General features: G+C 36.1%; 1 pseudogene; it reads left to right on the forward strand.

The window, feature by feature from the left end:
- Positions 1-176,793: 176,793 nt before the first annotated feature.
- Positions 176,794-177,636, forward strand: LOC122466905 (annotated as a pseudogene).
- Positions 177,637-288,358: the final 110,722 nt, after the last annotated feature.

Genomic DNA, 288,358 nt, shown 5'->3' on the forward strand with positions numbered 1-288,358 from the left:
GATTCGATGGCTGATGTTTTTCTTTTTCTATATATTTTTTGGAGTATAAGAAGTAGGAAAAAATATTTAGAAGGTACAAAAATGTGTGAACAAAAGATATTTTAAAAATCACCTGGAATGTCACAGCTAAAAGAAAAACCACTATAAATATTTGGTATCTATTGTATTTCTTTTTACTCTTTTCTCCTTTTTCCTTTTTCTACATGTTCCTATATGCACAAGCGCACAAAATTATGTCATAAAATTTACTTTGTCTACTTTTAACTTTATACTGTGATGACTTTTGTATGTCATTTTCTTCAAACATATGTTCTACTATGTCTAAATAATATTCAACTTTTTGTAATGAACATTATCAGTTTCATATTTTTCACAAAGAAGAATATTTAAGCTATTTCTTTTCTTCATGAAAACAGTACAGTGAATTTTATAGTACATAAAATTCTGATATCTTCTCTGAATGTTCCCTTAGGATAATTTTCCAAAGTTGAATTGCCAAGTTAAAATGTACATATTTTAAAATGTTTAATTTATATCGCTAAATTTTCTTCTGAAATGTCATAATATTTCATATAAATGCTTAACAAAAATTGTAGAATATAAAAACACACGTTTTATCAAATCCTTCACAATAATGAGTACTATAATTCTTTATAAATGTTGCAATTTACTATGCAAAAACGCTATTACATAGTTTCATTTTTTCTTATTTTTTTGATTTTGGGGGCAGTTAAATTTTATGAATTTAATTTTTTTTCTCTGAGATTTGACTATTTAGATCATATAAGCATTTTTATTGGTCTCTTGCTCTCTAGTCTTTCTAAATAGATAGTGTTCTTTATATAGTCAAGTTATTTAAGCTGAGATTTTAATATATGTGAAATTATTTCCCTGACTGTCTCTCTAATTTTACTACGTACAATCATTATCGATACATAGGCTATTTTAATTTTTGTTATACACAATCTATTAATTTTTATGGTTTTCAAATTTACTTTAATGTTTGCATTTTAAAATCTATTGTGAAATATTTTATTACTGTTCAACTAGCATGTTTGACATTTTAGTTAGCTTCTGTATCCATCTGACATTTACTTTATTGTGTATCAACAGATAAGAGATTCACTGTTGTGTTTTGAATATTTCATCCCTTTCTCAAGATTTTGAAATTTAAACTGTCTGAGATTCTCTTGTATTTTCCTGTTCACCTAGTGTTCTGCTGATACCTCAGTTTTAAATTTTGTTCTTCGAGAATCTGTTTTTGAGGATAACAGTAGGATCGCAGCATCTCCAAGAAGTATATAAATAGAAATACTACATACAAGACTGTATATAGCCTATCGTATATGTACTACATACAATACTATATAACAAGATTAAAATCATCCAGGTTGAGTTTGTGAAAAGGTAACCTGTGGAATGGGAGAAAATATTTGCAAATCATATATCTGATAAGGGATTAATATCAGAAATACATAAAGAACTCATACAACTCGATGTCAAGAACAAAAACAAACCTAAAAAAGTCAATGTAATTTACAAACGGCAGAGGAACTGAATGGACGTATTTCTCAGAAGGCATCCTAATGGCTAACAGGTACGGGGAAAAGTGCTCAACATCACTAATTACCAGAGAAATGCAAATAAGAGCCACAATGAGATATCATCGCCCACCCGATACAATGTCTTTATCAAAAAGACAGAAAATAACAAATGGTGAGGATGAGAAAAGGGAATGCTTGTACACTCTGGGTGGGAATGTAAATTGGGGCACCTTCTAACAAAAACGGTATGAAGGTTTCTCAAAAAATTAAAAATAGAACTACCATATGTTTTAGAAATTCAACTTCTGGATATTTACCTGAAGGAAATGAAATCATTTTCTTGAGACGGTATCGGCACTCCCACCTTTACTGCCGCATTAACTGCAACGTCCAAGACATGGAAACAACCAGAGTCTGTCGGTGGATGAACGAAGAAGAGGCGGTGTTAATATATAATGGAATGTTGTTCAGTCATAAAAAAGAAGGAAATCCGACCATTTGTGACAACATGGATGGATCTCGAGGGCATTATGCCAAGTGAAATAAGTCAGAGAGATAAAAACAAATACTGTTTGGTTTCACGTATATGTGGAATCTAAAAAAAAAAAAAAAAGGTGAACTCATATATACAAAAACAGAGTGATGGTTGCCAGAGGCAGCGGCTGGGAGTGGGAGAAAGGAGTGAAGGTGGTAAAAGGTAAAAACTTCCAGTTACAAGATATTTAAGTCCTGGCAGTGTAAAGTACAGAATGGTGACTATGGTTAGTGATATTCTATTGCATATTTGAAAGTTGGTAAGAGTAGGTCTTAAAATGTTTTATTACAGGAGAAAAGAACTTGTAACTATGTGTGCTGATAGATGTTAACTAAACTTACTATGGTAATCATTTCTCAGTCTATACATATATCAAATCACTATGTTGTACACTTAAAGTGAATTCAATGTCATATATTAATTATATACCAATAAAATAAAATAAATAACAGATTCTTAAAAGTATAAGTTGAACATCTTGGTAGCCTTACACAAAGTGTACCACTCCCTGCCTCTCAATACTCTCTGTCTTCCCAGCTAAAATTTCCTCCTTCTCTATTCTTCCAACCGCAGGTCCTGTAAATGTTGGATTTCCCAGGAAAGCATTTCTGGTTTTTATCTCAATTTATTCTCTCTTACTAAGCAGTCCGTCATCCACTCTCACAGTTTCAAATGCCATCTATGTGAAAAACTCCCAATGTTGTATTTCTAACATAAATCTCTCCACTGAACTATAAAATCATGAATAGTGGCTTTAAAATATGTTCACAAATTATTTGCTAGCCCTCCACTCAAGAGGCAAAGCTTAACCTTCCTTCTCCATGAGTGTGGGCAGGATTTGGTAACTCATTTCTAGCAAATGGAATATGGCAGAAGTGATCGTGTGGGACTTCTGAGACTATGTAGAGGTATTGCAGCTTCCTCCTTGCATTCTCTAGCATCACTCATTCTAGGAGAAGCCAGCTGCCGTGTCATGAAGACACTTAAGCAGACCTGTGGAGACGTTTATTTGGGGAGGAATTATGGCCTTCTCCAAACAGCCAGCAAGGAAATGAGGCTTCTGCCAAAAGCCTGTGCATAAGCCATCTTGGAGTCAAATCTCCAGCCTCACTCAGGCGTTCAGCTCTGGCTGAAACCTTACCTGCAACCTCATGAAAGATCCTGGGCCATAAAGCTGTTCCCAATTTCCTTACCCAGGAAGCTGCACAAGAAGTTGTTTTATGCTGGTAAATGCTGGATTAATGTGTTGTACAGCAATAGATTGCTAATATAGATTTGCTGCTAAGTTTCACAGTAATTTGTTATGCAGCAAGAGATAAATAACATACATGTATTGAGCCACCTACCTGACATCTTCACCTGCACTGAAATATCTCTCAGACTCATTTCAAAATTAACACACCTAAAGCTGAACTCTGGGTCCTCACTCAAATCTATTCTGTCTCAAGTCTTTTTGCAACTTAGTACACAGCATCTTCATCTACTTGCTTTAGGTCCCTAAAAACAATCCTTGGCATATCCCCATTCTGATACCACAATCTATCACCAAATTCTATTGGTTACAATTCTTAAATGAACATTGAATCCATCTACAACTCTTCATGTCTCAATCATGACCCTGTCCAAGCTACTGTTACATCTTAATTGGAGTCCACTAACCCAAGGGCAATGAACTAACATTGTCTCATTTCTGTTTTTATTCCTCTCTAGTCTGTAAGTGATAGCCAGATTGACATGAACTTTGGAATAATTAAATTAATGTGGTTTACAAAGCTCTGAATCATCTGACTCCTATGTACACCAAGCCTTATGGTGTTCTCCCTGCCTCTCAAAATGCTCCAGTCACACTGGTCTTTCCTGCCCCAGGATATTTGCTCAGGCTGCCATGTCTGCCTACATTACTTACTCTTCATTCCATTCTCAACCTGCATAATTACTCTGGATATATTAGGTCCAATTTTAAACATTGTTTTGTGACAGCAGACTTCTGGACTTTCCCATCTTTTCAAGGCATCCTGTTTTTCCTAGCACCCTAGTACTTTTCTCAGTTTGAATACATATTGATTTGTATAAGTCCAAGAGGGCAAGCAATGTCTACCTTGATTGTCATAGTATACCTAGTTCCCAATACAGGTTGTCAAAATTATTGAATGAATTTATTTAATGAGTTCAATAAGAAAAAAAAATTTAAGTTTGTGATGACTTAGACCAGTATGGTTGCAGTGAAGTAATTAAGAAGTGGTAAGATACCTTATATATTCTAAAGGTAGAGATGAGAGGTTATCCTTATAGATTGTTTCAGGTATGAGAGAAAGAAAAGAATCATGGGTATATCAAATATCTTTGGTCTGAACAATTGGAAGAATGGTGTTGTAATTGACTGAGAGGTGGAAACCTGTAGGAGGGGTCTGTGTGTGTGTGTGTGTGTGTGTGTGTGTGTGCGTGTGTGTAGAACAGGAGTCCTTTTGAATACATAAAATTTGGCCTTTTAGACCCCCTTCATGAGGCTGTTGAATACAGAGTTGGTTATCACATTTGGGATTTAGAGAAAGCTGAAAGTATAAATTTAGGAGTTTGAAGACACAGATGTTTTCTAAAACCATGAGACCTTAGGACAACACCAAAGGAGTAAGTATAAAGAGTGAAAAAAGAAAAGGAACAAGGATCAGATTCCAGATAACCAAAGAGCATGAACAACATTTTCAGGGGACTTTTCTGTAAAGGAGAGGAGACAAATGTTGTAGAAGTTATATGGAAAAGCGAACATGAGAGAGAGATTTTTAAAAAGATGGATGTAATAACAGGGTATTTGAAAATGGAATGCCTTTCTTTACCCACATGCCATGGAAAATTGTCTTGACTGCATTTATTTATACATCTGAGTTTCTTAATTTTCACCTCATGAATATATTTTTTGAAAGAATGTATTGGCAGTGGAAACTTCACTTAGATTTTTTCTCTTTGTCCTCATAACTTCATCTGTGGATGGCTTTGTTAATATTCATATATTATTATGTGGCTACTGAGTGTTGTAAGGTAAAAAAGAAAAAAAGGGTTTTTACTTCTGTTTAGAAGATGTTTTTAACATTACATTGACAGCGTTATAGATTTATACACTTTATTTTTTTCCAGTTAATTACAGTGTCTCTTTGCAAACTATTTACTTAATACTGATGGTGTTACTGCTTTAATGGGGAGAAAAACATGTCATGGTAGCCATGGTAACGATTAAATTGTGAACAATGTATGCAACTCAATTTCAATGTTCAACCTGAATGTTATTGACATTTTTCTTTATATTTTACCTTTATTTATTTATTAATTTAATTTAATTTAATTTAATTTAATTTAATTTAATTTTTACATGTTTGTTTATTTTTGAGAGAGAGAGAGAGAGCGTGAGCAGGGGGTGGGGAACAGAGAGAGAGAGGGACAGATGATTCAAAGCAGCCTATATGCTGACAGCAGAGAGCCTGATGCAGGACTGAAACTCACAAGCCATGAGATCAGGAACTGAGCTAAAGTTGAACACTCAACTGACTGAGCCACCTAGGCACCCCTGTATTTTACCTTTTAAAAAATACTAAGTCAGAGGGATGCTCTGTCAGTTAAGTGACTCAGTCAGTTAAGCGACTGATTCTTGGTTTCAGCTCAGGTCATGATCTCACAGCTATGTGGGTTCGAGCCCACACTGCATTTTGCTGGCAGCTGGAAGCCTGTTTGGATTCTCCCTCTCTCCTCTCTCTCTGCCCCTACCCCACTCGTGCTGTCTCTGTCTTTCTCATAATAAATAAATAAACTTAAAAAATACTAAATTATAATGTTACTGTATATATAGAATTATAGTAAATGTAACATATGAAAAGTAGACTTATATAGGTGTATTTTGTTGGTGACTCAAATATCATTACTGGTGTTGTCGGTAATGAAATTCTCTAAAATGGTAACATTTATTTTATTTTGAATAAAGCAAGATACAGTTCCCACATGATTTATACTATAGTTGCACTTATGAAAAATTGATTGATATAAAAATAGTTTACATGTAATATTCAGTCCATTAAAACCATGCAAAAAACTTATTTTGTGTTACATGTAAAATCTATTTAGATTCTAGTCTCAGATAAATAAAAACACATTATTCAAACTATGCTAATTTCAGAAGGGACAGTTTTTTTTTCTCTGTGTAAAACTGATATTTGAGTTGTAGAATATCTAACACCACTGCCTACTACACTGAATTAAACTAATGAACACCAGTCATTGTGTCAACAACCTTTACAAATTTCCAAAATACCCCTTTAATATGAACCACTCCCCAACCACGGACTCGTTCTTTGTCATCTTCAATCAATTCTCTCAACATCATCTTGAGTCATCATGTAAAGGGGCAACTCCCATTAATTGACAACCTACCTAAAATATATTCATGTTATCCTATTCTTTTTTTCTTTTCAACGTTTATTTATTTTTGGGACAGAGAGAGACAGAGTATGAACAGGGGAGGGGCAGAGAGAGAGGGAGACACAGAATCGGAAATAGGCTCCAGGCTCTGAGCCATCAGCCCAGAGCCCGACGCGGGGCTCGAACTCACGAACCGCGAGATCGTGACCTGAGCTGAAGTCGGAGGCTTAACCGACTGCGCCAACCAGGCGCCCCTCATGTTATCCTATTCTTAAGAGAAAGATTTAACTCTTCTGAACTGGTCTGGATGCTGTAGCCTTTCATGCTTATTTCCCCTAGCTGTATTTGTCCTCTTTCCAAATTTTATATTTTACAAGCAAATTTCTACCACGGAGACTTTGCACATGCTTTTTCTTCTGCTTGGAATTCCCTCTGTTCCTCTTTTCTTGTAGCCAACCCCTACTTAGGTTTGCTTTTGATTTAATTATTATTTCCTCTGGAAAGGCTTTATACACTCAGTGATTTGGTAATCTCTATAATTTATATCCTGTCATAATTCCATGCTCCTTTTCTTTATAGCACTGTTCACTATGTTATGTCTTTATACGAGGCACTGATTTCTATTTCACGACAGGCTTGTAATGACCATTCGGGTCTTGCCATACTATCCAACACGTTGTCATTTCTTAATAAATACGTTCAGTAAGTTACAAAATTAGTGAAGACAGAACCTAACAGTTGAAAGAACTGGTTCATAAAAGAAACCAAAAAGTTTCTTTAGTAATAAGGAGATGGAAAAAGTCATTTCAGATGTAGAAAAGATTATATGTGGAGGCATATAAATCAAGACATTTTGTCACAAGCACAAATAATGCAATATAGCCGGACTGCTAACGAAGGGATTTAAGGATTGAAAACGTTTACAGGTTCATAATCAGAAACCAATGATGACTTTCAAACAGGGTAATGATAAGATTATATTAGAAGTCAGAAGGATTATTCTGCCTGTAATAAATGAATTGAAACATGGCATGTATAGATAGAGAAATGATTTACTTCTCAATTAACATAGTCTAAGAGAGTAAATTGGGGTCCGGGCTAAAGGAACTTCTACTGATCTGTGTTTGGGTGATGTAGCCCATAGGATGATTTTGTTTTCTTCAAGTTGAATTGTACTTTCAGTTCGTCTCCTTCTGTGTCTTATAAGAGACAGAAATGCTTACATTCTTTAGAAAAAGATCATATAAGTAGAACAATTTATTATTGAATTATAAACTCAATTTTAAGTTTCATATTTGTATGAAAGACTTCTAATAGGATCCTAACTGACACAAAAGAAAAGCAATCAAATTATCTTTAACTGAAGCATATAAACTGGAAATGAAGGCTACACCACAGGATCCTGTTCCATGCAGCATATAAAAAAGGTATTTAAGAGGAAATTAAATTGAAGTATATTCAGTATAATGTTAATTGATATAGAAAATGTCAATTCAAGTTGCTCATAATAGTTAGAGATGAGCAAATGATTCAAAGTAATTCGGGCTATGAAGATATTGATCACTCCATTTTTTTTCACTCCAATTCACTTTACACTGTGTCCTTGGGAATGCAGTAAAATAATAATAATAAAAAAGTAATTTAAAACATAGCTAATCAAGCCTTTATTTTAGATGTTCTGGATTTCTTCTGACCTTATTAGAAAGAAATATACTTATCATAACCTTTGAAAAGTTTACAGAGGTACCACTGTCAATTCTGCAAAAATAGATAATGGTTTTTACACACTAACCCACACTTAATATTTTTTGTGCTTTCCCTTGATGGAAATCATAACATGTAGTGCAAACAATAAATGAAAAGAAAGGCAAAAATTATGTAAATACTTATTGTATATTAAATCTAAATTATAGTCCTCAAGTTTCACCTGAATGCTAACATACTCGTTTGGCTGAATATTTCTTACGGAAGCCCAACATACTATTCAAGGTACTGACAAAAATAGATAAAACAACAGCTAGAGGAAATGAACACAGGGTTTTTTTTTTTAGTAAAGTTAAAGAGAAAAAACAATGATTAGTTTGCCTTACTCTTCAGTAAAGCTACAGCAACTGACCCATGAGAGCAGCATGTAGAATGCATGAGAAAAAAACCAAAAACTTTATTGTTGAAAGTTTGACACTCTTTGCTACTGCAGAGCAAACTAATACACCTAGTGAGAAATTGCATGAAGGTAGGAAGCGGAGATATGTTTCAAGCGGAAGAAAAAGAATATATGACACCCTGGAAATATGAGACCTTCAATATCTGAGGAACAAAAGGCAATTAGGATACATACAAAATAGTATAAGAGGTGTTTAGGATTATGGAGAATTAAAGAGCCAGATTTAAATATTAAAATGCCAGTTAGAGAATTTTCTAGAAAGAGGACATGCCTGATGCCAGACAGGCTATTATCAACTAGATGGGAGATAATGGACTTGAAGTGGAACAGGAGCAATCAAAATAGAGAAAAATGTACGGATTTAAGAGAGTTTAGCATTTAGAAATTACATTATTTGGTATTTGAGTTGAAATGAGTCGAAGAGAGAAAGACATGTCTGAAGCCCAGATTTCCATTAGGTAAAGGATACCATCTATGAAAAGGGGGGGGGGGTGCCTGGATAGCTCAGTCGGTTAAGCATCAGACTCTTGGTCAGCCTAGGTCATGATCTCACTTGTTGGGCTCTGCACTGACAGTGAGGAGCCTGCTTGGGACTGTCTGTCTGTCTGTCTGTCTCTCTCTCTCTCTCTCTCTCCCTTTTTCTCTGCCCCTCCCAACCCCCCCAATTAAAAAAAAAACTTAAAATTTTTTTTTAGATAATAAAAAATAAATTTAAAAAGGAGGGGTAAATACAAGACCAACATTGGGGATTGGAGAGTAAAGTTGGTAAGTTCAGTTTGGGATGGGCTAGTTGTGTACTATATGCACAGTGAAATGTTACGTTTTATGTGTGGTCAGAAACTCAAGAGGACTTTGTAGAGTAGAAACACCTAGTCAGAAGCTATCAGCCCATCAACATTAGCAGAAGTGGATGCAGTTTGCTAGAGAGAGTGGTGTATGGATGAAAAGAAGGTTAAGGACATGGTTCTTGTAGTGCCAGCAGTTAGTAAAAGGGCAGAGGGAAACATTCTGTGAAGAAAACAAAGAATCCCTGAACTTTCAGGGTAAAATGAGGAAATTATAGTATAGTGGTAGCTAAGTCAGTATTGAAGCAGACAGTATGTTCAGTACACACAGATGCTCCTGAAATATCAAGAGTAAAAGGAATCATAAGATGGTCATTGCTTTTTGTTATAAGTTTTATAAAAGTAGCATGGAGAAAATATGAGTGAATGGGTAGGAAATAAAGACTAGGGACCAGTGATTTTACCAAAATTTTCAATACATTTGACTTAGAAGCTGAATAATAGGATAAGACAAAAGTGATTTGGAGCCAAGGGATTGTAGTATTTTTCCACTGCTGTTCTGGAAATGACCTGATACTAAGGGAACGAGCAAGAAGAGACTAATTGACCAGTTAAAGATGCAAAAGGCAATGAGAGAACCTAAAGTTTACCAAGGAAACCAAGGGGATGCCATGCAAGGTGCAGAGAAAGGGGCTTGGATTGCATGAGTGGAACTGGAATAAGGAAAATAATTTCTCTAGGGGAATCAGAGGTGTGCAGAAAGGGTATGTAAAGTAAAGTGTCATTAAGGGAGAGTGAGGGGTATGACCAAGGTCTTAAAGTTTCCCTCAGCCTGACCAAGATTTAGACATATATATTTTTTGACCCTGACCTCCCTATTCTGAGATGATTTACTTTAGAAACCTTTACCTCATAAATACTCTCCATGTCCCTTTGAGATGTAAGTTTCTTCCCAGCTTCTTGAAAGTTTTACTAGAGGAATATCTTTTTCATGAACATGGGAGCCTTCACTTTGAAATGTAATCATCAAGGGAGATATCACCTCTGGATATCATCCAGAGTCTGAAAGAGAACAGGAGCCTTTCACTTCATGCCAGTGAGCAAACTCGGGTGGCCCAATCATATTGACTAATGTCCCCCCTAAGGTCCTCCAGTGTTTTTCCTCTAGCTCACCGCAGTTAAATGCACTCTCTCTCCTAAAGCAGCAAAGTGAGTATTGGATCTTTGAATTGTAGGAATTTCTGCCAGTGGACGGAACAATTGAGTAACATTGCTGGAAAGAAAGAAAGTTGGCCCCAGTGTAAAATCCTATGATTTTATCTTACATCCATTTGTTATTTCCAAGGTCCTTCATGTCTCCTTAAACATGTGTTGTTTAGCTGTGCTTTGTTTTGTTTTTGATAACTATAAAATATGTTTTATGACTCAAGCCCTTTGCCTCTAACAAGTCAACTTTGCTTTTTGAAGTTTCAGTTCCTGTCCTAATCCTTTAACAGAAAGGATCATTTTGTTCAAGTTTAGCAATATCACTTGGTACTCAGTACATTGCTATCTTTCAGTCATATTTCCTCTTTTATCTGTTTAGAGTAGGAAATATTCTTGCATTTTTTACCATTGCTGGGATTTACCTAAAAGTCTGCTTGATTTTTTTTCTTCTTTTATAATGTTGTGGCACTTTAAGTGGACATAGATGTGTATTTTTGGGTAAACTCAATTGTCCTGATGGTAGTGTTATTGTTATTACTGTTGTTTATGTTTTGTTTCTTTGTTGTCTGTGATGTAGTAGCCAATGGAGGTGGGGAGAAATTATTTCTGAAATCTGGTGAACTGGAAGAACTCAACTTGTCAACGGATGGTATTGTTATAATAGTTCAGTGAAAATCTGTCATATTTGCTCATATGGAATAATTGGAGGGTGTGAATGAGCAGTGTGTAGTTTGGTTATAAGCCGTGGGGCTGTTCTTAACAGTCTTAGTGAATTTTATAACCAAGATTGGCTTTGTTGCCGGGACAGTGACAGTTTCCTACGGGCAGGATTTGCAAGTCCAGATTTTCAAATGGAAGGCCCCACATAAGCCTAAGAAATAAACGCTATCCCATAATCAGCCCACACATGCAAATGTCACATGTGATTGAAAAGTTCAAGCACAGAAAAGTAGAACCTCTAAGCAAGGTGGAATTTTTAAACCTACAATCTTCTCAGAATAGCCAGTTTGGTCAAAATTTCTCCAGGAGCTGGGCCATTTATATAATTTTCAGGGCTCAGGGCAAAATACAATGGGCTCCTTGTTAATAATGTGGGGCAAAAAGCGGCATGAAAGGTATTGAAATGTGAAGTAAACTCTTTCTGCAATCTCTAAACTTACCATGTTGTTTTTTATTTGCCAAAAAATTCTGTTGAAAGTAAAAAAAATAAAATTTTGCTTATTATCATGACATTTGCTATTCATTATTATATGGTACATTGCCAGTTTTAATTGCAAATACAGTAAAACCCTGGGTGGCGAGTAACTTGTTCTGTGAGTATTCCTTAAGATGAGCAAACATTTCTAATAAATTTTAACTCTATAAACGAGCAATATTTTGCAATATGAGCAGTATGTGATGCTGAAGGTCACACAACTAAGCCAGTGGTTCCTCTCTCTCTCTCTGCAGGATTATGGGTGATCATTTCCAATGCTTGGATGCTTGGTCTCAGTCCGTGGTGTTTGGCAGAAATTAGTGACTTTTCACAACATTGGAAGGTGCCCACAATTGGCACTAGTGTATTTTTTGTCACTTTAGAGGACCTATGGACAGTCCTTTGCTTTTCCATACAAGAGTAAGCTTAGGAATGCTTTACTTCATTCTAGGTCAGGCTCCTTGCAGATCTAGACCCTTTCCTCTGCTGCCTTATGGCCAGTTACATTAAATACAGCTTATGACAAGTTTATTAATGCTGTACTGTAGTCAACATCTGTGTGAGTGTATACAGTGGCCCCCATGCAGAAAAGGGTTGAAAAGAAAGGTGGTAAGAAGAAGATGATTACAGTAGAAGTTAAGAAGAAAACCATTGAGAAGTACAGACGAGGTATGCAAGTGGCCAAAATTGCAAGATTTTATAAGACTGCATCAACCATCTGTACAATATTAAAGAAGAAAGAAGAAGTAAGGGGGCTAGATGCAGCAAAAGGAGTCATGAGAATATCAAAGTAATGGCCACATGTTCTGGAAGATGTAGAAAAGTTGCTTCTGGTTTGTATAAACAAGAAGCAACTAGCAGGTGATACTGTGCCTGAGAGCTTTATCTATGAGAAGGCAAAGGCCTTGTACATTGACCTCATAAGTAAACTGCCAGGAACATCAACAGAAAATAGAGAAGTCTTCAAGGCAAGCAGGGGATTATTTGATAACTTTAACAAGAGAAATGGCTTCCATAGTGCTATGAGGCACAGAGAGGCTACAAGTTGGGACGCTAAGGGAGCTGAGGCATTTGCTACCGTGTTCCAGAAACTCATGGTTTCTGAATCTTACCTGCTGGAGCAAGTTTTTAACTGCAATGCTTTTTTGGAAAAAGATGCCAAAGAGGATCTACATTACTGAAGAAGAGAATGCAGTGGCTGGTCATAAGCCCATGGAAGACCTTCTACCTTCTTGTTTTGTTTTAATGCAAGTGGGGATTTCAAAGTCAAGCCCCTGCTCATGTATCATTCTGAGAACCCATGAGCCTTCAAAAAATGCAAGGTGTAGAAGAGCCAGTTAAAGTTATATGGAGGTCCAACAGCAAGGCTTGGGTCACTTGTATCTTGTTCATTAGGTGGATCAGTGAGGTCTTGGGTCCTGGGGTGAAGAAACATCTTTTAGAAAAGAATCTGTCACTCAGAGTCTTGCTGGTTATGGATATTGTTCTTGTTCATCCTCCAGGATTTGAGGATGACTTACTGGAAGAATTTGAGTTCATTAAGGTCAAGTTCCTTCCTCCCAACACCACGCCAATCCTCCAGCCCATGGATCAGCCAGTCATTTCAAACTTTAAAAGGCTTTACACCAAAGCACTATTTCAGCAATGCTTTGAGGTAACTGAAGAGAGTTTGGGAAAAATCATTTCCACATCGTGAACTGCCTCAAGATCATTGATAAAGTCTGGGATGGGGTCACCAAGAGAACCCTCAATTCTGCCTGGAGAAAACTGTGGCCTGATTACATTCTTGGACATGACTTAGAGAGGCTTGTTCCTGAATAGGAGCCTCCAGTTGCTGATGAAATTTTGTACTTGGGGAAGACCATGGGACTGGAGGTAAATGGGATGACATTCAAAAGCTGGTGGAAGAACATGGCCAGGAGCTGACCACCCATGAACTGACGGATCTGCATCATGAGCAACACAAAGGTTATGGAGGAAATCTCGTCTGCAGAGAAGGAGGAGAAAAAGGCGGACATTAGGGAGATGGGTAAAATGTGGGAAACAGTGCAACATTTTGTAGAAAAGCACTACACAAATAAGGCTGTAGCAGTGCAATGAATCTATTTAATGACAGGGCAATGTCACATTTTTGCAAAATCCTCAAAAGGAGGCAAAAGCAAGTGTCATTGGATAGATTCCTTGTTACAGTTGCACAAAAAGAAAAAGATTCCACTGAACCTATAGATAGCAGTGATTCCATTAGTGGTTAGTGATAGTGAAAGTCATCCTACGCAGTAACCCTCCTCTCTCTTATCTCCCTCACACCAGCCATGAGAGTTTTCAAAGTTAAGTACAGGTTAATTTCTTTATTTTTCTTTGTATTTTCTTTATGATTTTATATTATATTACTGTATTATAATCATTTTATATGAATATTTCTTAGTTGTGGAATGAATCATCTGAGTTTTCATTGTTTCTTATGGGGAAATTTGCTTTGATATGCAAGTGCTTTGGATTACAAGCATGTTTCCAGAATGAACTATGCTCACAAACCAAGGTTTTACTGTGTATGCGCATTTAACTTGCATGTAGAATTGCTGAAGTTATGCAATTTTATTTTATAGTTACCAAACAGTGGAAATGCTACATGAAAACTAACTCAAGTGGGCACCTGGGTGGCTCAGTTGGTTAAGCCTCCAACTTCGGCTCAGGTTATAATCTCTCGGTTTTTGAGTTCGAGCCCTGTGTCAGGCTCTGTGCTGACAGCTCAGAGCCTGGAGCCTGCTTCAGATTCTGTGTCTCCTCTCTCCACCCCTCCCCGACTTGTGCTCTGTCTCTCTCTGTCTCTCAAAAATAAATCAATGTAAAAAAATGTTTTTAACTAACTCAGCTGTCTTTCACTTTTTGATATGCCCATATACCACCAACACTTTACCTTCAGCTTACTGATGAATGTGGAAAGACTTAAAGAAAAGGCTTGCCTTATCTTTTCTATTCCTTCTGCGTCATCAATGTCAGTGTAAGTTGTTCACTGATACAAGGAAATAAGATGAGTAAGAGAGTTTGTGATACAGTTTCTTGGTCATTCATGTGTCTGAGAACACAATCAATCCAATCCTTTTATCTCTTCACATTATTACTGGATGCTGGTGTGATGGTCTTTTACCAACTGCCCATGGTCCTTATTCTAGAAGGCTCTTTGGTGCCCTGCATCCTGGCCTGCATGTTCTTACTTAGCCTAGATCCTTCCTGTTCTCCAGGTCATTACTCCATTATCACCTACCCTGAGAGGCACCTACATAAAGGAACTTGCTGCACCTCTATTATCTTTATTCTTACTACATCTGTATAATTGTTCAACCCTCACCACAATCCAGTGGGAGAATTTCTCTGGTGATCATTTGCAGTTAATCCATTCTCACACTCATCCCTCAGCCTTACACCACCATCTGTCTTCTCTCTCTTTTTTTTTTAATATTTTTAAAGTTTATTTATTTATTTTGAGAGAGAGAGAGAGAGAGAGAGAGAGAGAGAGAGAGAGAGAGAGGAGAACTCAGGGGAAGGACAGAGAGAGAGAGGGAGAGAGAGCAAATCCCAAGCAGGATCCACACTGACATGGGGCCCAAACCCACAAACTGTGAGATCATGACCTGAGCTGAAATTAAGAATCAGACACTTCACCGTATGAGCCACCCAGGTGCCCCTATCTGCTTTCTTTCTCTGTCAATTTGCTTTTCTTAAACAGTTTATAGAATTGGAATCCAACATGGTGGAGTCTTTTGCATATGCTTTTCTTAGTATGATTTTGAGGCTCACCTATGTTGCCCCATCAATGTTTTTTTTTTCCTTTTTATTACTGAATAGTATCCCAATATTTGGATATATCACATTTATTCATCATTTGATGGCATTTTTTTCACTTTTTCGGTATAATTAATAATACTTCTCCAAATACTGTGCACATGCCTTGTGCGAACATGGTTTTATTTGCTCTTGAGTAAATTCTTAGTGGTAGAACTATTGTGTCAGGGGGTGATTTTACATTAAACTTTTTGAGAAATTGCCAAACTGTTTTCCAAAATGTACCATCTTACATTCTCACCAGCAATATATGATAGTCCCAAGTTCTCTACATCTTTGCCAAAGCATGTTACTGTCTCTCTCTCTAAGAGCCTTCTAGTGGGTATATAGTGGTATCTCCTAGGGGACTTAGTTCATATTTCCCCGATAAAAAGTGTTGTTGAACATCTTTTAGTGTGCTTTTTAGCTATTCATGTATCTTCTTTGGTTAAATGTCGTTTCAATTCTTTGCACATTTTCAAATTGGGATGTTTATTTTCATTTTATTATCATATTATAGAGTTCTTTAAACATTCTGTTAAAGTCCTTTTACCAGATATATGATGTGCAAAAGGTCTTTCCACTGTGGCTTGTCTTTTCATTTTTTTAATAGGGGCTTTTGAAACATAGTATTTTTTTATTTTTTTTTAATTTTTTTTTTCAACGTTTATTTATTTTTGGGACAGAGAGAGACAGAGCATGAACGGGGGAGGGGAAGAGAGACAGGCAGACACAGAATCGGAAACAGGCTCCAGGCTCTGAGCCATCAGCCCAGAGCCTGACGCGGGGCTCGAACTCACGGACCGCGAGATCGTGACCTGGCTGAAGTCGGACGCTTAACCGACTGCGCCACCCAGGCGCCCCAATATTTTTTTTATTTTGATAAAACTCAAATCAATCATGTTTTTTCTTTTATGGAACATACTTTTGATGTCATATTTAACTTTTTAGACTAATCCAAGGTCCCCCAAATTTTCTTTTGTATTTTCTTCAGGTTTTAGGGATGTGGTCCATTGTTTACGTATGGTGTGAGGTAAGCGTCTAAATCTATTCTCTTTAATATGCCCAAGCACAATTTGCTGAAAAGATTATATTCTGTATTAAATTGTTTTGGTACACTTATTGAAAATGAATGTTAGGGATTATTTCTGGACTGTCAATTTTATTATATTGATCTTTTTCCTTTTTTTTTATTTTATGTCTTTAATGTTTATTTTTGAGAGAAGAGAGACAGCACAAGTAGGGGAGGGGCAGAGAGAGAGGAAGATAGAGAATCCACAGCTCAGAATCCTGAGCTGTCAGCACAGAGTCCAAAGTGGGTCTCGAACTGGTGAACCGCGAGATCATGACCTGAGCCAAATTTGGACTCTCAATTGACTGAGCCACTCAGGTGCCCCTGATCTCATACATATCTTTATGCCAGTATCACATTGTGTCTTAATTCCTGTAGTTTTGTAGTGAGTTTGGAAATCAAAAAGTTTAAGTCCTCTAACTTTTTTTCTTATTTTACAAGCTTATTTTTGCTGTTCTAATATTTCAGATGTCTATATAAATATTAGCGTCAATTTGGCAATTTTAAAAAAGAATCTGCTGTCTATTTGAAGGGAAAACAATAAATTAATAAATTTGAGAATTACCATCTTGACAATACTGTGTCTTCCAATTCATGAGCACAAAACATTTCTCTACTTATTAGAGAGGTTTTTTTTTATTTTATTCAGCAATATTTTATAGTTCTGAGTATGACATGCAATTCTTTTGTTAAACTTATGCCTAAGCTTATTTTTTTTCTTTTTGAAGCTACTGTGAATGCAATTGCTTTCTTCGATTTCTTTTTTGGTTTCTTTGTTGCTAAGGTATAAAAAATATAATTGATATTGAGTTTGAGTCCTGAGACCTTACTAAACTTGTTTATTAGTTCAGATAGTTCTTTTCTGGATTCCTTGATGACTTTTTCTACATGTATTTTCATGTCATCTGTGAATATAGACAGTTTTGCTTCTTTATCTTCATCTATCTATTCATTTATTTACTTCTGCCTAATTGTACAGGGTAAAGTCTCCAAGGCAGTGTTGAATAGAAGTGAAGAAAGTAGACATCCATGCCTTGTTTTCAGTCTAAAGAGGAAAACATTTGGTTTTTCACCTTTGCATATATCATAAGCTGTGAGGTTTTTGTAAATGCCCTTTATCAGACTGAGGAGATTACCTTTTTTTCCTGGTTTGCTGAATATTTTTTAAATCATGAATGGATGTTGGTCTTTGTCAATGTATTTTTTTTCTCTGCATTTATTGAGATTACAACGTGGTTTGGTTTCTGAACCTTTTCAATTAGTATGGTTATTGTATTTATTGATTCTCTGATTGTTAAGCAACAGTATATTCCTTGGATAAATTCCACTTGCTGTTGGTGTATAATCATTTTTTATATGATGGTGGATTTCATTTGTAACTATTATATTAATATTTATGGTTCAATGTTAATGGGGAATACTGATCTTAAGCTGTATTTTCTTGTTTGTCTATGTCTGGATTTGTATCAAGGTAATAGTAGCCACATATAATGATATGGGAAATGTTTTTTCCTTTATTTTCTGAAAGAGTTTGTGAAGGAATGTTATTATCTCTTTTCTTAAAAATTTGAAATAATTCGTATGTGAAGCCCTCTGGGAATTTTCCCTGAACCTGGCCTCATTGCATTTTATGTCCCAACTCTTTGAGCTCTTCCAGATAAGTTTCATCAAACTTTAAGGACTTTCCTTGTCCAACTATATTTGCCTTTCAAGTCTCAGCTTAAAAGTCATGCTATTGCAAACACAGAATTTAGCACATTTTGCGGTATCACAGAATTGTTTTTCCTATTTTCTAATGCTGCTGTGAATGTGTGTGTATGTATACTATTTAATTTCATATATTTTTTGATAGTTTCAAGAAATTTGAAAAATTGTAGAGGGAAATGTTTTGGTCATATTACATTTCAACAGTTAGAAACTCTCATTTTATTCCTCCCCAAACCATAGCTTATTGTGATTTAATATTTTCTTAACTTATTTAGAATTCCTTCCTATGCGTATAAGTCACATTAGCCTTGTGGGAGCTCACTAGCTAGGTTTTCCAGCAGAACACCAGCAAACAACAGACATTGTGGGAAAATATGGGACATCTTAGTAAGAGGATGTTAGCGGGCGCTTATTGTAGGATTTGTGGTTGTGTGAGGTACATTGTGAGAGGGTTCAGTGAACCAGGTTACCTTTCAAGATTGAATGCTGATAGGAACTACTGGTAGTTCTGTTGAGTAATGTCTAAAAAATACAACACCAACTGGAGTCAAACATGCAAGAAAGATTATTGCAGGAGGGGTTCAGGCTTTTGTAGTTAAGGGCAGAGCCTGAACTCAATGCTACTGACACAAAAGGCAGAAGAATTTTTAAATGCTGGGTGGTCTAATAGAAAAGTACTAGTTGGCATTAGGCAGGTGATTGGTCAAGGTGATTAGGTTATCTATGTTTGTTAATCAATGCTTATTCAGGAAGTTAGGCTCCTGCCCTACCACTGACCAGGAAATAGGGGAGCTATCTTTCTTGATGATTATATTTGAACAAGATGGCCCCAGGCCCTTGAGAAAGACATTCTTGGGTTATAAAACTGGCAACAGACTGGGAGAAGATTTACATCTCAAAGGAGCAGAGGAAGGCTTTACAATTAAAAGTTTTCTAAAGTAAATCCTCTGAGAAAAGTGAGGTCAGGGCTGTATTGTCAGGAAGAAAACAACCAAAGTTAAGTCTTGTTGAGGAGAACATTAAGGCCCTCTTGGTTAGTACCTTGATAATTGTTTTCTAGGAGGATGGAACAACAGAGCAAGGCTAAAAGTGTAATTGAAAATGGAGTAGCAGTCACTTGTGGTGGCCTGGAAAGGGGGCCATTTCGTCTTTCTGGTTGCTTGGGCAATTGGTTATTTGTGCTCAGAAGTGATTACAGAGAGATTTTTGTTTCTTTCTTTCTTTCCATCAGTATCATAGAGTAATTTCATCTGGATTCTGTGAGTTTGTGAAATTATTTATGTTCAGCAGAACACCATAGTCTAACAGTTAATGCTATGTCAACTATGAGTTGACAGCTGTCAGGGTGGTTTATTGCTGTCTGTACCTTGATATTTTTGTGTTTATTCTTATTTTTGGAAGGAAGAGAGGCATGTTTTTACAGAAGGGTGAAAAGAATGGTTTTCATTTGTTTCTATATTTTGTATAGATTATCTGTCAGCTGAAGGTGTTTTTAATCTCTGCTATTAAAACCAAATAGGACTAAGGTTTGATGAATCTCCCCTTTAAAAATTATATGGTTTGGAGTGAACTGATTGACAGTTTTTCTTTTACTTTTTATTTCTATCCTTAATATTTTCTCATTCTCATGCTGATTTCCTTGAATTGCTTTTGTAATTTAACATTATCATCAACAGTGAACATTTTCCTGGAAAACAGAGTAGTACAATAATTGGAGAAAAAAAAAACGCTTGACACAGTTATAATTCTTTAATCTTTTCAAATGATGTGATGATATGTTTCCCTCTCCTTTTTATTTAATTATGCTAGTCACATATACTTTTTAATAAATAAACTTAACCCTCCATAGGAAATTTCTTAATATTTGTTATCATTCTATCATTTACGGAATTGAGGGACACAACTCAATGACCACATAGAGTCATTTTCTATAAAATATTAAGATAGTACTATCTTGTTAAGGAAAAAGTAGGTATATACTACATATATTTTGGTTAATTTGAATATATGATGTGTGTCAGATAATGGCTCTTGCAATCAACATATTTATACACTTAAGTCTAATAAACATTTCTGTCCTAACTAGGATTCCTGAAACTCTGATTATAAATCCTAAAGTTTATCATTTCCCTTAGCAGTAATAATGATATATGTATAAGTGAATATAAAATCAGTCCTCACCTCTCATTTCCTTAGGTATGTCCCCACCTTCTCGTGGCTTTAAAATCAATCTATCTAAATTTATATCTACAGTCAGTCAACTCTCCTTAATTCCAGACCATGCATACAATAGTTTCTCAATACCTCCCTTTGGACATCTGATAAACATCTCAAACTTAATATGCCTATTAGTGTAATAGATGCCTGATTTTCATTACCCCCAATCTTCAACTCCTCTAGATTTCTCTAAGTTAATAGCAAGTTCCACTCTTCCAGTCATTCAGGCAAAAACTTGGATAATCCTTGATACCATCTTTTAATCCCATTATCTTGCTAATTAGTCATCACATCCAAATGAGTCTATCTTCAAATTACATCCAGAATTTAACCAAAGTTCACTGCTACCACTGTGCTCACGGCACAATCAGCTCTTTTCCTTGACCAGGAAAGCCTCCCGGTGGTCCAGCTGGAGGTACTCTGACAATGCAGCAGCCAGGATAGGCTACCTCTTACTGGCCTCACATAATCTGGATCTGGAACATTACCTCTCTATCTCACTTTCCATTTTGCTTTCTCCCACTCATTCTGACCTGGCCCTTCTGTTTTTCTTGCTGCAATTATACACCTGGCTCAAGATCTTTGTCCATCCCACTCTTCCTGCCCAGATTTTTCCTCCAAATACCTTAAAGTCTTGCTCCTTCACCTCATTTAATTCTTTGCTAAATGTTACCTTCTCAGTGACATCTTCCCTGGGAACTTTAAAGTTCAATCCTTTCCCAGACCCTGGATTCTCCATCAATTTTCCTTGCTTTTATTTCTCTCCAAAATATTTATCACCTTCTAACATTCTGTAAAATCTAAGAATTTGTTTAGTCTTTCTCTTTCCACTAGAATTAAGTTGTATGAGGGGAGAAGCTTTGCCCTTTTTTTTTTTTGTATGGCTTAATCACTGCCCCAACAATAGAGCTGGGTGCATTCCTTGTGCATGTGGATACATAAAAGGGGTTGTGGGGTGCCTGGATGGCTCAGTCGGTTAATCGTCCAACTCTTGATTTAGGCTCAGGTCATGATCTTATGATTTGTAAGTTCAAGCCCCACTTGGGCTCTGTGCTGACAGCAAAGAACCTGCTTGGGATTCTCTCTCTCTCCCTCTTTCTCTATCCCTCACCTGCTCATGCTCATGCACATGCTCTCTCTAAGTAAATAAACATATAAATAATTAAAAAATAAAAGGGTTATATAGGATTCTTAATCATCTCTGTAGAATATTCTTTAGGTAGGTTCTATTAATTTGGATAAAAATAATCACTAGATATCATTCTATCCTTCTGGATAGAAAAAACTATGCACCAGTGAAAAACAATCCAAGACTCTCAGTGGTTTACAACTATAGTGGTTGATTTCTGGCTTATGATCACACATCCATAATGAGCCAGTGTGGTTCTATCCACATCACCTTCATCCAGGATGTCAAAATCCAGGATTTTGCCCTTGTTAGAAGGGCAAATAAAAGAAACCGTGGCTAGCCATGTGCTGACTCCTAAACCTTCTGTTTGAAAGTATCCCTTTTTTGTTTATATTTCAATGGCAAAATGAGTTCTACGCTCAATCCTGAGGTCCTCAGGCAAGGAAGTATAATTCTTTCAAAGAAAGAAGTAGAAATAATTATCAACTATGTTACTATAGTTTACATTATTATATTTAAATCATAATGAAAACGACCCATGTACATTATTTGTTTTAAACAATTTAGTTATTATATTTCTGATGCTTTCTAAATTTGGAGTTCTCATTTTTTCTTTCTTTTAAAGTTTTAGGGTATATGAAATATAGTCTTTATGCTTTCAACTTCTCTATTGTTTCAATAATTAAAATAATCTATAAGTATTTTTTATAAGCATGCTTTATCTTATCTTTTCCTTATGATAAATAAAGAGTATTCTTTGGGGGGCACAAATCTTAACTCACTATTACAATCTTTATTCCTTGCCTTATGAATGAAAAAAGGTATATAGTTGTTTTCATCCATTTGGGCTGCTATATAAAACAAAAACAAAACAAAGCATTGACTTGGTGGTTTATGAATAGCAGACACTTATTTCTTACTGTTCTGGAAGCTGGGAAGTCCAAGATCAGGGTGCTGGCACACACAATATCTGGTTTTTAGATTGCTGTCTTTTCACGTGTTCTCTCATGGCCGAAGTAGGGAGGGAGTTTTTTGTAAGAGCTCTAATCCCCTTCATGAGGGCTTCACCTCTTGACCTAATGAGGTCCCAAAGTCTCCACCTCCTAATACCATCATACTGGGGTTTAGGGTTTCAATATATGAGTTTCGGGAAATGGGGGAGATACAACACATAGCTTTCCACTCTGACAGCCCCCAAATTCATGTCTTCATATCCTTCTCTCGTGCATAAGGCACTCATCCCATCCCAACAGCACCAAAGTCTTAGCTTATTACAGAATCAACAAAAGTCTAAGTCCAAAGTGTCATTTAACTATCATTGAAATCATATATGGGTGAGACTGAAGGTATGTTTCATTCTGAGGCAAACTGCTTTCCTCCAGCTGTGATCCTGTGAAATCATACATGTTATATACTTCCAAAATACAATGATGGGACAGGTGTAGGATAGATACTCCCATTTGAAAAGATCAAAATAGAAAAGAATATCAGGTCCTAAGTAAGTCTAAAACTAATTGGCTCTACCCTCATGACGTAATCTTATCCCAAAGGCTTCATCTCCTAACATAATCACCTTAGGATTTAGGATTTCAACATACAAATTCTGGGAAGACAAAAATATTGAGTCCATAGCTATAATTATTAGAAAGAACGGTCCTATTCTAACAGTCTAGCTATGATTCACTTATTCCCAAGTAGATCATTGGTACAATGGCAATAAAAAGAATATGATAGATTTGAGATACAAGAAGGAAAACATATGGGGCATAAATATTGAATAGGTGTTTTAAAAAAATTTTTTTAACGTTTATTTATTTTTGAGACAGAGAGAGACAGAGCATGAACAGGGGAGGGTCAGAGAGAGGGAGACACAGAATCTAAAACAGGCTCTAGGCTCTGAGCTGTCAGCACAGAGCCCGACGTGGGGCTCGAACTCATGGACTGTGAAATCATGACCTGAGCCGAACTGGACCGCTTAACTGACTGAGCCGCCCAGGTGCCCCGTTGATTAGGTGTTTTAGAAACAGACAAGAAAGTTGAGTATTATGTCAAGATTCATGGCCTGGAATTTTTGCATTCAAAGTAACTTCAGTCAGAATTGAGGAAGCCCTTTTGGGATTCCAACACTGAGGGAATCTTGTTTCACAGCTGTCTGAACAATATTTCCTTTTCACTGTTCTCTTGAATTCGATAAAGCTCAAGTTTTCTGCCATCATGCATTTCTTGATGTGGGAAACAGAGCCACAAGGACAACCATTTAAATGCACAGGCTTTTGAATCTTCCAGTTCTGAGCCAAGTGGCTCAATCCCTTGGAGTAATCCTGGATAAATTACTTAGCTTCTCTCAGCTTCAGTTTTCCCTCTCTGTAATTAGAAAATCATTACAATCTATGTGGAAGCTTAATGAATTACTGCATGCAAAATGCCTCACACAGTCCCTACAATATAATAAGCCTTCCATAAATATTTTGTTTTTGTTATCCAACCTAAACATTTTAAAGCTTCTTGTTTTCCATTATTTGTTTCTGCTGAAATTTGAGATCCTGAAATTCATATCATCTGTTCATTATCAATAGAGAGGACAACCAATGTGAAAATTTACAGGGGACTGAATGCTGAAAGTATATACTGAGAAGAAAGGAAGAAACCTCTCAGCTGCATACTGAGACTAGGAGATATTATGGAATTTTAGAATACAGACTGAATTGAAATTATTCGGGAGGTTTAGTTTCTGTTTGATTAAACTATGTAAATTTGCTTGAAAAATACATCTGTCAAAGGCAGTGCAAAAATAAATAAATAAATAAATCCGTGAATCCATGACTTACTGCCCAGGAGGGAACAGAGTTTTGCTGACAAAATCATGTAAATGCCACAAACTCAGTTTGGAGTCTTAGGGTTGCTGAAAGAGTTCTCTTTTCTGTGAGTTGAGTAGTTTAATGGTCACATTTTTGACAAAAATGATACTATTAACTACCTGGGGGATATAAAAAAGATATGTGAATTTAGCCCTCATTGAAATATATGACATTTTGTTGGAAACAAATATGGATATGACACACAACTGGAAATGAATACGAGTTAAAAAGGAAAATTATATATTCATTATAACATTGAGAGTTATTGACTAGATGTAATACTTAGAGCTACAGAAATACTGAGGTCAGCTACTGAAAACTATTTATTTTTTAAAGCAAATGATCAAGGCACAAACTTAACAGAATGTTTTATCAGTGATGGGGATTCTCTGGAATCATGTTGCAAAGGAAGAATGGCATTAGAAATGTGCACTATTGCCAAGAAAGGAGAGAGCTTTAAAAAGGAAAGTCTGAAATGTGGAGACATGTCAAACAGGAAGTGAGCTTAAAACATTAAGATTTATCTGGCTTTACTATGAGATGGGCAATGATCTTTCAGGAGAACTAAATTTCAGTAGATAAGCAAATTTAAAAAATTGATTCCAAAGCCATTTAAACAGAAAGTAATCAGAAAATAAAGAGAGCAAATATAGATGTCTCTTGAAAATTTTAATGATTAATAGGAAACAGGGACCTTCGTTTTCTGCTGTTTCACAGACCATTATTCAGACATTCTACTGAAAATAACCAAAAGTAGATAAAAGTCATAAGTAAAAAGTATAAAGTGCTAGGGAAAGTCTAATTAAAAATCTATAATAATTATACACAAAAAATTACAAAGCTTAAATGCATGACATTTAAAGAGATTACAAATGGAGATGTATATACAGTATCCAGTAATAACAAAACATTTTGAAATGACAATTTTCGTCACATTGATAGAGTAAATGAAATTTATTTTTTTTTTATTAACGTTTATTTATTTTTGAGACAGAGAGAGACAGAGCATGAACGAGAGGGGCAGAGAGAGAGGGAGACACAGAATCTGAAACGGGCTCCAGGCTCTGAGCTGTCAGCACAGAGCCCAACGCGGGGCTTGAACTCACAGACTGTGAGATCATGACCTGAGCCGAAGTCGGACGCTAACCGAGTGAGCCACCCAGGCACCCCAAGTAAATGAAATTTAATTCCAATTATTATCACGATAGGTTATGAAATAAAGACGAATCATTATTTTATCACTAAGAATATTAACATCACAAGGAGTTATTATTATGTATCACTAAGTATATAATAGGTAAGGATGTGAAATAAAGGAAATCTAAACTATTGTGTTGACAATACAACATTTACTGAGCAGTTGGGTAAACAGTTTGCCATTAGCTATTAAAAATGCACATTCTTAAGGCAGCAGACAGACTCTGGTGTATGTATGCTGGAGAAACTCTTGAACGTGTGCCCCAGGAGAAATTTAGCAGGATGTTTGTAAAAGTGTGCTGGTTGGTAAGTACAAGAAAAGGAGAAAGGGAAGGGAAGGGAAGGGAAGGGAAGGGAAGGGAAGGGAAGGGAAGGGAAGGGAAGGGAAGGGAAGGGGAAGAAAGGAAAGGAAAGGAAAGGAAAGGAAAGGAAAGGAAAGGAAAGGAAAGGAAAGGAAAGGAGAAAAGAAAAAAGAAAAAAGAAAAGGAAAGGAAAAGGAAAAGAAGGAAAGGAAGCGAAAAGAAAAAAGGAAAGGGGAAAGGAAAGAGGAAAGGGAAGGGAAGTGAAGGTAACTGAAAAGAAAACAAAAACAAAAACATGTAAATCAATAATTGAGTCAGGATTGGCTTCACGGGCATGTGGTCTATGCAGTCTAATGGGGGCCCACACGTAAAATGTACCTTTGCTTGGCTTAATACTTTGCTGTCACTATCTTAAAATTCATAATTCTTTTTGAACTTGGGGCCTCACGTTTTCATTTTGAATTAGCTCTCACAAATTATAAAGCCAGTCCTACAGAACTGAAAAATAAATCATATATTTACACAGTGGACTATTACTACAATGAAAACAGGTGAACCACAGCATCATGCAGTAACTTGCTTATAGCCCACAAATTAATATATCCACTGTGACTCCATTTCAACAAATTGGAAAAGCAGGGAAAATTAAATTATTTTTGTTTAAGAATGTACAAATGGGTAAAGAAACTATATTTTAAAAAAGCAAGAGACTTTTATCAGATAAGTTAGTATATTGGTTGTATCTAAGCAATAGGGATATATGATCTACACAGGAGTCTTCTATAATCTTGGAACTATATTCTTTTTATCCAAGGTTATGGTTAAATAGGTTCCTACTGATTCTCTGTACATGATTTATACTTTCCCCTTTATGTATGATTTAGTCCTCCCCAAGAAAAATTTAAAATAAAAATAAAATGTAGGCCAACTAGAATTAAATGATATCTGTCTGTGACTTTGAACAGTAGCCCTAGAGCTCCACTGTGTTTGGGTGAAAGGGAAGTTGAGGGGAAGGAAATGCAAATGCCAGATGGAAGAAGCAAGTTTGAAGAGGCTCCTTGAAGTTTTATACAGATGTCCCAGTGATTCTCTACAGCTGAGTTCTTTTGTCTTTTAAATCATGGATTAGGAAATTAGTTATAATTGTAGTTTGAGGAGAAACAATATTAAAGGAACATGTTTATTATTAAATGAACAGTTTTTCAAAATGGAGAAAATTCAGCAAACTTTAGGCAAAGATCAAGAAGCTGTAACAAATTCAGTAGGAAGCACATTTGCAATATGCCTTGGGCTTGTGGTTGCTGACTTTATTTTTCCCTCTTGCAATGGGCTAGAGAGCTTTCCTCTGCTACTAATGATGCTGAAATTGCCAAAGTTCTCCAACTAACGAAATGTTTGGAAACATCCTAGGAGAATGAGCATGGCATAGAAGTAAAACATCAAGGGCTATTGCCAGCTCTGGGACCCAGAATTAGTTTCCCGACCAGACCTCCGAGTCTCCCAGGGTGGAGCTATTTGCCTGCAATCCACATCCTGACAGCTGGGCACAGAGACTCCCTGTGTGTCACTGTCTCGAGGTGGAAGTTAAACAGTTTACAGCTGCCTTCACTATTTCACACCACAAACGTATGTGGTGTTGTGCTGGCTAAGTAGGGCTGAAAACTTCAGGGTTATATAAATAAGCACTATGATGATGAAAACCACTGCTTATCATTCTAGCTACAGGGTCTTTATGATTAACAGCCTCAATCATCCTAACTTCCTACGAGTGCTGCGGGGTGGCACAAAGACCCCATTAGCAGTCCTCAAGCTGCATATTTTCCTAGATCACTTTTAGGCCACTGACCAAAGGGGTAAAGATGTTAGAGATGACCTGGTTTCAAAAGGAGCCCTTCTATAAGTTGAATTCACTAGTGGAATTTCATTAATGGGAGTTTCTTCTTCCAGGGAAAAGCAGGCGACTAATTAAAAACAACATATTGTAACTGCTCCTCCTAGAACACTCTAGTAGTAAATTGTGCTCCTCTGGTGTCGGATAAATCGTTGTTTTCCTCTAAAAGCTGTCACACAGTTTTCGAGATTACCCCTTGAAAGTTAGGTTTGCATTTATCTGACAGTGGCATTTATAATATGTGAACACCTTGAGCAAAACTTTCTGTCTACCAACTTGGTAATTTACCTTTTATAAACTTGGTTTCACATCAGATAGTCTAATGCATTTTGCCATTCATTATAGAATCATGTCTAGAGGCATATTCTTTTCTGGACTGTGTCAAGCATCTCAGCAATCTTGTTATAACCTGAACATACCACTCCAATACATTATAACATAAAATGATTTGGAGGGTGTCAAGACCACTTCTGCCTCTACATATCTTCTCTTCCCAACTTAGTCTCAAGCACTTATCTTCCAGAGTCTCACTGGAAGTTTCTATGGGACTGAAACAGAAGTAAGTACATTACCTGGAAGGTCACTCTATAAACAAACTTACTCTATGGAGTGCCTGGGTGGCTCAGTTGGATAGGTGCCCAACTTCAGCTCAGGTCATGTTCTCACGTTTGTGAGTTTGAGCCCCACATCGGGCTGCATGCTGACAGCTCAAAGCCTGCTTGGTATTCTCTCTCTCTCTCTCTCTCTCTCTCTCTCTCTCCCTCTGCCCCTCTCCCACTTGTGCTGTTTTTGTCTCTCAAAATAAATAAAACTTAAAAAAAGTAAAGAATGTCTCATTTTCATAACTTAGCAACTAACTTTGAAGTTTTTAAGCAAAATAATAATAATAATAATAATAATAATAATAGGATTTTTAGATGACATTTAGCTATCCTTATGAAATTACTTCAGATAAGTATAGTGATAGTACATTGACTTAATATACAGTAATATAATATTTTAGAAATTTCATGTGTAACAGATTGAGACATAAACATGTGTCACATCACTATAAATCATTCAAAAGCCTGTAACAACTTCTGATATTTCTTAAAGCTCTATTTCCCTGTAACTTAGAGTTTTAGGTTTAATTATAGATCTATGATAAAGACAGCTGTAGCAGTTTGCCATTTTGATCTGCCTAGGCTTTTTCTACTTTACTGATGATAGATTCCTCATTCCCGTAAGAAGTTGATTCCATCTATTTACAGGTGGTAAAGTCTACTCTTCTGCCTAAGGATTTGGTTATAAGAGTTCTGTCTAATCAGAATGCCCAATTCCCAGCATTGATGTAATTGATTCAGGACTGAGAATATTACTCACGTGGGGCCATCAAGGGTCCGTGTGAGGATTTTCAAGGCTATCCGGAAGGAGTTGTGTTAGATGTTGCTAACCTCCTAGAAAAGAAACCTTCAGTTAAAAAGATAATTTTTTAAAATTTTTTGGAAATTTTCTTATTGCACGTGCACACACACACACATTTCCATACTTTTTCACCACCCAAACAGAACTCAGTAACCATTGGGCAATAACTCAAGCCATTCTTCCTCCCCACAACCCTGGTAACCTTTGAATTAACCTATTTTTTATATATCTTGAAAGTGGAATCATATAACGTTTGTCCTTTTATGTCTTATTATACTGAGCATATGTTTTCAAAGTTCTTTATGTATCTGGACTTTACTCGTTTTTATTACAGAACAATAATGCATTGTATGTATATACAGCATTTTGTTTCTCCATTCAGCTGTTGGCGGACATTTGAGTTGTTTACGCTTTTAGTTGTGCCGTACTGTTTCCTAGTTTTTGAAGTTTCTTAAGCTTTTTAAACAACCAAACTTTTCCACATCTGCTGCACCATTTTAAATTCCCACTATCAATGTACAAAAGGGCATATATGTTTGTAATTGTTATATCTTCTCAGGTCATCCTCTTGTCAGTATGTAAAGATCTTTCTTTGCCCTTGTCATGGGTTTTGACTTAAAATTTTTTTTTTTAATTTTTTTTTTCAACATTTATTTATTTTTGGGACAGAGAGAGACAGAGCATGAACGGGGGAGGGGCAGAGAGAGAGGGAGACACAGAATCGGAAACAGGCTCCAGGCTGCGAGCCATCAGCCCAGAGCCTGACGTGGGGCTCGAACTCACGGGCCGCGAGATCGTGACCTGGCTGAAGTCGGACGCTTAACCGACTGCGCCACCCAGGCGCCCCTGACTTAAAATTTATTCTGTTTAATATTAATCTAGCCATTCCAGCTCTTCGTTGGTTACTATTTGCATAGAATATTTTTTCCATCCTTTCATCTTCAATCTCTTTGTGTCTTTCAGTGTAAACTGAGTCTCATATAGACTACATGTAGTTAGTTGTATTTTGGTTTTTGTACCATTGTGTGAATCTTTGTCTTTTGACTGGAGAGTTTAATTTGCGTTCAAGGTAATGACAAATAGGGAAGGACTTATTTCTGCTATTTGACTATTTGTCTTTTGTATGTGCCTCATATGTACTTTTTGTCCCTCATTTCCTTCATTACTGCCTCCTGTTGTGTTTAGTTGATTTTTTTTTATTGAACCATTTTGTTATCCTTCTCATATTTTTTCCTGCATAATTTTTAGATATTGTCTTTGTGGTTACCATGGAAATTTATTTAGCATCTTAAACTCATAACAGTCTGGTTCAAAATGATACCAACAACTTTAACAGCATACAAAATTCTGCCCCTATACAGCTTTAACCCCCCACCCTGCACCTTTATGTTGTCATTGTCACAAATTACATCTCTACCTATTATGTGTACAAGAGCTTAGATATACAATTATTCATTTGTCTCTTAAATTTTGTGGGAAATAAAGTGGAGTTACAAACCAAAACTACAGTTAATACTGGATTACATTTATGCCCATATATTTAGTAGAGATCTTTATTTCTTCATATGGCTTTGAGTAACTATTTAGTGTTCTTTCATTCCAAATTTAAAGTCTAGTTTTTTGAGAGAGAGAGAAAGAGGGGGAGAGAGAGAGAGCACACACACACATGCACACGGTATGAACAGGGAAGTGGCAGAGAGAGAAAGAGAGAGAGAATCCCAAGCATGTTCTGCTGTCGGCACAGAGTCTGACATGGGGCTCAATCTCAAGAACGTGAGATCATGACCTGAGCTGAGATCAGGACTCAGATGCTTAACCTACTGAAGTACCCAGGTGCCTCTAGTGTCCTTTCATTTCAGTCTGGAGAACTCCCTTTAGCATTTCTTGTAGGACAGTTTAGTGGTAACAAACTCCCTCATTTCTGTTTATCTGAGAATGTCCTAACTTCTCCCTCATTTTGATGGACAGTTTTGCCAGCTGCACAATTCTTTTGTTCACAGGACATTTAATATGCCATCCCACTGTCTTCTGGTCTCCATGGTGTGATAAGAAATCCATTGTTAACTTTCTGAGGATCGTTTGTATGATATACCAACACTATTTTTTTTTAAAGATGCTTTATGTAAGATTGAACATTTAGTGGCAGAATTAAAAAGCTGAAAAAAATTTGGAGCTAATATTTTTTTTTTTACTTTGTTGCTTTTACTCTTGGAAGACGTAAGTAACAGGGGTGTTAAGTAAGGTCTCAAATGTTTTCAGTTTGGAAAGACTATACCTTCACAATCAGTCCACACCCCTGTGTTCTGGGAAAGACTGGTAGCCCAGCTATATAAAAAGTTCTACCCAATGCTTTTTCAAAAAATACACTTTTGTCTTGATAAGTTTAATTATTTAAGTGGTAAGACCTTATTGCTAAGGTCTTCGTGTATTACTGAGGAAAATGCCAAAGAATTTTTTATTTTAGTTTTACAAATATTTGTACATGTTTGCCGCATATGTGGATGCTAAAACGTTGTTATTTCTAAGCAAAGTTTAATTTTGGCATTTGAAAAAATTAGAAACATTTATCAAAGATAGCCTTTATTATATAGAATATATAATAACTATATATATAATATATAGTTATATATAATAAATATATTCTATATATAACATATAGAATATATAACTATATAATCATATAGGGTTTTTTTTAATTTTTTTTTTCAACGTTTATTTATTTTTGGGACAGAGAGAGACAGAGCATGAATGGGGGAGGGGCAGAGAGAGAGGGAGACACAGAATCGGAAACAGGCTCCAGGCTCTGAGCCATCAGCCCAGAGCCTGACGTGGGGCTCGAACTCACGGACGGCGAGATCGTGACCTGGCTGAAGTCGGACGCTTAACCGACTGCGCCACCCAGGCGCCCCTATAATCATATAGTTTTATCAAACATATCAAACATATAGTTTTATCAAACATAGTTTTATCAAACATATCAAACATATATAATATATATGTATATATGTGTATATATAATATATAGTTATATGAATATATAACTATATATAATATATAGTTATATATAACTATATATAATATATAGTTATATATAACTATATATAATATATATAGAATATATAATAACTATATAATTACATAGCTTTTTCAAACATATCAAACATATATAGTTTTATCAAACATATCAAACATATATAATATATATGTATATTTAATATATATGTATATGAATATATAATAACTATATAATATATAGTTATATATAATAACTATATTCTATATATAATATATATAGAATATATAATAACTATATAATTATATAGTTTTATCAAACATTATGATTATATAATCATAACATAGGTATAACAGTATAGCAATTATATTTATCATTTTATTATACATAAAGCAGAGAGTGTTACTCTATTGTCAGTTAATCTCCACTCAATTGCATTAATATAGATCAAAGAAATTACATTATATGTTCCACATCTGCTCACATTTTCAGATCATTTATTGAATCCACAAATATTCATTCAATGTCTGTCTGGCCAGTCCTGAGGCCTGTTTGTACTCACACCCATTCTTCCTTTGTTATGCATCCCAGATTGGCTGTGTTTACTTGAAAACGCTCTGTGTTCCTGTGGGGGCTGACTCACTGGGGCAATGTTTCCCAGGTTCCTGGATAAGCTGTGTTCCATTTGGGTGGGTCAGTGTGTGACGCTTACAGAAGATGGGAAGGCGATGGAAAAGATGCTAAGGTATTCCTCCCTCAACTCTTTCTTTCCATTAGGATCTCTATGCCTCCTGCTCCTGCTGGACTGGACAGGCCATCAAGGGTTCAGCTTCTGTCAGGTCTTACTCCTAAACTCCAACACGTAGAAGGCATTGCTGAATTTGACAGTGGTATCTTTTGTTGAAGAGATGTAGGAGAAAGCCTGCTTGGGATCAATAATTGAGAGAATGAGATGAAAGGAACTGGAAACAAAGAGCATAGACAACTGTCAGGAGTAGTTTTGATGTAAATGGGGAGACAGAAGTTGGGTGGTAGCTGATGAGGGAGCATAAGGCAAGTTGACAGTCAACACCCCACCCCTGCCCCAGGTGGGATGTGTGCGATATTCCTCAGGCACTCCTGGCTGCCCAAACACATTTGCCCCCAAACAAATGGTTAACTGATAGAGATCATAGTCCTGCAGGACCTAAGTCTCTATCACCCCTCCAGAGTGATGTGGGAGACAAAAGCAGAAGGAAATGGCGATAGAAGTAAATTTCCTTATAACCTACAGCCCACTGACAACTACTTGAGGCTGGCAGTGTAAAATGTTTCTCCAGGAACTCCTTACTGTCTTAATGTTAATGCTTTGCTAGAGGGAAAAAACAACCTTAGCTTGACAATAGCTAGGCCTCCACTAACGGGAGTCTTCTTTAGCATATGAAAATCTCACTGCAAACTTCCACTGGACTTTATGACCCCCAACCCCATAGTATATAACCAGTCTCTCCCCATGGTCCCAGGACAGCTCTTCCTGCCCATGGGTCCTGTCCCCGTACTTTAATAAAATCACCTTTTCGCACCAAAGACATCTACAAGGATTTTTTTATTGGCCATTGGCTCCAGACCCCACGAACCCCACTGTCAACCCCCCAAAAAACCTCATCAGTAGCTACCATGAGATAGATATAAGACCAAGAGAAAAATATAGGAGAAAAAAATAGATTTTATTTTGATAGGGATGATCTGATATAGAGAGAAAAATTAAAATTTCCTAAAAAGAAGGGAGAATTGATAGAAAAAAAGTCCTTGATTATGTGAGTTTTAGGAGGGTTCTGCTGTAAAAAAGGGGCATGGACAATTTATCTGGACACTGGAATAGCAGGTGGGAATACAGAGTGTGTGGGTACTCACATGGGCAAGGTAGTTGACAAAACAGCAATTTTTTTGGACTTTTTTCACCACTCAGTGAGAAATAATAGTTAAATAAAAATATATAGAATAAATCTAGTATGCTACCATATTTTAAGATTAAAATGTTTTATGAAATCTCTAGATAGAGCTTGAAAGCAGATATGCAAAATTTGCTTCAGATAATTAAACAGATAAATAGAAAGATTTGTGTGTGTGTGTATACATTTGAGATCTACATGTCACAAGTGACCTGATATATTTATATCATCTAATTTCACAATATATCAATCTAGTCAGAATGTACAATTAAAAAATCAGAAAATAAAAACAGAGAATAAACTTAAAAATTAAGAATTTTGAAGAGCAGTAATTATTTTTAAAATCTATATTTTCTTTTTTAAAACAAATTGAAGAACTTACATGTCTAATTAATAAAAAATTAATTTGCCACCTCATTTGTGTCTCATCAGAAAAAAATATTACTAGTTCTAATATTACCTTAAAAATGCCAGATGGGGACAGCTAATGTTAATTACCTTCATACATTTTTAAATAACTCACAATTTTATTTTTTATTTTTTATTTTTTTTAAATTTTTTTTAACGTTTATTTATTTTTGAGACAGAGAGAGACAGAGATGAACGGGGGAGGGTCAGAGAGAGGGAGACACAGAATCTGAAACAGGCTCCGGGCTCTGAGCTGTCAGCACAGAGCCCGACGCGGGACTCGAACTCACGGACCGCGAGATCGTGACCTGGCTGAAGTCGGACGCTTAACTGACTGCGCCACCCAGGCGCCCCAATAACTCACAATTTTAAATATTGAAAGATTATTTTAGGATTTTGAGCAACCAACTTTGTTTGCTTTTTTCACTATGTCATACTAAATGCATTTCTTAAATTGCCAATTGCTATATAATATATATTTTTTTCTAAGTTTCTTATTTTGAGAGAGAGCAAGCAAGCACAAGTCGGGGAGGGCCAGGAAGGGAGGGAGAGAATCCCAACCATGCTCCATGCTGTCAGCGCAGAGCCCTAGTGGGGCATGAGCTCACCAACTGTGAGATCATGACCTCAGCCGAATCAAGTCAGACTCTCAACCGACTGAGCCACCCAGGTGCCCCTTGTCCTCTATCATTATCTTATGATGTTACAGAACCTGGCCTGGATCACCTGGCAGAAGAACCAAGTGGCACTTGGAGATCTTGGAAGACAGGAGGTTTATTTCCAACGGGGGCCTCAGAGGAGATCACTCTCCAGAGGTCTGAGCACCCAGCGCAAGCATGGGGGCCAATTTATAGTCTGTTACTTCTGCATTAGTAATTTGGCATGGGCTGCAAGCAAGTGGAGCAGGAAGAAGAACCTGGAAGGGGAGTTGTCGGGTGGGGACTGGAATTCCCCTATCAGTGCTGTCAGCCATCTTATAATGTAATTTTTCCCTATCAATGAAATAATCATTAGCTTCATGTAAGGATATCAATCTGGCCAATTTGGAAAATAGAATGATTTCACTTATTCTAAATTAAGTGATTTTTCAAGAAGAGTCTATGAAAGCTTCCAAAGAAGAAATGAGATATTATGACCATTAGCTATTGGACATTAAGACCAATGCTTAGCAGTAGTCCAAAGCAAAGCATACTCTAAGCTATAACTGAGGTATTATCTGAAATATTGATAAGTGGTTTACATTAAATATCCTTCAATATGTCAAAATGTTTATATGTATTTTTATGTGAACCTTTATTTATAAAACCTGTCACACAGTTACATGTGTATGTGCATGAGTACACATGTGCGTGTGCACACACACACACACACACACACACACACACATACACATACTACAGATCCCAGAGGTTTGAATGCTGCCCAGATGAGAACCCTGACTTGTATGATTGATTTGGAAAGTTTTTGCTTCATACATATTTGGAATTCTGGACAGAACAGTATAATTATTCCTGCTTGGAAATAATTCTCAGTATATTGAAAGAATGAATAAATAATTGAATTTAGAGCAAGATATAGCGACAATGTATGTAAAACTTTGGATGGGCATGTATCGATCAGAAGAAAACTTTGAGACTCTGGTAATAGTGGAAGTAAGTTTGAGGTTCATATATAGGGTCAATGTATTTTGAACAATAAGCATCCTGGGAACCTAGTAAGGGACGACACTATCATAGGAATATATTGTAAGTTGATTTATTCTAAATCCTATAATTTAAAGAAAGTACCCACTTTAGAATGCACCAGGATATCAGAAAAGATAAACCCAAGACTGAGTTTTGATAATGGATTTCTTCCTGGATTCACTCTCTTTTCTCTCGAACTTTTTCCACCCTGTTAGTTATTAAACTAACAAAGACTGGAACAACTTGTCCCTCCTTTTATCTTAGGAAATAAGTGTTTATCAATATGCAGTGTCTTTTCATACAATGATGAATATATGCTAGCACAAAATTTAAAAAACAGTGATGCAAGAAATTGTGTTTTAAGTTACTAAGCTTGTAATTAAATTTGAGGATCATCCTTTTGTGTCTATAAGCATGATATTTGGACGTTATATGTTATATGTTCTTGGTAATTACATAACAGGCTACGATGAGTAAAAGTAATGAATGACTTCTGAATTTTGTGTGAGTCATTAAAACAGAGATAGTCTACTATGAGTAACTTAGTCATCTAAAAACTTTATGGTTTGACATAAAAACCTAATTTGTTGTATCTTATTTTAGCAGGAAATCACAGTTGTTAGTATAATTCCATAATATATCCTGGAAATAGTTTCCTTGCTTATGATAATATATGAGCTTGACTGTCTACTTAATCAATTATAATTATACTTTATTATACATATATTTTTCTTTTCCCCAGGAAATTTCTCTTATCAAACCATGACAGATGTATGCTCCATGACTTACCAATTAAAACTTTATGTGAATATATTGTAAATATGATAGTTAATTTTTCCTCTTGTTTCATTGAGCTAGAAATAAGAATATTACCTAAATAGTGTACTTCTATGTTTTAATTTCTTAAACTAATTATCTACCAATTTGAAAGAAAATGTGTAGGGAGGAATAATACTGAGATTGTTCTTTTTTCATTTTACATTTATAATTATTCATGCATTTATATGCATAATCTTTGGAATTCTGACAACTAACGTATTAGTTTTTAAAATAAAGGCATTGCATTAATTTTTTTTCCTTCCTTTTTTGAGTATTATAACAACGTCTAGCACCTATATTTTGTTAAGTGTTAGTCACTTATGCTAGCACTTTACCTACATTTACAGATTTAATCCTCATAACTCTTTGAGCTGCTTGGTGTAGGTTGTGAGCAGATCAGCAGCCTTTGTAGCAAGCATATGAGGTCTACATGGCAAAGAAGTGAGGGCACTATCAGATAAGGACTGATGCCCTCGGTTCAACAAGCTCTGAGGAAATGAATCATGCCAATCATCTTATGAGTCAGCTTGAAATTGTCTTTTTCCAAGGCGAAGCCTTTAAGTGAGATCACAGCCCCGACCAACACGTATATTACAGATTTGTGACAGATTCTGAAGCAAAGGGCCCACCAAAGCTGCGCCCAGATTCTTGACCTACAGAAACTTGAGGATAAAAATATATATCTTATTTTAGGCCACATAGTTTTGGGGCCACGTTTTATATAGTAATAAATAATATATAAATCAACCCTGATATTATGTGGGAGGTGATTACACATGGGTATGAATAACGCACATGGGAAACACTGGGGTCATCTTGATGGTTGGCTGCCACAGTCTACCCTCTGTTCCTTCATTATTAATAATCATTCCTATATGCAAAATAAACTCACTCTGTCCCAAGGTCTCCAAAAACCTCTAAGGCCTCCATTAGAGCAGCAGCTCAAAATCCAGAACCTTGCCATCTAAATGAAGAACAGGTACAAATGAGGCTCCTTACGTCCTATTCCTCAAGTTCAGCTCCATGAATATTCTCTTTACTTAATAAACTATTGAGACAAATAATCTAACCCCTGCACATCCAACATGCAATGGAGAGACAGAAACAGGACAACTAATATAAAGATTTTTGTTTGTAAAAAGGGAAAATGAGGTATATGAAGGAGTCACTGGTCCACCACAATTTTGAAATTCAGTGGAGTACAAGTTGGAATGTCCTTGATTAGATCTTAAGCCCTGTGAATAATTAATTCTCCATGATTTGAGATTCTGCTTTCTTTTTGAGCTCTTGGTTCCATTCTGATTCAACCTTCTTTTTTCATAATAGAGAGCAGGCATTTGCAGCGGAAGAATATTCTTAGCAACTTCCTGCCAAAAGAATATGGGGAATTCAAATCTGGTTTTTATTTTGTACTGTTTCTCTCCATTACAACATCTAAGATGATGATGTTTCCACAAATGTAAAAATATCTATATATCTATATCTATATATCAGTATGCTGGTCTTCTATGAATCTTGCTACAATTTATCCATTAGACAGGGATTTTCAACTTCAGTACTATTGGTCTGTTCGTTTTGGTATTGATATTTGCTTGCTGTGTTTGTGGGGACAATATGTATATTACAAGGTTTTTGGGAGCATACTGGCCTCTCCCCACTAGGTACCAGTAAGGCTTCTCCAAGTTATGATAAACCAAACAGTTTCTTGACATTGTCAGAGATTATGGAGATGGAGGTGGGGAGTCTACGGCCATACCACCCTGAACGCGCCCGATCTCATCTGATCTCGGAAGCTAAGCAGGGTCGGGCCTGGTTAGTACTTGGATGGAGATGGAGGTGGGGGCAGAATTTCTCCTCCTTGAGAGTCATTTGCACTAGACAAAAATTCTTTAAGTTAATTTCTTTTTACCTTGAGCTTCTTCTGAGATGCTTTAGGGACAATAGCTTTATCCTGCTAATGAATTTTATTGCTCTTACTTGGGATCTGTGAGATAGACCCTTAATCTCTTTAGGGGAACTTTTATCTGAATAGTACTTTAGACCATTCTGAGATCTAACAGAACATATTAGAGCCACACCTTGGCATCATCAAGGAATCATATTTTCCTCATGTTGCCCAGGATGTGATCTTTGCTTGGAAGCCATTTCTTAGCTATAGCATCATTCACTGCCTGGAGAAACTGAGACTTTTTTTTTTAATTTTTTTAAATATTTATTTATTTTTGAGACAGAGTGAGACAGAGCATGAACGGGGGAGGGTCAGAGAGAGAGGGAGACAGAATCTGAAACAGGCTCCAGGCTCTGAGCAGTCAGCACAGAGCCCGACGCGGGGCTCGAACTCACGGACCGCGAGATCGTGACCTGAGTCGAAGTCGGACGCTTAACCAACTGAGCCACCTAGGCGCCCTGAAACTGAGACTTTTTAAAAAACTATCACGTCATGGCTCTTTTTTCCTTATTAGCCATTCCTTTAGTTTATCTGTCTTCTCTTATTTTGCTGCAAACAGCAAAAAGAAACCAGGTGTTAAACACTTTGGTTGGGAGTCTTAGCAATTATATCATCCAGTTCATTAGGTAACTTTTCTACTTAACACATAATTTCAGAAGACAACATTGCTAAACTTCATTCTGTTGCATAACAAAGCTCCTCTTTCTTCCACTTAACAATAATATTACCTCCCTTTACTTGGAACCCTCACCCACAGCCTTATCAAAGACCAGGAGTGTTCAAGTAACAGCTTCTTCAAGGCACTTCCGTCTTTAACTAAACACTGTCTGCAAGGCCCTCTTCCCAGTCCACAGCACTACTGTCATTTCGGTTTTTGTTACAACAGCATGCCATTTCCAGGTACCCACGTATTACTTATTTTTTGCTACATAAAAAATTACCCCAACTTAGCTGAGCGAAACAGCAAACATTTATCATCATTTTAAACTTTCTGTGTGTCAAGTGTTCTGGCAACAGCTCTGCGGGTTGGTTCAGTCTCAGCCTAGCACGTGGCTGCAGTCAAGGCATCAGTTGTTGCTTCAGCCATCAGCTGAAGGCTTGACTGAGTATGGAGGGTCCGCTTCCAACCTTACTTCCATGGCTGTTGGCAAGAGGCCTCAGTTCCTTGCCGCATGGGTCTCTGCATATGACTGCCCACATTATGTCTTCCAACAGAGCATTTGACCCAAGAGAGAGAATGGGTTCAAGACAGAAGCCACAGTGTTTTATAACCTACTTATCTAAGTAGCATATCATCACTTCTGCGGTATTCTATTTGTCTTGTAGAGCAGCACTGGGACAGTGCTTTGGGGCATCACACAGAGAAATGAATTCCAGGAGGCTGGGATCCCTGAGGGCACGGTGGAGGTTGGCTATCCATTACTAGAGGGGAATCATAGGATGGAAAAATATTGAACTCTGAGAGCCCAGAATGTAGTAGGCAATAAAAAATATATTGAATGAATGAATCTTTAATGAAAAAAACAGCCATTGGGAATTTTGTTTTAATTTTTCTTAATACTTCTAGGTAAAGCGCTGTTAAATGACATATCCTAATATTTTCCTCTGAATGACTTATTTTACTCTTACTACATCCCAGGATAGTAATAATAATACATTTGTGAAGCATGATTTCTTTTGTAGAGAACCTGTTATTTATTTTACAAAATTAATTATTATGGATATCTTGGCCTTTTCCAAAATTATTTCTGACATATATTTAAATAGAGTCCTAGATATGCAAACTCCTATTTCTTCTTCCTGTGAACTGAATTTGTTTTTTTATGGTCTGGATATTAATCATAAATTACCTGATCCATTTTCATTTGTATGTATTTTATCTCTTAAAATACATTAAATTTCTTAAAGACACGATGACTGTTATTCATCCATATATATCCAAAATAATTGAAATCAGGATCCAATCTGAGACATCTGTTTTTGCATGTCCGTTGCAGCATTATTTTAATAGCCAAGGTATGGAAGCAACCTACATGTCCATTGATAGATGAATAAAGAAAATGTGGTGGATACATACCATGGAATATTATCCAGCCTTAAAAAAAGGAAATCCTTTCATACATGACAGCCTGGATGAACTTAGAGGACATTTTGCTAAGTGAAACAAGCCAATTCCTGAAGGACAAATCCTGCGTGGTTATATGAGGTATCTAAAATGATAAACTCAGACACTCAGAGTAGAATGGTGGTTACCAGAGCTTGGGGAAGCTGCTGTTCAATGGATATATAGTTTCAGTTATATAAAATCAATAAGTCCTAGAGATCTGTTGCACAACATTGTGCCTGTAGTTAACAATGCTATATTGTGCATTCAAAAATATGTCAAGAGGTTAGATGTCATGTTAAGTGTTCTTGTCACACACATACACACACAAACACACACAGTGTGTATGGACGTGAAATAAATAGGCAAGTTCTTGGTTCCTAGAATCTAGAAATTCAAAATGTGTTTTTTTTTTCTTACAGTATGAAAATATTTTGCCTGAATTATTATGAAGCCAGCTTCAGAAAGAGTTCACATAAAGTGAAGATATTAAATATAATTTCACAAAGAACTCTAGGATTCCTATTCAAATATACTGGTATAAAATCAAAGCAAATATAGCTAAATAAATAACTGGGAAAGACAGCATAAAAAACTCCTTAACATCCTCCAAGAAATTAATAACACTTAAAAAAAGAGTTGCTCAACAAAAAATCTGGCCTCCAGTTCTGATGAAATGTCACCAAAAAAGAGTCCTTAAGAAAAATGTACTTTTATATAGCACAGTTAAGTGATTTTTTTGAATCAAATTTCCAGATTTCTACTAATTTACACATGTATGCATTTGTAGTAAAATTGCAACTTAACACTTCTTGTCTTTTTATCAATTGCTGCGTTGATCATAAAGTGTTGCCCATTTTTATCCAGAGATAGCTATACTAAACCCTGAGTAGGATCAAATAAAAACCAGACAACCTTGAAGGTGAAGGGAACAGAATTCTCTGTAACACAGGACCATGAAAATTGGATTCGACCTAATGGACCAAGAAAACACTTACTAAAAGTAAAATGGTATTGAGATGCTGTCTCAAAGGGATTAGATTATTCAGAAGACCCATTGTTTTGGGCTAACAACTCTACATTTTACCAGCTTCCCCTTCCTTATTTCTTGAATAAAATCTAGTTTTCTTGTGACCAGTTATTATGTGTATAAAATTTGATAAAAATATTTCAAATTAAAATAGGGTAATATAAAGTATTGAACCTATATTTATTTGTACAATATAAAGAAAATACATATAACATCACATACGTTATATAATTATATATAAATATGTACCAATTATTATAGAAAAGAATCTCACTTTTTATTGTTTACCAAGTGACATGAAATCTACTTCCCCATATATCTCAAAGCAGAGCATATCGGTGTCTTTTCCTATCAGTGCACTGAACCTTGAAGCCATAATTCAATAGAAAAGGGGATAAAAATCAATTGTGCAGGTATGTGCCAAGATAATATAACTACAGACAATGGAGAAATAAAGTGAATCTTTTCTATTATTTGTAAATAACTGTCAGTTTATTACACATTTAATCATTTTCCCCAATAAAATATTTTACAAAAAAAATTTTACTGATAAAACCTTTTTTTAAAGTATATTTTATATACTTTACACAACGGTTTCCCTATGGAGTATCGTTTAAACAATTCATAAGGTGTAAAAGAAATGGCTTATAGAAATGATGAAATGCATTTTTGTTCTGTAAGATCAAATCTGTTTGAATAGAATCATGTTAATTAATCCACTCTCTCTTCACATGGTAAACTCAAAACTGAAACTATTAAACCAGTCTACCACATAACTCATTGTACTATGTAAGATAATAATTAAATAATTGAAGGGCATTATTTGGTACCGATCACAGACAATTTACAGGGCAAAATACATATAACAATATTTTTACTTGTCTCTTAATAGCACTGTCAGTAACCCATAAATGGTGATTTAACAGCTTTGCAGAGGCTCATTCATGAAGAGCAGGAGTAATGTACTAATAAGAGCTTGCTCTTTTAAAAGAATGGATTAAATGGCAATGCCTGTGATTATATCATAATGATTAACTTAAGTGAATCTAATGAAGCATATAGTGAATTCTTAATATCCATTTCAGGAGGAAGTGGGTTACCCTAGTCTACTTTGATCTCACTATGTTCAAAGTTTATTCTGCTAAAAAAAATGTATGTGGTTTTAGAGATGAAAATAATCAGGCATCATATGGAACAAAACTGAAAAGTGTAAAATAAATGTTTGCTGGCATATTTATTCAGGTTTCCCTGGCAGACGTTTTCTTATTCTCCAGCGGTTCTTTCCCACATTTCATCTTATTGAATCATCTTTCCTGTCCAAAGGCACATTTATATACATGAAGTGAACGGACATGGACTATCTTAGCTCTTCATCTCTGCTATTGAAATGACTAGCACCAATCACTGCATGACTAATTTGGTCTTGGTAGTTGGTAACCACTGTGAAGATTTTTTTAATTAAATTTTTAATTTTAATTCCAGTATCGTTAACATACAGTGTTATATTAATTTCAGGTGTACAATATAGTGATTCAAAAATTCTATACATGTCCTCAGTGCTCATTATGATAAGTGTGCTCTTAATCCCCTTCACCTACTTCACCCATTCCCCCACTCACCTCCCCTCTGGTAACCATCAGTTTGTTCTCTACAGTTAAGAATCTGTTTCTTGTCATTTTTTCCTTTGCGTGTTTGTTTCCTAAATTGCACATGTGAATGAAATCATATGGTATTTGTCTTTCTTTGGCTGACTTGCTTTGCTTAGCCTCATTTCAAACAGTGACAGTATCGTAGTCATTAAATGTTCAATTCAGATTTTACTCTTAACTGACAAGGAACATGTGGGGGGCAGTGGCTAATGTCTATAACCAAGTGATTTGCTACTTAAAATAAGCATAGGCTACAGATGGGAATAAAAGTAAGGGTTTTTTTTTCCTATTTTGAGAAAACATATTATTTTGTGATTGTACAATAGACCCATTTATAAGAAGCAAAAACAATTATAAAACAATGCATGTACATGGTAAGAATTTAAAATAATACAAAAAAAGAACAAAACTTCCTTCATAACACACTAAAACCCTACCTTCTAGAGTTTACAGATACAATTCTTGTGTGTACTTACAGAAATACACACACACACACATATATGTGTGTGTGTGTATGTATATATATATATATATACATACACACACACACACACACACACATATATATATATGTTGAAAACACACATATTATGCATACTTGTATGCATACTTTGTCTTACTTAACAGTGTTTTGGAGATCATTCCTTAACAGTATGAATAGATCTAGCATGTTTCCATTATACTGTATAAAACAGTCTATATTACATGGCTATACCTTGAAATAGATCTTTCTTGATTCCATAGGATTCTGCTTACTCTCTGTTAACATCGGAATCCTCCTTGTCTTCCCTGTCCTCCCTATTCTCCTCATCCTCCCCCTGTTCCTGCCTATCCTCCATTAGGTCAGTTACAATCTCACAATTCCATTACCTCACGGTGACAATAAGTGAAAAGTAAGTTATTTGTATTTCTGTTTATTGTAAGGCTGATCAAAGCAAGTTATGTTGAAAGAAATTTATTCCACCCAAGGGAATGAAAAAGATATTTTACTTACAGTGTATTTTTGTGTATACATATGTGTACACACACACCAATAAAGGGAGAGAGATTGTAAGTACAACACAGTGGAGTGTTTTAAAGATGTTTTCCAGAGCAAGGCTGTTATGTTTTGGTAATCCTGGCTAATGAAGGGAGGCAGGCAGCTATAACCCTCAAGGTTATAAGACAGTGCTCACAGTTTCCACAGAGGAGCATCCATGTGGTATATGGTGCCTGGACGACGTGGACAATGGAAGGAAAACACAGGATATTGACCGAGATGTTGGTAGCTGACAGAATCTGCAATAGCCTTCAGTAGTCATCAGTGCCGGGAAGATGCCAGCTTTCCAGTGAAAGAAGTGTTGACCTGTGAAAGTGGTAATTTTAGGGACATTGAGTATCAAGTAAGGCAATGTTTTTAAAGCTACTACTCCAGGCACAAATTAAAAGTTGCATTAAAGCAGATTTTTGTCCTAATAAAAATCATTTGAATGGATCATTTTTGTTGTTCAGACTGAAGAGTAAGAAAAATCACTGAAAGGAAAAGAGAAAGAATGTTTTGTGCCTTAGACTTATAGAATTTGGGATACAAAGTGAACCACTTTGAAATCTTTGATTATTCCAGGGCCATGATGGTTTTGCATGCAGTCTTCTAGAACTTTTGTAGTTTAAGCTTTCAGTGTAGGTGATCATCCATTTTGAATTCACATATTTCTGCATAGTGTGTAATAATGATCAATGTAAGTCTTCTGCCTTGAAAGGTAAGTTATGACTTCCAGTGAAGGGAAAAATATAACTGGCCCACAGGTAAGTAGGAGGAAACATGTGTTCTAATTTGCCTGGAACAGTCATGGCTTATGTCTGTAATTTGTACCTATATGCCAACAATATCCACTTTTACTCTCTAATATAACGCCATTTGATATTAAGTGGTCACCACAACCCACAGACTACCTTTTGACAGAGAGACATAGAGCTGCTAAGTGACATTTAGATTAAATAGTAGGTTGGGTTTAACAAGTATCATCTGAAACACAAAGAAATTCCCTCCTTTTTATTTTCTGTTCTGTATATCTACTCCTCACCACCACCTATCAATTCTCATTTTTAATGTGGTTAAATGGTAATGTTAGAAATAGGGTTGTCATACCACTATCAATGTCAAAAAATTAAAAGTTTTAAAAGAAACAAAAGTAGAATGGGAATCTATTATTGTTAGCATTTTCTGTTTATTTTTTGTTTGTTAACAAAAATAGACTTTCATTTGTTTCATCCCTGCATATGACTGTTCTCAGTTAAAAAGAAATAATAGTTTAAGCAAATAGACTTTGTACCTAATGAATCAAGTAATATTGTGAATTGCAATGTTTGGTCCATCATGGGTAGAAAGCTGGAATCAAAATCTTATTGTAGGTACACTCACTCCTTGGTTAAGAGTGGACAAACTATAACCTATGTCTGTGTAACCTTGGACAAGATCCTGAATCAATTTAAATCTTTGTGCACTGGAGATATAAATAACCTATGGTTTATAAGTAGCTGTAATGATTGTTAGGAATATTAGTGAATGTAAAATATTTACCAGTATGTGATTTAACTGTTTATGTATGTTTGGTATAATTAATGATGGGATTTATTTCTGCCATTTTGATCTTTGTTTTGCATAATACATATGTCAATTTTTCGTTTCTCTATTCCCCCAAGTCTGCGTTCTTTTGGGTTAAATATTTTCTTATATGCTTCTATTTCTGCTGCTTATTTAACTCTTTTGGAGTTATTGTCTTAGTGGTTGCCTGGGGTATTAAAATTAATATCTTAATTTAAAACCACCTAGTTTAGATAAATACCACTTAATTTCAATAGTGTACAAAAAATTTGCTCTAATATACCTCCATTCCCTCCCTCCTCCTTTGTGTAGTTATCATACAAATTACATCTTTCTAGATTATAAGCCCATGAATGCTATTTTATAATTATTGCTTTATGCAGTTTTCTTTTAAAACAGACAAGACTTACAAGAATGCATTTATATTGTCTTTTATATTTACTTATGTAATTATTTTCATTGATGCTCTATATTTGTGTGGATTTGAATTACTATGTAATGTCCTTATAGTTTAGCTTCAAGGACTCCTTTTGGTGTCTGTTGTAGGGAAAGCTTACAGACAATAAATTCCCTCAGTTTAGTTTATCTGCAAATATCTTTGCCTTTATTTTTGAAAGACAGTTTTGCTTTACATAAGACCATTGTCTGACTTTTTTTCCTCCAGTAATTTGAATATGCCATCTATGTTGATTAACATTATGTGTCAATTTGGAAGATGTTTGAATGAGAATAACCTTTACATCAGTGAACTTTGAGGAAAACAGATTGCCCTTCATAATGTGTATGGGTTTTATCTAATCAGTTCCAAGTTTGAATAGAAGAAAAAGACCAGTCTCCTCAAGCACAAGAAAAATTCTCCAGCAGACTGCCTTCAAACTTCATCTGTACCATCAGCTCTCCTGAGTCTTGAGACTTCCAGCCCATACCACAGATTTTAGACTTCCTAGCCTCCATAACCATGTGAGTCATTTCTTATAATAAATCTGTTCATATATGTATATGAGATACACACATACACACATTCTATTCTGTTTCTCTGAATAATCCTAACTAATACAGATTTTGGTACTAAGAGTAATACTAGAGGAACAAAATCTTAACTAAGGATGAATTTTCTGAATTAGTTCTAGAGTTCCTGGAACTGGATGTCTAATCTGATTAAAGACACTGATATCTCTGTTCCTAGTTGTAGAGTATATCCAGGGTGTGATAGGCAATAGCGATACATAAAATATCACCATTGAATACTCTTAATGAAACATTTGTAAGAAGCAAGGATATGAGTGACCATGTATATGATACTTTCAAACATTTGTGTCAAACTGCCATTTTAGCTGAATTGGGTAGATGGTACTGATATCACCAGACAAAACGGAGAAAGAAAAGGATGAGCTCAGGGATTAAAGTTCCTCACTCAAGTGCTGTATAAATGACTTGAAAGCTTCTACATCTGTACCAGAAAATTCTCCTATAGCCACAGGGCTAAGATTGCTAAAACCAAGCCCCGAAGCTTACCTTGTAAGTGGTTGATCTACAATGCGCATTGAATTCTTAGCCTGACAGCATGTCTAGCATTTAAGTGAGGGCATTCATTCAGGAAGGAATGTGATCCTGTGTAGAATCAGCACATGTAGAAAGACCTTGAATGAAGCTGAGGGCATTAAGCCCCTGAATTCTGAAGAATCTTTGCCAATAGAAGCAGCCTTTTCATCCTTACATGAGGAGGCTAATCCTACCTTGCCTCAGGAATGGTTTGCTTGGCTTGTTAAACAAGGGCTGAAAGTTGGCCTAGACTGCATGAGCTAGAAATGCCAGATCTGCTGTGGTTCATGGTAGAAGTGATTCAAAGGCTTAAGGATATTAGAGTGTTAGAATGGATTTATCATTTAAGACCTACTCACCCAACTGACAGAAACAAGAAGATATACCTTTCACCATGAATGTAAAACAGTTTTGTAAGGGAAGCCCCAGATCCTTGAAGAGTCCTATGATTGCTTTTTTTCTGAAGGATAAACCTTACAGTGGGAACTGTGGTCACTGATCTGGGAACCTAAATGCAATGGGAGTAATTGGTTCCTGGGGTGACAGGGTCCAAGTGGTGGTATTCAATGCATGGTTACAGTAATGCATGGCAGAGTCAAAGCAGCAATCAGTGTAGTCAGACCCATGCAGATCTAGGGGATTGGTTACTTGACCATGATGTTGCTAGAAATGAAATAGATATAAAGCCTACTAAACTCTTACCTGATTTATATAAGCAGACAAGTTCTAGATTGAATGAATAAAACTCTAGTTTTTATTGTAAAAACAGCAGTGATGGAACCATCAGTCAATTCCTAGACTTGAACTAGTTTACAGATCCAGAGTCCCTTGAATGAAGGAATCCTGGGTTCCCTTGAGAAAGGACCTTGGGTGCACTGCCTAAAGTTTTCTGTTAATCCTTGTCCCAGCCTTTCCAAAAGGAATTTAAGACCAGGTTAACTGTGTATTGGGGGGAAAGGAAATAATCAAACCTTTTGAGGACTACTGGATACTGGGTCTGAACTGACACTAATTCCAGGAGACACAAACATCACTATTGTTCACTCAGAAGAGGGGCTTATAGAAGTTAGGTGATCAATGGAATGTTAGTTTAGATCCATCTCACAGTGGGCTCATGGGTCCCTGATATCCCTGGTTCTGAAATACATAATTAGAGTGGAGATATATCAGCATCTGGTATAATCCACAAATTGGCTGACTAACCTGTGGAATAAGAGTAATATGGCAGGAAAGGCCAAGTGGAATCCACTAAAACTGCCTCTGTCTAGAAAAACAATAAACCAAAACCAATGCTGTATTCATGGAGGGATTGCAAAGATTAGTGCCACCATTTGAAGGACATAAAGATGGTGATTCTCACCACATCTCTGTTCCACCTGCCTATTTTTTCCTGTGCAGAAAACAGATGGATCTTGGAGAATAACATTGGATTATTGTGAGATTAATCATGCGGTAACTTCAACTGCAGCTGCTGAACCAGATGTGGTTTCATAGCTTTAACATATTAATACTTCCCCTGATACCTGGTATGCAACTATTGATTTGGCAAGTGCTTTTTTTTTTCACCAGAAGCTTTTTTTTTTTACTGGAACCATTTAGGTTTCAGCTTACAAGGCCAGTAATATACCTTCACTGTCCTACCTCAGGAGTATATCAACTCTCCAGACTATGTTATAGTTTAGTTTGCAGAGATTGTGATTTTCTTTCTATTCCACAAGGTATCACACTGGTCTATTACACTGATGACATTATGCTCATTGAACCTAATGAAAAAGTAGTAGCAATTACTCTAGACTTACTGATAAGACATTTATGTGCCAGGAGGTTAGGAAATAAATCTGGCAAAAATTCAGGAGCCTTCTACCATAGTGAAATTTCTAGGGGTCCAGTGATACATACCATATTGGCATACTCTTTTAAGGTAGAAGATAAGATGTTGAAACTGGACGCTGCTACAATCAAAAAACAAACACAATACCTAATGGGTCCCTTTGGAGGTTAGAAGCAACATATTTTTCATCTGAATGTGTTATGCTGGCCATTTACCAAGTGTCTGAAATTGAGGCCCAGAAAAAGAAGAAGGGTCTGCAATAGATCCAGGCTGCCATGCTCTTCCCCTTGGGACATATGACTCATCAGATTCAGTGGTGCTTGAAGTATCAGTGGCAGGTAGGGATGCTCTTTGGAGTTTTTGGCAGTCCCCTATAGATGAAGCGCAATAGGCCTTTAGAATGTTGAAGAAAGGCTCTCCTCCATAGGTAACTACTCACTTGATGGGAGTAATATAAAGTTGGGTTTGCACATCAGAAATCCATCATCAAATGGAAGTGGTATTTATGAGATGGGTTCTGAGCAGGCCTTGAAGGCATAAGTAAGGTATAAGAAGAAGTGGCCTAAATGTACAAGTTCTCACATCTGCCATGCTACCTTCTCTCTCTAAGCCTGCACTTATGGCCTCATAGGAAGTATATATGAGGCCAAAAGAGGAAAGAAACACTTAGGCCTGGTTTACAAATGATTCTGCATAATATGCAGGCACCATTAGAAAGTGGACAGCTGTAACTCTATAACCCTTTTCTGGAATATCCCTGAAGGACGATGGGAATAAACCATCTTAGTGGACAGAAATTTGAGCAGTGCACTTGGTTGTTTAGTTTGCTTTGAAGAAAAAATGGCCAGATGTGCAATTATATACTCATGCATGGACTGTAGCCAATGGTTTGGCTGAACTGTTAGGGACTTAGAAGAAATAAACTGAGAACAATTGTGACAAAGAAGTCTGGGGAAGAGGAATGTGGATAGGCCTCTCTGAACAGGCAAAATCATGAAGATATTTATATCCCCTGTCAATGCCTACAAAAGGGTGACTGACCTCAGTAGAGGAAGGTTTTAATAATCAAGTGCATAGGTTGACTTCTATGAAAACAGCTCAGCTTCTTTCTGTAGGTACTCCTGTCTTACTCAGTGGGCTCATGAACAAAGTGGCTATGGTGACAGGGATATAAGTTATGCATGGGTTTATACTCACCAAGGTTGCCCTAGCTATGGCCAGTGCTGAGTGCTCTGTCTGCCAGAGGTAAAGACCAACACCAAGTCCCCAGTATGTTACCATTTCCCAGGGTAGTCATCCAGCTATCTGGTAGCAGGTTAGTTACACTGAACCACTTCTATCAGTGAAGTGGTAATGTTTTATTCTTACTGGAATAAACACTTACTCTAGGTTCAGAGTTGCCTTTTCTGCATGCAGTGTTTCTGCCCAAACTGTCATTCATGGGCTTATAGAAGGTCTTACCACTGTCATGGCATTTTACTCCATTGCTTCTGATCAAACGATCAACTTTACAGAAAATGAAGTGTAGAAATGCGCTCATGCTCATAACATTCACTGTTCTTACCATGTTACCCACTATCCTGAAGCAGCTAGCATGTTAGAATAGTGAAATTGCCTAGGACACTGAGGTGACTCAGTTGGCTAAGCATTAGACTCTTGGTTTTAGCTCAGGTCATGATCTCACTGCTCATGGTATTAAGCCCCATGTCAGCCTCACTGACAGCATGGATCATGCTTGGGATTCTCTCTCCCTCTCTCTTTGCCCCATCCATCCTCAAAAGAAATGAACAAACATTTGAAAAACAGAACTGTAGAATTGCCTTTTGAAGCCTCAGTTATAGCATTAGCTAGGTGGCAATACTTGGTAGACTGAGTCAAGGTTCTAGGAAGCACTGTATATAAAACAGCACTGTATATTTTAGTTTTTAATATACAGTGCTATTTTCCAGTAACCAGGGTGCATGGGTCCAGGAATCAAGAGGTGGAAATAGTAGTACCACTCACTATTATCCCTCGTGTTTAGTGAAACTTTTGCCTACTTTTCCCACAATTCTATGCTTTGTGGGCCTAGAGGTCTTGGATCCAAAGGGAAGAATTGAACTGGACATTCAAATGGCCACTCAGCTCTTTTGGATTTCCTCATGTCTTTGAATGAACAGGCAAAGAGGGAGTTACTCTGTTGGCTAGGATAATTTATCCTGATTACGAAGGAGAAATTGGACTGTTTTTCTACAGTGGAGGAAAAGTAAAGTATATGTGGAACACAGACATATTAGGGTGTCTTAGTATTACCATGCTCTGTGATTAAGGTCATTTCAGGTAGGACCATTAGTGGCCCAGACCCTTCAGGATTGAATATTTGGGTTACACTACCAGGTGAAGAACCATGACCAGCAAAGGTGCTTGATGAAGTCAAGGAGAATGCAGAATGGTTAGTTGGAATTGGTAGTTAAGAATACCAGCTGTGACTATGTGACCAATGACAGAATCAAGTTCTGTAATTGTCATGAATATTACTTTTTATTTTATTATTAATATGTTAAAGCATATATCTTTGTTTTCTTCCCTCTCTTATTCCCTTACCATATAACAAAGATGTATGCACTTTATATTGTAGTGTTTAAGTACTGTTAATTTTATATCATAGTATTTCAGTTATGGATGGAAAGGATAAGAGTGAACGTCATTCATGTATTTTGCATTCTCCTGAAGAGAGGGATGGTGCATTTTTTGTCATATGCAGGATACTTGTACCATGTAAAATAGAAGTATAACCTTGTTATTGTCTTTATTTGGAAATAAGTATGGTTTAAAGATACGCCAAATTGACAAGGTTAACCATTGCAATGGTTAATTTTATGTATAAATTTGGAGGGTGTTTTTATATAAGATTAACATTTAAGTCAGTGGACTTTGGGTAAAGAAGAATGCCCTCCATGATGTGGGTAAGCCTCTTCAAATCAACTGAAGGTATTAATAGGACAAAAAGAGTGGCCTCCTGCAGCACGAGAAAAATTCTCCAGCAGAATGCCTTCAGACTTAGTCCACATCATCATCTCTCCTAGGTGTCTGCCTGTTAGCCTTCAGTCTGGCACTGTACCATCAGCTCTCCTGGTCTCAAGTTTGTTGGCCCACACTGCAGATTTTAAATTTCTCAGCATCCATTGTCACGTGAGTCAATTCTTTATAATAAATAAATACACACATTTTGTTGATTCTATCTCTCTGGAGAACCATGACTAATGCACCAACTCATTTCCTTTATTGTTTCTGATGAGATGTTAGCTGTAAATCTTATTGGGGTTCACTTGTATGTGATAAGACCTTGTTCTTTTGCTGTTCTTCCAAAGGGAAGAATTGAACTGGAAGATTCAAGATTGTCTTTGATATTTCAAGATTGTCTTTGATATTTTTCCCAATGTTCTTACCATGTGTCTCTTTTTGGATTTCTCTGAGTTTATCCTACTTTTTGGATGTTTAGATTAATATTTTCTAATCAGTTTAGGAAGCGTTTGACCATTGTATCTTCAAATACTCTTTCTGAGACTTTCTTTTCTCTCAGGATGAGCCTTGTAAAATGCTTATGTTGCTATGCTTAATGATGTCTCAAAGATCCCTTAGGCTTGTTCATTTTTTTTTCCATTGTGTCTCTTTCTGTTTCTAGAACTAGATCATTTTCACTGGCTTGTCTTCATTTTCACTGATTCTTTCTTCTATCTGTTCAAATCTGTCATTGTGCTACTGTGGTGAATTAATTCATTTATTATGCTTTTTACCTCTGGAATGTCTGTTTAATATTTATGATTTCTTTCTTTTTATTGATATTCTCTAGTTTAATGCACCATCATTCTCATATGTTCCTTTAATATTTTATACATGGTTTAAAAAATTTTTAATGTATTTATAAGAGTTGATTTAAGCTACCTATTAAGTCTAATATCTGCTCTTTTGAACAGTCTTTTCATTACATCTTTTTGAAAAAGCTGAAATTATGTGGTTCTAAATATGTGTATATATTTATATGATTTGTATATATAGTAATATAATTACATTGAGATATATCTGGTAAATATAGTAGGCATTAATATATAATATACACAAAAGATACATATAAAATTTACTGTTTATTCAATTGGAAAGTTTCCTTTTAAAAGTTTGGAATATTCTTCCTGTATCTTTAAACTGATATTTGAAATTTGTAGCCTGAAGTCTGCTGTCACCAGAGAACTATTTATTTGTTCAGAGTTTCTCTAGGTAACACTTCACTGCTTTATTTTACAAATTTAGAGGTCAATTTGGTGTATTTTTAAAGTCTCATGGATTTTGAGTGTATCATAACCTGCATAACACATTTCATTCTGACAACCTACTGATGCTTGTGCTAAAGTCTCAGTAAGCATATTTTTCCAAGAAATTTTATTATTTCCAAGTGTCAGAACCCCAATTAAAACTAGCCTAAGGGGAGGAAAAAAGCTCATGTAACTGAAAAAGACAGAAGCATCAACTTCAGGCCCAGCTGGATCCAGGTGTCCAAACAATGGCCAAGGATCTGTTGTTTTTTCATCTCCATTAGCTTCACAATCTCAGACAATCCCTTGTCTCACCTTTAGTAGCCCCAGAATCCTCTAAACTTAGCTGCTCCAAGAAAATAAACTTCTTAATTGGCTTGACTTGGATCATGTGCCTATCCCTGAACAAATCACTGAGGCCAAGGACATGAAATGCTCTGATTGGCAGGCCAGGGTCATGGTCTTCCCCCTGGAGCAGAAGGGATCAGGCCCGCTAGAATTAAATGGACTCAGAATTGTGGTGGGGAGAAGGGTCTCTCCCACAAAAATTAAGGTGCCCTCACCTTAATATTTTAAGTTTTTAATGACAATTTTTATTACTGTCATTATGGACCATAATTTTATGTTTGTCTGCATGTCTCATAATTTTGATGTAAAATAAACATTTAAAAATAATATAATGTGACAGTTCTGGAAAACAGAGTCCCCTGTCAGCCTCCTTAAGGTCTGTTGTTGTTACTGTTTTTTTGTATTGTTTTGTCTTATTTTCTAGTGACCTTCCTGATCTAATTTTGCAAAATGTGTGCTCTTTCTTGTATGTAACCACTGAAGTATATGTTTGATTAGCTTAGTTACTGGCTAAAAATTATATTTAAAAAAAATGCCTTGAACCTATATGTCTCCTGGTCTTTGTTGAGGGGCTCTGTGTGTTTAGCCATGTACTTTCCTCATTCCAGAAGACAGTTTATAGCTTCACCTCAGCTTTCATTTGCTTCTTGCACAGAGCCTCAATGTCAGCCAGAAAGAAAGGTTAAGATTTTCTTGGTTCATTCCTGAGAATACACCTGGTTCTGGACATGCTTTTGGAATTATAGATTCCTAGGAACATGTTGGAGCCTTATAAAGCTCCTCGTGGACATCTCATTTCCCAACTTTTCTTTTCAGTTTTTTGGTCATTTGGGAAACTGGTAATGCAGTGTTAAACCATTTCTCCTGACTGTATTTATCAAGCAATCTGGTGATAAGGCTGTTCAAATAGAGGCAAGCTCTGAGTCAGGTAAAACAAGCCCTGAGAAACAAGCTTTATGGCAGGCAACCAGGGAACTTTAATAGGGATAATTCTCTGGGAACTTAGATTTAGTGAGAACTCCAGATCCTTTTGCCTCTTTCAGTGGCTTCCTGGCTTCAGGTTTTCACAGCTACTACATTTACTGGGCTATAAGTATTCAAGTCTTCAATGGAGCTGGGAAGAATGTATGAAATTAAGTCAAATTAAATGCTATGAATCTGTTACCTAGAGAGCTATTTTTCTTGAATAAGTATTCTCAAAACTTTGGGGATCCTTTAATTCAAGAATTCTGAAATTTTTTATTTTGATAAATTTTGTCGGTGTTGCTTTTATTGAGATGTGGATTTTCAGAGGTTTTTCCTCCCATTCTGGAAGTCTTTCCCTTCCCCTATCAATCTTCCTTTCCTTCCAATTTACTCCAGAAATGCAATCATTCATAAAGTCCTTCATTTCCTTTTATAAGTTCTAACTATTGACTTTCTTTTTATTCACATTACCACTGTTAGAAAGCCAATTGTCATGCACACTATAAATTATCTACACATTGTATGCAGCCTTGTTTCCTAAAATACTAAGTATTTCTTCACTATAAGCAACAATTATTTCCCCTTATTTAATGATAAAACATAAAAAAAATTATCCTGGAATTGAAGACTAAAATTTTCTGACCTTACTTATCTCTCAGTGCATGTACTACTGATTATCTCAAGACTGTGAAAATAAATTAGAATATGAATTTGACTTCTGATTTTAATTTTTGTAAAATAACATAATTAGTTTGGATTAGTAATGTTCTGTCAGCTGCAATATAATAAAGAATACATAGACTGAATTCACCAAATGGGTGAATATTTAAACATTGGGCAGAAATTTTGGGTTCTCTGGTCCTGTTATTAGAGTGTCAGTGTGTGTAGTAATACTGTTGTAAAGACCAATGATCAAACAAGATTAGATATGAAACACAACTCAAATGTCAGTTGGTGCTATTTGCTACATGTTACATATTCTAAAAAAGATTTATAAGCATATTTTTCTTGGAAACTCATTATCTTCCAAGTCAAATAAGACAGCCAAGGGCATTATAACAGTTTAATGGGAGAATCTCATACTGTGCCCTTAGGAAAGGGTAACTGGGATATAAGTGATGTAAAATCGCTTGCAACATATATGGTTTTTTTCTGTGTTCTCATATAGCAAAGTGGTAAGCTGCATTCACCCCTGAAAATGAAGAGTGAATGGGCAAACATTTATCAACGTTTATATAGCCATTTTCCAAGCAAGAATGATTATGTTTCTGTCTGCCAAATCTGAATATTTCAAGACTAATTTTACTTTAAAGCAGTTTATCAGGATTCTTCATGGTGTAAATGAAATATACCTTCAAAAATCTGATAGCTTTCACCCAATATCCAGTCTGGACTTTTCTCTCACAGTAATTGAATGCCTGCTATTTAGATGAGCATATGGCAATGTAGAATAAAGTCTAATTTACCTTTATTAATAATCTCTTCCTCTGAATGTAGGTTTATGACATGATATTTTGGTTATTATTTTATTTCTAAAGCATCCAAATGCTTGGGAAGAATTATGTGGTTTCTGAGAAATAGAGGATTCCCAGGAAATAGACAACATTTATATTACTAGAATTTCTATGGTAATTGTGTCTTCCTTAAGATCACCAGAGAAAGGAAATTAAAGTAACAACCTACGCAGCAACACTTGAGTAGTTTGAAAAAACCTTAGATGTAGTGTTAAAGACCCTTACAGCCCCTTTTCTCAAGCTGGCCATCTTTCCACATTTTTTTATTATCATTGTATAACACTACCATCTGTCAAATTGTCAATTATCCAATGTGTCACACTCCCTTTCAGCCCCTTATCCAATCCATTATGATTTCAATCTATGTTACCTCCTAAATAGTTATTATACTGATTCACTTTATTGTATCTTCACAGTAAGTCTAGTCTAAATTAATATTCTTAATTTCATGGACTACTCTAGGCCTCTGAATTGATGTCTCTGCAGGTACTAGCTTTACAATCCAATTGATTATCCTTAATGCAGCTAGTGTGGTATTTTCAGATTACACACTGATAATGCCATATCCAATTGAATTCCAGAGCCTTTTCATTCTTCGTAAGGTAAAACCTAACACTTGTAAGATAAGGGCTAATTGTTCTGAGTTCTTGCCTTCAAGTTTTATTTCATACTTTTATCTTTTTTATTTCATGTATTCAAACTAGTGGCATGTTGGAAATGGTTAACAGAAGCTTTCTGGGAGAAATGATACAATGTTTTATAATATTTAATGATTTCTGTGATGTGAATTCTCCCACTTTGGCTGGTATTCAGCTAATGTGACATCAATAAATTAAACATTGCAATAGAGAGCTTCAACAACACACTCAATGAAGCAAAATAAAGGATCAATGAACTAGAAGAAAGGACATTTGAAATTATCCAATTTGAGGGTAAAAGAAAAAGAATGAACACAAATGAAGAAAGTCTACAGAACTTATACTGTATAACTATATAATACTACATAACTACATAATGCATAGTACTAGAAGACCTAACCAGAGCAAACAATTAACAAAGATAAACAAAAGGCATGAATTTTTGAAGGGAAAAAGTAAAATTGTTTGTGTGTGCATATGACATGATATTATATAGAGAGAAGCCCAATGACTCCACCGAAAGGTGTTAGAGCAAATAAATGAATTAATTAAAGTTGCAGGATACAAAATCAACATACAAAAGTCAATTACAATTCTATACACTAACAACAAATTATTGAAAAAAGAAATGAAGAAAACAATCCTGTTTAGTAGCATCAAAAACAGTAAAATACTTAGGAATAAATTTAACTCAGGAGGTAAAAGATCTATACATGGAAAACTATAAGACACTGATGAGAGGAATTGAAGAAAACATGAATAAATGGAAAAATACCCTATGTTCGTGGAGAAGAATTAATATTGCTAAAATGTCCAAGATATCCAGTCATCTATAGATTCAATGCAATCTTTATCAAGTTTCCAGTGATACTTGTAACATGCACAAAACAATCCTCAAATTTGTATTGAACCACACAAGATCTCTATTGCTGAAGCAATCCTGAGAAAGAACAAAGTTGGAGGCATCAAACATCCTGATTTCAAACTATAGTACAAAGGTATAGCAATCAAAACAGTATGTTACTGGCACAAAAGTGACACATAGACCAAAGGAACAGAATCAAAAGGCCCAAAGTAAATCCATTCATGTACAGTCAACTAGCATTTGACAAGGGAGCCAAGGGTATTCACTGGCAAAAAGACAGTTTCTTTAATAAATGATGCTGGGGAAACTAGGAATTTACATGCACAATATTGAAACTGTACCCCTATCTTACACTGTTCACAAAAATGTACTCAAAATGAATTAAAGACTTAAATTTAAGACTTGAAACCATAAAACTGCTAGAAGAAAACATAGGGGAAAAGGTCATTCACATTAATGTTAGCAATGATTATATGCACAGGATACCAAAAGTATAAGAAACAAAAGCAAACTTAAACAAGTGGGGCTGAACAAACTGAAAAGCTTTTGCATAGCAAAGGAAATCATCAACAAAATGAAAAGACAACGTACAGAATGGGAAAAATATTTTGAAACATATCTGGTAGGGAGTTAAAATCCAAAATATATAAGGAACTCATAGAACTCAAGAGGAAAATACAAAGAATCCAAATTTTAAAAATGGACAAAGGACCTGAATAGACATTTTTCAAGGCAGATATCCAAATGATCAAGACGTACAAAGATATGGTCAACGTCACTATTCATTAGGGAAATGAAAATCAAATACACAATGAATTATTACTTCAATTCTGTAAGAATGCCATTATCAAAAAGACAAAAAATAACAAGCACTGGTGAGGATGTGGAGAAAAGGATATGGATGTGCCCTGTTTGTGGGATTGTAAATTGGTACAGCCACCGTGGAAAACAGTATGGAGCTTCCTCAGAAAATTAAAAATGGAAGTACTACAGGCGCGCCTGGGTGGCTCCATCGGTTAAGGGTCCAACTTCGGCTCAAGTCCTGAATTCATGGTTCATGACTTTGAGCCGTGTGTTGGGCTCTGGGCTGACAGCTTGGAGTCTGGAGCCTGCCTCAGATTCTGTGTCTCCCTCTCTCTCTGCCCTTTCCCCACTCATACTCTCTCTCTCTCTCTCTCTCTCTCTCTCTCTCTCTCTCTCTGAAAAATAAATAAACATAAAAAAATTTAGAAGTACTATGTCATCCAGTGATTCCAGTTCTGAGTATTTATCCAAAGGGAGTGAAATCATTATCTCAAAGAAATATATGCACACCCATGTTCACTGGAGCATTAACATAGAAACAACACACACATCTATCAAAGAATAAATAAAGAAAATGTGGTATGTGCACACACACACACACACACACAATGGTATTTTATTCAGCCATGAAAATAAAAGGAAATCCTGCCATTTGAATAACATGGATGAATCTTGTGGGCATTATACTAAGTGTAAGAAGTTACACAGAGAAAGACGTACAGTGTATGATCTCACTTAAATGCAAGATTAAAAAACAAAACAGAAACGCCTAAGAGAAACAGAGAGCAAATTGATGGTTACCAGGCGTGGGGAGCTTGTGGGGGAAATGAGTGGAAGTGGTCAAAGAGTATAAACTTCCATTTATAAGATGAGTAATTTCTGGAATGTTGTATAATGATGATAGTTAGCAATACTGTATTATATATTTGAAAGTTACTAAGAGATTGGATCTTAAGAGTTCTCATCACACACACACACCCACGTACACACACAAATTGTAACTGTGTGAGGTAATAGATGTATTAATTAATTTTACTGTGGTAGTCATTTTGCAACATACGGTTGGCCCCCACTTTACAGTGGTTCGACTTACGATTTTTTTTTGAATTTGTGATGTACATTCAGTAGAAACCACACTTTGAATTTTGAATTTCGATCTTTTCCTTGTCTGTGTAGTAGGATTCTCTCTCATGATGCTGGGCATGGCAGTGAGCTGCAGGTTCCAGTTAGCCACGTGATCATGTGGGTAAACCACTGAAACACAACCATTCTGTGTCTGTACAACCGTTCTCTGCTTCACTTTCAGTACAGTGTTCATAAATTACACGAGGTGTTCAAAACCTTACTGTTAAATAGGATTTGTGTTAGGCGATTTTGCCCAGCAGTAGGCTAATATAAGTGTTCTGGGCATGTTCAGGTAGGCTAGGCTAAGCTGTGGCGTTTGATGGGTTAGGTGTATTAGATGCATTTTAGAGTTATGATATTTTCAGTTTACAACAGGTTTACTGGGATATAATCCCATTTTAAGTTGGAGAAGTTCTGTATACGTATTTCACATCATTTCTTTGCATACTTTAAACTTACACGACATTATATGTCCATTATATTTCAGTAAAGCTGGAAACAAATTATGAAAGATGTAGAGTTAGGAAGAGATTCTCACTATTTCTGCTCCTTTACACGATTGGTGTCGAAAACTCAGGGTCTTTGTGCATGCTGTTTCCTAGGCTCAGACCTCTATTCATTCATCATCTTTTTAAAACAAGTTTATTTATTTATTTATTCTCAGGGAGAAAGAGAGAATGCAAGCAAAGGAAGGACAGAGAGGGAGAAAGAATCCTAAGCAGGCTCTGCACTGTTGGCATATATCGTGCTCACGACCCATGAGATCATGACCTGAGCTAATAAAGAGTCAGACGCTTAACCAACTGAGCCACCCAGGCTCCCTCCCTGGGAGGGAGCATCCAATGTGCAAAAAATTACCTTTCTTTGACACTTTGCCTAGCGTGGAAAAAAACAATTCAAGTTGCAATTATCATTAGTGACTGTCCAAATACTCCTAGGCCAGACAGGAATTTTAGAGTAAATAAGATTCTCCTCAATCACGTATGTGATAAATGCTATGAATTGGCATTCTTAATATCCATTCAATCCTTCTTTTAGTTACTGTGTTTAGATATCTAAAATTACATGTTTTAATCTCTACACTAGAGTTCTGTGTATAAATTTCTCTCCTCTCACAAAATACACGCTGTGAATTTGGGAATGCAAAGTTGAGTTTGAGGCCATCTGTGTTGATGTTATCGAGCAAAGGTATGAATATATGGGTGCTGAGAGGCGGTTTTACTGGCCAGAGCCCACATTTTTCGATCTACTTATGAGCTCATGGTTATGTAATATAGTCATAGCTGCACAAGTAGCTAGAGATTCCTGATCTTCAGATTACAGCTCATGTGATGTCTCCCTGGACAGTAGAGTCCTTCAGTGACCACAGACTTTAGCTCTGCAAGTGTTTAAATCTTCACTGTTAACTCTCTGATTTCCACATATAGAGGAACCTTTCTTCCCTTCCATGAACATTAAGTGACTCATACTCAGAGGGCCCCATTCCTGCTCCTGTACGTTTATTAATAATCTCTTGTTTACAGACAATAGTAATCAGCTGGATTCTGAATTGACTAAAAGTGGAACTGATGGTTTCAATATGAGCACCACCTCGTTATACCTCACGTTTATGCATGTTTTTCACTGTTGTGTGCTTTTTCCTTCTTGGTTTTTTGTTTTCTCCCTCATCGCAGAACTTCATTTTCTGCTTCCTACTCTGCATGTCTTAAAAAGAAGTGATGTGTCCTAAAGTGGCACATCTTGTGTTTGAATATTAATCAGACTGAGACTGGAGTTTTTAGTTCCCATTCCAAAGTCATAGTTAAGAAATTGCTTGGTTCCTAGTAGAGTCCAGACAAAAGTGGCCAGTGGGACAAGGTACATGGGAGAAAATAATTGCTAAACGTCCAACATAACCATGTATATCTAGGTAAAGACTTGTTTCTAGAAAACCAAAAGTATTATAAGCTTGGTAGCTTCTCCAGATATGGCTCGCTCACCATAACTGCCACAGAATAACTATAATTTACTTTAACATATTTTCTCAATTCTAAATTGCATGTTTAACAATAGCGTTACTTTTCAAATTTTATGACATTGGGATGTCTTAAAATAATGCCAAAAAACAGCTGACACAGTTTTCCAATGTGGCGGTAACATTTTATGTTCCCACCTGCAGTGTTTTTGAGTTTCAATTGATCCATATGCTCAGTAAGATAATAGCCTTTTTTTGTCTCTTTCTTTTTAGCTATTTGGTGGGTGTGTTGCCTTGTGTTATTAACTTGTAGTTTTCTGATAATGGTGAATGTGGAGCATCTTTGCATACACTTTTTGACCATTTGATTAACTTGAATTTAAATCTATGTCCAATTATTGCTTAAAATGTCTTCATAATATTAAACTGATGCAGCATTTGAAAGTAAAGTTATTGTTCTTCCATTTGCTTGTCTACAAATGCCCGATGAAGTAATTAAAGGCTATAGAAATCACCAATTTTTTCATAACTATAGAACGTAGCATTTAAAGCTAAGAGTGGTAGATCTCACTGATTGTGTGTTGTGGAGAACTATCACACTTCTGATTTTAAAAAAAAATTAACATTTATTCATTTTTGAGAGTGAGGGAGACAGAGCATGAGTGGGGAAGGGACAGAGAGAGAGGGAGACACTGAATCCAAAGCAGGCTTCGGGCTCCCAGCTGTCAGCACAGAGTCCGATGTGGGGATCGAACTCATGAACTGTGAGATCATGACTTGAGCCAAAGTCGGATGCTTAACTGACAAAGCCACCCAGGCGTCCCTATCACACTCCTGAAATTTGTCTTTCAGAAAATTTCCCCTATGAGTTTTATGGATTTATTTAAACTTATGATCACAAGACTTAAATTGTCAAATTATACTACCCGTCAGTCACACATGTTTTCCAGTAAAATGTCCCTACTCTTTGAGAAAATTATTTCATGCCTTTTTTTTAACTGATACCCTCATGTGCCCTTTCCTACTATTTACTCTTGGCTAATGAACACCCCTCAGAGTCTATGAAAAAAATCAGAATGATGTCATCACTGTCAACTGCAGAGTATGTGAGTGACCTAAAATCTATCAGACATTTACACCCTTATGTTCTATATTGCTGCATCTTTCTCCTGACTGACGAGGCAAATGACCTTGAAAACCTCAAATATTTATCCCTCAGCTTGTGATTAGGAGTATATCCCTGTGTTTCTGCTTAAAGACTGCTCTTCAGTTGTCTTCCTCTTTCCTGCACAGTTACTTGTTCCCTATTAGATTATTACATAAGGTACATGGGAATGTGCTAATATCATCCATCATTAGAAATCTTCTTAATTCTACAATAGTCTCCATTTATTTTTCTTTCTCACTTTCTCATATTAAAAACCACTTCTATCAGGCTTATACCCCCTAAAGCCCTTCCCCAAATGAATTTGCTCTTGTGAAGATCAACAGTGACTTCCATTTGCCATTTTTATGGATACCACTGTCTTCTCGTCTTACTCAACCGTTCACTGTATTCCACCCAGGGGACCTCCTTATTGATGCACTTTTCCTTTTTGACTTCCATAATACCTGTCACTTTTTTGTTTGTCTGCTTTGTGTTCAAATGTCCCTTTATATGTAAACAGTTCTTGTCCTCTAGGAGAAGGCTTTTATCAAAATATTTTTTGTACACAGTGCCAAAAGAGTTGAAAAATATATAAGCAGTCAAATATACATTTGGTATGATGTAGTCAAAAGCAAAAATTGCCACTTAATAAGCTGAATTTGATTGATTCTGTCACTCAATTAGCAGGTTAACTATTTGGGTTAAAAGAATGTATTTAGGTATGGACAGGAAAATATCGTCCCAAATAGATATTTGTCAAGGCCAAAACAACTTAACAAACCAATAGTATTAGTGACTAGCACGTAAATACATGTTGAAATTATTAACATATTAAGTGTTTAATATTTATGTTTTATAGTAGTCTTTACAAACAAGGCAAACATAAAAGTGATAATTTTTTTCATGTGATTAGAAAATCTTGATTTTTGCAAAATAGAAAAGCATTTTCTACAAAATAACTGTAGGAGAGAAGAAATTAAAGGGCTTTTTTTCAAATTAATAATCAACTTTTAGATAGCATCCAAAATATTGATTTTAAATCGCCTTATTTTCCCTACCATTTTCTTGTTTTTGCTGTTGTTTTTTGTTTGTTTGTTTGTTTGTTTTTTTCCTATCAGCTTGTGGGCTGTTTAGTATTGGGTGAAAGAATAAACATTTTCTGGGGTGCCTGGGTGGCGCAGTCGGTTAGGCGTCCGACTTCAGCCAGGTCACGATCTCGCGGTCCATGAGTTCGAGCCCCGCGTCGGGCTCTGGGCTGATGGCTCAGAGCCTGGAGCCTGTTTCCGGTTCTGTGTCTCCCTCTCTCTCTGCCTCTCCCCCGTTCATGCTCTGTCTCTCTCTGTCCCAAAAAAATAAATAAACGTTGAAAAAAAAATTAAAAAAAAAAAAGAATAAACATTTTCTATTGGGCCTACAGATGATATGAGTAGACAGTTCCCAAACTGAGTGGCACAGTACTCAAACTAGAACTTAAGACAAACATGGCCGTTAAATGGGGCAGCTTATGTGATGATACATAACACTAGTCCGTTCTGAAGGTGTTCAGATTTGTGTGACTTAGGAACTAATTTAATTTGAATAATTCAAAATATTTCCTAATGTCAATGAGTACAATATCACTGACTATCTTTTACCTATAGAAATGTCATATTTCAGTTAAGCTGTGTTTGTGTTTTGGCTGGGGTACGAGTAAGAAGCAAGGTCAATATTGAATAGTTCTTAGAAAACATGATGTCCTTACTTTACTGAATTCCAATATCTTATCACAAAAAGAGAGTATAAATGCAGCAATGATAAAATGGAATTTATCACCACAGGATTTTATGGTTTCCTTCCTTTCTCTTCACTTCCTTTTCCTTCCTTATTTCCTCCTCCCATCGCAATCTCCCAACAGCATCTTATTCTTGCTTCTCCTTTACATGTATTTCTTCTTTCCCAACTTCTTACCAGACCTCTTTTACAACAGTGTACCAAAAGGACTTCAACTGATAATTTACAGAGATCACCCATCAGACAAGTACAGTCAGTATGAACACTGAAAGCTTTGGTATACATTTTTATGTGCTTCCCTGCTCTGGACACTTTCTGTAACCACCTGTGAGCCTGTATAGCCCCATTTGGCTTTAAGCCTATGCTAAAGAAACTGAAGCAATTACAACCCTTGCTTTATTTTCTCTCCTCATTCACTCTTGAAAGTAGGACTGGCATTATTTTTTCTCACTTTCTAAATTTCCAGAGAAGAGTTCGCAACATTTGTTCTTTCTTTCCTGGGTCATCCTGATTGTCCATTAGCTTCTAAGTGTGACGCCTCCCCAGCCTTGTCTTACCACATCATTTGCATTAGAGAATTAAAAAAGACAACATCCAAGAGTAGCAAATTGGGAAGAAAGATATTTGTCCACCTTCAGATTTTTTCATAATGCCCTCACACTTTTCACTAAATTCTCTAAATTCATCCTAGAATATCTCCTTTCATTCTTAATATCAAATGTTCTGCAAATACATATTCTTTCCCGGAGTCCATGGTAAGAAGAGTATTAGCTGACATGTATATAGTGTTAGCAAGCATAGTTGTAAGGAAATTAAATGTATATTAATTCAATCCATCATTTACTTATTATAAGGGCAAGCTCAGAATAGAGTACCATACATGTAGAATTCTATACAGCTGGGCTTCTGTTTAACACTGCAAAATTCCAGAGGCTACAGAAATAAGGAAAGAAAGAAGGAAAGAAGGAAGGAAGGAAATTAGGAGGGAAGGGAGGAAGGAAGGGAGGGAGGGAGGGAGGAAGGAAGGAAAGAAGGAAGGAAGAAAAGAAAGAAAGAAAGAAAGAAAGAAAGAAAGAAAGAAAGAAAGAAAGAAAGAAAGAAAGAAAGAAAAGAAAAGAAAAGAAAGGAAGAAAGAAAAGACTCCTTTGCAAGTGATGAATGATAAATGATACTATTTGTTCATTTCCTGATATATTGAGATCAACCACAGTTAAACTTGTGCAAAATATGATTCTGCTGATACTCCAATTAACCTAAAAAAGATGATGAATGGCATAAAAACCTGTGTATATCCTAAATGACTGATTCAGAGTTCCTGCACTGTTTCATGAAGTCTCATTTTTAGTAGTAGTGTTATCAGTGCAACTGGTAAAGTCCCAAAGGAATTAAAATTTACCTACAAAATGTCTCCTTTAAAAAATAGTGTTTTCACCTCTTAAAAGCAAAATATTACTCGTTCTACAGTTTTCACCAATATATCCCTGAGATTCTCATTTTACTGTTGGAAATATAAAGTCCTCAATATAGTAAAACATGATTTTATTCATTTTCTTGATCCCTTTGATGGCATATAATAATATTTTATTGATTTCTTTAAAAATAAGTGTAAGAAAAATGTAGCCAAGTATTATGCAATGCAATAATCTTGGTTCCTCCAAACAAGAATTCTGGTTTAAAGATTTGGAATAAACATTCTATATGAGTACCAATAAAATTCATGGAAATATTACTTAAAGGTTAATGATTACCCCAAGGAAACCATTACATAATATTTGTGAAAGTTAGTTTACAAATATCAAGCTTGTAACTAATAACTAGATGAGATTTGTGACAGTATGTGCCCTTTAAAAAGTTAAAAAACAAAAACAAAAACCCTCCCCATTTCCTCCATGTGTGTATGAGTGTGTGTGGCATATAAACATCCAACATACCTATGAAGTAGTTCTTGGGGTGCCTGGGTGGCTCAGTCAGTTAAGTATCTGACTCTTGATTTCAGCTTAAGCCATGCTTTCATGGTTTGGTTCATGAGTTTGAGCCTTGTGCCAGGCTCTGCACTGACAGCTTGGAATTTCATGTCTCCCCCTCTCTCTGCCACTCCCCTGCTCACTCTCTCTCTCTCCCTCAAAAATAAATAAATGAACATTTAAAAAAAAGGAAATAGTTCTTTTCCAAAGGCTTTTAGTCACACTCTATTTGGGTAAATTTTAAATAAATTTAAAAATTATCCTATTGCAAAATCTGAGTATTTTTCGGAAGGAATTGTCATGGATTTACTACATAACCTATATTCACTGAGATATTTCCTATTGCTCAGGAATAAGCTATTAGGTAGAACCTCAGTTGTGAACCAAGACATCATTATTGTTTGGGAATATAGACTTCTCAGATTTTATAAAAATGACTTAACTGACTATTCTCCCAAATAACTGCTATATCTACCTACTTGAAGACCGTGGTGAAATAAAGATTTTTGGGAAAAGATTATCTGTGCTATGAAGGGTAAGCCTAGTGGACTTACCCAATCCCTTATGAGAAGTTCATCCTTCCACTCTTCCCAGAATCATGATTATTGAGTGCTTCTCAAAGATACTTAGCCACAAATAACATGAATACTTTCAAGAAAGAAGGCAGACTTTTCCATAACTTCCCATGCTGAGCTATAGCATTATTAATCATGATCTGAATAAAATTGAAAGGAGAGTCAAATATGTAGCCACTATATTGACCCCAGAGAAAGTTGTCTCCTTATAATCCAGGGAGATCCAATAATGCAGGTTACACTAGCTTGCAACAGATCATGCATGAGCATTGCGAACATGAAAAAAAAAAAGCCTCCCTCCACCTCCAGTTCAATTTTATCCTCTTTGAGGAGGAGGGAAGGCATGGACTAAGGGGTTGCCCAGGCTGTCACCAGTTGAGATGGTCTACTTTGAGAGCAGTCTTCGGGACAAAGACAATTGATAAAGGTTGAGAGAGGGGCAGCCGTCCATATCTGAGAGGTCCTCAGAATAGAAACTTTATATGGATGTTTCTTTTAGAATGGTATAAAATATCCTAGGAATGATGCTTAGCACAAAACTAGCATCCCATGAATATTAGTTGTTAGTTCTTTTACACTTTTCTTTGTACATTCTGCTGACAATATCATTCTGCCTTACTACAGATGTAACTTTATAAAAAGTTCATGTATATTCTGTGATAGTGAATTTTCCGAATAGACCCTCAGTCTGCCATTAAAATATCAGACTTTATTGAAAGATATATTTGGAGGACGTTTAATTATTAATATTGGATATAAGATAATACTAAAAATGTTTAAAAATAATTTAATGTTATAAACTATTAGATAAGCTAGTGCTACATGACTTCACTGTATGAACAATATTCTATCCATACTCTTTTTCAACTTATTAAATTTGCATATATGAAAAAGAAGTATTATTGATTTTACGATGATGGAAATTCTGATTTTAAAAAACTTCAGACAATGTTCTTTTATTAACGAAAGCTGAGGCAGTATATTAGTTAGCAAGGCTGCCATTAAAAAGGATACAATACTACTGTGGTTAAACAAGACAGAATTTTTTTCCTCCCTCACGTAAGAGCCCAGAGGCAAACACATGGTCTGGGGTGGGTTAGTAACCGTGACCCACATAGCGATTCAACCATCCAGGCTGGGAGAATATCCTCTCATCTTCTTTTTTTTTTTTTTTTTGAGCTTATTTATTTTTGAGAGAGAGTATGAGCAGAGGAGCAGCAGAGAGAGAGGAAGAGAGAGAATCCCAAGCAGGCTGTATGTTGTCAGCGCAGAGCCCAATGTGGGGCTCAATCTCACTAACTGTGAGATCATGACCTGAGCCCCAAAACAAGAGTCGGATGCTTAACTGACTGAGCCACCCAGGCACCCCCAGCTTCCAGCTTCTTTTTGACTTCTGTGTCAAAGCCTACGGTGGCTGCTTCAATTATTACCACTTCCTTAGTAGGAAAGAAAAAAAAAATAAGAAGGTAATCATTCTCCTCATACAAATATGAACATAAATTTGTACACATTATTTCTGCTCACATTCCATTGTTGAAAATTTAGTCATAGGGCTATAGCTAGTGGAAGGGCAGCTGGAAAAATGTAGATTATAGCTAGACTGTCAAGTGCCCAGCTAAAACTCAAAGGCAGGAGGTTTTTATTTCCAAATGGAAGAGGGGAGAAATGATTTCTAGTGGACAGCTTGCTGTCTCTTCCATATAGAATGCCCTTCAGATCCCATGATTTGGTTTGTCACATTAAAGTTGCCACATTAATCCGCATGTAAATGCTACAGTGTAGACTGACTGCTTATTTGTAGAACACCACAAATATTTTAACAATCTACTTAGGTTTCTGGATAAAAATATTTCTAGGGCATTTATCAGTAGCTTTCTCTTTTTCTTTCTTTTTTTTTTTTTAACATTTTTTCTTTTTGAGAGAGAGAGACAGAGCACAAGTGAGGGAGAAACAGAGAGAGAGGGAGACACAGAATCCGAAGCACGCTCCAGGCTCCAAGCTGTCAGCACAGAGCCTGACGAGGGGCTCCAACTCACAAACCGTGAGATCATGACCTGAGCCAAAGTCAGTCGCTTAACCAACTGAGCCACCCAGGCGCCCCATTATCAGTAGCTTTTAAGAGATATTTTGCATTGAACGCTTTTGCCCAGCTTACAGATGAAGAAATTTCACTTTGTCAGAAGTTATACCTACTCATATAGTGTATGATAGTCAGAGAACAAACAGGGTTCTTTCTGGCTTAAAAATCAACTTTTGGGGGCGCCTGGGTGGCGCAGTCGGTTAAGCGCCGGACTTCAGCCAGGTCACGATCTCGCGGTCCGTGAGTTCGAGCCCCGCGTCAGGCTCTGGGCTGATGGCTCGGAGCCTGGAGCCTGTTTCTGATTCTGTGTCTCCCTCTCTCTCTGCCCCTCCCCTGTTCATGCTCTGTCTCTCTCTGTCCCAAAAAATAAATAAATGTTGAAAAAAAATTAAAAAAAAAATCAACTTTTGGTTTATCAGGATTTAAGTCATCATAGTTTTCAAAAAGAGCAAGAATTCATTATGTAATCATAGTACCTCCTATACCCTTATCAGAGCAAACGTAACATGGAGTGAATATTAAAGACAAAAATTTCTGAGAAACACTTAAAATGAGGGAGTAGAATCATGAGTGTTTTTCAGCAGATTTTCCTTGTGGCATCCAGGAAAATCAGTAATTTATAGAAACATTTGTTTAAAGGAGTGTCTAACATTTAGACTGAAGCAAAGGAAGAAGCTTGTGTAAGAGATTCCTAAGGACTGCTATGTAATATTTCAAATATTTCTCAAGTACTGTGTCTGTAAATAGATCACTCAGTTAAAACACTCAAGCCCCTTACCTTTGGTGTTCAGACAGAAGGGACACGGCCTTTTAAATTTGACTGCCACTGGGGCACCTGGGTGGTGCAGTCGGTTAAGCGTCCGACTTCAGCCAGGTCACGATCTCGCGGTCCGGGAGTTCGAGCCCCGCGTCAGGCTCTGGGCTGATGGCTCAGGGCCTGGAGCCTGTTTCCGATTCTGTGTCTCCCTCTCTCTCTGCCCCTCCCCCATTCATGCTCTGTCTCTCTCTGTCCGAAAAATAAATAAACGTTGAAAAAAAAATTTTTTTTTAAATAAATTTGACTCCCACTTAGGGAGCAGGGAGGAGGACTCTGTTCATGTCCCGATACTGGTTTTCACTCCTTTTCATTGTAGTCATGCTGTGTCCTTCTTGTCCTTCCCATTCCTGCCTATATAGTACCTGGTCTGAGGCTTGTAACTGATCCCTGATTCCATATACTGTTTGACAGGCTATTAAAATTTGGATTCAAAAGCTTTACTACAAGAGTATGTGAGAAAATAGGTGGTTGTTTTTTAAGCCTGAAAGACTTTTTCGTTTTTATCTATTCTGTACAAAGTGTGTGTGTGTGTGTGTGTGTGTGTGTGTGTGTGTGTCTGTGTGTGTAGGAGAGGGACAAATTGTGGCTGGGTATAAAGATTAGGCAGTTTAGTCTTCAGAGTTCAGTTTCCGTAATCAAAATTCACATACATGATTTTGTCACATGACTGTTGTGAAGATGAAATGATATAATTCATATAAAGATCCTTGTAAGTGTCATATAGCTTTAGGATTTATTATGTTAATTTATAATGAATTATGAAATCAGTTAGGCATAAATCAGATAGATTAGTAGAAGGTGGTATACCATGTATGTTAATTAAATGATACTTGGAAATTTTAGCAAACTTAAAACTTTGAGTTAGGGTCTGAATTTATGACTTAAAAAAAATGTAGCCACTGTCTTTAATTGCATTTTTTGCCATATGCTGATGGGGACATATTTGCTCTTTTTAATTTGTGTCCCAAGCAATATTGTGTGTTATCTTTACAGACCAGATTTGGAAACTTTTTAAAAAAAAAACGGAATTGTTTCTGTTTATTTATGGCTGCTGAGTTAGAAGTGACATTCATAATGAGTTTTGTTTTATTTAAAATAAGTCTGTAATGTAGTCAGTTGCATGGCAGCAGAAGATATTTACACATATCTGTATTATGGTTATGGGAAATATTTCTTTTGAAGTCCAAGAATGCCACTTCTACTTTCGCAGAACATAGAAGCCAAGCGAACATGGAATATGGTTGTAGTTTAATCATCTGCTTGACTTTAATTCCCTCATGGATTTATATTTCATTATAGCATGCTTGAAATGCTGTGTTGATAAGGGAAATAATTCCTTTATTCATATCAGTGCCTATAAAGTCCTATTTCTGTGTTTGAAAGAAAGAATACTCATCAAACCATCAATTCATATGGATTTAAGTGGAAGCAGACCTGCATGAATTGAATGGCTTTTTTTTCATTCCCTATAGTAATTTATTTACTATGATAACTCTAGTTGCAGGCAAGAATCTGACACTGTTTAATGAGTCTTGTGTTGTCTTGGAGAACTGTGGAAACAACAAGACATTGCCTAAGACAGTTAGGAAAAGATGCTCAGAAGTAGATTCCAAATCTAAAAGGCCTCTTATGTGACAATTAGGTGAAAGAGAGCCTTAGCTTTCTACCACCTCTTAAAGTTTTTCTCAGGAGAGATGTGCATTGCCCTAAACTCATTTCTCAGAGAAAGGCTGACTGTGATGCTTGTGAGGTTTCTCTCCCACTCACATGGCCTATCAGGCCTATTGTCTGTACGTGTCACATTGATCCACTTCTCTCTGATAGCAAGTGCCTGTTGCAAAATTAAGTATCTTACAGCCCATTGATAAGAATGCAGTGTCACAAATAGCATCTTGGCCCTAATTAGAGGTTAAAGCTCAAAAACAAATTTAAATTCTCTATGCCTGTGGCCACGCTACATTATTTTTAATGAGAGAACTTTGTCAATATCAACAATTAGAAGAACATGCGTCCTTCAAGCACGCACAGTATTAAAATAACGAACCTAACAGCAGTGTTCTTTAAAAAGGACTTTGTTTTTTCTTTATGGATAGAATTTGCAGACTGGAAGCCTGATCAGTTTGTATCCTCTTTACTCTGTCTCAGAAGAAACACTCACTAACATGGAGTTACAGTATTGTTAGAGTGTAAATATGCATTTAATGTAGAAAACTACATTCGTAGGGAAAATGGCAAGAGACTGGCTCTAAGAAAAGTTTTAGCTAAGCAGTTCTTTATACATCTGAGACTGTGCTAGCGACTGTTCCCATGAGGGAAATTTTATTTCCCTCTGGCCAGTCTCCCAGAATCAGCTGCTTCATCCTGCAGCCGTATTCTTCATGTGGCCACATTCTTCATTCTGAAGCATTAGGCAGCTACCAGCACGATAGCCCATATGTGCAGCGACTTGGTGCATAGGAAAAATCTCTACCCAGCAATGTCAGCGGTACTTGACTGCTTCCTTCCCGGGATGTCATGTTTCAAATCTTGGTTTGCTGTTAATCTTCCCCTTTTTGGCCTTCCCTGGTCAGTGTAACATTCCCCTAGCATATATATATATATATATATATATATGCATTAACAAAATGTCATTGGACTTCTTGGATAACTCTGCATTTATCTATCAGAGTTCTAAACTTACCATTTCATAGAAACGTTCCCCTTCCATTTTCAGGGAGAGGTAGTGGGAAAGTGGTTGCTAGTTACCATTCGCTCCCTAAGTGTTCTAGTACCCCCGAATTTTTTTTAATGTTTATTCATTTTTGAGAGACAGAGTGCAAGCAGGGGAGGGGCAGAGAGAGAGAAGGAGACACAGAATCTGAAGCAGGCTTCAGGTTCTGAACTGTCAGCACAAAGCCCAGCATGGGGCTCAAACTCATGAACCCATGAGATCATGACCTGAGCCGAAGTCAGACGCTTAACCAACTGAGCCACCCAGGCGTCCCAACCCCTGAAATAGTTTTTTTAAGTTTATTTATTTATTTTGAGAGGAAGAGAGAGAATGCAGGCAGTGGGGAGGAGCAGAAAGAGAGGAGAGAGAAATCCTAAGCAAGTTCCAATGTTCAGCGTGGAGGCTGACACAGGGCTTGATTTCATAACCATCAGATAGTGAACTGAGCTGAAATCAAGAGTCGGACACTTAACCAACTGAGCCACCCAGGGACTCCCTGCCCCGAAATATTGTGGCTATAATGTGAATATATATTAGTTCTTTATTCAGCAGTAATTAAAAACCTACAATATTCTTGGTTCTGTTAAACTATGGAAGGTGGTTTTGACGAATGCAGTAAATCACTCACTGTCTTTTGAAAATTTAAATTTGAATAATTCAAATGAAAATAAAATACAAAAGAATAAACATATGCCAATATGGTTGAAAGAGATTATGCATTTTACTAATTTTATTTAAATTAAATATTTTCATGGTATGTTTAATGAATCAGCAATGACATACTCTTTAGAATAATAAATAATTGGCATGAATAATCTTGCTTAATGACAAAGACCTTATACTAACTTTGTGTTTGAGGTTTTCTGGTGGTGGTTGTTCTTGGAGTTTTTGTATTATGATTCTATTAATTATTCCTCACAATTTAAAACTTTATTTCAAATGTTATGGCCTTGAATGTTGAGTGCTTATGAGGAGATAATTCCTTAAATAACTGGACACTTGGAAATTTAATATAGTTGTGTGGCTTTCATTCTTGGCTAGTATGATGATATTTCCAGATATCAGCTAATTCTTCCAGATACCACCTAATTTGTTTGATGTTGCCTCCCTTTCTCTTTTTCACCTATGAACTACATTTGAATGTCCTTTTGTTTGCATTTAGAAAGTTATGAGCCAAAGACTATGTCTTGATTTCATTCCTAAATGTGTTTTCCATTTTCTCCCGACTATGAATTCTCAGTTTTAGGAAGATAGGATTCTGAAGGATTTGCTTTCTGATGTTCCTGGGTTCTTTGAGGCTGACATCTAAATATTTGCTCTGGGTTTTATAAAATATTTGATTAAGGATTAGTGTGTGCTTACTCATGATCCTGCATTCTTTAGTCAGTGTTACCTAAATGCAAATTCTGCCCATGTGATATATGCACACTGCTACTTCTAAACATATACACATACAAACCCTCACACTCTGCTAGCTTTGGAATTAAAAAGCTCATAAAATATTTATTAAAAGGTTTATAAACTACAATAAAATAGAATGACACCAGATTCTGTAGAATTGTCTACAAATATTATAAATGAATAATCATGTTTCAGTAAGCTATCAAATGAATTTAAAAAATGATCTAATTGAAAGAGATGTACCTGAAGCAAATAAAATTTGGGTGCCTAGAAAGTTGGGTACACATTAAATTCAATTTTAAATGCTATTCCCACCGCCCCGATACCAATTCTCTAAACTTATTATTTTTTCAGCACTTCTTATATTAAATTTGCTTAAAATAAGGTTCACATACAAAAGTAATGAGATAAAGTTAAATCAATTCTTTGTCAATATTTCTGTTTGTTTACCTTGGGCAAGTCAAATAATCTCATGGAGCCTTGATTTTTTTTTTTCCAGCTGGCAGAAAATATATTTGGCTTTGATACCAAGGTAGCTTTTAACTGAAATAAATAAATAATTAAATACCTCTATCACTTTAATTGTATGAAAATTAACTCTAAGGGCACCTGGCTGGCTCAGTCGGGAGAGTTGCAACTCTTAATACCGGGGTTGTGAGTTCAAGTCCCTCATTGGGTGTAGAGATTGCTTAAAAAACAAAAACATGAAATATTAACTCTAAATAATAAGTTCCTTTATATATTTTTTACATTAAAAAAGTTAATGTTTATTTATTTTTGAGAGAGAGACAGAGAGAGAGAGAGCATGAGCAGGAGAGGGGCAGAGAGAGAGGATTACAAAATCCAAGCAGGCTCTATGCTGTCAATATAAAGCCCAATGTGGGGTTCGAACCCACAAACCTGGAGATCATGACCTGGGCCAAAGTTTCGCTCTCAACCAACTTAGCCACTTAGGCAACCTCCTTTTTATGTTGAAAGAGTAATAAAAAAAAGATGGTACCATGCCTTCAACTCTGATATTAAAGAAAAGGGTAATCTACTTGAATCTCAGATTTTATCCTCATATTTAATTGAATAAATTCATTTAGAACTGTAACATTTATTTAAGAATGAAGGAATTCTAAATTAATGTAAGACAAACTATGTACAAATATTATTTCAAAAGGCATATATTTGATTTTAGCACCAATTATTGTTGTATTTTATGGCTCCAATATTAATTTCAGTAACGTGTTGAGAAGTTAAATTAGCTAATAACAAGTTATATTCACACATATATACCCCCTGTACACAGACACCAGGCATACAGTGTATTATGTATATAAATCAATATCAGATTAAAGTATTAAAATATATAAAATTAAAGTATATAAAGTATATGAATCAATATCAAAATCTTCCCCAATTATTGATTTGCATTTTAAAGAAGTTTGGAAATTGAAGCATCAATCAGAACTCTATTAGACCTGTAACTTATGGATTTTGGAATATAATTTTCATACCTAGGCATTGAATCAGGTGTCCATGGAAACTACTATACTTATACCTAAGATTCTCTATTCATTTAATCTGCATGATCAGAATAATTTAATCATGTTCCTTCCTGCATCTTGGTTTTCTCTGGAAACACTGCAAAACTGCATAATCATCTTCAGATTGTGAGGCAAACTTTTAACTGTTCCTGTTAAGGAGTTCATGTTATCTATGGTGTAAAAGTCATTCCCCAAAACAAAGGTCCTCACGTTTGTTTTTTTTTTTCTGAAGTTTGCATTTAATGTCGGATATTTTTGAATGCATGAATTTTTACTTCACTCTTAAAGTCTGTGCAAAAATATGTGGACTAATTTTTTTTCTGATTTATGAAAAAGCACTAGATATTCAGGATGTACACATTTATAATATACTATAACTCTAGTTGGGATTATTAGCAGGCATAAAGATTTACATCATTTTATTGTTTAAATAGTGAATGCTTATTACTACCCTTTGTTTAGAAAATAGATCAAATTGTGTAGAAAGTTTCATCATTTAATGGTAATATCCCATTAAGAAGCAACAGTGCTGGGGCACCTGGGTGGCTCAGTCAGTTGAGTGTCTGGCTCTTGATTTCTGTACAGGTCATGATCCCGAGATGGTGGGATCGAGCCCTGTGTTGGGCTCTGCACTGAGCATGGTGCCTGCTTAAGATTTTCTCTTTCTCCCTCTGCCCCCTCCCTCACTCACACATGCTTTCTCTCTCTCTCAAATTAAAAAAAATCGAAAAATAGCAACAACAGCAAACAACATAGGAGTGCACACACATTATATATAATTATAATTATTGTATCTTTATATATAATCATTATTTAACCTATACCAATTTCTCTTCTGCTAATTTGTATCTAGCATACCCAAGTTGTAAAGTTTGCATAGTGTTTAGTTTGAGAAACAAAATATATCTCAGTCTATGACCCTATAGCAATAAAAAGAAAAATCTAACTGAGAAAAGATGTATTTATTACATTCAGGTAAGAGGAGCAAGAGGAGAAATGCTAACCAAATAGAAAGAAGCAAGAGGAGAAATGCTAACTTTATTAAATGTAAACAGCAAAATACAATAAAGGTTTCCTGGACATGGCATATTATATATATTCTATGTGTGTTCATATACCTTTTTCAAATTTTGCTCAGGAGGCATAGTTCTATTTTATCACGGAAGGAATAGCTATCAAGTTCCACAATATAAATATAAAGGAAAAATCATACTCTCAAAATGGTTAGGTAAAATAAACATGACTTTCAGGATGCCTGGGTAGCTCACTTGGTTAAGTGTCTGACTGTTGATTTCTGCTCAGGTCATGATCTCACTCTATGTAAGATCAAGCCCCATGTTGGACTCCTCACTGACAGTGTGGGATTCTCTCTCCCTGTCTCTCTCTGTCCTTCTGCTCTCTCTCTCTTAAAATAAATAAATAAACTTAAAAAATATGTATATATGTATATATATACATATATATGTGTATATATATATACACATATATATATAACTCACATTATTGGAAACTTAAAAAAAGTGCAATAATGGTGAAGGAGTCTCATGATTTCTCTTAACTTCTTAACAGATGAAATACACAAATGTTAAAAAAAAAAGGTACTTTCCATTATTAATTTCATGTTGCAAATTACACTTACAATGTAAGTTTTACTTGTGCAAGGTAGATATATTTCATATTTTATTTTTAAGAATGCACAATACATACTCAAAAGACAATTATTTCTAAGTATTGATCATTGTTAAGGATAGCACCACTGTAAAATTGTATAATAGTACGTGCATGTTGGTAATTGAGGTGTTTTCACATTTTAAAATAAATAAAATTTGAGATTCAAGTTTTTTAATATTCATACCATGTCAAAAGTTACAACTGTGTCTTTTAAAATTTTATTTAAAATATGTTAATAATATTCTCAAATACCATACAAGGATAGTGGTTTTTTTTTCTTTACAGAAAACAGTGGATTCTCATAAGCCTAACATAAGTCAATCAACAGTTATCTGAAAATGCTGACTCAGAAGTGAAAGTTCTCATTCTCATCATACTCTATCAATTTCAGATCTTCTGCAACATTTTTTATAATGTCGCTGAAGGGCATATGGCCTTCTAGTTCTTTCAACACAATTCTTTAGGGAAATATTTCAGCCAGGAATCTTGAAAGTTTGTTGGAAGCAAAGTCTAAGTAAGTAGTCAAAAAATTAAAAATTCGTTCTTGTGAATATGGCTCATAAAATAAAAGTTCAGGTAGGTATGGATGCATAGCATTGATTTTCTACTGATACCATAACAAATTACCACACATTTCATGGCTTAAGACAATACTAATTTATCACCTTACAGTTCTAGGGGACAGAAATCTGAAAGAGAGATCACTGGATGAAAATCCTGATATTGTGGCAGGACTGTTATATTTTGGAGGCCCTAGGGAAGAATTCTTTTCTCTACTTACCCAACTCCTACTAGCCTCCCACATTCCTTAGCTCCTAGATCCCTACCTACATCTTCAAAGACGGCAGCAGTGTTGCATCTCTATTCCTTTCTTCCATAGCCACATCTCCCTCTCTCTTTCTTCTTCTGCCTTCCTACTTTGAAGACCCTTGTGATGACAGTGGAGCCAGGAAAAGGTTGAGAAAAACAAGGCCTCAGGGCTCCTGGGTGGCTCAGTCCATTAGGCAACCCACTCTTGATCTAGGCTCAGGTCATGATCTTATGGTTCATGGGTTCCAGCCCCGCCTCGGGCTCCTCACTGACAGTGCTGAGACTGCTTAGGATTCTGTCTCTCTCTCTGTCCTTCCCCTCTGCTCTTGTTTTCTCTCTCTCTTGCTCTCTCTCTCTCAAAATAAATAAATAAAATTTTTTAAAAAAGAAAAAAATAAAGAAAAACAAGGCCTCCTCCAAATATATACAGTATATATATAATAATCTGTAATCCAGCCTGAAAAAAAAAACTGTTTCTGATGGGAAATACTTCCTAGATGTGTACAATATTGAGAACGGCAGATCTGAAGCCAAACAACCTTGGCTTGAATCTTTGTTCTTCTACTTAATAGCTGTGTGTGACATAAGACAAGTTCTTATCCTTTTGTGGCACATTAAAAATGGCAGAAACATCTTTAACACTCATCAAAGGCATGCAATCTATTTTCCCTTCCCTTGAATCTGGGCTGGCCAATGACTGACTAATAAAGCATAAGTGACACTGTACTCATTCTAAGAATTGCCTGTAAGAGTTGTGGAATTTCTGCCTTGATTTGTTTTGCAAAGCAGTGAACAGGTGAGGTCTGACCTCCCTGAAGTTACCATGCAGTGAGAAGCACAGAAAGCCCTAAATCTCCATAATAAAACTGTTAGAAGAAAGGAATTTGGCAAAGTTACAAGACACAAAAATCAACATGCAAAAAGCAACTGTGTTTTTATGTACTGACAATAAGGTATCTGAAAAGGAAATTAAGAAAGCAGTAGGAATAAAAATATAATAACAATAAAAATGAATACCATGGTATCAATTATAAAATGCTTATAAATAAACCGCAAAGGGGAAAGTTTGTATGTTGAAAATCATAAAACACTGATAAAAGAAATTAAAGCAGACACAAATAAATGGAAAGACACCCCATGATCATAGATTAGAAGAATTAATATCGTTAAAATCTGCACATTACTGGGGGCGCCTGGGTGGCTCAGTCAGTTAAGCGTCCGACTTCGGCCCAGGTCATGATCCCACGGTTTGTGGGTTTGAGCCCCGTGTCAGGCTCTGTGCTGACAGCTCAGAGCCTGGAGACTGCTTCAGATTCTGTGTCTCCCTCTCTCTTTGTTCCTCCCCTGCTCATGGTCTGTTTCAAAAATAAATTAAAAACATAAAAATAAAACATTGAAAAAAAGTTTTAAATGTGCACACTACTGAAAAGGATCTACAGATTCAAGGCAACCCCTATCAAAATCCCAATGGCACTTACTATAGAAATAAAATAAACAATTCTAAAATCATAGGAAACCGCAAGATACCCCGAATATCAAATGCAATATTAAGAAAGAGGAACAAAACTGGAGGCATCACACTCCCTGGTTTCAAAACATATTATAAAGCTACAGTAATCAAAACATTATGGTTCTAGCATGAAAATAGACAAATAGACCAATGGAAAAAAATAGCGATCCCAGAAAGAAACCTACACATGATGATCAATTATCCGTCTAATAAATGGCCTGAGTGTTTCCAATAAATCGTATATCCATGTGCAAAAAAATGAACTCTTAATTTATATCTTGGATCCTTACATCATTATTCTCTTTGGTCAATATCTCCTTTTTAGTGATATCACTAGAGTCTTACCAGAAATATTCAATATTTTTTAAGTTGTGTAATTACCTTGAAAAAAAAAGAAGAAAGAAGAGAGTAATTTTTATGCATGAAGTTCACTGCTGTTGCTACCCAGTTTTTCTGCAAACTTTCGAAACCAACTGCTTAAATAGAGTCAGTAGTATTCACTGAAACTTTTCTCTTTCCACAAATACTCCTCAACTCATCTGCTATGATTTCCCATCATAGTGTTACAGAACACTCCTTTTTCCATGATCACCAAGGACTGTTTCTTCATCTCATGCCATGATTTATTTTTCATCTTCCCTAAACTCTCAGCGATGTGATGCAATGTTGATCTCCTGCTTCTTTCTGAAACATGATCTTTCTTTGATTTCTAGGACTCCAACTGTCTCCCCGATTTTCTCCAGGAGTTTGGGAATCTGTTATGTCTCATCGTTTATTCCGTCACTAAATATTGGGAGTCTGTCACCAGCAAGTCCAGGTTCTCATTAGTCCTTATACCATCCCCCTGATCTGTGTCCTCTTTTATGGACACAGTCCTGAATACTATACGTGTGTCAAGGACTTCAGATTCCTAGTTTCGACTTTCGACTCTTGTCTAACGTTCTGAACAGTGTGCCCACATGTCTCCACTTGAAATTGTTATCTAGACGTTCCTTATTCAAGAGAAAGTCAGATCTGTCCCAAACCAACTCATAATCTTTCTTTCTTGATTGCATCTCTCCTATGTTGTCTGTTCCATCAAATGGCATGCTCATATAACCAGTTATTTCACAAAAATATCTAGACATTACCACGAAGAATTTCTTGAGCTTCTGCCTTCAACCTATCTGAAGCCACGTCTTTTCATTTTCAAGTTCGTCTGAAAGTCGAGTTTTTTCTATTTTCACCATCACTACTTCATTCCAGTCTAACACCATCTCCTGCCTCTACAGGACTTCAATTCCTTCTTACTGTTGTTTCATCTCTTACCAGCTCCTTCCAATATAGTTGCAGGTTGCAAACAAAAGCAGGTTGTTAACTATTCCAGACTGACTTTGCCAAAAGTGATTCAGACTTGAGGACTTCCATTTTGTTTAGGGTAAACGCTGAAAGGCTTAACAAAAACTGTAGTGCCCTGTGATCAGTCTCCTGCTTATAAACCTCAAGCCTTGTTTGCAAGCCTATTTTCACCCCGTCATTCAGCCCCGTGGTCTTCTGCATTTCTTAAAGCAGCCATGCTTTCTCTCCTGCTGCGAGGTCTTGCGCGCGTTATTCCCTCTATCTAAAATTATGTTGCCCTCTTTTCATCTACACATTTCTTTCTCATCGTTCCAATGTCAGCTTAATGGCTCATTTCTTGGGGTCCCTGAGTGGCTCAGTTGGTTAAGTGTCTGACCCTTGATCTCAGCTCAGGTCTTGATCTCAGGGTCGTGAGATCCCACATTGGGCTCCATGCTAGGTGTGAAGCCTACTCAAAAAAAAAGTCTATTTCTTCACAGAAGCTTTTTTCTGAAACCCTAAACTAGGAACGATTTAATATTATGTATTTCCGCCACAGTGTATATATTTTCTTCATAGGGTTTTTTAAATAAATTACATATAATAACTTTATTAAATAACAGAATTTAGAATCCTGTTTTTTTGTGGTCAGCATTTTATTTTTATTTTTATTTTTTCCCTCCCCTCCCTCCCACCCCCCCATCAACCCTCAGTTTGTTCTCAGTTTTTACGAGTCTCTTATGCTTTGGCTCTCTCCCACTCTAACCTCTTTTTTTTTTCCTTCCCCTCCCCCATGGGTTTCTACTAAGTTTCTCAGGATCCACATAAGAGTGAAAACATATGGTATCTGTCTTTCTCTGTATGGCTTATTTCACTTAGCATTACACTCCCCAGTTCCATCCACGTTGCTACAAAGGGCCATATTTCATTCTTTCTCATTGCCATGTAGTACTCCATTGTGTATATAAACCACAATTTCTGTATCCATTCATCAGTTGATGGACATTTAGGCTCTTTCCACAATTTGGCTATTGTTGAGAGTGCTGCTATAAACATTGGGGTACAAGTGCCCCTATGCATCCGTATTCCTGTATCCCTTGGGTAAATTCCTAGCACTGCTATTGCTGGGTCACAGGGTAGGTCTATTTTTAATTTTTTGAGGAACCTCCACACTGTTTTCCAGAGTAGCTGCACCAGTTTGCATTCTGTGGTCAGCATTTTAAACCCAGTGCCCACTGCACTGCTTCACAGGTTCTATTTAGAAAATACATGATCTTGAATCATTTAACTTTCTAGTAAAATATTTATATCCAAGTTTCTGATTTATAGGGCTAACGTCATAATAGATAAGGTCAGTGGATTAGCATACTTTAAAAATTCCAATAATATGCAATATAGAAAATGGATGATAAAGGATGACTTCCACTGCATCCAGAACATTCCAGCTGAACATGATTGAAATCTATTATTTCACTTCTGAAATAATAAAATAAAATTTTTCCAAACACTAATCAGAAGAGAGGAACACAATAGGTACAAAATTACAGTGAACTAATGAAAGACCTGTGAAGTGTTAAAATAATTCTTTTGTGCCTTGTTATCCACTATCTCCCATGGATAGAATTAAATATTTTGTCGGGTTTCTCTTTCTGCATAACAAACTACCAAAACTTTACACGTTAAAATGGCACTTGTTTTTAATCTTAAAGTTTCATAGGTCTGAAGTCCAGGTGGACCTGACTGGTTTCTCCACTTAGGATCTCACAGAGTTGAAATCGATGTGTCAGCAAGGCTAGGCTCACATATGGAGGTTCTGGAGAAGAATCCATTTCCAAGAATTCACTTTATTCAGGTTTTTTCACTTCCCGGAAGTTGTGGGACTACTAATTGCATTTCTTTGCTGGCTTTCTCAAGGGGTTGCTTTTGGTACTTAGAGGCCATTCTTCTGCTCTTGTATGCAACTTCCTCCATCCTTTTTTTAAAATGGTATTTTGGGGGGCACCTGGGTGGCTCAGTCAGTTAAGCATCTGACTTCAGCTCAAGTCATGATCTCACAGCTTGTGAGTTCAAGCCCCATGTTGGGGTCTGTGCTGACAGCTCAGAGCCTGGAGCCTGCTTCAGATTCTGTAGCTCCCTTTCTCTCTCTCTGCCCCTCCCCTGCACTCTCTCTCTCTCTCTCTCTCTCTCTCTCTCTTAAATAGTAAAACATTAAAAAAGTGTTTTTAAATGATATTTTTGGTACATTTTGATGATGATGATGATTCCAGTATAGTTAACGTACAGTGTTATATGTATATATATGTATACATGTAATATATACAGTATATATAATGTATATTTTTGTATATATATAATGTATATATGTAATGTATATATAATGTATATATATACAAAATATATAAGTATATATAATATATATTAATATATTATATAATATTAATATATATTGTATATATAATAACATATATATAATGATTCACCAATTCTAGACATTATTTAGTGCTCATCACAATAAGTGTACCCTAATCCCCTTCACTATTTCATCCATCCCTTAATTCACCTCCCCCTTGGCAACCACCAGTTTGTTCTCCATATTTAAGTGTCTGGTTTTTTGTTTGTTTCTTTGTTTCTTTGTCCAGCCCTTCCATCTTCAAAGCCAGCAACAGCATATTGGATCCCTCCTTATTTGTGTGTCTCTGACTTCTGTTGCTGCAACATGGAGAAAACTCAGCTTGTAAAGGCCCATGTGGTTATATTAGGCCCATACAGATAATCTCTCAAACAAATACTTACTTGGTAACCTTAATTATATTGGCAAAATTTCTTCACCATAGTGTCTATATTAGTGTTTGAATAACCAGGGGCCAGGAATCTTAAGTGACCATTTTATAATTCTGACTACCACAGATATATATTCTTCCAGTTATGTATTTATTTTAAACCCAGTGGTTATACTTGAACAGAGAGAGAGGTGGCTTTAGTGGTTTTGAATTGATTAGAAGATGAAGGCAGATGTAAGGCATCCATAAGTATATAAACCTAAAGCAGTTTTGGTGACATTCTTTGTTCAATTCTCAGTGGAATTAGTAGTCTGGATGAAATAATTGCTTATATTTTGAAGTATTTAAAATACATTAATGTTGTAAATGCTATGAATCTTAGAAATATACTGATTATTCATTCATAAGCACTGATATCCAAAGCTATGCAGAGTAAAGTTTAAAGGATGAAACTGTTTGCTTCACGTAGTCCCTAAAAGTTATAACCTGGGGGAAAAGGGAACTATCTGGGAAATAATAATTTGGCAAAATTTTAGTACTTCTGATTTAGTACTGGAAAATATTTTTTTCTTCTTTTATTTAAGAATAATTGACATATAATATTCTTCTAATCTCAGATGTACATTATAGTATTTCAATATTTCTATCCACTATAAAATGATCCCCATGTCTAGTTACCATCTGTCACCATACAAAATTATCACAGCATTATCCACTATATTCCCTGTGCTGTACATTATATCCCCATAACCTAATTATTTTACATCTGAAAGTTTGTACTTTTTAATTGCCTTCATCTATTTTGCCCACTTCTAAAACCCTCCCCGTTCTGATAACCAACAGTTTGTTTCCTATGTTTAGGAGTCTGCTTCCATTTTGTTTGTTTGTTCATTTTGTTTTTTAGATTCCACATGTAAGTGAATTCATACAGTATTTGTCTGTCTTTGTTTGACTTATGTCACTTGGTGCGTAATACTCTCTACCCATGTTATCTCAATGACAAGATTTCATTCTTTTTTTTTTTTATATAGCTGAGTAGTATTCCATTGTTTATATATACGGCATCTTCTTTATCCATTCATCCTCTGATGGATAAATGGCAGCACCTGGGCTGCTTCCATATCTTGGCTATTGTAAACAATGGTGTAGTGAACACAGGGTGCATATCTCTTCAACTACTGATCAGTTTAACACATCTTAGTTGTCACGTTCATGGTATATTTCAATACAACTTGTAAACTTCGGGTTTCACTAAGAAGGTTGCATAAGAATTCATATAAATCATGAAGTAATAAATTATGGAAACTATTTCTTGTAGATTATATTCCAAAGCTGATGAAAATATCTAAGTTTTGCAAATGGCTTGTTTGGCCATGTTTTGTGTATGGTATTTCAGAAAGCAGTGGAATCACTATAATTTTAAGAAAGCTACTTAACATGGCCTTTCAAGAAAGGAGATACATTTACCCAGACTGACAGATCTAAAATGACCTTTAAAAATGACTTTTTTCGAACTAGAATTTATAGGGATGATAATGGCATGACATTTTATTGGCAACACAGTGTTGGAGGAAAAGAACGTAAGTATAAACTATGATGCACATTTAATTAGTAGATGGAGGTGAAGAAAAAGTAATGAATGCAGGCACACACAAATGCTTGACAGGATTTCTGTTGACTATTGTTAAATATTTGAACTTAGTAATGTTGTGGTTAGAGGAACAGAATCACAGGATGATAATAATGTATTTATCTGAGCTTGTCCTTATACATTTTTATATAACCATTTAAAGATATGTTACTTCCGTAAATATAAACAACAGAAAAGAAGAAAACATGGTTACGTGTCATAGAACTGATGGTGAAATGCATTTACTCTTATAGTTCCAGATTTTGATCAAGTGGGAACTTGGTAGAGAAACTGCTCTCAGGAATTTGACAACATGTGTTCAACTATGGATTCTGCTGCTTACAAACCATTTAACACTGAGAAACCCGTGAAACCTTTTTCTTCATTTGACAGTGCAAGAGTTTCTGTAGGAGTTAATAAAATATTTTTAATAGTGCCTTATAATGCTTAAAAGGCACTCAATAAATTTTTTTTTTTCAACGTTTATTTCTTTTTGGGACAGAGAGAGACAGAGCATGAACGGGGGAGGGGCAGAGAGAGAGGGAGACACAGAATCGGAAACAGGCTCCAGGCTCTGAGCCATCAGCCCAGAGTCTGACGCGGGGCTCAAACTCACGGACCGCGAGATCGTGACCTGGCTGAAGTCAGACGCTTAACCGACTGCGCCACCCAGGCGCCCCGAAAAGGCACTCAATAAATATGAAGAATATTATTACTAACAATTCAATTTAGGGGCAATAGAAAACTTAGTACAGTCTTTCAGAGACACATATTTTAATTTTTTTTTATTGAAAAGTTGGCCTAATAGTGGGTTGTATATGTCTGGTTAGAATATATAAATTTATGAAAAAAGTTAAGAAAAACAAAGCAAGGGGGCACCTGGGTGGCTCAGTCGGTTGAGCATCCAACTTTGGCTCATGTCATGATCTCACTGTCCTTGAGTTTGAGCTCTGCATCGGCCTGTTTCAGATTCTGTGTCTCCCTCTCTCTCTGCCCCTCCCCTACTCATGCTCTGTCTCTCTCTCTGTCAAAAATAAATAAACATTAAAAAAAATTTTAAAAAGAAAAATGAAAAACCTGTCACTCTCTCCACAAGAAGTAAAATTAAATTAAAAAAAAATCAAATCTTTGAAACTCGAGAGAGAACATACATTTCAAAGTATCCCAAATAGAACTCAAGACATAAGAGATTTCCAGCTGTTATTTTACTGGCAAAGCAAGAAGAGGAATCTGCCATAGATGAGAGAAAGGAAAATAAAACAATAGGTTAACATTCCACAAACATTTAGAAGTTTCATGTAGGCTATCATGATGGATTAGAATCGCTAAAGTCCAGTCACAGAAAGACTTCACAACTAATTGCCACCTCCTTTTTAGGGGTATTTTTCAAGTACCTGCGAGTAGTATGAAGAAAACAGAAAAAGCTGGGTGGTGCAGAAAGGAACAAAGTTAGGAGAAAAAACATAACTCCCCAGTGACTCTTCAATTCACCCCCCACCCGGACACGACTTGGGGTATAAAACAGAAAGATTGTTCAGTGTCTGCAAAACTGGGGTATAAAGCACAAAAAGCTCTCACCATTGCTTAAATCTCAAGGACTGCTATAGGGAAAGACGAAGCTAGTCTAAAAGATTTATACCAAACGGACACAGGAGGGTACACAAGAAGGAAAGAAGGTAACTAGGGGTCATTCTTAATTCTCAGAAGCCACTCTCATTCCTTGGCTAGTGGCTCCCTCCATCTTCAAGTCAGCAACTGAACAAAGAATCCTTCTCATACTGTAAATCTTAAACCTCGTGTTCTGCTACTTGCCAGAAAAAATCACTATATTTTTGAAAGGACTCACCTGATGAGATAAGCGCATAGGAGACAATCTTCCCATTTTAGAGTCCAAAGATTAGAGACCTTAATTATATCTGCAAAGTTTCTTTTGCAAAGTAAACAATCCCAGGTGTAACGGATGTGGAGATGATGGGAGCCACCTTAGAATTCTACCTTCCACAGCCAGGCACTTACTTCAGATATATGCTTTCATTAATCTTAAAAGTAGTTTGGTACAACTGATATAACTACAGTTTTAAAACTTCAAGGAAATGGATTGTAAGAAAGAAAAGGATGATCTTGGCAGAGGATTCTTTCCTCTACCCATGTCCCTAGCCCAAGGTCATCTAGAACAGACTCAACCTCACTGATATCTTCATTTTAACAGAGACTCCATTTGAGGTATATTCAACTTCTTCCCCATGGGACTGTGAGCTAATAAATGGAGTTGTTTTAAAACACTATATTTGTGTTCATTAGTTACATACATAGCAATAGAAAGATTAAAAAAAAGTACCCTGCTAACTAAAAAGTGTTACACAAATGAGTAAAGTATTGTAGTTTTTGAACTTTTAGTGGAGGAAGACAGAGTAAAATCTTGTGAGCATAATTCCTTCTGGAAACATGCTTGTAATCCAAAGCACGTGTATAATCAAAGTGAATTTCCTTCCCCTTAAGAAATAATGGAAACTCAGATGATTCGTTCCACAATCCCAAATATTCACATAAAAATGATTACAATACTGTCATATAATACATACAAAATATAAAGAAAAATACACCAATTAACCTGCACTTACCTTTGAAAACCTTCATGGCTGGTGTGGCAGAGACAAGAGAGAGGAGAACTATAGTGTAGGACAACTTTCACTATCACTAATTGAATCACTGCTTCTATTGGCTCAATGGAAACTTCTTTTTCTTGCACCTTGAACAAGCAACCTATCCGATGACACTTGCTTTGCCTTCTTTTGAGGATTTTGGGGAAAGGTGACATTGCATTGTGGTTAAGCAGATTCATCACTTGCACTGTTATACAGCCTTATTCGGGTGGTGTTTTCTACAAAATTTTGCAGTTTCCCACATTTTACACATCTCCCTAATCTCATCTGAAGTGAAGGATTCCTCTGACTTTTTCTCCACCTCCTCCACAGACGAGATACGATATAGGCTTCTTATAAAATACTGCACTTTTGGCCACTCGCACACCTCGTATGTGCTTCTCGATGATTTCCTTCTTAACTTCCACTGTAATCATCTTCTTATTGCCTTTCTTTTCACCCTTTTTCTGCATGGTGGCCATTGTATACACTTGCATGGATGTTGACTACAGTATAATATTAATAAACTCTTGTCATATGCTGTATTTAATGTAACTGGAAATAAGACAGCAAAGGAAAGGGTCTATATCCGCAGGCAGCGTGACCTAGAATGAAGCAGAACATTCCTAAGCTTACTCTTGTATGAAAAAGCAAAAGATGGTCGTACGTTCTTTGAAGTGACTAAAAATATCATAGTACCAGTTGTGGGCACCTTCCAGCATTCTGAAAAAAATCACTGGTTTCTACTAAACACTGCAGCCTGAGACTGAGTATCCAGAGCATGATAATCTCCCACAATCCTGCAGAGAGAGAGAGAGGGAGAGAGAGAGAGAAAGAGAGAGAGAGAGAGAGAAGAACCATAGGCTCAGTTGTGATCATGTGACATTTGGTGTCACATATTACTCAAATTGCAAGACATCACTTGATTATCAAATTAAAATTTATTGGAAATATTTACTCTTCTTGTGGAAGGCTCACAGAACAAGTTACTCGCAATCCAAGGTTTTGCTGTATTTTCTTTACACACAATGGAATTTTAAAAATTAAATCATTCAGGGTGCATGGGTAGCTTAGTTGGTTAAGTGTCCAACTCTTGATTTCAGCTCAGGTCATGATCTCATAGTTCGTGGGATCTAACCCCATGTCGGGTTCTGTGCTGTCAGCACAGAGTCTGTTTGGGATTCTCTTTCTCCCTCTCTTTCTCTCTGCTCCTCCCTCACTCATGCTCTCTCTCTCTCTCTTTCAAAATAAATATATTTTAAAAATAAAGGAAATTATTCATTTTTTATTATTTAAATTATATTACTTCGATACCAGGAGCTTTGTAGGGTTTTTTTTGTTTGTTTCTTTTTTGTTTTTACTGTGCTATAGTTCATAGAGTTAAAATTAGTCCCTTATATAACAGTCTTACAAGTTTTGACAAACACATACTGTCATGTCACCACCACCACCACAATGAAGATCTACAACAGTTCCATTACCTCAAAACGTTTTCTGGGGTTGTTTTATTCACCACTTTCCCCTAGTTCCAGACCCTGGAAATTATTGATCTGTTCCCTGTTCCTCTAGTTTTACTTTTCCAGAATGACAGATAAATGGAATCATGCATTATAAAGCCTATTGAGTCTAGCTTCTTTCAGTTAGCAATATGCATTTGAGATCAATCCATATTGTTCTGTGTATTACTGGTTCATTGGATTTATTGCTGAATCATATTCTATTGTCTGGATATACCAGGTTTTTTATCCATTCATCAGCTGAAGGACATTTGGGTTATTTCTGTTTTTAGTGATCATGAATAAAGGTGCTATAAACATTTTTGTATGGGTTTTTATGTGTAATTAAGTTTTCATTTCTCATGGCCAAATACATGCAAATGCGATTGCTGAGATGTATGGTAAGAGGATGTTTGTGAGAAACTGGCAAACTGGGTTACCAAATGGCTGTGTGATTTTGCAGTCTCAATAGGAATGTAGAAGTCTTGTTGCTGTGGATCTTCATCAGTACTTTGCCCATTCATTCAACACTTGCTTATTTTAAAACTGTTTTATTGCTGAGTATTGAGAGTCCCTTGTATATTAAAGGTCTAAGTCCATTGTAGATATCCTATTCTCAACTAGTCTCTGGCTTGTCTTTTCATTTTTTAACAGTGTATTTCATAGATCGTAACTTTCAAATTTTGATGAAATCATTTATCTTATTTTTTCTTTTATGGAAGTGTACTCTTGTCGTACCTAAGATATCTTTGCCTAAACCAAAGTCTAAAAACTCTCTCCTGTATTTTCTCCTATAAGGTTTACAGTTTTAGAATTTAGATTTAGATCTATGATCCATTTGAGTTACTTTTTGTACTTTTGTACATCATATGATGTATGAATCCAAGTTCAATATCCAATTGATCAAGCACTATGTGTTGAAGGGGCTGCTATTTCTCTATTGACTTGCCTTTGCATCTTTTGTAAATATCAGTTGATCATGTGTATCCAGGTCAATTCCTGGAAACTCTAGTATTCCATTAGTCCCTGTGTCTGTCTCTTGTGAACACTGCCCTATGAGGATTAGTGTACCTTTATGTTAATTCTTGAAGACAGGTAGTGAGTGTTCTTTAATTTTGCTCTTTTTGGAAACTGTTTCAGCTACTCTATTTATTTTACCTTCCCATGGAAATCTTGGACTCCACTTATGACGATCTACATAAAAAATACTGCCAGTTATGCTGATGGAATTTAGTTAGGTATATTTTAATTTGTTTCCTCATGGCTTTGTAGTTTTCAGCGTACATATTTTGCATTTATTATTAGATATATAACAATATATTTTGGTTTTGATGCTATTGCAAATGATACTTTTTACCTGTCACTTTCCAATCATTTATTTATGGTATATAGAAATAAAATTAACTTTTTTATATTGATCTTGTATCTTTCAACTATGTTAAATTGATTTATCAGTTCAGGGTTGTTGGGTGGTTTTTTTGTATGTTTATTTTTTTAAGTTTATTTATTTTGAGAGAGAGAGCAAGTGCATGCAGGGAAGGGGAAGAGAGAGAGGGAGAGAGAGACAGAGAGAGAGAATCCCAAGCACGCTCCTCACCATTAGCACAGAGATCCACGGGAGGCTTGAATTCACAAATCATGAGATCATGACCTGAACCAAAGTTGTACACCTAACTGAACCACCCAGGCACCCCTAGTTCAGGAGTTTTTAAGCATTCTTAAGATTCCTTTAGATTTTCTTCATAGATATTTATGTCATAGGAGGATAGAGACACTTTTTTCACTTTCAACCTCTTTGCCTAACCTTTCTTCTCTTTCTTTCTTTGTTTCTTTCTCTCTTTCTTTCCTACTTCTCCCCTTCCCCCTTCCCCTCTCCTTCTCCCTCTTTCTTCTTCCCTTCCTCCTTCGTTCTTTCTTTCTTTCTTTCTTTCTTTCTTTCTTTCTTTCCTTCCTTCCTTCCTTCCTTCCTTCCTTCCTTCCTTCCTTCTTTCTTCTCCTCCCCTTCCCCTCCCCCTGTCTTTGTCTCTTGTCTCTTCTTCCCTTCCTCCTTCTCTTTCTCTTGTTCCTCCTTCCTTCCTTCCTTCCTTCCTTCCTTCCTTCCTTCCTTCTCTTCCCTTCCCTTCCCTACCCTTCTCTTCCTTTCCTTTCCCTTCCCTTCCCTTCCCTTCCCTACCCTTCTCTTCCTTTCCTTTCCCTTCCCTTCCCTTCCCTTCCCTTCCCTTCCCTTCCCTTCCCTTTCCTTCCTCTTTCTTTTCCCTAATTATACCACCTGAGATTTTTAGTACAATGTTGAGTAGGAATGGTAGGAGTGGACACCATTGTTTGTTTCTGATTTTAGTGGTAAAACATTCCGTTTTTCACTATTACATATGATGTGAGCGGTAAGATTTTTGCAAATGCTTTTTTATAAGATTTCATATTTGATGTTATTCCTAGTTTGATGAGAGTGTTTATCATGTATTGTTGCTGAATTTTGTGAAATGCTTTTACTTCATTTATTGAAATGATCATATGGTTTTATTTTTTAGTCTCTGCTTACTGATTTCTTAGATTGATATTTTTAATGGGGAACCCTCTTGGCATTCCTGATACACCTTACTTTGTAGTGATGCAATACCCTTATACACTTTGCTGGATTTAATTTGGTAATGTTTTATAGAGAATGTTTGTGTTTCTGTTTATGAGACCTATTGATCTTTAGTTAACCATTCTTATAATGTCTTTGATATTTGTGTCACAGTAATTCTGACTTCATAAAATGAGTTTGGATATGTTCTCTTTTCTTTGCTTCCTGGAAGCAATTTTGTGAATTTGATATTATTTCTTTCTTAAATGCTTGGGAGAATTCCTAGTAAAATGATTTGGGCCTTTAGTTTCCTTCTTTGGAAGGATTTAGCTGCAAGCTTTATTTTATTAAGTGATTTAGAGATATTCAGTTTATCTTTTTTTTAGTTAACTTTGGAAATTTATTTCATGGAATTGGTCCATTTAATCTAAGTTTTCAAAATTATGGGCCTAATTTTTTTTCAAAATATTTTTTTTTATTTAATAAACTGAGTTTCATAAAGATCAAAAGGAGTTTCTTTCTTGATATTGGACATGTATTTTCTCTTGTATCTTAGAAACTTTACCTAGAGAATTACCAATTTTATTGATTTCTTTTTCAGAGAACCACCTTTAATTCTAATTGTCAGAGTTGATTTCTCTTTTTAATTTCATCAATTTCTGGTCTAGTCTTTATGCCTTTTTTTTTTTCCAAATGCTTTTTTTTAAGTTTATTTATTTTGAAAGAGAGAGAGAGAGAGAGAGAGAGAGAGAGAGAGAACAAGCAGGGGAGGGGAAGAGAGAGAAGTAGAGAGAGAGAATCCCAAGCAGACTCTTCACTGTCAGCATGGAGCCAGACACAGAGCTTGATCCCAGGAAATATGAGATCATGACCTGAGCTGACATTGAAGTGGATACTTAGCCAACTCAGCCACCCAGGCACACCTCCTCCCAAAATATTTTTTGGTACTGTGATGTTAACATTCTTCCATCAAATATTGGGATATACTTTTGAATCTTGGTGGACCTTTGCAACTAAAACCAATACAGTGATGCTGCTTAATTTCTAAGGCTAGATTATAAACGGATACATAACTTCCATAGCTTCCAAACAACTCTCTTTTATCTCAGGTAGCTTTCCCCTGTAACGTAATTACCATGCTGGGAGGAAGATCTGGTTATATAGAGAGATCACATGTGGGTGTTCTGCCTGACAGTCTTAGCCAGGTAACTGACTTCAGTTAACTCTCAACATCCTTTGACAACATGTGAATGAATGAGATTATTCCAGGTCCAGCCTTCATGTAACACACCTGAGCCATTGGCTTTGTCCAGCAAATAGAAACCATTTCCATATGACCTCTGTGAATGACAGCCTATGGAAATCGGAGACAAAGAAAGCTTATTTTTGTTTTAGTCACTAGCTTATTTGTTTCATAGAAATGAATACCTAAAAAATATGGAGTGAATAGTTTATGAAGTATATTTTTCTCCTTCTTTGTATTATACTTGATAAGATGTTTCTGGTTGATATATTTGGTGGTCAGCTACATTTGTAATTTTGAGATCAGAATTTTCTACAGCCTGAGCTCCAATCTTATGTATTTGTTGTGTGATGAATATGTCTACTTTTACATTTGATAACTTAAAAATCAATAATTCTAAAATTTAATTCATTATATTTACCATTTTTTTCAGTTCCAGAATTTCCCTAGTCCTGATAGCCAATTAAATGTTTTCTTAAACTAAATATGTATCAAGACTTTTCCTTCCTCTTTCATTACAGTGGCAATTACATGGTGTCAGCCCTTCATTATCTCTTGCATAGATTTTGTTATTGTTCTGCGTTGAATCTCTGGCTTTGGTTTAGGTTTATCTTCCTAATCCACTTTTTTTCTCTAACGTCAGAGGAGTCCTAAAGTACAAAGTTTTTCACACTACTCCTTTCTTTAAAGTTCTTTATAGGCTCAATATCTACAAAGAATATTTCAAAGGCCTTTGCATTAAATTGTTTTTTAGAGAATGTTTTTCTTCTGATGTTGATGTCTTCTCTCCACCTCCATAGTCTGAGTTCTAAATTTGTGGAATCCAAATGTAAACTAAGTCCTGATGGCAAATATTATTTTTTTCCCTCGAACTTATACTAAAGCATTTTGGCAAGTGGATCATTGGTGATTTCAGCATGCCCATTTTTTTTAAATTATATTTTTAAATGGCAAACTAAATAATGAATAATGTACTTGAGAAATTTAACATGCAAAAATTTTTATAATATAAAGTTACATTTTGAACTTATTTCAAGTTGATTGGGAATATCTAATTAACTAAACATTCTCATGAAGCTAAAGTGCACAATTAACAGACAAATTGTGTTAGCTTAGGCCGCTATACCAAAATATCATGGACTGGGTGGCTTAAACAATAAAATCTTAGTTTCTCACAGTTCTGGAGACTGGAAGTACAAGATTAAGGTTCCAGTCAATTCAGATTTGGGTGAGGGCTCTCTTCTTGGCTTGTAGATGGCCATATTCTTCCTATGTCCTCACATGACCTTTCTAGAGCCCTCTTATGTCTGTTCTTTTTTTTTTTTTAATTTTTTTTTTTCAACGTTTATTTATTTTTGGGACAGAGAGAGACAGAGCATGAATGGGGGAGGGGCAGAGAGAGAGGGAGACACAGAATCGGAAACAGGCTCCAGGCTCCGAGCCATCAGCCCAGAGCCCGACGCGGGGCTCGAACTCACGGACCGCAAGATCGTGACCTGGCTGAAGTCGGACGCTTAACCGACTGCGCCACCCAGGCGCCCCTCTTATGTCTGTTCTTATAGGAACACTAATTCTATCATACTAAGGTTTCATTCTTATGATCTCATTAAGCCTTAACTACTTCCTTAGTGGTCCTGTCCTCAAATATAGCTACACTGGGTGTTAGGGCTCCAGCATATGAATTTTGAAGTGGACACAAACATTCACTCCAAACAGGGGTCTTACTTTTTTTTTTTTTTTTAAGTGTGACTCAAAGGTTCTCTATCACAATCTCCTTTCTTTCTTTGTAACAAACTGATTCATGCTTCTAAAGACCTTGCTTTCCACTTTCACTTCTTCTTTTCGTTATGGCAAAATCTACTGGATCAACTGACAGTATGAATAGATTTTTTGGATCTCTGAAACAGGAGAGCAATTATGTTCTTGATGTAGAGGATTTTGTAATGTTTCAGGCTCCGTTCTATATACTACTGTATACTTTCTATATATTCCTCTACAATGTTACTTATGGTCCCCACCCTTACCTAGACATATGTTTATTACCTACTGAATAGGCTTATTTATTATGCCAAACTTCTGAAGTTATATACTAGTGATTAAAAAAAAAGTTCCTGCACTAGTAAATAGTTCTTTCCAGTAATTATACCTCTAACCATTTGTCTTAATATCTATCTGATGTCACATATGCTAATTAGGAAAATTGAATGTTACAATTATTTGTAAGTTAGTCTTAGACTTCAAGTAATATTAATAGAGTATGGCATTTTTAAAAATTAAACGGCCATCATGTCTAGACAAAATAATTTTTGAAAGTAGTATTTTAGGCCTGCTTTTTAAAAATGCACGTATATCTTGTTATATCTCTTTTATACTAAATTCAGTGAATCCCTGTTAAATCCTACAATGAGAATTGTTATTTGAGTTGATGAGGATTAGTTAAGATTTGTTTATTTTTTTATGTAAATTAGTTGACACCCTGGAAATTATGTAAGTCAATTGCTTCATAAATCATGTTACAGCCTTCTGAAGCAAGTAGTAACTGTGATCTCTTTCACTTTTGGATAGATTGGTGTCTGAAGGGAAAAAATACATTATCATTTCAAGTATCTACTTGATCTTATCTCTGAGGTCAATTTGTCTATTTTGTTCTCTCTGTAATTAAAACAATAGCGCTTCATGCACAATTTACTACCATACTACAGAACCATACTGAAACTAGTTGCAGTGTTTTGCTTAATTTTTTCTTCTTTGCCTGAATAATTTTTAATTATAATAAGAAAACTATTAAAGGGTCAAATAAAGTTTTATATGTACAAAGTATGTCTTTGAGCATATGATCCTTCCTAATATTACCACAGAAGTCTTACCAAATGTTTAGAATTCAGGTAGGTTGGAACCTGACTTGATATTTTTAATTGCTTGCCACCTAAAACACGATGACACTAAGTTGCTTTTTAATATTTGTTGTGGTAAATATAGGAGCTATTTTTAATGTGCCTTTGCAATGGATAGATTTTAACTAATTTACCCTGTAACTATAAGCTTATAGTATCAATTGAAGTTGGAAATTATATGGCTTTAGTGACTGTGTCCCAAACTGGTAACAAGTTGCAGATAATCCTTTTTCGCCAACTACTCCCTTAAAACAATCCTAAAAATTCAAAATACTTAAGATTTCTGAAGACTCCAGCTGAGTGAATAGTAAGAACAGATGGTCTCTTTAACAGTAGGGAAAAAAAGGTTATAATAAATAAAGATTTGAGGAAATTTGTTTTATAAATTATTAATGGTAAAGTTTTCATTCAAATGAATTGAGTATCAAATTTTCTGCTGTTGGATTTCAGTTGAGTTCGTTTTCTCTTGCTATCTTCTGTAAGTTTATTTACATTGTATAGTAGTTTCAGTCCTTTGTGCTGTCTGTTCACAACAAACCCTAAAATAATATGTAAATTATATTATGTGATATAACTGAACCTTTTAAAACCTTCAGGAAGAAAAGCAATTTTTTTTTTATTCTTGAAGTAACTTAGTCTTTCAGAAAGACCAAAAACAAATTTCTATTCACAATATGTTCATCATCTTCTACATTCTCTTTTGGTGCTTTTCTTTTATGGAGAGCTAGCCTAGCAAATCAATGGCCTCTTCTATGTGTGCATTAAAATTTTTTTGAGATGCCTCTTGCCTTGTCATTGTATAGCTACTATCATTAGTTACAAAAAATATAATTTACTTTGTTTTTTATTCTCTTTTCCTAACAACATTAACCTTTTTGTCCATCCTCTCAAAAGCAACCACTGCCATGTGATTGAATTAATGTATATTCTTTTGTAATTTTTATATACTATGAATTATATACCTTATACATTTTTTGAAAGGTTTTAGTACACAAAAAGCGATATTTCTGCTGCTGCTGTTGTTGTTGCCGCTGAACAAGCGGTTTTAATCTGCCTGTATTACTGTGTGCATCTAGTTCATTGCTTTAATCGTCTGCAAAGCGTTCCATGGCATATATAGATCACACTGCACTTATATCCCCTGTTTAGTGATGGACACTTAGCTCTTCTCCACTTTCCTATTACAAAAGCAATGCAACAATGAACAACTAAATGTGTATCCCATTAAAGACCTGTCAAGCATTTCACAAGGATTTTATCCCCAGGAGAAAGATTGGTGTTACAGGATATAGAAATGAACAACTTCAAGCTAGTTTTCTGGAGGACTGAACTATTTGTTCCTATTTCTTCTACCTTCATTCCAATAATTGGCATTAGAAAACTTAAATTTTTTTTTAACTAATTTCTTGAATAAGATCTGGATCTACATTGATTTAGTTGGGTTTTTTAAATATATTTTTTAATGTTTATTTTTTTTTCAATATATGAAATTTATTGTCAAATTGGTTTCCATACACCACCCAGTGCTCATCCCAAAAGGTGCCCTCCTCAATACCCATCACCCACCCTCCCCTCCCTTCTACCCCCCATCAACCCTCAGTTTGTTCTCAGTTTTTAAGAGTCTCTTATGCTTTGGCTCTCTCCCACTCTAACCTCTTTTTCTTTTTTCCTTCCCCTCCTCCATGGGTTTCTGTTGAGTTTCTCAGGATCCACATAAGAGTGAAAACATATGGTATCTGTCTTTCTCTGTATGGCTTATTTCACTTAGCATCACACTCTCCAGTTCCATCCACGTTGCTACAAAGGGCCATGTTTCGTTCTTTCTCATTGCCATGTAGTACTCCATTGTGTATATAAACCACAATTTCTTTATCCATTCATCAGTTGATGGACATTTAGGCTCTTTCCATAATTTGGCTATTGTTGAGAGTGCTGCTATAAACATTGGGGTACAAGTGCCCCTATGCATCCGTACTCCTGTATCCCTTGGGTAAATTCCTAGCAGTGCTATTGCTGGGTCATAGAGTAGGTCTATTTTTAATTTTCTGCGGAACCTCCACACTGCTTTCCAGAGCGGCTGCACCAATTTGCATTCCCACCAACAGTGCAAGAGGGTTCCCATTTCTCCACATCCTCGCCAGCATCTATAGTCTCCTGATTTGTTCATTTTGGCCACTCTGACTGGCGTGAGGTGATACCTGAGTGTGGTTTTGATTTGTATTTCCCTGATAAGGAGCGACGTTGAGCATCTTTTCATGTGCCTGTTGGCCATCCGAATGTCTTCTTTAGAGAAGTGTCTATTCATGTTTTCTGCCCATTTCTTCACTGGGTTATTTGTTTTTGGGGTGTGGAGTTTGGTGAGCTCTTTATAGATTTTGGATACTAGCCCTTTGTCCGATATGTCATTTGCAAATATCTTTTCCCATTCCGTTGGTTGCCTTTTAGTTTTGTTGGTTGTTTCCTTTGCTGTGCAGAAGATTTTTATCTTCATAAGGTCCCAGTAATTCATTTTTGCTTTTAATTCCCTTGCCTTTGGGGATGTGTCGAGTAAGAGATTGCTACGGCTGAGGTCAGACAGGTCTTTTCCTGCTTTCTCCTCTAAGGTTTTGATGGTTTCCTATCTCACATTCAGGTCCTTTATCCATTTTGAGTTTATTTTTGTGAATGGTGTGAGAAAGTGGTCTAGTTTCAACCTTCTGCATGTTGCTGTCCAGTTCTCCCAGCACCATTTGTTAAAGAGACTGTCTTTTTTTCCATTGGATGTTCTTGCCTGCTTTGTCAAAGATGAGTTGGCCATACGTTTGTGGGTCTAGTTCTGGGGTTTCTATTCTATTCCATTGGTCTATGCGTCTGTTTTTGTGCCAATACCATGCTGTCTTGATGACAGCTTTGTAGTAGAGGCTAAAGTCTGGGATTGTGATGCCTCCTGCTTTGGTCTTCTTCTTCAAAATTCCTTTGGCTATTTGGGGCCTTTTGTGGTTCCATATGAATTTTAGGATTGCTTGTTCTAGTTTCGAGAAGAATGCTGGTGCAATTTTGATTGGGATTGCATTGAATGTGTAGATAGCTTTGGGTAGTATTGACATTTTGACAATATTTATTTTTCCAATCCATGAGCAGGGAATGTCTTTCCATTTCTTTAAATCTTCTTCAATTTCCTTCATAGGCTTTCTATAGTTTTCAGCATATAGATCCTTTACATCTTTGGTTAGATTTATTCCTAGGTATTTTATGCTTCTTGGTGCAATTGTGAATGGGATCAGTTTCTTTATTTGTCTTTCTGTTGCTTCGTTGTTAGTGTATAAGAATGCAACTGATTTCTGTACATTGATTTTGTATCCTGCAACTTTGCTGAATTCATGTATCAGTTCTAGCAGACTTTTGGTGGAGTCTATCGGATTTTCCATGTATAATATCATGTCATCCGCAAAAAGCGAAAGCTTGACTTCATCTTTGCCAATTTTGATGCCTTTGATTTCCTTTTGTTGTCTGATTGCTGATGCTAGAACTTCCAACACTATGTTAAACAACAGTGGTGAGAGTGGGCATCCCTGTCGTGTTCCTGATTTCAGGGAAACAGCTCTCAGTTTTTCCCCATTGAGGATGATGTTAGCTGTGGGCTTTTCATAAATGGCTTTTATGATCTTTAAGTATGTTCCTTCTATCCCGACTTTCTCAAGGGTTTTTATTAAGAAAGGGTGCTGGGTTTTGTCAAAGGCCTTTTCTGCATCGATTGACAGGATCATATGGGTCTTATATTTTCTTTTATTAATGTGATGTATCACATTGATTGATTTGCGAATGTTGAACCAGCCCTGCATCCCAGGAATGAATCCCACTTGATCATGGTAAATAATTCTTTTTATATGCTGTTGAATTCTATTTGCTAGTATCTTATTGAGAATTTTTACATCCATATTCATCAGGGATATTGGCTTGTAGTTCTCTTTTTATTACTGGGTCTCTGTCTGGTTTAGGAATCAAAGTAATACTGGCTTCATAGAATGAGTCTGGAAGTTTTCCTTCCCTTTCTATTTCTTGGAATGGCTTGAGAAGGATAGGTATTATCTCTGCTTTAAACGTCTGGTAGAACTCCCCTGGGAAGCCATCTGGTCCTGGACTCTTATTTGTTGGGAGATTTTTGATAACCGATTCAATTTCTTCGCTGGTTATGGGTCTGTTCAAGCTTTCTATTTCCTCCTGATTGAGTTTTGGAAGAGTGTGGGTGTTCAGGAATTTGTCCATTTCTTCCAGGTTGTCCAGTTTGTTGGCATATAATTTTTCATAGTATTCCCTGATAATTGCTTGTATCTCTGAGGAATTGGTTGTAACAATTCCATTTTCATTCATGATTTTATCTATTTGGGTCATCTCCCTTTTCTTTTTGAGAAGCCTGGCTAGAGGTTTGTCAATTTTGTTTATTTTTTCAAAAAACCAACTCTTGGTTTTGTTGATCTGCTCTACAGTTTTTTAGATTCTATATTGTTTATTTCTGCTCTGAGCTTTATTATTTCTCTTCTTCTGCTGGGTTTAGGCTGCCTTTGCTGTTCTGCTTCTAGTTCCTTTAGGTGTGCTGTTAGATTTTGTATTTGGGATTTTTCTTGTTTCTGGAGATAGGCCTGGATTGCGATGTATTTTCCTCTCAGGACTGCCTTCGCTGCATCCCAAAGCATTTGGATTGTTGTATTTTCATTTTCGTTTGTTTCCATATATTTTTTAATTTCTTCTCTAATTGCCTGGTTGACCCACTCATTCGTTAGTAGGGTGTTCTTTATCCTCCATGCTTTGGGAGGTTTTCCAGACTTTTTTCTGTGGTTGATTTCAAGCTTCATAGCATTGTGGTCTGAAAGTAAGCATGGTATAATTTCAATTCTTGTATACTTATGAAGGGCTGTTTTGTGACCCAGTATATGATCTATCTAGGAGAATGTTCCATGTGCACTCGAGAAGAAAGTATATTCTGTTGCTTTGGAATGCAGAGTTCTAAATATATCTGTCAAGTCCATCTGATCCAATGTGTCATTCAGGGCCCTTGTTTCTTTATGAACATTTGTCTAGATGATCTATCCATTTCTGTAAGTGGAGTGTTAACGTCCCCTGCAATTACCAAATTCTTATCAATAAGGTTGCTTATGTTTATGAGTAATTGTTTTATATATTTGGGGGCTCCAGTATTCAGCGCATAGACATTTATAATTGTTAGCTCTTCCTGGTGGATAGACCTTGTAATTATTATATAGTGCCCTTCTTCATCTCTTATTACAGCCTTTAATTTAAAGTCTAATTTGTCTGATTTAAGTGTGGCTACTCCAGCTTTCTTTTAGCTTCCAGTAGCATGATAAATAGTTCTCCATCCCCTCACTCTCAATCTAAAGGTGTCCTCAGATCTAAAATGAGTCTCTTGTAGACAGCAAATAGATGGGTCTTGTTTTTTTATCCATTCTGATACCCTATGTCTTTTGGTTGGTGCATTTAATCCATTTACATACAGTGTTATTATAGAAAGATACGGGTTTAGAGTCATTGTGATGTCTGTATGTTTTATGCTTGTAGTGATGTCTCTGGTACTTTGTCTCACAGGATCCCCCTTAGGATCTCTTGTAGGGCTGGTTTAATGGTGACAAATTCCTTCAGTTTTTGTTTGTTTGGGAAGACCTTTATCCCTCCTTTTATTCTAAATGACAGACTTGCTGGATAAAGGATTCTAGGCTGCATATTTTTTCTGTTCAGCACATTAAAGATCTCGTGCCAATACTTTCTGGCCTGCCAAGTTTCAAAAGAGAGATCAGTCACGAGTCTTATAGGTCTCCCTTTATATGTGAGGGCACATTTACCCCTTGCTGCTTTCAGAATTTTCTCTTTATCCTTGTATTTTGCCAGTTTCACTATGATATGTCATGCAGCAGATCGATTCAAGTTACGTCTGAAGGGAGTTCTCTGTGCCTCTTGGATTTCAATGCCTTTTTCCTTCCCCAGTTCAGGGAAGTTCTCAGCTATGATTTCTTCAAGTACCCCTTCAGCACCTTTCCCTCTCTCTTCCTCCTCTGGGATACCAATTATGCGTATATTATTTCTTTTTAGTGTATCACTTAGTTCTCTAATTTTCCCCTCATACTCCTGGATTTTTTTATCTCTCTTTTTCTCAGCTTCCTCTTTTTCCATAACTTTATCTTCTAGTTCACCTATTCTCTCCTCTGCCTCTTCAATCCAAGCCGTCGTCGTTTCCATTTTGTTTTGCATTTCGTTTAAAGTGTTTTTCAGCTCCTCCTGACTGTCCTTAGTCCCTTGATCTCTGTAGCAAGAGATTCTCTGCTGTCTTCTATACTGTTTTCAAGCCCAGCGATTAATTTTATGACTATTATTCTAAATTAACTCTGTTATATTAGTTAAATCCTTTTTGATCAGTTCCTTAGCTGTTGTTATTTCCTGGAGATTCTTCTGAGGGGAATTCTTCCGTTTGGTCATTTTGGATAGTCCCTGGAGTGGTGCAGATCTGCAGGGCACTTCCCCCGTGCTGTGGTGTATAACTGGAGTTGGTGGGCGGAGCCGCAGTCAGACCTGATGTCTGCCCCCAGCCCACCGCTGGGGCCACAGTCAGACTGGTGTGTGCCTTCTCTTCCCCTCTCCTAGGGGCGGGATTCACTGTGGGGTGGCGTGGCCTGTCTGGGCTACTTGCACACTGCCAGGCTTGTGGTGCTGGGGATCTGGCTTATTAGCTGGGGTGGGTAGGCAAGGTGCATGGGGGCAGGAGGGGCAGGCTTAGCTGGCTTCTCCTTGGGTGATCCACTTCAGGAGGGGCCCTGTCGCAGCAGGAGGGAGTCAGACCCACTGCTGGAGGGGTGGCTCCGCAGAAGCACAGTGTTGAGTGTTTGCGCAGAGTGAGTAAGTTCCCTGGCAGGAATTGGTTCCCTTTGGGATTTTGGCTGGGGGATGGGCGAGGGGGATGGGTGCTGGCGAGCGCCTTTGTTCCCCAACAAACTGAGCTCTGTCATCCGGGGGCTCAGCAGCTCTCCCTCCCTTTGTCCTCCAGCCTTCCCGCTTTCCAAACAGAGCTGTTAACTTATGACCTCCCAGATGCTAAGTCACGCTTGCTGTCGGAACACACTCCCTCCGTCCCCTCCGCTTTTGCAAGCCAGACTCGGGGGCTCTGCTTGGCCGGCGAGCCGCCCCTCTGCCCCGGCTCCCTCCCGCCAGTCCGTGCAGCACGCACAGCCTCTCCTCCCTTCCTACCCTCTTCCGTGGGCCTCTCCTCTCCACTTGGCTCCGGCGACTCCGTTCTGCTAATCCTCTGGCATTTTTCTGGGTTATTTAGGCAGGTGTAGGTGGAATCTAAGTGATCAGCAGGACGTGGTGAGCCCAGTGTCCTCCTACGCCACCATCTTCCGGTCCTCTACCACTTTAATGTTTATTTTTGAGAGAGACAGAGACAGAATGCGAGTGGCTTAGGAGCAGAGAGAGGGAGATACAGAATCCAAAGTGGGCTCCAGCCTCTGAGATGTCAGCACAGAGCCCAACGTGGGGCTCGAACTCAACGAGCTGTGAGGTCATGACCTGAGCTGAAGTCAGATGCTCAACCGAGTGAGCCACCCAAGCGCCCCTAGCATTGATTTAGTTTTTATTACTGATATTACTGATGAAAAGGAGCACCTCTTTTTGTATAATTACCCATTTCGGTTTTCTTTCTGTTGATTATCTGTTTATATCCCTTGCAAATTTTTTCCAGTTTACTTTTGTTGTTGTTCATTTTAGGATGTCATGTCATCACATCTTCTGGATTTTGTTCCCTTTTTAGTTTCAGTGTTACAAATATCTTTGCTTAGTCTTTAATTTTCCAGTGTCCTTCATCAACCAAATTTTGACCTTTTAAAACTAATCACAATAACTGTCAAAGAAAAACCGAATTGGGGCAGTAGATAGAGCAGTTACAAACAGTTTTTACTTAGGACCTATTGCAATATGGGTAAAGACATCTCAGTATAGAACTGGGCTCTAGTCTGAATTACAACAAGGAAAAATGGGGATTTATTGCCAAGGAACAGGGTAGGGAGTTGGTGGATGGAAAATTAGAAGGAAACATCAGGCATAAGAGGAGATTCTAGCTAGCTAGAGCTCACAAGGTCTTGCTGAAAGCAGGTCAAGGTATATTATATATTATATAATATATATAATATATTAATTGCATATTAATTATATTAGTATATTATATATTAATATATAATTATATATTAACTATCTCTATTAATATATATTAATATATAATTATATATTAATTATATCAATTAATATATTATATATTAGTATATAATCATATATTAATTATGTTGATTAATATATAATTATATATTAATTATAAATATATATAATCACATATTACCTAGAAGAGGCCAAAGGATAAGAAATTTGATCAGATATTGAGGGTAGTCAGGTATTGAGGGGGGAAGGATTCTTGCTAAATTGACTTATCAAGATTCTTGCTAAATTTGGGCAATGCTAAAACAGAGAAAGAAGTACAAAAGTACAGCCTAACAAAGCAGAGAGCTCAATGAAGCTTGACTAAAATTTGGTCAAGGATAGAATCAGTCAATACCAATGTTTTCACGTTGTTGAGTATTGTTTTGAGAATTCTCATCTTTAGGCTAAAAATGTATTTTCTAGTATTTCCTTTCATTAGATTTTAATTTTACTTTACAGTTTTTTAAATCCATTTGGATCAATAAGATAGAAGTCAAATTCTTCATGTTGATGGATCTTCTAAAAACAAAAAAAATACAACAAAACAAACTAAAAAGTGATTAAATAGTTTATTTATCCTTATTCATTTGCAGTTTTGATCATATATCAAGTTCCTTTCCATGTAAAGTTGTGTCTGGGTTCTCTGTTCTTTTCCATTGTTTTGTTTGTTTATTCCTATGCCAGTATCATATTTTTATAATTACAATGTATTTTTAGCATATCATTATATTTAATAAGCAAACTCCAATCTTTAATTTCCTTTTCAAAAATTTTTGAATACATTTAATTCTCCTATATACATTCTTTGAAATTATAAAAAACAGAACTGTGTGCAAATCATAGTGTAGCGCACGCTTAATTTTCAGAAACTCAAAACTCACCAATACAACCAGCTACAAGATTGATGATATTACCTTTATCCCAGAAGTCGGCTTCAAATTTCCTCTAGTCACTACCTGGTCCTCCATCTCCAAATGTAATAATATCCTTGCTTCTAGAATCGTAGATTACTTTTGCATGGATTTTAACCTTGTAAACTTTGACTCATATACTACATATTCTTCTATGCCTGATTTTTTTCTTTTCTACTCCAAGTACTGTTTTTGAGACTCATCCAGTATTGATGGACATAGCTGAAGTTTCTTCATTCACATTGTTATATAGTATTTCATGTGAGAATACGTCATAATTGATTTATTTTATTGCTGTGCATTTAGGTGGTTTCTATTTTGACTGCTATATACTGCTACCCTGAATCTTTTAATACACGTTTTTTGTGTGAATATGTGCATACATTTTTGTTGGATGAATAACCTAGGAATGATTGGTCACAACAAGGCATTTTTTTAAAAAAATTTTTAACATTCATTTCTGAGAGATGGAGAGAAACAGAGAGCGTGAGTGGGGGAGGGGCAGAGAGAGAGGGAAACAGAATCTGAATCAGCAGGCTCCAGGCTCCTGGCTGTCAGCACAGAGCCGGATGCGGGGCTGGAACCCACAGACCGAGAGATCATGACCTGAGCCAAAGTCGGATGCTTAACCGACTGAGCCACCCAGGCGCTCCAACATAGGCATATTTTTACATATATTAGATAATTTTTAACATTCTTATACCAATTTATAGAAATTATGAGACTTCCATTTCTTCTTCATTGTTGCAAACATCTGATACGTTCCGCCTGGATGGGATATTTGGTGTCTCACTGTGATTTTCATTGTCAATACCCTGAACACCAATGATGTTGAGGACATTTTCATGTTTAATTACTCATGGGATGTCCTCTTTCTTTATGAAGTGTCTTTCGTAAGATTTTGTCCACTTTGGGAGTGGTGGTGTTTCTTTGTTCCGTTACTGATTTGAGTACTTTATTGGAATTACATATTGTGCATATCTCTTCCCATTGATGGCTTTTCTTTTCAGTCCTTTAAAAGTATCTTCTGATGAATGTACATTATTAATTTTGATCTAGTCAATTTTGATATGGGAAAGGAATAGAAATATATCATTTGCAAAGCAGTGCATATGTTAAATATTTAATTATAACTAATAATGATGCTGAAGTGTTTGTGGATTTGGTACAATGAGTACATTATTTATGTGATGCAGAGATTATTTACTGCCGTTTTAATGGTGGATTTATCAATTTACATGAAAGTTTAGTAAATTGTTGCAGTTAGGCGATTGATAAGTAAGTGAACAAAAATAAAGGTATTAGTCTATTTGTTTACAACATGAGTTTTTATTTATTTATTTATTTATTTTTTTAATTTTTTTCAACGTTTTTATTTATTTTTGGGACAGAGAGAGACAGAGCATGAACGGGGGAGGGGCAGAGAGAGAGGGAGACACAGAATCAGAAACAGTCTCCAGGCTCCGAGCCATCAGCCCAGAGCCCGACGCGGGGCTCGAACTCACGGACCGCAAGATCGTGACCTGGCTGAAGTCGGACGCTTAACCGACTGTGCCACCCAGGCGCCCCTGCAACATGAGTTTTTAAAAATAGTTTTAGGAAGCTCAAAAATGAGTTTATTTTTAGAAATGTCTTCTGTTTTCTTATACAACTGGGATTTCAGTTTGAGCCTGAGCTGAATTTATATTTGATTATATGTCTTGATCTGTCTCATATGAGTTCCAGATGAGCTATATATATCATTAGGTAGACTTACATGTTTCTTTACCAGAGAGGAAGTAATCACCAGTCAGTAATTAAGCTTAATAATATCCCCAGTGACTTCTAGACATTGCTGTTGAATGGCATTATTAATTTCTTTGTATGTGTTGTAGTGTGTTCTAGGAAAAATCAGATTTCTAACATAGATCTACATAATTCATTCTCTTCTCATTGGAAAAAAAATCTGTTTTTTGTTATTTTAATTTTGCCCCAAACTGCCTTCAGAATCCAGTGGGATGTAATGTGAATGAAACTATTGAAGATATCCATATAGCCATGAATTCAAGTTATGCTCCTTCTATCTTTTTGAGCCTGTCAACCAAACTCACCGCAGTACATATTTATTTTACATGCCTTGTAAATTTTGGCAGATGAGTAGGAATGTTATATTCTAGTATATAGTTGTAGGATCTCCATATATAAAAATAGTGGTTTATAGCATTCATAAAATTAGAAAAGAAGCCAAAACTATGTTGAAAATAAATCTGATAATTGCATGTTGCTAGAATAATATAAGAGCCAGAAAACATGAATTATTGAGCTATAACTTAATCTTTTTGTCATAGTGAGTATATAAAAATAAAACATGCTTTTATGTTTTATGATATCACTAGGATTCCATGATAGATATATAGTTCCATAATTCAGAGTAACCTGTTACTTAGTCCATGCTTAATTTTATTGTACATATAAAGACATTATTATAATAAGAAGTGTTCTCAAAGTCAGACAGGAAAAAGCAGTGTATCATCATTCATATATCATCATTCATTTTTCACTGAGAAGAGAGTATACCTTAGAAGATTAATCACTAAATCAAAAAATGAGAAAAACCATGTAGTATAGCCCCTTCCTTTATGGATAATAAAACTAGGATTTAGATTTTTCTCCTAAAATGAACTGCTAAGATTACACACAAAAAGACAGATATAAAAGTGAACTTCTCTCTACTGCTCCTGATGGAGTTGCAAAAAATGAGGATGACTATGAGTTACTTAAAAAAATACAGATATTTCCAAGTGCTAATATTCATATTATATGAACTGAAATATTTATATCAGGTCTACAAATCACCTCTACAACCTTACAGAAAATATTTGCTGATTCGACTTAGTTACAGAAAATCCTTTTGAAATATCCATATCGTTATTAGTTAAAAGGGTAGCAAATCTATTTTCACAGTAAAAGTAACAAAAATCCATTAGCTGGCTAATGTTTGCCAGCACTTGCAAATTAGCAGACTGCCACTGATTTGATTGAGTTTTAATCTAATGGTTTATTTTGTAAATGATCACTGACTTTATTAAAACTAATGAAGAGAATTAGAAACTCTGCAGAGTTTATCATTTATTCTTGAAACTTTGGCTGAAATATTTTTAAAAGACAATTAAATAAGCAAAGATATATTTTTTTAAAAAGACACACATAATTAATCATAATTTCATTTTACTCTTCTAGTTTGATGGCTTGGAATGGGACTCCACATTAGTAAGAGCTACTGAAACTTCGTATGGGTTAAAATGAAATACTTTTTGAATTTACATTTAAAAAATGGTTGATCAACAGAAGAGTAGCTATGGCTTTTGACATGGATGTATTTTTTAAATGTTATAAAATAATGCAGCTATTAAAATTGAGGGTATCATAACAGTCTAGCGGTAATACAGGGGGAAAATGTCATTTTCCTGATATGTATCTTTTTAAATTTAAAGTTTAAAGTTTAAAATAACAAGCTAAAACACAATGTTTGCTATAATACATGGTAATTGGTTTATAAAAAAAGAGACATCTTCTTTGTTTTAATAGTGGGTTGATACGTAGTGAAGAAATTGACTTAGAATGACTAAGGATATTAGAAAACTCCGAAACCCCACAATTATGAAGTGATTTACACTTAGTTTAATCATTAGAGTATATTTGCTTCTTTAGTAGTATAGACTATGTATTTAAAACACCAATTATCAAAAACGAAAGTTGCCATTTCAGCTGTCATATTCTCTTTCCCATAGTAGGAGGCAATATGATATGTCAGGTGGTCATGGTGTTTCCATGGCGTAATGGTTAGCACTCTGGACTCTGATGTGTTATACTAATTTGGCTACTCTAGTTGTTTACATAAACCTTAACTAAAGATCATTTTGCATCCCTTCCACCACTGCCTCCACTGATTTTTCTATTTATACACTGTCTTTGTTATACGTTTTGTTGGTATAGTTGACTCTTGAATAACATGGGTTTGAACGGCATAGATCCATTTATACATGGATTTTCTTTTCAGTAAATATAGCATAGTGCTATAGATGTATTTTCTCTTCCTTATGATTGTATTAATAATATTATCTTCTCTCTAGCTTATTTTATTATAGGAATATAGTATATAATACATATAACATGCAAAATTTATTAACTGTTTATCCATAAGGCTTCTAACCAATAGTAAGCTATTATAAGTTTTTGGATAGTCAAAGGTTATATGTGGATTTTCAACTGTGTGTGGGCAAATGCCCCTTAATGCTTGGGTCAACGTTAATACTTCAGTGGTCAATTGTAATTCATCCAGTGGATATTCTCTCTATCTCTATCTCTATCTCTATCTCTATCTCTATCTCTATCTCTCAGTTTCTCTTCCTCTCACCCTCCCTTCCTCCTTTTATTTATCTATCAGTTTAAAGTTTCATAGTCAAGGGGCACTTGGGTGGCTCAGTCGATTAAGCGTCTGACTTGGACCCAAGTCATGATTTCATGGTTTTTGTGTTTGAGACAAACATCAGGCTCTGTGCTGAAAGCTCAGAGCCTGCCTGGAGCCTACTTGGGATTCTGTCTCCTTCTCTCTCTGCCCCTTTCCCGCTTGCACTCTGTCTCTCAAAAATTAAAAGATTAAAAAAATTAAAAAAAAATACAATAAAGCTTTGTAGTCAATACTGGGAGGGGATGTTGAAGATAGTTTTATATTCTCATGCTCTAAGTTGTTCTCTGTTAGATGGAGTATAAAACAAGAACAGAGCAACAAGAAAAATTCTACCACATTTTCTGCAGTTTTCTTTTGTTTCTGTTTTGGTTGGTTGGAAGTAAGCTATACGTTATATGATTTAAATATGTGAAAATATATTTCCTCACAAGCTTATTAAAACATTTTCATGAGCAGTTTGATTAAGAATATCACGCATAAAAGTACAAAATAAAAGCATTAATCAGTTGACACTGGAAAGATCAATGTAATATTTTATGTTTCAGGAAAAGAGCTATTTTAGTTATACATTATTCAGAAATGTTTGAAAGAAAGATAAAAATGGTTCATATTTTTATATGAACACAATGGTTCATATAAAATGGTTCAATGTGACTGTGAAAAGAGCTAAATTGATTTTAAAAAGTCGGGGGGAGCCAAAATATTGAAGTGCCTAAGAATGAGCCTAGTAGTTACTAAATAGAGTATTGTCTTCAGAAATAGGAGTAGTCATAAATACTTCACAAACTGTTTTGCATGCACAGATATGCTCTATATTTAGTATTTTGGTCCCGGGAAAATAAAAGTTTGGTATCAGTAAAGGTCTGAGATGTCTTATGTTTATAGTTTCAATTCAGCATATATAAAGCTAAGTTGACAACAAATTATGGACTATAAGCAGAATCCCTGTTTCATTTTAGATGTTTTTTTGTCAAAAATATTGAGTTCTAAGACTGATTATTTTCTATAGTAAATATAAGCCATTATGTTTATTAAAATTTTTTAATGTTTCCTTATATTTGAGAGAGAGAGAGAGAGAGAGAGAGAGAGAGAGAGAGAGAGAGAGAAAGGCAGTGTGTGTGAGTGGGGTAGGGGCAGAGAGAGATGGAGACAGAATCTGAAGCAGATCCAGGCTCTGAGCTGTCAGCAAAGAGCCTGATGCAGGGCTTGAACCCTGAGCTGTGAGATCATGACCTGAGCCTAAGTCAGATACTTAATTGACTGAGCCATCCGGGCGCTCCTGTATTTGTTTTAAGATGTGTCCATATATATAGATTTAATTAGAAAGAAATCAGATAATCTTAGAAGAAGCATTTGAGTTTTCTTTAACTTTATCCTAAGTTGACTATAATCTCAGATTCATTAACAAGAATATCCAACTATTTGGTCTAAGGCTAGCATGGTGATCATTTGGAGGTTTTGCTTGCCTAAGACTGGAATGATGTCAACATGGGTCAAGTGGGAGGGGAAAGGGAGAGAGTGACAGCTTTGTTTGACTATAGCTAAAACTCATGGAATCCTTAGAAAATTATACTATGGCAGTCATTGTTTGTTTCTTTTCCTGTTGTTTCTGGTAAAGAAAGGCATTCCCGCTTTGAAATTTGCTTATAGCAAAGGGATAAGTTCATGAAAAGTTGGGCTTATCTTTATTCTAAACTTTGTTAACCTCTCCAGGTATGTTACTTTTAACTGTTGTACTAACTGCTGTCATTCTTTCTGGTTTAACAGGGTTTTGTTGTTGTTGTTGTTGTTGTTGTTTTGTTTTGTTTTGTTTTGTGGCACACTTCATTTATTGGTGTAGATCTATATATATATCTGATAACATTTTCTTTCCTTGTGGGAAACTTCTTATACCATTTCTTGTCATGTAGATATAATAGTGATATGTTTTCTCTACTTTTATCTTAAAAATTCTTTATTTTGTTTTCACTTTTGAAATTTTCACTGGACATAGAATTCTAAGTTGACTGTTGGAAAATGTCAGGAGGACTTGGCTGCTTGTTGATCTTTGGACCTGGGCAATTGGAAACTCATTACTCCCACTCTTGACCTTGGAATGCACCTTCTGCCCACCATTCCTACACTAGAAGCTTCTTCAAGGATGGAGCCTTGAGAAAGTAAGGTGTTATTGGGACCATTTGGACAATGTATATGAATGACTTCATTTAAGACCTCTGTATGAACTTCAGATTCTGGCTGGCAGGTCCAGAGATATACTCATTTTGCAGCTGCCCACGACAAGCTTCTTTGTAAGTTCCCTTGTTTATAAAACCTGCCTCTTTGTTCTATCTCTCTGTATCCTCCATGTAGAGGATCTGATTTCAGATCTAGCCCAGAGAACTCCTGAAGTTTTGAACAACATCATTTTGATTTGCTTTTTCTCTTTCTGCACACTTGTCTGTTAGTTTAGATAAATGCAGATGAGGAGATTGAGGAAGTCTTGAACAGTGGTGCTCAGTATGAAATGTTTCTTTCTCCCTTCTACTTACTTTTAAAACTTTATCATTGATTTTAGCAATATGAGTATTATGTACCTTAATGTGGTTTTCTTCATGTTTATTTGCCTTTGGATTTTTTGAGTCTCTTGGATCCGTGCCTTTGGGTTGTTTCTGACAAATTTTGAAAACATTTTTTTCTTCAAATATTTTCTACTCCCTCTACCAACGAACCCCTTCTACAGATTATTTGATATTATTCTCTACATCTCTGATAATCCATTCATTCTTTTGCAGTCTTGCCCACCCCCACCCCCGACTTTGTGCTTCATTTTGAATAGTTTGCATCGCCATTAGGTACACTGATTTTTTTCTCTTTTGCATTTTTTTTTTAATCTGCTGTTAATCTCATCTGGTATGTTTTTCACTAAAGATATTAAAAAATATTATCTCCAGAAATGTTATTTTTTAACAGTATCCATTTCTCACCTATAATGTTTATGTTTTGCTTTAAATAATTAAGTATAATTTTGAGACTGGCTGGTTTAAATGCTTGACTGCCAACTTCATTATTTGTGTATTTGTATTGATTCTTATTTTCTCCTGTTTATGGGACATATTTTACTGCTTCTTTGCAAATCTAGAATTTTGGATGGAATGCTAAAATGATAGATGGATTTGGTTGATAGTCTATTTTATAAAATGTTAGATAATATCTTTGGCAGAGAGTTAATTTTCTTTGTTGATTTAACTAACATTTACTGAATAATTGTTATGTGTAGAACACTAGAATTACAAACATATGAAACATACATCTCTTGTCTTTAAATACTTAGGGAGAAGGCAATTGTGAAAACACATAATGAAATACATTGTAATAATTACTATAATGAAATTAGGCAAAGTGTGCTAAGAGTATCTGAGAGAAACATGTTTCTTATTGAAAGGCAGGAAAGAATATATATGAACTAATATGGGAAATAATCCCTGAAAAATTAAATATGAATTTTCCAAGAAGAAAAAAAAAACAGGAAAAATGTCATATATTTAAAGGCTCAAATGCATAGAAAGAAATTGTGTGCTGAAACAACTACAAGATAAAAGTGGGAAGAGGAGGAAAAACAGGGAACAATGGAATATGTTAGATAATCTAAGAAAAATTGATTACATTCCATAAAGGAACTAGCCAATAGCAATACAATAATAGTTGGGGACTTTAACGCCCCACCTAGATCAATGGATGGATCATCCAAACAGAAAATCAACAAGGAAACAGTGCCTTCAAATTACACATTAACAGATGGATCTAACAGTTATATTCAGAACATTTCATCCTAAAACAGTAGAATACACATTCTTTTCAAGTGCACGTGGAACATTCTTCAGAATAGATCACATATGAGGCCACAAAACAAGTCTCAACAAATTCAAATAGATTAAAGTAATATCATGAATCTTTTCTGAAGACTAGGCTATGAAACTAGAAATCAACCACAAGAAAAAATCTGGAAAGAACAGATAAATGGAGGTTAAATGACATGCTACTCAACAATGAATGGGTTAATGAAGAAATCAAAGAGGATATCAAAAATTATATGGAGACAAATGAAAATGAAGACACAGTGGTCTAAAATCTTTGGGATGCAACAAATGTGGTTCTAAGCAGAAAGTTTATAGCAATATAGGCTAACCTCAAGAAGCAAGAAAAGGTCAAATGAACAATTTAACATTAAACCTAAAGGAACTAGAAAGAGAAGAACAAACAAATCCAAAACCAGTAGGAGAAAGAAAATAATAAAGATTAGAGCAAAAATAAATTAAATATAAACAAACAAACAAATCAATGAAACCAGGAGCTGGTTCTTTGAAAAGATCAACAGTTGATAAAACTTTAGCCAGACTCATCATAAAAATAAAAATGAGAGAGGACTCAAATAAACAAAATTAGAAATGAAAGAGGAGAAATAACAACTGACATCATAGAAATACAAAGGACTGTAAGAGCATATTATGAAAACTTATATACCAACAAATTGGACAACCTAGAAGAAAGGGCTAAATCTCTAGAAACATATAACCTCCCAAAACTGAATCAGGAAAAAAATAGAAAATTTGAATAGACCAAGTAATAACAAGGAATTTAAATAGGTAGTCAAAAAATTCCCAACAGGGGCCTGGGTGGCACAGTCAGGTCAACGTCCTACTTCAGCTCAGGTCATGATCTCACATTTTGTGGGTTTGAGCCCCACGTCAGGCTCTGTGCTCAGAGCCTGGAGGCTGCTTTGGATTCTGTATGTCTCTTTCCCTCCACCCCTCATCTGCTTGTGCTCTGTCTCTGTCTCTCAAAATAAATAAGTTTTTTTTTAATTCCCAACAAACAAAAGTCCAGGACCAAATGGCTTCACAGGTGAAATTTACCAACACTGAAGAAGAGTTAATACCTATTCTACTCAAACTATTCCAAAAATACAGAAGAGAAAGGAAAGCTTCCAAACTAATTCTATGAAATCAGCATTACTGTGATAACCAATCCAGGTAAAGACACTACAAAACAACAACAACAACAACTATGTGCCAATATCTCTGATGAACACATATGCTAAAATCTTCAAGAAAATAATAGTAAACCAAACCTAACAATGAATTTTTAAAAAATCATACACTATGATCAAATGAGATTTATTTCTAGGATGCAAGTGTGGTTCAATATTTGCAAATCAGTCAATGTGATACATCATATCAACAAGAGAAAGAAAAAGAAAATACATGATCATTTCAATAGATGCAGAAAAATAGGTAGGGGGTGTGTGTGTGCGCGCGCGCACGTGTGTATTAGTCATAAAAAGGAATGAAATCTTGCCATTTGTAATGAGAGGGATGGAGATAGAGAGTATAATGCTAAGTGAAATAATTCAGAGAAAGGCAAATACCATATGAACTCTCTCATATGTGGAATTCAAGAAATAAAACAAATGGACAAAGGAAAAAAAATTGAGAAAACAAACAACAGTCTGTTATCTTAACTGCAGGGAACAAAATGATGGTTACCAGAGGGGAGGTGAGTGGGGGAAGGGGTGAAATAAGTGATGAGGATTAAAGAGTACACTTATCTTGATGAGCACTGAATACTGCATAGAACTGGTGAAACACTATATTATACACCTGAAACTATGACAACACTGTATGTTTACCATACTGGAATTAAAGTTAGAAAAAGTAATGCTAAGCTGTTTGTGCCAACTCACACATCTGTCAGCAAACTGCATATCATGGTTTACAACCACAATATAAATATTTTTGTTGGATTATAAATATTTTTTCAATAAAATCCATTTAAGAATTTTATTGTATCATGGTCTTGATTTGCATTTTCTTGGCCACCAACAATAATAAACCTTTTTGAAAGGGGGGTATCTATTTACCATTTATATTTCTTCTTCTGTGAAATTTCTGCTTAAGTCTCTCTTCTATTGGATTCTTTGTGTTCATTATGGATGGAACTTAACTGCAGTTTAGAAATAGAGTCTGCATACTTGAAAAAAACCAAAGTTAAGCCTGCGAATATTTACTTAATCTCTTCAATACCTGAAAGGTCTCACAGAGAAAATTCTTCCATACGATAGAATCTTCGGTCCTTTCTGCCACCTGGCACGGGCCCAAGCCTGCACCCAGTGTTGCAGTGAACACCCTGAAGTCTGAACCTCCCCAGACTGGGCCTGTGCCTTGCTGACTCTGTGTGGTCGTGTAAGGTTATCCTAGCATAACAACCACTTCTATGCCAGGCCTGCCTACATTTTTCCAGGCTCAAGAAGCTCTCATTTTTCAATTTCATTAAGCTCACTTAGACCTTCCTAAGACCATCAAGGTTCATTTATAGATGGTTGATCTCATGTTTGTAAAGCTACCATAGGATTCAATGACCCACTGGGGAAGAATTCCCCTGTCCTGTGTGATACAAGCCTTAAAGTCACTGACGTAAAGATGAAGCCACACATAGGACTGTGGAAACTAGATGCAAAAATGAGCCTCATTTTACAGTTAGAGTCATGGGAATCAAAAATACCCAGGCCCCACTGAAAGCCTAAATCTCTAATAGTCATTTTTCGCTCTGTATTATATCTCAGTGCCCACTGAGCAGGCACGAGGTCCCAACACTCCCCTGATTAAATCCTTCACAGACTAGTGTCTTCCTCTCGAAATTTATCCTGAGGAAGTGAGAAAAGCCTAATTATAAGTGCTACCTATGAAAGAAAAGAATGAAGGAAGGGGCTCTCATGATGGGGCAACCTCTTAAAATAGGGCAGATATTCAGAGAGGGCAAGACGAAGTCAGTGAGCTATGATCATGCCTGCATATAAAGAAAAGCATGCTGTCCTTAGGAATAAAATAGCAGGTTAAACCTTGATCTTTTTAAAAAGCATAATATAGGGGCATCTGGGTGGCTCAGTCAGTTAAGCATCCAAATTCAGCTCAAGTCATGATCTCATGGTTTGTGAGTTCAAGCCCCACATCCTGTGCATAGCCTGCTTCGGATCCTCTGTCTCCCTCTCTCTGTGCCCTTACCCCCCTCTCAAAAATAAATAAACATTTTAAAATGCATACTAAAACCATAAGAGACTCTTAAATACTGAGAACAAACTCAGGATTGATGGGGGGTGGGGGAGAGGGGAACGTGGGTGATGAGCACTGAGGAGGGCACCTGTTGGGATGAGCATTGGGTACTGTATGGAAACCAATTTGACAATAAATTATATTAAATAAAATAAAATAAAAATAAGTAAAAGTAAATAAAAAATAATGCACACTATATAAATAGGAGAAAATAACTAGACTGAAGACAGTTTTTTGACTGAAAATTTGAGGGATTTCTAATAGATAAAGTGCTGAAGAACTAAATCCCTGATGTCTGAAAATCATCTTTTTGAAGCGGGCTGCCTGTCTGGAGGTGGACAGAGGAACCATCCTTTCCTTCATCTCTGGTTTACAGATTAGGCTTGTAAAATAAGGACAGTTTACAGGACTGCAGATGAACATACACATGACCTTTCTCTCATTTGCCTCATTTGTGCTAAGTCTACAGTCCGCTGAGGAGGCCTCAGCTTAGATAACCAGAAAATCAGATGTGGCAGAAAGGCACCAGATCCTAAATATCTATGGACATAAGCAAAAAAGGAAAAGTAAAACCAAACAAAATGCTTGTTACTACTAATACTAATACAATATTACCTCCATACCAGACTGGTAGAATTCTGCAGTTTGGAACTATTTTCTTTCTTTTTTCCTTTTGGCCATTGCTTTTTGCTTGATTTTTTTTTTTATTGGCACTCCCCCACCTCACCCCAGATCTCTCCTACCATTTTTTGACTGACATATATTTTGAAAGATATGGGCATAGACATAAGTATAAATCACAAAAAAATATATTAGAAAACACTTTTAGAAAACTCTTTGCCAATTCTATGCAAGTGAGGGGTTTTTTTCATGCACTTATGAGTAAAAAATAAGCATTAAGTAATAAATGAAATAATTAGTGGTAGAAAAGGAGAGGACTAACATTTTCTGAATAGTCAAAACACTACTTCTCCCAGATTTACTGACTAATAAATGATTACATTTTAGCACACCTGATTCATATTCTAAAAGTTGCAAGGCCACAGTACGTTTGTGGAACTCCCAAAGCCTTTATTATCAAAGCTTTAAAAAACACTTAAAAAATGTTTTTGAATTTAAAAATATAATTGTATTAAAACCAGTACATTTAGGAAATGAATGACTGCTGGAAATAAAGACAGTCGAATCATGGAATGAGGGGAAAATCCAAAAGAATCTCCCATTAACACACATGAAAATGATAGGTAAAATGTGGAATATTTTAAGAGAAATGGAAATTAGCTCTACATATAAAAATTGAGAAGAGATTAGGAGGCATAGAAAAGATGTAACAGAAGAAGAAAAATGTCTTCTCCAAAGAAAGAGCCTGTTCCTAACCACTAAAAATTTGCATCATTTCATCTCTTAAACTTAATAAAAAGGATCCATATTTAGACAAAAATATTTTGAATTTTCAAAATGTATACATAACATCTCTTTTAAATAAGTATATTAAAAATAGGGCACCTGGCTGGCTCAGTTGGAAGAACATGCAACTCTTGATCTTGGAGCCATGGGTTTGAGCCCCATGTTCGGTATAGAGATTACTTAAATAAATAAGCTTTAAAAAAGAAGAAACAAAAGGCATCCAAATCAGCCAGGAAGAGGTCAAACTTTCACTCTTCACAGATGACATGATACTCTATATGGAAAACCCAAAATATTCCACCAAAAAACTGCTAGAATTGATTCATGAATTCAGCAAAGTTGCAGGATATAAAAATCAATGCACAGAAATCAGTTGCATTCCTCTACACCAACAATGAAGCTACAGAAAGAGAAATCAAGGAACCGATCCCATTTACAGTTGCACAAAAAAAACCCACAAAATACCTAGGAATAAATCTAACCAAAGAGGTGAAAAATCTATACACTGAAAACTATAGAAAGCTTATGAAAGAAATTGAAGAAGGCACAAAGAAATGGAAAAAGATTCCATGCTCCTGGATAGGAAGAACAAATATTGTTAAAATGTCGATACTACCCAAAGCAATCCACATATTCAATGCAATCCCTATCAAAGTAACACCAGCATTCTTCACAGAACTAGAACAAAAAATCCTAATATTTGTATGGAACCAGAAAAGACCATGAATAGCCAAAGCAATCTTGAAAAAGAAAACCAAAGCAATAGGAATCACAATCCCAGACTTCAAGCTATACTACAAAGCTGTAATCAACAAGACAGTATGGTGCTGGCACAAGAACACACACTCAGATCAATGGAACAGAATAGAGATCCCAGAAATGGACCCACAAATGTATGGCCAACTAGTCCTTGACAAAGCAGGAAAGAATATCCAATGGAATAAAGACAGTCTCTTCAGCAAGTCATGCTGGGAAAACTGGACAGAGACATGCAGAAGAATGTACCTGGACCACTTTCTTACACCATACATAAAAATAAACTCAAAATGGATGAAAGACCTCAATGTAAGACAGGATGCCATCAAAGTCCTTGAGGACAAAGCAGGCAAAAACCTCTTTGATCTTGGCCACAGCAGCTTCTTACACAACACGTCTCTGGAGGCAAGGGAAACAAAAGCAAAAATGAACTACTGGGACCTCATCAAAATAAAAACTTCTGTATAGCGAAGGAAACAATCAGCAAAACTAAAAGGCAACTGACAGAATGGGAGAAGATATTTGCAAATGACATATCAGATAAAGGGTTAGTATCCAAAATCTACAAAGAACTTGTCAAACTCAACACCCAAAAAACAAATAATCCAGTGAAGAAATGGGCAAAAGACATGAATAGACACTTCTCCAACGAAGACATCCAGATGGCCAACCGACACATGAAAAACTGCTCCACATCACTCATCATCAAGGAAATACAAATCAAAACCACAATGAGATACCACCTTACACCTGTCAAAATGGCTAACAGTAACAACTCAGGCAACAACAGATGTTGGCGAGGATGCAGAGAAAGAGGATCTCTTTTGCATTGTTGGTGGCAATGCAAGCTGGTGCGGCCACTCTGGAAAACAGTATTGAGGTTCCTCAAAAAACAAAAAATAGAACTACCCTATGACCAGCAATTGCACTACTAGGCATTCATCCAAGGGATACAGGTGTGCTGTTTCGAAGGGACACATGCACCCCCATGTTTATAGCAGCACTATCAACAGTAGCCAAAGTATGGAAAGAGCCCAAATGTACATCGATGGATGAATGGATAAAGAAGATGTGGTATATATATATATATAATGGAGTATTACTCAACAATCAAAAAGAATGAAATCTTGCCATTTGCAACTACGTGGATGGAACTGGAGGGGATTATGCTAAGTGAAATTAGTCAGAGAAAGACAAATACCATATGACTTCCCTCATATGAGGACTTTAGGAGACAAAACAGATGAACATAAGGGAAGGGAAACAAAACTAATATGAAAACAGGGAGGGGGACAAAACAGAAGAGACTCATAAATATGGAGAACAAACTGAGGGTTACTGGAGGGGTTGTGGGAGGGGGGGATGGGCTAAATGGGTAAGTGGCACTAAGGAATCTACTCCTGAAATCATTGTTGCGCTATATGCTAACTAATTTGGACGTAAATGTCAAAAAATAAAAAATACAATTAAAAAAAAGAATATTAAAAATATAAAATTATGTTAAAGAACAAAAATAGGATTGGATTTATTCTTTTTAGTACTAATACAAATCACAGATGCACTTAAAGTAAAATCTACAATGATCTGGAAGAAAAGAGTTGTGACCTAGCCATATTAAATTTCGTCAGGTTGTCAATAAGATGTGACATATATGTGATGTTTTCAGATATTTACTAAACTGGAAAATATATGTTCAAGGCACTTTTATGTAACTGTGGTGTTTTAATCCATTTGGGCCCCTCTAATCGAGTACCATAAACTAGGTGGCTTATGAACCACAGAAATGTATTTCTCACAGTTTTAGAGGGAAGTCTAAGGTCATGGTGCCGGCATGATCATGTTATGGTGAGATCTCACTTCGGGTTCATAGCCAGTGCTTCCTCTGATATGTCCCCACATGGAGGAAGGGACTAGGGATCTCTCTGGAGCCCCTTTTGTAAGAGCATGAATTCTTCATGAGGGCTCCACCCACATAACTTAAGCCCCTTTCAAAGGTCCCATCTTCTAATAGCATCATCTTTGGAGATTAGGATTACAACATATGAATTTTAGCGAGGTATAAACATTCAGGCCATTGCCAATGGTTAACTAGTAGTAAAAACAAGTGGAACTAAAGAAATTATGCACACTGGGCCACCTTGAGAGGAATCGTTCCCGAACTGAAAATTATTGGCACATTAATGTAAATTGCAAATGCTGGACAATTCTAGCAAAAAAAAAAAGTATTTTTCGAAATCAAAAAATGTATACACAATTAGAAATATTTTATTTTATCTTTTAATTTTATTTAATGTCTATTATTTATTTTTGAGAGAGAGAGAGAGACAGACAGAGCAAGAGCAGGGGAGAGGCAGAGAGAGAGAGGGAGACACAGAATCTGAAGCAAGCTCCAGTCTCTGAGCTGTCAGCACAGAGCCAGACAAGGGGCTTGAACTCACCAACCCTTGAGATCATGACCTGAGCCGAAGTCGCTTATCTGACTGAGCCATCCAAGTGTCCCATAAATGGAAATATTTTAAAGATTTTGTTGAATTGCCTGTCTCAGGTTTCTTCACCCACAGTATATTCTTTCACTGGAACGTAACTACTCTGTGCCAGGCAATGTTCTAAAGTTGGAGACCCATTGGTAAATAAGGCAGATAGATTTCAAACTCTGATGAAGCTTGTATTCTAACTAGAGTTTAAACAATCACAGAAACAAATAAGTCATGATAAGCTAGGAAGAAAATAGGATCCTCTAGTATGATAGTGTGATATATTTAATGTCAAGGAAAGAGGGCAGAACCAGGATACAAATTGAGAATGAGAAAACATTAAGGTAGAGATATTCTTCAAGATAGGCTGGGACATATTTCTGTAACAAACAACTCTAATACCTCAGTGTTCAGTATTTCAAAAGCTTGTTTTTCACCCACGTTTCTGTCCTGCCTGGTGAGCAGGGTGCTATGCTCCATAAAGTCACGCTGGGACCTCACTGAAGTAACTTGTGCAAGTATAATTTGGAACGTCCAGTTTTTTATTAAGAAAAGGGCCGGGGAATCATGTGCTGATTTTCACTGTTTAAATATGCAAGTGACTCACATTATTTCCCACACATTTTATTAGCTAGAACCTGTTACATGTCACTAATTGAAAGAGTGTGGGAAACACAGTGGAGCAAAAGAAAACCTTGGTAAGCATTACTGCACCTCATCCACCAGGAGAATGAGGTGTCGTTGGAGCAAAGAAAAATTTGGAAGAAACTGAGATCACCTTTTCTGGCTGCTAGGATTTATGGTAAAAAATGAACTCTATATGAAAACATACATGTCATTGGTAGCCTGGCACATATAACTTGCCCAATTAAGCTTTGAGAGTGAAAAAGTGTTATTAACTATTAGCTACAGCACCAGGTATAAAGAAAGACTTCTAGTGAAAACTGGGAAGTATGTTCACTCAAGTCGATGGTGACTTAAAACACAGACGTTTCAGTGAAATGGACAAGACCAAAGCCTTATTATGGTAGATTCAGTTGGGACTGGGGAAATGGGAGTGAGGTAGGGAAAAATGTGGCTGGAGGGCACCCTTCTGATAGGTTATTTTGTGAAGGAGATCAGAAAAGCAGGAAACAGATGTAGAGTTACACTTGACTTGTTTTTTGCTTTGTTTTGTTTTTGTTTTTGTAAAGGTAGAGAAACTAAAGACCGTTTGTATATCTAGGGGGAATGATTGACTTAGGAACTTATGGGACGCCTGGGTGGCTCAGTCGGTTAAGTGTCCGACTTTGGCTCAGGTCACGGTCTTACGGTTTGTGAGTTTGAGCCCCGTGTCAGGCTCTGGGCTGACAGCATGGAGCCTGGACCCTGCTTCAAGTTCTGTGTCTCCCTCTCTCTGTGCCTCTCTCTCTCAAAAATGAATAAATATTAAAAAATTAGAAAAAAAAAGAGCTTAAAACACTGATAATGGAAAGGAGAAATGAAGCCCTCCGGAAGTCATGGGTAAGTCAGGAGAGGGAGGTATATGCTTACAGGAAACAATGCTCCTTTCTGTAACAGGAGATAAGGCAGAGAACAGTGGTCAAAACCAGGGTAGATCCATAAATTCTCTAATTTTCAGAGTAAAGCATTTTCTCGGCACTCCTAAAGGCGATTTCTATTTTCTCAGTGGAATGCAAGGCAAAGTTAGCACAAACATTTGCATCAAAACAAAATTGTGTAAAATGCATTTAACAGGATGGGAAAGTCTGTGATGTGTTTATATTGGGATTTATTGATACCCCAACCCCTCCACCACAGTCAGTCTTGACCTCAGAAGGCCCATCCGCCTGTGTTCTCTTGAATCATTACTCGTATGTTAGCTTGAACGTTTCCAAAAGTTCCCAAAACTTTGGAAAACGCAGGCATAATTGCATATGCTAATGAATTAGACTCGATTGTCATTTATCACCTCAGTCAGCAGAGCCAGGACCATACATGTAGTTCTGGGCCGTATTCTTCCATGGAGGGAATCTTGAGAATGATATTATGTGCCATTACCATTTTACTGTGTCCCATTAGCGGTGGAAGCGAGATGCTGAGGATCATCCTTGAGAGCTGAGACTGTTTTTGTGATGCCTTCAAATGGAGTCCAGCCTTCCTGTGTTTTGCTGAACTTTGGGAGTCTGGGCAAACATTATCTGCTACACTGTTTCTTTAGTCCTAAAAGGTTAAAGTGTTTAATGATTTACACCTCAAGTCAAACACAAAAATCCTTTCTCCCCGGTGCTAACGTACAGCCAAGTCTCCTGGGATAGGAGGAGTTTTAGTTTTAGCTGGTGTTGTAAACACGCTATGCTAAATCAATATTCCCTTGAATTTTATATATCCAAAAAAAAAAAAAAAAAAGGATGGGAGTTAAAGACGGTTGCTAACATTTTAGTTTTTCATGGAAGCCTATTAAAATACTATCATTCATGGTTAACCTTGTTTCATGAAACAAAGGACATTTTAATGCAAAATTGGAAATCACATAATTTAATGATAAAAATAATTTATCTAGATTGAATGGATGTTTTTAGTTATTACAAACTTACCACAGTTTACTTTGTTTTGGAAACCAGCCCTAATCCATACTCCTTTCAACAAGATGACATTCTTGCTTTTGGTTGTCCACTTAATATCTTACCTCATTGCTTTATGTCCTAATATTTCATGAATTTTTGCCTCTTACACTGGAATATAAGTTACACAAACATATGGCATTTTATATTCCCATTGCCAAACTATGGTGCCACATTAACAGGCACTCATAAAACATTTGTTGAAAGAAGAATGCATAACATAAAATAAAAATTTTACATTAAATTATACATTTAGTTATCTAAATGGCCCTAATTTGCTTGTTCCTTTCCCTTCAGAGAGTACAAGCATATGACAAAAATTTATATGCAGTTCAATATTTCCTTATTTTCAACATGCTAGCCATATGTCACATATGTTTGCCCCTATGGCTTTTGTTATCAGAAGAAAAAGTTTTTAATTTTTGGCTCATGTTCTTCAGACTTCATTAACAAGACTATAACCGTGAAAACTAGCACATTTTGCATTAGTAATTACTAACACAGATACGGTAACTTTTCGCTCAGAGTGTCATAGTCACTGCTTAGATACATTTGACAGTTTATAAGGCTAATATCCCCATTTCTCAAGGTGCGATAAAAATTTGTGTTGTTTTTTTTTAAAGCCAACACTGGGCTACTGCTTTTATTACCTAACAAGTGCTGAATTCTTATCATGGTATTTGCCTATGATAAATGGCTTACAGGGCCAGTCTTTATCTGTGGGAATCTTGGGTTGAAAACTGGCAGGTATAGTTCTAACTTTAAGCTTTTGTATCAATTATGCTTGAAGCATAGTAGGAAACAATTCAATGACTGGATTTCATATATTTATTTAAGGCAATGCCTATTATAATTTTATTTGATACAAGAAAATATGCCAATTTGACAACTTTGCATGCAAAACGTTCATGGAGCAAAATTCATATATGCTATTAGAATTGTGTTATTGTATGTTTATTTAATTCTACTTTTTGCTGACTCTGATACTTGTTCCTCACTATTGTTCTGTATGCCTTATACTTTTGTATCTTAAGGCTGAGGCAAAGGAAAAAGAGTGGAGGTCACAGGCCTATAGTTTATCATAAGCATGTTGATGTGTTCCATGCCCAAGTTCACATGGTCCCACAAGGGCCGTGGGTCCTGCTCAGACGAGCTTGGGCACAAGCATCTGCCAAGACTTAGTCCTCCCTTTAGCTCTTCCTCCTCTGCCTGGGTTTGTACCCAGTGGCTCTCTCTGAATTGCTAACACCACCCAGAGCGTGGCCAAGGAGCAGAACATGAATCCCTAGTCAGTCCGTAAGGCATTTCAGTATATATATTTGGGGAACTAAGGTACGGAACAAAGGTCCTTTGAAGTTAATTCTGTTAGTTAGCTTGGGGAAAATCTTAAAAGAGTAAATGATTCCAGCATAAATGCCTTATGTTTTTTTTTTTTTTAATTTTTTTTTCAACGTTTATTTATTTTTGGGACAGAGAGATACAGAGCATGAACGGGGGAGGGGCAGAGAGAGAGGGAGACACAGAATCGGAAACAGGCTCCAGGCTCTGAGCCATCAGCCCAGAGCCTGACGCGGGGCTCGAACTCACGGACCGCGAGATCGTGACCTGGCTGAAGTCGGACGCTTAACCGACTGCGCCACCCAGGCGCCCCCTTATGTTTTTTATAATCTTACCTGCTCTCATGCATTTTAGATTTTATACTTAATAGTCTCATTCTGTTAACTGTTAGGAAAAATTACATAAAATTATACTCTTCTGCAAAGATACCAAAAAGGAACTAGGAGAGTACTGCATTTTGAAGATTTCTGACAGTTTGTAGCACTCTTTCAAACATCAGTATAATAAATTCCATGTAGATAAAGATAATTTTCCTTTGCCTCAACTTGTAAATTATGTTCCTTAGATATTCTAGGGTACAGTTAGTTCTCAAGGTCTTTGATTCTGAAATATTTTCCAGGTTTAATTAAAAAAAATTTTTAAATGAAAAAAATACTTTCAACCTATAGGATTAGTGGGATTCAAGGTCTTAAAAATACTCTGTAAAATAAGATGAAATATTTTTTTTAAATGTTTATTTATTTTTGAGAGAGAGAGAGAGAGGAGAGCACAAGCAGGAGAGGGGCAGTGAGAGAGGGAGACAGAATCCGAAGCAGGCTCCAGGCTCTGAGCTGTCAGCACAGGGCCCCACAAGGGGCTCGAACTCACTAACCGTGAGATCATGACCTGAGTGAAGTCAGATGCTTAACCCGGGTGCCCCCTGAAATAATTTTTGATGAGATAGGGTGTTGACTTGGTACATCACAGCAGCATGTTCTTCATATTGGTGTCGCCATGAAATTTTAGCAATCGCATCCTTAAAAAGAAAAGTTAATTTTCTTCCTTCTTCATAGACCACCTTCTCTGCACTGAGTCTTTTTAAAAAATTTTTTTTAACGTTTATTTATTTTTGAGACAGAGAGAGACAGAGCATGAACAGAGGAGGGTCAGAGAGAGAGGGAGACACAGAATCTGAAACAGGCTCCAGGCTCTGAGCTATCAGCACAGAGCCTGACGCGGGGCTTGAACTCACAGACCAGGAGATCATGACCTGAGCCAAAGACAGACGCTTAACCGAGTGAGCCACCCAGGTGCCCCTGCATTGAGTCTTTCAACAGGACTCTATATTTTGTGGACATGATCATAAATGGGTATGGAGTTGCTTTTTAGGGTTATGGAAATCATTTAAAATTAGATTGTTGTGATGTAGTCTGCAAATATGCTTAAAAGCATTGAATTATACCCCTCAGTGAGTGTGTTTTGTTATAAGTTCTATCTCCGTAAAACTATTAAAAATGCCAAGTACCTAATTGAAGACTCATATGCACTATAACCAGGAAGTTTGAAATGTTTTGATAATATGAAAAACTTTTTAAAAATCCAAATCTCTCTCCTTTTGGCGATGACTACCATCATTATTACGAGGTTATGAAACTAAGGGAATGACATCAGTACAGTGCTAATCCATTACAAATGTTATTAATATAATCACTTGTGGTACTATAGACAGACACTGCTCTCCTCATAATTCTGGTTCCTCCCTAATGAAGCATGAAATATTCCGGTATGGGGACTGGGCCACACTGAAGGAATATATATTACAGGTTTCGGAAAATCATAGTACCTACTGGCAGTACGTCTCAAGGTCACCACTGTCACTTGGAATCCACAGAACTGGAAAGTGGGCCCAGTATTTAAGTAGTGGCAGCTTCAAGGTGACAGAGCAGTGGGGCTTCCCTCAAGGAGACAGAAAGAGCTAGAAGCAGATGAGGAAGTCTGGCATATAAAACAAATAATAATCACATGCCATCCGAGAAAAGTTTTTTCCCCTATGTATTGCACATATAGGGCTAATTTATTTCACATACAAAGAAGTTATTAAAATTAATATTTCAGAAACAAAAGTAATTTTTTTTAAAAAAGGGACAACACGTCTCGTTTTAGATTGCTTGCCTGACCCTTATTCAGTGCGGTTCTGAGTTTCTGATTTCCCCTTATCGGGCTATTGTTACTATAATTTTACATTTTACTAAGTATAAGAAGACAAATGGGCATGCTAGTAGAGTCCCTTAATTTCAGACAAAAATAAATAAAAATAAACTTAAAAAAAAAGATTCCCTTAAGATTCTCTTAATTTCAGTCCTTGCCTCTTTTATTTAGCAGCAGCCCTACCTTTTCATGATATTCAGAGTTAATTACCCCCACAAATATAGTTCTTTATTTGTTTGCCTTTGGGTGTACTGGCACGAGGACTCAAAAATGACCATATGACATCATTGCTTAAATTTAGTGCCACCTGACTATATCCACAGGTGAAAACGTCCCACCTCTTGAATCTTGCTCTTGTAATTCTTCCAAGTCTAAAGTTTTCAAAGGAGTAAAGCACAAAACCAAGGTGAACAGGGGGGAACCAGAGTGGCTCAGTTTGTTAGTCCAACTCTTGGTTTCCGCTCAGGTCGTGATCTCGTGATTTGTGAGATCCAGCACCGTGTGGGGCTCTGCCCTGGCAGCACAGAGCCTGCTTGGGATTCTCTCTCTCCCTCTCTTTCTGTCCCTCCCCCATGCACACACTAGCTCTCTCTCAAAACAAAATAAATTAAAAAAAAAAAACAGTGAACAGAGAGTCATGGTGACAGAGCGTCACTGATAATTCCATATCTGTTTCATGGATCCTTTTTTTTTTTTTTTTTTTAATGATATCAGGAGAGACCATACTGTGCAATGACTACGAGTTTAACTTGCATACCGATCCTAAATGATGATTCTCTAATCCTAGGATGTCATACCCTATGTGATATTATCCAGCCCTTGAAGAGGTCATTTCCAGGCACCGTCAGATCAGAAGTTTCTAAGTGATTGCAGTATAAGGTGCATCCAGTGGATTTTGTGATCAAATGCTCATCTTCACATCTAAAATTAGTCTTTTGGTCTGAGGTGAGGTTATGTAAGATCTTATGTTGTTCAATCAGATGTTTGTGTACCCTCATATGGTGGTGCTGCCATAGATTGTGTGGGCAGGTTAAATGCATTAACAGAACATGAATCAATCTAGAAATTACCATCCCCTTCAGGATGGAAGGGTTCCCATGTAATCAACGTGCCAGCAAGAGACCGCTTGGTCTTCTTGAGAGATGGTGCTGTTTTAGAGACTCAGCATTGGTTTCTACTGCTGACAGGTTGCATAGTTAGCAGCTGAAGGTGGTAGATAAACATTAAACAAAGGAAGCTGATGCTGTTAGGTCTACGTTATAGCTTCCATTTCTGATACAATGACCATGATGTTCCTGCACCATTGTGAATATGCTTGGTATGACTGAGGTCAGAGGCTGGAGGACATCCACTGGAAACGCATTCTTGCTTCCTATTTGTTCGATATTTCCTCTGCAGCATATGCTCTCTGGGGAACATTGTACTTATCTAGGTATATCCGCATCCTTCTGTTACAGTTTTCTCTTTTCTGTTGTCCTATCTTATTCTTTAAGACCCCTGAGCCATCATTCTAAGAGATTCATCCACCAAGTGTATGGCCAGGTATATCCAAGTCCACTGAAATTGTTTTCCCTCATTCCATCTTTCAGGTAACCCCAAATGTGGTGTCTATCTTTTGTTCACACTAACTGACAGAGTGTTCCATTCATAAGACCTGGATTTGTTCTTCTTCGCCAAAGGAAATTACCCATGAGGCTATATGTGTGAGTTACTGAAAGGGATTAGTGTTACTTAGGTCAGTGGGAGTCTTGATCATCCATTTATGTCCCCCAAATATGCTTGGATTTGATCCTATATGTCCCAGTTCCACTCTATGATGGACTGCTTCTAATTTGCTTGACCTAATGACTTGGTGCAATCTTATTCACACTTTATTATTACACTCCTGGTTAACTTTAATGAAGGGAACATGGCCATCTGGTGGTTTCTCTAGTCTTACCTATTAAAATCCATTATAATATGCCATATTATAATGAAGCTTCTCTGAGTTTCCTGAAAGGCTACTTTTATATTCTTCCAGTGCAATTATAGCACTTTTAACCTCAATTAACAAGGTCCACTATTTATCCCAAGATTCAAGAAACAATTCTATAAATGCATTAGGACCAAGTCCTTGTTAGAATCACTGACAGGTTGTGTTCTACCATCCCAGACTCTTTCTTTTACTCACCCCTCAGGAAAAAAAAAATTAAAGAAAATAATAATACATAACAATGGATTTGATAAATACGCTTCTAGCATAAGTTTTTATATGTATTCCATTAACATATAAATCCAAATAAATAATAAACAATTATTTTGGGGCACCTGGGTGGCTTAGTTGGTTAAGCATCCAACTTCAGCTCAGGTCATGATCTCATGGTCCGTGAGTTCAAGCCCCACGTCAGGCTCTGTGCTGACGGCTCGGAGCCTGGAGCCTGCTTTGGATTCTGTGTCTCCCTCTCTCTCTGCCCCTCCCCTGTTCATGCTCTGTCTCTCTCTGTCTCAAAAATAAATAAATGTTAAAAAAATTAAAAAAAGAATTATTTTATATTTGCTATTAAATGTACATAAACACTTGATATTCATTCATTCATTCAGTATGAATTAGTAATGTATACCAGCCTCCTCTGGATGCTGGGAAACATTAGTGAACAACAGAAACAAAAATCTCTGCTTTCATGCTGTTTACCTTGAAGTGAATGAATGGCAGATGCACAAATAATTTATAGCAGCATATAATATGGTGATAAATGCAATGGAGAAAACCAACATGCAGGAAGATAGGCTGTTGAGTTAAATAGTGTTACCAGGAAGCGATTGTAGTGAAACCAAAACATTCACAGCAATACTTGAATGAACTGAAAGAATGGTCCTCGTAGATACCTGGGATAAAAGACATATACGTCAGTGGGAACAAGAAGTAGAATAACTCTTAGGAAGAAATACGATTTTCTAGTTGAAAAAGTTAATGAGGCCAGTGTGTCAATTTTGGGATGGACAGCGACAGCGGGAGAGTGGTGGACGTAAGGATTAGTGAGGTAAGGCAAAACCATATTCTCTGGCATGTTGCTAGTCATTTTAGTAAGAACTTTGATTTTACTCTAAGTGAGAGGAAAGGATATAAGACGGTATTGTGCAGACACATTAGATTACCTGGCAAAAATGAGAAACTATTAAAAGTCACCAAAGCAATCCGCATATGGATTTTGGCGTTAACCGTGGAGAGACAAGAAATCAGCACTGCTGAGTAGAAGGCACCATTTATGTTATATTCTTCGCAGACTGCAGCCCTGGAGCACATAGTGTGTGGCCCCCTCCGGGATTCATCAAAACAGCAGCTGCGTGAGCAGTGGTTACACAGATTGTTCCGCAACTTGATATGCCGCTTGATATTAATTTTTTAAGGTGTACTCATGTTGATTCATATAACTGACAGTCATTTTTTTTCATATTTTTTTTACATCTATTTATTTTTGAGAGACAGAGCACAAGTTGGGGAGGGGCAGAAAGAGAGGGAGACACAGAATCCAAAGCAGGCTCCAGGCTCCGAGCTGTCAGCACAGAGCCCTACACGGGGCTTGAACTCACAGACCGTGAGATCATGACCTGAGCTGAAGTCGGACGCTCAACCGACTGAGCCACCCATGCGCCCCTGACAGTCATTTTTTAAGTGACTGAATATTATTCCATTGAATGGAGACACACACACATACCTTATAACCTGGTGTATATCTATATTATAATAGAATGACGGTTAAGACAGTGACTTCTAGAGCATCTTGAATAATTTCGATCTGGGCTCGGCTTTGACTGGTTGAATGATCTTCTGTGAACAATTTACATAATTAAATTCTACATCAGCTTTGTTATCTTTGAAATGGGATTAATAATAGAAGCTTTCCTCTTAGGGTTTATAATGAAGATTAAATAACTTAATATAAATTAAAATATTTAGAAATTAGTAAAATATTTAGCAATTGGTCAATATGGAATAGATGTGATTATTATTGCTGCCACTGCTCTTCATCTATACCCTTCTGGATGGTCATTTATGTTCTCAACTTTGCACTATTATAAACAACATTACCATAAACACTTTTAATGAGTGGCAATACACATTTTTTTGCACTTTTGAGGAAGACATTCCTCTTCAGTGCATATTCTTATATATTCCATGTCACAGGATAAGTTTAATTTTTTGGATACTGTGAAATTGTTCTTCAAGTGTGGTGTTTATAATTTACATTCCCACCAGCAGTGTGTAAGACTTAGAGTTAACTACAACATTACCATCAACTGATATTGTAACTCTTGGCCCCATAAGACGGTGTCTCATTATTGCTTTAATTTGTATTTTCCTAAATGGTTATCAGGTTGAATGTCTTTGCACATGCTTGTGTCTTCTTCTTAGAAACTGCTGTTTATATGATTCAATTGTTTTAAAAATTGCTTATGGGTAAATTCTCTATAGAATAAAATTTAGTAAAAAATTTTTTTTAACATTTATTTATTTTTGAGAGACAGAGTGAGACAGAGCATGAGCAGGGGAGGGGAAGAGAGAGAGGGAGACACAGAATCCAAAGCAGGCTCAGCTTCTGAGCTGTCAGCACAGAGCCTGACGCCGGCCTTGAACCCACAGACCATGAGATCATGACCTGAGCTGAAGTCAGACGCTTAACCAACTGAGCCACCCAGGCACCCAGTAACATTTATTTTTTAATGTATGTGTTTATGTTGGAAATGTGTACTCAGTCTCTGTGGTTTGTCATGTAATTTCTTTACATTGTCATTCTGTAGAAGAGATTTTAGTTATATGCAATAAAGTATAATAAACCTAGAAGTTTATTCTTTTCTCATTTTAATTTAAAGTCATCTCAAATTCATAACTGTATGCAGAGTAATGTATGTTATAACTTTATCTTATTTATGCGGACAGGTAATTTTGTATCCCACTCATAGAATAGTCTCATTTTTCCCACTGATACAGAAGGCAGTGCTATCAATTTCTCATATGTGTTTGGTTATATTTTTGCATTTCTAGACTCTTCCAATTACTTAGTCATCTATTTGCTCATTAATTAATACTCTAATTCCCAGTGTTTTAATTAATACAGTTTAATAAAAGTATTTTGGATCTTGGGGCGCCTGGGTAGCTCAGTCAGTTAAGCATTCAACTTTTGCTCAGTTCATAATCTCACGGTTTGTGAGTTCAAGCCTTGCATGGGCTGTCTGCTGTCAGCACAGAGCCCACTTCAGGCCCTCTGTCCCCCTCTCTCTCTCTGCCCCTCCCCAGCTTGTGCTCTCTCTCTGTCTCTCTTAAAATAAATAAACTTTAAAAAAAAGTATTTTGGATCTTATAGCCCATTTCTCTTTGTTCAGAATTGTGTCAAGTTTTCAGATGGTCTTAGCCTCTGACTCTTACATATTTCTTTCTTCCTTTTTTTTCCCCCCATTCTAATTACTGGATTTTCAACTTTAGGACACCAGCCATCCATGCTTTTGGTACATCCATCGGTTATTTCACTGTGAACAATGAAACAACAAAAATAACACAGGCGACAAGTAAAACCAGTTTATTTGAGGATGTGAAAGGGCTTACACATTTTACCAAAAGGAGGAACATGATGCTGAGGTATAAACAGGATTCAAGGATCTCTAGAAAATCAAGAAGCCTGCAGCAAGGGGGCTAGCCTGGAGAACAAGCTACAGCAACTGTACATCCTCCACCCTCCCCAGGTGGTGAGCTCCTCCCTGGCTTCTTTTTCCCATGTCATGGGTTGAAAATCTGGTCTCAGGGAAGAACATATTCTCCAGTGGTCTTTGGCTTCATTATCTCCTCTGGCTTTAAAATAGGAAAGGAGCAAGCACCCTTGGCTTCTGTAGCACCCTCTGTAGGAGAGTTGAGGACTAGAGCTCACCTGGGACCCTCTAGAGTTTTTTCCTGCAGGGCTTGAGCTCTGTTTGGTCTTCTGATATTCAGCATCCTGGTCCAGGCCGTCTTCATATAGTCAGAAATGCATTTAATATCCTTGGAGGCATAACCTGGATTTCAGATCGTATGCTATTATGTTCCACCTTCTACACACCCAACTCATAAACATTAGTAAGTATCTCTACTCATCAACCTCTTCCTTAGCGAGTATTACCAAGGTACCACCCATTGTCATCACTATGTGAATTTCTGGAATAGCCTCCAAATTGACCTTTGAGCTGCCATTCTGAAACCCATTTCCCACACATCCTCCAAAATGAACTTTTAAAAATGTTTACTTATTTTTGAGAGGGAAAGAGAGAGAGAGAAAGAGAGAGAGAGCCAGCAGGGGAGGAGGAGAGAGGGAGGGGGAAGCAGAATCCGAAGCAGGTTCCAGGCTCTGAGCTGTAGCACAGAGCCCAATGCAGGGCTCGAACTCACAAATCGAGAGATCATGACCTGAGCCGAAGTCAGACGCTTAACCGACTGAGCCACCCACCATCCAAAATAAACTTTTAAAAGTGCAAGGCAGGGGCACCTGGGTGGCTCGGTTAAGCGTCTGACCTCGGCTCAGGTCATGATCTCTCGATTTGTGAGTTCGAGCCCCGCATTGGGCTCTGTGCTACAGCTCAGAGCCTGGAGCCTGCTTTGGATTCTGTCTCCCTCTCTCTCTGCCCCTCCCCTGCTCATGCTCTGTCTCTCTCTGTATCAAAAATAAATAAAAACATTAAAAAAATAAATAAAAAATGCAAGGCAGATCGTATCAGTCTCCAATTTTAGATACTCCTAGGAGTTCTGATTCCGTTTCAAATAAACCCTAGCTTTTCCGTGGTATGCAAGATCTGGCTTGTTTGCTCTCTTTAAGTTTATTCTCTGTATCTCTTACTCTAACTGATTATCAGTCTAGGGATTGATATCAGTCAGCGAGCTTGATGAACCTGTTTTCCCCTTAGGATCTGCTTGGATCACTCTTGTCTCCTGATCCTTGTCCTGGTTCCTTCACTTAGGCTATAGTTCCAACAGTATTCTCTTCAAGAGGCCTCGCCACCCTAACGGTGCCCACCCCTCTCATCCTAGATATTCTTCACCACATTATTCTTCAGGGTTTACTTCAGTCATTCATCGGGACATGAAATAATCTGTATTCTATAATCTTATCCTGTATCTCTCTCACCAGCTAGAATTTAAACTCTGTAAGAATAGACTCCTGCTATCTCATTTTTGTCATTAGTGCTGATGCCTGCACAAGTTGCTATTTCTTAGAAGGCATTCAGGAAACATACGTTCAATAAACAAAGGAATGAGTGCAGGCGAGTAGACTAGTGCATATGCTTCTGTCAGGGGCAAACTTTGTGCTTGTTTACCTGGCCTGTTGGACACGACTCTTTACAGTAGGTATTTCCATTAATAGTCCCCACCAGAACCCAGGACTAAAATCACAGAGAAAGAGGCATATTTTCCATTTCTCCCCTTCCTGACCCCAATTCTACTTTGTTTGAAGTAGTGAGGAATTTCCGACAAGTTCGAGTCTCGTTCTATTTACCTTCCTTTCTCACTCAATATCCCATCTTCTTTTCAGGGCCGGGGTTAGGAGCCTTGCCGGTCTGTGCCAGAATAGCATTTTTTTTTTTTTCTTAGCTGCTCTCTCTCTCTCTATTTTTTCCCAAATGTCACAGCATAAAGTTTTATTCCTGTTTCTTTGGCTGTTTGATAACTTTTTTTTTTGCACATTTCAACAATTATTGGGAGAGAAATGTCTCTAATTATTTCACGCTATCATCTGTTGATGGAATCTCAAATTCTAAGTTTAAAAGATATCACACCAGAAGACATTTCATTATATTTGTATGACTTTGGTGTGGAGAGGGGTTCCATACAGGTAGAAATAGTCCTGAGAGAACATGACCCGAAATATTAATAGTTTTTAGTATTTCATAATTAAAATTATCATATTTTTCTGATAGTGATAAGGTCATTTTAATTTCCTTGTTAAAGAATTTCCTTATTTAAGATAATATAGAAATTTCATTTATTATTTAAATAAATAAAAATACTTTAAATATTAGAAAATTATAGCAATGTTGTTTCAGTATTTAAAAAGTTACATATCTGCCTACTTTGTTACTTCAAACTGTTCATAGAAAAAACTGATACAGCTTTAGTATCTTAATTTAAGGTCTTAAGTATGTGAGATTTCCAATAATAACTCAATACAAAGTAACTGTTTTAATATATAGAGTTAGATAATATATGGCAATAATTTCACACCACTATTATTTGGGGAAAAGATATTTTCTTAAACATCTATATAATAGATTTAAAATGTAAAATAGCTCTGATTGTGCTTTTGAGAAGCATTTTCTATAAATAAATTTTGCATAATAGCTATTATACTGGTCAAATTTTTGAAGAGACACAATTTAGAATAATAGAGAAACTGAATGCTTTCTGAATTATTTCTAGGCACTAGAATAGGAAAATGAATGAAGGACACTGAAAGAGGTTGGGGGCATGTGGCCATGTAGTAAAGCACAGTGTCCCATTAATAATTGTACTGCAGAGAAGATAAAAATAACAATGGGTACCTATTAAAAGAAGGCTATATTTGGAACGATTTGATCTAGTTATGAAGAATATTGCAATTGTGAAAAACTATTCAACTACATTCCTCACTAAGTATACTGAAATCTGCTATTATAGATACAGCTTAATTTGAATTATGAACTTTAAAAATATATGAAAGGAAATATATAGAAAGTAAATTATAAAATACAAATTCCAAAAAAGCACATAAAAGGTGGGGGAGGCAGTATAAGTGAATAATTTGGAAGAACAGAAAAAAGTGCATATTACATGTCTTAGCTTGAGCTGCTATAACAAAAATACAACAGACTGGATAGCTTTTAGTTAGTTAGTCAGTTAGTTAGTAGTTAGTTTTAAGTTTATTTATTTATTTTGACAGACAGCACCAACTGGGGAGGGGCAGAGAGAGAGAGCGAGAGAGAGAATCCCAAGCAGGCTCCGCGTTCTCAGAGCAGGGCTCCACGCAGGGCACAATCACAAACTGAGATCATGACCTGAAAAGAAACCATGAGTTGGAAGCTCAACCATCTGAGCCATGCAGGCACCCCATGGATACCTTTTAAATAACAGAAATGTATTTATCACAGTTCTGGAAAGCTGGACATCCAAGATCAGGGTGCCACCACAGTTGGGTTGGGATGAGAGAACTCTTGTAGGTTACAGAATGCCAGTTTCTCTCCATGTATCCTCACATGGCAGAGAGCAGAGAGAAGTCACCTCTCTATGACTCCTTACTGAGGGTTCTATTCACATTCATGAAGACTCCACCCCTAAGATCTTATTTAATCCTGATTGACTTCCAAAGGCTTTATCTCCTAATACCATCATGTGGGGGTGGAGGGCTTCATATATTAAAATTTTGGGGAGAGACATAAACATTCAGTCTTTAATACCATGTTATACATTACATATTAAGTGATTTCAAAGAAGAAAAAAGGAAGAGTTTTACCAAAAGTTTCATAAAAGGAAAATTGCAAATAATGAAAAATGAGAATTTGATGCCCTGATTTTGAAATCTCTTACTATGAGAGATTTGGAAGTTAATATATCTTAAATTTATTTTTTAATCCATTTGTAAAATTAGTACAAAATAAAAACAGTAAAATTTTTTTTAATATTGGCACATTTTAAAGGCTTATTGTGGTATAATGAATCTGTAATAAACTGCAATCTGAAAATCACACATTTTGATAAATGTCTATGAATATGTATACCTGGGAAATTAAGGGAAAAATAAATAACAAAAGAATGAATATATCCATCAGTCTAAAAAGTTCCTAACCATTCCACATGTTAACTCTCTTTGCCTTTATCATCCTTTTCCCCCTTTGTTAGGGGAACCAGTTAGTTATTAGTTTATATTTTCTAAAGTTCTATGTAAGGAAATAATAAATCATGCATTTTGTAGTTTTAAATATCTGGCTTCTTTTATTCAGCACAACTATTTTGAGATTCATCCATGTTATTATCTGGATAAGTGTAATATGCTTATTATTTCAAATGCTGTCTTGACCCAGGTTTAAGGAACTTGCTGGAGGCTGGTGAGTTCCCTTTCCTGAAACTAGAAACCCGTATTCCAACCCCTTCCCTTATCAAGTGTTCAACTTCAGGGGTCAGTATGCACCTGCCCTAATTGCTAGAGGGCCCAGATACGAGATAAGATGGGAGATAGCCCCTCTGCCCTGGAATTGGAGAATTGATTCAAATGAGCCAGTCCACACAGAGCCCCGGAAACAAATGTAATGCCACCCTGCTTGCCAAACAGTCTGCCCCCTGCAGCTCTAGCTTGTTGTTACCCAGTCCCTGGTACAGCCACCCGTGTGGCCCTCCTGGCAGTCTTCTCATTTTTGCATGTGAAAATAAAAGGTCTGTATCTCATGTACCCGGAGTATCAGTATGTTGTGTCTCATCATGAAAAAAATATGTAAGTCTTATTAAACACTTTGTTTTACTAATGAATACAATTACATTATATGGGCATGCCACAATGTGCTTATCCCTCCATTTTGATAAGCTTTTGAGGTTTTTTTTTTCACTAGTGCAGGATAAAAACAAATAAATAAAACAGTAATTGTATAGGCATATGCATTTATTCTTGGAAGTGGAATGGCTTAGTCACATGGCAGGCATATTTTTAACTTTTAAGAAATTACCAACATGTTCAACAATTGCTCTAGATCCTCAGTCTCCCTCTCTCTGCCTCTCTGTCACTCACATATGTTCCTTCTCTCTGTCTCTCAAAACTAAATAAACATTAAAAAAAACAAAACAAAACTAAAGCGTTTTATTTTTTTTTTTTAATTTTTTTTTCAACGTTTTTTTAAAATTTATTTTTGGGACAGAGCATGAACGGGGAAGGGGCAGAGAGAGAGGGAGACACAGAATCGGAAGCAGGCTCCAGGCTCTGAGCCATCAGCCCAGAGCCTGACGCGGGGCTCGAACTCACAGAGCGCGAGATCGTGACCTGGCTGAGTCGGACGCTTAACCGACTGCTCCACCCAGGCGCCCCAAGAAGTTCTTTTTAAGAAGTTTCAGTTTCAGTTATTCCACATTCTTGACAACACTTGACGTTTTCTGCATTCGAATAGACTGGTAGCATTTTCTCATTGAGATTTTAATTTGCTCTTCCCTAATGATTAATGGCATTGAACATATTTTTATTTGTCATCTACATATTTTCTTCAGTGAATTATCTGTTCATTTTTAAAACTTTTAAAATTGAGACTTTGTTTTATTTCTTAAGTAAAAAGATATTTAAAACATGAGTTTTAAGTTGCCTTTAATGTATTGTGGAGATTAGCCTTTGATCGGAAATGTAATTTGCAAATATTTTCTTCTTGTTTGCAGCCTGATGTTTTTAACAATTTAATATTGTCTTTAAAGGAGACATAGTTCTTAATTTTGATGAAGTGCATGTGCATTTTTTTTCATTTTTTAAATATAGCTTTTGTTTATTTGGGATCCAAGAAACATTTCCCTACATTAAGGTCCCAAAGAGTATTTTGTGTGTGTGTGTGTGTGTGTGTGTGTGTGTACATATATATATGAGGCCTAAATTTAAATTAAAATCTATAATACATTTTGAGTTAATTTTTGTTTCAATGTATGGATCATATAATTTTTGCAATTGATACTGGATTTTATTTACATATGGATATTTAATTTTCCAGTATGATGTATTAAAAATATTATTGTTTCTTTAGTGAATTCACTATGCATCATTGTCAAAAATTAAATGATTATAAGTATCGAAATGAATTTGGCTATTCTGAATTTTCCATTTCTATGTGAATTTTTAAAAAAGCTTGCCAAATTTAACAACAAAAACAACAAAAAAAAACCCTACAAGATTTTGATTGGTATTGAATTGAGTCTATGGATCAATTTAGGGAGAACTAACATCTTAACTATAGAGTCTTCTAATACATGAACACAGCATATCTCTCTATTTATTTATATCTTAATTATTTTTCCCAGCCATGTTTATCATTTGCAGTGTATAGGTCTTGCACATATTTAACAGCTTTATTTCTGAGTATTTTGTATTTGCTGCTATTATCAATGGAATTTAAAATAATTTGATAACTGAAAAAATGTCAATTGCTAGTATATAGAATTACAGTTAGATTTGATACTGATGGTTGATTGTCCAAACTTGCTACATTCACCAGTTCTAGTATTTATTTTTTAGATTTCATAGGACTTTCTACATAGCAATCTTAAGCAGGCTCCACACTCAGTGCAGAGCCTATCATGGGGCTCCATCTCGTGACCCTGGGATCAAGACCTAAGCAGAAATCTAGAGTCAGAAGCTCAGCCTCCTGAGCCACCCAGGTGTCTCTGAGTCTTGTCTCTTCATCCACTCTGGCAATCCCTGTCTTTTGATTGGTGCATTTAGACCACTGGCATTCAAAGGGCATAGTTGGATTATATTTACCATATTCGTTCCTATTTTCTATTTGTTGCCTTTGTAATGTATTCCTATTTCTCTCTTCTACACATTTTCTGCCTTTTTGGTTTTAATTGAGCATTTTCTATTATTTTATTTTCTCTCTTTTGTTAGCATACATAATTCTTTTTTTTATTTTTGTAAGTAGTTGCTTTAGAGTGCAATATGCATTTACAGCTCATCCAAGTCCAGTTTCAAACAATACTATACCATTTCATGGGTAGTGTGAGGACTTTATAATAAGAAAGTAATCCTAATTCCTGCCTCCTGTCTGTTGTGTCATTGCTGTCATTCACTTGATTTCTATATAAGCATACATAGCCATATCTATGTAGATATATAAATAAGAATACATAATCAAATATATTATTGGTATTATTTTGAACAAATTTGTTTGGTAAATTAAGAATAACAGTACTAGGGCGCCTGGGTGGCTTAGTCAGTTAAGCATCTGACTTCAGCTCAGGTCATGATCTCACGGTTTTGTGGGTTCGAGCCCCACATCAGGCTCACTGCAATCAGCGTGAAGCCTGCTTCATATCCTCTGTCTCCCTCTCTCCGCCTCTCCCTCACTGTGTATGTGCGTTCCTTTGAAAGGGCGGGCCTACGCTGGCCAACTCCATCTTGTTCTGTGTCCTTCACCTTGACCACGCCTCCTCCCCTTGAGTAACCACCCCCCCCACACACCTGCCTAACAGGACTTGGACCCTTCCCCAGCCAATCGCTGAGGCCACAGCCATTACCTCACCAACTGCCCCTAGGCCCCAATAAAACCTTTGTCCTTTTGAAACTCGCTCTCTCTCCGGTATCTCACCGCTGCGTCGGTGCAGGTAGGGGATTGAGCTTAAACTAGCTCGAATAAAGGCTCTTTTGCTTCTATGTCGGACTCGGTTCCCTGGCGGTATTTGGGGATCACAAATTCTGGGCATAACACCTTCTCTCTCTCTCTCTCTCTCTCTCTCAAAAATAAATAAACATTTTAAAAAATAACAAAACTAAAGGGTTTTATTTTATCTTCACTTATTCCTTCTTTGATGTTCTTCCTTACCTTATGTAGAACCAAGTTTCTGACCAATATTATTTTCCTTCTCTCTAAAGAAGTTCTTTTAATATTTCTTGCAAGGCAGGTCTGCCGGCAAAAATTTCCCTCAGTTGGAATCCTTTTGCACTGCTGGTGGGAATGCAAACTGGTGCAGCTGCTCTGGAAAACAGTATGGAGATTCCTTAAGTTAAAAATAGAACTACCCTATGACCCAGCAATTGCATGACTAGGTATTTATCCAAAGGATACAGGTGTGCTGATTCATGGGGGCACATGGATCCCAATGTTTATAGCAGCATTACTGACAATAGTCAGGATATGGAAAGAGCCTAAATGTCCATCAACTGATGAAGGGAGAAAGAAAATGTGGTACACACACACACACACACACACACAATGTAGTATTACTCAACAATCAAAAAGAATGAAATGTTGTCATTTGCAACTACATGGATGGAACTAGAGTATATTATGCTATGGGAAATTAGTTAGAGAAAGACAAATATATAATTTCACTCATATGTGGAATTTAAGATACAAAGGAGATGAACATAAGGGAAGAGAAGCAAAAATAATACAAAAATAGGGAGGGGGACAAAACATAAGAGACTCTTAAATATAGAGAACAAATTGAGGGTTGCTGGAGGGGTTGTGGATGGGCAATGCGCTAAATGGGCAAGGGGAATTAAGAAAGACCCTGGTTGGGATGAACACTGGGTGTTACATGTAGGGGATGAATCAGTGGATTCTACTCCTGAAATCATTATTGCATTATTTGCTAACTAAGTTGGAGGTAAATTAAAAAAAAAAAACAAAAATTCCCTCAGTTTTTGTTTTTTGGAAGAAATCTTTATTTATTCATTTTTGAAGGATAATTTCCACGGTACAGAATTCTAAGTTGGTACTTTTTTTTTCTCTCAACACTTTAAATATTTCACTCCATGTTCTTTTTTCTCACATGGTTAACGAGGAGAAGTTGGTTGTAATTCTTATCTTTGTTCCTCTGTAGATAGGGTGTTTTTCCTCCCTACCCCTCCCCACCCCAGCCACTTTCAGGATTTTTTTTTTTCTTTGATTTTCTGTAGTTTGAAAATGATAGGCCTGGCTATAGTGTGCGTGGTATTTTGTGTTTTTTGTTTGTTTGTTTTCCCATTGATGTTCTAGTTTCTTGGATTTGTGGTTTGGTAACTGACATCAATTTGTGAGAAATTGATCATCATCATTGTTTCAAATATTTCCTCTGTTCTTTTTTCTCTTTTCCTTCTGGTATTCTCATTACATGTATGTTATACCTCTTGCTGTTTTCCCACAGTCCTTGGATATTCTGTTCTGTTTTTCTTAATCTTTGTTCTCTTTGTTTTTCAGTTCAAGGCATTCCCTCTAGCTTAGCTTTCCTCAGCTGTATCCTATCTACTAATAAGCCCATCAAAAGTATTCATTTGTGTTACACTCTTTTTCTATCTCTAGCATTTCTTTTGGGTTCTTTCTGAGGATTTCTGTATCTTTGCTTACATTGCCTTCTGTTATGTCCTGCTGTCTATACATTAGGGCCCTTAGTATATTAATCACAGTTATTTTAAATTTCTAGTCTTATAAATTCTAACATTTTTGCCATATTTTGTTCTGATGCTTGCTCTATCTTTTCAAATGGTGGGTTTTTGTTTGGCCTTTTACTATATGACAATATGATGTACTGGGTAAAAGGCAATGCTGTTAATATGTCTTTAGTAACACAGTGGCCAGGTGTGGATGGTGAAGAAACATTCTATACTTCTCCAATTAGGTCTCTGTGTTTTAGTGAGCCTGTGTTTCTGGACTGTGAGCAAGTGCTTCTATGTGTTGTGTTTGTTGTTGTTTTCTCCCCTTAGGTGGGATAGGTGGCTAGTGTTGGCTGGAGAGACTAATTGCCTTCCCCGGAGGCAATTAGTCTATGATGTATCCCAGCAGGTCAGACATTGGTTCATTAGTTTCCCCTGAGGGCAGGCTTTGTTAAGAACAGGGTGGGCTCCTGTATTTAAAAACAGTTCCTTTCCCCAACCTCCTCCCTGAAGTTGTAAGGCAATTGTTTTCTTCTCTATTTACTTTGGAAACCTGGTGAAGCTCCAGAGGGCAAATCTCACACTGCGATTTGTGACTAGATCCTCCTGGAGTTTGGAACTGTCAAACCTGTCCAAACTCAGGCCTTCGGCAATTCATCAATTACAGTTCAGGTTTTCTGACCCTGGCCCAGGTTCCTGAGGCAGTTTCCACTCCTGAGGCTCTCTGTTCTGGTAAGTCATGATTCCGCGATTCCGTTTGTCTCTCCATCGTTAGGAGCAGTGGTTTGCCTAGTGTCTCCACCCCACTATCTGACAGATTCAAGAGTTGCTGATTGCTCAGCTTTTTACTTGTTGCTAGAAAGAGTGGCAAATTTCAAACTCTTTACTTACATTGTAGAACTGGAAACCTGAGGTCCCAGTGTTAGATTTCCATGCTTACGAAGACATATTATTTTTAAAACCTCCGTTTAAAAACTTTTTTTGATACACCGAGTAATGATTATATATATATATATTTTATTTTTTGTTGACCTCAAAAATTTATTTATTAATTGTACCAGTTTATCTACATGTTATTTTGTACTCTGTATGCAATTACATCGTCTTCATAAGGGGATATTTTAATTTTTCTGTTGATAATTTTATATTTTTGTTTATTTAATTCCCTCGTATTTAACTGTTTCACTGGTTTTGCCTCCTGCATAATTCTTAATAGAAACAACAATGGCAAGCATCTTTGTCACATTTTGAATATCAAAGTGGATAAATTTTCAATATTTATTCATTAAATTTATTAGGCAAAGAATTCTTAAATTCCGTTTTTAGTTTATTAAATTTTTTTGTCAAAAATAGATGTGAATTTTATCACTTTTACTAAATGTATTGAAATAATTACATATTTTTGTCCTACTTTAAAGACGTGAACAGTAAATAGATTTTTAAATGTTATACTAATTTAGCACTCTTGGAATATATCTAATTTAGATTGTTAAAATTATATTTTTACATTTGCTTAGTTTCTCCAAATATTTTTTTACTGTTTTATATTTTTTTATGTTTTTTTTTTAATTTTGAAAGAGAGAGAGTGTGTGAGCAGGGGACAGGCAGAGAGATCGAGAGAGAGAGAGATCGAGAGAGAGAGATCAAGAGAGATCGAGAGAGAGAGATCAAGAGAGATCGAGAGAGAGAGATCAAGAGAGAGAGAGAGAGATCAAGAGAGAGAGAGAGAGATCGAGAGAGAGAGAGAGAGATCGAGAGAGAGAGAGAGAGAGATCGAGAGAGAGAGAGAGAGAGATCGAGAGAGAGAGAGAGAGAGAGAGAAAGAGATCGAGAGAGAGAGAAAGAATCCCAAGCAGGCTCTGTGCTGTCAGTGCAGAGCTCTGCCCTGTGAAGGGCTTAAACTCTCTCTAACCGTGAGGTCATGACCTGAGCTGAAATCGAGTTGGATACTTAACCCACTAAGCCATCCCCAGGCGCCCCTCTCCAAATATTAAAAAACAAATTTTTTTGCATCAGTTAAAAAGCTGTATTCACTTGTAATTTTCCTTTTAATAATGTTATTTTCAGATTTTCCTTTTGAGGTTATTCTGGATTTTTACATCTTTTGTATGGAGTTTGTATAGTATATTCCCTCAAATGTTTGGAAGGCTTCTTGAAAACTATGAAACTGACATTTCTTATTAGATGTTTTTAAATTACAGATAGAGTTTCTTATAATATTCAGGTTTTTATTGGTTTTCATGTCTGTATTACATGATGTGGTTTTCCAGGGATTTGTACATGATGCTTAAGTTTCAAATTACTGGAATGGTTTTTAAAGTACCCTCTCTGGGGGCGCCTGGGTGGCTCAGTCGGTTGAGCATCCAACTTGGGCTCTGGTCATGATCTCATGATTTGTGAGTTCAAGCCCTGCTTGACCCTGCATGACCACAATGAATGACAGCTCGGAGCCTGAAGTCTGCTTTGGATTCTGTGTCTCCCTCTCTCTCTGCCCCTCCCCTGCTCATGCTCCGTCTCTCTCTGTCTCAAAAACAAAACAAAACAAAAAAACAAAAAACAAACAAAAAACAAAAAACACACACATTAAAAAAAGTACACTGTCTGAATTTATTCTATCTGCAGGTGAGTAGTGAGTGTCCCTTTCATTTCTGACAGTGGTTGTTATATCTTCCCACTTCTGTTTTTGATCAGTTTAAAAGATTCGTCAGTTTCTCTCTTTTTCAAAGAAACAACTTTTGGCTTTTCTATTTTCTCAATTATATATTTGTTTCTCTTTCACTTATATCTTTGTTCTTTGTCTTTTTTGCTTCTAATTAAATATGTGTTTGCTGTTCTTCATTGAAGTGGAAGCTTAGCTCATAGACTTGGAGCCTTTCTTTCCATTTATGGTGATGGATTTTCTTTGCAAGTTCTAAATGTGAAGAAGTTATTGGTTGTTGGTGGGCTTTTAAACATTTTTAAAATACGTTTTATTGAGGAATAATTTACATGCAATAAAATGAATCAATTATAAGTATACTGAAAATGCATATAGTCCTGTAATCACATCACCCAAAACAGGATAAGAACATTTCTACTTTCCAAAAAAGTTCCCTGTGCTTTTTTTAGTTACTCTCTCTCTGTACTCCCTTAGTTCTGATAACCATTTATCTTTTTTCTTACTGCTATAGGTTGTTTTTTTTTTGAAAATTTGTTATATATGGAATCTTCCTCATGCAGAATGTAGTCTCTTTTTTTTTTTTGTCTAGATTGTTTCTCTTAGCATCATTGGGGTAGAGATTTCAAGTGTGTAAGCAGTACGTTCCTTTTAGTGCTGAGTAGTATCACATTATATGAACGTACCATGGGTGTTTTATCATTTGCACTTCTATTTTGGATGTGATTAATGAGGCTACCATGAATATTCAAGTATGAACCTTTGCATGAGCATAGATTTTCATATCTTTTTGGTAAATACATGTGACTTGCTGAGTTTTAGAGTGAGTGTATTTTTTGCTAACACACTAATAAGCTGTTTCTTTTTTTTTATTATTAATTTTTTTTTTCAACGTTTATTTATTTTTGGGACAGAGAGAGACAGAGCATGAACGGGGGTGGGGCAGAGAGAGAGGGAGACACAGAATCGGAAACAGGCTCCAGGCTCTGAGCCATCAGCCCAGAACCCGCCGCGAGATCGTGACCTGGCTGAAGTCGGACGCTTAACCGACTGCACCACCCAGGTGCCCCTACTAATAAGCTGTTTCTTAAACTGGCTGTGATGCCTTGCGTTCAGTTATCAATTAAGAGAATTCCGGTGGTCCTGCAGAGCTTCTCCAACACTTGGTTTTGTCTCCCCTTTTAATTTTAGCCCTTCTAGTGGATGGATAATATTGTCTCAAGGTCATTTTAACTTGAACTTCCCTCAGGACCAGGGGTGTTGAGCATGTTTTGATGTGTTTAGTTGCTATTCCTATATCCTCATTGGTGAGGTATCTGTTCAAAACTGTTCATTTATTCTGGATAGTTTGCCCTGTTATTGAGTTGTAATGCTTCTTTATATATTACAAATATGAATCGTTACTGAATTATATGTTTTGTAAATACTTGCTTCCTAGCTTGCCTTTTCATGCGTGCATGTGAGTGGGGTGGGGGATGTTGCTGGGTTTTGTGAAGAGCACATTTTTTATTTTGAACAAATACATTTATCATCTTTTTCTTTCATGCTTTTTGAGACCTGTTTAATCACTGCCTAATCGAAAGTCACAAAAGTTTTCTTTTCATATTTTTTCTAGATCTTTGATGGTCTTAGCTCAAATCTTTAGGTCTTTGATCTATTATTCCATCTTATTATTTTGTGTGTATGATTTGACATGTGTCTAAGTTTTGCTCTTGTTTGTTTTATTTGCTTATGGACGAACAATTGTTTCAGCACAATTTGTTGTTGAAAACAATACCATTTCCACAATGAATGACCTTGCCAAATTTGTCAAAAATTAATTCCTCATCTCTGTGTACCCATTATTAGGCTGTTCTCGCCACAGATGTACATGTCCACCTTTATACCAGAATTACACTCTGATCTCAATTGCTTTCAAATAGTCTTAAAATCATGTGATATTAGGCCCTCTTTTTATTAGTAATCACTTTTTTTGCTGCTTTTGGTTCAATGTACAAGAACTATTTTTTATATGTTTGGTCTAGTTTCCTCATTCTTTAGACGGGAGGTAAATTCTCGTAAAAGTTAATCATGACTGGCTCAAAGCAGAAATCAACCACAACTTTTGCAGGTAGTATTTAACATTTTATTTGTACCAAAATGTTTTCTAATTTTGATTATGTTTTTTTTAAGAACCCTTTAAAAGCTTACTCCCTAAATATTATGTGGTTTGCCTAGTGCTTTTTGTTACTGATGGTAGCTTAATTCATTTTTGGTCAAAACACACAATCAATATGTTACATTTTCAAACATGCTGAGATTGTTTTTCTTGCCCAGAATACGATCAGTTCTGTTAAATACCCTATTTGCACTTGGAAATAATGCACATTCACAGCTTGTTGGGTGCCATCTTCTATAATGGGCATTAGGTCCATTTTTTACATTCTGTGTCTCAAGACTTTTATATCTTATTGATTTTTCTTCTTGGTTGCAGAGCAATACATGTAAAATTCTTTCAACACATAATGTATGATGCTTTATATTTATTATGCTCTGGTATCTCTTATAATGCTTTTGCCTTAAAATCTACTTTTTCTATGATAACAGACTTGCACACATTTTCATTGGGTACTGTTGGCATGGTGTATCTTTATCGTTTTGCTTTCTACTTTATAAATCTTTTAAGAGTGACCTTTGTAAGCTACATAAATCCTACCTACAGTCCCTGTACTTTAATTTGATTATTAGCACATTTACAGAGTTAATTTTCTTTCCTCACTTTAATTCACCATTGTATTGTCTGATGTCAACCATTGTTTCGGTTGAAAAGTGGGTACTCAGATTCATTTTGTCACCTTTGAAAATCATCTGCTTTGTACTGTACTTTTAAGGTTTTTCTTTATCTTTTACCTCAGCAGTTTTATTATGATGTATGTAGACAAAGTGTTTATTTTTCTTAAGTCTCCTTGAATGTGTCAGTTGATTTTTTAAATTAAACATATATATATTTAAATAAATACGTATAATATACAAATATAATTTCATATGATTTAAAATATATTCATACTATTATATATTTTGTATAATTTATATATTACATATTCTATATTATGTGTTATCTGGTTTTGTCTCTTCAAGATTGTTTCTGCACTGTCTCTTTTCTTTTTTTTTTTTTTGAACTCCAATTACATATTTTGTAGACCTTATCATTTTATATTTATAGAGCCTTCATTATTTTCATTACTTTGTCTCCAAATGCTCTATCTGGATACTTTCTTCTGATGCATTTTCCAGTTCACTAACACTCTTCTAATCTCTGTTTTTTCTCATGCTAAGTCCCTTTGTTGACTATTTAATTTCACATATCTTAATGTTCCTCAATTTCATTTGTATTTTTAATATTTTTTGAATCTATGCTGAAATTGAATTTCCTTGAAAATATTAAGTATAGTTATTTTAAATTTAGGATTCGAGTATCCCAGTATCTAGATTGCTTGAGGGTGTGTTTTTACTATCTCTTGTATCAAATAGGTTAATACTGACTTTTCTTCATGTATGCTCTACTATTATTTTTATCAAGTAGTAGTATTGTATAGAAAAAGTTATGGGAACAACTTAAAGTCTGCCTGGGGTTATTTCCTTGAGAGAGGACAGATCCTTCTGCCAGTTGGCCAGTGGCATTAGCAACCCCATTTCTTCTCAATTTAGTTTTGGAAAATGAAATGTTAAAATTTTGGGCTTCAATCCCTTTGAGGAATTATCCATATTGATTTATCCCCATCTGTCTTTGCTTTTAGGGTACCCAACCCAAATTATGGGTGGTTTTTCCAGCCCTCCCCTCATCAGGTTCTGGTTACCAACTTTGTCTCATTTACCTCTTTTTATGTTCCCTGGCAATTTAGGGGAAAATGACCTCAAATGCTCAGCTTAACTATTTTGGTTTTCTTTTTTTTGTGTGGATTTTGTTACAGTAGTTTTAATTTCCTTAGTATCTCTCCAGTGCTTGCAACCAGACTTAGGAGAAGATACCTTCCAAAAATTTTAGTCACTTCAAACTTTCTAATCCACCATTAAAATAATTCTCCCACCAATTTTTTAAGTGCTTCTTTAATTTAAAACCCTAGATTTATGTAGGACCATATGTTGTATCATTTAAGAGTTTCCAAAGTAAAAAGATGGATATAAAAGTGAGTAGAAAATATCAGGGGCAAGATGATAAATGTGTAAAAACAGTGGAATAAACACATTAATACCAATTTTTAGACATAGGGGATTCATATAAGAAGAAACAGGAAAATATGGAAGATAATTATGTGATAACTAGAGGTGAAATGACCATTTAAGAAATGATCATGTTTTTCAAAAGTATAAATAAATTCTAAATTGGGCAAGGATAAGTTATTAAGTTCCTGAGAATCATAGTTTCAAAATATTTTCAGTTATTACACAGTATTTGCTTTATGATTCTATCTGAATGTTTACCATTTCTGTTGGAATGTCATGTCCTAGGTGTATTTCCCATAAATAAATGCAACTGCATTAATCCTTACTGCATTCATGTAATAAATGATTAAAGATAAATGGGATAGTACCTTTCTGTTCAATATGTCTTATATCTTTTTTTTTTTTTTTTTAATTTTTTTTATTTTTATTTTTGGGACAGAGAGAGACAGAGAATGAATGGGGGAGGGGCAGAGAGAGAGGGAGACACAGAATCGGAAACAGGCTCCAGGCTCCGAGCCATCAGCCCAGAGCCTGACGCGGGGCTCGAACTCACAGACCGCGAGATCGTGACCTGGCTGAAGTCGGACGCTTAACCGACTGCGCCACCCAGGCGCCCCTGTCTTATATCTTTTAAACTAAAGTCTTTCTAACCAATTGGACCGTACTGAGAAATGTGGCATTTTAAATTTTCATCTGTTCTTTTCCAGTGTTTGTACTTGCTAGATATATTTATTAATCCATTCACCAATATTTATTTTACACATGATGTGTTACAGGAATTGTCCTAGGATCTGGAGATACAATGCTAGAAAAGACAGATTTATTTCCTGTCCTAATCAAGATTAGTGTATGAAAGATTCCAGTAACCATGTATTGAGGAATTACTTTATGCCGAATAATCCATATGTTATCATTAAATTAGCCAAATTTCTCCCTGAACCTTTACTATTATGCTTGTTTTCCACAGGAGGAAATTTAAAATTCTTGACATTTTTAAGTCTTCCAAAACACATAGTAACATCAGAGACAATTTTGGTATCTAGGTTTTTCTAGCTAAAACCAGTGTAACACTGCTTCAAGATTTACTTTTTTTTTTAACTTAGCAACTCCTCCTTAGCTAATATTATTCTCTCATTTAGCTTTTATGTTGAAGACGGTCTTCTCACATATCCTATAATGTCCCTTACCCATTTTAAGAGATGGATTGTAGAGAAATATATTTGGAAAAAAATATATATACATATGTATATATATATACATATATATTTATAGGTGTATGTATATATACATATATACATATATATTTATAGGTGTATGTATATATACATATATACATATATGTATATATACTTGTTTTGGGAATCCATATATATTTGTATATATGTATATATATACACATATTTGTTTTTGGAATCCAGTTTTTAATTATATTGCAGGGTTGGGATATTGCTGTCTCTGGTGCATAGGATTTATGTAGTCGGCAGTGTTTTATATAAAGGTCTGAGACATTTCAGAGTGTTACATAGTTGCCTGAAAGTTAGGTGCTTCTGATTTATTTGGAACATTTATGGATTAATTAGTATTCTACTTGTTCAAAAGATGGCAAAATCCCACAAAGAAATGGTACCCAGATGCTTTTGCTTTAAAGAAAAGTATCTTTGACTTGATGATGAAGATTATTTTAAAGTTTATTCTTATATATTCTGATATGATCTATTTGCCTACTTTAGAATTTGCTAGGAGGAGGCTGACTGCGGAAAAGTTATATGTCATGGGAGAAGTTCTTACCTGTATATAAATCTTTGCAACTACTTGCAACTTTGAGTTATGTTTCAAAAATCATTTGTTTGCTTTCATGATACTTGCAGGTATCATGAATTAAACTGGGAGACCAACAGGTCTTTTCTTTATGGGACTCCAGAAAAATAAAGTAGTATGAGTTTGTCCTGAAAAAGGTAACATGGACACTGATTACAATAAGATAATGTTATATGATAAAAATATATCAGTGTATAATAGAAAATTGCTCTACTGGACTTGAGTTAGTTATCGTTGAGAATATCATTAGCCTCTTAATCAGTATTTGAAACCACTTTGTAATACCAAATATTTGGTGAGGTCCAGCTGTTTATAAGTGTAATTTATTTACATGCTCCCTTTCTTTACATCTAGTTGTTTGCATGTATAATTTATTCAAACTTAGAATTTATGTTGCTCACCGGTAGGAAGAATAAGTTTTAAATCTGAAAATAGGAAATTGTAAAAATAAATAAATAAATAAATAAATAAATAAATAAATAAATAAAAATAAATCCTTTTTCAAATAAGCATGATGCAAATATTCCTCATGCATAATTAAATCTTAAAAAAAATCAAATCAGATTAACATTTCCAACAGAGAAGAAAAATGATAAAATACATGGTTCATAAGTAATTATTTTTCTAGCTGCTTTAATCACAATTTTTTTTTATTTTCAGAGATCATCCGAAAATCTCTTTATATTTAATTTTTCTTTGTTCTCACTTTGACATTATCCATGGCCTAGCCAATATTTGAAAAATAAAATGATTACTAAGATTTATCTTAACATAAAAAATTCTTGGCAATATTTATATGAAATTATTTTTATCTTCAAAATTTTTAAGCTTTCCTTGGCATCATTCATGTAGAAATTTGTAACCCTTTCCTTCTACAAAATGATCTATGAAGGAAGGAAAAAGGAAGAACATCACTTCAGGACAAAAACATGACATTTAAATGCTCATTATTTAAATCGTATAATCATCAAGCATTGGGGATCCAGCTTTAAATCAGAGCATAAACTGTATAAATGCTCAGTCTGCTCACACTACATATTCTACAGGTCACAGAATTGCTGATAGATGACTAAACATCTGGCTCTTTTTTTTTTTTTTTTTTTTTTTTTGCTACAGTGGTTAAAAATTCTAACTTGCAAATCTGGTATGCTATATAATATGGTTGTTAACCATTTTTCAAGCAAGAATAGATGCTTTTTAAGTTCAAATCTCACAAATCTTATCTGGACTGACTTGTAACAAAGCATTCTGAATTATTCATCTAAGCATATGATTAAATCAGAGAATGAAGATGCATTTGTTAAAATAAAATCATACCAAAGATTTTAAAAGTATTTAGACTGATTGCAGTAATAACTTCAATTGTTTATCACTTTCTGTGATATACCATGACCTATGACTCCGCAATTCATCACCCTGAAGAGGTGGTGTCTCATTCCCCATTCTTTAAACTTGGGCTGGCCTGGTGACTTACTTGATCCCACAGATTTTCACAGAAATGGTGTTATGCCTGTTGTGAGCCTATGCTCAAAACAATTGTGCGTATTTTCTCTTGTGTTTCCGTGCCTGTGCTATTCCTATGTGTGATGGTTAATCTTATATATCGACTAGTCTGGGCCACCTAGTACCCAGATATCTTGTCAAACGTTACTCAGAGTCTTTCTGTGAGGGTGTTTTTGGATGACATTAACATCTAAATCAGTAGACTTTTAGTAAAGAAGATTGTTCTTCATAATGCAAACAGACTTCATCCAATCAGTTAAAGACCTAAATAGAACTGAAACAGCTGTTGTCTCCATGCAAGGAAGAATTCTCTACCAGATTGCCTTGAACTTCATCTGCAACATTAGTTCTTCTGTCTGTAGTGGACTGCCTTTCGACTTGAATGGAACACAGGCTTTCCAGGGTCTTCAGCCTGTGTGCGAGTACACACACACACACACACACACACACACACACACACACACACACACACACACACACACTGTAGGTTCTGTTTTTCTGGGGAATGCTGATTAAAACACTATCAGAAATCTACTGGAGGATGAAATACAAATTGAGGGGAGCTGCCATTTTGGTCTGAGACAAAGACAGTATAGATCACTCACTAACCATTCAATCCAGGCAAGATGATCAGAGTCTTCTACTGATCCCACCTGACTTCAGAAGCATAAGCAATAAACATTAGTTTTTTATTGTTATGTAGCAGCATTATAACGATATTTCTATTGGAACTAAAGTTTTTTAGTGTCTAAGATAATTTTCAATTATTAAGAGCTTTTGAAACTTTCTAAATTTTGAGTTTAAGAAGGGCATTGTTTACTTAGTAAGAGAATTGAATTTTTTCACATTTTTAATGAAAGCATATTCCTGAAGTTTTTTTCAATTCATTCTTCTTCAAAACCTAAACCTTTGAAAAATATCATTATGTTTTATAATTTAAGTATGATTTCTACTTATGTGAAAACATTACTGAAGTAAAATTACTTACATTTAGTTATATACATCTGAAAGCGACACAAATTATTTGGAAGCGAGTTCATTCAGGATGGAAAATAATTTTTTTCATTATTTATTTTTCCTCATGATAAGTGTACTTTTTAATCCCCATCACCTGTTTCACCCAATCCCCCACCCTTCCCCGCAGGTAACCATCAGTTTCTTCTCTGTAGTTAAGTTTCTTGGTTTGTATCCTTCTCTCTTTTTCCTTTGCTCCTTTGTTTTGTTTCTTAAATTCCACATATGAGTGAGAGCATATGGTATTTGCCTTTCTTTAATTATTTCACTTTAACATTGTACTCTGTAGCTCCATCCATGGATTTCATTCTTTGTGTGTGTGTGTGTGCGTGCGTGCGTGCATGTGTACACATCTTTAGCCATTCATCAATTGATGGACACTTGGGCTGCTTCCATAGTTTGGCTATTGTAAATAATGCTGCTATAAACATAGGGGTGCGTGTATCCCTTTGTGTTAGTGTTTTTATATCCTTTAGGTGAATACCCAGTAGTGTGATTACTGGTTTGTGGGATAGTTCTATTTTTAATTTTTTGAGGAACCTCCAAACTGTTTTCCACAGTGGCTGCACCATTTGCATTCCTACCAACAGTGCATGAGGGGTCCTTTTTCTCCACATCCTCGCCAACACTTGTGGTTTCTTGTGTTTCTGATTTTAGCCATTCTGACTGGTGTGAGGTGATAGCTCATCATACTTTTGATTTTCATTTCCCTGATGGTGAGTGATGTTGAGCATCTTTTCATGTGTCTGTTGGCCATCAAGATGTCTTCTTGGGGAAATGTCTGTTCATGTCTTCTGCTCATTTTAATTGGATTATTTGGTTTTTGGTGTTTTATAAGTTTTTTATACTAATCCTTTATCAGATATGTCATTAGTAAATATCTTCTCTCACTAAGGTTTTTGGTTTTTTTTTTTTTTTTTAGTTCTGTTGATTGTTTCCTTTGCTGTGCCGAAGTTTTTTATTTTGATGTGGTCCCAATAGTTTATTTTTGATTTTTATTTCCCTTGTCTTCGGAGACATATCTAGGAAAATGTTGCTATGGCCGATATTAGAGAAATTACTTCCTGTGCTCTCAAGTATTGTTATGGTTTCAGGTCTCATATTTAGGTCTTTAATTCATTTTGAGTTTATTTTTGTGTATGGTGAATGGAAGTGGTCCAGTTTCATTCTTTTGTATGTAGCTGTCCAGTTTTTCCAACACCATTTGTTGAAGAAACTCTTTTTCCCATTGTATGTTAATTTCTCCTTTGCTGAAGATTGATCATATAATTGTGGGTTTATTTCCTGGTTTTCTGCTCTATTCCATTGATCTATGTGTCTGTTTTTCATGCCAGTACCGTGCTGTTTTAATTACTACCACTTTGTAATGTAACTTAAACTCTGAGATTGTGCTACCTCCCATTTTGTTTTTTGTTTTCAAGATTAATTTGGCTATTCAGAATCCTTTGTGGTTCCATACATATTTTAGGAATGTTTTTCTAGTTCTTTGAAAAATGAGGTTGGTATTTAGATAGGGACTGCATTAAATCCGTAGATTGTTTGGGTGGTGTAGACATTTTCACAATATTTGTTCTCTCAACCCATGAACATGAAATGACTTCCCATTTTTTTGCATCACCATGAATTTCTTTCATCAGTGTTTTATAGTTTTCAGAGTACATGTCTTTCATCTCTTTGGTTAAGTTTATTCCTGGGTATTTTATTGTTTTTGATGTAGTTGTAAATGGGATTGTTAATTTCACTTTCTGTTGCTACATTAGTAGTGTACAGGAATACATTTCTGTATGTTGATTTTGTATTTTACCACTTCACTGAATTTATCAGTTACAGTAGCTGTTTGGTGCAGTCTTCTGGGTTTTCTAGATAGAGTATAATTTCATCTGCGAACAGTGAAAGTGTGAATTCTTCCTTGCTGATTTGGATGCATTTTACTTTGTGTGTTGTCTGATGGCTTTGGCTAGGGCTCTTGGTACTATGTGGAATAAAAGTGGTGAGAGGGGACATCCTTGTCTTATTCCTGATCTTAGGGGAAGAGCTCTTGGTTTTTTCCCCATTGAGTATGTTTGCTGTGGGTTTTTCATACAAGGCCTTTTTATGTTGTAATATGTTTCCTCTAGACCCATTTTGCAGAATATTTTTATCAAGAATGGATGTTGTACTGTGTTGAATGCTTTTTCTGCATCTATTGAAATGGTCATATGGTTTTTATCCTTTCTTTTATTGATGTGATGTATCATGTTGATCATTTTGCTAATGTTGAACCACACTTGCATTCCAGGAATAAATTCCACTTGCTTGTGATGAATGATTTTTACATCTGTATTCGTGAGAGATATTGGCCTGTAGTGTTCTCTCTCTCTCTCTCTCTCTCTCTCTCTCTCTCTCTCTCTCTCTCTTTTGTAGTTTCTTTATCTGGTTTCTTTATCAGGGTGATACCAGTCTCATAGAATGAATTTGGAAGTTTTCCTTCATTTCTATTTTTTGGAATCGTTTGAGAAGAGTAGGTATTAACTCTTCTTTAGATGTTTCGTGGAATTCTCCTGTGAAGCCATCTAGTCCTGAATTTTATCATTAAATAGATACAGATATAGATAGATATAGATATGGACAGATAGGGATGTAGATACAGATATACAGATATGGATATGGATGTATATCATATGTGTGTGTGTGTGTGTGTGTGTGTGTATCCATGACATTCCATCCAACAACACCAGACTATATCTCCTCAAGCATGCAAAAAATTCTTCAATACAGATTATATCTTAGGCCATGGAACAAGTCTTAACAAACTAAAGAAGTCTGAGATGATATTAAATACCTTTTCTAACCACAATGGTGTATGTTATGTAATGATAAAGGAGTCAATTCACCAAGATACAATAATTGTAGTTATTTAGTCATCCACCACTGGCACACCTACATATGCAAAGCAAATGCTAAACCTACTAAAGGAGAAATAAACAGAAGTACAGTAGGGGACTTAATACCCTGCTCTGAACAACAGATAAATCATCCAGAGAGAAAATTGATAATAAAAGAGTAGATTGCAAAAACACTATAGAGCAAATCGATCTAACAGATACATAGATCTAGGTAAAGATATAGAAAAAGTTCAAGCAAAAAAAGCTAACCTTACACTTAAAGGAGCTAGAAAAACCAGTAGGAGGAAGGAAATAATAATGATTAGAGCGGGTAAGTGATATAGAAACTAAAACAAACAAACAAATAAACCAAAAACAATAGTGCAAATCAATGGAACCAGACACTGGTTCTTTGAAAAGATCAACAAAATTGATAAAACTCTATCCAGACCAATAAAAAAAAAGAGTAAATAAATAAAAGTAAGTGGGTGCACACATGAGAGAGAGAGAGAGAGAGAGAGAGAGAGAGAGAGAGAAGACCTAAATAAACAAAATCACAAATGAGAGAGGAAGAATAACAGCCAACACCACAATAATACAAACAATTGTAACAAAATATTATGAAAACCTATATGCCAACAAATTGGACAACTTAGAAGAAATGGATAAATTCCTAGAGACATACAACCTACCAAAACTAAAGCAAGAAGAAATAGGGGCTTTAAGTCCCTCTGGTTTTAAGAACTCAAGAAATTTGGCCCCTCTAATTTTTAAAGACAACTGTTTTGGGGATTCATCCTCCCTGTTCATTGACTCCCAGGTACAAAAGTTTGTGTTTTGGTCTTATCTGTGCCACCGGCTCCCTCCCCACTGTGGGTGGCCATGGTCTGTTTTGGTCCCAGACTGTGTCTTGCCATTCCTACCTTGTTTGATGTGGTCTCTTGACTTCAGTGTCCTCCAATTCCGCCATCTTAGAAGATGACCCTTGGAAAAGAATTTTTGATAGGTTTCTTAATGCTGTGAACAATTGTTTTAGTTATTATCATACTTTTATAAAATATGTTATACTATATTTAGTAATAAATTTTCAGGAAAGTAATGTGGTATTTTATAATAAAATTCAAACTGTAAGTCTGATTTTGTTCAATTTCATATATATATACACACACACACGCATACACACACACACACACACACACACACATATATGTTTTACTAATGGGTGAAGAGGATAAATTTGAGCGTAACTAAAAATGTATGTCAAGAATATCTCTAATTAAACCTAAAAAAAAAAACAACAAAAAACAGACCCTGAATGTTGGAGAAAAACATAAAAATAGGGTTACTTAAAATAAATTTTAATATTTTTTCAGCTTATATGTATGTATATATACACACTATACTATATATATAATTCAAGTTTTTGACTATATATAAATTATGCATACACACGTATGGGTATATATCACATATGTACATATACATATTATAAATGTTAATGTATTTATATTATGTAAATTAAGAGTTTGTGGCCTACCGTAGTATTTCAGGAAATTCTTGAAACCTGTCTAGGCAGTTACATAATTTTTCTTTCGCGCAATTGAAGCAAAATCCTAGAAATTGTTTCAGTCTCTATCTTTCTGAGGACCTCTCTACTTCTTGAAATTATAACACCCTGACAAACAGATAGAGTTACGAAGAACTTACACTGAGTTAGCAGTCTCCTCTCTTTTCTGTGAAATTCACTTATTTAGTCCCATATTGTAAGAACATTTATTGAATGTCTGCTAAGTACCAAATAAAGTTTTTTGCTCTGGATATTAAAACTCAGGCACAGTCTCTGCCTTCAGCTGATTCACAGTCCTGGAATAACCTGCCAAATAAGCACTAAACCCAAATTCTTGATCTCTTTTGGGAAAGCATAAACTAAGATGACAAAGACATAAATAAAATTTCTCTGAAGTATGCTGCAACGGAGTAAAGGTAAGTTAATAAAGGGTAGTGTTGATTTTGTGGATGTAAACTGCTTTGGATCTCACTTAGTGAGTTAAAAGTAGCACTCCAGGATTGTGTGGATTTACTCCAAGAGAGGTAAAAGACACTGAATTATAGTTGATTGGCATCAGCATATGTTTATGGTAGTGATAATTGATGGTCATTTTCCACCTCACAAAAGACTCTTAGAGAGCAATTAGCTAAATTAAATGGACGAAGATAGGAATTGTACCTTTTCATCTCTCACAGGTTTAATGATGTTTCTAATCGTGGAATTTTCACCCTGGAGTCAATATTACCTTCAGTCTATTATCAAAGCAATGAAGGGTGCTGTAGATAGGGCTATGGAGAAATTCTGTATATTTGCTCTTGTGTTCTTGTACCTCTGCTATTCCTTTGTGTGATGGTTATTTTTATGTATCAACTAGTCTGGGCCATGTAGATCCTATAATAGGGTAGGGGTTTTAGTTACTGGACTTATATTTAGCCTTTACTACTCTGGTGCCCCTGAATTGATGAGTCGAAGGATTACCAGGGCGTCCATGGTATCACTGGATGTACTGTTAGTTGGCTATATTAACCCCTAACCTCTTGAAGTCTGCATTCTCACTCATGGAACTCCGTGACCTGTTGAGTCTCTTAGGGTCATTGTAAGTGCTAGTATCTACTGACTCCAAAAGGAATAGCTATTTATCTATTCCAAGTTTACTGTCCTCTGAAAAATATAGAACACTTGAAGAAAGATTCATGGAATACAAATATGACTCTAAAACAGGCTCTTTTCTCAAAAAAGACATAGTCTCTACTTTAGTCAGGGGATTACAGGTCTGGGAACCAGCTTAGTTCTAGAAACTGAAAAAAAAGATCAGGAATTTTCACTAGTGTGAACTGAGTTACGATGCTTAATTTTTTTCCTCCAATACATGTCAAGCAGCACTTTAACAGGGTGCCTATCAATTTCATTTTTAGGGACTCTGTGATTAATGAACCATCACCAGAGGTCTCATAAAATAGTGCTTAGTGTCTCTGCTTCAATCCCACGGCTTGCTGTAGTAACTGTGCGTCTCTGTTTTCAGATAGTTAGCAAAACTTAGCTTTTGCTCCTCCAGGATCACATTATTTTTCTTGAGATTATGGAATATAAAATGCCATTGCAACATTCACATATCATCTCTGATCTGCAAAAGCGAACCAACACAAAAGTCTTCAAAAATGATGGTGTCCCCCTTAGCCAGGAGAATATATACATTTTCTCTGGGCTGTATAATTGTTTATGCTAGTATCTTCTGACCCTGTATATTTCTGTGATATTAGTTGTAAAGCCTGTTTTTTCATTTAGATTATATTTGAGTCCTCTATCATATTTCTTGGTTAATTCAGTTTAAGGTTTGTCAATTTTATCTTTGCACAAAAAACACCTCTAGTTTAATTGATGTTTTCAACTATTTTTCAAGTTTTTATTCCATTTATTTCTCCTGTAATCTTTATTTATTTTTTATGTTCCCTTTGCTAATTCTGTGCTTTGTTCTTTTTCAGGCTCCTTGAGATGTAATATTTGGTTGTTTATTTGAGACATTACTTTTTTCTTAATGTAGCCATTTTTAAAGCTATAACTTTCCTCTTAGAACTGCTTTTGCTACATCCCATACACTTTAGCATTTTGTGTTTCCATTTTTGTCTCTAGATATTTTTTTTTATTTCCATTTTGATTCCTTCCTCCATCCACTGTTAACTCAAGAGTATGTTGTTTAATTTCTCCAGGATTGTGAATTTTTCAGTTTTTCTCCTGGTATTGTGGTTAGAAAAGATACTCGATACCATCTCAAACTTCTTTGGTTTGTTAAGACTTGTTCCATGGCGTAAGGTCTAATCTATACTGGCGAATGTCTCTTGCATATTTAAAGAGAATGTATTCTGGTGCTGTTGGATGGAATGTTCTGTTTATCTAACATGTCCATATCTATATATCTGTATCTACATCTACTCTATATCTCAAATCTATATATCTGTTAGGTCCATTTGCTCTATAGTGTTTTTGAAATCTCTTTATTTATTAATTTTCTGTCTGGATGATTTATCTGTTGTTGAGAGTGGGGTATTAAGTCCCCTACTGTACTGCTGTTTATTTCTCCTTTTACTGTGTTTAGTATTTGCTTTGCATATGTACGCGTGCCAGTGTTGGATGCTTAAATAACTATAATTATTATATGTTGGTGAATTGACCTCTTTGTCATTATGGGACTTTTTTTTTTTTGTCTTGTTACCATTTCTTTTAAAAACTTTTAATGTTTGTTTATTTTGGGGAGAGAGAGAGAAAGGAAAAATAGGGAACAGGCAGAGAGAGAGGGGTGCAGAGGATCTGACAGAGAGGAGGATAGAGGATCTGAGCTGTCAGCACAGAGCCCAGTGCAAGGCTCAAACTCAAAAACTGACATCATGACTTGAGCCAAAGTCGAATGCATAACTGATTGAGCCACCCAGGTGCCCCTCTTGTGACCATTTCTAACATAAAGTCTATATTGTCAGTTGTAAGTATAGCCACCCCTGGACTCTTCTGGTTACCATTTGCTTAGAATATCTTTTCCATCCTTCCTTTTCAGCCTATGTGTCCTTAAAGCTAAAGTGAGATTTTCGTGGGCAGCATATCATGGGATCTCGTATTTTTTATTCAGCCAGTCCGTGTCTTTAGTTTGGAACATAAAAGCCATTTATATTTAAGAAAATTATTGATAAAGACTTCTATTGCCATTTAGTTAATGGCTTTCTGACTAGGAGATCTCTTGCTCCCTTTCCCCCTCTCTTTCTGTCTTGCTTTGTGATGTCAAGTGCTGTGGCTGTATGCACTGATTCCTTTATCTTAATCTTTTGTGTATCTACTACAGGTTTTTCTTTGAAGTTAACATGAAGTTTACATAAAATCTCTTATAGTTATAATATCCTATTTTAAGGTGGTACCAACTTTACCTCCACATACAGAAACTGCTTACCTCTCCCCCACTCACATTTTAGGTTATTGATGTCACAATTTACATCTGTATTATACTATGAATCTATACCCTGGTTATAGCTATTTTTAATACATTTGTCCTTTAACTCTTAAATTAGAGTTGAAAGTGATCTATGTATCATCATGACAATATTAGAGGATCTTACTTTGATTATGTAGGTACCTTTATCACAGAGTTTTACATATTCATAGGTTTATTCGTGGTTATTTAGTTTCCTTTCAGCTTGAAGAACTCCCTTAGCATTTCTTGAAAGGCAGGTTAGTGATGATGAACTCCTGAAGCTTTTTTGTTTGAGAAAGGATTTATCTCCTTTTCACTTATGAAGGACAACTTTGCCAGGTCAGTATTCTTGGTTGACAGGTTTCTCCCAGTATTTGAATATATCATTCCACTCTCTCTTGGCCTGTTAGGTTTCTGTTGAGAAACCCACTGATCATCTTATGTGGACTCACTTGTACGTGACAAGTCTGTTCTCTTGCTGCCTCAAAATTTTGTCTTTGACCTTTGGAAACTTGAAAGTCAGGCTGTGCTCCCCAAATGGATGGTGCTGCTGGCTGGAATCCACATTTGCAGGGCCGAAGGCAGGGCTTTATGATCAGGTGCATTCTCAGGCCATCCTCTGTGTTCAGATGGGGCCATAGGTTACCTCAAAGTTGGGTAGGGCCACAGGCTAGGCTATTTGTTGGAGAGGTCACTGGCCAGGCAGCCTTGTCAGGTGTGGCTGACAGCTCTTCTTGGTAGTTGGGTGGGGCTGGAGGCTATGGTCTGCTGTTGGGCAAGGCTGCTGTTGGGGTTTCTTGGTCGGGTAAGGCAACAGGTTATGCTGTGTGATTGGATGAAGCCACTGGGTTATGCTCTTGCTTAGGTCAGTCTACAGGCAGGTTGTGTTCAGCAATCAGCCAGGGCCTTCAGCTATGCCCTGTGGCTAGGTGGTATAGTAGACGGGTGTCTGTGACTGCTCAAGTTCATTGGAGGTCACTGACTGATCAGGATCACTAGTGAGGTAGGGCCAGAGATTATGCTCCATAGCTGGGGGGGTTTCTATCTTGTCTGTCTGCCCATGTAGGTTTGTAGGATGGGCTGCTACAGGATTTTGATGGGCTCCCTGTCCAGGCAGGCTGTAGGATTTGTTCCTTATCTGGAACAGCCCATTGACTAGCTGTGCCACTGGGCAGAATTGCCAGTCATGCTTCTTGGCTAGATGGAGTCACTAGGTTGGCTCTGCAAATGGGGAGAACCCCTGGAGGGGCTCTCTGCTTGGGCACTGCTGCCTGCAGAAATGTGGTCTGCCAAGGTCTGCATGTTGGTTGCTGCGAGCTCCACCTCCTTCTGTACCTCTAGCTGATCTCCTGTCGTCTAGACCCTCTGATTCCCCTGGTGACCCCTGTGAGGCAAGACCTATGTGGGCCTCACAGGAAGTGTCCTCTAATGCTGGGGATAGTGGAAGTCCACTTGGGGCTCTCCCCTGACTATAGAACCCATAAGCACAGGGAGGTATTCTCAGAGCCGTGCTGTGCCATCCTGGGCAGGGGAATGTGTTCAAGGTGAAACTGCTTCTTTTTTCTTTCTAATGCAGGTTTCCATTTCTCAGTGTCTATGATCCAGGCCGTTGCTTCAGCATTATTTCTTGTTTCTGGTATTTTCACAAAGACATCCTGTGTATGGGTAGTGGAGAGCTGATCTGTCTGTAAGTAGTATTGAAGTTGGGAACCACCTACTCTGCCATATTGTGACATCATGCTTGTCAGGAATTTTAGTTGATTAGTTTATTTAGTTGAATAGTTCTCAAAATTGTTGGTATCAGGGTTACTTGATTCTCTGAAAGGTTACTGAAAATCTCAAAGAGCTTTTGTTTATATGGGTAAAATCTATAGCTAAATACTGCGTTCTATATTATGAGAAGTTTGCTGAATATGTATTTATTGATTCACTTTAAAATAACAATAATAAACCATAGAGGACAATTTGTCATACATAATTTTATGAAAGTATCACTATGTTTTCAAAAAAAAGTGAGAAAAGCGTAATTACTTCACAGTTTTGTAAGCCAGTTTAATGTCTGGATTCATAGGACAAAGTTGAATCCTTATAATCGATTGTTGTATGTTTTTTAAGTTAAAGTATGTGAAGAGTACTTGGTCTTACAAAGATATGTAGTTAGAAAATAGAGGCAGACTTTAATAACATTTCAGATAATTATGGCTATTCTTCTTTGATATTACAGGAAAACTTGAAAAGCGGTAGTTTCTTAAAGGTCAGTTGCAATGCAGAATTTGAAACCTTATCAATAAACTTCAAACTCTGTTACATAAGCCCATTTGCACTTTGAATGGATCTTTTATGTCTGCATGACTTTGTAACATCATGCATTGATCACTTGGTAATATTGATTCATGGTATTATGCAGACCATTCAAATGTTGACACATTTTATTATGTAATATCAAAAATCTCATTCATAAATATCATGACAAGCCTTATTTGAAAAGTATGTATTGGGAAACTGTCAAGCTCAACGGTAACTGATACAAACTTTCTAAAATTATAATTTTCTATTTGAAAACTAGAATTTTATCACTGGCAACAAAGGCTTTTGTTTTGTTTTGTTTTGAAAAGAGAAACCATTATCAAGGATGTATCTTTCAAATAACTGAGTCTTTACCACTGTTAAGACGCCAGTCTTTCTTTTAAGTGAAAATTAAAATAAATTTTGAGTGTAGTTGACATATAATCTTAAATTAGTTTCAGGTGTACAACACCGTGATTGAACAACTGTATGTGATGCTGTGCGCAGCAAAACTGTAGTCATCAACTGTCACCATACAACACTGTTACAATATCATTGACTATTTTCTGTTTATTGTGACTTTTATATCCATAACTTACTAATTCCATAACAGGAAGCCTCTATCTCCCACTGCCTTTCACCCATTTTGCCTATATCCCTAGCCCCCTTCCCCTGGCTACTATCAGTTTGTTCTCTGTATTTGTTGGTTTGATTGTGTTTTCTGTTTTTTTTATTCATTTGTTTTGTTTTTTAGATTGCACGTATCAATGGAATCATATTTGTCTTTCTTTTTCTGACTTACTTCACTTAACATAATATCTTCTAGGTCCGTCCATTTTGTTGTGAATGGCAAGATCTCAACCTTTTTATGGTTGAGTAATATTACATTATATCTATAGCTATCTATATTACATCTATATCATCTATCTATAATCTTGATTTTAACTAAAGTGCCAGCAGACTATTGCTTTTGTATCATCAGTGCAAGTGCCAATGCAATAAATATGTATATACAAATTAAATGTTTTGTTTTAAAAACTTTTAAATAAGGGAACACAGATACGATTTTGAGATCTACTGATTTGGCCTCTTTATGATTCTGGATCTGTTGAAATAACCATAGGATGACCTCGTGGATGTACTAGATTCACTGTGAGATGGAAATTGTCCAACATTGCATTTATCACACGACTTCCCCAGGCTTTCACTCAGACGTATGAAATGCTAGCAGCATTCTGTGCCTCCAGGGGTTAATGATGACTGAAAGTCAGTGATCAGTAACTGCACAAACATCTCATTATGTTCCTTTCCCTATATAGTCTATCCTCAGAACTGGTCCTGCATATCTTTGGCAAAAGGTAGAAAGAAAACACAGTATATCCTGTGGCATTGTCATGAAACCTTTTTTGAAGAGTCCTAGTTCTTTTCATCCTTATGAACTAATCCTTACACACTAATTTAGAGTTATTTCTTCCATATACATATATATATATATATACACACACACACACACATATATGTGTATATATATATACATGCGTATGTATATCCTATTTGATGTGTGTGTATATATATACACATGTGTATATGTATGTATATATATGTATATATATACACACGTGTGTGTATATATATATGTATACACACACACACACACACACACACACACACACACATCAAATAGGATTTGGGAAGTGTAGTTTCCTCTTTGGAACCTCATGAGAAATTAACCAGAAATCTTACCATATCAAACAATTCCGGTAACTTTAATCAGCCCTACTGATAAGTAAAGTGTCTAGTGATTATATGCCCCTTTCGCTTTTCCTGCTTTGGGATTCCATCTCTCCTCTTGTGTCTTTCACAGGCTGCGAGTATAGCCAATACGAGCCTTTTTAAGGATGTTTTTTCCAGTTTATTTTTCACCACCTTGTTGAAGTAAGTGGCTAGGATCTTCTGTGAGATGTAGTTAAGATGAAGGGAAGCTGATCTTACATGATAATCTACTTGAACATTTCCATTTTATTCATCTTTTGCATTTGTATATTATAAGATGGAAAGAATATCTGGTATTGAAACCCCAGTGAGTCCAAATTTCAGTCAATCACCTCAGCAAACTTCAGAATCTCCTGAAGGTGCTCAACTTAGTTCGTTGGGTCCAGAATCTTTGGTCGGGTATATTGGGCTGTATTTAAATGTATGCATTTTTTTTTCATTATGGTTCTAAGAAACAAAGGCAATTTGTACAATTGACTAGATTTCTTCTGATATGTAGTCAGTGTAAGGCTACGATACCTGTGGCATGTGAGGCTTCTCGTCTCAGGTAGAACATTACACTGTCTGAGGGTACGTTGAGATCTGAGTCCACTTACAGATGTGATGGCAATTGGAATCGCTGAGGTGCAACATGAGGTCACTTGGTGTCCCCTTGCAAGGTAACGTGCCTAGGATCAGTCACTACATGGTTTTTAACTAAGTCAAAACTAGACCATCAGGCAAGTTTATCATATAATTATAGTCACAGTCATCCAAATTCATCCATAATTTCTCATTTCAATTCTCACAGTCCTACTTTATCCCATAAATTTCCTAATTTTAAGTAACTGGCCATGGCAAGAATGTGAATTAATTTTTTATGGTATTTTAGCAGCCTGCATGATCAGACTTTGAATCTGATATTTTATGAAAACAGCCCTATAATTATAAGAAATAAGATATTATTTTGGATGGTTGAAACTCTCCAGTTCTCTGTGCTTTGAGCCACTAATTTAAAATCTCGCACTTGCGTTTTCTTTCTTTAATCTTTCTCATAAAGGGAGGAGACAGCCCATTCACAATTTTCTCCATCAATATGTTATATTGAAGCAGACATTTGACATTTGGTCTTTCAGAGTTATCTTGACTGATTCTATTCCAGATGACCACAGAATAAAATTTAAGTAACTATTTTGTCATCACATGCCATGTTCTCATAGTGTTCCATTTTCCATTAGTAACTGGATAATAACTGCCTTGAGTGATAAGCCATTCAAATAGTCAAGTTGATTTCCTTCCTCAAGTGTCTGCCATCTTTTTTGACTCCAGTGCTGTGACATTCAAAACTGAGTTTGGAAAAGAGCAAATACTCTCAGTAGTTTAGGACAATGTTGTTAATATAAGAATATATACAATCTTTGAGGCTCTAGGAAACGGTACTTAGATTAGCCACTCTTATAATTAGTAAATTGGAGACCAAAAAAACCTGCCATAACTATTCAACAAAAAGAAAATGGAATAGACGGCTTCTCTAGCTCGGCTCCCATACTTTCCTTTTGTCCATGAAGAAAGAAACTAGATATGGAACTGCTGAGAATAGTCTTTGCTACCAAAGTTGCCAGGAGAAACTCATATACCTATAGTTTTGCTTCTTGGTAGGAAATTTTAAAGCAGCAAAAATTATCTTTTGTTCTCCTTTTTAAATTTCATGAATGCATTTAATTACTAGGATCTTATTTACATTCAGAATGCTAACTGAAGAATATATGTGAAACAAAGTTTATATTTTCTGGTGTTTCTATTAAAAAGAAGCTTGGTAGATGTGAGAATGAAGAGTGGGTGTGCACCTTCTATATCCAACTTACTATGTTTCTGTATTGCCTATAACCTTCAGTGGCTCCCTACAGTCTTCAAATCAATTTTGAAAGTATCACTTGAGCATAAATAATGTTCTAGGCACTGTGATAGTTGTAAAGAAACAGTAAGTTCATGAAGCCTAGCATCAATAAGTTAAAACAAAAATTAAATAATTTGGGCAACTGAAATGATGGGGGAAGAAAAGGCAGTGTACTATGGCAATGCAAGGGGAAAGGATTTAAAATGGTGTAGATAGTGAGAGAGTGAATTATAAGTTGAAAAACAAAGGAAGAAATTAGCCAAGCTAATAGTACATATCTGTATGTATATAGAGGGCTTGTAGGAAGATCCTAGGGAAAAGACAAAGGAAGATTAATATATTTAAGTTAGGAGAGAATGTAATACATCATGGTGATAAAGAAAATAATGTCACAACAGTGAGAAAAACATAGCTTGAGATAAAGCTGAAGAGGTGGATATCATATATTCTAAAACATGATGAAGATATACTTTTTAACAGGAGAGCAGTAGCATTCTATCAAAAACACTAAGGATTGAACTGACATAATCACATGCTTGATTGTTCAAAATATAATTGACTGCATGACGCACAATAGAATGGAGGAGACAGGGAGGTGAAATAGATTTTCCAAGATGGTGAGTCAAGCAAGAATGGCTACAGCCTAAAGTGGACTGATAGGATGGGAGGAATGGAGGCCAGAATATTTGGAAGAGAGGGACAAGAGGATTAAGTTCTATATTAATCAGAGGAATGGAAATTACAGCATTGTTGATAATGGAGATTTTTTGAAACTACCAAAAACTATGTCAATATGGAATTTAGCTAATTGTAATACACTCTTAATACGTAATTAAAAATTTCCACGGTCATGAAGACTGTTCTAAATGTGGTACAAAATCTTTATATTTCACAGTGAACAAAAACCAGCTTGTGTTATTATATGCATAAAGTGGGATTATCCTAATTTTCTGGTAAGAGGTGTGTATATGGGTATGTGTGTGTGTGTGTGTGTGTGTGTGTGTGTGTGTGTAAAGAGAGAGGAGAGATTCTCCTATAGGGAAGAATGTAAGAATAGATGTAAAATGTGATCCATAGATATATTTTGGAGTTTATATGACATAGGTATTATTTCCTTTTTTGAATATTTAAAAATTTACATGAAAATATAACAACATATATAAAATGCATGTTAAAAATCAATAAGAAAGAAGAAAAAGCTAGAAGCATACTTCCTGATTTTGGAACACATTTAAATATGTATTACAGTAATGAAACAGTGTGGCATTGGCATTTAGAAAGTTACGTAAATCAGGAGGCAGCAAATGCCATTCACACAAAAATAATTATACTATGTCTTCGTTCACATAGATTTTTTTCCAACACATTACTTTATCCAGTGTTTCTTTTTAACCTTGTTTTCTGTCTCTCTCTCCTTTTTTTGTCCTTCACGGGAACAAAAACTCTAGTAATCAAGGTTGTATCTCATACTAATTTATTTAGGTTACTTGACGGCACAGGCATTTATTTAGAAGTAACCAGTCTGGAAGTGCATCTAAATGACATGACACCATCCATTGTGTAGGATTTCTCCTCTCTGGCATTACCAAGAGTGTCAGTGCCATACCTACCCGGAGATTTCCAACTCTCCAGTTGGAACGTATGCCTTTTAAAATCAGTATATTATTTACACAATTAATTGGTTGCTTTTTAAATTTTTTAAACGTTCACTTTTTGAGAGCGAGAGAGAGGGAGAAATAATGAATGAATGAATGAATGAGTGGAGGAGGAACAGAGTGAGGGAGACACAGAATCTGAAGCAGGCTCCAGGCTCAGAGCCCTAGGTGAGGCTTGAACCCATGAACTGTGAGATCATGACCTGAGCTGAAGTCAGATGCTTAACAGGGGCACCCAAGCATCGCTAAATAGTTGCTTTTATGCTCTAGGAATTTAAGGATCTAGGCTAAGGGCTGGCTCTTAGCTCCAAAGAATTTTTTAATATCTGTATCTTTACTGTCACAAAAAGTCTTAGATTTTTTGATATAGCTGGTTACACATGATTTCATGTCATAAGCCCTGTCATGTATTTATGAATTTGTGATGCATCTAATATAGTTACACTCACTTGGGTGATATATTACACCCGTTTCTCACATGAGAAAACCAGGATTACAAATTGCATATGAGACTAAGTTTCTAGAGATTCTCATTTCAAATCCAACACTTTTTAATCATTTATCCTACCTTTTAGTAATATCCAGAAATCTGGATGACCTAGAGAACTGTAATTAAAAATGGCTTCTTAGTCAATCAGTGAATTTTCCTTTAATTTCTCTAGGTAATTTACTTAATTCTATAAAGAGAAGTAGTTGAAGACTGTTGAGTTATAGGATACATATCATTAAACACTTCCTAAGTACGCTTAAGGTGCAAACAAAAATGGAATAAATCAGAAGAGGAACTTTTGAATCCTCCCATACTTCACACTTGGCTATTTTCTCTTTAAAACACAAAAGTTGTGAACACACGAGATTTTTCTGTTGTTTCTATAATTTACGTTAGCATCGAAACTAATTATTGAGATTACCATATACTTGCCCATGTCCCTCTGGGCCATCACATACACAAGTTAGATAATGTGATATACTCAGTTTAAATTGGTAAATTTCTTACTGGTGCTATAAATCAAGAAAAGGCAAGAGACAAATTATCCTGGAGAAAGAGAAATTTCTGGTCTCCTTTGTTACCTGTAAAGCCACAGATATGCTAGACACTAGAACTTGGTGTATTTTAAGAAAATTATTAATAATACCCAGGCTTAAAAAATTTTGTTGGGTCAGGGGTGCCAGGGTGGCTTAGTCAGTTGAGTGTCTGACTTTGGCTCTCAGGTCATAATCTCGTGGTTGGTGATTTTAAGCCCCCCATCGGGCTCCTTTGCTGACAGCTCAGAACCTGGAGCCTGCTTCGGATTCTCTGTCTCCCTCGCTCTGTCCCTTTCCTACTCATACTCTGTCTCTCTCTCTCAAAAATAAATAAACATTAAAAAAATTTAAAAAATCTGTTGTGTCAGAATTGTGTAGTGGAATAGAATAAAATTTTGGAGGATTTTATGTTAGTTCTTTTACTTTGAATACAAATAAAAGACCAATTGTGACCACTTAACGCTAAAGGCTCTAATGAAACGTGTGGAATAGTATAAAAAATTAGGCTGTAAAATAATCATAATAAGAAATTTTGGTTCTGTTAGGAAGGAGAGTGGTGCCAATTAGCCAGAAATTCATCAAGAATTCTAAGGAAAATGACCCATGTTGTAGTTTTCCTTAATCTGGGATTCTGAGAGATCACATTGATGTACTTACACGTTTTAGTACATACTTTTTACTATCAAGGATTTTAAAAATTAAAGGATTTGAAGAAAAATAGGCTAATAGTTAGGTTGTATTTTATAAGTAATAAATTATATAGTTTCAGTAGAAGAAATTTAAAATTTTGGGGGGAGGTTAATTTCTAGAGGTCACAGACAATTTAATATACCACTGGATATTTGGAACATTAGTTGTTTAAGTAGCAGTATGTTAATCCTATCCTCACACTGGGCAAATGCTCTGATCCTGATTGGTTTCATATACGAAAAATGATTTATCATGTTAAGTGCACTTTTAAAAAAGCATTAATAATAAGAGATGTCATTAGTCACCTTCTGGACTGATTTGGAGTGGCTTGATTAGAATATTTTTTTTTTACTCCCTGATATTTTGAATCTTTACACATGGATTTCTTATCACTTCTGTGAGACATTTCCCCTCTAAAGAGGTCAAGCCTTGTGTAATTGCTACTCTAGCTTAGTGTACAACCACTATTATTTTTAAATCTCTACACAAATAATGGGTGGTCCCCAAACTCTGACCATTCTCCAAAATCTAAACTGCATCTGATAGAAATAATCTCTCTTCAAGCAAAATAAACTGTAAATGATTTATTCATCTTATTATTTAAAGAAGCATGTCGCAGGGATAGATGAATACAGTCTTACGAAAAAATCAGTTACTGACTGAGAAATCTCGCATTAGCTATTTATTCCTGAAAAACGAATCCCTGTCCAGGCTCTGAAGTTCTTATCCAGAGTTCCCCTCCGTGAACTGGGATTCCACTGTAAATCCCAGCAATAGTGCCTTGGATGTCCCTGCCTTTCCTTGGGGAAGACAGAAATGCTTTTGTGTTATATGTAAGGTACTAGTAACTACAAATGGATTAACTGCTGTTGGGGTCATTACTGAGGATGAGGAGATTATACGCAATGGTTGGCCAGCTAAAATGTAACAGGAAGATTTCTGATGGGCTGCAGTTAAGGTTTGGTCTCTTGGAACTCTTTGTGCAGGCCTCTGGGAACTCCATTATCTATACATTGTATACAATGTTTAGCAACACAATTGGACACAGAGACCCTTGCTGTAGGTCTCTGATTTAGTCATTCTCTTGGGATGGTTCGCCTTTAAGTCATGCACCCTTTGTTTTTGCATACCTGAAATGTTAGGCGCAGTCTGTACACCTCAAGCCAACTGAGATTTGTGATTGGCCTGACGCTGCAATAAATGAGACTATGAGTGAGGGGAATGGGGTCTTGACCCCCATGCCTTCTCCTCCCTTTCTTAGCAAAGTGTGGAGTAATCTCTCATCCATCAGCCCAGGGTTTGCTGCCATTCCTGGCAAACGACTTTGTTTTAAGTAAAGTAACTATTTTTGTTTGTTGGTCTGTTTTGCTTTAGTATTTTGTTTTGTTCAGCCAGAGGATATTGCTACTAATTCCCAAGAGAAGATCAATAATAATAAGTGTTCCAGGCCAAATGGGACAGGAATTGAGATGTTGTAGTAATGCTAAATTCCTAGTCAGTTATATCCATTGAACACTTATTTGAAATCAAGGCACTATTTTTACTTTAGCACTTCAGGTATATAATCTTACTCTATACTCATAACTCTACTGGGCTCTGACTTCTTTGATAAATAAGGGAACTGTACCACAGAGATGCAAAGTCAACTTCCAATGTCAGATATCTATAAACAATTTTAAGTCTGGTATTCCCAGTTCAGGGATTTCACTCTCAAAAATACAGTATTACATAGGAATGAGCTAGTCCCTAAATATCTGGCTTGACTGGTTGATATAAATGAGAAGCTTGGGCTTTGGACTAGCCAAGCCACTGCTTTCTTTCTCAACACCTGGAGCCCCAAGCAGGCCATCAAGTGTGTCGTGGTGGGGGATGGGTATATAAATAAAACTTGCCTACTGATCAGTCACACAACCAACACATCTCCTGGAGAATATATCTCTACTGTGTTTTATAACTGTTTTGCCAATGTGATGGGACATGGGAAACAGGAGAATCTTGATGGAATACAACTGGACAAGGAGATTAAGACACTTTATACCTTCTGTCTTGTCCACCAACGGACACATTCTTAGTTTGTTCTTCTCCTTTGAGTCTTAAATCATTTGACAATCTCTGCAACGTGGTATCCCGAAGTACAACACTATTGACTCAACACCCTTCTCCTCCTAGAGGGAACTTTGATCATATTGATGATGAAAACCTAACTGAGAAACTGTAAGAGAAGATCGTTCCCCTCACTGCCCATAAGACTTTGCCATGGCTGAGGGGTTCTGGGCTGTAGAGTGACTGAAGTACCTGGTTATCACACTTCAAGGCAGTTTTTGATAAAGCTTTTACAGCAGTTTCCTGGACACTCATCAAGAAGAGGGAGGGAGGGGTGCCTTGGTGTCTCGGTCCATTAAGCATCTGCTTCTTGGTTTCGGTTCAAGTTATCATCTCACGGTTCATGGGAATGAGCCCCATGTCAGGTTCTGCACTGACAGTGTAGGGCCTGCTTGGGATTCTCTTTCCCTCTCTCTCTGCCCCTCCCTACTTGCTCTCTGTCTTTCTCTCAAACTAAATAAATAAACATTGAAAACAAAAACAAAAACAAAAACAGAAGAGGGAGGGAATATGTCAGCTTGTAAATATCTAAGCCTCTCCTTCCTTACGCAGTCCCTCTTGGAACCTATGTACACTTTGCACAAAACTGGTGGAGACGTCACATTCGATGCCAAAATTTCGTTACAGATTGGCTCAAATAGTTTTATGGAAAAACTAATCAGAAATTACTGAATTTTGTTTGTTTAAAGTATGGGTTCGAGCCCTAAAATGACAAGCCTTCTTAAAGACTTGTTTTTCTGTTCTTGTAATTTTTTTAAAATATTTATTTATTTTTGAGAGAGAAAGAGACAGGGTGCAAGCAGGGGAGGGGAAGAGAGCGAGGGAGACACAGAATTTGAAGCAGGCTCCAGGCTCTGAGCACAGATCCCGATGCAGGGCTGGAATCCACAAACCGTGAGATCATGACCTGAGCCGAGGTTGAAGGCTTAACCAATGGAGCCACCCAAGCGCCCCAAGACTTACTTTTCAGTAGTCCCTACCCTCGCTTTGCTTGAGTTACCAAAATACCCTCTGAACTGAGTTGCGTTCTGTGCTACACAAACTATGCACTAGACTCTTACAGACTTTTGTCTTGAAGGAGCCTGTAGCTTCTGATACTAGGAAATTCTGACACTAATGAAGTATGCTGTTCTTAGCTGTGGGTGTACTGGAGTGGAGTGGGTGAAGTATTTGACATGATCAAACGATGATGACAGTATTTGACAAAATACGAAGTGGAAATTAATGTACACTACACTGCACCCAGAATAAGCTGAATAAAAGTGTCACAGGTAAAATTTTTAAAAGGTTATTCTCTGTCAGATGGTTGGTATTATCAGTGTTATCTGAGGATGTTCCTTTTTCTTACACATGCCACCTTTCCCCTAATTGGGTATTTAATTTCCTCTGAATCATTGCTAACTTAGTAAGTATATTTCTTCTCTTCTCTTCAATGAGCATTAGGTCTGTGTCTTATAAAATGTTTCTGAATTGTAGTAGAACTTTTTTTTGTAGATTAGCAAAAATGCATTCTTATTTTCATATTACCTTATTCAAAATTAATACATTCTTTAGTTTTCTAGTAAGTAGGTGTAAAAATCATGTGCTGCAGGTTTACAGTTTGTAAGACACTTTATTTTTAGACCATGAGTCTTAGTATCACTGTCTTGCCAGATGATTAACACTGAAACTGACCCTACTCTACCTCCCCTGCATGGACAGATACTTCTATTGTTGCTTTGCCTAAAAATGGTACTTTGTGAGGTTTTGAAAACTCAGTGACAGAAGGAACAATGTGCAGTACAATTTACACACTGGAAGAATACAGTGTTGGACCTTTGAACCACTTTTAAGAACAAGAGTTTTAAATTGATAGTTGCCAAATTATGGAGTGTCTTTACATATTGATCTGTTGCTAATCCAAGTAGCATGTTTTGCGTGCATGATTTAATCCTTGAATCATAAAAGGATTTTATTAATCTCTGAACTCAAAACTATATAAAAGGTTATACACTGTGACCAAGGTTGAACTCCTATAGTTTACTGTAGAAACAAATGTTTATGTTTAGATATGTTTCTGGATATGTGCATATCCACAGGTTAGAGTACACACTTACATACCCTTTGTCAACTGGGAAGACCAGTGAGCAACAACACTGTATCATCCGTGAGCACCTTTAAGGCCCAGGTCTTCGTTTGTAATCTGTGTCTCTAGTATAAAGAACTCAGGCTCCTTGGAAAATGACTAGTTCCATGATTTGGAGGCGGGAAATACACAAGATGGGTCTGAAGCATCTCATGTTGCCAGAAATTAAGGATGTGCTCAAAAACAAGCAATAACAAATAGCCAGGAGAATAACCAAAACATGGGTGAGGATGTGTTAAAGGGACACCAGAGCTGACTAAACTTCTGATGGCCAAAGTTGGAACATTTTGAACAACCAAAAAAAAAAAGAAAGAAGGAAAGAAAGAAAGAAAGAAGACCCACTGAATTAAAACTCAAAGTATAAAGTAAATATCTGAGTCCATATTGATACAAAGTATTAATTAAATAAATGACTTGAGAAAAGAGGTGAATCCGCATGCTGGAAAATTCACAACATTTATATGGACCCACTGTCTTCAAGGAAGGAGAGCATAACTTCCCACTCCTTAAATATGAGCTGCACATAGTAAGTTAATAGCAAAATGACAGTATTGAAAGCAGAAGGAAGAACAACCTTGCCTTTCTGCACTACCCAGGAAGGTGTCTATACAGCCTTGTTCTGTGTTCCTATAGTAACTTTAAGGGAAACTTTGACAATGCCTGGAGCCCTTGATGTCCCGCAAATGAAGGAGGAGGATATCCTCAAATTTCTTGGAGTAGGAGCCCACTTAGGTCTCACCAACCTCGACTGCCAGATGAACAGTACCTCTACAAAAGGAAAAGTGATGGTATCTACATCATAAACCTGAAGAGAATCTGGGAGCTTTTGCTGGCAGCTCGTACCATTGTTGCTATTGAAAATCCTGCCGATGTCAGTGTCCTGTCATCTAGGAGTACTGACCAGTGAGCTGTGCTGAAGTTTGTTACTGCTACCGGAGCCACTCCTGTTGCTGGCTGTTTCACTCCCAAAACCTTCACCAACCAGAAGCCAGGCAGTCTTCCAGAAGCCAAGACTTCTGGTGGTTACTGATCCCGGGGCTGACCACCACCAGCCTCTCAGAGTGCCTACCATCACTCTGTGTGGCACAGACTCTCCCCTGTGCGATGTGAACATTGCCATCCCTTGCAGTGACTCAGTGGGTCTGATGGGGTGGTTGCTGGCTTGGGAAGTTCTTCGTATGTGTGGCACCATTTCCTGTGAAGACCCATGAGAGGCGATGCCTGATCTTGCAGATTTTGAAGAGATCGAAACTGAAGGGCAAGCTGCTGCTGAAAAAGCTACGACCCGAGGAGGAATTTTAGGGTCAGGGGACTTGTCCAGCTCCTGGGTTCGCTGCTACACAACCTGAAGTCACAGACTGGTCTGAAGGTGTGCAGGTATGGATATTAAGCGGTTCCCTATTAAAGACTAGAGTGTTCAGCCTGCCATTGAGGACTGGTCTGCGTCTCCCACTGCTCAGACCCATGAACGGGCACAAACCACCAGTGAGTGGTCTTAGCTGCTTTTCCACAAGGGCAAACAAAATGGAAATAAGGTTGATGGAAGACAAACAACTTCTAAAAAAAAAAAAAGAAGAGCAACCTTAACAACCTTCATAGTGTCAAAAACTTGATCTCAACCACATGATCAAGATCCACACGAACAGTGATAAATTGTGTACACGGGACATCCTTGGTATGGTATTAATTCGGTGATAAAAATGTCATGGTAGCTCGTCTGTCTTTCTCCAGAAAACCCGTAAGTCTAATCATGAAATAATAATCAGTAAATTTCATTAGAGGGGCAATCTACAAAAATAACGTACCAGTATTCCTCACAACTTTTAAGGTCACCAAAAACAAGGAAAATCTGAAAAACACTCTTGTCAAAAAAAAGCTAAGGAGATGTAACAACGGAAAGAAATATGGTATCCTAGATGGGATCTAGGATAACTAAAAAAATGACATCAGGAAAAAACTAAGGAAAACTGAAAACTTAGGAGATAAAAATAAAAATGGATAGAACCTCTCCAGTTAAGTAGAGACTTCATTTTGGGGCAGCAACTTCTGTGTGTATCAATGAGAATATCATAGTATGGATTCAGCTGAGGAGGAAAACGGCCTTATATTCAGCATTATACCAGCATATTCATTCACTTAAAAATAAGTGTTATATACCATTATATTTTCTTGGATTTTGAAGGAAAAATTGCTGGTGGCGTGTATTATAATTAAGAGTAGTTCCTTAGACAGGAAGAATGTAAGCTACGTTTCTTTGCCTGCCACAAATTGCAAGAACATCCCCAGATTAAAAACAAAACATAAGAAAAACACAATTCATTGGTAAATATGTTTTTAAAGATTGGTAAATAGAATCATTTAAAGAAGACACCCATTCCTAACCGAATGTCCAATTAGTAACTCTTAAAAAAGAAGCAAGTGACAATCCCTTAGAATACTGGAGATCAGAAAGCTTAATTCCACATCCCTTATCCTTGAAGTGTTCATACTAATCCATACAAACATCATCATTTTGTTAATTGTGCTTCTTTTTTTTGCTATAAGTTACATGTTTGTTATATAAAATGTATGACATCATGTGCTCACAAACAATACTATGCCTTAGTGAAATACTATGCCTTAGGCAATTTATAAAAACACTCAAATTTAAGTGTATGTTAATTTAGCTTTAATATAAATTTATATCACCAAAATATATGCAAAATAAAACTAAATAAGAGTTAGTATTGAAAATGAAGATATGAATAGAAAAAGTTGGTTTGTTAGATCAATACAGTGATTTATTTTATAGTTATATATTTACACATTATAATAATTTATTGATTTCTGATAAAGCATTTTTTGTGTTTGAATCATTTTTCATTGATAATGTAAACTCTTTGTATATGAACTAGTAGATTCCATTTGTTATTTAGCAACTCTAATAATGCTGTACAGTCAGCAGTTATATCAACTTATTTGTCAGGATGAGTTTCTATAAGTTGTATATTACCATATATAAGATACTCCCTAAATTTAAGTGAACAAATAAAAATAAATTCTTACTATTCATCTCTCATCTCATATAGTTACAAAAAATGTTTTTTTTCTTGTAATGAGAACCTTTAGGATCTACTCTCTTAGCCCTTTCAAATATATCATACAACGGTGTTGACTATAGTCATGGTGCACATTACGTAAGGTAACTAAAAATGTGGTTATTGACTAAATGCAAGTTAACTAAACTTTGTGTGGTAATCATTTTATATATGTATATGTATATATGTATACATAGGTTATTATGTATTATATCTTAAACTTACATAGTACTACATATCAATTATATTTCTATAAAACTGAAAAAGTGGCCATTTTGAATAATTCAAGTAAGATAATTCAAGTAAAAGATTTATGAACATGTTTTATTTACTTTGGGGTAAATACCCAGGAATGGAATTGTTGCATTGTATTACTTTAACTTTTAAACATTAAGAAACTGCCAAATATTCTCTAAAGTAGCTGTTTTCTTTCTAATACTTGGTTTTATCAGTTTAAAAACATTTTTTAACAATTCCATTGTATGTTTCATATAGTTGTCCTGTTTTCTAGTTGTTTAAGTGAGCAAGGGAGAAGGGACAGTAATCCTAGTTCTTGTTGCTCAATTATAGACAAAAAACAGAGGTCTCAACTTGTTAAATAATATTAGTGCTTTCAATCAGGAAGTAACTACATTATTTAATATAGTAGCACTAGCATTATTTAATATAATTAAAAAAATAGCAATCTGAGAACAAGAAATATTACTATAATCAAAGGCCATAACAAGATTGCTAAAATTAAGTGTGTGTGTGTGTGTGTGTGTGTGTGTCTGTCTGTCTGTCTGTGTAGGCTTTAAACAATAAGATCAATATTACTAAAATCAGAGCTATTTGGGAAAAAAAGGAACAATAAAATATGGAGGCAAATAAACTGGGAAATCTGTTACCAGAATAAGTGTAGCAGCAGGAGGAAAAGGATCCCATGAGTAGCATTAACAATTAAATGAAGAATGAAATTTTATAGGAGTTTAAGAAAGAAGTGGGGTGTAAGACTGGCAAGATTATTACATCATTAAGACCCAAACAGTTTTTACACAAAAGATCCATATTGACTTGGATTTTTTTCCCCCAATAATAGCATTTCTCGCTGCTTGGTAGGCTGACAAATGCACACTTAAAGGCAATTCCTATGAAATTTTTGGTTAAAGACCTCTCTTCTAAGAACAGTAAACATAAATCTTTATTAACTATAAAATGTAAAACTGCTGTTTTCTCTTATCTAACATACTGTAAGAGCTATTACTAATAATATATTCTAAGCACCATTTCTTATTTATCACATGTATTTTTTCATGTTAGTTTAAATAACTTGCCTGAAGTCTCAGAGCTAGTAAGCATCCTTTCCAAAATAGGGCCTTGAAGCTGCCTGAGCCTATTACTGGCATTCATCCTCTATGCTAGTTGTGAGCAATTAAGATAATAAATATCAAATCAGCATAACCTGTTTTCATCGTTCAAATATGCCACCGAGGCCAATCTGTAGTTTAAGGGCTAGGAATGGAAAAATATGCTCACAGAGAGTGCCCTGATTAGATTCCCCCCAAATCCTGGGGCACCTGGGTGGCTCAGTCAGTTGAACCTTGGACTTTTGATCTCAGGTCATGATCTTTGGTCTTGAGATGGAGCCGGATGTTGGGCTCCACACTGGGCATGAAGCTTGCTTGGGGTTCTCTCTACCCCCTCCCTTCCCCACTTGCATGCATGACTACTCTCAAATAATAAACAAACAAACAAACAAACTCCCCCAGATCTAATGTTTGTGAAAATGTAGTCACAAATATCTTTGAAAATTACTGTAGGATTAAAAAATTATCTCTGAAATCTAATTTTGTAGGAACAGTAAATAAATTACTTTTATTGTTTCTTTGATATCTAGCTCTACCCTAATATTACACACACATGCACATGCACACACACACCCACACACACACACACAAATACTGGTTTCTCTATTAATAAAATAAATCTAGGATAATAAGAATTCTCATTCCTTTCTCTTATAAATATATATATTTTTTCTGATGTTAACATCATGTAATTGAAGAATTTCTCAAATCAGAAAACTTAAATCTTAATTCAACCAAAATTGAATTTGAATGTTACAGCATTTTTATAGTGTTGAACCCTACCAAACTAATCATATGAAATAGCTGTTCTTTGCTTAAGGCTTCCATGGATAGGTGTTTTGATTATCTGTATTTCCTTAACTAAATTGAAAACTTGTCTAATGATAAGTAGGAAAGTATCTTGAGCCAGCCAAGATAAGTTTATTTTTTTTTAATTAAACCATAAATAGAATCCAAGCCATAATATACAGCCTGTTTTTATGGAATGCAATTCCAATTACCTCAGATCCCCATTTAATACAACTTTATGTCTGATTCTGTCTTAAACACATTAAAAATGGAATATTTGTATGTCTTTGAAGTGTAGCCTGATAAAAAAATACTGATTTTTTTCTATATTCATTCTTATTTTTCCTTGTAGTTACTTTCTCATTGAAAAGCTTTATCTCCTATTAATTTATTCCCATTGATAACAAGAAATAATCTGTGTCTCCTATAATTTTACTACAGAGTTCCTTATTTTCCTGAGATTCACTGGCCTGGGTAAATGAAAAATATCTGTACATTTGAGGTTGGACCACTAAGTTATAGCTGCACTCCACTCAACAACATTAGTCTAGTATTAAAGAATTATTTAAATTCAAAATTCCTGGGAGAAATAGTTTTACTTTGTTTTTAAGATATAATGTTCCCATGTATCTTTTAAAAATGCGTAGCCAATAATATTGCACATACTTAAGTGACAAGGACCCATACCAAATCGTGGACTTGCCTAAATTGAAGCTGGTAGGGCATGAGCTCTTAGAAGCATTTTGTTTTCTGATTGAACATTTGAGGATTTTCAATAAACAGATATGCCATAAAACTCGTGCTCAATTCTTAAAAAACGTTTCTTACAATTTACAATACATCACATTTTGATAGAATAAAATCCACACCAAATTGTGGCAAATTTCATCAATACCGTTTATAATCTAATGGGAATTCAAGTTGGTAAGTTGTGCTTTTTCTGCATGTCTTAGATTATTTATACATAGAGGCAGTTCTGTTTTTTAACTTCCCTGTTGTAACTGAAAACACAAAATGAAAGGTGTTTTTCATAAATTTAATCGAGCACAAAATCAGTTGCAGGAGCAAGTAAATGCAGTTGAGACCTCAGAGTCTCACTCTGCTGGTTTTAACTGTGATGCATGACAAGTGTGTCGCAAAATCACTTTGAAAAAATGAAATGATGTGAATGTATCTATCTATCATCTATCTATCAATCTATTAATCCATTTATCTCTCCATCCATCCACCTGTTTATCGATGTGTGTGTGTCTATAGTGGTTATCAAGAAATTGATATACATGTGTACATTGACCCCTGCAGAAAATCAAACCTTGGAGAATGTGTTAGTTTTGAATTTTTCTTAAAACTGTTTAAAATGATACCTCTAAATCTCTTCAACCTGTGTACTTGTGGAGTAAATTTATCTTCCTGATCCATCTTCTGTATTAATTACATATTACATAGCCCTTCTTTGCCAAATCATGCAGAGTGTGGTTAAAAGAAAAGAAAATGATCTAATAAGGAATTAAAACACGCTACAAAAGGCACAGTGTTACCTCTTTTTCTAGAGGCTTTATTTCCCTTTTAAAATTGTTTTTCATTCTTTTCAACATGCACACTCGGATTTTTGTATTTGACCTTAGACTTAGAAGTTTATCTGTAGACATTGCTTGGAAATGACTTTACAGTAAAAACAGTAATGTACACCCATGGGCATCTGGGGAAGGAATTAGAGTTTTAGAAAAAAAGTGAATTCTCTATTAATTTCTCACACTGCATAATATGACATCTACTGTGGGGCGTGTTGTACTCCAGTGGCCACGAGATACGGAGTCCAGTTTGATGGACTTGTACCTTCAGTAATTGCATTCCTCCTATAGAGACAGGACCCCAAAGGGCAGCGTTGGGCATTTGTTCATTTACTGTGAGAGTATTTGAATAGCACCTCACGGGGTTTTACTTCATGTCTTTGCCTCTGTGATACTTATTGGAGACACTGTGACGACTGTGATGGGCTGTGTATTATACCACTGCCAGTTGACTGATGACATTTTGATTTATGTGACTTTTTCTGTTGAGCTGGAAGGGAAAGAATCATTGTTTTGTTTCGTTTTGTTTTGTTTTTCTCTTGCAAGGAACCATTTTAGGTAGAGAAAAGTGTAACCTTTTAAGTTTTATTACAACAAAAATATGCCAACAAGTGCAGTAATAAGTCTTAATCCTTCTGAGCTACATATTCTTATTTATGGGCTATATTTGCTGCACTGCCCATTACTGGTAGTTTTGCCAAACTGCTATACTGAATGGTCTCTCCTTCAGTGTTTAAAAATTACATTCTCAATATTATATTTTACTGTGCCTGGTGGACCTTTAATATTACAGAAGTTTGGATGTTACATGCTAGACTTCAAAAAATCTCCATTCGTTATCCTAATGATAAAATTGCATGTAATGTTTCATATATTAGGGCTTCTTCCATTTTAGAGATTCCCAACAAGGAAACAATCCCTAAGTGTTCTTTCATTACATAAACAACTTTCTTTTAGGCATGAAGAATGTACTAACAAGTATTCCTGAGAATGATCCTTTGATATTTTCAAAATACAAAAAATGCATTCTAAGTTATTAAAACGTGTTAATTAAATTCAGTATAGTTTTACTAACATGAGTTTTTATTAGATACTATCTGAAATAAATTAACCAGATATTGCAACTGCTTGTGGATTACCAACCATATATTAGATTCCTTCAGCATATGATTTGCATTTACACTTCGCACTAATACTTAGTGCTAAGTGTTTTCTTTTTTAAAAAAAAAACAGGTAAAAGAAAGATGCAAGGCAGTTGAGGCAAACGCAGTATATGGAATCCTTTTTGGTGGACCTGGGTCCTTTGGTGGACCTGGTTTTCAATACCAATTATTCAAACTTGGAATCTGGTGTTCTTGCAAGTAAACCACAGCTGAGCAAGACTCTTTACTAGTAAACTCTTTGTGTTAACTACAAGTTGTCATTTTCATTATTTGAGGTAGTTTCCAACCTATATATTGGGTTATATGGGGGCATAGATGGACAACAGCACATACATATCTGATTGTGGTTGAAGGCATGGCATTTTCACAGATACCTGCAGTTTGTGCTTAATATTTATTCTACTCTTTGGTATATTCTGTGATACTCAGAAGAATTCTGGCCCACACTTACATTGGCATCTGTCTTATGGTGTCAAAATGTAATCGAGAGTAGGAACTGAGCTGACATGTTGACAGTTGAAGCTGCAAGAGATCATTTCTTTGATAAATTCGTCCTTTGACTTGTGATTCAAGAACTGTGTTTATCTTCGGGGCATTGTATGTAAATTCTAATAATTAATGCGTTCTCTCTCTTAAGAACATTTTTTATTTAGTTATAAAAAATGTGGGATGAATTTAACTATCATTTATAAATTAACATTTAAAAGTGGAAGACGTGTAAATGATTATGGACCCCTTTGCATTGTTTTTAATAATACATCTATTGAAAACTAGTGCATATATAAAATTTACTCTCTTCATTTGTACAGTTCAGTTGTTTTTAGGGTCTTGAGGGTTGTACGACCATCGCTACTATTTTTACAATATTTCACTGTCCCCAAAGGAAATCTCATACCCATTAAACAGTCACACTCTATTCTCACAGTCTCTAGCCCCCTAGCAACCAAGAATCTACTTTTTGTCTCCCATTTCCTAATCTGAAAATTTTCCTAATCTAGACATGTTCCAAAAATGGAATTACATAATATGTGATTTTTTTTTACTGTCTTTGCTTAGAATAATGCTTTCAAAGTTCATCTGTGTTGTAGCATGAGTCACTACTTCTCTTTTTTTAATAGCTAAATAATATTCTATTCTATAGAAATACCACATTTTTTTTCCATTCCTCAGATAAAGGATATTTGGGTTATCTTCATTTTTTGCTGTTATGAGTAATGCCACTGTTAACATATACATATAATGTTCGGGTATACATATGTTGGCAATTAAGTTGAGATAATATGTAAGCGTTCAATTTTTGGGTCATATGTTTAACATTTTTAGGAACCATCAAACTGCTTTCCAAAATGGTTAAACCATTTGACAGTCCCACCACCGGTGTGTGAAATTTACCATTTCTCTGTGTTTTTGCCAACGTTTGTTACCGTTTTTAGCCATTGTAGTAAGTGTGAAGCATATCTCATTGTAATTTTTCTTTGCATTTCTCTAATAATTCTGTTGAGCATCTTTGGATTTGTTAATTGGACATTTATGTGTCTGTGGAAAAATGCCTGTTCAAATTCTTTTCCATTTTCCAATTGAGTTATCTTTCTATTGTTGAATTATAAGTATTCTTTATATATTTTGGATGTAAGGTCCTTATCAGACATATGATTGGCAAATATTTTCTCCTATTTTCTAGGTTTTTTTTTTTAATTCCTTGATGGTGTCCTTTGGTGCATATGCCTTTAACTTTGAAGAAGTCCAGTGATGTATTTTATTTAGACTTTTTTGCTTGTGTTTTCTTATTGTATCTAAGAAACTCTTGTCAACTCAAGGCCATGAAACTTTGTTCCTATGTTTTCTACTAAGAGTTTTATATATTTACCTTGTAGATTTAATTGTGTTTAATTAAACATAGTTTAATTTTTACATTTTGTGTGAGACAGAGATCCAAATTTTTCTCTTTTGCTTTGTCTTTTTCCTTTTTTTTCTTTTTCTTTCTCTGTTTTTTTCATGTGTGTAGGTACTTGGTCTAACCATTTGTAGGAGACAATATATTCCCTTATTGAATTGTCTTGGTATGTTGTCAAATATCAATTGGCCATAAATGTAAGGATTTATTTGGATTCTCAGTTTTAATCCATTGATGAGTATGTCTATCCCTATGCCATTATGCCATTATCACACTCTGTTGATTATTGTCAGTTTGCAGTAACATTTGAAATCAAGAAAAGTGAGTTTTCCAATTTGTTGTTCTTTATCTAGGTTTTTTTTTTTTTGACTAATCTGAGTCCCTCAAATTTCCTTAGTAATTTTATGAACGTGTTTTTTACTTTTGAAGGAAAAAAAAACGCATCTGGAATACTGATAAGGATGAATTTGGACGTTCTTGCTATTTTAATAACATTTCTCTGATGACGTCAGACATTTTTACATTTGTTTCTCATTTAACTTCTCTCAGCAGTGTGTAGTTTTAAGTGTACAACTCTGCATTTTTGTTAATTGTAAGCACAAGTATATTATTCTTTTTGGTACCATTGTAATTAAGACTATTTTCTTACTTTCGTTGGGCATGTTTATTTATGCCTCTGTGAGCATATTAATAGTTTCGAGATTTCCAGATGTCAATATCTCTGTAATTACTGGGAATTTTCCTGAAGTATTAACATCAAATTATTTGTTTGTTTGTTCGTTTATAATTCAAATTCAAGTTAGTTAAAATACAGTGTAGTCGTGGTTTTAGGAGTAGAACCCAGTGATTCATCTATTACATATGATACCCAGTGCTCATCCTTACAAGTGCCCTCCTTAATCTTTGTCACCCTTTTAACCCATCCCCCCACCCACCACCCCTCCACCAACCCTCAGTTCTCTGTTTGTAAGAGTCCCTTATGGTTTGCCTCCCTCTCTCTTTTTATCTTATTTTTCCTTCCCTTCCCCTGTGTTCATCCGTTGTTTCTTAAATTCCACATATGAGAGAAATCATATGATATTTGTCTTTTCTCTGACAGACTTATTTTGCTTAGCATAATACCCCCTAGTTCCATCCACGTTGTTGCAAATGGCAAGATTTCATTATTTTTCATCACTGAATAATATTCCATTGTGTATATATAATGCATCTTCTTTATCCATTCATCAGTTGATGGACATTTTGGCTCTTTTGCTAACTTGGTTATTGTTGTAGGACTGATGCAAACATTGGGGTACACGTGCCCCTTTGAATCAGCATTTTTGTATACTTTGGAGAAATACCTTGTAATGCAATTTCTGGGTCAGAGGGTAGTTCTATTTTAATTTTTTTGAAGACCCTTTATACTGTTTTCCAGAGTGGCTGCACCAGCTTGCATTCCTACCAACAGTGCAAAAGAATTATCCTTCCTCTGCATCCTCGCCAATATCTGTTGTTGCCTGCGTTATTAATTTTAGTCATTCTGACAGGCGTTAAGTGGTATCTCACAGTGGTTTTGATTTGCATTTCCCTGCTGATGAGCATGTTTTTACGTGTTGGTTAGCCATCTGGATGTCTTCTTTGGAAGAGTGTCTATTCATGTCTTTTGCCTATTACTTCAGTGGATTATTTGTTTTTCGGTGTTGAGTTTGATAAGTTCTTTATAGATTTTGGGTAATAACCCTTTAGCTGATATGTTATTTGCAAATATCTTCTCCCATTCTGTCGGTTGCCTGTTAGTTTTGCTGATTGTTTCCTTCACTGTGCAGATTTTTCTTTTGATGAGGTCCCAATAGCTCATTTTTGCTTTTGTTTCCCTTGCCTCCAGAGACATGTCCAGTAAGAAGTTTTGCAGCTGAGGTCATAGAGGTTGATGCCTGTTTTCTCCTCTGGGATTTTAATAGTTTCCTGTCTCACATTTAGGTCTTCATTCCATTTTGAATTTATTTTTATGTATGGTGTAAGAAAATGGTCCAGTTTCATTCATCTGCATGTTGCTGTCCAGTTTTCCCAGCACTGTTTACTTAAGAGACCTAAGAGACTGTTTTCATTGGATAGTCTTTCCTATTTTGTCAAAGATTAGTTGGCCAAAATCAAATTATTTTCACTTCTATTTTCCAGAGAACAGTTACAGATGCTGTACTATAAGAATGATAATGATAATAAAATCTGAAGTCCTGTGGGTTAAATGGTATGAAAATTCAGGCAAAGGATCATTCTGTGATATACTACAGCTTATATAAATAAAAATAATTATTTACAAATTAGGGGAATAAAAATGGATTAAATTAATCCTTTCAGGGAGTGGCAGCCTGTCAGGGTAAAGAGAATACATAAAAACATAAATTTAGACTCCATTTAATTGAGTGACCTTTTCATGTTGTTGCAAAATACAGATAGACACATATTTATATTTTACTTTTAAGTAGGCCTTGCTTTCTGAGTCTTATTTCTTGTCATATAAAATAATATTCTCCAATTTGATTCTAAATAACATTCTACTTGAAGAAAATACCACTAAATGATTTCCTAAGTAGATATGTAAGTAAATTTGTGGGATCACCAATGAAACCAAGATTCAAACACCTGAAACCACCTTTATCTCTGAAAACAGTAACTACTTGAATTTATGCATATTTAGGTTCTTAATGTTTCTTTAAAAAGTATGTAAAAAGTAATATTTACATAATAACTTGGATCAATAATAGTAGCATTCATATATCACAGTATATTTCATTTCATAGCAACTCTTCAAGATAAGTTTCATCATCCCCTCTTTGAAGAATCCCTTCATTAAAAAAAACAGGATTGGCAAAATTGAAAAGGAAGGAGACATGACTTGGTTCTTGGATTCCGATCTCCATAATCTCTCTACATCAGTACTGCCATTTCCCTCTCTTCCTGGAATGGGAATTTTAATTCTGTCTTCTCGTGAGAGGCTGTACTAAAATGAAAATGCATATGGCTTGAGAATATGTGAATATTATTCATATAAAAGTAATATGGCAAAATTTTGAAAAGCTCAAAAATATTTACGAAGCTACAACTTTTTATGAATTTGATCACAGCATTTCCAAAAGGTCTTAGAGATAGTCTGCTTGAAGCCAATCATTACACACTTGAGGAAATTGAAACCTGAAGAGGTTAAACCACTTTTGGGTGGTCAACAGCTAAGAAACTGTGCAATCAGGGATATAAAACAGGCAAAATAGAAACCTTATTTGAACTGGAACAAGTTGTCAGGCCAAACTGCTAGGATTTGAAAAGAAGATCTGTCAGATGCCTATTGTGTAGTATTAGGCAATTTTCTAAAATGTCTTTGCTTCAGTTTCATCAACTGTAAAATAGAAATGGCAATAATAGCACCTTCTCCCAGGGATTCCTGAGGATATGTGAGTTAATACATAGACAATATTTCTCACCAAATCTTAATCAATTAATGACATTTTTGTTTGTACTCCAGCCCATAGGCTTTATCTTTCCTATAAACGTAAATTTATTTCCTTCCAAAAATGATTCATATCCAAAATAAGTATGTGTTTACTTTTCCAAATTTGTGGCAGTACTTATAATCACCACCTTTCCTAATGTCATTGATGTGAAAAATTTGAATGTTGTCATTTGAATGTTCGTAGCTATTCCAGTTGTTACATTTGTAGATTCTTATAGACAGATTTTGGAATACCTCTGTCCCAGAACATTAACTGATAGGCTTGCACATTTTTTTCACAACTATTAATGACAGGACTAAGAACTACAGCCAAATAAAACTGCATAGACCATGAGTTTGCATTGAAGACTTAGTTATTTCTTATAATAATTGGAGGATTTTGCTAAGTAGTGTTAGACTAATACATAGATGAGAAAACGATGGTTTGTGGGTCATACAGCCCATTACCTATGTTTGTAAATAAAAAATAACTGGAAAGCAGTCATACACATTCATTGAAGTCTTGTCAGTGACCGATTTTGCATTGCATTGATAGAGTTCAGTCGTCATAAGAGAGATGATATGGGTCACATATCCTAAAATATTTACCCTCTGGTCCTTTCGAGGGGGAAAAAAAATGCTAAATCCTGGTTTAATCCCACAGATTAAGTCAAGCTAATGCAAACATGCCAGTTTACTCCTGTATTATCTCATATACTACAGGTAGGTGCCATATGATTTCTGCTGGGCTAAACCGATATGCCACAAAATGCTTTAAGGAAATTATTTTATAGTACGTGTCACAATCTGCTAATATATAACCAAGCTGATAAAAAAGGAAGTTGATATAAATATTATTGTGCTTAATGTAATATAAATCAGAGGAGCTATATACTCATGTATGTAAATATATCCATTATATATGCCCTAATATATAATAACATAGCGTTATAATTATGATTTATTTTGTGCAATTTAATATATAATTTAATGAGGAAAAACTGTATAGTTTGTAAACTGGAACACATAAGAATATTATATTCACTTTAAGTTTGGACATCCAAATGGTAGAAATATTTCCATAGAATTTGAAGCATGGGTATTAAGTCGTTAGGCATTGTGAAGATTACATATTAAATAGAAATTTAGTTTGAGACATAAATTGAACTTTATGTCTGAAACAGTACAATTTTTTAGGAAGTTACTACAAATCCAATTAGAAATTTGATTCTAGATAGTACTTAATGGCCTCATGTGTCAGACTATGGCATTTAGAATTTTCCTGTAGGGAATTGTTGTCTATGAACGATTTTTATAAAGGAAGCTGTGTATTACTCAAAAGTTAATTTAAAGTAAATAGGACATAGATTTATAGTTTTTTTTTTCAGCTTGCAACAACAGTGAAAGGACTTTAATTAATATCAGAACCTTACTCTATATATTAGACATTGCTAGGCTTTGCATTATGTTTTTTTTTAATTCTATTATTTATTTTTTTAAATTTACATACAAATTAGTTAGCATATAGTGCAACAATGATTTCAGGAGTAGATTCTTTAGTGCCACTTACCCATTTAGCCCATGCCCCCCTCCCACAATCCCTCCAGTAACCCTCAGTTTGTTCTCCATATTTATGAGTCTCTTCTGTTTTGTCCCCCTCCCTGTTTTTATATTATTTTTATTTCCCTTCCCTTATGTTCATCTGTTTTGTCTCTTAAAGTCCTCGTATGAGTGAAGTAATATGATTTTTGTCTTTCTCTGACTAATTTCACTTAGCATAATAGCCTCTAGTTCCATCCATGTAGTTGCAAATGGCAAGATTTCATTCTTTTTGATTGCCGAGTAATACTCTAGTGTGTGTGTGTGTGTGTGTGTGTGTGTGTGTGTATATATATATATATATATATATATCCATCCATCCCGTGGATAAATGCCTAGTAGTGCAATTGCTGGGTTGTAGGGTAGTTCTATTTTTAGTTTTTTGAGGAATCTCCATACTGTTTTCCAGAGTGGCTGCACCAGCTTGCATTGCCACCCACAGTGCAAAAGAGATCCTCTTTCTCCACATCCTCGCCAACATCTGTTGTTGCCTGAGTTGTTACTGTTAGCCATTCTGACAGGTGTGAGGTGGTATCTCATTGTGGTTTTGATTTGTATTTCCCTGATGATGATTGATGTTGAGCATTTTTTCATGTGTTGGTTGGCCATCTGGATGTCTTCTTTGGAGAAGTGTCTATTCATGTCTTTTTCCCATTTATTCACTGGATTATTTGTTTTTTTGGGTGTTGAGTTTGATAAGTTCTTTATAGATTTTTAGATACTAGCCCTTTGGCTGATATGTCATTTGCAAATATCTTCTCCCATTCTGTCAGTTGCCTTTTAGTTTTGCTGATTGTTTTCTTTGCTATACAGAAGCTTTTTATTTTGATGAGGTCCCAGTAGTTCATTTTTGCTTTTGTTTCCCTTGCCTCCAGAGACGTGTTGAGTAAGAAGCTGCTGCGGCCAAGATCAAAGAGGTTTTTGCCTGCTTTGTCCTCGAGGATTTTGATGGCTTCCTGTCTTACATTGAGGTCTTTCATCCATTTTGAGTTTATTTTTGTATATGGTGTAAGAAAGTGGTCCAGGTTAATTTGTCTGCATGTCGCTGTCCAGTCGTCCCAGCACCACTTGCTGAAGAGACTGTCTTTATTCCATTGGATATTCTTTCCTGCTTTGTCAAAGATTAGTTGGCCATACGTTTGTGGGTCCATTTCTGGGATCTCTATTCTGTTCCATTGATCTGAGTGTCTGTTTTTGTGCCAGTACCATACGGTCTTGCTGATTACAGCATTGTAGTATAGCTTGAAGTCTGGGATTGTGATGCCTCCTGCTTTGGTTTTCTTTTTCAAGATCGCTTTGGCTATTCGTGGTCTTTTCTGGTTCCATACAAATTTTAGGATTATTTGTTCTAGCTCTGTGAAGAATGCTGGTGTTACTTTGATAGGGATTGCATTGAATATGGAGATTGCTTTGGGTAGTATCGACATTTTAACAATATTTGTCCTTCCTATCTAGGAGCATGGAATCTTTTTCCATTTCTTTGTGTATTCTTCAATTTCTTTCATAAACTTTCTATAGTTTTCAGTGTATAGATTTTTCACCTCTTTGGTTAGATTTTTTCCTAGGTATTTTATGGGTTTTTGTGCAACTGTAAATGGGATCGGTTCCTTGATTTCTCTTTCTGTAGCTTCATTGTTGGTGTATAGGAATGCAACTGATTTCTGTGCGTTGAGTTTATATCCTGCAACTTTGCTGAATTAATGAATCAATTCTAGCAGTTTTTTGGTGGCATCTTTTGGGTTTTCCATATTGAGTATCGTGTCATCTGCAAAGAGTGAAAGTTTGACCTCTTCCTGGTCAATTTGGATGCCTTTTATTTCTTTGTGTTGTCTGATTGCAGAGGCTAAGACTTCCAATACTATGTTGAATAACAGTGGCAAGAGTGGACAACCCTGTCTTGTTCCTGACCTTAGGGGGAAAGCTCTCAGTTTTTCCCCATTGAGGATGATATTAGCGTTGGGTCATTCATATATGGCTTTTAAGATCTTGAGGTATGATCCTTCTATCCCTACTTTCTTGAGGGTTTTTATCAAGAAAGGATGCTGTATTTTCTCAAATGCTTTCTCTGCGTCTATTGAGAGTATTACATATTTCTTGTCCTTTCTTTTATTGATGTGATGAATCACGTTAATTTTTTTGCAGATCTTGAACCAGCCCTGCATCCCAGGTATAAATCCCACTTGGTCGTGGTGAATAATTTTTCTAATGTATTGTTGGATCCAGTTGGCAAATATATTGAGGATTTTTGCATCCATGTTCATCAGGGAAATTGGTCTATAGTTCTCTTTTTTTGGTAGGGTCTCTGTCTGGGTTTGGAATCAAGGTAATGCTGGCTTCATAGAAAGAGTTTGGAAGTTTTCCTCCCATTTCTATTTTTTGGAACAGTTTCAAGAGAATAGGTGTTAACTCTTCCTTAAATATTTATTAGAATTCCCCTGAAAGCCATCTGGCCCTGGACTCTTGTTTTTTGGTAGATTTTTGAGTACTAATTCGATTTCCTTACTGGTTATGGGTCTGTTCAAATTTTCTATTTCTTCCTGTTTCAGTTTTGGTAGTGTATATGTTTCTAGGAATTTGTCCATTTCTTCCAGATTGCCCATTTTATTGGCATAGAATTGCTCATAATATTCTCTTATTATTTTTATTTCTACTGTGTTGGTTGTGATCTCTCCTCTTTCAGTCTTGATTTTATTTATTTGGGTACTTTCCTTTTTCTATTTGATCAAACTGGCTAGTGGTTTATCAATTTTGTCAATTGTTTCAAAGAACCAGCTTCTGGTTTCATTGATCTTTTCTACTGTTTTTTTTTTTTTTTTTTTTTTTTTGGTTTCGATAGCATTAATTTCTGCTCTAATCTTTATTATTTTCTGTCTTGTGCTGGTTGTGGGTTTTATTTGCTGTTCTTTTCCCAGCTCCTTAAGGCGTTAGGTTAAGTTGTGTATCTGAGATCTTTCTTCCTTCTTTAGGAAGGCCTGGATTGCTATATACTTTCCTCTTATGACCGCCTTTGCTGCGTCCCAGAGGTTTTGGGTTGTGGTGTTATCATTTTCATTGACTTCCATATACTTTTTAATGTCCTCTTTAACTGCTTGGTTAGCCCTTTCATTCTTTTTTTTAATTTTTTTTAAAAGTTTTTTTTTTCAACGTTTATTTATTTTTGGGACAGAGAGAGACAGAGCATGAACGGGGGAGGGGCAGAGAGAGAGGGAGACACAGAATCGGAAACAAGCTCCAGGCTCTGAGCCATCAGCCCAGAGCCCGACGCGGGGCTTGAACTCACGGACCGCGAGATCGTGACCTGGCTGAAGTCGGACGCTCAACCAACTGCGCCACCCAGGCGCCCCAGCCCTTTCATTCTTTAGTAGGATGTTCTTCAGTCTCCAAGTATTTGTTACCTTTCCAAATTTTTTCTTGTGGTTGATTTCGAGTTTCATAGTGTTGTGGTTGGAAAATATGCACGGTATGATCTCAATCTTTTTGTACCTACTTACAGCTGATTTGTGTCCCAGTATATGGTCTATTCTGAAGAACGTTCCATGTGCACTGGAGAAGAATGTATATTCTGCTTTAGGATAAAATGTTCTGAATGTATCTGTTAAGTCCAACTGATCCAGTGTGTCATTCAAAGTCATTGTTTCCTTGTTGAATTTTTAATTAGATGATCTGTCCATTGCTGTGAGTGGGTGTTGAAGTCTCCTACTATTATGGTATTACTGTCGATGAGTTTCTTCATGTTTGTGATTAACTGATTTATATATTTGGGTGCTCTCATGTTTGGTGCATAAATGTTTACAATTGCTAGGTCTTCTTGGTCTATAGACCCCTTGATTATGATATAATGCCCTTCTGATAGTCTGATATAAGTATGGCTACTCTGGCTTTCTTTTGTTGACCATTAGCATGATAGATGGTTCTCCATCCCTTTATTTTCAATCTGATGGTGTCTTTAGGTCTAAAGTGGGTCTCTTGTAAACAGCATATAGATGGATCTTGTTTTCTTATCCATTCTGTTACCTTATGTCTTTTGATTGGAGCATTGAGTCCATTGACATTTAGAGTGAGTACTGAAAGGAATTTATTGCTATTATGATGCTTGTAGAGTTGGAGTTTCTGGGGGTGTTCTCTGGTACTTTCTAATCTTTGTTGCTTATATATATGTGTGTATATATATATATATTTTTTTTTTCATCTTTTCTGCCCTCAGAGAGTCCCCCTTAAAATGTCTTGCAGGACTGGTTTAGTGGTCACAAACTCCTTTAATTTTTGTTTGTCTGGGAAACATTTTATCTCTCCTTCTATTTTGAATGATAACCTTGCTGGATATAGAATTCTTGGCTGCATATTTTTCTGATTCAGCACACTGAATATATCCTGCCACTCCTCTCTGGCCTGCCAAGTTTCTGTGGATAGGTCTGCTGCAAATCTGATCTGTCTTCCCTTGTAGATAAGGGACTTTTTTTCCCCTTGTTGCCTTCATGATTCTCTCCTTGCCTGAGTATTTTGTGAATTTGATTATGATATGCCTTGTTGATGGTCGGTTTTGTTGAACCTAATGGTGTCCTCTGTGCTTCCTCGATTTTGATGTCTGTGTCTCTTCCGAGGTTAGGAAAGTTTCCTGCTATGATTTGCTGACATAGCCCTTCTACCCTAATTTCTCTCTATTCCTCTTCTGGGACCCCTATGATTCTGATGTTGTTCCTTTTTAATGAGTCACTGGTTTCTCTGATTCTTAAATTGTGCTCTTTTGCCTTAATCTCCCTTTTTTTTCTGCTTCATTATTCTCTATAAGTTTGTCCTCAGTATTGCTGATTCTCTGTTCTGCCTCATCCATCCTTGCTGCCGCGGCATCCATCTGTGATTGCAGCTCAGTTAGAGAATTTTTAATTTCATTCTGACTATTTGACTTCTTTTATCTCCTCAGAAAGGGATTCTAATCTATTTTCAACTCCAGCTAGTATTCTTATTATCGTGATTCTAAATTCTGGTTCAGACATTTTGCTTTGCTTATGTCTGTGTTGGTTAAAACCCTGGCCCTCATTACTTCGTGCTCTTTCTTTTGAGGTGAATTCCTTTGTTTTGTCATTTTGAAGGGAGAAAAGGAATTCATGAGGTAGAAAAATTGAAATTAAAAAAATTAAAATTACAAAAATATTAAAATTAAAAATTAAACACACACACATACACACACACACACACACACACACATTGAATAGGTGATGCTAGATCCTAGGTGTGTTTTGGTTTGGGTGTTGAAAGTGGTTTGACAGATTAGAGAAAAAAAGGTGGGGGAAGAAAAAAAAAGGAAATCGTTTGAGAATTTGAAAAAATGAATACACTGAAGTAGACTAAAATTATATGATGGGGGTAAAATAGAATTTGAAAAAATATACACAAAAGTAAATAATATACTTAAAAGTTAAAGAAAAATACTTAAAAAAAATTTTTTTAACGTTTATTTATTTTTGAAACAGAGAGAGACAGAGCATGAACAGTGGAGGGGCAGAGAGAGAGGGAGACACAGAACCCGAAGCAGGCTCCAGGCTCCGAGCCATCAGCCCAGAGCCTGAAGCGGGGCTCAAACTCACGGACCGTGAGATCGTGACCTGAGCCAAAGTCGGACGCTTAACCGACTGAGCCACCCAGGCGCCCCTAAAGAAAAATACTTTTAACAAAAATTAAAAAAATATATGAGCTTTTTTTCAGTATTAAGAAAATAGAAAAGAAATATAAAAGAGAAAAAAGAGGAAAAAAAAGAGAAAAAAAGGAAATTGTTTGAAAATTTGAAAAAGTGAATACAGTGTAGTAGACTAAAATAAATGATGAAAGTAAAATAGAATTTGAAAAAATTTATATAAAAGTACAAAATACAGTAAGGAAATTAAAAACATTTTTAATAGAAATTGAAAGTAAAAATGAAGTTTTTCTCTATCTGCATTCAAGAAAAAAGAAATGAAAAAGAAGAAAAGGAAAAGAAGGAAACTAAAAAAGGAAATTGAAAATTTGAAAAGGTGAATACACTGAAGTAGACTAAAATAAAATGGTGGAAGTAAAGTAGAATTTGAAAAAATTTATACAAAGGTAAAACTATAGTAATAAAAATTAAAAATATTTTTTATAAAAATTGAAAATAAAAATGAATTTTTTTCCCTTATTCAAAAAAAGAAGTGTGAAAGAGAAAAAGAAAAAAAAATGAAAGAAAATTGAATAGAGGAGCCTGCTAACAGATTGAAATAGGACTGAAATTGCTTCATTTTCCCCTAGAAGTCAGTCTATGTAGAGCTTGATAGTCCATAAACTAAGTCTATGGTGAGACTTGTGTTCTTGAAGAGTGAAGTTGGCCCAGTTGGGCGGGGCTCAGTGTAACAGCTCCGCTCTCCACTAGATGGCGCTGCTAGCCTACTGGGGTGGATTGTTGGGGTACTTGTAGGTGTGCATGCGCAGGAGCGGTGAAAATGGCACCACCCAGCTATCCAGTCTGTTCTCCCCAATCACCAGTCACGCACCTGTCTTCTGTCTTCAGCCTTTGTCCACTCCCTGCTTTTTCACTGTCCATGACCAGGCTCCAGGCAGTACCTCTCTCCCGAGTTTTGTCTTAGATGCGGCTGTTTCTCCCGGCCCCTTACTCCTGAAGGACTGCGGCTTTGACCCATTCTGCCCCTCTGCGGGAGGGTCTCACCCAGCAATGGCCGAATGTCGGCTGCACCCAGAAACATTTGCTGGACCCTGCTGCTGCCAGTGCCCCGAGACTACGGCCAGGTGCCACCCCACCCCAGAAAAAGTTCGCGAGATAGTGTAGCAACAGCATTTCAGGGATTATGGAAAATCACAACACACATCTGGCACCAGGCTTCACTCTTGATCACCTTGTTCCAGTACCAGTGAATGTGGCTGTTTTCTGGGGTCTGCTGGGACCAGGTGGCTTCAACAGTCTCTACCAAATGTCCTTTTAGCAGGGGAACCACTTTTCCCCGTGTGGCCCAAGAACCTCCTGACCCCACTCTGTTCCTGGGGATTCGCCCTTCCCACCAGAGCACCGCCAGGTATGGAGCTGCGGAGTTGCAGCCTTTGCGCTCCCCTTGTTTATGGTCTTAATGGAATTTAAACCCTCTCCTTTCTCCTTTCTCCCTTTTTAGTTTGGTCCCTGCGGCTGTTGCCTATTTTCCACTTTGTCTCCCACTGCTTTTGGGGAGGGTGCTTTTCCCGTATTCTCCCCTTTGCCCAGTCTGTCCTCTCTCCACCTGCAAAAGTGGTTGCCTACCCTCCACAGCTTCTGGCTCTCCAAATTCACCTCTCCATGCTGTGTACCTGCTGAATTCTGTGGTTCAGGTTGTGCAGATTGTTGTGTTAATCTTCCAATCAGTTTTCTAGGTGTGTAGGATGGTTTAGTCTGGCTGTATTTCATGGATGCAAGAAACACAAAAATCTTCCATGCTCTTCCGCCATCTTGGCTCCTCCCCCTCCATAATTTTATCTTCTAATTCTCCTATTCTCTCCTCTGCCTCTTCAATCCGTGCTCTGGTATCCTCCATTTTATTTTGCACCTCATTTATCACAATTTTTAGTTCCTCATGACTATTTCTTAGTCCCTTGTTCTCTGTAGCAATAGATTCTCTGCTGTCCTCTATGCTTTTTTTCAAGCCCAGCGATTAATTTTATGACTTTTATTCTAAATTCATGTTCCATTACATTGCTTAAATCATGTTTGATCAATTCGGTAGCTGTTGCTACTTCCTGGAGTTTCTTTTGAGGAGAAGTCTTCTGTTTCATCATTTTGGCTAGTTCCTGCAGTAGCTCCAAACTGCAGGGCACTTCCCCTGTGCTGGCCAGAGAAACTTGTGTTGGTGGGTGGGGCCACAGTCAGACCCGATGTCTGCCCCCAGCCCATCGTTGGGGCCACAGTCAGACTGGTGTGTACCTTGTCTTCCCCTTTCCCAGGGGCAGGACTCACTGTGGAGTGGTGTGGCCCCTGTCTGGGCTACTTGCACACTGCCAGGCTTGTGGTGCTGCTTTGATGGGATCTGGCCAAGGGTGTATTAGATGGGGTGGATCTGCAAGGTGCACGGGGTGGGGGGGGAGGTGACAGGCTTAGCTAGCTTTGTCTCCTGTGGGAGGGGCCCTGCATCAAAGGGAGGGAGGCAGACCTGTTGAGGGATGGAGCCCCAGAAGCACAGCATTGGGAGTTTGTGCGGTGTGAGCAAGATTGGTGACAGGAACTGGTTCCCTTTGGAATTTTGGCTGTGGGATGGGAGAGGGAAATGGCACTTGCCAGCACCTTTGTTCCCCTGCCGAGCTCTGTCCTTCCAGGACTCAACAATTCTCCCTTCCGGCATCCTGTAGCCCTCTCCGCTCTCCGAGAGCAGAGCTGTTGACTTTTAACATTCCAGATGTTAAGTCCTGCTGGCTGTCAGAACTCATGGAGTCCAGCCCCTCCACTTTTGCAAGCCAGACTTTGGGAGCTCTGCCTTGCCTGGCAGGCTGCTCCTCCACCACCTGGCTCCCTCCCGCCAGTCCGTGTAGTGCTCACCACCTCTCCCCTTTCCTACTCTCTTCCGCGTGCCTCTTGTCTAGGCTTGGCTCCGGAGAGTCTGTTCTGCTAGTCTTCTGGTGGTTTTCTGGGTTGTTTAGGCCCATGTGGGTGGAATCTTCGCGATCAGCAGGACAAGATGAGCCCAGCATCCTCCTATGCCGCCATCTTCCTTCTGGAAACTTTTTTCCTATCTCCTGTTGGCAGTTTCTTTGAGGCAAATGTGATAATCTTAAAAGTCACATTTCATATGGACTTATATACTGAAAGTTGATAATGAATGAATTTATTTTAATTCTATCCCAAGCAAAAAATAAATGATCTGGATTTATTGTTTGTAAAGTGGCAGGTTAATACCATTCTCCAATAAAAATGACAAGTTTTCGTTGGAAAAATGGCTGATTCCAGGGTAGGTCAGGAAATAGATAAGATGAGCTTGGAGTATCTTGTTCTACCAGAAAATAATGATGTGCTAATAAATTAACCAACCAGCCTACAAACCAACAAACAAAAACTTTTTTAAAAAACTATTGATGAGGTAGGTCAAAGGAGCACAGGAGGCAACTTCATGGGCTTCCAGTGGCCGAAGTCGGAACTATCTGGCCATGTAAACCATGTAATTGGACCATAACTTAGAATTTAAAATTAATATTCATATGTCCATACTGATATACATAAATGATTGACAAATCCATAAATGGAGGAAAAGAGACAAATCTCTCATGTAGAATTCCAAACAATTTATATCAAATAATTTTATGTCATTAATGACTATCTCCCCCCACTATACTGTAAGCCCTCTGGTGGTAAGGATCATGTTTCTGTTTTCACCATTTTATCACCAATGATTTACTAAGTCCATGATACATAAAGGCTTATTAATTATTTGTAGGTTAAATGAATCAATTCAATAATGTCAAAAATAGGAATTTTATCAATGTGAAAATCTCGCGAATGATTGTGTGTGAATTTTATCAGTGTGAAAATCTTGTGTGAAATGTGAATGATTCACATTTTCAATGTGAAAATCAATGTGAAAATAAAGTATATAGCTGATTTTCCCTTATATAAATAAAGAGTATGTTTTTCTGGCCATTTGAAAAACTCCATCTACATGATCAGTAGTTTCTATGCTTCCTTTTGCCTGCACAGGTACAATTTCATCCCAATGTGATCTATCTGGAAAGACTCATCCCTTTACTTTCTGTGGTAGGCAGAAAAATGGCCCCTTGATGATCTCCATTTCGATATTCCCAGAATGTGTGAATTTTGAACATAGGCAAAAAGTCTAAAAGAGGAAATAGTTTGTGACAGACCAGTGTTCTGCCATTTTCTAAATCAAATGTTGATATTGAATTCTACCTGAAGTCTCTGTTTTGTCATTTGACAACTTATCTTCCTTTCTCTTTGGAAGTAGAGTTTCAGTGGGGTCAGGTGATAAGCTAGCACCAGTGCTGGGACACTGGCATCGCCTTTCTCCATCTCTTGCAAAGGAAAAATCAATCTGAGCACCTTTGAGTGATCAGTAACATGGCTATATAGTGCTGTATCTTTCTTATTATCATCTTGATGAACTTCAGAGTTTCCTGGAGAAACCGTAGATAATAGTGAAGTTTAATACCAACAAGATTGGTATTAAATGTAGAATATCTAGATATCTGGCAAGTAGAAAACAGACGTGGCCCTTCTTTCTGTGCCCTCTAACTGTGCAGATGTTGCAGTCACATTAAGAAGAATACCAATTTTCATTTAAAACTGTGGGTTAGCAAATTTAGAAGCTTGGTCTTGAACTTGGATGTTTTGATGGACTGGTATTTGATTCCTACCAGAGTACCAGATTTACTTTGAATGCAGACAACATTGTATAACACACAGAAATAACACGTTTAAAAATTCCTAATGCTACTACTTGAAAGTGTTTCTAGGACAAATTGAAAAACAAATAGGTATTAAAAGACTGTTGTTAAGGAAACTTCCTGGTGATAGGATTTGAACCAGTAGACTGGGAGAAGTAAATTGCTTCTATTGCTATACTTCTAAACTATTGTAATGAAAATTACAGTAGCAACAAAATAGCACTACTTGGAATTCAAAAGGCACGGGCAGAAAAGGCAGAGATGAACTATATAATATCAAGATCATACACTTCCAGGATGTTATTTGATTCCCTTTTTCATGTTAGAATGATCCGTTCTGTGCTGAAGAAATTTTTTTTTTCCAATATGTAGTTGGGTATGTACTTGAGTAGAATGGTCTTAAAAATGTTACTTATTTAAAAATTAAAAAAAAAAAATTGATGGTGCACTCAGGTGGCTCAGTTAAGCGTCTGACTTCAGCCCAGGTCATGATCTCGTGGTTTGAGTTCGAGCCCCGCATCAGGCTCTGTGCTAACAGCTCAGAGCCTGGAGCCTGCTTCAGATTCTGTGTCTCCTCCTCTCTCTGCCCTTTCCATGCTCATGCTATGTCTCTCTCTATCTCTCAATAAAATAAAACGTTAAAAAATAAAATAAATAAAATAAAAAAATTGAATACATTAACTAATGAATGCATGACACTTATTTAATAAAAACACTGTTGTCAAGAAGGATATTAACTGGAGAACGCTCTAAGCATTCATTATTCACCAAATGCTAAATGTTTGCCCAAATATTTTTCTATAATTGAGACTTGTGCCTAGTAATATAGTTTTAATCATATACTCAAAAACAGAAAAAAATATTAAAAATAAAAAATAAAATACCTGCTGCAATATACATTTTTTTAGTGTATAACTTGAAACATAATTAATGAAATCTGGTATATTCTTGACTGTTTTCAGAATAAATATATTTAATAATAGTGACCAGAAATAGTTTTATTTGGTGGATTTGAGGAAAAAACTTTAACAGAAGAGAATGATCAAAGCAAAGAGGGGGGGAAAAAGAAACAAAGGTAATGGAGGAAAAAAGAAAAAAATATCTATCTATTATCTGTTCAGGAAGTTACTGAAAACTTACCCATCTCTTATTCTAGACAGTAGTGATTTTAGAATTGACCCAATTTCTGGATGAAAGAGTAGTTTAGGATCCTAGTTGACATGATAGGTGTTCCACTTGCTACAAAACATTATTGACTCAGATGTAAGTGAATGACTCAACTTGGACCAGTCAGAATTAATGTGGGTATTTTGGCTGAAACACTTCCCTGGGAAATATTAGAGATTTTCCAAAATTTTAAAAAAAGTTTTTCTCAATGGTAAATACTTTCTAGTATTGCAAATCTTTATAGTATATATTGGTGATTTGTTCGTATGGAGATACGGTGCCTACATTTACCACAATATATTGAGAAATGCCTAGTAATTAAACTATTGTAGAGAAAATAGAGTCTACAGATGAAAAGACATCTTTAATAGCAGTACCATTGTTTTCATACCAAATAGAGCATCCCTGAAAATAGATGTACACAAACTTTCTAAATTATGTCTTCTGTCACTTGACACTAATAATAGTGAAAAATACCCATGTAGATATCATAAATAGGTATAGCATTAATGGATAATAACACTTGGACTAGCCTGAGTCAGGAGAGGTTGAGTAGTTGGGATTACTACATGCCCTGAATGGAAGCCAACAGTCCCTTTTAAGGGTTAGTGAAGCATTTGCTTGAACTTGCAACTCCTGTAAATTTAGGAAAACTTAGTTGGAGGGGTCAGGAGGGTTGATGTGTTAGAATGTTGTGACTGTGTCCTGTAATCTGCAGTAAAGTCCTATAGTACAGGAAAATGTGTACTCATAACTGGGAATAGAGAGAAAAGAATATGTGACCTTACTAATGAAAGCCATTTAGCTCACATGCACCATTCCAGGGTGGCTGAAATCTGTATTAGAACAACTGAATTTACTGCTTTCCTTTCATTTAATAAGAAGTTAGGCAAGTATAAAGAAGTGTATTATAGAATCCTGGGAAGATGGCGGCGTAGGAGGATGCTGGGCTCACTACGTGTCCTGCTGATCACTTAGATTCCACCTACACCTGCCTAACTAATCCAGAAAACCACCAGAAGACTAGAAGAATGGACTCTCTGGAACCAAGCACAGATGAGAGGCCCACGGAAGAGGGTAGGAAGGGAGGAGAGGCGGTGCCCGCTCCAGGGACTGGCGGGAGGGAGCCGGGTTGGAGGGGCGGCCTACCGGCCAAGCAGAGCCCAGAGTCTGGCTTGCAAAAATGGAGGGACCAGACGGAGTGTGTTCCCACAGCAAGTGGGACTTGACATCTGGAAGGTTATAAGCTAACAGCTCTGCTTGGAGAATGGGAGGGCTGGAGGACAACAGGAGGGAGAGTTGTTGAGCCCTGGAAGACAGAGCACAGCTTGGTGGGGAACAAAGACGCTCGCCAGGGCCATCTCCCTTACCCATCCCCCAGCCAAAATCCCAAAGGGAACTGGTTCCTGTCAGGGAACTTGCCTGCACCACACAAACACCTAATGCTGTGCATCTGCGGATCCATTCCTCTGGCAGTGGGTCCGACTCCCTCCCGGTGCCACAGGACCCCTCCTGAAGTGGATCTCTGAAGGAGAAGCGAGCTGAGTCTACCCCTCCCGCCCCCGTGCACCTTGCTGATCCACCCCAGCTAATACGCAGAATCCCCAGCACCACAAGTCTGGCAGTGTGCAAGTAGCCCAGAGGGGTCACGCCACCCCACAATGAATCCCGCCCCTAGGAGAGGGGAAGAGAAGGCACACACCAATTGGACTGTGGCCCCAGCGGTGAGCTGGGGGCAGACATCAGGTCTGACTGCAGCCCCACCCACCAATGCAAGTTATTCAAGACAGCACAGGGGAAGTGCCCTGCAGTCCTGCACCACTCCAGGGACTATCCAAAATGACCAAACAGAAGAATTCCCCTCAGAAAAACGTCCAGGAAATAACAACAGCTAATGAACTGATCGAAAACGATTTAAACAATATAACAGAAAGTGAATTTACAATAATAGTCATAAAATTAATCGCTGGGCTTGAAAACAGTATAGAGGATAGCAGAGAATCTCTTGGTACAGAGATCAAGGGACTAAGGAACAGCCAGGAGGAGGTAAAAAATGCTATCAATGAGCTGCAAAATAAAATGGAGACAACATGGCTCAGATTGAAGAGGCAGAGGAGAGAATAGGTGAACTAGAAGATAAAATTATGGAAAAAGAACAAGCTGAGAAAAAGAGAGATAAAAAAATCCAGGAAGATGAGGGGAAAATTAGAAAACTAAGTGATGCACTAAAGAGAAATAATCTACGCATAATTGGTATTCCAGAGGAGGAAGAGAGAGGGAAAGGTGCTGAAGGGGTACTTGAAGAAATAATAGCTGAGAACTTCCCTGAACTGGGGAAGGAAAAAGGCATTGAAATCCAAGAGGCACAGAGAACTCCCTTCAGACGTAACTTGAATCGATCTTCTGCACGACATATCATATTCAAAGTGGCAAAATACAAAGATAAAGAGAAAATTCTGAAAGCAGCTAGAGATAAACGTGCTCTAACATATAAAGGGAGACCTGTAAGACTCCTGACGGATCTCTCTACTGAAACTTGGCAGGCCAGAAAGGAATGGGAGGAGATCTTCAATGTGCTGAACAGAAAAAATATGCAGCCAAGAATCCTTTATCCAGCAAGTCTGTCATTTAGAATAGAAGGAGAGATAAAGGTCTTCCCAAACAAACAAAAACTGAAGGAATTCGTCACCACTAAACCAGCCCTACAAGAGATCCTAAGGGGGATCCTGTGAGACAAAGTACCAGAGAAATGGCTACAAGCATGAAACCTACAGACATCACAATGACTCTAAACCCATATTTTTCTATAATAACACTGAATGTAAATGGACTAAATGCACCAACCAAAAGACATAGGGTATCAGAATGGATAAAAAAAAAAAAGACCCATCCATTTGCTGTCTACAAGAGACTCATTTTAGACCTGAGGACACCTTCAGATTGAGAGTGAGGGGATGGAGAACTATTTATCATGCCACTGGAAGTCAAGAAAGCTGGAGTAGCCATTCTTATACCAGACAAACTAGACTTTGAATTAAAGGCTGTAACAAGAGATGAAAAAGGGCATTATATAATAATCACAGGGTCTATCCATCAGGAAGAGCTAACAATTATAAATGTCTATGTGCCGAATCCAGGAGCCCCCAAATATATAAAACAATTACTCACAAACACAAGCAACCTTATCGATAAGAATGTGGTAATTGCAGGGGACTTTAACACTCCACTTACAGAAATGGATAGATCATCTAGACAAATGTTCATAAAGAAACAAGGGCCCTGAATGATACATTGGATCAGATGGACTTGACAGATACATTTAGAACTCTGCATCCCAAAGCAGCAGAATATACTTTCTTCTTGAGTGCACATGGAACATTCTCCAAGATAGATCAGATACTGGGTCACAAAACAGCCCTTCATAAGTATACAAGAATTGAATCATACCATGCATACTTTCAGACCACAATGTTATGAAGCTTGAAATCAACCACAGAAAAAGTCTGGAAAACCTCCAAAAGCATGCAGGTTAAAGAACACCCTACTAAAGAATGAATGGGTCAACCAGGCAATTAGAGAAGAAATTTAAAAATATATGGAAACAAATGAAAATGAAAATACAACAATCCAAATGCTTTGGTATGCAGCAAAGGCAGTCCTGAGAGGAAAATACATTGCAATCCAGGCCTATCTCAAGAAACAAGAAAAATCCCAAATACAAAATCTAACAGCACACCTAAAGGAAATAGAAGTAGAACAGCAAAGACAGCCTAAACCTAGCAGAATAAGATAAATAATAAAGATCATAGAAGAAATAAACAATATAGAATCTAAAAAACTGTAGAGCAGATCAGCAAAACCAAGAGTTGGTTTTTTGAAAAAATAAACAAAATTGATAAGCCCCTAGCCAGGCTTCTCAAAAAGAAAAGGGAGAGGACCCAAGTAGATAAAATCATGAATGAAAATGGAATTATTACAACCAATCCCTCAGAGATACAAGCAATTATCAGGGAATACTATGAAAAATTATATGCCAACAAACTGGACAACATGGAAGAAATGGACAAATTCCTAAACACCCACACGCTTCCAAAACTCAATCAGGAGGAAATAGAAAGCTTAAACAGACCCATAACCAGCGAGGAAATTGAATCAGTCATCAAAAATCTCCCAACAAATAAGAGTCCAGGACCAGATGGCTTCCCAGGGGAGTTCTACCAGACGTTTAAAGCAGAGATAATACCTATCCTTCTCAAGCTATTCCAAAAAAATAGAAAGGGAAGGAAAACTTCCAGACTCATTCTATGAAGCCAGCATTACTTTGATTCCTAAACCAGAGACCCAGTAAAAAAAGAGAACTACAGGCCAATATCCCTGATGAATATGGACGCAAAAATTCTCAATAAGATACTAGCAAATCGAATTCAACAGCGTATAAAAAGAATTATTCACCATGATCAAGTGGGATTCATTCCTGGGAGGCAGGGCTGGTTCAACATTCGCAAATCAATCAATGTGATACATCACATTAATAAAATAAAATATAAGAACCATATGATCCTGTCAATTGATGCAGAAAAAGCATCTGACAAAATTCAGCAACCTTTCTTAATAAAAACCCTTGAGAAAGTCGGGATAGAAGGAACATACTTAAAGATCATAAAAGCCATTTATGAAAAGCCCACAGCTAACATCATCCTCAATGGGGAAAAACTGAGAGCTTTTTCCCTGAGATCAGGAACACGACAGGGATGTCCACTCTCACCGCTGTTGTTTAACATAGTGCTGGAAGTTCTAGCATCAGCAATCAGACAACAAAAGGAAATCAAAGGCATCAAAATTGGCAAAGATGAAGTCAAGCTTTTGCTTTTTGCAGATGACATGATATTATACATGGAAAATCCGATAGACTCCACCAAAAGTCTGCTAGAACTGATACATGAATTCAGCAAAGTTGCAGGATACAAAATCAATGTACAGAAATCAGTTGCATTCTTACACACTAATAATGAAGCAACAGAAAGACAAAGAAACTGATCCCATTCACAATTGCACCAAGAAGCATAAAATACCTAGGAATAAATCTAACCAAAGATGTAAAAGATCTATATGCTGAAAACTATAGAAAGCTTATGAAGGACATTGAAGAAGATACAAAGAAATGGAAAAACATTCCGTGCTCATGGATTGGAAAAATAAATATTGTCAAAATCTCAATACTACCCAAAGCTATGTACACATTCAATGCAATCCCAATCAAAATTGTACCAGCATTCTTCTCGAAACTAGAACAAGCAATCCTAAAATTCATATGGAACCACAAAAGGCCCCGAATAGCCAAAGTAATTTTGAAGAAGACCAAAGCAGGAGGCATCACAATCCCAGACTTTAGCCTCTACTACAAAGCTGTCATCATCAAGACAGCATGGTATTGGCACAAAAACAGACACATAGACCAATGGAATAGAATAGAAACCCCAGAACTAGACCCACAAACGTATGGCCAACTCATCTTTGACAAAGCAGGCAAGAACATCCATGGATAAAAGACAGTCTCTTTAACAAATGGTGCTGGGAGAACTGGACAGCAACATGTAGAAGATTAAAATAGACCACTTTCTTACACCATTCACAAAAATAAACTCAAAATGGTGGAAGGACCTGAATGTGAGACAGGAAACCATCAAAACCCTAGAGGAGAAAGCAGGAAAAGACCTGTCTGACCTCAGCCATAGCAATTTCTTACTTGACATCCCCAAAGGCAAGGGAATTAAAAGCAAAAATGAACTATCGGGACCTTATGAAGATAAAAAGCTTCTGCACAGCAAAGGAAACAACCAAGAAAAGGCAACCAACGGAATAGGAAAAGATATTTGCAAATGACATATCGGACAAAGGGCTAGTATCTAAGATCTATAAAGAGCTCACCAAACTCCACACCTGAAAAACAAATAACCCAGTAAAGAAATGGGCAGAAAACATGAATAGACACTTCTCTAAAGAAGACATTCGGATGGTCAACATGCACATGAAAAGATGGCCCCTTTGTAGCAACGTGGATGGAACTGGAGAGTGTGATGGTAAGTGAAATAAGCCATACAGAGAAAGACAGATACCATATGTTTTCACTCTTATGTGGATCCTGAGAAACTTAACAGAAACCCATGGGGAGGGGAAGGAAAAAAAAAGAGGTTAGAGTGGGAGAGAGCCAAAGCATAAGAGACTCTTAAAAACTGAGAACAAACTGAGGGTTGATGGGGAGTGGGAGGGAGAGGAGGGTGGGTGATGGGTATTGAGGACGGCACCTTTTGGGATGAGCACTGGGTGTTGTATGGGAACCAATTTGACAATAATTTCATATGTTGAGAAAAAAAAGTTTATCATAAAGAAAGATTAAAATATTTGAAAATCTTGAACTAATAGGTGTTGTTCGAAGACTTTCTATCTGAAAATAGTATCAGTTTTCCCCTTGGAAAACAGCATTTATATATCCCTTTTCCTCCAACATTGTGGTCTAGCTATCTAGAGAAATATTCCCATTAAAAATGCCAGAGCACTGCATAAAATACTACATGTTAACAAGTCCAGGTAAACAGATGAAAAAAATAACAAAAACAGGTTAAGAAAACAACATACAATCCCTATCAAAATAACACCAGTATTCTTCACAAAGCCAAAACATATCAGCTAAAGGGCTAGTATCCAAAATCTATAAAGAACTTATCATACTCAACACCCAAAAAGGAAATAATCCACTGAAGAAATGGGCAAAAGACAGACACTTTTGCAAAGAAGACATCCAGATGGCTAACAGACACATGAAAAGATGCTCATCACCCATCATCAGGGAAGTACAAATCAAAACCACAGTGAGATACCACCTTACGCCTGTCATAATGGCTAAAATGAGCAACTCAGAAAACAACAGATGTTGGTGAGGACGTGGAGAAAGAGGAACCCTTTTACACTGTTGGTTGGAATGCCCACTGGTACAGCCACTCTGGAAAACAGTATGGAGGTTCCTCAAAAAAATTAAAATAGAACTATGACCCAGAACTTACACTATTAGGTGTTTATCCAAAGGATACAGGAGTGCTGATTCGAAGGGGAGCATGCACCCAAATGTTTATAGCAGCACAATTCACAATATCCAAAGTATGGAAAGAGCCCAAATGTCCACTGATGGATGAATGGATAAAGAAGATGTGGTATATAAATATAATGGAATATTACTCAGCAATCAAAAAGAATGAAACCTTGCCATTTTCAGCAATGGGGATGGAACTAGAGAGTATTATGCTAAGCAAAATAAATCAGAGAAAGACAAATGTATGATTTAACTCATGTAGAATTTAAGATACAAAGCAGATGAACATAAGGGAAGGGGAGCAAAAATAATATAAAAATAGAGAGGGAGACAAACCATCAGAGACTCTCAAATACAGAGAACAAACTGAGAGTTGCTGGCCGGGTGTTGGGTGGGAGTATGGGCTAAATTGGCGAAGGGCATTAAGGAGGAAACTTGCTGGGATGAGCACTGGATGTTATATGTAAGCAATGAATCACTAAATTCTGTTACTGAAAAAAAAAAGAGTCAAAAATAGGGTTTGATATAGATGATATGTTGCATAATGAAAACAATGACATTTGGAATACTGCAAGTAAGAAATATATAATTTTCTCAGCTTTCACACTACAGCCCGTTAATTTGCTTTTGGTGGAGACTGAGACCAAGGTGGACGTCGATAGATAGACAGCTAGGGGGATGAGTAGAACAGAGTCATATTTCTAAGAGAAAGAAGTATAGAACCTGGACTTTAACTTCGAAGATGAAAATTGTACATTATCTCTGATTTGCGTCCTGGCCACCATTTTCAGATATTTCAAAACCTCCATACCATTTCATTTAAAGCATTTTTTACACCAGTAAAATGCCTGAATGAGGATTAGGGGTGATTTTTACTTTTATGTTGTTACACAGAATACTTATCAGGGTATAGATTAAGAAATTTTAGATGAATATTAAATGTGCATACACATTAATATATGTATATGCATAAATATATGAGTGTATATGTGTATGTATATATTGCTGAAAGATAAATGGAGACCTACATCACAATTGTTGAAAAGTATATAGACTTTTATCTTACGTCTATTTAATTTCCTTGTTCTTAACAATTAAGTTTAGATGATTCGTGAAAATTTCATGAGATATTAAGCAGCTAACCATCATGTTAAATTTTCTTTCTTGCTGACAAATTCTGTGGTTGAAATGACATAAGCTTATTTGACTTTGAGGAAATCAAGGTAGAATAAAACTACTGTATTTAATACTGATAACTCTAAGAATTGGCTCTTTTTAATTAAACCAGGAAACTTAACCTAGCTTTTATTTACTGAAGATTATCCTTGATTATGTGAAATTGAAAAGCATTTGGGTTAGTTTTTTTATTTCTGCGAGTATACTTGATTTATATAAACAATTGTTTGCCTTTAAGCCAATTAAATAGAGCTCTTTACAAATTCATTTTGGCAATGTCTTCCAGGGGTAGAAAAAAGATTACCACATTTGTAATATACATATATGGATATATGTAAATATAGAAACATGAACAGAGATCTTATAGCTGTTGTTTTAAAATTTTAGCTATTGAGACAGTTATGATAATGTATAACTCACTAGTTTATAAAAGAACATTTGCATCCAAATTGTGTTTCTGGCAGATGGAATTAGTTAAGATTACCTGCTCAGATGACAGATGGCTAAAACTTTTTACTAATACTTGTGGAAGAAACTTTTATCATTTTTCCTAGGCCTAGTTTTCAAAATAGACTTTCTTTTTCTTTTTTTTTCTTCCTTCTGATAGTAACTACCTTGGTCCCTAGAGAAGACCACACAGAATTCTTACACCTCAACAGGCACACAGAAAAAATGTAAGTTTCACCAAGGACTTTTGTTCCCTAAGTCCAGATCTTTTCCATTATCTACAGGCCTATTGAGGTTATAGGGGCAGTTTTGGGATTGGTAAAAAGAATAAGTGAGCTTTGAATTGTTTCTAGAGCTGTATTTCTGTTCTTGTAAAGGCTTAATTTGTAAAACAAGTACAGTTTTTTAATTCCTCAAAGAACTGGGTTGCAACCTGATGATATCAAGAGACTGATCTAGCCATCGAACTGCCTTATTTTCTGTTTGATTCCTTTTATCAGGGAAAAGATCTTCCACTGTTATGTAAATCATTGGATTCCTATACTCTAGATTTAGAGCTATGCATCTTTGGAATGTTTTAGCAAATCCTTCCCACAAAGGCTTCAGAATGGTTTTCTCTCCCTGTGGGTATAAAGTTTCATTTTAGCTTACTGGAAAAGGCCAAAAAAAAAAATCATATCAGGCTCTGAATATTAACTTCCAATTTGGCCAACTTCTGATGGCCTTAAAACTACTTAAAAAATCCATTTAAATATCTTGTCATGTTTCAGGACAAAAAGTAAATATCCTTGACAACATTGAACAACCCCCAAAATGCCAGAAGCATCCTCAAAAAGAGTGAAAAAGGTATTACCCTTCCAAGTTCCAGAGCCATTCTCAAAGATTAACCAAAAGAAAGCAAGCCTTTGTTACCCTGAGGGCTGGCAACATTTGGCAGGACCCTAGTCACAAATGCAGTGCACCTCACGTTTTTGTTCAGCTGTATCTAGCAGCAAATGGGGTGTAACCCACATTTCTGTCTGGCCATATTTTGGAGGCTCACAACTTGATGACTGTGAAGCCAAATTCTCGGGACATAAAATCAGAGAAACAAAAAAGTCACTAACTGTCCCTGGGATAGAAAGGATTAACAACCATTGGATATCCCAACACAAATTCCTAAGTCCTAATTCAAGGATCAAGTTCTTAAAAATGTTTTTTTTTTTACTCCCTTGTGAATTTGGGAAGGAAGGGACAACATGAAATTTTACCTTCTTGACCAGGCACAGCAGATGAAGATCTGGGATTACTCACTTTGGTATGAATTCTCACCCGTTGCTGCTGTGTGCCAGTTTTTGCAGGATCTTGTCTGCAGGCTTGAGAGTGGGTGGGGTATCCCAGAAAGTCTCATCCTGGTCACCAGAAACTGTAGAGGAGGAAAAATAAGTTTCCATCTACACTTTATAATAAGTCCTTGGCTGAGACCCCTTTTTCTCTAGGATACCTTATAAATGTCTCTGCTCATCTAAGGTGGTTAAAAGTTCTCCACTGTGGCCACTATAATTCAAAGATTATCTTTGGTGAGGTTAACTTTCTTGTTGAGCCTTAAAACAAAATTTTACTCACCTGAAATCTCACACTGTACACAGTCCAACTTAAGTGGGACCATCCGACTCCAGACATAGTCTAGTTTCTAAGTTAGACCCGGCCCAACTCCAGCTGGTGTCTGGACCCAGTCCAGAGAGAGAAATGCTCAAAGGAAGTCTGAAAGCTCTTAATACAGAAACTGCAGAGCTAAGATCTTAGACAGCATATGGTCCCCAGAGGCAGTGAGACAGCAGTAAGTATAAGGGGCTCCACAGATACATGTGTCTGTTTGCTCATTACTCCTGGGGGCTACAGGGGTCTCATTTGGTTCCCTCTTTTGACACCAGAACAGTTAAAAGATAAACTGAGACATATTCAGAATTTTAAAAGTGTGAGTAAATGTTAATTTGTATTAGGCAGCATCCAATCTAGCAGATAGAAAGGAGCTCCTAGGAGTTCTAGAAAATGAAAGACTTATATAGACAGAAGGGAGCAGGAGCAGAAGTTAAATTAGGCAAAAAAAAAAAAAAAAAGGTTGGTTATTGAGAGATAACCTTTAGGGGGTAATGGGATCTATTAGGCAGATTACCTAACTAGTATGATCAGGTGATCCCTGCTCAGTTTAAGGTTCCATTTCTGGGTAAACCAAAACTGTAATTATTTCTCAGTTTGGTGACTGGCTTAGCATAAGTGACTCCATTTTGGGCCTTTTGTCTTGTTTTTTAACACTATGTGTACATAATGAGTGAGAGAGAGAGATGGAGAATGGTAAGCCAAATGAGGGAAAAGTTTGCAGTTAATATCTAAATAGTTTTTCGAAAATAAGCTACTTTAATAGTGGGTTTTTTTATACTTTTAATTTTAATTTTCTTCAAGCTTTTATTTAAACTCCATTTAGCTAACATACAGTGTAATATTAGGTTCAGGAGTTGAATTCAGTGATTCATCACTTAAAACACCCAGTGTTCATCACAGTTGTCCTTCTTAATACCTGTCACCCATCCCCTGCCCGCCTCCACTCCAGCAACCCTTAGTTTATTCTCTATAGTTAAGAGTCCACTTCCTGGTTTGCCTCTCTTCTTCCCCTCTCTGTTCATCTGTTTTGTTTCTTAAATTCCACATATGGGTGAAAATGAGTGAAATCATATGGTATTTGCCCTTCTCTGAGTTATTTTTCTTAGCAAAATACTCTCTAGCTCTATCCATGTCATTCCACGCAAGGATAATTCCAAAAGGCACATAGTACTGTAGGAGAAGTCATCATTATCTTGGCAAACACTGATTAGAATCATGAAAAATATCAAGTAAGAATACAGAACAATGAATTAATCCTACCTTCAGGTGGCTATGTGAAGTTATACAAGATGCCAGAAAGGCTGCATTTAAGTAAATGTTGGGGGTTCAGTTAGATTTCTCTGAGGTAATTACATTGCAATATGATAAAACTGTGATGACATTATATAAATGTTCAGATTAGTTAATATATAACGCATATACTAGTTAGAAGATTGAGCTGAGATACAAGTGTTTGATTGTCTAGTGATCTCTTTATATGTTCCCAGTACCAGCAGCCATTACTTCTGATAAGTATAGTTCCTGGAGTCCCAGTGTAATTTAACAGAACATAATGATCCTTTGTCCAGCCGAGTTGTACCAAATTCTAATGATAACAAGACTTTTAGGTATCAGAAAATAGCCAGATTTGGAAAAATAAATTTAAAATGCTTTAAATTCTATTATTTTTCTCATTGCTCCCATTTTTATAACTTGAGTTCCTTAAAACTTCGCAAGGCAAGATGCTTTCTTATTATATCTTACCCAGAATTCTTGACTCATTCAGTATTTCACCATTCATCAAAAAAGTGCACAGCGACTTATATTTTACATATCAGCAAAATGTTTTCTTATTAAAGGAATGTATATTATTACAGAGGAATTCCATTGCAGTTGGCTAGCAAGGAAAGGAAAAGCATTGACTAACTTTGTGACCACTTAAAGCTATTTGATCTTTAGAACATAATCAAGGAAAACTGGAGGGAAGGGGGAGGCACAGATGACTTTTCTTTTTTTTTTTTTTAACTTTTTAAAGGTTTATTTTGAGAGAGGGAGAGAGAGAGAGACAGAGAAAGAGACAGAGACAAAAGAGATTGAGAGAGAGAGAGACAGCACTCGTGGGGGAGGGGCAGAGAGAAAGGAAGAGAGAGAATCCCAAGCAGGCTCTATGCTGTCAGCACAGAGCCCAACATGGGGCTCAAAGTCATGAAACTGCAAAATTATGACCTGAGTCAAAACCAAGAGTCAGAGGCTTAACCGACTGAGCCACCCAGGTACCCCCCAGATGACTTTTCTCTTGCTTTTAGTTCTCTTCAAATACTGTCTCTAATACACATCCCTTTCACCTGTAAAGTGTTCAGTAGTATATGAGCATTAAACTGATTCTTCACTGGCTAACCAAAGTTTACAATTCAAACTTAAAAAAAAAAGTTATGCTAGAAGCACCTGGGTGGGTCAGTTTTTACCTCAGGTCATGATCTTGTGGTTTGTGAGTTTGAGCCTACCTCAGTCTCCCTGCTGAAGGTTTGGGCTTGCTTGGGATTCTCTCTCTCTCCCTCTTTCTCTGCCCCTCCCTCACTCATGTGTACATGCTCTCTCTCTCAAAATAAATGAATAAGCTTTTTAAAAAAGTTATGCTATTTTGCAAGGAATACAGCAAAGAGTGTAAATTTTTATCTACTTGACATTGTTGCTTATAAAAGACTTTCGAAAAGGCCTGCTCAAATATTTGTCGTAAAAGAAAACGAAACAAAACAATAATAATTTAAAACTATAATGATAGTTTTAGCTTGTTCCTCTTAGAACTGAGCTAGTAAATAGAAATCATTTAGATTCAGGATGTACTTTCCCTTTTATCCTTTTAAAATCCTCCTTTGGTGGGGAATTATTTTCCACATCAGGGAAAGTGTTATAGATACGGCAAATACATTCTATGACTGTTAATGATCCACACACAATGTTAGAAGATATGGGAATAAAATATATATTATGTCATTAAACACAAAAACAAAGAGCGGTGTTCAAGAAACTGTATCCTGGAGATGGCCTATTTTAATTTTGTTTCTATTGTTTACTTAACTTGTGAAAACAAATATTATTGGCCTTTGCTTATAAATAAAAAGAAAAGTATTAGAGCCCTACCCACAAACTTACTGGCTTGGATTCCCATTCCTATCCTGATTCAAACCTGCCACTGTTATTTTAAAACCCTCTGAGGATATTTGGCAACCTGCTTAGGAGCTATTCTCTTTGCTCTTTGCCTTTTCCTAATATAAGGAGTGTCTTACTCACTTTGTGTAAACTGGCTCTCTTCTCTGAAGCTTGTTCAGGCTGTCTGTGATTATATTCCAGTACTGTGTGAAGATACTTTCCATTTCAGATCAGTTTTAATATTGTAAAGAGTTTGGGCTTTTTATTGCTAAATACATTTCTGATCTCAGATTTTTTTGCAATGTTATTTTACTATAAAATTGTCAAAAATAATTCTATATACAGATTCCTTGAAGTATTTAGTTCAAGAGTTTTTTTAAAGTTTTTTTTAATTATTTTTATTTTTCTTATTTGAGAGGGAGGGCAGGAGGGAGGGAGGGGGAGAAAGCAGGGGAAAGGGGCAGAGGGAGAGAGAGAGGATCTTAAACAGGCTCTACACTCCATGTGTAGCCCTATGTGGGGCTAGATCCCATGACCCTGGGAACAGGACCTGAGCTGAAATTAAGAATTGTCCACCCAAATGACTGAGCCACCCAGGCTCCCCGTTCAAGTGCTTTTTGTTGAATAGGGGCTGAACATATTCTAGGAATGAGAGTGATTAAGGCAACCATTTAGTTATGGGACAAACTATCAAGATGCCTGTAATATATCACATACTATGCCAGGAACTGTGGCTCAAGAAAGATAGTCCTATTCTCCTTTCTTATTATTTACTGCAAGGATATCAAATCAATAATAGTGGCACAATATTCACAAAAAGTCCTCTCTACCAAGTAAAAAGATCGTAGAAGAAAGTGGGTTTTTACCTGGATACATAAGGAATGCTTCACAGAAAATATAATGGACATCTTGCAACAAATTTTATGATAATTCAGTTTCTTATGAAACGTGAAGAAGCTGAGAAATACATCGTTTTAGTGAATTGATAATATTTGCCCAGCTTATTAATGATAATTTGGAACCATAATTTAGATTAGGGATCAGAGTCGTAAAAAAACCTCAAAAGTCTATAAAGAGAGGGCAGGGTGAAAGAGGATGAAAATATATAGCCTTATATACCTTATGTGAGTGCAGACATTGAATGAGCTCAAGAACCAGCAGATTCCAGCCAGGAGTTTAGAGTTTTAAGTAAAATGTTGGCTCGGAATTTTGTTTATTTGTTAATTTAGTAAAGTTATTTGTACTAAACAAATCTCTACAGAGGCCAAATACATTGTCACCATTTTGGAAACTTACAAAGATTTTCAAATTACACAATGATTCTGTCCCTTGCTACTCCTTGAGATTTTATACTAAGGCTAAAGACAAAAAAATATACATTGATAAAATTGAATAAATAATAATAAATTGGGGGCGCCTGGGTGGCGCAGTCGGTTGAGCGTCCGACTTCAGCCAGGTCACGATCTCGCGGTCCGGGAGTTCGAGCCCCGCGTCAGGCTCTGGGCTGATGGCTCAGAGCCTGGAGCCCGTTTCCGATTCTGTGTCTCCCTCTCTCTCTGCCCCTCCCCCGTTCATGCTCTGTCTCTCTCTGTCCCAAAAATAAATAAACGTTGAAAAAAAATTAAAAAAAAAATAATAAATTGTAATTATTTTGGCATTTAAAAAATTTAAAGGACTTAAATTCCATATAGTTACTTTGATAACCTTATCCACTGTCTTTTCTTTTTTTAAAAAAAAATTTTTTTTTCAACGTTTTTATTTATTTTTGGGACAGAGAGAGACAGAGCATGAACGGGGGAGGGGCAGAGAGAGAGGGAGACACAGAATCAGAAACAGGCTCCAGGCTCCGAGCCATTAGCCCAGAGCCTGACGCGGGGCTCGAACTCATGGACCGCGAGATCGTGACCTGGCTGAAGTCGGACGCTTAACCGACTGTGCCACCCAGGCGCCCCCACTGTCTTTTCTTTAAAGAAAATACACCCTTGGGCAATTCTTAGATAAATTTTGTTCCATATATAGTACACCTCTATGATTATAGGATAAAATAATCCAGTCAAGCCCAGGATAACAAAGATCCTTTGATGATCCTTAGTGCAAATGTATTATATTTTCTAATTAGTAAAACTATACCATTTTCATAAGTTTTATTTGACAGTTTCCAGGCTCATAGACAATTATTACTCTTCTGATGTTTTTAATGAGGAATAGAATATAATAGCCTCTTAGAATCCCTATACTTAACAAATCAAAGACCTTCGGGTGAGCTGAGCCTTGACCTCTTAAGGTTAATCAAATGTCTTTAAATCTTTCTCCATAATGAAGAGATGACGGATTCAACTTCAGTTTGAGAAATGACTAAGAGTTCACAAATCTAGTACTCAGCACCAATATATGCTTCGGTTGTTCATTGATTCTCTCTCTCTCTCTCTCTCTCTCTCTCTCTCTCTCTTTTTCTTTCTTGTGAAGAAGAAAAAGTTTTTAAAAATGCCATTTGGCTGGAAAAGGATTTTCTATTTCTAAGGTAATTTGTTCTTTCAAGACTATCAGCAATATGGCTTTTTTCATATCCACCTTTACCTTGAACTCAGCAGTCTTGTTTTATAAGCTGTTCATACAAATTCTACCTGGGGGACAGAGTGTTTTCAGATTTCTGGCGGGAAGTAGTTTATTTTCTTAGGGGTTGAGTATTATTCCAAATCCTTTCTTTAGCACCGCTGACAATGACTATACTGATTTTTTAAGTTTTTTACATCCTTCTAATAACATCTTAAATTTTTCAAAATAATGGAATTATTTTTTATGCTGTAGTTTATAAATGGCCTTTGCTTCTTAAAAATTCTGATTTACCCCTCTCTGCCTTTTTTTTTAAGTAATATAAAGATCACAGATACTATATTCTGAGTCTTTGCACAGAATTTTATAATTCATTTAGCATTCTTTTAAAAATATATATACCTTCTTGTTATTGTGTACATTAAAGCATTATGTTGCCCTAGAGCTTTTTCTAAACCACCTGGAAAGCCATAGGCAAATAATCATTATTTCCCCAATGCTTTCGCCTCCGTTTGGGTATTTTCCTATTTCTTGACAGTCCTTAAGGAATCATGGACTGTGAAATTTTTAAAATATTTTATTCCCTGGTAAATTTATCTTTGTCCTGTGTCTGTGCATGTTGTTATTCTATTCGTCAATTTAGAGCACTGTTCTTGAATATTATGTCACTTCTGTTGGGCGCTATGCAGCATTTATCATTTCTTCTGTTAGCCTATAGGTAGTAATCCTTGGAGGCACGTAAAATAACAAAAGCCCTTGACTTACATCAACATTTGACAAAGAATTCCTTATTTTGCAAAGCACTTTTGCCCAGAGACAGATAAAATGGATTTATTGAATATTTATTTTGAGTCTGTGAGGATTGAAAATGAAATGTAAATTCATTGTAAAGCATCAGGCAAGCACAGAGCTGCATTTCCAGTGTGTTTCTAATGCAACAAAAAGTATATCAAGTACAATGGAAATTGACATTTCTACATGTGAAATACAGCATTTAAAGGTTTTCGTAAAATTCAGCAATGAGATTATAAATACAAAACTAGGTCCAAGCAGTGTAATACAAATGGTGGGTTTTAAAATAATCCAGAATCAGATTTCTCACCTAAAAATGACATGAATCTGAATTCATACATATATTATGTTCACCTAAATTAGGCCTCAGGCAATGTGATTTTAAAATTCAGCAGTTTAGTTTTAAATCATCCCATAATTTTAAAGGAGTCAAGTTTTAATTGAAACTCACTTTTCTTCTCTTAGTATATACTAAATACTTTGATTCCTTCAACTTTTTATAACCACCACATAGTATTAGCAGTTCTGCACATGTGGGTAAATTAACGTTATGCTGGTTTGATGAACATCCACATTTTTATAATTAAAGCCTTAGTTTAAACTAAAAAGTATGCACTTACTGACTCATCAGATTTTATACTCAGAATATGTGTGTTGCTTTAAAATGGAACATCTAAGTTTAGATTTCCAGTAAGTTGGATAATCAGAGTTCACCGGGCACTTCTACCTAGATATTCAAGAGGAACATTAAGTTCGTTATGTCCCAAACTTGGCTTTTCTTCTTATACATTGACAAGGCTCCAGTCATTTCTAATTTTATTCTTGGAAAAGATATAATTATCTATTCATATATTCAAGCCCCAAACTTCGAAATAGTCAAAACACCACCTTCTTATTCATTCTTCCTTCTTATCTATTGATTCCCTTTCATTCTGTCAATAATCACTAGGGTTCACCAGCTGGCTTCACTACTATTAATATTCTGTGACATAAAATGCACAAATCTTAATATTATAATTTTGATTAATGAAACAACCTTTTTTGTTTGTTTGTTTTTATACCCTGTGTGAAGTTATCCAGCCAGAAAATTCCATCATTTAATTTCCTTCACCTCTCAGAGGCTATGGTGACATATATATACATATGTATGTATATAAGTATATATATAAACATGTATATAAGTATATATGTACATATCCATCCATTTATCCATTATCTTTGCCTGCTCTAGAAATTTATTTAAATGGAATCATGTATGTTTTGTGCCTGCTTTTTTAATTTTATTTTTTTAGTTCGCAGCATAATATCTGTAAAAATAGTCTGTGTTGTTTCATGCAGAGGTTTTTGTTTTTTGTTTTTTGCTTTTTTTTTAGATACCATTGTGTGACTATGCCAGAGTTTATGTATTTGTTCTTCTATAGGTAGACCATCTGGTCGTTTCTATCGTTGGCTATTATGAATAAAAGGGGTATTTTCATTTGTCTTGGGTAATTACCTCCCTACCCATGGCATCCTTTGTCAAAGTATGAGTGTGTTTCAATCTCTGAGGCACTGAAAAAATATGTTCCAAAGCATTTGTAAAAGTTTACATTCTCATTAGCAATATATAAGAGTTCTGATTGCTCTGTACATTCACTAACATTATGTGTATTTTTAGTTTTTACCATTCTAAAGGATATATAGTAGTATAACACATTTCGTTAATGACTAACGATGTTCACACTTCTTTGTATCTTTTTTTATTTGTCATTTATATATATTTTTGAGAGCCTATCAAGTCTTTGGTTCATTTTTTGTTTATATTTATTTTTAATTTTTTGTCTTTTTGCTATCAACTCATAAGACTCTGGTACAGGGCATTTGTTAGATAAATGTTTTTTCCAAATATGTTCTTCCAGTCTCTGGCATACCTTTAATTTTCTTAACAGTGCGTTTTGATGACTACTAATTTTTAATCTTTCTTTCTCTTAGTCTTTTAAAGGCATTGCCAAGTTTAATAACTTTTTTGAGAAAATAGTTATATTCTATTTTTTAAAATTTTTTTCTATTTATTTCATTGTAATAACTTTGGATTTTATTTGTTGCTCCTTTCCAGAATTTTAAGATGGAAACATTAGATACATTTTATTAAACTTTTATTTAGGAATACAATTTTTTTTTAAGTTTATTCATTTTGAGAGGGATAGAGAGAGCAAGTGTACATGTGAGTGGGGCAGAGGCAGAGAGCGAGGGAGAGAATCCCAAGCAGGCTCCACACTCTGTGTGAGATCTCTCGTGTCCGTGAGATCATGATTTGAGCAGAAATCAAGAGTCGATCGCTTAACCAAGTGAGCCACCCAAGGTGCCTCAAGGATACAATTTTTATTTAATGCTTCAGTTTCATCCCACATATTTAAAAATGTGTTATTTTATAATTTAGATGAAGACACTTCTTAGTTTCCCTTTTGATTTCATCTTTAACATAAGGGTTATTATCTATAAATATGTATATATATGCATATATAGTGTAAATATATATATTTGCATATCTTTTGAAACAATAACAAAAAGACAAAAATTTAAGAAAAAGCTAAAAAATGAAAAATGATCCAAGACTTGAATAGGCACTTAGAAAAGATAGATGAATGACAAATAAAGAAAGATACACAAAAGTGCTTAAAAGCATTAGTCTTAGGGAAGTGAAAATATGAACAATAATGTTACACTAATATACATTTTCTAGAATTATAAAAATTAAACACACACACACATAACATCAAATGTTAGTGAATCCTTAGAACAACCAGAATTCTCATATGTTGCTAGTGAGAATGTAAATATATATATATATAATTTTCCAGATATTTAGAATTTTTTAGAGTTTAATATTTAATTTCAAGTAAGTCCCATCTGGTCAAGGGACATAGCTTATACAATTTGAAATTTTAAATTTATTCAGAAATTAGGAACATAATAAGCATGTGCTTATAATCTATTCTGCTGATGGGATTAGTGTTCTATCCCACTTAGCTCAAGCTGGTTAATTAAGCACATTTTCTATATTCTTTCTGTTTTTTTTCCTAAGTTCTAACAATTGTTTAAAGAACAATTTTGAAATCTCTAGCTGTAATTGTGGATTTTTCAGTTTCTTCTTGGAAGTTATTTAATGTCTTTTGAAGTTGTGTTATTAGTTATATAAATATTTAGAATTGTGTTTTCCTGCTGAGTTGATCCTTTTGTCATTATGAAGTGACTTTTATCCCTGGAAATATTCTTTGCTCTGATATACACTCTATTGTTAATAATCATTTCCCGTCTTTATTTCAATTACTGTTATCATAATGTATCATTTTCTATCTTTTTACTTCTAGATATTTGGGTATTTTTAGTGTGTGTTTTCATAGATACAATATTTGCGATTCTTATTTTTTTCACCTAATCTTAAAATTTCTGCTTTTTAATTGGAGTGTTTTTCTATTTAAATTTAATGTGACTTTTGCTCTGTTTTTTTCCTTCTTTTCCTGCTTTCATTTGAATTGAGATCTTTTATTTCTAATTTTATGAATAAAATTAATTTGTTAAATAGGTTAATTTACTAAAATTGTTTACCATTTACTAAATGGGCTTATTTACTATAGCTCTTTGTTGTGGTTTTTTTTTTTTTTTGGTAGTTGTTTTAGGGTTTCTAGTATGTAGTTTTAATGCTTCAGTCTATCTTCAGGTAGCTTTATACTGTTTTATCTAGCATATAAAAATTTTGCAGTTACATAATTCATTTCCCCAACTCTGGGTCTTTATGTTAGTATTTCTCATGTATTTTATTTTATTTTACTTTATTTTATTTTATTTTATTTTATTTTATTTTATTCTATTTATTTTATTTTAAAGGTTTGTTTACTTATTTTGAGAGAGAGGGAAAGTGTGCACGAGCAAGGGAGGAGCAGAGGGAGAGGGAAATAGAATCCTGACCCATCTCTACATTATCATTGCAGAGCCTGACATGGGGCTCAAACCCATGAACCATGAGATCGTGTCCTGAGTAGAAAACAAGAGTCCAATGCTTAACCTACCAAGCCACCCAGGTACCCCACGTGTATTTTAGTTTTAAGTCTTAGAAACCTAACACTAGGTTTTTCACTATTTCTGCCTGAAAAATCAATTATTTACAATTTTTTTAAAGTACAATATCTTTATTTACTATTTCCATTTGTCTTCATTCCTTTATGTAGATCCAGATTTCCATCTAGTATCATTTTTCTTCTGCTTCAAGGCTTTCCTTTAATGTTTTTTTAGTACATGTATGTTGCTGGTGACTTTTACAGCTTTTGTATATATGATAGTATATATGTATATATGATGTATATATGATCTGTCTTTGTTCTTAAAATATATGTTTGCTGGGTATAAATTCTAGCTGGAACTTTCTTTTATTTTTCTTTCCAGTATTTATTTATTTATTTATTTATTTATTTATTTATTTATTTATTAAATTTTTAATGTTTATTTATTTTTGAGAGAGTGAGACACAGAGGGTGAGCAGGGGAGGAGCAGAGAGAGAGACACAGAATCTGAAGCAGGCTCCAGGCTCTGAGCTGTCAGCACAGAGCCCAATACGGGGCTGGAACCCAGGAACCCTGAGATCATGACCTGAGCAGAAGTCAGGCACTTAACTGACTGAGCCACCCAGGCGCCCACATTTCCAGTATTTTAAATACATTGCTCCAGTTTCCTCTCATTTCTCTTGGCACAAATAAAAATTCTGCTGAAATTTTTATTTATTTCCCTCTGTACAAATCTCTTTAAGTTCCTGTTTTTATGCTTTTCCCTTTTTAGTGGGTTTTGAGCAATTTCATTATAATGTCCTTGGTATTGTTTACTTATTATTGCTATTGCTTGGGGTTCATTAAACTTCGTGAATTAATGGGTTGACATTTTTATCAAATGTTTATATTTAATATTTTGGCCATTATTTCTTCAATTATTTATTTTCTCCTTTCTGTTCTCCTGTTGAGATGCTAATTGTATGAATGTATTTGGCTGCTTGATGTCGGTCTACAATTTATTGGTGTTCTGTTCCTTTTTTTCCCCCCATACCCTCCCTCCTTTTCTTTTTCTTCTCTGTTTCATGTGGATAACTTCTACCTATGCATCAAGATAACTGATACCTTATCTGCCTTTTCTTAGTTGCTATTAATATTATCTACTGTATATTTTTTTCTTAGGAGACTATATATTTTTGCTTTTAGACTTGAATATTCTCTATCCATCCATTTATTACATATCTCTAATGAATAGGCTTATGATTTTCTCTATCTTCTTGAATGTATGAATGTACTTACAAATGCTGTTTTGATTGACTTGTTTATTAATCTCAGTCTGTTTACATGGATTCTTTTTCCTCATGATGGGTTATCTTTTCCTGTTTCTTTCAATACCTTATAAATATTTTATTGGAAATCAAACTTTGTGTGTTCTATTCTATAGACTGGATGTTTTTATAATATTTTCAATACTCTGGTAGTTTGTCTTGGATAAGTTACTGAGAAACAATTTCATTGTTTTGAGGATGCTTAAAACATAAAAGTTTTGTCACTCAGGACTTGAGCAGTCTGTAGCTTTGGGTTGTTTTTTTCCCTGACTACTGAAATAATAACCTTCTGTTGATTGGACCTGATTCTCTATGCTGTATAAGATACTTTTCGGGGCACCTGGGTGGCGCAGTCGGTTGAGCGTCCGACTTCAGCCAGGTCAGGATCTCGCGGTCCGGGAGTTCGAGCCCCGCGTCGGGCTCTGGGCTGATGGCTCAGAGCCTGGAGCCTGTTTCCGATTCTGTGTCTCCCTCTCTCTCTGCCCCTCCCCCGTTCACGCTCTGTCTCTCTCTGTCTCAAAAATAAATAAAAACATTAAAAAAAAAATTAAAAAAAAAAAAAGATACTTTTCCAAGTTACTGGTGAGAAGATGAAATTTACTAACCTTGTGTGAGCAGCAAAGATACTTTTCTTTTGTTTCATTCGGGTGTTTTGTTTTTGTTTTTGCCCCTTAACCCCCACCCTTACTTTGGGTTAATTTCTTACACGTATCCAATCATAGGTACTCAGCTGAACATTTTAGGGAAACTATTTCCAGTTTTTCTGAGCTTTCTCTTGTGCGCTTTTCTTTTATGGTAGTTTCCAATTCTCCAATTCTCTTACCCATATGTTTTAGCTACTGTGGCCTCTAAGAGAATTCACCTCTCTTACTTCAACTCAGGGGGACTTCTGGGATTTCTTTGGTCTTTCTGGTCTATGATTCAGCCTGAAGACTCTCTCCAGGCAGTAATACAGATCAATTGTAGGGCTTACCTCATTTGTTTTCCTTCCCTAGAGGACACTGTTTTTGTTGTTGTTGTTTCTTTGTTTGTTTGTTTTGGTTTGCTTCTTTTGGTCTGTTTTCTAATGCCTAAAAGTTGTTTTTGGTTGTTTGTTTTTATTCCATTAGTTTTGTTTTTGTTGTTTATATCAGGAGGGGCAAATATGGTCCACCTTTTACCGTCATGCCCTGTAGTAGAATTCTAATTTTTAATTTTAAAGGATTGTTTTGCCAGACACAGAATTTTGCTTTGGCATATGTTTATATTTCTCTCTGGATTTCAAATGTAATTTCATTATCTTCTTGTCTCCTTTCTGATGACTTGTCAGATGTCAAATATATTTTAGTTTTCCTGAAGGTAATGTGCTAATTTTTCCTGGATACTGTCAAGGTTTTGTCTCCATCTTTCGATTTTGGCAGCATGATTTTGATTTGCCTGGGTGGATTTCATCTGTATTTCTCTCTCTTTGGGAGATTCACCTTACTGAATTTTGCTGACTCTCTAGGTTTAAGGTTTTTACGATTTGCCGATCTTTTCAACTACTAAATAGGAATTTTTTTTTCTTTCCATTTACTCTCTCCTTTCTTCCTGGAACACTCCAGTTACATGTATGTTTGATGGCTTGATATTTTCCCACGTGGCACTGAGACTCCTGATTTTGTTTCTTGCATCCTTTTGTCTCTCTGATTTTACACTGAACTATTTCTAATGAGTTTTGTTTTCAAGTCTAATGACTCCATCATCTGCCATCATCAAATTGGCACATCAAGCAGCTTTTATTTTTATAGTTCTTTTCTGCTAATTGCACCACCTTGGTTCTTGGGTTCATTCTCTTATGACAGTTTTTCTCTCAATTATGAGTATATTGTTCTGTGTCTTTACAGGATTGGTAAATTTGTAATTGTATATTGAATACTATAGATGTTATATTGTAGAGGTTCTGAATTCTATGATGTTCTTCTGAAGAATATTTTTTTTTTTCTAGCAGATAAGTACCTGGTCTGAAATCAAATGCCAGACCATGCCTGCTTGGATGGCTAGCAGCTAAAATCCACTCAATGATTTTAGCTTTCTGCTTTTGTTCTTTTTATAGTCCCTTTTACACTTCCCTGCATGTGCATTAGTAATCAGGCCAAATATTTGGTGACGTTTATATGCATACCTTCAGGTTTCCTACAGCTGTGACTCTCTTCATCTCTTCTCTAACTTTTGACTTGTTCTGCTTGCTCTGATAAATGCCTCTGATGCCTCAAGGCAGTAAGAATGCAGCTTGCCGCCCACTCCAGCAAGGTTTGTAGGTTGAGAAATGACCTAAATCAAAAAGTGCCAGACTGGCAAATCTCACTCATTGTAGTGCGGTTCTTTCAGGATTAACCTTTTGCTATAGAATGAATGGTTTTGCTGCTCCCCTAACCCCAAATTCATATATTGAAACTTAATCCCCAATGTGCTGGTATTTAGAGGTGCGCTTTTGGGAGCTGATGAGATTAGAAGCCTTATAGAAGTAAGTTCCCTCACCTCTCCCACCATGTGAGAACAGAGAAAAGACAGACATCTGTGAATCAGCCCAGACACTAAATGTGCCAACACTTAGGAAATAAATTTCTGTTGTTTATAAGCCACCGAGTCTATGGTACTTTTATTACAGTGGCCCAAATGGACACCTTTTAAGACTCTTTTCCAGCCCCTGCCTTATTTTTGTCACTCCATAATGCCTTCAAATATTTGTTTTTATCTGTGTATTTATTTATCTGCCATTTATCTCAAATCCCATAGTTATCTGTGTGGGGGTAAATCCAATCAAATGAATTTGCCATTACTAGAAACCAAAACATCCATTTGAAATAAGCCTCACTGCCTCACCTTTGTCTTGTCATGCATATCTTCTTGACAGGCCCCAAAATAACTAAAATGCAAATTGCTACTTCACTTTTTACATTATTTTAATCAGGCCTCATAGTTTTTTTTTTTTTTTTTTTTTTTTGTGAATCATCATATGCTTTAGTCTTGTCACAAGATTATTCATGATTTGTTTACTGTTAATTCTATCCTCTCAAATCATACCATTCTTCCCACTTACACTCGACACGCTAATTGCCCTGAAATACTCACAGCTTCTTATTCATGGAATGGAGTTCTACACTTCCATACATTTGCAGATGCTTTGTCCCATTTTGAAAGCCCTTTCCTTATTAACCGACTACATTATTCCTCCATGTTATTAAAAACCTCACCTTCTCTTGGAAACTTTCCCAGGTCATCCCTTCTATTGCCTTTTCTTACAGGTATTCTCATCATCTCAATCATGGCAATATTTCAGCACATTGAAAACTATGTTGTATTTGTTGACCTACTTGTCTGTCTACACTTTCACATGTAAGCTTTTTTTCAGGGCGTTACCTACAGTATCTAATAAATAGGTGTTGACATCACAGATAAATGAGAAAGCATAGAGAAGTGTCTTTGCATTCACATTATGTGTCTGATACCCAAAACTATGCTGAAGTTTTTTAATCTATCTCTGAGAAACTTTATTAAGTAGCATATTAGCCAAGAGAATACTTCTTTTCACTAATTTTAGCCCACGGGAAGGTTAAAATGCACAAGGCACTGTATGACCCTGTGTCATGCTGTCCTTTCACGCAAGTGACAGTCCCTAGAGAGCCCAAGGAATTGCATTCTGAATTGTAAATGCTCAGCCCTATCATTTTCAGAAATATCACACAGTATTTTCTTTACATTTCCTAAAAAAGAAATGTAAAAACAGAAACGAAGCAAACAAACATGCTCTGAAGGTCATATTTACTATGAATTAAGATAGACCCTCGATTTATGTAGATGCAGGGAAAAAATTCCAAATACTATGCTGGGAAGGTTATAATATTCTCATTGGATGACAGATAATTATTTTCACCATAAGTATCACTTATTTTTCATTTATTCCTAATAGTGTTATCTTGTGCTTTTATTTTATATGCAACAGTAGTTGTACACACTCCATTACACACACACACACACACACACACACACACACACACACACACACACACACACACAATGTCTTCCCTCTTGTTTTACATGGAGGAGCTCCCTCTGGTAGGTTTGGAAATACATGAAGATGAAGATAATAAACCTTATGTTAACTCAGGCTTCGGAAGAAGACAGCTATTATTTTTTTTTAATGTTTATTCATTTACAAATGGAGAATTGCTGTTCTGGCATTCAGGAGCATATGCTGCTCTTATTCTGAATTGCACCCTCTTTTCTAGAATAAAAAGTTTCAAGTGGTTCTTTAATTGAAGAGAGATGCCATTTAATATTGAGCTGTTACAGAGAAGTTGAGAAGTTAACTTATTGACAAAAGTTAACTTTTTAACAAATAAGTTAAATTTACTAACAATATGCTAGTTAATTTAGTTTTGTTATCAGTTTTCACTGGGAAAGTAAGGAAATATACAGTAGACCAATATGGAAGAGTAGACTAATCATCTTTATGGCAGACAGTATCTCATTATCAGAAAGTTTTAATTTGTTTTTATAAACAGGAGAACAAGAATTATAATTATGGCATAATTCCCATTTTTAGACAAGTGAGGAAATAGATAATTTTTATAGCTTTAGAACTCCATAACTCAAGGGTATGAAGTCTCTGGGGTTGTAAACTCCAAAAGGGATGAAGATGAAAATAGGTTCTGGGAAGAAGTTAAAAAAACAACAACCCTTATATGTGGTTATGGCCTCTAAAGCTTTAACTGCACCAACAAAATTACATTCCTTAAAATTTAATTATTCTTGTTTAGTTTTCTCAGATTTGACACGAGCAGCCATGACAGTGAGTTATGAAAGATGCATTAGTGCAAACACATGTCTGTAATCAGACAAGATTACAGACCAGAGATGGTCTGCACATGCGTATGGGCTTCTGTTGGCGGCTCTGTGGATATTGTTTATATTTGATCTTCAGTGTTTTTGTGGGTGACTTGTACTTTGGGAATTAAATAAAAATGACTTATATTTTACTGATTACCTCTACAAGTTTATTTAACTCATCATTAATTACGCCAAGTACAAAAAAAAGAGAATATCTTACTTAAGGGATACATTATTTTCTCATCTTAAGCAAAAGTTCAAAGTTAAGTGCATTGAAAATAATTTTTACAAAATGTGTTCTTTTGATTTTTCTTGGGAAACTTATTTTGGATGATTTTTAAAACTTGATTATGCTATTATGTCTTTCTATAATACATTAGCATAATGTTCACAAGTAACTATTACTCACAAATGAATTATAAAGTTAAATATTACCACCTTTTTATGTTACTTGAAAATTTGATTTTTTCATTCTTAATATTATTCTAGTTACTCTTAACTCTGTATTGAAATAGTGTCATTTTTTACTATTGTTTTTATGAATACAACATAAGTATATATGCAGTATATATATCTGCATAAAGTATATATCTTCATAAAGATACAGTCAGTATACCTATATTAAAATTTCACAGAAACATTAGGAAAAATGGTCTCAACAGCTCTATAGGAGGCAACAGTGAAAAAGAAAATAAAGTCAAAAATCACTGCTGTAGGGGAAAAAAACATGATTTGTACCGGTTTTTATTTTCATATTAAATTTTTAGAAAAGAATGAACCTGAAATACAATTATTCATCAAAGTTTCAATTGATGAAATATATTTTAAAAATATAGAAAAATGAAGTTGTATTTGGATTACAGACTGAAGAGGGAACACATAAAAAAATCCGATTCAGTAGTTTACGATATAATTATTTCCCTAATAGATTTGCAAGGCTGTTTTTCCCCTGAGATACTGTCTTAGTCTGCTTGGGCTGTTATAACAAGATACCAAAGGCTGAGTTAAACAACAAATACTTTGCACAGAGCCAGGGAAGTCTGAAAACAAAGTGTCAGCAGATTCAGTGTCTGGTGAAGGCCCACTTTCTAGTTTATAGATGGCCATCTTCTCATGTGTCCTCACATAGCAGAAGGGACAAGAGAGCTCTCTGGGGTCTTCTTTATAAGGGTACTTATTAATCTGATTCATGAGAGCTTTACCCTCATGACCTGATCACCTCCAACGTGATCGTCTCTTAATACCATTACACTAAGTGTTAGGACTTCAGAATATCCATTTGGGGGTGGGAGGCACAGACATTCAATCTTTAGCAGATACTAAGCTTATAATTTGAAACATTGCCTGTAGATGGAATGTGATACCTAAGTTATTATATAGGTAGGTCAGAAAGAAATCTTGTTTCTTAATTAACTGAGTCTTAATATATTGACCACTATTCCTGAAGGTCATGACTTTCCTAGGAAATAAGTGACATTAAAATAGTTCATCATTAGTAGTCATTGTTAATATTGTCTAACATAACCTCTAGGAAGAATTCATGTCTGACTTACTGTGGCCGCTTCTTCCCATCTCAATCCTGACTTTCTAAATCCCTAAGAAAAAGTACCTTTTTTTTTTTAAACTTTTTTTTTTAAACTTTTTTTTTAAGTAATCTGTACTTTCTGTACTTCCAACATGGGGCTTGAACATACAACCCTGAGATCAAGAGTCACATGCTCTACCAACAGCTTGCCAACCTCCCTCACCCCCACCTTTTTAAAGTAATTGCTATGAAAAGGAGTTCCTTTAAAAGTCCAGGAAACAACACTTCCACAGTCCGCAGAAATGAAGTTTTATTTTCAGTAAAGAAAACTGGTTTATCTTCAATATAGAATGGCCACCTCTCTTCCTTCTCTCTCTCTCTGCTGATAATTTCTTCTCCATCTTTTCCTTTATTCCTTTGCATTCCAAGATAACATACTTTTAAAATTCTTCTCTGGTGAAATAACACAGCCAAGGAACTCTCCCTTCTTAAGAAAAGCCCAGAAACCCTTGTCTTCTTATCTTCTTTGTTCTGTAAGTATCTCTTGTTTATTTGGAAATTCAAATGAGAATTTGAGTGAAACCAGGGTAAATATCAGAACTGAGGGATTTCAAAAGCTGATTTTAAGTTTTAGGCCTTAAGCTAGAGGAGCAATGGAGTATTTAAGGCCTATTCAAGTGGAGTTCCTAGGGAGTAGACGACAGAGGAGCTGGCAGCCAAGTTCCTCCCTAGGAATGAGGTATTGCATATGTCTGGAGTGTCTCTGTACGCTTATCCACCAATGGAGTGACAGGGGTGGTCATAGACACAGCATACAGCTGGCTGGCAATTCAGACATTGAAGAAACTAGCCAGATCTTCTCATGGGACCTGTCTGACATCTGCTGTAGCTTGGCAAACTTGTGTAAGGATCTGTGAGGTGGACTCACCCAGGAATTTAAAACTTTAAAAAGCAGCTACATCTTTTAAACAGTCAACTCCTACCATAGGGGAAAGTGCCTGAATTGCTGGATAATATGTATTGTTGGATCTTTTTATGATCCTCTGCTATTCTAGAGCCTGAGGAAAACTCGTCTGAGCCTCCCAAACAATAAATGAGTGATGATTTTATACTAACTTCATATATACATAAAAAGTGAGTGGTGTATAAAGTTGTATCAGGACTGATGTAAACTAATAGCAAGAACATATGCATGACTAAATGGATCATGCACGATGATGAGCAAGCAGGCTATAGTATTAGAAGAGAAATAAAGCTAAGTTATAACTTATATTCTGTTCAAAATGGGTAAAGTTGATGGTATAAATGTTGGATGTAATTTTGTTTGGCTCTGGTGATTCTAGTTACTACTTTTTTCTCTAATTTAGCCATGGCTCAAAGCTTTGCATTATAAAGTATAAAAGTAATTTATTTCTGTTGGCATATTCGTGTTAAGCATATGAGTTCACTTGCTAACTATGTGTCAGGAGATGAAAGGAACACATGACCGATAAGGGGAACAAGAGGACTTTGGGGCAAGTAAGGTGACCACTGTTTCAAATTCCTAAATTTTGAAAGAATTTACATGCTTTTTCCAGGGGAGGCACTAAAAGTTTAGCAGATCTTTGTTTCACATAAGTGGACCATTTGTTAGTGAATTAGCTTATATTCAAGATATTTTCTTTTTCTTTTTTTTTTCAACGTTTATTTATTTTTGGGACAGAGAGAGACAGAGCATGAACGGGGGAGGGGCAGAGAGAGAGGGAGACACAGAATCGGAAACAGGCTCCAGGCTCTGAGCCATCAGCCCAGGGCCCGACGCGGGGCTCGAACTCACGGACTGCGAGATCGTGAGCTGGCTGAAGTCGGAGGCTTAACCGACTGTGCCACCCAGGCACCCCGAGATATTTTCTTATTAGATACATTTGACTACTTGAATTGATTCTTATTTTTGGAATATCACAGATATACTAAGATTTATCAGGACTTCTGTCTTTTAGGTGGTGCTCTATCATTTGTAATTTTAGAGTATAGAAGGACCATGATACTATTTTTCTTAGTATTTAGGATTTAAGCTAGAGTGATAAACTCAATTCTCATAGCTTATAGATAGATCTTTGTGAACCAGTCTTCACAAAATAAAAAACTGTACCATTTTCTTCTTTGGGATGTAATTTAATGGGAGATAAAAAGACAGGCTTGCTTTTTGTGTCTTTGGATGTTGTTGTGGAAGCAAATGGTACTTACTTTTGCCTAAGCCATCTTACAAAAGTGAATGGAGGGGCGCCTGGGTGGCGCAGTCGGTTAAGCCTCCGACTTCAGCCAGGTCACGATCTCGTGGTCCAGGAGTTCGAGCCCCACGTCAGGCTCTGGGCTGATGGCTCAGAGCTTGGAGCCTGTTTCCGATTCTGTGTCTCCCTCTCTCTCTGCCCCTCCCCCGTTCATGCTCTGTCTCTCTCTGTCCCCAAAATAAATAAACGTTGAAAAAAAAATTTTAAAAAAGTGAATGGAGATGTTGGAACACATTGAGGTTGGAAGGGTTGAAATATGGAAAGCACCAGATACTTGATCATTGAATCAGTGGAACAAACTCAAAAGCTCTCTGGAGCTTATCTTATTCTCTGAGTAAATAAATTATTTAATCCACTGTTAATTTGGTTTGTGTTACTTGCAGTAAAAATCATCTTGATACACCTAGGAAGAAAAGGTGTTGCAAGATGGAAGGAGTGTTATACCATATTAAATAATTTTGAGAAGTCATTGAAGCAGCCAGTCAAGACATAAAAACCATTAGAAAGACGATCAGATCAGGGAAGAGGCTAGAGCTCTCCGTACATATGAATGCTGAGCTGGCAGGATAGTCCTGGAATCAATATATGGCCGAATCTTGTTGCTGTTATTACTTGGTCCTGGTTATGCTAGAGAAGAACGTCCACACTTGCCTAATCTTTCCACTTAAAAAGCCCCACGCCCCAGGCATTGTGACCCTTCAACAGGTGATGTTACTCTCTTTTCGATCTCTCTTAATTGCCTTAAAAGGAAAAGATGACCAACGGGTGGTTTACATACCCACTAATCCTGTCTCCAGGATTTAATGTTGTTCATGATGGTCTAGAAAGTGTGTTTTCTGGCCATTAGGTGTCATTTACACTGCATTTCCTTCCTATCTCCCTCTTTCCCCCCATTCTTCTCTTCTTATTTGATTCATTTACAAAAGATTGTAATTGGCAACGATACGCAATAGAAAGTGATAGCATAAGAAAAATAAGAATAATGTGGAGAAAATAATAAATAAAACTGAAAAAAAGACAGAGTTAATAAACACACAAATATAAATAAAGCATGTCCTTAATAATACTTTCATAAATAATTTTTAAGAATACTCCAAGATAAAATACTTTAAAAAATCATTTGGAAACTATCTTAATTGATCCATTGGTAAATTTCAATATATGCCAAATAGTACCAGGAAAGATTGGCTAGAAAATATGTTTTGTTATTTTTTATTTTGAAAAGAGTGATCTTAAGCCTTTTTTTTTTTCTGATGGCGCTTAGAGAAAGGGGCCAGTTTTCTATTAGAGCCACTTAATATTTATGATAAAAAGGACTATGTTTGTTTTTTTTTAAAGCACACATTTTCCATCTTTATTTTATGGCAAGGTAAAGGGTTAAAAATATATCCTACTTATTCAGAAACTGTTCAATTTATTATTAGGAATTTTTAAGGATTTTATAATCTGAGAGTCATTAAACTTCCTGTACAACCACATATACTAAGAAGACAGATAGTAATTCTAACGTGACGTTTTACAAAGATGCCTGCAAGAGTCAAAAGATAGCATTACTTCAGTTGAAATACAGTTGCACATTATTTTAATACATAATTTTTCGCAGCTTCCAGTAAATGGTGACTCACAAGCAGGTCACATTTATGCAAAGAAGTAAGGGACAAAGTGCCTATACTTTCCTTTGCCAGAAATCTGGCAGAAGAGAGGGAGGGAGGGGTTTAAGCTCTACTCTTAGTAATTAAATAGAAGTAAAGTAAAATTTTTTTCTTGAGGACTTTTATGGAAATTAGGAAATCGCTAGCCCCAGAAGAAGATCCATGCTGAGGTCTCTTGAGACTGACCTATTAAATTGGTGTTTTCCTTTCACTCAGCTCAGGTCACTCTGCATCACTATTTATGCTTCTGGATTTTTCATGGTTACCTACTGTTAGAAATTCTTTGTTTAAGAATGCAGCCAGGCTGCTTTCAAGCATAATTTAACTCCTCATTCTCATTTTAATTCCTTACTAAAAAATTAATCTAAAATTAAACATATATCTTAAAGTCAAAATCATGCTATAATTTATATTCTTCATGTCGAAAGCCCTCAATATTTAAATCAATTCACAGTACCTATTTAGGTAAGCTGTAAATAGTTAAAGCAAATATTTTTAAATTTTAAATTCCAGTATAGTTAACATAGAGGGTTGTATTAGTTTCAAATTAATATTAATAACAAATTCAAATTAGTATTAATAACAAAACTATTATACACCTGTATATATCAGGTGTATAATACAGTGATTCAACACTTCGTATAACACCTGGTGCTCATCACAACAAGTGCACTCCTTAATACCCATCCCCCGTTTCCCCCATTCCCCCACCCCTCTGGCAACCCTCAGTTTGTTCTGTATAATTAAGAGTCTGTTTCTTGGTTTGTCTCTCTCCTTTTTCTTCCCCCTTCGTCATTTGTTTTGTTTCTTAAATTCCACATGAGTGAGATCGTATAGTATTTGTTTCTCTGACTTGTTTTGTTTAGCATTATGCTAACTCCGTTTACACTATTGCAAGTGGCAAGATTTCATTTTTTATAGCTTAATGTTGCATTGTATGTATGTATATATACACCACCATACGTATATTTATACATCCCATATACATATACCACCTGTTCTTTATCCATTCATTTATCGATGGACACTTAAGCTGCTTCAATAACTTGGCTATTGTAAGTAATGCTACTAAACACATAGAGGTACGTGTATTCATATTCTTTGGGTAAATACTCAGTAGTGCAGTTACTGGGTCATAGGGTAGTTCTGTTTTTAATGTTTTGAGGAACTTCCATACTCTTTTCCACAGTGGCTCCACCAGTTTGCATTCCCACCAGCAGTGCACAAGGATTCCTTTTCCTCCACATCCTTGCCAACACTTGTGTCTTGAGTTTTTGATTTTAGCCATTCTGACAGGTGTAAGGTAATACTTCATTACAGTTTTTATTTGCATTTCCTTGATGATGAGTGATGTTGAGCATCTTTTCATGTGTCTCTTGGCCATCTGGATATCTTCTTTGGAAAATCTGTTCATATCTTCTGCCCATTTTTAAAAATTAGATTCTTTTTAAAAATGTCTTGAATTCCTGATGTCATGAAATAATTTTACCCGGCTTTATTGGGGTTATGTAAGTAAATATGGAATAAGTTATAATGAGATATGTGTATGTATGAGCTCAAAAATGTGATTTTCAGATCACATATTAATTACTTTTTATGTCTTTAGATTTTTTACTTAAATGCTTAATTATTTGAATGTGACAAGTATTTTCTTTTAGGGGTAATAGTAAAAATTGTTTTTCATTACAAATTTGTTACATCAACAAATAGAAATACTGATTTTTATTTCTAAAAATGATTTCAGGACAATGGAAATAGTATCACAACTCTAAATAAATACATCACATGGGTGATGCTCAAAATATCACTCTCAAAATCTAAGACTGAGGTAATTGATTCATGTTTAAATACAACTATGTATAAGAGTATTTTAAGGTACATCATTATTTCTTAAAAAAAATTGATTTAAAAGCAGATTCAACTATGATACAGGATTTATAATGAATAGAGACATTGAATATAAGAAAAGGAAGATGAGAGAACATATAAATTGGACCCACTGTCCAATATCACAAGGTTGTAGTCTTTTACTTTCAATCTAGCCATTGAAAGAGTTCCTTACTGTGTATTCTGCTGAGTAGTTGAGAAATTTTTATCCTAGTATCCATAATAATCACATGTTTGATTGCCAGTCTGTTTTCCCCAATCATCTATGACCTCTTTGATGCCGTTGGAGACAGAAAGTGTCATGTGAGTCTAGGATATGGTTGATTTTGAGTAAATGCTTGTGGAATGCTTCCACTTAATGATCGCTAATGCTAACACTTATAATCTTTAAATGTATGTATGTACTGCATTTGCATCTGTGGCCATTGTCCTTGGTACTCTGTTTCTCTCCTTAATTATAGAATATGTCCTCCATGAACGGTGTTGCACTTGGTGCTTCACGTACTCCTAATAATCTAGCAAAGTTTTGGTCAGACGGTTAATGTCCATAAGTACTGTCTGATTGATATATTTATTTAGTAGGAAACATTTTTTGAAGGTTTTGTTTTTAAGTAATCTCTGCAACCAACCTGGGGCTCAAACTTGCAACCCCGAGATCAAGAGTTGCAGGCTCTACAGACTGAGCCAGCCAGGCACCCCTAATAGAACACTTGTGTAGGTAAAGACGTGCCTATTTGTATACCTTGCAAGAGTGTCAAAAAAACCATGAAAAATGTATTCACTTTACAACAAATAATCATCATTTTTTCTTAAGTAGTCAAGTAAAAGTGAAAACAGTTTTGAACTGCATTATAATTAAACTTGATTACTGCTAATCCACATGAAATTGTGTAATAAGGTTCCAGTGATAAGTATTTTAGAATCAAATATTAAATGTGCATGGTATTTCATAGTAATATAGTATATAATAAAGCAAATAATCAGTGGAGCCAAGAATATCTAATAGGCCAAGAATAGGTTCTTCAAACAATGATGCTGAGAATATTTCATGTCTACATGCAAAAGAGTGGAACTGGACCCCTACGTTACACCCTTTGCAAAAAATCAAAACAAAGGCTTGAACATAAGTCCTGAAATCATAAGACTCTTAAAAGAAAACATAGAAATCAAGCTCCTTGGCATTGGACTAGGCAGTGGTTTTTTAAATATGACTCCAAAAGCACAAACAAAAGCAACGGTAAACAAGTGGGATTACATATAACTAAAAAGCTTCTGCATAGCAAACAAACTGAAAAACAAAATGAAAAAGCAAGCCATAGAATGAGAAAAGATATTTGCAAGGCACATATCCAACTGTAAGTTCATATCCAAAATCCACAAGGAACTCATACAACTCAATAGGAAAGCAAAACCAAAAGCAAAACCAAAAACCTAAATAACCCAATTTAAAAATGGGCCAATATCCTTAATAGACTTTTTTTTTTCCCAAAGGAAGGCATACAAATAGCCAGTGAGTAAATGAAAAAGTTTCTAATATCACTACTTATCAGGGAAGTGCCAATCAAAACCACAGTGAGATTATCACCTCACCCCTTAGGATGTCTATTATCAAAAGGACAAGAGATAACAAGTGTTGGAGAGGATGTGGAGAGAAAGGAACTCTGTCTTCACTGTTTTTGTGCACTGTTGGTACCATAGCCACTATGGTAAATGGGATACAGGTTCCTGAAGAAATTAAAATAGAACTAGCATGTGATCCAGAAATCTTACTACTGGGTATATATCCAAAGTAAATGAAATCATTATTTTGAACAGATATCTGTACTCGTGTCTTAATTGCAGCACTATTCACAATAGCCCAGGTATAGAAACAACCTGTTTCCATCAATCAATAAATAAAGAGAATGTTGGGTATATAAGTACCCCATGGAATATGTTTTAGACTTAAATCCTGCCATTTGGTACAACACAGATGAATCTGGAGGATATTATGCTACGTGAAATAAGCCAGAGAAAGACAAATATTGCAAGGTATCACTTATGGGTGAATAAAAAAAATCAAATTTATGAAAACAGAAATGGGGAGAGGTTGCTAAAATGGTACAAATTTTCAGTTAAAAGATGATTACAGTCTGAAGATCTAATGTAAAGCAGGGTGACTACGGATGATAATACTGTATAGTATACATGAAAGTTGCTAAGAGAGTTGATTTTAAGCTTTCTCACCAAAAAATAAAAATAAAAAAGGTAAATAGGTGACACATGTGTTCTATAACTCAGTTATGAGAATCCTTTCACAATGGATATATTGGATATTTATATCAAATCATCACCTTGTATACTCTGTATTAAATTTTATATGTCAATTATACCTTGATACTTCAATAAAGTTAAAAAAAAGCCTCTCTGATTCTTAATCATGCTTTCTCTTTATACATAATGATTGGGCTTTGTCTCAATGATTTGGAGCTATACTGAACAACTGTGGGTGGGCTCAGGTTTCTCAAACTCGGCACTTTGACAATTCAGATCTGATTTTTTTTGTTGTTGTGAGGGAGAGTTTCCTGTGAATTATAGCATCCTTGACTTCTACCCACTAGATACCAGACCAGACCCTTGCCCTTTTCCCAGTTTTGATACTCAAAAATGTCCTTAAACATTGAGAAATGTCTCCTGGTGGCAGAAATCATCCACAGTTGAGAACTATTCAGGTGATAGAACAGAAGTATCCCTATTGGGTTTTTTGTTTGTTTTGAGGATGAAAGAGGTAATTAATGAGTTTAGAATTTGGCACAGAGCTTAGTGCTTTGTACACGCGATAAATAAAAGTTAATGTAATTATTAACAACTTAGGGTAATTAAGGCTTACTGTTGGACGCTGCTCAGTGAATTAAAAAAATATATCTAGGGACACTTGGGTGGCTCAGCTGGTTGAGCACCCAACTCTTGATTTCAGTTCAGGTCATGATCCCAGAGTGTTGGGATTGAGCCCTGTGTTGGGCTCCACACTGATCATGGAGCCTGCTTAAAATTCTCTCTCTTTCTCTCTCTCTCTCTCTCTCTCTCTCTCTCTCTCTCTCTCTCTCTCTCTCCACCCCCCTTTCCCCTTCTTGCATGCTCTCTGTCTCTACACACATACACACACACACACACACACATGCATACACACACATATATAGGTATTTATATATGTGTTTATATATATGTATATTTCTCTAGGTATAATACATATTATTTATATTAGCTATTCATTGTGAGAGCTCTATTTTGATTAGAGCTGAGATCAGTTGTCTCTAGCCATAGAAAATCCATGTTTAGCTTTAACTTCCAGTAACCATCTGAATTTGAGGCATAGAAACAAATGAAACATACAAACTCCCATAGTTAAGGTCTTAGCAATTATTATTTTTTTGTCAGCAATGTTTTTTTTAATTTATTTTATTTTTTTTAATATGAAATCTATTGTAAAATTGGTTTCCATACAACACCCAGTGCTCCTCCCAACAGGTGCCCTCCTCAATGCGCATCACCACCTTCCCCATCAACCCTCAGTTCATTCTCAGTTTTTAAGAGTCTCTTATCGTTTGCCTCCCTCCCTCTCTAACTTTTTTTTCATTCCCCTCCCCCATGGTCTTCTGTTAAGTTTCTCAGGATCCACATAAGAGTGAAACCGTATGGTATCTGTCTTTCTCTGTATGACTTATTTCACTTAGCATAACACTCTCCAGTTCTATTCACGTTACTACAAACGGCCATATTTCATTATCTCTCATCGCCAAGTGGTATTCCATTGTATGTATAAACCACAACTTCTTTATCTATTCATTAATTGATGGACATTTAGGCTCTTTCCATAATTTGGCTATTGTTGCAAGTGTTGCTATAAACATTGGGGTACAAGTGCCCCTATGCATCAGCACTCCTGTATCCCTTTGGTAAATTTCTAGCAGTGCTATTGCTGGGTCATAGGGTAGGTCTATTTTTAATTTTTTGAGGAACCTCCACACTGTTTTCCAGAGTGGCTGCATCAGTTTGCATTCTCAGCAACAGTGCAAGAGGGTTCCCGTTTCTCCACATCCTCTCCAGCATCTGTAGTCTCCTAATTGGTTCATTTTAGTCACTCTGACTAGAGTGAGGTCGTTCCTCAGTGTGGTTTTGATTTGTATTTCCCTGATGAGGAGCGACGTTGAGCATTTTTTCATGTGCCTGTTGGCCATCTGGATGTCTTTAGAGAAGTGTCTATTCATGTTTCTGCCCATTTCTTCACTGGATTATTTGTTTTTCGGATGTGGAGTTTGGTGCGTTCTTTATAGATTTTGGATATTAGCCCTTTGTCTGATATGTCGTTTGCAAATATCTTTTCCCATCCCGATGGTTGCCTTTTAGTTTTGTTGACTGTTTCCTTTGCAGTGCAGAAGCTTTTTATCTTGTTGAGGTCCTAATAGTTCAGTTTTGCTTTTAATTCCCTTGCCTTTAGAGATGTGTCAAGGTAGAAATTGCTGCGGCTGAGGTCAGAGAGGTTTTTTCCTGCTTTCTCCTCTAGGGTATTGATGGTTGCCTGTCTCAAATTCAGGTCCTTTATCCATTTTGATTTTATTTTTGTGAATGGTGTAAGAAAGTGGTCTAGTTTCATTCTTCTACATGTTGCTGTCCAGTTCTCCCAGCACCATTTGTTAGAGGGAATGTCTTTTTTCCACTGATATTCTTTCCTGCTTTGTCAAAGATTAGTTGGCCATACTTTTGTGGGTCCAATTCTGGAGTCTCTATTCTATTCCATTGGTCTATGTGTCTGTTTTTGTGTCACTACCATGCTGTCTTGACTACAGCTTTGTAGTAGAGGCTAAAGTCTGGGATTGTGATGCCTTCCGCTTTGGTCTTCTTCAATATTACTTTGGCTATTCGGGGCCTTTTGTGGTTCCATACAAATTTTAGGATTGCTTGTTCTAGCTTCGAGAAAAATGCTGGTGCAATTTTGATTGGGATTGCATTGAATGTGTAGATTGCTTTCGGTAGTATTGACATTTTAACAATATTTATTCTTCCAATTCACGAGCATGGAATGTTTTTCCATTTCTTTGTATCTTCTTGGATTTCCTTCATAAATGTTCTATAGTTTTCAGCATACAGATATTTTACATCTTTGGTTAGGTTTAGTCCTAGGTATTTTATGATTCTTGGTGAAATTGTGAATGGGGTCAGTTTCTTTATTTGTCTTTCTGTTGCTTCCTTCTTAGTGTATAAGAATGTAACTGATTTCTGTACATTAATTTTGTATCCTGTGACTTTGCTGAATTCATGTATCAGTTCTAGCAGACTTTTGGTGGAGTCTTTCGGGTTTTACGTGTGTAATATCATGTCATCTGCAAAAAGTGAAAGCTTGACTTCATCTTTCCAGTTTTGATGCCTTTGATTTCCTTTTGTTGTCTGATTGATGATGCTAGCACTTCCAACACTATGTTAAACAACAGTGGTGAGAGTGGACATCACTATTGTGTTCCTGATCTCAGGGGGGAAGCTCTCAGTTTTTTCCCTTTAAGGATGATATGAGGTGTGGGCTTTTCATAAATGGCTTTTATGGTGTTTAAGTATGTTCCTTCTATCCTGACTTTCTCAAGGTTTTTATTAAGAAAGGATGCTGAATTTTGTCAAATGCTTTTTCTGCATCGATTGACAGGATCATATGGTTCTTATCCTTTCTTTTATTAATGTGATGTATCACGTTGATTGATTTGCTAATGTTGAACCAGCCCTGCAGCCCAGGAATGAATCCAACTTGATCATGGTGAATAATTCTTTTTATATGCTATTGAATTTGATTTGCTAGTATCTTATTGAGAATTTTTGCATCCATATTCATCAGGGACTTGGGCCTGTAGTTCTCTTTTTTTGCTGGGTCTCTGTCTGTTTAGGAATCAAAGCAATGCTGGCTTCATAGAATGAGTCTGAAAGTTTTCCTTCCTTTCTATTTTTTGGAACAGGTTGAGAAGGATGGTTATTATTTTTGCTTTAAATGTCTGGTAGAATTCCCCAGGGAAGCCGTCTGTTCCTGGAATCTTATTTGTTGGGAGATTTTTGATAACCAATTCAATTTCTTCACTGGTTATGGGTCTCTTCAAGTTTTCTGTTTCTACCTGTTTGAGTTTTGGAAGTGTGTACGTGCTTAGAATTTGTCCATTTCTTCCAGGTTGTCCAGTTTGTTGGCATATAATTTTTCATAGTATTCCCTGATAATTGCTTGTATTTCTGAGGGACTGGTTGTAATAATTTCATTTTCATTCATGATTTTATCTATTTGGGTCATCTCCCTTTTTTTTTGAGTAGCCAGGCTAGAGGTTTATCAATTTTGTTTATTTTTTCAAAAAAACCAGCTCTTGATATCATTGATCTGCTCTGCAGTTTTTTAGATTCTATATTGTTTATTTCTGCTCTGATCTTTATTATTTCTCTTCTTCTGCTGTCTTTGCTGTTCTGCTTCTATTTCCTTTAGGTGTGCTGTTAGATTTGTACTCGGAATTTTTCTTGTTTCTTGAGATAGGACTGGATTGCAATATATTTTCCTCTGAGGACTGCCTTCGCTGCATCCCAAAGCATTTGGATTGCTGTATTTTCATTTTCATTTGTTTCCATATATTTTTAAATTTCTTCTTTAATTGCCTGGTTGACCCACTCATTCTTTAGTAGGGTGTTCTTTAACCTCCATGCTTTTGGAGGTTTTCCAGACTTTTTCCTGTGGTTGATTTCAAGCTTCATAGCATTGTGGTCTGAAAGTATGCATGGTATGATCTCAATTTTTGTATACTTATGAAGGGCTGTTTTGTGACCCGGTATGTGATCTATCTTGGAGAATGTTCCATGTGCACTCGAGAAGAAAGTATATTCTGTTGCTTTGGGATGCAGAGTTCTAAATATATCTGTCAAGTCCATCTGATCCAGTGTATCATTTGGGGCCCTTGTTTCTTTATTGATCCTGTGTCTAAATGATCTATCCATTGTTGTAAGTGGGGTATTAATGTCCCCTGCAATTACCAAATTCTTATCAATAAGATTGCTTATGTTTGTGATTAATTGTTTTATATATTTGGGGGCTCCGGTATTCGGCACATAGACATTTATAATTGTTAGCCCTTCCTGATGGATAGACCCTATAATTATTATATAATGCCCTTCTTCATCTCTTGTTACAGCCTTTAATTTAAAGTCTAGTTTGTCTGATATAAGTATGGCTACTCCAGCTTTCTTTTGACTTCCAGTGGCATGATAAATAGTTCTCCATCTCCTCACTCTCAATCTGAAGGTGTCCTCAGGTCTAAAATGAGTCTCTTGTAGACAGCAAATAGATGGGTGTTGTTTTTAAAAAAAAAAATTTTTCAACGTTTATTTATTTATTTTTTGGGACAGAGAGAGACAGAGCATGAATGGGGGAGGGGCAGAGAGAGAGGGAGACACAGAATTGGAAACAGGCTCCAGGCTCTGAGCCATCAGCCCAGAGCCTGATGCAGGGCTCGAACTCCCGGACCGCGAGATCGTGACCTGGCTGAAGTCGGACGCTTAACCGACTGCGCCACCCAGGCCCCCCGGGTGTTGTTTTTTTTTTAATCCATTCTGATACCCTGTGTCTTTTGCTTGGAGCATTTTGTCCATTTACATTCAGTGTTGTTATTGAAAGATGTGGGTTTAGAGTCATTGTGATGTCTGTAGGTTTCATGCTTGTAGTGATGCCTCTGACACTTTGTGGTCCTTGCAACATTTCACTCACAGAATCCTCCTTAGGATTTCTTGTAGGGCTGGTGTAATGGTGATGAATTCCTTCAGTTTTTATTTGTTTGGGAAAACATTTATATCTCCTTCTATTCTGAATGACAGACTTGCTGGATAAAGGATTCTCGGCTGCATAATTTTTCTGTTCATCACATTGAAGATTTCCTGCCATTCCTTTCTGGCCTGCCAAGTTTCAGTAGATAGGTCTGCCACTACTCTTATAGGTCTGCCTTTGTAAGTTACAGCCTGACTATCCCTCGCTGCTTTCAGAATTTTCTCTTTATCCTTGTATTTTGCCAGTTTCACTATGATATGTCGTGCAGAAGATAGATTCAAATTATGTCTGAAGGGAGTTCTCTGTGCCTCTTGGATTTCAATGCCTTTTTTCTTCGCCAGATCAGGGAAGTTCTCAGCTATGATTTGTTCAAGTACACCTTCAGCCCCTTTCTCTCTCTCTTCTTCTGGAATTCCTATGATATGGATATTGTTCTGTTTGATTGCATCCCTTAGTTCTCTAAAACTCCCCTCATACTCCTGGATTTTTTTTTATCTCTCTCTCTCAGCTTCCTCTTTTTCTATAATTTTATCTTTTAATTCACCTATTCTCTCCTCTGCCTCTTCAATCCAAGCTGTGGTTGCCTCCATTTTATTCTGCACCTCATTTATAGCATTTTTTAGCTCCTCATGACTATTTTTTAGTCCCTTGATCTCTGTAGCAATAGAGTCTCTGCTGTTCTCTATGCTTTTTTCAAGCCCAACAATTAATTTTATGAGTATTATTCTAAATTCTCTTCTGTTATATTGCTTAAATCACTTTTTGATCAATTCATTAGCTGTCGCTGCTTCCTGGAGTTTCTTGTGAGGAGAATTCTTCTAATTCGTCATTTTGGCTAGTCCCTGCTGTGGCTCCAAACTGCAGGGCACTTCCCCTGTGCTGTCCGAAATAACTTGTGTTGGTGGGCAGGGCGTCAGTCAGAACCAATGTCTGCCCCAGCCCACCGCTGGGGCCACCATCAGACTGGTGGGTACCTCATCTTCCCCTCTCCCAGGGGAAGGACTCACTGTGCAGTGGTGTGCCCCCTGTCTGGGCTAATTGCACACTGCCAGGTTTGTGGTGCTGCTTTGATGGGATCTTGCCAAGGGCGTATTAGAAGGGGTGGATCCGCAAGGTGCACAGGGGCAGGAGGGACAGGGTTAGCTGGCTTTGCTGTCCGTGGTCCCCTGCAGAAGGGGCCCTGCATCACAGGGAGGGAGGCAGGCCTGTTGGAGTGATGGATTCACAGAAGCATAGCATTGGGTGTTTGTGCAGCGCAAGCAAGATTGGTGATGGGAACTGGTTCCCTTTGGAATTTCAGCTAGGGGATGGGAGAGGGAAATGACACTTAATCAGTGCCTTTGTTCCCATGCTGAGCTGAGCTCTGTCTTCCGGAGTTCAACAGCTCTCCCTCCCGGTGTCCTCTCGCCCTCCTGGCTCTCCCAGAGCAGAGTTGTTGACTTTTAACATTCCAGATGTTAAGTCCTGCTGGCTGTCAGTACTCAAGGAGTCTGGCCCCTCTGCTTTTGCAAGCCAGACTTTGGGGGGTCTGCCTTGCACAGTGGGCTGCCCCTCCACTGCCCTGGCTCCCTCCCACCAGTTCGTGTAGCACGCACTGTCTCTCCACCCTTCCTACCCTCTTCCGTGGGCCTCTTATCTACTGCTTGGCTCCAAAGAGTCCATTCTGCTGGCCTTCTGGTGGTTTTCTGGGTTAGTTAGGTAGATGTGGGTGGAATCTAAGTGATCAGCAGGATGAGGTGAGCCCAGCGTCCTCCTACCCCGCCATCTTCTGATGTCCCAGGTCTTAGCAATTAAAACAATGATGGAAACATCAGAATCTGAATGGTTAATACTTACATTTTGTGGCTTAGGATGGTTTATTCTATATAACACATTCCTTCAACTTCTTCAGGTCATGAAATATGACATGCTCTATTTATATATCCCTAATAAAAATTCAGGAGTGTAAATAAAAACATATATCCAAAAATATTTTATATTTACTATGCAGCTTTCTACTCTGAACTGATCAATAATCCCTTCATGGTTCTACAGTGATTAGCATATTTCTTCTCAAAAATAAAAACTCAAGTTAATGTACTTTTTATTATCCATGACAAGTGCTAAAAGATGTTATGAAGTCATCAGACAACTGCTGAAAGGTGACTTGAATGAGAATCTCAGTTCAAACAGAAGAAAATAACTAGTTTGTGAATTTTTTTTTAGAGGGTGAGTGGGGGTTAATGAGGAAAGGGGAGAATTGAGGGGAGATCTGTTGTCATCCTGCATAGAAAAGGTAAAAAAAAATATAAATGCCTTCAAATATAAATTTATTAATCTTAATACAATGAATGCTGACTTAGCATTTTGGAATAGATGTTAACTGTGACTCGGAGTTTTTCACAGGATATTGTAATATATCCACTTAATAACGATCAGAAAAGTTGTTACTAGTGTCAGCATTAATATGCCTTGGTAACTGGTCTTCCAACCTAAAACAATTTGTATATTAAAAGAACTCCATATATTTTGTTGGTGAATTCAATTAAATTATGGAACATAATGGGAGTTTTAAAGTAATGTCTTAGAAGAAAATAATTACTTCCATTTCTTTTTAAAGTCAAAGTTTTAAAGAGAAGTTGAAAATTTGTAGTTCACTTATTTAAGAAAAAGACAACCTTGGGATACATGGTAGGAAAATAGGACTTGGGATCTATTTTTAAGTTAAAATGCTTCTTAAATATTACAGTATTTTATATTACAGCACAAATAATTGCTATATATCACATTGATGAATTTAATGCAGATGAAGTGGAATTTCAGATAATCATCTTGTAAACAAAATCATTACATTTTAAAATGACTTTAGGGACACCTTTGTGGCTCAGTTGCTTAAGTGTGTCCCATACTTGATTTCGGCTCAGGTCATGATCTCACAGTTCATGGGTTTGAGCCCGGCATCGGGTTCTGATGGATCCTGCCTGTGGTTTTCTCTCCCTTTCTCTCTGTCTCTACCCTGCTCTTTCTCTCTCAAAAATAAGTAAAAACTATTTTAAAAAATTGAAAAATAAAATGACTTTAGAACTTTGCTATATAAGATGCAATAAATATATGTAATTATTTTAAAAGTGTATTTCTTTTGATGGAGAGTGGAGGAGGGACAGAGAGAAAGAGGGAGAAAGAACTTCAAGTAGGACTCCAGTGTGGAGCCCTATGCAGCGCTCTATCTCATGAAAAGAGATCATGATCTGAGCCAGTGTCAACAGCCAGACATTTAACCTACTGAGCCACCCAGACACACATAACTATTTTTAAAGTGTTGGAGAAATTTTCAAAATATTTCCAGTCCTCATTCAGTAAGCTGAGGAAAAAAATGTGTTGTTAGTCAAATTAATGACCCTAGAGACTGGACAGTAAGAGAGGAAATGCTTAATAAAGTTTTGCCAAGTAGCAGATTCTTCAAGGAACCAAGGTAACTTCAGGGCTTAAGGCTACAAACAGGCCAGAAAGTAGAGAATTAAATTGATCTAAGAAAATTACTTAAGGTAGAGGCTGTAAAATTTCAGTGATAGAGGAGTTTCTTTTTATTGAGTGTTGATGAAATTGGATAGTGTGGGCAAGTAGAACTGAAGACAGAAGCTCAAATAGGAAAAAAGTGTTCTTGTGAATAAGGTAGTTCTTGGTATGTGAAATCTTGTTCTTTTTGTAGTTCAGTCATGATAAGGGAGAAATTGTGGAATGGCCAGAGTTACTGGGGAAACTAACTGGAATGCAGACCATAGTAGTTGCAAGGTGTCTGAACAGAGTGAGAATGTAGGCAATCATTGATATTTGAGGGTTCGAACTGATGACCGGTCAGGGAAAGGAAGGAGTCTTGCCAGGAAGAGATATACAAAATAAGGCAGATTGTTGCCTTGTAATTCCTGACTAATATATTCATGATATTGGTCTAACAGGTGCTAGGAAAATGAGAGCCAGAGTCCAGTATCTGGTGACAGAGTCTGTTAATGGTTTGCTGTGGACAAGTTCTCTGAAATTCAGGTCAGAGATTCATTATTGTTAGGTTCAGTATTTGGATGAATAATGATGACCAACTTTCAGTCCTGAAATCAAAATATCATGGTGGGGAGGAGACAGAGTTAAATAGAAACTCTTTTGTAGGCAAGTGTAGAAAATAGAAGAGGACTTATGGCTTATCCTTAGCATCCTAGATACAAGAAAAATTAATGCTTGAGGTGTTGCTGCTGATATATTTTCCTTCCTGACTTAGGAAGATTCAAGAACTGCTCATTCATTGATTGCACTGATTCTTAATTTCTTCTTGGTGGTTCTATAATGCCCTCTGCTATCACTGTGTCTTTGCCAATCATATGATCTTATAATTACTCTTTTATATATTTATCTACTTTAACTAAACTTTTAAATTACAAAAAAAAATTTAACATTTATTATTGAGAGACAGAGAGACACACAGCATGAGCAGGGGAGGGGTAGAGAGAGAGGGGTAGACATAGAATCTGAAGTAGGCTCCAGGCTCTGAGCTGTCAGCACAGAGCCCGACACGGGGGTTGAACTCACAAACTGCGAGATCATGACCTGAGCCAAAGTCGGTCACTTAACCAACTGAGCCACCCAGGCGCCCCTAAACTTTTAAAATTTTAACAGAATTGCTGCCCTCATGTACCTTTATATGGTTGATATCACATGTGATACCTGGGAGAGTATGTGTGCTGGGTGAATGAATAATTATAAAAATAAATACAAATATGGAGATACAGCTAAAGGAAAACGTATAGGCAGTTGTTGCTGAAACCCCTGGGATGGACTGTCTTTTCCAGATTATGCTAAGAGAGAAAACAAGATTTCATTTGCTTCCTTCAGTTATCCTAGGGACAATTTCATGGAACTGGAGAACAAATTGTACATACACCCACTGTTCATATACTCTGATTTCATGAAAACGCGCACACCCCATGACACTACACAGCCAGTTGCCTGTTTTTATGTGTCATAGCTTTTTAAAAACTGGTTTTGCTTTACGGTCACTGTAGAAAATCATTACTTTGGGGCTAATGTGGTTGGGTTTTAGAAGGTAATGTGGTAGAGCAAGAATGTACAGGTTTTGGTATTGGACAACTTTGGAGGGAAGGTCCATTCGTTAACCATTGATTCTTTAATGCTAAGTATTATGTATATACTTATATATACATGTATATACTTATATACTATATACTTACATACTTTTATACTTATATACTTCTACTTATACTATATACTTATATACTATACATATATATACTTATATATATGTATGTATATATATGTATAGTTAAAAAAGTACTTGAATTTCTTGATCTCAAGTATAACATTCTATGGGATATGCAAATAAAAAATAATGAAATTGGAGTAATCAACCATACATTGTAATGAAATAAATGAGTGGACTTCTGTGAGTGAAAGAAAAATGAAAACTTTTGAGGAAGCCATGACCTAAGTTCATAGTTTAAAATTTCAGGAAGGGAAACATATGCAAAATCTGAGGGGCCTGATCAAGATTGGTCAAGGATAAATTATGTGTGATAGTGTTAAAGAGGTAAAGGCAACAGACATACACAATACGGACAGAGGAAAATCAAGGTGCCTAGATTTGCATCTAGACATAGAAAAGAAAACTTATTGCTAATAATATAAACATGAAATTTACATGGTTTTAAATCTATGGAAATAAGTTTGATAATTAAATAAGACTATGGATAAAATCAAAGGCTGTGACAAGAGCCTAGGAATTTCAATATTTAAAATTTGGATCAAAGAAGAATACAGTATATAGCTTGAAGAAAAACCAAGGCATCATGGTGTCAAAGAAGAGAAGAAAACATTCAAAAAAATTCTTTTAACATGTATTTATTTTTGAGAGAGAGAAAGAGAGAGAGAGTGTGAGCAAGCAGGGTGTGTGTGTGTGTGGGGGGGGGTGGGCAGGGATAGAAGGAGACACAGAATCCAAAGCAGGCTCCAGGCTCTGAGCTGTCAGCACGGAGCCCAATGTAGGGATAGAACTCACAAATCCCAAGATGATGACCTGAGCCAAAGTTGGATGCTCAACCAACTGAGCCACCCAGGTGCCCCAAGAAGAAAGCATTTTAAGAATGATAACATTTTTTTTAACATTTTAGCAATTAAATTTCAAGAATGAGGACATATGAGATAGGTGCAGATTTTACAAGACATTTTTGGTTACATTGGTAAGATTAGAATCAAGTCATAAAAGGGGAATTTTTTTTTTAGAATAACTTAGATAAATACCAGAATGAGGGAAAGTTAAAAATAAAGACAAGATTTTCTAACTTCTTATGTATTAAGAGAAGAAGCAGGTTGTGGTTATTGGAAGAAGATTTTTTTTAATTTTTTAAATGTTTTATTTATTTTTAAGACAGAGAAAGACACAGCATGAGTGGGGATGGGGCAGAGAGAGAAGGAAACACAGAATCTGAATCTGAGCTGTCAACAGAGCCTGATGCGGGGCTCGAACTCATGAACTGTGAGATAATGACCCGAGCTGAAGTCAGATGCTCAACTGACTGAGCCCCCCGGGTGCCCCTGTAAGAAGATTTAAAGTAAAAATAGGACTTTTTTAATGTAGGAGAAATTGGACCCTGACTAGAGGTTGATGGAAAAAATAGAGATGTAAGTGTTGATGATTGAGGAGAGAAGTAAAAACCAACTAATCCCCCCAGAAAGGGGATGACCATTCAAAGCGGATCTATAAGAGCCTTTACTCTTCCTCTACTGTAAAGGAAAAAAGAGAGAAGGAGGAAGCAGAAACATGAATATCAATAGAAAGATGAAGGTACTCTAATTTGTTGGTTTCTACTTTTTCAATAAAGTATGATGTAAATTATCTGCCAAAAGATGATAGTTCATGAGAAGATATGAGATGAATTTAATGTTATATATAAGCTTCAATTAATTTATTTGTTTAAAGTTGCGTGGCAATTACCACTCAAAATTTTGGGACTACAAAATGAGACATTGTATAAATTTTTGCCACGTAAACTTCTTGTCACTTATACATTCTTTATTTTCCAGTGCTCTCCAACCAGATATTATGACCTGGTTTTCATTGAGTTGCCTTGAAATCCATAGAATGTTTATGTCCTTTTAACATCTAGAGTTTATTATTGGGGAAGTTATGAAGCAGGCTAAATTATTTACCGTTATAATTATAGTAAACTCAGATGAGCTAGAAAACCATTGAACATTTTGGCTATTATTTAATCTCTTTCTTTCTTTATTGCATAATGCCAATAACAAAAGTTAACTGAAGAAAATTTACCATAGATAATGGAAAATTAGACATCTCTTTAGATATACTTGGTATCACCAGATTTTATGTAGATTATGCATTTTATAGTGAGCAAAGAAAAGTTTTATAGATTTTTTTCCCCAGAAGTCTTTAAGTACTGAAAAAGAATGTCACAAGTAGAATTGAAGGCTCCTGATCTCCAAAGCAACATGTTTCATCACAGACATTGCCTTCTAAATTTGCAATTATGTTTTGAGAATTAAAGATGTGAAGTTTCCAGATGTTTTCCTCTGGAAACTATGGCATGCAAATGAACTGTTTGACATATAGCCATAAAACTATTGCTATTATTACCTTATTATGATTATTTTGTTGATTTTACCTATTTAGTAAACAATTATGTCAGTGCATAACCACTTATTAATGACAGGGAGAAATAGTAAATGAAGTTGCTTTATTATATTTTATATTACTTTGATATTTAAAATTAAACTACTATACTGAAAGTTGTTTTAAAGTACATTTCATACCTTGAATGGTGCATTTTCTTTAATTATGATGGTTTAAGTATAATTTTCTGAATCTTCTTTAAATATACAAAAAATAGTCATTTTTCTTCTCACAATAAAATGAAAATGAAATACATCACCTGTTCTTGCAATCAGAGCTCAATTTCTAAATTGCCACAATGAATTTCCAAAAATATTACAGTCATAAAGTGATCAAAGGAAGTTTATAAGCCGAAAGGTCAAATTGATTCAGATGTCAGTCTGCATAAAGGCTGATTAAAGTGAGAGTACAATGATGATAAAGGACTATATTTTTAGAACTGATAGAATAAGCTCCCGTACAGTAGAATTATTTACATTGAACCTTTAATTTTAAGAAACAACTGTAAATAATATGCTGTAAACTGTATGAGAAGCTAGACCAATAGGGGATTGTGTGTGTGGTTATGCATGTTCACTTCCTTCAGTTAGCATTTGAAATTTCCTGCAGGTTATTTTTATGCAAAGAACAGAGTTTGACCTCACAATTATTGCAAAAAAAATCCACTAATATTGATAGCTTCAATAGTTAGACAATATGTCTTGAATTTTACAAATTAGTTTTTCTTTTACTTTGCTACAGTACTTTTAATTTTTATGAATGTATAAGCATCAGCATTTAGATATTTGATGTGTGTGAGTGTGTAGGCACATATATATTTGATCATATGCCTACATCCATACAGGAATGTGGTGTCTGTGAAATATCAGTTCTTCATTTAATTTTTACCTATTTTCCACTTTGACAGGTTGTTCTAATACTCCTATCCAAGAGAGAGCTACATTTTTTGTGACAAAAAATATAAAAAAATAAAACTATGAACAAAAATGTCAATTGACAAAATGGCATAGAAGTTGAGGTATTCTATTGACCTTCCTTGAAATAATATTCTGTGTATCTGCAATTCTGTATCCTCAAATATTAATGAAATCCCAGTCCTATTTACAATGAAAAATGTTAACTTAATGTGAAGCAAATATCAAGAAGAATATACCTTACTATCATTGGATTTGTAACATCACCTTTTGTTCTACGATAGCCATATGCTACTGAGAGAACATGGGCTTTGGGGATGTGTAGAATTATATTTGATTAAGGTTTTTCCACTAACAAGTTGTGTGACCCACACAGCTTGAATCCAGAATCCACAAGATGATTAAGACAGTATACATTGTGTTTAATCAAGTATTTCGTGACTTAACATTCTTATATTTAATTTTTTTTTTTGAGTTTATTTATTTTTGAGAGCGGAGAGAGCACAAACAGAGAAGGAGGAGAGAGAGCGGGAGAGATGGAATCCCAAGCAGGCTCTGCCAACTCAGGGCTCCAACTCACTAATCATGATCATGACCTGAGCCAAAATCAAGAGTCTGATACTTAACTGGCTGAACCACCCAACGTTCTTGGTGTTTAGTACAAGTACTTGCTTTATATTTCCTGTATCTGGCATTCACTCACACAGAAAATGATGCTGGGAGAAGCACAAAGATTATGGCCAAACAACCTGGTCCAAATGAGTTGGGAAAGTGCCAGAAATGTTCTTTATTCCTGGGATTGGTTTTTCTGCCAGTGAATGTCACAGATTAATGCTGTAACTGAGTAGCCCTGTGGTTTCTGTGGAAGCACTGAGGAATTAGGTTCCCTGAGACCTATGAATCCTTAAAACCATCGTAGAAAATTTTCTAATGGTTAGTAAATCAGTTAGTTCAAAAACTAAAAAAACAAAACAAAACAAAACAAACCCAAAACTGAGCTGAAAACCATATGGCCTCACAGAATTTAGAACCTGAAAGTGCTTTAGAGTATATTCTGGTGTTCTAGAGAAGAAAACAATAGAGTTAAAGACCTGATGGCTTGGCTGAAAATTGTGAAGCTAACTTGATCAGATTTTGATCGGTAGGCAGGGATCCTGATATCCAAGTGAACAGTTTTATTGTCCCTGTTACCTAATTGTCTTGGCTCACCTTTAGCTGTAGATAAAAAATTCCTACTTTTGCAAATTTCTGGGGATTTACTTTCTCAGGAAAGCATATTAGGGTATGATTAGTGTAGGTAGACCTTAATTAAAGGATTGAAAAATCTTTCAATCCTCTTGAAAAATCTTTATATTTTGTAGTGGGTTGGAATTGTGAGTAAACCATCTTTTGGAACATGGTATGTTTAATGTTATCTCAGCATTCCCTAGTGGAATTATGAACCATTTTTCCTGATTCATACAGATATATAGTGCTACTAACATATCACTAGTAATGCTTATAAATCCAGACATTATTTTTTAACAATATATCTACAAGAGCACCTAATGGGACCATTAGACCTGTTTTCCCGTTTTGCCTTGTTAGAGTCTTTTCACAATTACCAAAAGTATAAATGAGGCATCTCATTGTTTTAATTTACTATTGGTAGTTCTGTAATAAGAAAGGCCTCAAATCTAATTTTGGGGTGGGGGGATTTTTTTTGTCAAGTAATTCAGTTTATAAGCCATTTCCTTAATCCTCTGATGTTTAGCATCTGAACAAAAGACTCTGTCCAAGGTAATTTCAATTCTTTACCAGGGAGAAATAGTATCATAGAATACTTATCTGATATTTTATGATTTGCTTTGGCTGTACATGATGTGAAGCTAACTCAAACTGTTTTAAATGGGACTCTATTAATTCATTAATTTGGGAGACCTGAGATGACTTAGGTATCAGTTTGAGGCTTGATCCAGAATGCAAAAGGAGTTGCCAGAACTTCTTTCTCATATCTGTTCTCCTTTCTCTCTCTCTCTCTCTCCCTCCCTCCCCCCCACCCTCCCTCCCTCCCTCCCTCCCTTTCTCTCTCTCTCTCTCTCTCTCTTCCTGTGATGTAATAATGACCTCATTCTTGATCCAGGAGGATCTTGGGAAGTTTTAAGGCTGAAATAGTCCTTAGCTTCATAACTTCATACTCCTAAGACAGTTAAAGAGAGTTAATACATTTCATCATATCCCTAGTAAATAATAGTATAAATAAAACGGCATGCCTTCTGTTTGGAAAAACCTAAGTTATTTATCCAACTCAGTAAATCATTATGGCCAATACGGCCACTCTGGAGTTGGTACCGTTAAGAAAGGGAGCAAGAAACTGTGTGGCTCAGTAGGTGAAGCATTCCACTCTTGATTTCGGCTCATGTCACGATCTCACGATTTGTGAGTTCAAGTCCTGTGTTGAGCTGTTGCTGACAGTGCGGAGCTTCTTGGGATACTTTCTCACTCCTTGTCTCTCTACCCCTCCCATGCATTCACTCTCTTCTCTCGGCAAATAAAGAAACTTTATTAAAAAAATAACCATGCATACTGTGTGTTTTTAGTTTTTTAGGCAAATATCCAATAAGGCAGTTTAAAGTGTTCCACATTTTACTAAGTGTAGCATTTAGTGAAGCAGATAATATACCATTTTCACCAAAAATGATACAATTTTATAGTACCAACTTTCAGAGTAAAAGAAGATGACAGTGATAATGTTTAGTAATTATTTAATCAGGATTGACTGAAAAGAAAAATGCTGTATCAACTCATTTTGCAGACCTATACACAGATGTCATCATCCTTTGAAATGTGTAGCTATCTGCAAAATTATACGTAATATTTGTTTTCTTGATGTGTTTGCTGAAAAACAATTCTTGAAGCAGAGAACGTTCCTAAACAGTATTTTTCAAAAGCCTTTAGCTGTGGCAAACATTTTGAACTTGAATTTCAAAGGCATCCTTGAAAACCTTTGGACAGTGAACCAAATGATTGTACATTATAATATGCATTTGTGGTCTCCAAATTTATTAAAAATGTCATATTTTATGTTTTTTTAGTCTGACATGTGAGAAGCTTTGAAGTCGACACAGTTGAACCGTAAGGGTATCTTGAAACTTTAGAGAAAGAAACCGTAAGAATGTGTACTAACTTACATATGGGAATTGGTAGTTCAACATTTCTTTATTTAAAAAAAAAAATGGTGGCAGCAGTAGAGTCAAAGACAAAAATGTAATAATCACAGTGTATACGGTACATATATACTTTACTAATCTACTGATCTTGCTATATACACACGTATAAGAATTCTCTCAATAAGACTGAAATGTAGTCATTACTGCCCTGTTTTACAGATCAGGAAACTGAGAAATGACAAAAAAAAAAATTGAAGTAACTTACTTAAAAATGTGCCATGGTCTGAATGTTTGTGCACTCCCCAAATTCATATGTGATATCCTAACCCCCAAAGTGATGGTATTAGAGAGGTGGGGCCTTTGGAAGGTGCTTAGTTCATGTGGGTAGAGCCTTCATGAGTGGAATTTGTGTCCTTATTAAAGAGGCTTACGAGAGCTCTGTTATGTCTATCAACAGTGTGAGGACACAGTGACATATTGGCTGTCTGTGACTCAGAAGAGGGCCTTCACCAGAACCAGACCGTGCTGACACCCTAATATTGGACTGTCAACTTTCAGAGTTGTGAGAAATAAATTTCTGTTCTTTAGAAGTTGACCGATTTCTGGTAGCTTGTTACGACATTCCAAACAGACTAAGACAAAATGTTAGGGTTATAATAGGACAACCTCAAAAGGACCAGCCTAGCATACTGTTTGAGAACACATTTTTGAAGGGAATTCCCAGGGTTCAAATTCTGGTTCTGGTACCTCCTCACTGTGTGACTTTAGGATATTGGTGCTATTTCCCCACCTACAAAACCAAGATAATAATAATAGCTAAGTTACAGAGCTTTCCTGAAGATTACACATCTAAATACAGATGTTGTACTTAGAAAAATGCCTTACCCATTTTAAGAGCAATGTATTTCCTTTTATTAGAAATCCCCAACTGTTTTCATGTTACCACAGTGCCAGCAAAATTCTAGTTTTGATAGGTTTGCTGTAAAACTTTGGTATAATGTAATAACCGCTTACAAATCCACTTGCTCATCAAACTAGATTTTGTTGTTGTTTCATTTAATTACACAATATTGTGTCCAGAGAGCAAGAAGGACAAGGATAAATGTATAATATCTTCTTAGGGCATTAATTTTACTTTTAAAGGATGCACTATTTGTAATGTAAAATTCACACATTGTATAAGTTATAATACAGAGCCAGCAATAAAGTTCTAGTATTTAGTAAGCTGCTATGGGTTCTGACTTATCTTTCTGGGGAATTGGTTCATTTTCCTATTATTTTATGGAAAATTGGATTGAAATTTTAGATAACCACTAATCTATGTCATCTTTCAGATAGAGAATGACTTAATTTATACCAATATGCTCTTTGAGTTAGTTGCTGGGCTTTGGTCTGTTATCAGAATTCTGAGTGGTACCAAAATATCTTTTGAGACACTAAAATCTGTACTGAAAACTGTGAACAATAATGCAGTTTGTAACCACAGGATCTATTATTGTGACACTTTCCCTTGAAGAGTTTACGCTCAGATGTGGTAACATATCACAGATTAAGGAGTTTCTAGTGGTATATTCACTGTAATTGGAGTCAAAGGTAAAATATAAATGTAAGAAGTAATGGAACTTTGAGTAGGAAGAAAAATTAAAATGATATGTTTAAAGCTATAAAATTTTTATTCTAAATTTAGAATATAATATTTATTTTATAATTGTGGAATAAAACATTTTTGAAATAATACATTTTGAAATTCAAAAACCTACTTGTGTTTTCTGTTTTGAAAACACAAACTTTATGTTTCTTTCCTATTTTCACAAATATATAATGTCTGTTATATCAGAAAACAAAAACTTCATGGGCATTTTTAGAAACTATGTTTTCCCTTCAATATATTTGAGAACAACACAAGTTAATTTTTGCTGTTTATCAATTTTTATCAAATACTTCCAAAACAAAGTCTAATTTATAATTTTCCCTTTTTTAGTCTGTATTAATAATGTGGAGGAAATAAGTAAAAAGAAAGTTGTAGAGAGAATGTTCTATACTAAAAGGGAGTCCATATTCTGTTAAGCCTGCATGTATAGATTTTTTCATAGATAAGAGAGACAGATTTAATCTCCATCTTATAGATGAACATAAGATGCAAATAAGTAAAATAAATGATGTTAGATGCAATGTGAGATAGATTCTGTAAACTTTTATGTTCAATCATAAAAGAATCTATTGTCACCAAAACCCATAAAATACCTAGAAATAAACCTAACCAAAGAGGAAAAAAAAATCTATACACTGAAAAGTATAGAAAGCCTATGAAAGAAATTGAAGACAAAAAATGGGAAAATATTCCATGCTCCTGGATAAGGAAGAACAAATATTGTTAAAATGTCAATACTATCCAAAGCAATCTACATATTCAATGCAATCCCTATCAAAATAACACCAGCATTCTTCAGAGAGCTAAAACAAAAAATCCTAAAATTTGTATGGAACCAGAAAAGACCATGAATAGCCAAACCATCTTGAAAAAGAAAACTGAAGCTGGAGGCATCATAATCCCAGACTTCAAGCTGTACTACAAAGCTGTAATCATCAAGACAGTATGGTACTGGCACAAAAACCCTCAGATCAATGGAACAGAATGGAGAAATGGACCCACAAGTGTATGGCCAACTAATCTTTGACAAAGCAGGAAGGAATATCCAATGGAATAAAGACAGTCTCTTCACCAAGTGGTGCTAGGAAAACTGGACAGCGACATGCAGAAGAATGAACCTGGACCACTTTCTTCCACCATACACAAAAATAAATTCAAAATGGATGAAAGACCTCAGTGTAAGACAGGAAGCCATCAAATTGTAGAGGAGAAAGCAGGCACAAACCTCTTTGATCTTGGCTGCAGCAACTTCTTACTCAACATGTCTCTGGAGGCAAGAGAAACAAAAGCCAAAATGAACTACTGAGAACTCATCAAAATAAAAAGCTTCTGCACAGCGAAAGAAACAATCAGCAAAACTAAAAGGCAACCTATGGAATGGAGAAGATATTTGCAAATGACATATCAGATAAAGGGTTAGTATCGAAAATGTACAAAGAACTTGTCAAACTCAACACCCAAAAAACAAATAATCCAGTGAGGAAATGGGCAAAAGACATGACTAGACACTTCTTCAAAGAAGACATCCAGATGGCCAACCAACACATGAAAAAGTGCTCCACATCACTCATCATCAGGGAAATGCAAATCAAAACCACAATAGGATACCACCTCACACCTGTCAGAATGGCTAACAGTAACAACTCAGGCAACAACAGATGTTGGTGAGGATGCGGAGAAAGAGGATCTCTTTTGCATTGTTGGTGGCAATGCAAGCTGGTGCAGCCACTCTGGAAAAAAGTATGGAGACTCCTCAAAAAACTAAAAATAGAACTACCCTACGACCCAGCAGTTGCACTACTAGGTGTTTATCCACGGGATACAGGTGTGCTGTTTTGAAGGGGCACATGCACCCCAATATTTATAGCAGTGCTATCAACAATAGCCAAGTATGTAAAGAGGCCAAATGTCCATTGATGGATGAATGGATAAAGAAGATGTGGTGTGTGTGTACACACACACACACACACACACGCACACACACTCAATGGAGTATTACTGAGCAATCAAAAAAAATGAAATCTTGCCATTTGCAAGTACGTGGATGGTACTAGAGGGTGTTATGCTAAGTGAAATTAGTCAGTTAGAGAAAGACAAAAATCATATGACTTCACTCATAGGACTTTAGGAGACAAAACAGATGAACATAAGTGAAGGGAAACAAAAATAATATAAAAACAGGGAGGGGGACAAAACATAAGAGACTCATAAATATGGAGAACAAACTGAGGGTTACTGAAGGGTTTGTGGGAGGGGGGGTGGTCTAAATGGGTAAGGGGCACTAAGGAATCTACCCTGAAATAACTGTTGCACTATCTGCTAACTAACTTGGGTGTAAATTAAAAAATAAATTAATTTAAGGGCGCCTGGGTGGCTCAGTCAGTTGGCCGTCTGACTTTGGCTCAGGTCATGATCTCATAGTCTGTGAGTTCGAGCCCCGCATCGGCGTCTGTGCTGACAGCTCAGAGCCTGGAGCCTGCTTCAGATTCTGTGTCTCCCTCTCTCTGACCCTCCCCGATCCATGCTCTGTCTCTCTCTGTCTCAAAAATAAATAAACATTAAAAAATTTTTTTTAAATAAATTAATGTAAAAAATAAATAATAAAAGAATCCATTGTTATTAGAGTGCCACCTTCTATTGTTTATGATCTGAACTTAAAGGTATCCAGGAAACATTTGTTATTTAAAGAGTGAGGGAATAATGGAAACGGTGTAATTCATTTTTAAATTAATTTTATTTAACTTATTCACTGACCAAATTTTGAAACATGTCTTCTGCAATATTTAGTTTTGGATGTGTTGCTCTTATCAGTGATAACATAATAACATAATTCTTTTTATTCCACGATGTAGCTTTGTGAAGATCATGCTTTTTTATTACTAAAATCAAGTAACAGTATATAATGAAAGCCATATATGAAAAACCCACAGCTAACATCATACTTAATGGTGAAACGTTGAAAGTCTTGCTCCAAAATCAGAAACAAGAGTGCCCACTATCACTCTTCCTATTCATAATAATACTGAAAATCCTACCCAGAGCAATTGGTCAAGAAAAATAAATAAAATGCATCCAGATTAGAAAGGAAGAATAAAATTGCCTTTGATTGCACATGACATGATTTTATATAAAAGAAACTGTAAAGACATAGTAAAAAATGTTAGAACTAAGAAATGAATTCAATAAAGTTGCAAAATACAAAAATCAATTGTATTTCTATACAGTAACAACAAAATACCTGAAATAGAAAATAATTCCCTTTATAATAGCATCAAAAACAATATGAAATCCATGAAGACCAATGTGGTAAAAGCAAAAAGTTGATGAAAGGATAATTGCTTGGATGTGAAATCAGAGGCCTAGTACAAAATGATCTAACATAGTTAGATCATCAACCTTTCATGTCAGTTGAAATCACCTGGGGAGAAATGGATAGCTAGATGGATAGATAAATCATTATAGATGGTGATATATCTATCCATCCATCTGTCCTTCTATCCATCCATCTTTCAAAGCCTACCTTTTATTATACACATTTTTGTATAATTGATTTTATTGATAGCACTTGGCCATTATTATATTTTAAAATAGTGATTGGTAGCAGTGAAATCGAAGAGCATCATTTAGAATTTATAGCAAGAATAATTCCTTACAAATTGGAACATTTTAAAAAAGTCTCTCTCTCAGTTCTCAAGACTAAGTTGTTTTGACCTGAGTAACCTAAAGGATCAAGTTGCTATTTGCCGAGATGGGAAAGATCATAGAAGAATCAGATTTGTGCTGAGGATTTGAATAATTAACTTTTTTTAGACCCACAAAGGTGTACTATATTTTCTATTAAAACCTAATATTTTTCTCTATATAATCACCCTCATTTCTACCAAAGATAATCACAATAAGAATAATTTGTTACCAAAGTAAATCTAGGCTCATTAAACTTGGCACAATTATTTATATAAGTGCGGCAAGAACAGTGATCGACAACATGGATTCTTTTTAAGTCTACTTTGCTGGAACTTTTCATAAGGAATCTCACATTGGACATTTAATAGCCCCTTAAGGCTGGGAAGCCAAGCCAAGGACTCCCCATGAGAATGTGCCTATAATACTTGTAGATTTGGATAAATTCCTTTCTTGTCAAAGTCACCAAGACATTATCCAGTTTATTGTACCTGGCAGGAAGTGACCTTCTTTACTCACTAGGTAAGGCTGATGGGAGTACTATAAGCAAGGCACCAGGACGTATTTCCAAGGGTCTTTATTGTATCTTTAAGTCAACCTTAGTTCCTTAAAACTGGTCATGTTTGATTATATGTACATCACTCACAAATAAGATATTCCAGTCAAAACCTTAATGATATAACCAGTGTCTCCAATTGTGTTCTGTTACACAGAGAACATATATTTATTGAACTTAATGCAAATCGCTATATCACCATGGAAATAAGAATATTCAGTGTGCGTTTCCAAATTCTGAAGAGATCAGGTAGGGAGAAAATGTAATTGTTTAAATTCTGGTTACAATGGTATAACTTATCAAATTGCTGTAAGTCATAGATAAGAGAAAAAGGTTTCCTTGTATCTGGAAATACAAAGCATTAAAAAAACAGCAGTGTTTCAGATGAAAATACCTCCACATGAATTCGTTCAGTCCCATGTAATTAGTTCATGTTGATCTTGATCTACTGTTAGCAGTTTTATCAATCCATCAGTGTCTCTGTTAGAGTTCTGTAAATTGTTACCCATTTCAGTAGCATTATCTGAAAGTTATCAGAAACCCGTACTTGTCAGAGTCCCGTCTCTGCATCTCTTAAGAAGAAGCACTTTTGCGGGAGCGTCAGAGTCAAATAGTAACAGCTTTTTGCCAAACTCTGCCAGTCTTCCAGCATCTCATCTGCAGGCTTTGGAGCAAGCAGCCTCTCAACAGGTCCCATCATGGGTTGCCAAACTTTTGTGATGCTTAAGCTGCCCACCAGCACAGTCTTCACATTCCAATTTTCTTTTTCTTGTTAGTTTTGTCAAAGTTCCATGGTTTTCTAATATGCCAGAAGCATGTTTGGTTTCCATTTGCTTATGGCTTAAAAAGCCACAGAGGGGGTTGGGTAGCCTGAATAACCGTCTCATGCATCACTGCTATCTCTTTCAGAGTTGCATTTTTCTTTAAACACAGAAAATGTTAAATAAGAACTTAATAAGTGTCATAATGCTGCTAGATATGAGGGAGATGAAGCAGTAATTTGTGCTTTAAATTTTTACTTATATTCTGTATTTTTGGCCCACAGTATGCTTATTAAAATGGACTCATTCTCCTCTCTTCTTTGGTCCATCTTTAGAAGGATATATATATATATATATGTATGTTATATATATATATAACACATATATATATATAACATATATATATAACATATATATATATAACATATATATATAACACATATATATATAACATATATATATAACACATATATATAACATATATATAACATATATATATAACATATATATATAACATATATATATAATATATATATTAAATTTTTTTTTCAACGTTTATTTATTTTTGGGACAGAGAGAGAGCATGAACGGGGGAGGGGCAGAGAGAGAGGGAGACACAGATATATATATTATATATATATGGTATATATAATAGAATATATATATTCTAATATATAATATATATGTATTCTAAATATATATATATTTAGAAATTACATCTGAAATGTTTGTCTCTTTTTCTCTTTGAAGTCACTACTCATGAATCCTCCCCCATTGCAAACTGATTTATGCTCCAAATCTATATAAAGAGGTTAAATGACTAAGAAATGTAGAAGGCACAGGATGAAGGAGAAAGGCCATGAGAGTGAGAGAAAATAACTACATAAAAATCAGTGTAAACTTTGGGAAGATAACACAAATATCCGTGAAAAGGTGGAAAAGTTAGAAACATACAGACAATGATGGCAATCTGTTGCTTACAAATGTATGAGGAGAAATGTACAGACAAATCATAGGAAATACTGGATTCACTAAATATAAACAGGTGAGTTTTATAGTTCACTGCATGCTGTTGAATTTTATTAGACTCTTCTAAGCCTTATTGCTTGAACTTGTAAAGTTCTTCTTTCCCATTGATTTATTTCTAAATAAATAAAAGGTGCTGTTTTTCATAGGATGTCATCATTCTTCATCATTAGGGAGTGGCAACAGCAAAATATCAGGTGTTTTCTACCATCTTCCCCTCAATTTTGATATCACTCATTGACAAGAGTGCCTTTTTTGGAAGTCCGGGAGTCCAGTAGAGAATTTTCAACACATGGTTGGAGGGAAAAAAAATCTGAGACTAGACACATTTAAGAAGGTAGGAGGAACAGTTTCACTTTACCCTCATCAGCCCTCCCAGCTGGAACAGCCCAGTGCCAAGAGATACCTCAATTGTAAGAGCAACATGCTCTGGGTATCTTAAATACAGTGTGATGAGGGTAGTTAATACTACTATGCTGTGTACTTGAGATTTACTAAGTATACACAGTTTTGTCAATTATACCTCAATAAAGCTGAAAAAAACCCTTCATCGTTAATTTTATTGTCATAGTTGATCATGAGAAATAATGTCATAGAATCTATGTATTTATAGGCATGAAATTTATGAAATAAAAAGTGTCGATGCAATAATTCTTTTTAGTAACTTTTGCTTTAAAAAAGTGTTTATTGATTTATTTTGAGAGAGACAGAGCTCAAGCAAGGGAGGGGCAGAGAGAGAGAGAATCCCAAGCAGTCTCCAGGCTGTCAGCACAGAGCCCGATGCGGGGCTTGAACCCACAAACATGAAATCATGATCTGAGCTGAAATCAGATGACAATTGACTGTGCTACCCAGGTGCCCCCATGAAATATTTAAAATAAATTTTTTAGTTGAAACATAATAAGAAATGCAATTGTCATTCACTAAATAAAAATCTAATTCAGTGATAAAATAATGGTACAGAGTGTTGCTAATTTAACTTACTAGAAAAGAAAAATATACTTGTCCTAAGAATATCATTTTCAGCAGCCTGACAAATGAGGAACTTCTCGAATGACAAGACTCATGAAACATAGGCAAATGGTACTTACTATTCAGTTTTTCATAGTCCTTTTTTTTTTAATGTTTTTAATTTATTTTTGAGAGAGAGAGGTTGCAGAGAGAGATGGAGACACAGAATCTGAAGCAGGTTCCAGGCTTTGAGCTGTCAGCATGGAGCCCTATTTGAGGCTCAAACTCACAAGCTGTGAGATCACAACCTGAGTTGAAGTCAGATGCCTCTCTGACTGAGCCCTCAGGTGCCCCTCATAGTTGTTCTTGATTATTTTCTTGTTAAGTCTATAATAAAACTGATTAGAAACAATTTCCAGGTATTAGCACTAAAGGAAAAGACAAGGACAGGGTCATTGAGATGAAAATAAACCCTATTTTGGGTGCTCCATTTTTAAGATACGACAACGTGTATAAAATGAAATCCTACATTTTTACTGAAAATTGCTTCCTTTCATACTTTTTTATGAAAATCATCTCACTCTTGGTTTCTAAATCTCAAATGATTTTGAGAGTTATCTGCTTTATATTACATATAAAATTATTGCCTTGATTATGTCAGCTATTTCTTTGTAAATTTTATAAAAATTTGGCTCTCTCTCCATTGTTTTTGACATGACTCTAATTCAGTTTTTACCATCTTTCGTATAGAACTTGAGTAATATCTAACTGATCTTCTCTACATCCTTTCTCGTTTCTTTCCTTTTTTCCTTCATTAAGAAGACCTCAATAAAGTAGTTAAATGCAGTGGAAGATAAATCCTCTATGGAAGATAATCTGAAAAAGGGGAAATTAGTATGTTTGACACTAGGTTTCTCCCAATTATGGCCAGGCTAAATCTTGGCTTACACTTTCTTATGACGTGGAGGAGGTAAAACATGAAGCTCTGTACCAAAGTTTGGAGGAATGTATCCAGAAGAACCTCAGTCATTTATGAAATGGCCACTCCTAGCTTCTGTCAGAAATCCATCAAATTTCTGTCATCCAGGCATATGAAAGGGTTGTAACTTCACAGGCTTATGCCACAATCCCTTTAGAGAGCTCATCAATATGAATTTCCTGTAATCACCAATTTCTGATTATTTCATTCTCTATTAGATGGAATAAAAAACAGCAAAGTTTTCAATTAAGAACCAAAGTAACATGACCCCAGAAATTTCCAAGTTCAGAATATTATACTCTCTGGTGTTTTAACAAGGCCATGATGAGATTTAGCCCAACTGTCAAAGTGAGTGCAGTGGCAAATAACTTCTAGAAACTGAGGAGGAAGTGCCATGTGAGTAATCCAGGCAGCCTCAAGCTTAAAATCAGTAGCAGTGATTCATCTCTTAGAAGATAAGACAAAATGCAACTTTGACTTTGAACATTAATTCTTTTCTTCTTTTTCCTTTTTTTAAAATTGTTATCATTGTATTGCTATTTTCTGATGTTGGTTTACACTGCTTGTAATTCTGGAGCATGGGCAAAATCCAAGGAATGGAACTCAAAACCCATCACAAGTGCCTATTTTGGCCATCTTGATATGCTCCAAATGACCAGTTTGGCAGTCAACGAGAGTAATGACAGCAGCTGCTGTGCTGCATTTTGGAAGAATTTTTATTTGAATTGACTATGCATTTAGAAATCCCATCCCATAGCAATTTTTGCTATTTATTTCTCATGACATGTTTTGTTTTGTTCTTTTTTTTTTTTCCTGAGGAGAGGGAGTCACATTATATATAGTCATGACCTTAAAATATAATATACTGGCCTGGTAGTTAGAAATGAGAGTATTTGTGAAGACAGTATTATAAAGTTATAAAGGTAAAAAAGGAATTCAGCTTTTTTGAAGTCAGAATTTCTCTTTAATTACTACCTTATTATAGTTCACTTATTAATTTTTATTTATTCTTAAAAAAAGCACATTGATTTGGGGACATGGCTGCCTGAAAAGTGGCATCTGTCTCTAATTATCTTGTGGAAGAAATAACAAGAAATGGGTTTTAGGAGGAAAAACACACATGAAGGTGTTTTGAGGTCTTCTAAGTTACTTAAAAGAAGAGAACAGGCAATGTTTAATTTGATCCAAAAATACCATGACAACTTTTCACTCCTTGTGACCCAGTTTAGCAACTTAGGTGTTATTGACATTTTCACATCATGGCTCATGATCTGTATAATATAAATAAAATTGTAACAGGAAAAACAAAAAATAACCTTATATAGCCTGATTTTTGCCTGACTCATTCATTTCATAGCATAGTATTAAAAATGATCTTTGAAATAACATGAAAGAGTGAATCATGTTTCTGTATAAAAGTACTGTTATGATTAATGAATTTAAAGAAATATCTGGAAATTGGACAAGTGGAAGGAATAAATTCATGCTGTGTTATTACATCCTAATGCATTCATAGATGCTAAAAAATGGGTGTAGATGTCATCTAATCATATTCAAGACAAATAGTTCATTTGAAAATGAATATCCATATTTAAAGATGATATTCTTAGGGAAATTTTAGGTTTATAGGAAAATTGAGGACAGAGTTCCCATGTACCCCTTGCCCCCAGATACATATAGCTTCCCCATAATCAACATCTTCCACCAGAGTGGTTTATTTGTTACGATTGATGAATCTACGTTGACAAGTCATAAGTACTCAAAGTTCGTAATTTACATTATGGTTATTCTTGATGTACATTTTGAGGGTTTGGACAAATGTGTAATGACGTGTATCCATCAATATAGTATCATATGGATTGGTTTCACTGCCCTGTAAGTTCTCTATACTCTGTCTTTTCATTTTTACTACAGTCCCCAACTCCTGGTGAGCACTGATCTTTCTACTTACTCTGTAGTTTTGTCTTTTCCAGATGCCATTAAGGAATCATCCAGTATATGGTCTTTTTAGATAGCTTCTTTTATTTAGTAATATGCATTTAAGTTTCCTTTTTGTCTTTTTATTCATGTTATTAATCCATCTACTTACTGAAGGACATTTTTGTTTGCTACCAAGTTCTGGCATTTACGAATAAACCACCTATTAACATCCACTTGCAGGTTTTTATGTGGACATAAGGTATTCGCGCCTTTAGGCAAATGTCAGTGAATGTGATTGGTGGATTATATGGTAAGGATATTTTTTGTTATATAAGAAATGGCCAAACTGTCTTTCAAAACTGTCTGTACCATTTCGCATTTCCACAAGCAGTGAATGAGAGTTCTTGCTTGATTTGATAGCCTCAGCAGCACTCTGTTGTCAGTGTTCCAGATCTGGACCATTCTAATAGTTGTGCAGTGGTATCTTGTTGTTTTGATTTGCGTTTCTCAGATGACATATGATGCGGAGCATACAGGTGCACTTATTTTATTGTGTTCCGTCTGTTACATCTTGCAGGTATAGCAGTTTTTACAGATTGAAGTTCTGTAGCAGCCCTGCTTCATGCAAGTTTGTTGATAACCATTTTTCCAATTGCACTTACTTCCTCTCTGTGTCTGTGTCACATTTTGGTAATTCTTACAATATTTCAAACTTTTTAATTATTATTATATTATGGTGATTTGTGATCAGTGTTCTTTGGTGTCACTAATGTGATTGTTTTGGGGAGCCATTGCAGCATGTTCATTCAAGATGACAAACTTAATAGATACAAATTGTGTGTGTTCTGACTACCCCACCGACGAACGGTTCCCCCAACTCCCTTTCCTCAGTCCTCCCTGTTTCTGGAGATGCAACAGTATTGAAATTAGGCTGGTTAATAACCTTAAAATAGCACCTAAGCATTCAAATGAAAAGTCACGCATCTCTCACCTGAAATTAAAAGCTAGAAATCACTTAAGCTTAGTGAGGAAGGCGTATCAAAACCCAAGATAGGGCAAAAGCTAGGCTCCTTGTGCCAGTTAGCCGAATTATGAATGCATCAGAAAAGGTTTTGAAGGAAATTAAAAGTGCTACCCCAGTGAACACACAAATAATAAGAAAGTGAAACAGCCTTATTGCTGATGGAGAAAGTTTTAGTGATCTGGATAGAAGATCAAACCAGACACAATATTCCCCAATGCCAAAACCTAATTCAGAGCAAGACCATAACTCTATTTATTTCTATAAAGGCTGAGAGAAGAAGCTGCAGAAGAAGAGTTTGAAGCTAGCAGAGGTTGATTTATGAGGTGTAAGGAAAAAAGCCATCTCCATAGCATAAAAATACAAGGTAAAGCAGCAAGTGTTGATGCAGAAGCTGCAGCAAGTTATCCAGAAGATTTAGCTAATGCAGGTGGCTGCACTAAACCACTGATTTTCAGCGTAGATGAAACATCCTGCTATTAGAAGAAGACGCTGGGTTGCCTGGGTGGTTCAGTCGGTTAAGTGTCCAACTCTTGATTTCAGCTCAGGTCATAATCTCACAGTTTGTGAGATCGAGCCCCCCTTTGGGGTCTGCACTGACGCCTCAGAGCCTGTTTGGGAGACTGAGCTACTTAGGTGCCCCAGGACTAATTTCATTTTTGAAGTCTTACTATTTAATAAATACATTTTGAAAAACTATTTTGGCACAGACAGTGATTCCTCTGATGGATTTGGGCAAAGTAAACGTAAAACCTTCTGGAAAGGACACACCGTACCAAATGCCATTAAGGACATTCATGATTCATGCGAAGAGGTCAAAATATCAATGTGAACAGGAATTTGAAAGAAGTTGATTCCAACCCTTGTGGATGAAGTTGATGGATTCAACTTCAGTTGAAGAAGTAATTGAAGATGTGGTGGAACTAGCAAGGGAACTAGAAGTTGAGCCTGAAGATGGGACTGAATGACTGTCCTCTCATGATCAAACTTTATAATGGATGGGAAGTTACTTCATATGGAAAAGTAAAGAAGGTGGTTTTTTGAGATGGAAACTACTTCTAGTGAAGATGCTGTGAAGACTATAGAAATGACAAGAAGGGATTTAAAAAAATATGTAAACTTAATTGCAAAGCAGAGGCAAGGTTTGAGAGGATTGACTCCAATTTTGAAAGAAGTTCTACTTTGGGTAAAATGATATGAGGCAGCAACACATGCTGCAGAGGAATTGTTTGTGAAAGGAAGTTTCAATTGATACGGCAGACTTCATTTTTGTCTTATTTTAAGAAATGGCCACAGCCACCACCCTAATCTTCAGCAGCCACCCCCCCCCCAAGTCAGTAGCAGCCATAAGTGTCAAGGCAAGACCCCACCAGCAAAAAGATTACAACTCACTGAAAGTTCAGGTGATGGTTAGTATTTTTTTTTTACCAAGTGAGTATTTTTTTAAATGTTTATTTATTACAAGTGAGAGGAAACAGGGGCAGGGGAGAGGGGCAGAGAGAAAGGGTGAGAGTATCTCAAGCAGGCTCCATGTTCAGCATGGAGCCCAGTGTGGGGCTTGATCCCACAACTGTGACATCATGACCTGAGCTGAAATCAAGAGCTGAATGCTTAACCAACTGAGCCACCCAGGCACCCCTAGAGTATTTTTAATTAAGGTATGTACATTGTTGTTGTTGGTTTTATTTTTAGTTTTTTTATGTTTATTTTTGAGAGAGAGAGAGAGTGAGTGTGAGTGGGGGAGGGGCAGAGAGAGAGGGAGACACAGAATCTGAAACAGGCTCCAGGCTCTGAGTTGTCAGCACAGAGCCTGATGCAAGGCTCCGTCTCACAGACCGTGAGATCATGAGCTGAGCTGAAGTCAGATGCTTAACCGACAGTCACCCAGGCGCCCCACAGTATGTACATTGTTTTTTTAGACACAATGCTGCTGTGCATTTAATAGCCTATAGTATAGCATTAAACAGAACTTGTACATGCAGTGAGAAACCAAAAAATTCATTTGACTTGCCTAATTTGATAATCATTTTATTGCAATGGTCTGGAACTGAATCTGAAGAATCCCTGATGCATACCTGTATTTTTGTATTCTTATTTTCCATCTATATATTTTCTTTTTGAAGTTTCTGTTAAGGTCTTTGGCCATTTTTTAAATCACTTTTTCTTGGTGATGAGCTTCAAGAGTTCTTTGTATATTTTGGATAATAGTCCTTTATCAAATTTGTCTTTTATAAATATTTATCCTAAACTGGCTTGTCATCTCATTCTTTTGAAATTGTCTTTAAGAGAACAAAAATTTTTCATTTTAATGAATTCCAACTTACCAATTGTTTCTTTCATGGATCATGTTTCTGGTGTTCTATTCAAAGTCATTACAGTACCCTAGGTGATCTGGGTTTTCTCCTATGTTGTCTTTTAGGGGTTTAGAGTTTTGCATTTTATATTTCGATCTGTGATACATGTTAATTTTTTGAAGGGTGTAAGTTGCTGTCTAGACAGTATTTTTTGCTTATGGATATCTAGTTGTTCCAGCATCATTTGTGAAAGAGACTGTCTTTGCTCCAGTGTGTTGTTTTTGCTTTTTCATCAAAGATCAGTTTGTGTGGGTCTCTTTTTTGGCTCTCCATTCCATTCCATTGATCTGTTTCTCCTTTCTTCCACCAATACCATACTGTCTTTGCTACTATAGCTACATAGTAAATCTTGGAGTAGCATCATTCCTCCAGCTTTATTCTTCCCCTTCAATATTATATTGGCTATCATTGTTTTTTTTTCCTCTCCATATAAACTGTAGAATCAGCTTGTTTATAACCACAAAAGATTTTGCTGGGATTTTGATCAGAATTGCATTGAATCTGTAGATCATGTGGGGGGAGCACTGGCATTTTGACAGTATTGAGTCTTTCCCTCTATGAATCTGGAATATCTCTCCATTTCTTTAGTTCTTCTTTGATTTTGGTCATCAGATTTGTTGTTTTCCTCATGTTGATCTTGTACAAATTTTGTTAACATTATAGCTATTTAATTTTTGGGGGGGTGCTAATATAAAACAAATATTTATATTTGTTTATATAAATATAAAACAAAAATTGTGTTTTTGTTTTAAATTTTATTTATTCATTGCTAGTGTATAATAAAGCAATTGACTTTTTATATTAAATTTGTATCCTGCCAACTTGCTATATTTGCTTATTAGTTCTAGGAGGAAATTTCATTTTTTAAACTTGATGTATTTCACAAAGGAGTAAATCCAAATATTCTGCAAACATCTAAAAAAGTATTTGACATCAAAATTTATTATGCAATTGAAAATTGAAACCACAGATATGTGCCACTGCACACATAGCAGAATGGTAGATGGAAAAGAAAGCACCAAATTACTAGCAAGGGTGAGGAATGAATGAAAAGTTCCATGTTTGTGTTGAGACCATGTAACTTGCGAAAACTCCTTTGAAAGGCCTTTGTCAGTACCTTGTAATTGTGAAGATACACATACATTATAACCTATCAACTCCATATTTAGATATATTCCAACAGAAATGTATGCACATTTTCATGGAAAGGTACAGAAATCAAAATTGACAGTAGATATACAAATAATGGCTCTAACTCAGAGACAATTTATGTGTCCTTTTCCAATGAAAATGATCTTGAATTAATTAAAACTGTTGAATTAAATAATTAGCTAACTAATTAATTACCTATTGAATTAATTAACTAAATACATGGTAATAAAAGTCAGAATAAGCATTGCCTTTCTGCATGAGTTGAGTGGCAACTGGAAAAGGACTTGAAGAGTTTGGGGACACTATAATAATCCATTTCCTGATGTGAGTTGTGGTTACAATCTGTGTTCACTCTGCAGAGACACTGAGATGCACATATATGATTTATATGCATGTGTATTAGACATAGTACACTATAAAAGAAATGTGTTCTTAAAATTTTTGTTTTGAAATCTGATTTAAAAATAAAGTATGGACGTTGAGAGGGCATTCTGACCTCTACATATAGATTATGGGTCCTGAGCACATAGAAATTGAAGGCCTTGAAAAAAAATAAAATTTTCAGGGAGAATATGTAGAAGGAAGAGATAAAAGCCAGCACTCAGATACAGCATTCTTCAAAGAGCAGAAGATAAAGCCAGTAAGAAGAGTAAGAAAGATGGGTCAGGTTTAAGAAAGAAAATTAAGGAGTTTGTTAGTAACACACAGACCAGGGAAGAGGAGTTATCAACAGTGTCAAATGTGCAAAGATGTACAATTATTTAGATAATTAGTTTTTAATATAACTACAAACATGTTAAAAGTGATCTTCATGAGAGGAAAGTCATTGCAGGTCAGAGATGAAAGCCTTATTTCAGCAAATTGAGTTATAATTGGGGAATGTAGAGCCAGTCCCTGTAGACAAACTATTCACAGTGTTTGTACACGAAATGGGTGTTAGGGAAGGGACGATACCAAAAGATGTGTCTTCAAGGACCAGACAAGTAGCCGTTTTTACTAGCTATTTAATATTGGGCAAATCTATGAACTTTTTTGAGGTTTGAAATCCTTATAAGTCAATACATTAATAAAACCTATGTAACTTTATGAAATATATGTGGCGAGATGTAATTTTATAAAACACTTTGCAAATGTCACTTAAATGCTACATTAAATAATAGGAAATAGAATATGACAGAACTATATTTAAGTCATATGAAACTTTTTTTAAGTGCCAGAGCAAATTTGAAAATAGCTGTATATTTGAATAATTTATGAGGAGCTATATGATTGTGGGTTCTCTCTTCAGGTTGTGATTTTCAAATTTTTCTTTTACTACTTGCATCTGGGATTTGTACTAACTTTATATCATTTTAAAAAGTAAATTAGTGTCAGGGATCCTGGGTGGCTCAGTCAGTTAAGTATCTGACTCTTGGTTTCAGCTCAGGTCATGATCTCACGGTTCGTGAGTTCGAGCCCTTGCGTCAGTCTCTGCACCAACAGTGTGGAGCCTGCTTGGGATTCTCTTTCTCTTTCTCTTTCTCTTTCTCTTTCTCTTTCTCTTTCTCTTTCTCTTTCTCTTTCTCTTTCTCTTTCTCTTTCTTTTTCTCTTTCTCTGTCTGTGTCTCTGTCTCTTCCTCTTCCTCTTCCCCTTTCCCTTTCCCTTCCCCCCCCTCTCTCTCAGAATAAATAAATGAACTTTTTAAAAAGTAGATTAGTACCGAATAGTAACAAAATTGTAAATGATGGTCAGTAAGGTTTGAATTCTATTAAGTACCCAAGGGAGTAAAATAATGAAGTAAGTGGCTGCTGTTATGAAGAGCTCTCTAGACAATGCCGAATACTGCAATATTACAGCAGAAGTATCATGACCTAAGGAAACACACACAATGCTACTTTAGATATCAGTAATCAACTTTGTCGTGTAATTCTCATGTCTTAACAGAGCAAACTATATAATAAATTCGTGTAACTATTCATCACACAGCTGAGGATAATGGGACAATCTGCATTGATTTTTTCATAAGAATAAATAGTCTCCCAAACTAATTTCTTTTGGCTTTTACCTTAATCACATTTTTTAATTTACATTGATATTCTTGACAATAGATTTTTTGCCCCGATGCAGAAGAGATCATCCTTGATGTGAAATACATGTAAGTAAATGTATATTGAATATATATAGAATATATATGGTATAAGTATACATACACACACCTCCAGAGTCTGGAAAGTTGTATTCTTATCCAGTAGCCCAGTGACTGATGATTCTACTTCTTCTTCCTATTTGATGATTCTCTGTGATGCTGATGAATTTGTGGTGACTGAAGCAACCAAGTATAACTGAACCCCCAAAGGTAATAGATCTTATAATATGCCTCAGACAAATTCCAGAACTTTAATTTAAAAATCAAATTTCTCCTTTTTGGAATTTAGCATTTTATCTTTGCAGTCTATGCTGCTGGTCATTTTAAATTAATGGGATCTGGTGAAAATGTGCTTCCTTTCTAAAACCCTGTTAGAGATCTCCTGATGAATTGATAGATGAATTGACAGATGAATTGACATGGTAGGTAGCAAAACCACTAACTTTCTCTCTCTATAATGATATAATCTGCTTCAGTGTTCCTGATAAATTTGTTGTATATCTACTTTAAAATCACCAGAGAAAACTGCTCCTCAAAGGCGGTATGTAGGTGCTTAGAACAGGTCCTTATATAGACACAATCTTCTGCAGTTGGGATGCCAGTTGTTTTTGATGATTGTGTTTTGCATGGTTACTTTGAAAATACCCTTAGGTATCAGTAAGAGCTGCACACCATACATCTCAGTTACAGGCAGAACATCTGACAGCAGCGGCCCCAGCCTGCAAAGAGGAATAAAAGCGGAATACAAGATCATGTTTTTTTCACAGCTGGTCATTGCAGTATCGATAGATATCGCAGTGTTAGGTTAACAACTTAAAATAGTTATGGCGTATCACATGCACATTGCAATATTTAGTTCCTTTTATATGATTTTATCTCTCTGTCACGTGATTTTCCCCCATATCTTCAAAATGGCTTAACATACCAAAATATATATAAATCTACATTTATCTTTTTCATACTGTATATGAAATGCTTATAATTTAATCCTTCTTTTGGAAGAGATACTTGAGTGAAGAAGGCATTTACCAAAATGGGCATAGAAAAGCAAAGTATGATATTGCTATAGGAGCTTCTGCTGATAAGCAAAATAATCTATTTTCGTTAGACATAGAACTTTCCCATTAAGTAGGACATAGAACTTTCCCATTAAGTAGGTGTTCACACTACTTTGATGGTACATCTATAATCCAGCCTAATATTTATGATGCATAATATCACTGATTATATATATATATGTACATATGTATGTATATATATATATGTTTTTAATTGAAAATATTGTTACGAGCTAAATTTTTAGAAATTCACATGTTAAAGTCCTAGCCCCTAGCACCTCAGAATATGACTGAATTTGGAGATGGATCTTCAAAGAAATAACGGAGTTAAAATGAGGTCATTGGGGTGGGCCCTAATTTAATATGACTGGTGTCCTTGTAAGAAGAGACAGTTTGGACACAAAACACCTACAGAGTGAAGACCGTGTGAAGACAAATGGAGAAGACTGGTATCACTATAAGCTAAGAAGAAAGGCCAGCAGCAGATCCTTCTCTTATGGCCTTGAGGAAAAAACTATTTTGCTGACACCTTGATCTTGGACTTCTAGTCTCTGCGGGACTCTGAGCAAATAAATTTCTCTTGCTTTAACTGCTCAAACAGTGCTGTTTTGTTACAGCAGCCCTAGTAAGCCGATACAAGTATCAGCTGAAATGAGAGATACTGCAGGGACCTTTACAAAAATATGTATTAAGAGGATTTTTGGATTATAGGTCAAAACACTGGTCTAAATCTGTGAATTCAGTTCTCCGCCTTCTGAAAAAATTAACTAAAATAAAAATGCAAAATATATAAATATCCTATATCCATTCTAGGAAATAGAAAAGGTCACCATAGATATTGTGGCAATATTAAGAAAACTCTCTGATGCATAATTGAAGAGAGATCAATCAAAGGTACAAGAATTGCTTGCCTGAAGCAAGTCAATTTCTCAAAAGTCCATGTAACATGAGTCAGTAAATACTTCCACTTTATTCCATGAATTTGCACCTCTAATTTATACTATCTATGAGCTCCAGGACCTCCCCCACTGGAGAAATTAATATATAAAACAGTCCACGGTACCTGGCAAAAGCAAGTGTAAATCTCTTTGAAAGGATATATGCTCAACCCAGGGTGAAGACTCTCATCAAGCATGGACTGTAAGAACTCACCAACAAAACAGCAAATACAAGGAAACAAGCCATCTGGAATGCCAGTCGAAGCCAAAAACAAACCGAAACTAAAACCCTCCAGTCTGTGGTAATAGAAAGAGACTGAAAACATATAATAAGTATTTTTAAATAAATAAAAGATAAAAACACGAGACTGTCAGAAATGACAGTGTTCCTCTATTCTTTATCACAAGACGCTCTGCTTACCCTGAGACCATTCTTAAGTAAAAAAAGGGAGCCTACGCAATCATACTGGGTTTAGAAAGGAAAACACGGGTTTTTTCTCTAAAGAGAATATGGGGACCGGTTGTCCTAGGTAGGATGAAGTGCCTTGATGATTGTATTATTTTATTTTTATTATAGTCTTTATAATAAAACCCTCAAAATATTAATATTTCTATTTGATAGATGGGCTTAATTATAGTTCATTTAGTTAAAATTATTAATTTGCTTGTGGCTCATGTACAAAAAACAAGAAAAAGCTAAGTTGGCTGGCACTTCTACTTTGATTTTTATTCTGAGACCCAGGTGTCATTCAACGTGATTTGTGTTCTTGGGTGTATGATATCCAGTAAACATCACTGATTTCTGAATAACATATCTTCCACTTATCAAGAAGAAAGAAAGTAACTGTATGATAAAGGAGAGACTGGTGAAGTAAGGCTCTATGCAAAGTGGAAGGTTAAAAACAGACATTGTTTTTGGCTCTTAGCTGTGGAAGCACTGTCTCTACACATCACTCTTTAATTTCTGTGCATGCTGTGATATATCCCTCACTGTGAGCCCTCCCCAAATTTCAAAAACAAAATCAAAATTACTCTGCTGTAGTACATTGACTTATGTGAAGTGCTCAAATTTTATAGAATAATGTACTTAAAAAATTATTTTTTGAGAGAGAGAGAACATGCCCAAGTGGGGGAGAGGGGCAAAGGGAGAGGGAGAGACCATCTTAAGCAGGTTCCATGCTCAGCACGGAGCCTGATGAAGGGCTCAATCCCAAGACCCTGGAATCATAACCTGAGCCCAAATCAAGAGTCAGATGCTCAATGGACTGAGCCAGCCAGATGCCCCTAATTTACTTTTTAAGTCAAGATTTATGTGAGTCAAAACAGTTTATAACCTCAAGGGCAATAGCTGATGCAGATGTTGTAGAAAAAAACACAAAGAAGAAAATGTTGAATAAACATAATGCTTTTAATTAAAAAACATGTTAAAAATGAAGTTGCAAGAGAAATTAAAATAGAGGTAGCAAATAGGAGCAGTCATATGGCTAATATATTTATTCTGTAAATATTTTAGATTCCCGTTGGTAGACATATATAGTAAGATACCTTGAGATACTATTCTTTGTGATATTTCTCTTCTGTCCTTTTTTACATTTTATTTTTCATAAGAATCAAAGTCATTCAGGTTACCCAAGTGTAATTGGGATAACATAACAGAAATTCAAAGGGGGAAAGCTTTATGTCCACTATTTGGCTTCCAAAGCAAATTTCCAGTGCTCCTAAGGGTAAAAGTACTTTTAAAATTCTAAGTTTTTGATATGCAAGTCTGGGTTTTCTTGAGTCAGGCCAGCAACTGGGGTGGGAGAAGATTCTTGAAAATGTAACAGTAAGGTCCAGTCAGTACCACTGATACAATGACAGTGGATTGGAAGGAGACGATGAGGAAGATCCAGACTACTTCTTTTTTGAGAAAAACTAAATGAGAGTCGGTGGAATAGGGGATGAAGGAAGAGTGAGAATAATGTTTTCTGAGCGTGTATAACTAGATTCAGAATAAAGAATAGCTTATGGACAAAATAAAACCATATATGTCACATGGATGTAAGGGTTAAATGGTATAATTATTTGTGCATAGAGCAGTGCCTACTCTTCAGTAAGTGCTCAAATATACATTAGTAGACGTAATTTTACAAATTAATTTATATATGTATGTTTACTTAATAAAACATTTTAAAATATTGAAAAGCAAAAAAAAAATTATAAGGGAGGTTCCTGGGTGGCTCAGTCAGTTAAGTTTCCAACTTGTCATCTCAGCTCAGGTCATAATATCATGGTTTGTGAGTTCGAGCCCCAGATTGGGCTCTGCACTGACAGCATGGAGCCTTCTTGGGGTTCTCTCTCTCTCCGTCTCTCTCTACCCCTCTCCTGCTTTCTCTCTTTCTCTCAAAAATAAATAAAGAAACTTTAAAATAAAATAAAATAAAATAAAATAAAATAAAATAAAATAAAACTGAAAAGCATCTGAGTTAAGCGGTTGGTAGTAACCTTTCCTAACTCCTGCTAGGGACTTCCATGTTTTGTAGTGCATATTTTTGTGATGGTTGATTAACACAAACTATGACTTTTTAAACAGAAAAAAAATGTAAATAAAACACCCACACAGTAAAATCACATTCAATAAGAAACTTAACAACCAATCTGAGCAGAAAATTCAAACAAAGGTCACATCTGGAAGTTTATACCCTTGTAAGTAGAAAAAGCCCATTAAAGTAACACAAGAGACCTCGGAAAGTGCCTGGCCTAAGGCAGGTGCTCACTAGTGAATTGTAAATGAATAATGTATGAAAAACCCACAACTTAGTACAATTTTGTCTATAAGGCTGTCAATAATTCTGATGCCATTATGGGTTCGTTTTCATTTGGAAGCTAAATTGCAATATATATTATGAATTTTAATATATTCATATACTTCTGCCAGTAATTTCATTTCTGCTAATCTATTGGAAGAGATGATATTAAATATAAAGAAAATTATACCATTTCATAAACTTTCATTTATTTTTACTATGATTTCTGCAATAAAATTGAGCAAACTAAACCATTAAAAGAATGAAATAGGAATTTATAGAAATTGCAGTATAAACAAAAAGTCCTCAGTAACATCCCAGTTGCATTTTTTATTACATTCAACTGCTTACATGAAATAATATGAATTAAAAAGAAAAAGCTGGAATTACTATGTTTATCAATTTTTCATGAGTACAGATATTCCCAAAACAGACTGAATAAGGAGTCGGCCAATGTTCTCAGGTCCACATAAGTGGAAGTCCCAGACTGAGTTGGCCTGACCAGAGGTAGAACAGGTACAGTGACAATGGATTGGAAGGAGAAGATGAGGAAGATCCAGACTACTATGTTTTTGAGAAAATGAAAGTCCTGGACATAGACTGATATTTAAGAACGTTTCCGTTATTGGTCTTACATACATCATTTGGCAGTACCCTTGGTTGCCTTGTCTGGGGATGGTGTTTGTTAGAACTGAACCAAAGAATTGTCAAGCAAAGAATATTTTGGTTTTAAGTAAGGCGTTCTAAAGTATTTGGAGAAAAATTGGAGAATTGGAATATTCAGCATTTTGGTTTTCTTTTGTTTCTCTGTTTCTCATAGGCTTTTTTTTTTAAACACTTCTCTGAGAATAAAATATAAAGTTCATAAAAAGAACTTAGTTTTTAAAAGTGCAGTTTTTCAGGGCACCTGAATGGCTCAGTTGGTTAAGCATCCGGCTTTGATTCAGGTCATGATCTCGCAGTTCGTGGGTTTGGGCCCCAGGTTGGGCTCTGTGCTGACAGCTCGGACCCTGGAGCCTGCTTTGGATTCTGTGTCTCCCTCTCTTTCTGCCCCTTCCTTGCTCACACTCTGTCTCTCAAAAATCAATAAACATTAAAAATTTTTTTTTAAGTGCAGTTTTTCTGTTGCATAAAACAGCAAAGCTGGTCACAGAACACAAAATATTTTTAAAATTATAGGAGTGGGACAATCGGTTGGCTATTTGGCAAGATGTAAATTTAAATTTACATATAAAAGAATATTAAGTACATTCCACTGTATATATATTCCATATATATATTGGAATGTATGGAATGTATGTATGGAATGTATATTATATATATACAATATTTTTATATATATGTATTTTATATATATTATATACAATTCATTATATATTATGTATATAGTGAAAGATGCTAATAATCAAATTACTCATAAATAAATAATAACCAAACTTGAATAAATACTATTAATTTCCTTCCTTCCTCTGAGTCTTTAAGTGTGTTTTTGAATTTGATATTTCATGATTTTGACAATATGCAAGGAATACATCCATGATTTTTAAGAAATCAGGAAACAGTAGACAATTAAAAAGGTGTTCTGAACGATAGTTTAATCATTGTACACTATTTATTCCCTTGGAATAATTTTGTTATGAGAAACTTATAATTTATCAGAGTCAAAATCATCTGGTGTGTAATCTTCAGTAGGTGTATCAACTCTCTGTGGTTTATGTCCCAAATTTTTAAATCGCATGTTAAATATATATTGCATTTCTCATGTTCACCAGGATAAGAAACTATATGAATGGTAATAGGTACATAGCACCTATCTCTTAGGTCGGAAATAAATGCTATAAAGAACTTTTCACATGTTTGTCTTATCTTAAAGCCTCAGCAAATGCTGGCACTCAGTGTGGCCTATGGGATTAAATAAGATGATGTATGTAAATCACCATGCATAATGCACAGCACAGGGTGAATAAAGGAGTTTTTTATAATTATTATTGAGAAGGATTTAAAAATCAGAACTATAATAATATGATGCTAGGCCGTGTTTTAATCTCATTTACAGTTACTGAAAGAGCAGGAAACACGTAAATTATTTTCAGACTCCTCTTAACGCTTGGCATACTTTTTATTCTTTGGAGGGAAATGGTGTAATTATGACCTACTCATATCCCATCCACGTAATGTCAGAAAAGAGTTTCGACTCTTCCAGCTAGTGTCACTGGTGGCCAAGATTAGTCTTGGAATTGTCACAGTCATACCTGTTTAAACATGTAAATAAATACCAAAAGTCTTCATATTGAGCAAAACCTGTAACTTTAGAAGTGGAACAAATAAGAGATTGCTGCTCTATGCCCAAGTTTTACAGTTTGAGGGAATTTAAATAACTTGCCAAAGTCAAACAGAACATTTGTGAGGTAAGAAGGCATTCGCTATGTTAGTCAATGATGGGAAAAACTTGTAAATTTACCCCCAAACTTCTAGAAATATGGTTTACCTCAGATGGAGCGACTGGAATAAAGGTCTTGGTCAAAACTATCTGACTTGTGGCAGAGAATCCAATGTGAGCATATGAAAAAATAAAAATGGTACCATTGCACATATCTGGTTAAAATTTTATGGTCTATTTAATTTAAATACTTAGTAGAATTCAGTATCGCATAACTATGCTATATTTAATATCTCTGTAGAATTTAGTAAACATATATTTTTCATTCTGTAGAAGTCACCGAATTTACCACTTACCAAAACATCGAAAAATTAATGAACCATAATTATTATGTCATTGAGATGCCTGAAAATGGTGTTAAACTTGTGCCGAGGACTATCATTTTTCCACTTTCAGTCATATGAGATCATATGGATATTTGGGCCTTGTATTATTTAGTCACCTAAAATCTTATACGTTTAGTATTATATGTTTGTTTGTTTTATCTGTAAAGTGTTACGTAAGCAATACCCACAAAATCCTGGGATGTAGAACTAAATCTAAGTATTTTTCCAACACCTAGTAACTTCATTATACTCCTATTCATTATAGTATTCATAAATGTATGTGCAATATCTATATATTTTCTGTAATAATATTGAATATAAATTCAGGACTCAAAATTCCAATGTACTTACAGAATTATATTTATTCAAAATTAGGAGTTCTATAAACTGACCAGGGATGAAGACATAATGAGCTCAAAAGGAGCTAAATTTATAAATGTCCGGGTACAGAACACAGCCACAATGTTGGTTTTGTTCCATGAAGCGGGCTAGGATTCTACTACGGTAATATGGCATAATCAATTTGGTCATGCACCAGAATCATATCATACAAAAATCGTCCATCGTTTCTTATATTCTATTCCATTTTACAGAAGACCAATACAAATAAGAGTCTAGTCACAGAAAATAAAGTCAGAATGGGAATAATTCCTTCTTTTTCTTTTTTTGGTAAAGAATATATATGATATTGAAGTTTTTGTAACATTAGCACGTCTTTCCTAGAGGCATTTTCTTATTGTTCATCTATAGATTTTAGCACTTAGAAAATAGGAAGATCAGGGGCGCCTGGTTGGCTCAGTCGGTTATGCATCGAACTTCAGCTCAGGTCATGATCTCACAGCTGGTGAGTTCGAGTCCCATGTCTGGCTCTGTGCTGACAGCTCGGAGCCTGGAGCCTGCTTTGGATTCTGTGACTTCTTCTCTCTCTGTCCCTCTCCCATTTGTGCTCTGTCTCTCTCTATCAAAAATAAATAAATGTAAAAAAATAAAATAGGAAGACTAAAACAAAATTTAACCCCCCAAATCATTTTCTATCATATATGGTTGTGTATCATAAACTCTTCATTGTTTAGTATATAGAAAATAAACATTCTAAATATTCACTTCCTATCTCAAAGCAGGGTTGTATTATCTAAAGTTTTATATTCCTAAGCTCATATCAGAAACAACATGAGAAAAAATGTTCACAAAACAAATGATTACACATTGAGTTCTTTTGATTTCTTACCTAGGAAAGATCCTTTCAAGATATTCCTGAAATTAAATCAAGCCAGCCAACAGTTGGAGAAGCATTGCCAGGCGGGTAGGACTTTCTCTGTATGTTTGCATTGCCTTATTGAAGACCCATTTGTAAAAGTTTTTACACCATGAAGAGATAAGCGACAATGTTTCTTTGTTGATATAAGTCAAAGTTAATAAATGATTCTACCAGGCAAGAGTGAAAGGGAGAGACTTTTGACTTAGAGTCAATTAAAGATCCCTTTGCCTTACTTATTGCCTTAGGAATGTTGTGCATTTTGAGCTATCCTTCTGAAGTATTAACTCGCACCTTGTCTCTCTTCTGTTCATAAATTATGTCAATTGGCAGAATTCAGTAAAAAAGAACTTGCATTTCCCCTGAAACCTAGAGGTTATGGTCAGAAAAAATAAAGCTGTTTAACTCATTTTCAACCTTAGAGGTATAAAGCATTTTCAGATATTACTATCTATTATTGGCTTCTTTCAATGCAGCTTTTATCCAAAAGCAAGCAGTACCCAAGGGCTTTCAGTTAAGTTTACTTTCAGTTAAGTTTAGCGAATGTTTGACATTTTAAAAGATATGCTTTGCTAAACTATAAAGACATGTTTTAACAGCACCTTCTAGAACTGCCGAGACTATGAGATATGTGGGATTCTAATGTAAATCATACTTGGCAGCCTCTTTTTCATTTTAAGAAATAGAAATGTGATTCTAGGTAAATTATTTTTCTAGGCAAATTCTAAGCATATTATTTTAAAATTCTCCCATGTAAATGATAGCTGATCAATGTTACACTCAATGCTTATTACTAGGCAAATTAGCAAAACGTACCCTATTGATTTAAAAAATTGTTTTGATCTTAAATAAGGTAGCCAGTTGTCAATTGGTTCAGAGTGAGAGTAACTTGGCAAAATTCTAGCAAACCATAAACTTCTCTTTGTCTCCTAAACTTGTAAGCTGTCTAGAGAATGAGTCTGCTGAATAGTTAGAAAGTTGATTCAGTTAACATCAGATAGCAACTCTATCTTATAAGCAAGCAGTGTGCAGTAGAATTCACATCCATGAGTCTTGTTGGGAGTGGAAGTCGTTAAGAATGAAGAGACCAAGTCAGGAAGTGGAGATGGAATCCGAGGACTTCAAGTTAGCTTCACAAATAACATAGTCTAAAGGGAACAGTGCCAAGAAGTTTCAAATGGGTAATGCTTTGGCTCATGGCTCACTGTTTTGAAACATTTTTTAGAGGTGTTTCGTCTTATTTTGTTTTTCACTGTGTCTGAGGCAAATGACTTTGTGTCTTGAAAATATTTTATATATATTTTTTAAATTATGCGGGTCATTGCCTCACATGATATATAGCAGAGTCTTTGATTTGATGCTTTGGAGAACACAAACATTGGTTTTTCTTTGACCCCTAAATTGGTCAAGCTGTGAAAACCATCCAGATCAACATGGTCATGAGACATGATGGATACAAGGCAATAGTGGTGTAATGATTCGAGAAATGCGGACCACAATACTCCTACTGCCTAGTTAAGATAATCCCTGCCTCCATACATTGATTTTTGTGTGAAGTTGTAATTAAGTGAAGTTACAGTGAGGTGACAGACGCCCAGCAGCTGTAGAGCACATCCTATGACTCGCCTGGGTAGAGCAGCAGTCACAATTCTGCCCAACTGCTGAGCATGGCATTCAGTCCACCCTATCAGAATGTGTGACCATGCTTGCCCAGCATCCTCACGGCATATCCTATGGCCCACCCGGGCAGAGAGCCAGGCAGACGGCTCTGCCAACAGTTGAACATAGTGTCTGGCCCCACATAAAACATGATCCTGAACAGTGACCTGAGCGCCTGATGGAGCCCGGGCTACATACCCACCGAGCAGCAGACCTGAGCCTATGGCCCTGCCCGATTGCTGAACAGCCCATGGCATCACGGAGGCAGGGAATGTAGCCAGGGACCCCATCCAATCATGGAGCAGAGCCTGTGGCCCCACCTGATCTGGGAGCTTGGACAGCCAATCAGTCCAAATGTGGAACAGTCTCCAGCCCCACACAACTGCAGGGTGAAGGGGGGGCCATGCCTGATCACAGCCCTGCCAACAGCCATGCCCGATGGCAGAGCAGAGCCAATGGCTGAGTCATTTGTGAAGCCCAGCCTACAACCTTTCCCAACGTCAGGGCATAGCCTGAGACCACACTTGATCTCAGAGCAAGGCTGGAAGCTCTGTCCCACTGTAAAGCCTGACCTGTGGCCCCACCTGAACACAGGGTCCAGCGAGCAGCACCGTCTAGTTGAGGAGCGTAGCCTGAGACCCCACCCGAACCAGGAGCAATTGCAGACCACCGCCCACAGGCCCACCCAGTGATAGATTGCAAGCAACGGCACCACCCTGTCAGGAAACACAGCCTGTGAGTCTTCCTGACCAGAAGTTATTTCAAAGCCCAGCTACTGGCTCCACCTGAACACAGCGGGCAGCCTCACTCAGCTGTGGAGCCCAGCCTGTAGCCACCCCAACTTTAGAGCACAAGTAGTAGTGTTGGCCAACTGCAGACACCAACAGCAAGCCTCACCTGCCCACAGACACTACCAGCCGACCTGTACACTAGCCCAAGAGGAGTTGACCAGTGAAAGTCCTTCCTGGCCAAAGTGAACTGGTGAAGTCTGGAAGAGGAGACCACTTACCTAATGCACAGATAGCAATACAACTATACAGGGATTATGAAGAATTGGGTAAAATGATGCCACCAAAGGGAAACTAATAAAACTCTAACACTAATAAAACGAATACTACTGATTATTAAACTAATAAAACTCTACCACTGGGTCAAAAGAACTGGAGATGTATGGACTGTCATCCCAAAACTTCAGATTAATCCTCTTAAGTCTAGTGAACTACAAAATCACACAGACAACTAAGTGAAATTAAGGGGGGAAATGTATGAACAAAACAAGTTCAACAGAAATGGAAAAAACAAAAGCTCTACATATCACACTTTTTGATTTCAAACTATACCGTAAAGCTAGACTGATCAAAACAGTATAGCATTAATATTAAAGCTGACACAAAGGTCAATAGAACTGAATTGAGAGTTCAGAAATAAAGCCACAGAGGGGTGCCAGGGTGGCTGAGTAAAGTCAGTGTCTGACTCTTGATTTTGGCTCTGTGCTGAGCAAGGAGCCTACTTAACGTTCTCTTTCTTTCTCTCTCTCCCTCTGCCTCTTTCCTCCTCTCCCTCTCCTCCTCCTCCCTCTCCCCAGCTTCTGCCCCTCTCCCCCTCTCATGCTCTCTTGTTCTCTCTGTAAAATACATACATACATACATGCATGCATGCATGTATATATACATACATACATAATTTGTTAAAAAAATACACACATATATGGTCAGCTAATATCTGACAGAGGAGTCATGAATATTAAATGGGGAAGAGATGGTCTTTTCCATAAATGATATTGCAAAACTGCGTAATCATATGCAAAAGAATGAAACAACACCTATCTTACACCCCTCACAAAAATTGTTTCAAAGTGAATTGAAGTTTAAAGGTAAAACCTGGAACCATAAAACTCCTAAACAAAACATAGGGGAAAAGCTCCTTGACATCTTCTTGACAACGATATTTTTAGATATGACATCTAAAGCACCAGCAACAAAAACAAAAATAAACAACTGGAACTATATCAAACTAAAAATCTTCTGCATGGCAAAAGAAATGAAAAACAACCTATACCATGCTGGAAAATATTTGTAAATCATCTGCTTGATAAGGGATTATTATCTAAAATATATAAAGAATTTGTGCAACTTCATAGCACTAAACAAATGTTCCAATTTTAAACTTGGTCAGTGACTTGATAAGCAATTTTCCAAAGACATATACAAGTTGCTAACAGGTACATGAAAATGTGCTCAACATATCTAATCATCAGGGAGATATAAATTAGAACCACAGTATGCTATCACCTCACACCTGTTAGAATAGCTATTATCAAAAAGGTAATAAATAACAAGTGGTGGTAAGAATGTGGAGAAAAGGGAATCCTTGTGCTCTGTTGGTGTGAATGTAAACTGGTACAGTCACTATGGAAAACATGAACGTTCTTCAAAAAGTTAAAAATAGAACTATGATATGTTCTAGCAATCCCACTGCTGGGTATATATGCGAAATGAAATCACTCTCTTAAAGAGATAGCTGCACTCCCATGGTCATTGCAGCATTATTTACAGTAGCTAAGACATGAAAACAACCTGAGTATCCATTACGGATGGATGGATAAAGAAATATGGGTATGTGTGTGTGTATACATATATACTGTATATAAAAGAAGTCTGGATATAGGGAAACCACAGTCAGTATGGCATCTCTGAGTTATAAAAATTCCAGCCTTCTCTTGTTGTTTTACTGCCTAGAACAGGTTTCTAGAGTCATGATTACTTCATGATCCAATATGGCTGTCAGTGGTCCAGCCATCTTGTCTGAATCCCAGGCAACTGAAGAGAAAGGGGAAATAATAGAAAGAGATATTCCAGAGGACTCTTAATTTTCTGAAGTCTCCAATAAGTCCCACCCCACAATTTTCCTTCCTCATGAACTAGAAGTCACCTGGCCATAAATAGCTGCAAATATTAGAAATGTATACTTTTAGCTGGAGTACAGGAGGGGGATGGGAAGAAGAATGCATTTGGCTAGGCAATGACCAATGTTTGCCACACGCAGTTTCAAAAATGTTTTGGAACACAAAACATTGATAAATAATTGAACTGTGTCCCAAGTTAAGAGCATATTTAAGTACATATACATTTATTTAAATGGATTAAATTTGAGATATCAGTATTAACTCATGTTTAATATAGATTCAGATGGTTACATATAGAAATGATTATCAATACATG

Source organism: Prionailurus bengalensis, chromosome A1 (assembly GCF_016509475.1).
Source record: "Prionailurus bengalensis isolate Pbe53 chromosome A1, Fcat_Pben_1.1_paternal_pri, whole genome shotgun sequence".
NCBI lineage: Eukaryota > Metazoa > Chordata > Mammalia > Carnivora > Felidae > Prionailurus > Prionailurus bengalensis.